The sequence below is a fragment of the Vanessa tameamea genome, chromosome 9 (assembly GCF_037043105.1).
Source record: "Vanessa tameamea isolate UH-Manoa-2023 chromosome 9, ilVanTame1 primary haplotype, whole genome shotgun sequence".
Lineage (NCBI taxonomy): Eukaryota > Metazoa > Arthropoda > Insecta > Lepidoptera > Nymphalidae > Vanessa > Vanessa tameamea.
Window position 1 is genome coordinate 7884936 of NC_087317.1, and position 288358 is coordinate 8173293.

Below are 288358 nucleotides of genomic sequence, written 5' to 3' on the forward strand. Positions count from 1 at the left end.
CAAATGAGTTTGTGCGTCATTGTCATAATGCTATCTTGAAGATAAATAAAAACAAAAAAAAAAAACACGGAAAGTTCAAAACAGTTTTTTTATTGTGATGTTGCCTGGAAATAAAAAAAACATTCCCGCATATCAAACGTAAACAAATAATAGAAAGATCAAAGGCACGTATAGCACTTCTGTGAAGATTTAAGTAAAAAGCTGGAGGTGCTTTCGCTGTATATTACCTAATATATAATAGACATAATTAAATAAATAAACGACATTGAGACATTAAATGACCAGAAATAAAATCGTTATTAAGAATGTCGTGTGAATTAAAACAATTAGAAAAAATAAGTTTTGAATATATAGAAAAGGAAGGGGCAAAAAGCGAAGAACCTTACCTAGGTGACCATCTAGAGGAAGTATAGGTAACGCTTTTTCCATACTTGAAGATTCTGCCGGTTCACTCTACTGTAAGCTGCGGAAAAGAAATTCTTTCCAAAATCTATTTACGTCATTACTAAAACGAAATCCTATCTGACTAACTAATATAACCAAGTTGTCAATATTCACCACAATAAACAATACCGATATATTGTTATTACTCGTCAAAGGACGGCTATCCGATACATTTTTTCATTGCTATACAAAATAGATAGTATTCGGTCCAGGTGCGCTATTTATTTTATCTCATGGTATCTCTTTAACGCACTATTGTGTTATATTATGTATATAAAATAAACTTCCTGTAGTCAATTCTTATGTCATCAATGAAGCTGGCTAGTCTTCACTGCAATAGACGTCGCGGCTCATGTGTTGTTCGTAATAATTTGGTAAAATGATAATTGTGATTGGCAGTTATTTAGTATGTTTTACATATAGCAAAAAAGTAGCTTAGAACTATTTTATATAGTAATTTAAAAAAAAGGATTCATGGGATTTTTAGTCAACAACAGTTATTTAGACAATTCTCAAGTATCTATTAGTAGTACATACAATTAAAATCATTTTTAGAACAAACCTCTTTTATTCAGTTACAGCCATAATGAGATTACCTGTGTAGTTTACAGACAAATTGTACCATAAACATTACTGCCCTTTATCCAAAGACTAAACAGACAGCCAGACAAAGTTGTTTTCGGATATAAAGAATAAGTATAAATATAAATATTACGATAAAAGATTTTAATATTTTGCATTTCTGGTACTCCCATTTTAGTTTAGACCCGATTTACTGGAATTGATGGCATCATAAAATATCGCTGACTTGATTAAAAAGAAGGCAATATAAATGTACTTAAATTTCATCAATGTTTTCTTGTTGTGATAATCGAGCTAGCCATATTTCGTCTTAAATTCCATTTAGCAATCAATGAAGGTAACCAATCATAATCTTTCTAATCTTACTGATATTATAAATGCGAAAGTTTTGATGGATGTTTATTACTCAATCACGCCATTACGCCTGAACGGATATGAATTAAAGTACATATTACTTCTTATTCCGGAAAATCGTACTTAATACATCCCTCCCCCTTACGTGTAGGCGAAGCCGCAAGTGGAAGCTAGTCAATTATAAAACCTATTAAAATATTATAAATAGCATATTGTCGCTAGGAAATCATGTAAACACGGAAAATGATAAAACCTAGGTATACTTATAGATAAGAATCGACTTTCAATATCCTAGACAATATCTGTTTTCTTATTGATTGTATACCTCTATTGTTGTAAATAACTCAGAAACAGCACGCGCCGTAAATAAAAATGTATGAAAGTAAATTGCTGCATTTTAAAAACAAATTTTATTTCTAAACTCCTTGAAAATGTACGTGAAAAGTGAAAGGGAATGCACTTTACACATTTGAAATGGTTTTAGTCCAAAATATTTCAAAGAAACAATAATCTTTTAAACTTGATTGAAAACATATTATACATACGTATATTTATAGTATTGCCTTGAAATAAGTGACATTGCAATAAAAATTATCTCATAAAGATTATACTGTTCACGATTTTCTTTGACAGCTGCCAAGTTTACGTAGATATTTAGATATGTCGTTGTTTAATTTTATTATCCTGCTTAGGTAGGTAGCGTATAATAATATATTATAACGACTAGACTTGAAAAGTGGCACCAGCCTTATGATGCTTGGTCGTATTTTTAAATTTTCAGGTCATTAATTACACAATCAATTTAAAATTTATTATTAAATTTAAAATGGTCTTTTAATGATACCATTTAAGATTAGAATTCTCGGAACATTAGAGTTAATCGAGCACAGACCAAACGGTATTTCAAGACGAAACAACGCTTGACGCTTTTGTAACCAGCGCCATATGTCAAAGAACCGTCGACAGTAAGCTGCCTCGACGATGTATATAAAGAGACGGATACTTTGACGTTTCACACTACTGGGACCTTGTATTTGATTTTGATTTTATATTAGCTTTTGTTGCTTCACTATGATATTCCGCGTGCTCCACCGGGTATTTGTATTATAATCTGAGGATATCTCCTTTTACGTTTTACATATTTGAAAGTGTATATTTTTTAATAAATAACCTAATATTTTCTAAATTGTAATAAATAGACGGTACTTGATAAGTTATACGCTTAAATCATATACGTCTAACACTTAAACGTTAAACATTTAGACACCGACCGTACTAATATTTCTTGGGAAAACGAGTCTTTGTTAAACAAAGTCTCGGTCTGGGGTCGGCTAACCCTAGTCCAATTCAACCAAAATGACACGTTAACCGCTAAACAATCGGCATTTGTCATATACGATACTATATAGCGATAGCTAGTATCAGAATACTCGACGTTCATGTTACGAACTTCGTTCAGTTTCGCGGTCAATTGGAAGGTAAAGCTAAATTGGCATCAAAAAAACTTGGTGTGCTCAGCAAGAATCTCTTCTTATCGGTACTTCACGTCGGCCCATTGCCTAAAAGTGTACAAGGCGCAAATTCTGCCTCACGTGGAATACTGCTCTCACCTCTAGGCGGGTGCCCCCCACGTAACAGCTTCTTCCGTTTGACTGTATTGAACGCAGAGCGGCTCGAATTATTGAAGATTTGCCTTTCCGATCTGCTTGATTCTTTGACTTTGTGTAGATATGTTGAATCACTCTACATCTTCGACCGCATTTTTCACGGGGAATATTCCGAGGAATTGTTTGGATTCACCGTAGCTACTGAATTTAACCTTCGGACATCTCGTCAAAATTCCAAGTTCCACCCGAACCACCTAGATTTCCGAAAATCCATAATAGCGCGATTTCTAAGGTATTTTCTGCCTTACACAACTGCCACTTTGTGGAATCAGCTTTCACCGGCAGTTTTTCCGAACCGATACGACTTGGGAAACTTCAATAAAAGAGCGTCCACATCAGTTATAGTCCATGAGCGGTGGTAGTCATTTTCTACCTGGCGAGCCTCCTGCCCGTTTGGTATCTAATATATAAAGACTAAAAATAGATGTATGCGTTTAAATTACCAATTGAATAATTATTTTTTCACACGTGTGACCTACACTTAAACTTTGACAAAATATAGTGAATCTAATTAAATATTATAATAGGCTGCCATTTTATCTTAACGACCTTATAAATTATGAAAAGGTACACATAATTCTTTCCTTCTGGCATTCGTGATTCGACTGTCGAAAGAAGGAGACAACGCATTCTATACAAGCGATATATGTTTATTCCTTATTAATAAATACGTGTATAGAATAAAATAAGGTTATATAAAATAAAAAAGAACTATATAAAAAAGAACTCTCGTTTAAAAAATACGAAAAATTGTCGTGAGACGGAAATATTGAGTATATATAATAGTAGTTTACATCCCAATGATGCTGATAACGTCGATCAAGATGATAGTTGATACGAAGGTGCGAAACAGCGCGAAATACCACAGTTAGCAGCTGGCTGGTTTTCTCAACGGTCTCAGGAGTTATAACTATATACTGTATATCGTACAGAATATTATTAAGGTCAGTGTTATTAAATAATATTATTATATTACAAAATATTTACAGTATAAATGCGTACGGAAATCTTTTATCACAATTACAAACTTCACGTAACATTCATCGTTCATTCTAATAGTTTTGTTATTGTACATTATATACTATATAATGTCGTCGAAGAAGTGGCACTAATATTAAAATATTAAAAACGTAAAATGTTTAATAATAAATTGGCTTTAAAGTAGAAATTATTTATAAAATATATATTTAAAAAAAAAACAATGTATAACTATTTGTATTTGACAAAACAAGCGAAACGTTCCTTTTAAATAAATATAGAAGCGATAAGATTATAACGATTTTATTAAAAGTAAATATTTAATGAATGTTTATTGCGCTCTATACCAAATTAGGTAACATTACGTGTTTTCAATAGTTTCTTAAATTATTGAATTTCAGATTTAAAAAAAAAATCTATAAATTAAAATTTTGTGTAGTCATTATGGTAGATAGGTACGTATGCTATATTAACAATAACCTGTTCACAAAAACTACGACCGATGTTAAAGTAAAAACTACGACCGATTAAAAAAAAATAGCTTAAAATGGATATAACAGACAAAGGAAAGGTATTTTTTGTCAAATTTTGTATTTGTTTACAATTTATAATATAAAAAATGGGTAAGTAAGGGAAAATGTTAACCTTTTGAAAAAAAAATAAAAAATAACGTTTATTATTTTCGTAGCAACTTAAACTTTATTTCGAATGACCTTGAGTTTTCGAATGTCAATACGTAAATGGGATTTTAGACTAGATAGTCTATCGATAACTAGTTGATTCGTGGCATATCTCTCTTTGATTTTTTATTTATTTTAAACTAGCGATATGCCTCAGTTTTTCATTTATTAATAAACAAAATTACATTATATAAATATAATTAATACCGTATAGCAATAAGGAATAAAGTAGCTTACTACCAGTAAAAAAAAAATAGAATTCGATCCTTAATTACAATACATACATACATACATACAAAAAAAAACAACCTCTTTATAATATTTATTAGTATAGACGTAACAGAAATAAATAAATACAAAACATTATGAACTACAAGTATGCTTAAAAGGCGTGTTTATACAAAAATAATTTCGACAGATAAATAAACGAGGTACATGAGACATACAGTCATACAAAACGTAAGTAACACGTTATTTATAAGTGTTATTTTATACGACTTTTATGCCACCTACATTATAGGTAGGTACGCAATATGAATTTATTTGATGAACGTTTCGTGCACGCATAGAATACGAACAAACAAAACGAGAAAGAGCAATTATTTTTTATTTGTAAGATAGTATTAATTTAAATATTAGATAAATATTAAAAAGTTATTTTCTTTCTGTATTTGTTGATATTTGTATACTAACAGTAACAATATTAAAGTGTAATTTTTGATAAAATTAATAAGTAGTATTAAAAGGTACGTACTTTATACATAGTTCTAGATAGATAGGGTACCTAGGTATATCACATGTAAATAAATGTATTATTTATTGTAAAACTGGATGCTCCACGCAGTTTCACCGTTCGTATGATGTTTTATAGTCAATATGGACAAATATTGTTTCAAATAGGACTCAAACAGACGAACTCTTCAGCTTTACGATATTATCTAGTACAGATATGACAAATCTGATCTGAATTGATCATATTTGTCATATCTGTACCGTAACGAATACTATGACTAAGATTGCAATCGTTCGAGAGCTCAGCTCAGTTTTTTCAAAAGAACACGTAATACATCTCTTTAAATAATATCGATAAAAAGTAGACTATGCAGTAGTTAGTCAATTAGTATCCAGGCTATATCTCCCTGTTGGTCTAAGGCCTCTTCATTTGAGAGAGGAGTTTATTCCATCAGATTTTCCTCTAACACATATTTCCTCCACAGAATATAAAAAAAAAAACAAAACGCAACACGGAGCGTGCAGACAAAGTGCTATTGCTTTAAATATTTAAATATTAATTATTGAAACGCGTTGTTTCGCACTACCGGGAATAAGTATTCGCTTTTGTTGCTTCAATATAATGTGCCGCGTGCCCCATCTGCCCTTTGTTTTATAATCTACGATTTCCATCACTGAGCATGAGGTATCGATAATCAGTACAAATAGAGTACATAAAAATTTAAATAGTACTTACTTGGGTATTATTAAGATTCACGTGTGCTAGACATTCGTGTGTTTATCTCGGCTCCCTACAAAGTGTCTCTATAAAAATATGCCGAATTAATAATTAAAAAAAAACATCTATCGTTCGATATTACTGAGCTTTCGATAGGCACGAAATTGATTGATCCAATTACGTAAAATATATGGGGAATTTCGTCCAATCGCTATGCTGGATACGATAAAACTGTAAATCATTATTTTTAATGTAATACTGGATACGATGAAAGGATAAACAGGTACGCAGTGATGTATTACTAATATTGATTAACTCTTTCCACTAGATTATTATAAAAACACAAACAAATAATTGAAACAAAAATGTAATTATACAAGAACTTATCGTTTTTAATGCAACACAAATATTATTTGCAAAGATAAATATTATAAATACTATATTTATATAGTATAATAGAATATTTCAAATAAAATATAAAAGAGGGCATTATTATTTAAATATAATAAAAGTTCAATCGTTTTAATGATTGGCTTTTTACTAAAACATCTGGATATAAAACAACGTATTTTAATGAAATATTTAAAAAAGAAATAACTTTTTTCGCTTTAGAATTGGCCTAGAATTTAGAACCCGGTAGTGTTAATGAAGATTACGTGGTTCGCTCTACGGTTTTATTTACGCTGACTGCGTCCTTAAGGAAAAGCATGATTGACCATAATAGCGTATTCAATTTCGTTTTTTCGGATGTATAATTTGTCACCGGTTGTACAATCATTTGCAGTACCTTTTCCTGATTAGCTTAACTGTCAAGTAGTCGTATTAAAGAAACTGAACGCAGTGCCCGCGAACTACAAAATAAGTTGTGAATTTATTTGGCGACAATGGTGAATGGTGCTCAAGTTGATATTATTGGTTCTAGGTTTAAATACGAAATGTTGACAGGATGGCGACTTGGTCTTTCGAAACGTAAGTACTTTATAACATTTTTATGTGTTTGGAACATACATTTTGGGTAAATGTTATGAGCGATAAGTTAATACATATAACCTTAAACCGATAAATTCCAATTATTTAACTCTCAAGGTAAATGAAGAATATTTACTTACAATATATATTTAGTTCCGAGCAAGAGTTCACTTTACATTATAGTTCGCTTTTAGGTAAACGTTTATTTTATTTATATTCTATATATTAAACATATAATGTTCAGTAATTTATTCAGTGACTACGTATGTCATGTATGTTTTAATATCATAATAGATACATATGTTATAAATTTTCAAGAACATCGGTTCCAAATGAATTGTTCTTAGTCTTTCATTATGTATTTATGTAGAGTAGAATGTTATGTTTGCGGTTTAACGTATCATGTATATATTTTATTTATTTCAAAATAAATAACGTTATATTGCAAACCTGTTATTACATGAATTGGTAATTAAAATTATTATAGCCAATAGCTGCTAGAATAAAATAAAAATAATATTTTAATTTTGACCAATAACTAATCGTAAAACAGAGAATTTTATTTATTATTTTTTAATTATAATAAGTTAATAATAAATTATGTTTCAGTATTCATAATACCACAACGATATGTGTTCGCTGTGATGGCTCTGCTAGCCGTAGCGAATGCGTACACAATGCGCGTTTGCTTAAATTTGGCGATCACGCAGATGGTGAAAAAGACCGTCGCTGTCGAAGGCGATTCAAATTACGACCCTAACGCGTGCCCAGATTTAACAACGGTTAAAAATACCACGATGACATTATCGGATTATATTACTAGAGACAGTGGTGGTGTGAGTACTTCATATTTCATTAACCTTATAAGTTTCTTAATATATATTATATTTATTTGTATAATAGTTCATACATTGGATCAGAAATAATATAAATAATCATCCTTTCAAAATATATAAGTTTATTTAACAAAGATTTAGATTTGTAGAACGTGTTCTAACTTATTATAAAATATTCACCTGTTGGTGTCTTTACGTAAGTCCGCCTGAGTAGATACCATCCACCCGTACTACTAATAAGCTGTTAAACGAAATTCAGTGCTAAGCTTCAGTTTTAAGAGTGAGTCAGTACAACGGAAACAAGAAATATGATTATTACTTTGCAAATGTCTGACCGCGTTTGTGACCACATAGGGATACATGGCCTATTTGCTAGGCCTGCTTACCAAATGGAAAACAAATGCCTAAATTCTTTATGCCTAGTTTATACAATTATATTACTAAAAATAAATAATTGAATGTTATTTATTTATAGTTAAGATGTAATTATATTGTTACAAATGTTAGTGTGAATGAAATAGTAATTGAAAATAAGATTCCAAAACATTATTTTCTTTGTAATGGTTCACCATCATAATCCTGAGATGAATTGCTCTTTTTATACTTAGAGTTGTACAAAATATTAGTCTAATGGACTTGGTTATATAAATTGGTTAATAGGTATGACGCGTACGGTTAAAGTTGACTCACAACGTGCTATTTAAATAGAAGATCGCTTTGATTACTGGTATGTCACAAAAGTTTTATAATTCAAGTAATTTTTTAAGTGAGTTTTGAATTAAAAATCATCGTTCGTGTTTTAATGCATATAAATATAATTCGGTTTTTGGCTGTGACGGTAAATTTGCCTTCTACTTAGGTGGCGACGTTTCTACAACTACTATGGCAAACATTTGTCGTAAAAGTATTTGCTTTGTTCGCAGTTTATTTGCACGTTGAGTGTGCGCATGTTTCAGAATATAAAATAAGTTCATATTATTACATTTTTTTTATTAGATTAGCAGCCTGTAAATTTCCCCTCCTTTTGAGGAGAAGGTTAGGTACATATTATATATAAATTATTTTATCTTAATCGTCTTTATGACTCCCATTACGACGAGTAGCTTTATTGGATTACATAGCTGTTCAGATTGCAGACTGTTGTAAAATTATCAAATAACAGATGCAATTTCTAATTTACGGTTTAAGATTTATTTATCAATAGATTTAACTCAACTTTTCTTATAAAATGATATAAATAGAGCTAACTACCTCTTTTTATGTAATTTTGTAATAAATATTGTCATTAAGGCTGTCAAATGGGTTTCCAATGGAATCAAATCTATTCGACGGCTTTATAAGCAATTCATACTGATGATTATAGTGGTGACTAAGACATCTTCCTGGTCATGTAGAATACCCAACTGGGCAAGATGAAAAAATGAAATGCACTTATAACAGGTTCACTAAAATCTCTTTGTTCTCATAGTCAATAATTTGCACGAGCTTTTCAAGTCATGGGAATATGACACTGATAAATTTTATTCCCAAATGAGAATTGGTTGGCAGAACTTATATAAGTATATGTAGTAGTACAAAGTATTAAGCCTTAATAGCCTCGATTTTATTCAAGGGCAACGTAATATTTTTATCGGTGTCCTGAATAGCTAACACTATCAACTGTATTACGTAATAATTTTGAATTTATTTTCAGTCTGACCTTTTCGAGTGGAGTGAAGCCACCCAAGGTCTCATACTCAGTTCATTTTACTATGGTTACGTACTGACCCATATACCAGGTGGTATGTTGGCTGAACGTTATGGTGGTAAATGGGTGTTGGGCACAGGATTGCTATCTACGGCTATCTGTACCTTTATCACTCCAATCGCTGTCAAAACTGGAGGAGCTACTGCTTTGTTTATTCTCCGTGTAGTCGAAGGATTTGGTGAGGTAATTATTTTTATTGGATTAATACTTTTGTTTGTAACACAAGTAAGTAAGAAAAATAGGCGATTATATATATATATATATATATATATTAAGACATCACTAGAATCCCTAATATTATCTAAATTATGAACTCATACTAGAACCAAGATTAGTTCAAGAGGTTAGGATCCAAATGCCCCAACTCTCACATTTATGGTTGGGCTAGTTGCTAAATTATTTTTGTTGTAGATATTTAACTCCTTCGCGCTATATATTTTTATTCTATTTTTTTAATATAGTGTATCAATTTGTCTACGATTTTAATGCATTATTCATCATTAGGGTCCAACTATGCCTGCGTTGATGGCAATGATATCAAAGTGGGCGCCAAAGGCTGAAAGAGCACGTTTTGGAGCTATCGTTTTTGGAGGCGCTCAAATTGGTAATATAGCAGGATCGTACTTCTCAGGCCTCATCATGTACGACGGATCTTGGGAATATGTCTTTTATATGTTCGGTGGTATCGGTTTAGGATGGTTTGTAATATGGGTATGTAGTGTTTACATAATTGTTTATATAAGTATTATTTATTATATACATCTTTAGCGCCCGAAATAGTGACAAGAATGCTGGCAATATTTTTACTAGTCATGTTGTCACCAGCGGAGTCAAAAATGAACCTGCTTTGTTATTATAACATGAAATATAATTCGTTCTATATTCAAAAATAAAATCATTTGTTTTTTTTTTTTTAATATTGATTAGATATGTCCTATATATTTTTTTTTACATAAATATAATGGTTTTCAGTGTTTCATTTGCTACAGTACCCCAAATACGCATCCTTTTATATCTGATGATGAAAAGAAATTCCTGAATGAAAATGTTCAAGCATTAATTCACAGTGAAAAACAAATATTGGATCCCGTACCATGGAAAGCGTTGCTCAGATCTGTACCCCTTTGGTCTCTAATCATTGCTGCTGTAAGTGATTAATTAAAAATAAATTATAATAAAAAGTTTTCGGTAATACAATTAAAATGACAAATAATATTAAAATTTGGGAGATAAATTTACTTTAATTTTACATAAAATTTTCCATATTTTCTAAGTGTGTTAAGGTTTTTTTTTTCTATAAATCACACATATATATATGTCAGATTTATAATAACATTATTTTCTGTTCTCACCAGATTGGTCACGATTGGGGCTACTTCACAATGGTCACAGATTTACCTAAGTACATGACAGATGTTCTGAAATTCAATATTAAATCTGCCGGATTACTCTCTGCTCTGCCTTACGTTGCAATGTGGATTGCCTCTTTCTTCTTTGGACTTATCTGCGATTTCTGTATCAAGAAAAATTTCCATAGTATTAAAAATGCCAGAAAGCTTTACACAACTATTGGTAAGACTATAAATTAACATATTTAAACATCAGTTCATACTTAATATCGACTCGATAAAACCAAAATTAGTTACTTTTTAATAAATGTCTACATTAATTTATATCTTAATCAATTATCTTATTAATCTATCTTATCTTTATCAATCAATTATGTTACTATATTTTTATAAGAATGCTTATATAATATTGTAGATTCTTCTTAAAAATAATCATTAAGTAGAATACAAATAATTTATATAGTAAAGATGTAAATGTCCCACTCCCAAACACCAGGTTTCTGCACGAAATAAATTAAAAACACAAATTAAGCACATGAAAATTCAGTTTTGTTTGCCTGGGTTTGAACCCGCAGTCATCGGTTAAGATGTACACATTCTTCTATATTATAAAAAAAAACGTATAGTTTGCATTTCAAGTGATCTAACAGTTAAGCACATATTTAACTAATTTGTAAATATTTTCCTTAATAGTTATGTTTTGAACCTTGTCTCATCTATAAACAATAAAAACCAATATAAGTTAACTTGAGCATAGTATTTAGTCATTTGTAAAGTTTAGAAGACGGTTACTAGCATATTTAATTTTTTTTTATTTAATATCTTTATTTCTAAAAAGTTTCTTAAGAAAATATTAACCATCATATTTGTTTTGTCCTTAGCGGCCACCGGTCCAGGTATTTGTATAATTCTCGCTTCGTATTCTGGATGTGATACAACTTTAGCAGTATTCTGGTTCATCGCTGCTATGACACTAATGGGTGCTTACTACAGTGGAATGAAAATTAACGCTCTCGATATTACCCCTAACTACGCTGGTACAACTACCGCAATGGTGAATGGCATAGCTGCTATATCTGGAATCATCACACCGTATCTAATCGGTCTACTGACTCCAAATGTAAGAAAATTTGCCGAAATATTTATTATTTATTCAAAAAGAGAATTGAAAATTGTGACATATATTTATCTCAAGTATTTTTTGGTGGAATTTATTTTCTGTCTTGGTGGTAATCAAATAATACTCGTAAATACCCTATATCTTAATACTTGAGTGCTTCAATGTCACTTGTTTCTTTTCCTCTTAACGTTCGATGTTATCGTCTCTCTAACTGATGTTTTGACGTCATCGATTATATAACAACCATCATAAACAGCTCTTGTAGTATTTGTTTAGTTTAAAATATTTTACGTGATAATATTTGAATAGATGTACGCAAAGTTTCCGTTACAAAAATACTGTTTGATTTTAATATATTCGTTTTTAATTTACAGTCCACACTCAAGGAATGGCGAGTTGCCTTTTGGGTATGTCTTGGCGTCTTGGTAATAACAAACATCATATATTTGATTTTCGCCAAAGGTGAGCAACTTTGGTGGGATGATGTTAAGAAACATGGTTACCCCAAGAATTGGAAACATGGTCCCCTATCGTTAAGGAACAATGATTCAGAAAATGCTCCAACAGAAAAAACCAGTGATGAAAAGAAATGACCTGATAATAGCTGCTAGTTGAAATTATTTATGTTTTTAATTTATTAAAAGAAAAATTTAAATTAAGAAAGTAATATTTTTTTATATTAAGCTACTTACCTTTCCCCAACAACCAGTAAGGACATAAAACGTTAATATTGAAGGATACATTTACAAAGGATCATCACAATTGGATTTATTATTTGATTTGATCATAAAAGTTGGCTTTGGAACGAATGACAAACAAGCCAAGAAAAAATACTTTTTATTTATTCAGATGAAGCTAATAAAAGAATATTAATAATTTTCTCTAACATATTTATTAAACCTTGCAACATCTTGTTCTTCATGATTAGTCTACTTGGTACTAAGCGTTTAATATTATGATCCGACTCGATTTTCCTTAAATTTGTAACATGTCAAAACGTTATCTTAAGACGATTATGTCTTCCTGACCGATTTCGACCATTTTCAAGTAATCGATTTACGTAATGCATGAGTAATTCAGAAATATGAGGAAATTTTACTTGGTGGTAGGGCTTTGTGCAAGCCCGTCTGGGTAGGTACCACCCACTCATCAGATATACTACCACCAAATAACAGTACACTGTATTATGTGTTCCGGTTAGAAGGGTGAGTGAGCCAATGTAATCACAGGCACAAGGGACATAAAATCTTAGTTCCCAAGGTTGGTGGCGCATAGGTGATGTAAGGAATGGTTAATATTTCTTACAGCGCCTTTGTCTATCGGCGGTGGTGACCATTACCATCAGGTGGCCCACATGCTCGTCCGCCAACCAATGCCATAAAAAAAAAAATGGCAAGTACATTCGCCTTTTCCTTATTTTCATTATCCAATGAGATGACCGAATCAGGACGATTTACGTGCTTTCGAGGTACGCAAATATAGGCTAACACTCAGATTTCACTCCATATAACACGGATATCTCGTTCGCGACTCGACGGAAAAAACCTATTTATTTGTTTAATAAGTAGCCACAGGCTGTCAAGACCTACGAGTCAGTTAGCTTGAAGTAGCTAGCAGTAAGTTACTCAATTTATATTGTCAAAATTTCTTTGTTAATCTGTTAGAACCCTTAATCTGATGCTATTACTTGCCATTAGTTTTGAGTTATGCTATTATTATATTGTAAGGAACAATTAGCGATTCTATCGGTTGGTGCGATAATACATGGACAATTTTTTATATAAATATTTATTTACTAAATATTAACGATAGTACAGTCATAGGAAATAATATCATATTATTATGATATAATCAAAATAGTAAAAACTTTTGGTGGTTTTTGTGTATGATAAGTATTAAGCGTTGATTTTATTTTAAAGTTATATTTATACTGTTATGACTAAATAAACCGAATAGAGACGAAGTTCGCCGTGATATTGTTTATTTAAATTAGTTCGGACTTATGTAACACATGACATTAATAATATTAACCCTTAATCGATATCTGAGACCGCAACGTATTCTCGAATTCCAATGTTTCGATAGGTTTGTGTCAGAGTACGGTTTGATGCTTTTTTACATATTGAATAATATCGCGCATGCGCTTGGCGAATCTATAAATTGGGCGCAATTGGACTGGGTATGTAAAAATGACTGGTCAGCGGTCCCTGCGAAATAGGTGGTTGTGTTTGTCAATATGAATTAAAATAACAAAAATATTATAAGATGGTTTCAGCAAGATATAGCGGATGAGGAAGATAAGCTAGACGAAGATTGTAGTGACGCGGAACCTGATTTGAGCGAGGATGTTTTGCATGATGAAGACTCCTGTTGCGGCCGAGGCTGATCATGACGATGTTTCGATGCAAGTTAGACAATTTCAGCCTACAGCAATAAGTCTCCAAGGTCACGATCTCCTAGGGCATCGTGAGAGAACTGCAGAAAAGTGCACTATTTTGGTGCTGATCATCTGCGTTCGGCATCTGTGTTAAACATCGTCCATGCAATAAAATCGTAGCATAATATCACACAACGAACGCTGGGTATTATATTCGATTTTATTTAGGTCTACTCAATAACTATACGACACCACTGGATATTTGGAACCTAATGTGTACTAATGAGATGTTACATGATGTATGTAAATAAGGTATATTTAAGAATAATACACTGTTTTCGGTGTATTATTCCGAGATCAGTTTTTTAGATGGTCCAAAAAGGATATACAAGAAGAATTCCTTATGTTTCAAGTGAAAGATACCATTAATTGAGAGTTTATTGTTAAATTGTTAGTTTATCAATATTTTAATTTTCTTTAATTATTAAGGTAGTTTCCTTTATTTATAGAAATCGTCAAAAAAATTAAAATCTTAAGTTCCTTATGCAACATTTTTATTCTTTTGTGGAGATTTTAAGAACATCAAGATAAGTTATTGTATTTTATGAGGTTCTAAAATAAAGCGCTAAAGTTTCCCGTATATTATGTAGATCCTCAATTTTAACTTAAGTCTCCAAGACCGCACTTAGGTGGTTAAGGGATGCAGATAGATGGTAGGTGGAGTTATAATGTTAAAAAAAAACATGTATTTTATTTTCTTGTACATGGAAATAAATATTTTAAAATAGATGATTATTCATTTTATTCAGCTTGATTATGCAGTCGGAAAAATGTGAATTGAAATTGTTTATATCAATAAAATACATAGGTTATAGTTTCATCATACAAATTTTGTTATTTACTTCTGCTAAATTGTACCCATATTTTTGTAGTGTTTTATAAATTTTGGCTGTTTCTTGATACCCGTTTTTTCCTTACCCGGCTGACCCACAGGCACACTTAACGACATTGTTTCTAAGATTGGTGGCGCATTGGAGATTGAAGGAATCCTTAAAATTTCTTACGACGCCAGTATCTATGGTTAGTGGAAAACGAGCCACGTTGATCATTGTGTGTTTTTTAATTCCGGTATGACTTGCAGTATTTAAATGTGAATTCAGTTATTTAGTAATCTCTAATGAAGAACATTGTGTACGGACTAATTTGAGACCTACTAGATCCCATGGAGATGATAAAATTTGTCGCACCATCTTACCGGGGGAGTTGATACACAGTAATTTTTTGACCTAGTATACCAAATCTTTTTTATTATTATATTTGTACCTCCAAAGACACCTTGTCCATGCATTTAGTGTATCTATCTTTTATTTGTATTTTTATTTATTCTTGTTTGCCTGTATATTTTTATTACCAAGAAGCATCAAAATTTTACCTAGTACAAATGACAGTTATTGTTTAGTCTTCCTATTAAAAAAAATTGCTAACAAAATTTTGTACACTGGCACACTGTATCATGTTTAACGATAATGTCAACCTCCAAAAACCTCTACCGCAAAATGTACTATTTTCCTGTAAAATCAACTACCTAACTGGCGGGCTCTGTAGTTATTAATATCCATACGTATAGAAGAACTACTAAAGGAGTCCATGTACAATTTTTTATTGAACATGTCACAAGAAAATTATTTATGATATTGCTTAAAGTCGAAGAACTAGATCTTTCATCGAGAAGGATTTATGTTTCGTGTATATGATTCACGCAAGCTGTTTCTTTTTGGGTTGTATTTATCTCTCGGGATTATAACTCTGAGTATGTTTTACGAAATATCCATCATATGTCACTTTCAATGAGCATGAGATGAATTCAAAACAAATATAGCACACTCAACACTTTTTTAACTTTAGCAAACCACGTCGTGCTACAAAAATCCTTTTGCTCTTTTAGACATCGAGACTCGGAATCCAATCATAATGATCATTTCTGTTTTTTATATTATTATAATAAAAGTTAGGTTCTTTACACTTATCTCATAAAAAATAAAACCGTGAAAGAAATTATTTACTGTTTGTTAAAAACCCAAAAAACTACGCTCTTGATTGATATTGGTTTTGTTTTAGTAAAAATGTAAAACATTCCATTTAAATAACATAACGTACTGTTTATTTTAATGGCTAGGATATTTTCAGCTTACCATCGAACAATAGAAACAAAGCTAATGTCTAGCTTAGCTAAGCTAAGCTAAAAAGAAAGTTATCTAATAAAAATGGACTTGAAATTAAATAGGTATTTTCTTTATTAAAAATATTATTATACGGATACTTTGTCCGTATATGTCGAATTTCGAAGTGATTGTATTGCGAGACATTACATACATTTATGTATAAATGTGATGCCATAGCCACACTATCGCACCTAACTAATGTGAAATAGCCGAAAAAGTTTAAACGCGATGCGTTCGTTTCCGCTTCACTTCGTATCTCAAGCATTTTATCTCACGTCAAGGACATTTTCTTAAGAGGTAAATTGACAGATTATATGATCATTATTAAGCATATTTTCTTGCGACAAGTTGCGGTTGGAAAATAAAAAAAAACATTCATCCTTACAATGAATAGAAGCACTGGCTATCAATAAGAGTTTGTGGTTACTTTAATTTATATAATGTGACTAATGCATTTATATATTCTGCCATTACAAATTCTTATGCTATATATAACAAGATAGTGCTATAATAGCCACGAACGTAAATATATCTCTCAAGTTGTACACGTTAACTGATGTCATGTTTATAGTATTGCAAGTTTCTTGCAGAGAAATTATATTTACATTGAATATTAAAAAAAGTTGATAACGAGATTAATTAAGCAAGACCAGCTTAATATTAATATATTTAGTCGAGACTTTATCTGTTTCTTTCCCAAGTGAGCGTTGCATAAAATAAAATCCATTAGGGGATCTATACCATTATACTCATAAACTTAGTATCCGTATATATGCTATGTATACTTACTTGACTAAATGAATATATTATCGAAGTACATAGACGTAACATGATGTCGAAGAAAAATATATACCTATGGATATGCTGTTATTAAGGCATCTTTAACGTTTTTATCAAATAGACGATAATAAACGAATATTTATAAGTGTAAGTATTTTAATAACGAAATTGTAGAAACGTAAATTAAAAATGATTTCAGGGTCGAGATCGATACGACTGGGACGAAAAGACGCAAAGTCTACTGCTAAGTGCAATTTATTATGGATATGTTGTAACCCACTTGCCTGGTGGACTTCTGGCGGAAAATGGACTATAGGACTTAGTCTTCTGGCTACTTTGATATCTACGTTGCTTACACCATTAATAGTTGGAATGTGGGGAGCTTTTGGATTATTCATAATGAGAGTTATCAGTAGAACGGGAGAGGTAGGTATAATTTATGATGTGGTTATTTTTTTTATGGTGTACTGACAAATGGGCCACCTGATCGTAAGTGATCTCCATTGCCTGTAGAAATCACCGTAAAATAAATTAAGCATACCTTACATCGCACCAACGTTGGGAACTGAGATTGTGGATTGGGACTTGAGTTATGTGTGAAGATGCAATAACAACATATCTTATAAACATAATCCCTTGTAATCAGTAATCAGTTCTTCTACTGCCAAATAGTAGTTTGGTAAAGTATTGTTGTATTACAGTTTGAATTGTGACCGAGCTACTGTTATATCAGGCATTCTGGGCATAACTCCTTGTGTGCAGTTTTTTTCAGCTTATTGACAAAGTAGTGGTTATAATTATATTCTTCTTACATTAATATGTCAAAGAGCAGCAAAGAGATATTAGGCCCGTTTACTTTGATGAATTTGTACTATAAATAAAATATATTGAATAAATAAATATCTTAAAGTGATACTTCTATGAGAATTTCAATATTAAAACTTTCCATTCAGTTGCTTTTGTATTCACAAAAGTTTCCAATTGCTAAAGATTGAGTTTATTTAGAGATCATTTTATCGTATGCTTAAAATAATATATTTAGCTTATATTTAAACGTTCTTGAAATAAATAGGTATAACATTATAATTGTATTTATACAAATATATTAAATGGAATTTTATTTTTATCATGTAATGAATATAATAAATAACAAATCTCAATACTGTTAATTTCTGCCATTGATATAAAGGTATCGAGAAGGTAGTATACTGTATTATGAATATCACCCGAAGTGTCAACTAATTGTCTTTGGAAACACTTAAGTTCATTACTGTATTTTGCAATTATGTTATGGAAAATTTACAAATATAATAAAAAAGGGCTTCCCCTTACAAAAACACATTGAAGATTAACGTACTTAGCCGACGCCTACGGATTATATCATTTTCATTTCGGAATTCCTCAGACGAGCTGACAATCTAGCACAGGCTCTTTACTTGTATTTCACAGTTCCTCCAAATATCAAGCGGAACTCCACACATTGGTCATCAATTGAATTTAATTAAATGTATTATACGTATCAATTAATACCGTATTTATTGATTCACGAAACAAGCATCCTTGATACTACTATCCTTAGAGACTCCCTATAAAAGTTGAATTATTACTGGTACAAACTATTTTATAACAAAGTAGGTTTTATATCTCTAACCGTTTTGTTAAATAATTGGTGCAAATTATCCTCGACAGAGTTTCATCATTTCGTTTAGCTAAAAGGAAAACCGCATGTAAATCGTCTCTATGAGATTATTGTACTTTTATTATTTTTGTAATTACATTAGAAAATATAATAGTGGACACGTTTAAACATATTTACAAACGATAATATAAAAATAAGAAACACATAGTATTTGTAAAGTATAGATGTAGAGAGAGATATATGAGTAGTTGCTGCCCGCAGCTTCGCGTGTGTGATGGGGGCGGGAAGGTGTTGGATACTATATGACCTTTTCTATACTCGGTTAAGTAGTTAAGGCGTGAAACCGTAACAAACAAATAAACAAAAAATACTTTAGTATTTATAATATTAGTTAGGATTTACTAGTTTGCCATCAAAAATTTTACGAAAGATTTTAAAGTATTATGATGTAAATGAAATAGGTACAATTTTTAAAATACTTTACAACATAATTGTATATACAAATAAATATGAATGTTATTTCAGGGTCCGGTGACTCCAGGATTTGTTCTATTAATGGCACGTTGGGTGCCGCCGGCAGAGCGGTCTCGTTTTGGGGCAATGATCTTTGGAGGGGCCCAAATCGGTAATATCGCGGGTCCCTTCATTACAGGATTGCTCTTGGCAAATGACGGCGACTGGGCCAATGTATTTTTTGTGTTCGGTGGAATGGGCATAATTTGGTTTATATTTTTTGTAAGTTACTTATTATATTTCAAAATATAAAATTAATGAAAACTGGCTATACTCGTATTTAATAGTACAATAAGGGAATCATGTACCTATATAGCGTTTAACAGTATATATATGTTTCAAGTTGTTGCTAAGGAAATTAAGAAAATAAAATTGGAATGTATCTAATGTAACTCTATAAATGATTGTTGCTATTCCAATTTATTTCAATTTCTAAGTCAACATAAAATATATTTCTGTGCGGAGAAATGAGCTGTTTCAGTAATATAATAAAAAAATGATCTCCATATTCAATATTCACGTCTACGGAATTGCGTGCACGTCTATTTACCATACGTTATTGTACACGTTGGGAACATGTTTTTCGCAATTGTAGACATTTTCATAAAGTTACATATTTGGAATTTTCTCGAATATGGAATTTTAATCGATTGTAATCGATATAATAATAAGTTGTTTTTATCGTTATAGTCACTTCTATGCTACAGTTCCCCAAATTCGCATCCATTCATATCGGACGAAGAGAAACTTTACTTAAACACTAATGTCGTTGCCTCCGGTCTGCACAAGAAGCTGGATCCTGTACCGTTCAAAGCTATATTCAGATCAGCACCAGTTTGATCCCTGGTGATAGCAGCGGTAAGTTATATTTTGCCATTTAGTAAATTCCATACATAAATTATGACACTATAAATTGTTTAAAATGATAATCTAACTTGTATAATGTCTTTGAGAGTTTTTTAAAAAAAAATGTCTATACTTTGAAAAAAGTATAGACAGTTTGTATCTCATTTGAAATTGATTGATTTGGCAAATCAAATATGTACTTAATAATAAATAAAAAACATACTTACAATTTTCCGAATTCGTGAGTACAATTTATGAACTAACGTATTTTTCTAAGAAGAGCGAAATACATCCGGCAGCTACAAAAATATTGACTTCATAATATAAATACGAAGATTTTTATTTATATTGGAGTGACGCTATATCAATTATTACTTTAGCAAATAATCTAACTGCAGAAAATTAAAGGAATTGTTTTGATCTAACTGGTACACTACCCTGATTTGCACTTTTGACTTAATAAACTGTTAGACAAATATGTAAATATTCATCGCTTCATTATTATAAATGAATATTTTATAATTGTTAAATTATCAAATAATTTCATATCAAAAACACATTTATCAGCAATTTAGTGCACAAAAAGCGTTAATCAACGTTTTGGAAACCCGACGTCGGTTGATTACGTTAATTACTTTATGTTAATCGAATAATTATTCTCCAGACAAATTTTGAAATTAATTAATTATTGTGTTGAAACCGTATATACTTAGATAAAATTTTTACTATAATCCTTATTGCATGATGAAAGTTTGTTTTAAGTTGTTTTTGTTAAAACGCGGCACTCGATATGTGTTTTTGTATATTAAGATTGTCTTGTAAATAAATATGCAATGAAGTTGTGCTCCGGTTTGAAGCGTGAGCCAGTGTAACTACAGGCATTAGGTACATAACATCTTAGCTCCCAATATTGGTGGCGCATTGGCGTTGTAAAATATTTCTTACAACGCCAATGTTTATGGGTGGTGATCCACTTACCATCACCGGGCTCGTCAGCGGACCTATATTAAAAAAAACTTGAGTGTTTTTTTTATTGTATAGTAGGCATAATAAATGTGTTTTTAAATTGCAATGTTTATTTTTTTAATCGGGAGCAACAAACATTGTTTCCTCATAATGTCATTAATTTTCACGAATTATTGCATTAGTAAAATATGTCCCTGAATTCATCACGCTCACGGAAGATGATTTTTTCCCCAGCCTCCGCTGTGCCTGCGATATTTACTATTCTCGCTTCGTACTCGGATTGTGATCGTATTCAGGCGGTTGGACTACATGGCTTTTATGGCGGGTTTCTTTAGTAGTGTGATGATCAATGCCATGGATATTGCCCCTAACTACGCCGGGACATGTTCCGCTATTGTTAACGGATTGGCTGCTGTGTCAGGGATGATAACTCCATACAAGATTGGTCTATTGACACCTGATGTGAGTTTGAATTGCATCTATACAATTCATAGCAATATAAGAAATTTAAATGGTCTTTTTGATTGTTTATTACATTTTATTGCACATTTTTATTAAGTCACTTTGGTTAGTATCTGTGCAGGTAGAATTGATTTTTAATAAAATTCCTGTGTTAAAGTATAGCTCAGAATTTACAATGCAAGAAAACGGAAAGGAATTTTTGAACTAAGGAAAAATTTAAATATGTATATGAAAGAATTATGTTAACATATAAGGATATTTTTTTACATATATTTTAATATATTCGCATATATAAAACATTATGTAAATTTTCATATAACAATTATCTAACTCTTGCTTGTTAATATTTAATGCTCTGTAATTTGACCAAAAATTATGTAGAAAAAACTAGGCATCATTGTGTTTTTGCTGGTATGTGAAGTAGAGGCCAAAAATTCATGCTTGAATGAATTTTGTGTGGTTAAAGGTGAAAATGAAATAAATCAAGCGTTGAATACGATTAATTTCCTTTAGACAGGTTTTTATACGAAACAAACAGATGAAATAGACTTAAAATCTTACTTCCTTCTAGCTTTCCTGTTACTCTAATATTATAATGTCTAGTACCTAATGTCCAGTACATACTGAAATGTCGCATTTATTTTCTTTGTCAACAATTATTCGTGGCAACTCGCACGTCATTGCTTGAACTCTGATGTTACTGTGCCAGAATCTATCATAAAACTATCAGCAGTACAAAGTTTTTTTATAAAGTTTAAAGTTGCTTCTTATTATGCCTGCTCCGCTTGGCCCGAACAGTGGCGAGCGTAAAATCCCCCCCCCCAGAATTCTGAGGGTAACCTGGGCATCCCTGCTCAGGTGGTGTACGCCCTAAGCATGGTTGCACAGAGAGGTATTCTCCACCGCAATCGCTGATGGTAACCTCCTGGGGTAATATAACCGAATTCTGCACAACCATCATGTTTTGGGGGAGAAGAGAATCGGACCCCCGGGACTCTCACATGGCGGACGAAATGCGGTAGCATAGCTGCCACATTACGCCAATTTTAAGTGAGAGAGTACATAAATAAAATAATCCCTTGCAAAAGGTTAAATTTGTTTAAATCAGTTTAATTCATTTATGTCAAGAACAAATAAGATTCGAGATACAGTAATGATAATAAACCATATAAAAAAACATAACACACATTTACCTTAAATATATATTTAGCTTATACCGATAACCTAGAAAATAACCAAGCAAATAATTAATGATTTGTAAACGAAGCTATTACCCGTATCTACCCAATACATAACATTGATTGATTGATTAATATTATCCAGTCCTTGGCATCGCCTAACTTTGATAAACATTGTTAAGAAAATTGTGATATTTAAGTTATTTAATTTTAACTGTAAGTATTTCCTGTAAGTCCCAGTTTGCTCGACTAAACCTTAGGAGAGATCCAGCATGTTCTTTTATGTTATAAAGCAACGTTTAAGTAACAGAAAAAACGAAGAATTTGACGAAAAAAATTAAATGATATTTGTAATATTTTGTAAAACAAAATTATAAGTAGCAATTTTTAATATAGCACAATATATTTAATTATTCTATTTAGTAGTTTATTATCTTAATTGTACTGATATAATTCACGCTGGCCAACTACCGACTACGTTATGAGTAAATATGACTAACTTTATATGGTCCTCCAAATATGTCTACGAGAGATAAAAATTGTATTGAAATACATACTTGTATATTTTAAAATAATTACTGTAATAAAATTAAAGTTGTATGTACCAAAAACACCTAAAAGTTAAAACGATTATTTTGAATATGGAAAAGCGTTTGGTAAGTACATTTGAATTTTTATTTACTTGTGTTTGTTCACGAAATGCAACTGCAACTATACAAAATATTTATCATAAATATGTCCTTTTCCTCAACTAAGGTCCCGTTCAACTTCATTGTTTGGTAAATACCATTGGATAGTCGAGACTTTTTATCATTATATTGCACGATCTGTTTTATCAGCTGTTTTTCAGACCACCGTAAGATATTGTGCTGTAATCATTGATAATGTCATCTCGTTACTAGTGCGTATTTTAGTACACTTCAATTTTTGCCATGTGATTCAGATAATATAACAAAAACGTGGATCATTATTAAACACATATAGTTATCTCAATCATTCAACATATTTACAATTGGATAAGAATATATTTCGTAGATACTTTTATTTTTTATTTTATAAGTTCGGCGTTGTGACGAGTGCTCAGTTTTAGTTCGATTAAATTATATTTTGAACGGAGAGTTTGATACAACAACTACAATAATAAAAGGTGACATGACGCTCAAAGGATGGCGGCTAGTATTAAACAAAGGTAGGATATTAAAGGGTATTAAGTATATTTTTCAATAACTAAATTATAGTATGTGAAAGGGAGCATCCCATTGCAGTCAAGTTGTCGCCTCCTGTTCAATAAGACGAAGGAAGGCTCATGGTACCATTACATTGCGCTTTGCGTGTACGTGTTCATTTCCGTTCAATGCAATACAATTCAGGGCAATTTATATTGTTTTTCAAAATAATTTAAAAAGAAATAGCATATTAATGAAAATAAACAAACACGACTAGTCAGACTGCTAGATATATAGGTCATATCAGGCAGGAAATAAACACAAATTAAACCTATGAAAGCCTCAGTGTTGTTTAAGCAGATTTGAATCTTCGACCTTCCATTGAAACATATGTATACGTGTACTGAATCATTTGGCCTTGTATGTTGTCATAAAATAATAAAAATGCTTATAATCAAAATGAAAATCTACAGTATTCATTTACATATTTAGAAATGTATTTTATTAGAACTAAAAAGTAATAATGGAACTAATTGTTTATTTTCTATACTGTGGTTAGGCGCACCAACAGATGGGCCTCCTGGTGGCTAGTGGTGGTACTGCTGCCCGTATATGTTGCTACTGTAAGAAATATTTATCATATCTCCAATATGTCACCGCCTTTGGGAACTAAGATGTTATGTCACTTGTGCTTGTAGTTGCACAAGAATACAACAATTTTAGTATTGCTTTTTGGCGGTAGAAATTATGAGTGAGTGGCACCTTTATGGGAATACCTAATGTAATGCATTCCTTATTTGGCAGATATTATTATTAACTAACTCGACACTTTATGAACTAATGTCATGACTATAACATTTCTTTTCGTGAATGTGTTTTAGTGTTATTTATACCACAGCGATATGTTTTTGGTTTGCTCGGCCTATTTGCATTAGCAAATTCATTTACGATGAGAGTTTGCTTGAGTGTAGCCATCGTTAAGATGGTCAAGCAAGTTTCGTCAGAAGGGCATATTCTTGGCGAAACCTGTCCAGATACAACAAACTATAATACCACGGATTCGGTACTGACAACTAATTCATCAAACCTTTATACGGTAAGAAGTATTTGTTTATATACAAATATAGTTAATAATTATTTGCTGGCCCTAATCCTTCTTATTTTGGCAGCAGTTGGCAAAGTGTTATCTTTTATTCATCTCTATTCTATCTAATCTCGCTTTATCTTTTCTTGCAACGTAATAGACAATACCCTTCCTTAATAAAAACCCCTACTTAATAACCCCCTACATAATAAAAACCGTATTATCGGATTCAGACTTTGAGAGTATGATGTTTTATTTATTTAAATTTACATCACTAAAATGAGAATCACTTATGAGTTAGCATTTTTCTTATTGTAACTAAAAAAATGCTATCATCCGAAGATGCACATTTGGTTTAATTGTAGTTTTTTATCTTGTATTATTTTTAAATCCGATATAAGTTGCAGTATTTAAATGTGAGTTCAGTTAATTAATAATCTCTAAGGAAAAACATCGTATACAGACTAATTTTGAGAGACCCCATGGAGATAATAAAATTTGTCCCCCATCTTTACTGAGGGAGTTGTTACACTGTAATTTTTCTGACCTAGAACCATCTTTTTTTATTATTATATTTGTACCTCCAAAGACACCTTGTCCATGCATTTAGTGTATCTATCATTGATTTATATTTTTATTTATTCTTGTTTGCCTGTATATTTTTATTACCAAGCAGCATCAAAAATTTACCTAGTACCAATGACAGTTATTGCTTTTTCTTCCTATCGAAAAAAAAAATCCTAACAACATTTTGTACACTGGCCCACTGTTCCATGCTTAACAAAAGGCATTGAAAGTCAAAAGATAATAGCAACCTCCAAAATGAACCATTTGACTGTCAAATTCGACTGACTACCTAACTGGTGGGCTCTTTAGTTATTAATACGTACATATACGAGACAGCAGTGCTTGCTATGTTTCGTGTATATGATTCACGCAAGCTGTTTCTTTTTGGGTTGCATTTATCTCTCGGGATTATAATTCTGAGTATGTTTTTACGAAATATCCATCATATGTCACTTTCAATGAGCATGAGATGAATTCAAAACAAATATAGCACACTCAACACTTTTTTAACTTTAGCAAACCACGTCGTGTTATAAAAACCCAAGTTAAAAGTAAAACAGCAAGTTTTATATTATTGTAATAAGTGTTAGGTTCTTTACACTTACATATCTCTTAAAAATAAAATCGTGAAAGAAATTATTTACTGTGCTTGTAATATTGAAGATAAGTAATCGTAAAAAAAAAACCCAAAAAAACTACGCTCTTGATTGATAATGGTTTTGTTTTAGTAAAAATGTAAAACATTCCGTTTAAATAACATAACGTTCTGTTTTTTTTATAATTGCTAGGATATTTTTAGTTTACCATTGAACAAGTTAATGAAGTGATCTAATAAAAATGGGCTTAAAATGAAAGAGGTATTTTTATTAAAAATATTATAATTATGTTATCATATGCCATATTTTAACAATAATATATAAAATGAAATATTATACGGATACTTTGTACGTATACTTCGACGAAGTGATTGTATTGCGAGACTTCACATACATTTATGTAATGTAATGTCATAACCACACTATCGCACCTAACTAATGTGAAATAGCCGAAAAAGTATAAACGCGATGCGCTCGTATGCACTTCACTTCGTATCTCAAGCATTAAATATTGCATATTTTTTTTGCGATAAGATGCGGCTGGAAAATAAAAGAAACATTCATCCTTACAATGAAAAGAAGTACTGGCTATCAATATAAATGTCGAAATTTTAGATCATCCGCCTTACAGCACAGACTTAAGTCCTAACGATTTTTTTACGTTCCCAAAAATTAAGCAGTTTTCGTGGTCATCAGTTACAGCTCACCCGAAGAAGCTGTTGACGCGTACAAATAGGCCATTTTCCCATTTCGGAGTGAAATAAATGTTTTAAAAACTGGTTTGAACGCATGCAAAAGTGTATTAAATGATTGAAAGTGAATTCTTTGAAAAATAATAAATTGTAATAATCTATTAGAATGTCTATACTTTTTTCCAACTACACAACTTAAAAGGCAGTTCTCGAATATTCTGCCACTACAAAATCTTGTGCTACATTAATTATAAAAATGAATAAAATCTATGTTTTGATAATTTTATCCATTTCAATATGACTGTTCCTTATAAAAACTTTCATCAATCATATAAAGATTTTCTGAAACTGATTTTTTCGGAAAATCATGTTATGTATGATTTTAAAATAAATCTTGACGCAAATATTATTTATCGATTGTATATATATGCATATATAGCGACAAAATAGATTTCTTTTTTTATTAAAAATGTCGTTATGTAGCTTACTAATTTACAAATTTACAGTAGTCATACTTATATGACTACTGTAAATTTGTCTGACTAAAACGTCGATTTGACCTAAACAAAATAGTGCTCTAATAGACACGAACGTTAAGTATAAATTAAATCAATTATTAATTGTAAATATATCTCTCAAGATGTACACGTTAACTGATGTCATGTTTATAGTATTGCAAGTTTTTTGCAGAGAAATTATATTTACATTAAATAATAAAAATAAGGAATGAAATGAAATGAGATTAATTAACCAAGACCAGAACACAGATTAATATATTTAGTGGAGATTTCGTCTGTTTCTTTCCCAAGTGAGCGTTGTTTAAAATAAAATCCATTAGGGGACCTGTACCATTACCCTCGTAAACTTATTATTCGTATATATATACATATATATGTATACTTTCTTGTCTCATACATTATTCGATAATATATGAAAACAGCAAAAACTACAGATTTTTAGCATTAGCAGCCTGTAAATTTCCCACTGCTGGGCTAAAGGCCTCCTCTCCCTTTGAGGAGAAGGTTTGGAGCATATTCCACCACGCTGCTCCAATGCGGGTTGGCGGAATACACATGTGGCAGAATTTCGTTGAAATTAGACACATGCAGGTTTCCTCACGAGGTTTTCCTTCACCGCCGAGCACGAGATGAATTATAAACACAAATTAAGCACATGAAAATTCAGTGGTGCCTGCCTGGGTTTGAACCCGAAATCATCGGTTAAGATGCACGCGTTCTAACCACTGGGCCATCTCGGCTCAAAACTACAGATATCATTAGCAATTCTGTTAAGTAAAAAATATTTATCATCTCAAAATTATTGAACCTATTAGAAAATAATCTTCTGCTTTGGTTTTTGCACACAAAGGTTGTGACATATTTCCTTTCAATCTAAATGAATATGCTGTCGAAGTAGATAGACGTAACATGATGTCGAAGAAAAATATAAACCTATCGATATACAGTTATTGAGGCATCTTTAACGTTTTTATCAAACAAACGATAAAAAACGAATAATTATAAGTGTAAGTATTTTAATATCTAAATTGTAGAAAGGTAAATTAAAAAATCTTTCAGGGTCGAGATCGATACGACTGGGATGAGAAGACGCAAGGTTTACTGCTCAGTGCATTTTATTATGGATATGTTGTAACCCACTTGCCTGGTGGACTTCTGGCGGAAAGATTCGGCGGAAAATGGACTATAGGACTTAGTCTTCTGGCTACTTCGATATCTACGTTGCTTACTCCATTAATAGTTGGAATGTGGGGAGCTTTTGGATTATTCATAATGAGAGTTATCAGTGGAATGGGAGAGGTAGCTGTGATTGATATTTCGACATTATCTACGAATGTCTTGTTCACGAGACTCTCTCGTGAACAAGACATGGTAAATATCCCGTTTTAAATACTGATAGTAATAAAAATAACCATGTTAATTTAAAATCTTATATAGGTTTATATATACTGGCAAATTGGTCATCTTACAGTAAGTTATCTTCATTGCCTGTAGACATTGTTACCGTAAAATAAATTAAGCATACCTTACATGGGAGCGAACCAACGTTGGGAAATGAGATGTTATGTTCCTTGTGGGAGATGCAATAACAACATATCTTATAAATATATTCCCTTGTATTCGGTAACATTGCAAAGTATTTTCTTCAAGTACTTGAATAGTGACAGAGCTAGTACCTTTAAATTCATTTCTTTTGCAAAGTCCTCATTGATATACAATTCAAGAATATTCACAAAAGTTTCCAATTGCTAAAGTTTGAGTTTATTTAGAGAGAATTTTATCGTATGCCTCGAATTAGATCGTTATACTTAGTTTATATTTAAGCGTTCTATTATTATATGTATTTATACAAATATATTAAATGGATTATTTTATCATGTAATGAATATAATAAATAACAACTTTTGATACTGTTAATTTCTGCCATTGATATAAAGGTATCGAGAAGGTACGAGTATACTTCGTATATATACTTATTGTCGTTGGAAACACTTAAGTTCTTTACTGTCTTTTGCAATTATGATATGGGAAATTTACAAATATAATAAAAAAGGACTTCCCCTAGAAAAAACACATTGAACATTACCGGACTTAACCGACACCTATCCATTAAATCATTTTGCAATTCCTCAGCCTAGCTTATAAACTAGCACTGGCTCTTTACTTGTATTTCATAGTTTCTCCAAATATCAAGCGGAACTCCACACATAGCTGAACATTGAATTTCATTAAATGTATTATACATGATAAGTATCAATTAATACCGTATTTATTTATTCGCGAAACAAGCATCCTTGATACTACTATTTATAGAGACTCCTTATGTTCACACTTTGTATAAACCTTCCTTGAGTATATACAGTGTGTTCGGTTACGGACTAGCGATATTTTAGATACTAATAAAACAACTATTTTAATATACAAATACAGCATCAATTTGGGTCCAACCCACCTCCACGCTAAATGGCAGTCATTTTGATTTTTTTAATGAAATTTCTCTACGTGTGTACAAAAAATATCATATCTGTAAAAGTTTGGGTTTCACTGTGATAAAATAGGCTTATTCGACGGGTAATAATACTGTCTGTCATTTACATTATAAAATAATGCGTTTACAGATAGTAAACGCATTATTTTAGAAAAAACTTTAGAAAAACAATATGATATTGAATAAAAAAACAGTAAAAAAATACGTAAATTAACAAATTATTGCAAATTACTACAGAATCACTACAAAAAACCCATTTAATGTTATTAGATCGATAGCGTTTGAGCTAAGCTACAATACAACATTAAATTACAACTGAATGTCTATTACTTTAAGAATTATCGTTATTTACATAGCGTATGCGCAAGCACAAACAGCCTATAAAATAAAAGTTTAAATATTACTGGTACAAACTATTTTATAACAAAGTAGGTTTTATATCTCTAACCACTTCGTTAAATAATTGGTGCAAATTATCCTCTACAGAGTTTCTTCATTTCGTTTAGCTGAAAGGAAAACCGCATGTAAATTATCTCTATGAGATTATTGTACTTTTATTATTTTTGTAATATCATTAGAAAATAAAATAGTGGACACGTTTAAACACATTTACAAAGGAGTATATAAAAATAAGATGCATATATTATTTGTTAAGGATAAACGTAGAGAGAGATATGTATATGCATATGTATATATGTATATACATATATACAATATGTATATGTATATACCCGCAGTTTCGCGTGTGTGATGGGGGCGGGTAGGTGTTGGATATTATGTGACCTTTTCTATACTCGGTTAAGTAGTTAATAGGCGAAACCGAGACAAACAAACAAATGAACAAAAATACTTTCATATTTATAATATTAGTTAGGATTTCAATATAGGACTAGTTTTCCATCAAAAATATTATGACAGATTTTGAAGTATTATTATGTAAATGAAATAGATACAACTTTTAAAATACTTTACAACACAATTGTATATATAAATAAATATAAATGTTATTATTTCAGGGTCCGGTGACTCCAGGATTTGTTCTATTAATGGCACGTTGGGTGCCGCCGGCAGAGCGGTCTCGTTTTGGGGCAATGATCTTTGGAGGGGCCCAAATCGGTAATATCGCGGGTCCCTACATTACAGGATTGCTCTTGGCAAATGACGGCGACTGGGCCAATGTATTTTATGTGTTCGGTGGAATGGGCATCATTTGGTTTATATTTTTTGTAAGTTACTTATTATATTTCAAAATACAAAATTTATGAAAACTGGCTATACTCGTATTTAATAGTACAATTAGAGAATCATGTATCTATATAGCATTTAACAGTATATATATGTTTCAAGTTGTTGCTAAGGAAATTAAGAAAATAAAATTGGACTGTATATAATGTAACTCTATAAATGATTGTTGCTATTCCAATTTATTCCAATTTCTAAGTCAACATAAAACATATTTCTGTGCGGAGAAATGAGATGTTTCAGTAATATAATAAAAAAATGATCTCCATATTCAATATTCACGTCTACGGAATTGCGTGCACGTCTATTTACCATACGTTATTGTACAAGTTGGGAACATGTTTTTCGCAGGTCTCGTTCTTTCTGGAATCAAATCAGTCAATTGTAGACATTTTGATAAAGTTCCATTTGAAATTTTTGGAACATGGAAAAAATAACCTACGTAATTTTTATCGTTATAGTCACTTCTATGCTACAGTTCCCCAAATTCGCATCCATTTATATCGGACGACGAGAAACTTTACTTAAACACTAATGTCGTTGCCTCCGGCCTGCACAAGAAGCTGGATCCTGTACCGTTCAAAGCTATTTTCAGATCAGCACCAGTCTGGTCCTTGGTGATAGCTGCAGTAAGTTCTATTTTACCATTTAGTACCTAACTTGTATTTTATTCAACATCCGGTTTTAGTTTTTAAAATGAAATAAGTGTGGACAGTTTGTTTCTAATTTAAAATTGATTGTTTTATTAAATCAAAGCGAACATAAAAATATACTTACAATTTTCCGAATTCGTGAGTACAATTTGTCAACTAAAGTATTTTTTCTAAGAAGAGCGAAATACATCCGGCAACTACAAAAATATTGACTTAATAATATAAATACGAACACTTTTATTTATATTGGAGTGACGCTATGTCAATTATTACTTTAGCAAATAATCTTACTGCAGGAAGTTAAAGGAACTGTTTTGATGTAACTGGTACCCTGATTTACACTTTTGACTTAATAAACTGTTTTTCAGATCGGTCACGATTGGGGTTACTTCACAATGATTACTGATTTGCCGAAGTATTTCTCTGACGTCTTAAAGTTTAATATTAAGGAAACTGGACTGATGGCTGCTCTACCTTATGTAGCTATGTATATTTGTTCATTCATATTTGCCAGCTTTTGTGATTTTTGCGTTCGTAAAAAATGGCATAGCATTGCTACTGGAAGAAAGATTTATACAACAGTATGTAAGTATAAAATATTTATTTGTGGATTTTAAAATGAATATTAAAATTAATTCCATTTGAAACGTAATAGTTATACAAATGAATGAATCAAGGCATTTTTAATTCAATTAATAGTTATTTTATTGAAATCTTTGAGTATAATAACTTTTGATTATGAATACAAACATATAAAAAGTCACAATTTATAAAATCAAAATCCATAAAATAATAAATATGAATTTATATTTTGTTTGTTTTCAAAATTCTCTCGGATAGACAAATATGTAAATATTCATCGCTTCATTATTATAAATGAATATTTTATAATTGTTAAATTATCAAATAATTTCATATCAAAAAGCACCTTTATCAGCAATTTAGTGCACAAAAAGCGTTAATCAACGTTTTGGAAACCCGACGTCGGTTGATTACGTTAATTACTTTATGTTAATCGAATAATTATTTCCTAAACAAATTTTGCAATTCATTAATTATTGCGTTGAAACCGTATATATTTAGATAACATTTCTATTTTAATCCGTATTTCATGCTGAATGTTTGTTTTAATTAATGAAAATAGTTATAAAATATTTGTAGATGACGATTGTCTTGAAAATAAATATGCAATGAAGGGTTGGACTAGAGGTTAAGTTATACGGTTGTAGATCTGGAGATGGTACCAACTAGATTCAAAGAGAACTGGTCATTAGAAAGATATTGAGATTTTCTGTTGAGTTATACTACTTAGCAGACTGAGATTAACAGGGTTATGATAGAAGGGGACTAGAGAGTAAACCTGGATTTTAAGATGGCACCAAATTTGAGGGTTGTTAAAGAAGAAATCTCAATAGTCAATTTTAAGCATATTATTTACCTGGTGATAGGGCAAGCCCGCCTCGCCAAAAAGCAATACTTAGTATTATTGTGCTCCGGTTTGAAGCGTGAGCCAGTGTTACTACAGGCATTAGGTACATAACATCTTAGCTCCCAATATTGGTGGCGCATTGGCGTTGTAAAATATTTCTTAAAACGCCAATGCGTAGGGTGGTGATCTACTTACCATCGATCGGCTCGTCAGCGAAGCTATATTAAAAAAAACTTTAAGAGTATTATTAAATAAACTAAATATTCATTTTAATTATATTGATGAAATAGTCTGTCGAAAAATAAACTTTGTGGTTTGATAATCTGTTAACATAATTATGGCATATATTAATGATTCAGGATTTTATTGAGCCTATAAAATAATATCAATATATTATATTTCAAGTTCTTATTCAATATCATCCTTTATTTACATAACGTAATTTAGGAAAAACGTATCAATTTGTTTCGAAAACAAAAAAGTATTTATTCACTTTAAATTATAAAGAAAAACTTTTATACCCAAAATAGGAAAACTATAAGTGATTGGTCTTACTAAGAAACTTTTTCATAAATATTAAATCTAATTTTTATTTCTCTCGTGTCTTTACTCTTATGTTAGTCATTTCACGCACACTAAGCCATTTTGTAAGCACGTGCGTCACAAATACAAATGCACTCTGATAATTTATCATGGAGGGGCGCGCCTTCGTGAGAGAATAGATCACTATTGATTTGATTATCGAAAAAGACAACGTAGCTTAACTAATAACCACATATTGATTTAACCGTATATATATGAAATAAATAGTTTTATAAAGCACATAAAAAAAAAACAAATAAAATTTAAGTCTTTTCTTTTATTGCTTATAGTAGACATTATATTTATGTTTTTAAAATGAAATGTTTATTTTTTTAATCGGAAGCATCAAACATTTTTTCCTCACAATGTCATTCATTTTCACGAATTATTGCATTAGTAAAATATGTCCCTGAATTGATCACGCTCACGGAAGATTATTTTTTCCTCAGCATCCGCTGTGCCGGCGATATTTATTATTCTCGCTTCGTACTCGGGTTGTGACCGTATTAAGGCGGTCGGATTTTTCGTGGCATCCATGGCCTTTATGGCAGGTTTCTATAGTAGTGTGAAGATCAATGCCATGGACATTGCCCCTAACTACGCCGGGACTTGCTCCGCTATTGTTAACGGATTGGCTGCTGTGTCAGGGATGATAACTCCCTACATGATTGGTCTATTGACACCTGATGTGAGTATGAATTGCATCTATACAATTTATAGCAATATAAGAAATTTAAATGGTCTTTTTGATCGTTTATTACGTTTTATTGCACATTTTTATTAAGTCACTTTGGTCATTGTCTATGCAGGTGGAATTGATTTTTAATTAAATTCCTGTCGTGTTCGAAATTTGACATTTAAAGTATAACTCAGAATTTACAATGCAAGAAAACCGAAAGGAATTTTTGAATTAACGAAAAATTTAAAAAAAATATATGAAAGAATTATGTTAACATATTAGAAATATTTCTGCATATATTTTAATTCTATAATCAAATATATGAAACATAAAGTAAATTTTGCATACAATATATCCCTAACTCTTGCTTGATAGATAAATAATATTTAATGCTCTATAATTTGATCAAAAATAATGTAGAAAAAACTAGGCATCGTTGTTTTTGCTGGTATTTGAAGTAGAGGCCAAAAATTCATGCTTGAATTAATTTTGTTTGGTTAAAGGTGAAAATCAAATAAATCAAGCGTTGAATAAGGTCAATTTCCTTTAGACGAGTTTTTATACGAAACAAACAGACACAAATCTTACTTCCTTCTATCTTTCCTGATACTCTAATATTATAATATCATACATTTTATCATATTACAATTATTCGTGGCAACTCGCACGTCCTCTTTTGAACTCTGATGTTACTGGGCCAGAAACTTTCATAAAACTATCAGCAGCACAAAGTTTCTTTATAAAGTTTAAAGTTGCTTCTAAAGTTACCCAAAGCAAGGAAAGGCTAATCTGCTTATGCATATATTTGAAGATTTGACTTTATTATTGAATTTATATTTAATAAAAAATAAGATCAAACACAGTATGGTATTTAAAGGTATAAACCGATAGTTAAAAAAATAATAATTAATAACCGTGTAATTCGATATTTAGTAATATTTATTATGTAAAGTTTTATCGGACCTAGGATTGTACTAGACTTTATGTTTATTCTTTTAATATACCGATATTATTTCTTATATCAATAATTATAATAAACATACTTGATTTCAGCAAACGATTCAGCAATGGCGCCTAGCTTTCTGGACAATATTCATTGTTCTTGTCGGAACAAACATCATATATTTGATATGGGGATCTGGTGAGCCACAGTGGTGGGACGATGTTGACAAGTATGGCTATCCTCCTAATTGGAAACATGGACCTCTTAGGAAGAGATCCGATAACTCGGAGAAAAACGTAGTATATCCAAAACACGACCATTCGCCAGTTGCTAAAGACTAAAATAAAATAATATCGAACCACTGTATTTTTTTTTTAATAATGTTACTAGTTATAGTTATAGTAAGGTAAGTAGCGGTATTATTAGAATATTGATTCTAAATTATATAAATGTACAAAACACAGTTTTGTTATTTCGGTCAAAATAGTTATTTATCCTTGCATAAATTCAGAAGAAGATAATAAATAAAACAAAAAACGCACATTGGGGCAATGAGTACTTTTCACAATGTCATTATAATAGTATCTCTAATGTTAATGTCAATTTTCAGCTCCTTGAACTTATAAAACCTATTTTTTGGGATAATTTCACCTTAATTTTTTTGTGTTGGTGTACTTGAAAGAATCACAATTCAATTTATAAAGAGTTACATAACGAAACGAAGTTTTTGAGTCGATCCAAGTAGACTTGTTATGTTTGGTTCTGCATTAATGTTATATACAATTAATCGTAACAATGTATATGTTACTGTAAAAGCTCGAACTTAGGTAAATCTTAATATTGTCCAGTAAAACCTAAGATTTACCGACATGAGTTGGTAAATGTAAGTATTTATTATAAAGGGAGGACTTTTTCGGACTTTTACCATTCCAACCTAACCTTTTTTTTTTTTTTTCTCGCTGGAAAAACGCATTACGCGCTTCCCCCACGTGATGGAAGGTAGGGGGGTGTGTGGGACTCCCCGGAGCCCTGGACGCCGAGTGCGCCCAGGTACGCCGGGTTTACCCACTAAAAAACCAGCGGTACCCTCTCCTTCTTTCGGCGGGCGCCACGGGATCGCTTGCGCATGCTACCGTGATTCCAACCTAACCTAACCTAACATGTAAATCCTAAGATTTACCAAGTGAATGATGGTAAAAGTTCGAATCCCAAAGTTTTATGGACATTTACCATTCATAATCGGTAAATCTTAGGTTTTACTGGAAAATCTTCAGATTTACCGTAGTTGGAGCTTTTACAGTAACATATATATATTATAGAAATGTCCTGACTGTGAAAGCCTCTTTGGTGTACTGGCTAGTTTATAAGGCTGCAGATCTCGAGGTCTTGGATTCCAACCCCGAAAGTCTATAATTAATTATAGAAATTGGGATTGTCAAAATTCCTGCGTCCTGGAAAGCAGACAAACCTGTCGGTTCTGTGCCCGAATGTTACGCATAAGAATAACTTTTGGCTCGGAAAATATTTAAAGCAATGCATTTGAATTTATTCTCTCTGGTCGTGTTGGATCGCCGTCGCATCGAATTATGAAAGTTAATCTTGTGCATACATAATTTAATAAATCATCCGCGACTGAAAAGGGCTTCAGTGACTTTAATTAGTCAGAAGGCATCATTAGTATATAGGTATATATTATGATGATTATTATGTACTGGTCAACAGGCTATATAATTAAACAAAAATAAACCGCCAAGAATGTTCATAATTATTGTTAAATTTAACAGTATTTCTGATACTGTAGTTTAAATAAATAACATGTTGTAATGTTTTCTACAATTTTGAAATTTAGTTAGATTGTCTATAATATAACTGTTATAAAGTTTTTTAAGTACATTTATTTTTAGTGTTCAACAATAACGTGATAAAATTATTTTTTCTAAGAAAAATATGGATCGGCTTAATATATTTTAATCTAATCGTAATCGATGTACTTCCAAGTATGTTAAAAGTATTTTTGAAATTAAATACTTGTTAATGTTTTACCAGTCCAGCAGAGATACCCGGTGGAATGTTAAATAAGAATGGTAACTCATATGATGCTGTCTAGCTGCATTTAGGTACAATCATTTCGAGTGGGCAGTGATATTTATATATTTTTTTTACTTTAAAATGGCAACAGTAAGAAACTGTTTACAACTTATATATAGTAGGTTATGTACCTGGCAAAAAAAAAAAACAGTATAAAAAAAACAGTTTTTTTTTTAAACATAATTATTAATATTTTTATAACAAGGTCCTTACTTTACTTCTTCGTTCCACTCAACTGATTGAGCTGAAATTTTGCGCATACCTAGATAGCAAAACAGTCTAGTATTTTGTATGTTAGTTAATATAATCCGTTCAAAATGCGCGCTTTTAAAAATATTCTTACAAAAAGTTTTCAATAGTAGATAACCTGTAATTGCTATTTATTATTATCTTATTCATTAAATCGGAATCGATCAAAGTAACAAATATTGTCTATCAGACGGAACAGTAACTACTATACAGAAAATAATATATCATGAAGCTAACGAGTGAATATATTACCAAAATCTATGATAATGTTGGCGTTAGAATAATTGAAAACTGGTCACACAGATTTTGTTTTGTTCCATACACTAAGACCGCTCTTTCTACCAATTGCAATAATTTGGTCAATGTTTTTTAAATCTCGATCTAATTTTTTTTTTTTTAAAAAAAGGTACATATTGTAATTAAATAAAAAATATAAGAGTATGTAGTGTTTTACTTATATTACATTTTTCTATTAGTTCTTCTTAAAGAGTTATTTTTTTATAACAAACAGCCACTAAGGTATGCTATTTCCTTAGACTTAGATTACATTTTAATTGCGTTTGATGTTCATTACTGGGGTGAGCAACAAGATAATTGACTAAAGAACAGGCGTCTTCGCTCACCTTAATCAGACTATAAATACTTCTATATTACATCATACATTGCAATCGAGTGAATCTCCAAACTAATCGCCAATCGATGACTTATAAATACCTTAAAACAGCCTCATAAAGGCTCAGTGGGTAGAACACATGAAAATATAGTGAGGAAACCTGCATATGTCGAATTAAATTCTGCCACATGGGTATTCACCAATTTGCATTACAGCAGCGTGGTGCAATATCCAAACTTTTTTACTCAAAAGAAGTCTTAGCCCAGCTATTTGCAGGCTGGTACTTTTACATGGTTGTTCATGTAACAAAACCATTTTAGTATTTTTACTATTTGTGTTACATACTCCGACATACTTGCACAAAATCCTTCCAAAGAAAACTGTACCATATATAAAAAAAAAATTGAGTGCTTTTATAATATATCTAAATTTTTTAATTCGCTTACCTTTGTCCCATTAATTGGGGCCAGTGTTGCGAGTAATCCCCACGAACTTTCAATCTTCAACTTTCATCCTAAGCAAATTTTATTGTTCAAGTCTCGGTCTATTTCACGTATCGTTCTGTATACGTGAATCGGGGGCTTAAAAGTTAGAGCTGCTTACTAACGCATTATCCATTAAATTTTTTTGTAGAAAATTACTAGAAATACCGGATAATATATACACAATTTGGCTCTTACTCTTATTTTTAATCCAACACTTCCTAGATTTCGAAAAGCTTCTCATATAAATCTGGACGTCTATCACACTTTCACCACTGAGAACTAAGCACCTATTAACTTAAAAAACGAGATTTTATGAGGACTTTAAATAAAAATATATCAATATGTCATAGAATTACAAGCATAATAAACGCTTTGCGGTACACTGTTTTTTTTTTAAATAAAATGTTATGATTATTTTGTATCACGTAAAATTCCCAAAATTTAAAACCTTTGCCTTGACCTTTTACCAAAACAATTTTAAATAAAAAAATTAATAAATTTATAATTTTACAAGGAAAACATACTATTGGGAAATCACTTTACGAAAATTTGTAACGAATAAATTAAAAAAATATATGCAAATAATTTGCTTGCGGATTTCAATTTAGGATAGACAGCTTTATATAATTTTAATCTTAATAAAATAATAAAATTATGATACGAAGCAAGTTTGAATACCAAGACTACTTTTAAAACCTAACACATAACGACCGACCTCTGAAACGCGAGCGAAGCCGTGAACGATAACTAGTAAAATATAAAAATAAAATAATATAAAATAAAATTGAAAAATAAACAACTGATATTTTGCACCAGTTGATAATATCGCTAATAGAGACAAACTTAAACAAAACACTGCAATCTAAATGGAAGGACGAAATATTAAGATATTCTCTTATTTACTTGTCTAATATATTTACATATAATAGTTGTCTGGTATTATTGGGTTTCCATTCTTCGTTTGAATATAAAAGCATAAATGCATTATTTGTGTGTCGCGCAAAGTAAGTGGATGCATTGTGTTTAAAATGTATTAGTACTTGTGTGATCTACAAGTTCGTTTACACTATTGTTTTTTTCTTCAAATAGCATTTGTGGTTTTTTTTTTGAGCCGAGATGGCCCAGTGATTAGAATGCGTGCATCGTAACCGATGATTTCGGGTTAAATTTTCATGTGCTTAATTTGTATTTATAATTCATTTCGTGCTCGGCGGTGTAGGAAAATATCGTGAGGAAACCTGCATGTGTCTAAAACTAAAACGAAATTCTGCCACATGTGTATTCCACCAACCCGCATTGGAGCAGCGTGGTGGAATATACTCCACACCTTCTCCCCAAAAGGGAGAGGAGGCCTTAGCCCAGCAGTGGGAAGTTACAGGCTGTTAATGTATGTAACGTAAACAGGCCATCTGATATAAAGTGTTCATAGACATGGGCTCTGTTAGAAATATCAACCATCCCTTGCCAATGCGTCACCAACCATACGACATTACGTCCCTTGTGTTAAATAGTAGCTAAACTATAAAGCTTCAAACCGGAACACGATAATATTAAGTATTGTTGTTATCTGATGTATTAGGATAACAGTACTATTAATGCATAACTTTAATCTAATGAACAGATACGGATCCCGAGGACGGGTTCAAATCCTGGGTCTTGTAGTAAAAAAGTTCATAGATTCTTAGTGGCAGCCTGGAGTCACAAAGTTGGCAGAGATTGCACTCCTATGAGCATGTAATTTAGGTCATCATAATTATTAAAAATTTCTCATAGAAATCATATATTTATGATCATAAGGTAATCTTTCAAAAGATAAAATACAAAAAACAGATTGTTTTTAAGTCTATTCAATAAGATTTTAATGGTATATTAATTAAGAAATGACAAATCTGTATAGAAAAATTAGGAGCCGTTATTAATCAATATATTTTTAGCAATTAATTCTGATTACGTCTAAGAAATGGAATAGTCATTAACTGTACCGTAGATTACTTAAAATATAACATATAATCTTTCATAAGTATATTAACATGAATTATACACTTTATTAACATTTATCATGATTACAATTTTCGAAAACCGTGAATTAAAAAATTTCTTTGTTACCATACATTCATTTATACATACTTATTTATTTTTTGCAATACATATTATGCAAAACATAGTAAGAACCTTAGAAAACATGGGTCCATGGAACACAACAAAATGAATAAACTACTAAACTAATATCCCAATTTGTCGTACCGTAGTCGAGTAATGAGTTTCGAATTAGTAATATCTTGTTACGTTACGTTCTTTACGTTTACGCAATTCAACACTCAGAGCGTATTTAAAGTGTTTATTTTGAGAGATTAATTTTATCATTAGTGTTAGAGTAACGCATGATAGCGATCTTTCGAAAATTAGTAAACAATACTCAGGGATTATAGAACTGCGTGTTTAGTTATATTAGTTCTCGTATCTATGAAATTCCAACGGAATTTTCGAATTACATACAAACAAAACAAGATAATAAAATCAGGTAAATATGATATATATGTTACTGTAAAAACTCGAATTAAGGTAAATCTTAATATTTTCCAGTAAAACCAAAGATTTACCGACATGAGTTGGTAAATGTAAGTATTTATTATAAAGGGACGAAATTTTCGGACTTTTACCATTCCAACCTAACCTAACATGTAAATCCAAAGATTTACCAAGTGAGTGATGGTAAAAGTTCGAATATCAAAGTTTTATGGACATTTACCATTTAATCGGTAAATCTTAGGTTTTACTGGAATAATTTAAGATTTACCGTAGTTCGAGCTTTTACAGTAACATATACATATATATAATAATCGACCATTTACTAATACATTTAAAATAAATATTGACGGACACTTACTAAACAAATTTTTAATTTTAGTTATATACATAAAGATATAATGAAATTCATCAAGAATTCCAAATAGAACTAACTCAAACAGTTCACTTTTTACCGTGACAACCCAGGATTTTTTGATTTTTCCTTTGTCATCAGACAAACGGTGACGTCATTCACTTTTCTTCGAACAATAATATATTATATTTACGACTTTCTTATGTACAACAGATTGTCTGTTTGGTCTTGCGTACAGGTCTTCGTCCCGCTTCCGAATCTAATCCGAGTCTAGTCTCATTGGATATGAGAGCTCATCTGAGTTGGCACACACGACCGTGCGCACTATAATATCTCCTACGCAGTTAACTCCGATGTTAGTCAGAGGACATAAATGAAATAATCCTTTGCAAAAAGTTAAATTTGTTTAAATCAGTTTAATTCTTTTATGTTAAGAACAAATAAGATAAGAGATACCGTAATGATAATAAACCTTATAGAAAAACATAACACACATTTACCTTACCTTAAATATATATTTAGCTTATACCCGGCAAGTATTGAATACCTTTTTAATATTTGTTCTAAACAATTATCCGATATATTTTGGTCTCCATCTATAATTGTGGTACTGTACCAGTATCTAATACTAACAGTTCAAACTGTAAAATGTTTTTACTCAATCGAATAATGGTATTGGAATGCATTCGAGAATAACCTAGAAAATAACCTAGTATTAATGAGGAATAATTAATGATTGCGTAATTTTGTTTATGCTATATTTTTCTGTAACTTACGTTTTTTTTCAATAGATAAGTATGTGATGACCATGGTCACTTATAAATCTAATGTTAGAAAAAAAATAAAAAAACTCCTAGCTCGTTAAACTAAATAAATGAAAAATTCAATTAAAATACAATAATTAATATGGGTTATCATATGAATTATTACTATCTATTTATTACAGATTTATATCTGTCACTTGCGTAAATATAATTATAATATATTTTTAAGCTGGCAACTCGAACATTGATAGTAACTCGTCATGGCGGGAATTGATTATATTTTTCACTAGGCATCGAATATGACGACATTTATTTAGTTGAGACCAAGTTCTTTCAATAGAATAAAAAGGTATATTACATTAAATGTCTTTATCAATAGCAAATAACACGTGTTGAATTTATTTGATCATGAACATTTCTCGCTTCTTATAATTAAAAAAATCTGCACGTGTTATTCATCTCATATCCAGAAGCCTTTTATGTGGTATAATTTTAAAATAGATCGTAGTTCATTGATATAAATGTTATTTTAGTATGTTAATATGTTAATGATGTTTAAATTTATAAGAAGTTGACGATTCACTTGACCCGCTTTTAATCGTGTCATTGTGAGAAAATCTTAGTGTCTGCATAAGTTTTTTATAATAATAAATACGATATAAGTTACTTGTGTATACGAAATGGAAAATTAAAAGGGATGTACCTTGTTTTTATTAAAATAACAGTGATTGAATGTTCCACTAATAAGCTAATGCATTAACCGGAGAAGTCTTGTGATTATTCTACTCTGCTCCAATACGGAGCACACACGTGTGGCAGAATTTCATCCGGAATAGAGCTTGAACCCGCAATCTATGATCAAGATTCACATATTCTCTGCCATCACGGCCGTTATATTTAACGTGAGCAATAAAATGTTTTTTTGAGGATAAATATTTTATTGCAATGGTATTTCCCGTGTAAAGATTACGAAATCGAAAACTTGCTTTTATTTGCTGGCTAATGATTACGCCCGCCTGCAGTTAATAATAATATGGTTTACTTCCAGCGAACTGATTAGAGCTCTTATTATATTATGAGAGTAGATTTTAAATTCTAATTGAATTTAAAATGTTGTTTTGTTGCCAAACAGCAACCGGATTGCTGTTATTCAATGGAAAGACTGACTCAACCATGCAAATAATATTAAGTACTTTTACTTGGATGTCAGTTGTTATCGTGTTTCTTTTTTCTATATCATTCCACAAATACACAATAAGATTATTTTTGAGAGTGCCTTTTACCGATTTTTAAAATAAGGGAATTTCAGTTTAAGTTTTATTTTTCTATTATGTTCAACGAGTATTTGAGAACAGCTAAACCGATTTCGATGATCTATATAATGCACTGATTTCAAATTGTCGTAACTTGTAAAGGTTGCGTATACAAAACATCGATTGATTTGTATCTGTTTGTGTAGCATTATAATAAAAAGGTATATTTTAATTAAATTAGATATTAATTAATTACTAGGTGCTTAGCGACCGTTCAGGTTTGTGTTTAGTTATAGTTACACACTAAATAAATCTGGCTTACTCCTTCAAAGTTAAACACAACAATTTAAAATAAGTGACGTAGGGCGGTAACAACCTAGGCGGGCTTGCACAAAGCCCTACCGCAAAGTAGGTATATATACATACATATGTATGTGTAAATTACGGATACACCTAATTATCTAAAGTAAGGCGACATATGCATGTCTCACCTAGTCACGGTCGTTCCAGTTTCATAATATTTAAGCTAGCCACTAAACTAACCCACAATATATTAATTGATTTCAATTTCAGTGATGTGGGCATTTTTTTTTTTTTTTTTGCTTTTTATAAGATATATGTAATTTTTCATTTTTAATCTACTATAACAAAAGAACAATGATACGATGATGTCTAAAAATAATATGTATTTGTTAGTAAATTTATATTTTATAACTATAAATTACTAATTTTATTTAAATGAATAAAAAAACAATAATTCGTTTTTTGTGCAGTTAAGATTATTTTGAGGATTCTTTAAAAAATAACGTAACTCTCGATTGAAATTAAGAAAAGCGTAGTATGAGTTTTTCCACGGCGATTAGACACTGCTAATTGGCTGTGTCAATTACAGATAAGGAATATGCTAAAAAGATGATTCGATTTTTAAATTAAAAATTTACGATCGCATTTTGTTCACCCAAACTGTCTTCAGTATACAATATTAGGTGCAATATTTATATACATTTTAGGTGTTTTTGCACACTTGAATCGCGAAATTGTTAAGTGTGCTTCACTGTGTGCTTCACAGGCGTTTCATGGGTCTTTGCTATATAGTTGACATCAAATCTTCTCAGTTTTTATAGTACTTTAAATACATTTTATTAATTAATATATTTAGCCTTACATCATCATATCATGGTTATACGATCATATCATTATTTCAAAATAAGATAATTTGTTGTTTTTGTACGTATTCTTATATTCTTCAACAAATAGAAAAAAAGGAAGTTTATGAAGAAGTATAGCTTCATTAAAAAACATCAAATTTCTTAACTATAATCAAATTACATAGATATATTTTAAAACTTTTTCGTAACAGAATAATTAGGAAATATTAATAAAATAAAAGGTATAGCTAAGTTAGCAAAAGATAGGATACGAAAAGCGAGATTTTTAAAATTTTAATAATTAGGTTGTTTGCCGTATTAAATTAGAAGATTAAGGTAAAGTGGTTGTTCTGTATCAACAAAGTTGTTACAATAAAAAATATGTTTTATATAGTTTTTTTTAATATGACATTCCTTAGACTTGACAAATATTTGGAGTTTTCCTTATTTTTTAAATTATCTTAATTTGAATCCGCATCTATAATAGTTTCAAAATATACTTTTTTAAATGATGTAATTAAATTGGTGGCAATTTTTATTTATAGCTTTAAAGAAAACTAATATAATAAATTTTGTTAGAAACAGTGAAGTAAAAATTTTTCAAATATTTTTATATTATTTTATACTTACATATTGATATAAATTTGATAGTGTTCGATAGTGTTTGTAAGTAAGAATTTTGTAAAAGTATACAAAATTTACTTTCCTTAATATATTGGATCTGTTCGTCATAAAGTTAAATATATCATAATCGTGGAAGTTCCATGTGAGTTGGTTTAGTTTTTTTTTTAAATAATTTATAAATATTTCATGTCTTCGTTAAAAATAAAGGGGATTACCTGACTTTATATAATTATACTTAATCAAGTATTATAGAAAACAAATGAATATATAAATATTTATTGTAAGTAATTTTAATGATGTGTAAAAGTTGAAATATCGTGCTATAAAGTCAATGGAATTCGCTTCGATACCATGCAATGCACGTTTGATGTGTAAAGGTGCGCACACGTCGGCTTGATGACTTACCGCGGGAATTAATCTGACACTGCGCATGAGTCGAGCCGCGCGGTCGCGTGGCTGTCCCCCAATAGTGGCTACTCGTGCTTATTTTGTGTTTAATGTGAATAATAATACCATTGGATAAGGAGTGCCTTTAAAAAGGTAAGCATTTTCTAAAATTATTCATTATAAATATTCAATATTTTTAATGTGAAATCGATTAGTAAATTGTAATTTTCTTTTGCGTTTGTTACCGTGCTACATTTTTCACATCGATTTTCACCATCAACTCTTAGATTATTATTTAATTAACTTAATAAAAAACAATAGTTGTTTTAATTGTTATTTATAAATAATTAATAGGATTTAATGGAGCATGTCTTTTGTATATTTATTGATGATAAAATTAACAAGTAATTTTGATATTATAATTATTTTCAATTTAATTATTGATAAAAAATGTTGTACCTTATTTACTAATACTGTAACATATTTTTTTATCGACAAGTTATTTCGAAAGAATTTGCAATAATAGTTAGGTAATCATTAAATTTAATAAAACAGTTATGAGGCTGAGTCTGCACATGAAATATTTCTTGATAAGAGCAGTAATTATGATCATTATAAGCGGTAAAAATGTAGACGGAAAACGCAATTTATTAAACAATTCTTACAAAAAGTAATCTCATTTTTGTCGTTTTTATTTATATATATACGAGTACATCATACAGAACCAATTCAGTTCTAACACTTGGCTTGATGAAAATATCCTGGGCTAAATATACAATTAAACTATAATTAATACATAAGGCGGATTAAAGTAAAAATATTGTTATATCGTTGTCCAAAGTCCAAGTGAATGAATTTCCAGACTAAACGCAAGATGTTGAAATCTTTGCTTAACTTTAATGTAATATAAACAGAAAGAGTTTTATGATCTTTTATTACGAGTACATACTTAACGATGAGTGTTTTTTTTATAATCATATATTATCGTGAAAATGTAGAGGAAATTTCTTCATTAAATGCGTGGTATGTAAACAAATCTTTGTCTATAAACTGTAACCGCGCTGTAAAAAGCCTTTCGTATAATAAAAAGATTAAATTATATTTTTCTCAGGACGATTATATAATAAATTTTGTATTCGTGTACAACATTGTATGGCTATGATCAGTCGCTACTAAAACGCATGTGAAGGGAACCAATAGGATTTATTTATGAAGCAACCGAAATAATCTAGACTATCTCAACACAAAAAAAAAATACTTATTCATTTTATTACACTGTTAGTAAATGTGATACAGGGTTAACAAGTAACAAAAAAATATACTAGTTTATACCAGTTTACTACACACTCAACTATAATTTTCATTAAAAAACTGCTGTAATGAATTGAAAATTCAATGCCTTTTCATTTGTGTCAATATAAAAAATAAAGTTCCCACCGCTAGGCTAAGGTCACATGTAAGGAGATAGTTTGAAACATATTACATCCCGGTTTTCCACTGCGGTTAAGTGAATAACATATGTGGCAAGCTTATACAAATCCAACAAATGCAGGTGTCATCACGAGATGATTATGAACACAAACTACAAAACAATCTTCGGTTAAGATTCAAGTTAATTGACATTCAGTAAATGACCCCAATGGCTGTCTCGCCTCTATCGACATGTCTGTATCGTGTTCCTAATATATACCAGACAACGTAAACATCCCTCTTAAATCGATTTTAACAATTGTCTCTAGACCAAATGGGATTCATACAACGGTTTTCGAATAGGAAGTTTACATCAGTTATTACGAGTATAGGCCTGGAGAACAACTCGCGAAACGGATCACAGAGGATTTTTATTGAGAATCAATTAACGTATTGAAATAAAATTAAAAAAAAATAAACCGCAGGTCGGTTTACCCTTATCAGCATCAAATTTGGCAGAGACGCAAAATTAAGCACACAGGATCGCGAATGTATGGCAATCGAAGATGAGATTTGTGTGCGCTGCTCGTAATGTTATCTGCGATCCCATTCATCAGATTATAGTTTCTGTACTTTCAAAGTAAAAAAAAAAAAAAACGTAATCAATATAAATTGTCGCTTAAAAGTGATTTTATTTATAGATGAGTACGAATTTCGTAAATTAACGCGCAGCAGGTTGCTCGAAAGAAACATTTTCTCTATATTTTTCACGGATCTGTATAATTATGGAGACTCAAGGGATTTCATTATGTTTTCAAACGTGTAGGTGTCCTCAAATTGTTTTCCTTTCCGCAAAGTATGTCATGAATTATAAGCATAGACTAAGCATCGACTTCTTCCATCAACATATTAACGGCGGCTCTAATAAAATTTATATTTTCATTTGTATAATAAAATTGTAAAGTAAGTTTAATGTAAATATTAAATTCAAGTCTCTAATTATATTAAATTTAATTGGATATATTGTAATTTCTCTATTATGGTGCGATTCCGCGTAGATATTATCCGATTTCTGTCGTAGCGTTTTTTGAAAGACACCAGCGATTATTGGCATAACATTAATTTATTAAATTTATTTAATATTTTTTTTACATATAAGTTAAAACAAAAGGTTGACAATATTTGCCTATTTTTTTGGAACCCCAATAATGCAGTTATATATTATCAAGGAACCAATATAATTATTATCTCGATATTCGAATATGTTTTGTAGTGAATAAAATTATTTCTTGAGTGTTTGTATGTGTGTGGTTCTAAAACGTTGTAAAACTTCGTGTGTATTGTATTTATAAATAAAATACATACATTTATATCGGTACAGTTCTTTTGCCTTGCATTTTGAATGCAAAAATTATGTGATATCGACTTGAGACAATTTCTGTTGACGAAACAGTGTAACGAGCATTTGATTAAGTTTACATTAAATAAAAATCAGTCGGTTACACGAGTCGATCGCGTAATGGTGAGAATTAAAAAAAAATGTAAGACTCTAATTGCTGTTTAAATAAAATTTTACAGTGTAAACTAGCTTAACGGAGAAGCTTATTTTGTAGTCTGACCAAATCACACCAAAACCAATTTATTTTTACGGCGAGATTTCCTTATCTGTCCACAATCCAATCCTAGCTTATATATCTAAGAAACGTTTTCTTTCCTTGGCGCTAATTCCTTTCTTTTCCTTTATAAACTTCGCTCACTATCCACCAACTATTCACCAAGTATCGGTAAGCCATTCATACTGCTACAGTGATTTCTTTAATGTAAGACTTCACCATGAGGTCATTGACTTGTAATTTTATTTTACTTTTATAATAATTGAGCTCAGTAACATTTATTGCTACTGCAATGTAGAAAGTTTTAAAACTAGCTTCGGCCATGATAGTTTACGTTTTGTTCAATTCATAATTAAATTTTCGATCGAAAATAAAAGTAGAATTATTTAATGATAAAAATAATCGTAACGAGGATATATGAATGACCTCGTTTACATTGCTTACTTCAAGAACACTGACCTTTGTTGATTTCGTTTCTATGGATCAATGGATCGGTTGTATTTGTTGTTGTTACAATATATATGATACAATACTTACCAAGGTCTTACGAACAGAATTGCATAAACATACTTAAATACATGATGTATTTCAATGTAAATTGTAGTAAGTACCGTCAGTGTCAGATTTTCATAGTGGTTAATGATGAAATATAGTTAGTACTTAATATGTAAATGCAAATTTATATTAAGAAAACATTTCATTGTGTATTTCTAGAAATACACTCAACCTTCTATGAGTTATATAAACTTTTATAGCATAATATAATAATGACATAAAGAGAAACTTTTGTCCGTTTTTGAATTAATTGCTTTTATTATTTTTACATTTACTGAATGTCTAAGGTCTTTGTTAATTTTCTATTCCGTTCATGTAAAATAACTCTCTTTTGAGCATAAAAATTATGCAAAGCTTGTCTGGTATTTGCTTTAGTTTTAAATAGGAACTAGCTGTGCACGCGACTTCGTGCGCGTTTGAATTTAACAAAAAAGTTATTGTTGTAATCTAGTTAGTACTTATTACATCAGCTATCTGCCAGTGAAAGTCCCGTCAAAATCGATACAGACGACAGACAGACAAAAATTAAAAAAAAATGTTATTTTGGTATATTTACCGTGTACACATACATATGCATTAAGTAAAAAGCGGTTATTTTAATATTACAAACAGACACTCCAATTTTATTATATGTATAGATAATTTACCCGTAATGCAATTTTAAAGAATATAAAAGACAGTGAACTCGGAAAGTACATATAATATATTGAATAAAGTGGATTCTTATGTATCTTCCATATTTTTCTCCGTCATATATACTATATATATGACGAAGAAAAATACTACCATCCTCTTCGATATCATCGTAAGTGTTTCAGGTCTAGTGGCCGTCATCGGGATTTAAACTAAAATAAAGTATAAACATACATATAAAAAAACAAAATAAAGTATAAACATTTCGCACAATTTAATTAAAATTTCACAATGTTTAATCACGTCACAGCTACTAATATAAAACATCAATCTAACAGTTACAATCGAGTAGCGGATTCGTGACACCGATCTAACTCCACTGGAAACCATTATTATGTAATATTAAATTTTCCAATGAACCACCTCCATCCAGCTTCGCGCGATTTTGTTTTTCCTATTACACAAATTCCCGCCACAGACTACATAACCACTACATTACATATTTCCCGCCAAAACGTTAATATGGCGCCTGGACCCCGCTCAAGGACTATCCTCGACTTTGATTGGTTGTGACGTATAATGCAATATTATAATAGTAACTCTGGACGTATTGTTAAGATTAAACGTAACAATACAAATTCAATTTAAGAGACTATTCTAAATGTAAACAATAAGCTATTCCGCGACTTCATGTATTTCATATATGGCCATGGAGAGATAAATAATTATTATATATTATTAAATCATTATATGATTTTTTTTGTAGTAACATAAGAATTGATAACATTAATTCCTTAAATATATACAAACATGAATTAAAATTAGTTACTGTATAAATCTTGACCGCGTGGAACGGTGGCAAGAATGCTAGCAACATTTCCCCGTTGAATCGCAATTCCGATCCTCTGGGCTAAAAACGAACCAGCCCTCCTATCACCAGTGGAGGCAATAAGGCGAGGTGTTATTTTGATGAAGTTTTTTGCACCAATACTCCAAGGGCCAAGTGTTTCGACAGCAAATGGGATAAAAAGTAATTTGAAATAAGACACGAATATTTGGATCTATTTTATTGCTTCAGCTTTTTCCGCAGAAAATAAAATAAAATAAATTATTTATAGAAAACAAATAGTCATAAGTAACATCTTAAATGTACACCATAATGTATGTGATAACTTGAGATAAAAAATCATGTTGAAATTTTCTGATAACCTAAAATGTGGCATAATTTTATGATATGCTCGTACATAAAGTTTATGTTTTATTATAAACAAAGTCTTTTGTTACACTTTATGTTCGTGAAACATATTATATTCTCAAGCATATAAATCCTTGCATTGTATTAGTTTTATTCCGATATGATCCATGTAAATCCTTCACACTTCTATATAATACAATAACATTTCTTGTAATTAAATAAAACCCTTTTTTTTTATTCTACTATTTTTAAGAGGTATTTATAGGCAGCCTATATGTCGGCCCAAAACCTTTTCTTATAAAATAGTATTATTTTGAATTGTTTAAATGAACAAAAATTATTTAAATGTTTGCTGACCGGTGTGAAATGTAGATTCTACCGAGAAGATCCAAAAATAACTCATTAATAACGTGTTATAGATACAACGATATTAGTTTTTAACATGTCCAATATTTAGGAAAAGGTATATGTCCAACAAATGCAACCTGCATCCTCACGATGTTTTTCGTCACAAGTATGAGAATGATAAACAAATTAAAAACGATATTTTCGCCTTGGCTCATTCAATTAAATGTGATGAGAGGGTGATACCTACCCAGATGGACTAGCATAGAGCCTACCACCAAGTAAAACTTCATCCTTCCATTTCAGTTCTATGTCTTATCTAATAACTCAAGATTAATACAGGAGCCGTTCAAATGCGTTAGATACGGTCGTGGTATATTACAGTTAACTATATCGTTTACATTAGCATATTTTTGTTGAAATGGCTTTAAAATTAAATATTTAATAATGCTTTTAGTGGCGTTACTGAGAGTCCGTGTGTTAACTTATGCTAATCATACGTTCACATCTTTTTGCTTATTTAAAACGATGACAGTATTATGAAAACAAAATATATTTTTACGATATCTATAATACGTAAACTATATTTACCGGTTCGGTATCGTACTTTGTAATATATGTAAAATAAATAAGACATAATAAATTAAAATTAGTTATTTGTGTCTGTCCTTAAATAAAGACTGCCGGGACAGAATGCTATTTGTATATAAAAGTTCCTTCAAAAAGAGATGATATTTAAATAGATGTGATAAAAATAATAATAATGAAGCCGTTTATCACGAATTAAAAAATGTGTGTGACCTGTTTTCGATGAAAGACACAAGCATTATTTTAAAATATAAGGTTTCTACTAAACTACCTGGGTTTCTACCCACGCGAATTCAAAACCGAGCTGAGGACCTAGGGTTAACATAAAACGGTTATATTGAAGGACATTCAAATAAAAATTGTGGTTCTTTTTGGGATTTTAAATTAACTTTCTTGTATTAGTAAAGTGTTTTTATATAGATTTATAAATAAATTGGAAATATATTAATTTCGTCTACTTAAGTAGTAAATTCTACTGAATGGCATAATCGACTTATATTCAATACTTAGAATCCGTTCACTCGTTTGGAAGCGGTTGAGCAACATTTCCATTCATTCAAAGTTTAGCATTCCCAATAATATATATTCCATTTTCTTTCTCATTCAAAGGATATGAGGAACGGAAGAAAATCGTTACGTTTACTATCCTCACTGACGAATCGTTTTCCAATACACAATTTTTAAAAAATATATTCCGTGCCATTTTATTTTTATTTATTTAAATGGCTTTAACTTTGGAAAATTCCGGTTTAATGAATACTGAAATACGAACTTCGTTTTAATTAATGAAGTTGTTACTTCCGTTTTCATTATACTTCCGTTTTACCCTTGTAAAAGGATCAATTTACTCCTCGATATATAACGGGTCAGAGATAATTTAATTAAACACTCGCTACATCTAGGCTAATAGCGGCATCCACATACATAAATATGTGAGCAAAGTTCAACTGCAAATAGCTGATCGAATGTCGATATTTAAAGTGTGGGAAAATGAAATATCGAAATTGACGGCTATTGAAAGAAATTATAATCAAACTAAACTAATAAATAAATAAGAAGTAAAATAAATAATACCATTGAGTTACGTTAACGAAATAAATATGTTTTTCATAATATAATATATAATATAATAATAATATCTCGCAAAATATAAAAAATAAGCAGTGACGGAATAAGAATGTCATAACGTTTGCCGTCACGGCATACGATTCGGTCTTATCGCTAAGACGCACCAATGATGATTAACATCAAAATATTTGAATGTATTGAGGGGCGCGCCTTCGTGAGTGAATATATCCGTAAATTGTATCTGTTTATTTTGTTTCAGCTGGGCACTTATTTATTTTTTATTTTCAATTTTAGTTAGTTTTATGGGTGTAAATCAGGTTTTTTATTATTTAAATGTTAATATTAAAATACAAAGAAGTGCAATTTAATTTTTATACAGAATTTTTGATAAGACATCGAGCGATTTTTTCAAATATTCCATATATCTTACAGAAAGGATAATGAGCCTAATGATCTATACTTTTCTAATAAAAAAAATCCTGTGCTATATATAGTTTGAGCCTTACGCTGTTAACAATACGGCTTCTATTTAAATGAAACTTTGGTTCGCACGTAATACATTGTATATAATAAAAATATAATATACGTTGTATATAATTTTGCTATGAATTTGAATACATAATTCACGCTCATTAGAATTCTTACTAGTTAATAACTGTATTTTTATTTACCTTTGATAGTATGTCATCTTTTTAGTTATCTATGTGATGTGTTATTGTTTCCGTTTTAATTTACATTTAAAACAATAATATGATTTTAAATGGTTTTCGTCATACGTCAAATAAAATAAAGTTACACAATTAATTTTTTAAGTGGTAGTGACACACTGCATATCTTCGGGTTGCAGCCGAATGGGCCGGCACGCCCGGGAAGTACCACTCTCTCACTTAAAACCGGCGTAAAGTGGTAGCTATGCTACCGCGTTTCGTCTGGTATGTGAGAGTCCCGGTGGCCGGTCCAACTCCCCCAAACATGATGGTTGTGCAGAATTTGTTTACATTACCCCAGGAGGGTACCATCAGCGACTGCGGTGGAGAATCCCTCTCTGGGCATCCATGCTCAGGACGTCCACCACCTGAGCAGGGATGCCCAGGCTGCCCTCCGAATTCTGGGGGGGGGGCAATATTGCGCTCGCCACTGTTCGGGGCAAGCGGAGCAGGCATCATAAGGCAACCTCTACCACCCTCACTGTGAACTTCTGCAACATATGGGGACTCAACTCCAACTTGAACGCCGTTACTGTCACCTTGAGACGGCGAAGCCGGCCTTGCTCTTTCTTACCGAGACCCAGATATCCTCTCTTACCGATACGATTTTTCTTTCCTACCCTGGGTATAAATTGGAATATGCCTTTGTACCACGAGCTGAGGTGTGCGTTTACGTCAGAGATGATATCTGCTCTCGACGCCTCGGCAGCTTTGAAGGGCAGGACCTATCGATTATCTGGCTGCGTGTAGATTGCGACGACCATCCGCGAATCTACGCGTGCCTTTATAGGTCCCATAGCCGTAATGCCGAAACCGACCGACTGGTCGAGCACGTCCAAATGGCTACAGATTCCGTACTGCACCAGATCCCATCCGCAGAGATCGTAGTTCTTGGCGATTTTAATGCCCACCATGCCGACTGGCTTGGATCACGCACTACCGATCATGCGGGTAGATCTGTTCTCGACTTCGCTTTAGCATATGATTTGACACAACTGGTCACCTTGCCAACGCGAATACCAGACGTGGAGGATCCTACACCTTCCCTGTTAGACCTTCTGCTGACTTCCCATCCGGATAACTATCAGATTATCGTCGATCTCCCTTTGGGCTCGTCGGACCACTGTCTCGTTCGGAGTACAGTGTCGGTTGCGCGGTACTCCCGACCTCGTTTCGTAAGCTGCCGCTGCGTGGCACTACAAGTCAGCAGATTGGGATGGGATGCGGTCCTTATTTGCATCCTACCCATGGCGTCACGTGATGTAAAGACCAGCGCATTCAGAAAGGAATATAACTCTGCCTCTAGGTCCTTCAAAAACGTGATTGCTAAGGCGAAGACGGAGTACATTGTCAGAATTGGCGAGAGACTGGTGCGTCTCCCTTCAGGAACACCGACGGCTTCTCTCTAGTCTTCTTCGGTGCAGCCGGTTAGCAGAGGTACTTTCCTAGCGCTTTTGCTGCTGCTTTCTGTTATATATGTAGTATTTCCGCAGAAGAAGACCTCTCTTTTCAGCGCTTCTCACTATTGGGCATGGCGTTTACGACACCCTTAATTAGACAAACAAATAAAAAACACAAAAAGTGTTTATTTAATATACATGTATGCATGATTTTTGTATTTGCATTTATTAAAAAAATAAAAAAAGTCAAAAACTTGAAACATAACATAACACCTTTGACTATATCGATTTTTGTAGCTTCAATTTGTTTGAAAACTGTTCAGATGGTTCAAATCGCTTTCGATTACAGTTGACTATCTAAAATTATACTAGAACGCTTTAGTTTAATTTTTGCAGTCAACGGAACCCATGCATATTTCGTCATACTCGGTATTGATGTCTAATTCTCGAAGTATTTTATAATAGTAAGTAATTCAACCGTAAACACAATTGTGCGACTGACCTCGATGTCCAACCACTCGACTGAAGGCTGTTTAGTTATTAAAAATCTCATTATACACCATTTATTAAACAACGCTCAAATTGCTTTTTGGGGCTATATTCAATTGCAACAATTTGTTTTAATTGTATTTTGACAATCAATTTCAAAGATATTGCGTGTAAATTAATTCTTTAGTCAAAGATAGCAGTAACACTTGCGTATTCGCATTCACGAGTATGAGCAAGGCTATTTTCCTTGTATAATTTCTATCCGTGATAATAAAATGTATTAATTATATCAGTATCAACAAGGACTGCTATATCTTGTCATATTGTTCGTTCTCTATCTCAGTGTTTACTTCAGTTATTGTATTAAAGATTACAAGTGATAAAATATCTTAAAGTAGATTTAATTGATAAAATAATAAATGATACTGTTAAAGATATTATAACAAGTCTGTGAGAATAACGTAAGATCTTAACGGCAAATGGGCCATCTGGCGGTGAGTGATCACCCAGCCTATAGACATTGGAGCTGTAAGAAATATTAACCAATTCTTCATCATACCAATGCGCCAACAACCTTGGGAGCTAAGATGTTATATCCCTTGTGCCTGTACTTCATACCGAAAAACATCAATACTAAGTACTGATCTGATGAGTAGGTATACCTACTTAGACAAAGCACTATCATCAAGTAAAATCTATTTTATATCTAGTAATACGTCAGTACACATAATATACACTTTCTTATACATTAATTAACTTAAAAATAATGAATAATATATTTAATTATAATTATTTTGCTATTTATAAAAGTTTTTAATTAAATCCTAAAAATACAATATTTCACGACATATCGTTTACACAGTTTTCAAATGTATAATTTTAATAGTTTCATATCGAATATCGAGTGAATTTCGAATGACGTAAAAATATTTAAATGATCTAAATATGACAACATTGTATGGATGTTGATTAAAGATACCATTACATAGTGTTTTACTATTGTCTAACAAAAGCCGATGTTATTATATCATGCCAAAATGGTATCCTACATTTTGAACAGGAATACGTTCCGTAGCATCCAAATCCAGCCATTGTTTTTCATCTCATGTTTATAGAGACAGATATAAGGTTATCTACGAGTAACTTGCTCGTTTATCCGAGGCTTCGTTCGCTTGGATTTTTGCTTCTGACAAAACTTTTTTGCTAAACATTTATTAGGAGTACTGTTTTGACAATTTTTTTTTAATTTATATAAAATCCGATCCAGTTTAATATTTATGTGATATTTATCATAATTAATATAATATGATTATATAATAATTTCAGAAATGTCATAATATATAGTATTGAGAATTATTGCAATATAACATAACTTTTAAAAGACTTTAAATTTACATATTGCATTCAATAAATCAATGAATATTGTATTTTTTTTTTTATAGTTTTATCGTGACGTGACTACTAGGTTTACCTGAATCACGCTATCAATATTTTCTGTGACAAAGTAAGCTAGTGTAGAAAATAAATAATATCATCTCTTACTAAAGTTGTCTAAAAATATATGCATTCTCCTTATAACTTCCTATAATATGATATCCTTTAATATTAATATTACTAAAAACAGATAAGTTTCGTTTGATTGTTTTTACCGGTTTAATGTTAAACTATTAACGATTGATATGGAATCAAAATAATTCTTATTTTTCGTTTATTCCGACTACGTCAGCTAACCGACTAAGTCGAAGAAAACGGGTCAGGCCTGGTGGAACATATGAAAAAATAAATTAATTTAAAAAATTTGTAGGTCTTTAAAGTATCTACAAAAAAGTCAACGATAAAGTATGTTAAACTTTTTATAGACAAAGCACAGTTAATTATGTTAGCAACTTATTTATAATATGTAACTTTCAAATTGGAACCAGAGGTTTTAGATATATTATGAAAAATTTCAACAAACGCTACAAAAAACGCGGTTTGTATAGTACAGTACATTAGCATAGATCAGGCGAATATATCGATTGGCAAAAGTTATTTAGATTTTTCATTGGTCGAGAAATATTTCGAATAAAATATTACCCATATGAAGTCAGGACGCGCAGCCAGTGTTTTATAATTTTACCGCTGAACCCTACAAAGTAATAAACTCATACAACGTTGATAATCCTTTACTATTTACTTGCTGGCTTTATAGAAATATATTTATTTTCAAATCGTTGGTGGAAGTTAAAACACTATTTATTTTACCGATAAATATGTGCTAAAATATTTAAAACCCATCTTTATGATTTTTTTTATTATTTATGAAATTACGTGTACAGTCGTGTCTCGGTGACGTCGGAGAGTCAGATTGCCAGTTGTCTGCATAATTTAGTGTCTAGTGTAACATAAATAATGGCAAAAGGAAAAAGATCGCTAGATACGGGAGTTACCCAATATCAGAACAAGTAAGTAGGTGAACCGAACAATTATATCACATCGGTTATTTTCTCAATGTCATTCATTACAAATTGTGAATCGACATCGTGAAATAAGAAACGACTTCTTATATAAATAGTAACAAGTTAAATCGTATAAAGTGAACTGTTTTACTGTATGTGGATTACATTGCTCTCCTCCTAATAATAAGTCTTTGATATAACTCCACCATGATGCGCCAGTGGCGGTTGGTTATGGGTATATGGTGTATATATACGTGTATTTTTATCAGTCATGTTACGTCAATAAGTTTTCTTTCCATGAACAGCACGAAATTAATTATATTCACAACTTAAACACAAAAAAACATTGACTATGTGACTGGATTTCAACTTGGATTGATCCTCTTATTCCATCCATTGGCCCTTTGAGATTCTCGTGGTGGATTCATGCCCTACGCCTATATTATTGGTAGTTTTTTTCTTTACTGGTGAAATTATTATCTGTAATTTAGAGGTGAGCTGTTTTTGTTTTATTTACTTGTGTATATTTTTGGTTAGATACTATTATTGTTCTTAATTGTTATTAAGTTATAAACTTACGTAATATTTTGTTAGTTTTCAAGTTTAGTTAGTTTAAAGTTAATACAAATTATAACCGACTTCTGAATTTAAATACATTATATGTCTCTATATAAAGCGTTATTTAATATTCTTTGTAGAAATATTTACGGTGAGGAAACAAAAAAAAATTCGTATTACGTTAGTAATTTAAAAAGTATATTAAGTGTGGCACATTTATATTCAAAGTTAGTTGACATTGGAGCGTCATTGTTCAGCCTTAATGTTTTTCGTGATAAGAGTAGGAATTTCATAATTATGCATATATTTTTTTTGGTTTCATTTTACTTTACGAACAAAATTAACGCAAAATAAAAGCGTTACTTAAACTTTATTATATTTATTGTGTTTACTTCGTTTATTATAATTATGGGTTATATCTTGCTGATAGATAAGTTGCTTTTTTAAATATTTAAAAATAGATCGTCGATCATCGATAATATTAGTTTGTTGAGTCCAGAAAATCGGACAGAATCGAATCAATAGTTTGTCATCTCATCCACTGATTGACTCATCACAATTCGAAAATATAGTTCCGATTGACTTCAAATTAAAATTACTCCTTACGTGACGTAGACGTTCAGAGAACGATTTATTGGAAATTTAAATTTTAAGGGGTTAGAAACTTTTTATGAATTTTGTCCGTGTGAAGTCGGGACGGACAACTTTTATATATATATGTATACATATACATGACGCTTGAGTATTTTCAATGACCATGACCAGAAGATTGTTTAACAGCTGATCTATTAGTTGCTAATACGTAGTCGCTACAATAATTTATAAGTTAAGTTTCATAACAAAGGAATACACGGTTTCTTTTGATATATAAGGTTCTCTCTGCTTGATTACTCAATCGGTCAACAATTACTGCAAGGAGATATGTGCACAAGTACGCACACAGCTATAGGTGTGCTTTAAAATTTACGAAATATCCTTTAATCTTGACATACTTTTTTTTTATTAATATTCGTAATGTTATTAATAGATAAATTCGATTATTAGTTATATTTAGAAATTATCAAGGGCTGCGATTCGGGAAATTTCATAACCTTTCTTTTTTTATGACTTAAAAAAGCTTTTGGCGCTCATCGCACGTCACCCATACTAATTCTTAATTCAGACACTGCTGCGCTGTTGAGACGAGAGGAGTACAATATTTTTTGACAGCGCATTTAATTTATCTTTATATTATAGTTAAAAGAACTATACCATAACTTTAAGAAACATTTCTAAAAAGATCCAACAAAAAAGTTATTAATTAAAATAAAATATCTACTGTTGGTCATTGTAGATAGAAAAAGGATAGAATTAAGGTCGAATATCTAAAGGGGTCTATTGGCTTAGGCGCGCTCTTAACTATTTAGACCAAATATTTTCGTCAAACTTATTTCAAAGATAATTTTATTTGTATTTGAAATTTACATTATTTGACAAGCCGTACGGACATGTTTGTTTGGCCAATTGAGTATGTGATTATGTACATGTATTTCCACTATCAATTATTTCGTAGTCTCTAATATTGTATAATAATATCAGCTTTACCTTTACCGAAAGTTTGATCTATCCATTTGAGCCGACAAGACTAAGCCGACTTTTGTATTGATTTTATTTTCTCATTTATTTATCCATATATAAATAGGGAAATTTCCGTACCTTCCTCTGTTTTGTTTGTCAATGGATTTTCTATTTTCCCTTACTGGAATGATCTTACTTACTGGAACGAAGTTCGTTTGCGCGGCTTAAAGTAGAGTGAACTGGTAGAAATCGTCACGTAAGGAAAAACGTTGTGCTCTCTCCAGGCGACCTTTTCTCCTCCTTTTCTCTTTCTATTCTATATGGTTTTTTTGTTGTTATTATTTCGTTTCACGGGAATTTGAACTATTTTATCTATTGTCATTTAATTATTTTCAAACATTGTTAATTTATGTCAAATAATATATAGCAAAATCAACTTCTTCTCCCTCTGTTTCTCAACACACACCTCGTTTTATTTTTGTAGCTGTTGATTGGCTTTAGTGTTATTAATAAAAAAAAAAATACTAATAAGAGTAAAAAAATAGCTCGTCTACTATGTGGACACTAGTATTTCTAATTTAGTAACTAATTTAGTAGCTATTACTTGGTAGTAAAACTTTGCGCAAGCCCGTCTGGGTAGCAATACTTAGTACTTTTGTATTCCAGCTTGAAAGCCAGCCAGTTGAACTATAGGTACAAGGGACATCACATTTCAGTTTCCAAGGCTGGTGGCGCATTGTCGATGTAAATAATCGTTAAAATTACTTACAGCGCCAATGTCTATGGACGGTGGAGACAACTTACAATCAGGTTTTCTATTTGCCAGTCCGTCCACCAACGCTATAAAAAAAAATCGTTTTGTATCAGTGTTCTAAATTTGAATTTAAATTTGAACTAATTATTCAAGTTCAAAGTAGGAAATTAGAGTAATCCGATTATTTTTAATGACAATTTTCGTATTATTGTATAATACATAGTAAACATTCCTTTGTTCAAATTCAGAGCTAATGCATTTGTGAGGTTTTGTATCGTAAACGCACACTAGTAGAAAGTAGTCGACCTCAGTGCTTATCGATCGACTCGAGTTGTTTGTCGGTTGCTCAACACCATCCGAATAAAATCGCTTTTTGCATTACCAAAAACTTTTTGAAACGAATTTTAATTATTTACTCGGTTGGTTTGAAATTGTTTTACCTCTTGTATATTTATTCAATAAATATTAATAGTGAATAATAATTACAAGGTACTATTTTTTTATGGTATATGTTGGCGGACGAGCATATGAGCCACATGATGGTAAGTGGTCACCACCGCCCATAGACACTGACGCTGTAAGAAATATTAAACATTCCTTACATCGTCAATGCGCTACCAATCTTGGAAACTGAGATGTTATGTCCCTTGTGCCTGTAGTTACACTGGCTCGCTCACCCTTCAAACCGGAACACAACAATACTGAGTACTGTTGTTTGGCGGTAGAATATCTGATGAGAGGGTGATACCTACCCATCGGGCCTGTCCAAAGCCCTACCGTCAAGAAAACAAATTATAAAAACCAATCAAAAGAAAAAATAGGACAATGAACAATTAAAACGACATATTTGAAAGAATGACAAAATAAAAAATAAGAAAAATTACAGGTATGTCGGATAAAAATAAATGTTAATATTTAAATTGCTTAATGGATTGCAAACCGTAGTATATTTATCACGAGAATACTAGAAGAGCCCGTAAATATTCCACTGATGATCAAAGACCTTCGATATTGCTAAAAAGAAGACTTTGAATATTTTTCCCATCGGTGGCATGAATGAATACAAAATAAAAAGCTCTTGGTAAAATGGATACTCGAAATAAAATGGACGCTTTTCGTTTAAATTCAAATCATCGGAGTCATCTCGGCTTTTGAACATCTGCTTTTCATACGAAATTAAAACGTGGGTTATTAATATTAACATTTACTGTTTTTTTCGTATCAACTGGGCTTTATTGTGATGTGGAGGGACGGCATCAATTGACTTTGTAAAACTTCGAAATAATTAGAATATTTTTATACATACCTGTTGAATTTCAGGCAGCATATATAATACATATAATTGTATTTTTATAACATAAGTTTGTATTTTAAATGATGGGAAAGAGTAACTACAGACTTTCTTGTCAGTTCTTGTCGGTAGAATCTTCATTCCGTACAGGTGGTAGCTTTTTTCGTATAGTTCTGTAAAATTACGATACAAAAATGTTTGTAAAAGCATACTTGAATAAAGTATATTTTGTTTTGGATCAAAAGTTAGCTAATAGTTAAAATAAAGAATATAGAGCAAGAGTTTAAACTTAATAAGTATATATAAGGCTAGAATCATTTATGTATAGGTAAGGTATGTTATTATTTGTTCGTTTGTGATCTTGGCAGGCAAATTCATTTTCAATTTTTTATCTTTAATAAAAAGAATGAAAAGGTATGGAGAACATGAGATTTTTCCTTTCATTTCAATGTGAAGATTCTTTATTTTTAAAATTAATTACTTGATAGTCTTTCCTTTTTAGAGAAAAAAATCATCAGTTTTGTCTCTTCTACGCGTTTAACCCGTATTAGGATTGGTATATATGACAGATAGATAGCAAGCCACAGACAATAAATCCAAGATGGATTTGACCTCGGTATCGGTAATAATGTTTTCAAAAATGTATGTTTTATGCGCATACATGGCGTCGTTAATGTTTTATTATTATTAAATGTACATTAATTACATATATTAGATGTAATAAGATATTTTAAATAATCGCCTCTTTGTCAAATTTAAAACTTCTTGGCTAACATTAATGTCATCATAGTTTATCAAAATCAAAATTCAAATATACTCTAATCGTGTAGGCATTTACAAGATTATATTAAACTAGTTGTCGCTCTCGGCTTTGCTTATGATTTAGGGGTTGTTTGTCAGGTGTTAGGTATAAAACAAAGCGAATGTCCTTCCTTGAAGTTCAAGCTTGCTTCATACTAAATTACATCCAAATTCGATTCAGTGGTTTGGTCATGAAAGAGTAACAGATAGACAGACAGAGTTACTTTCGCATTTATAATATTAGTACAGATTTGCTACTACCGGTTCAAAATAAAAACTCAAATAAAGTTACTCTATTTTCCCACTTCAATGATAAAATTATTGATTGCTCAAGTACAATTTTTATATACATCCACATAAATGGGGAACAAATGAAAGACGCTTATAGTCTGAAGGTACTTTAATCCGTCAAGACTTCCAGAATCAAGCAGTTAATTCCCTAAATCTAGCCCACTGGGAATTCCTTACTAGCTACTCGTTATAAGAGATTAAACGAGATGGGCGTTTTAAGAGATACAAAGCAAATACGAATCTAATCCTTATGCTTATCAAAACAAAATATAACATGACCTACGGTTGCTGGAAAGAAAAATAAGCACATTAATATTAATATTGGTGTCGTCAAATAGGTATGGTTAGTTTAAACGTTATTGTATTGTAAAAAAAAATATTTCAAAACTGTAACACAAATGGTACGTATTTCAATTAGATCAAAGTCAATATAATTATGATTATAAAAAAAAAAAATAACGTGCCACTTTGCAAATGTATATATTTAAAGAAAAATATAATAAAATTAATCTAAGTAACATAAAAAACTATTTTTAAATGATTCTTGCAATCATAACTTAATTAGTTAATAAAATAATATTGATGATAATATTGAACCTTAATACTAATACTCACCCCGAGTGAAACGTTACATCTTAGTTCCCACGGATGGTTTGTGTTTATTTGGAACGGCATTGTAAGGGATGCCAGTATCTATGGTCAGTGGTAATCAATTTCTATTAGCTGGAATATTTTCCAGTCAGCCTAACTATTTAAAATAAAAATATCTGACACGTTTAAGATTTATATGCGAAATAATTAATTTCATGTCGACAATAAAATTACTGTTTTATTTCACCGTGAAATAAAAAACAGCTCGTCTCTATAATTACACCAACCATTATCCGTTGCAAAACCATTATCCGAGAACGGAAGATCAAGTAAATTCGCTTGATGTTTCAAAAATTCCCTATAAGGCCATGTGACATGTATCACTGACATGATTGTTTCATATTAATATTCTGTATTTACCAACCGGTTCCAGTGGTTTAGGGCATCACCGGATTGCTCTTTTGCAACGCTTTAGGGTCTCCACAGGCCTGTTGAAACGAAGTTTTTTAAATGTCATTAGTTTAGTGACGGGTTCGTATCCGGGTTTTTAAATGTAAAAACTTTTTTTTTTATGAAAGTTTACATAGGCCCATTGTTACCCGTGCCTTTTTTACATTTTAATTTAATACATTTTGGCGTTTTAAAGTTTTATTTTATTACTGAACACCAGCAGATCTTCGCCGGACTTCGGACTTCGAGTTAGCCGTCTTCTTGGAAGACGTAGCCCACACTGACTTTAAATACAATTTTTTTAATATTTATTATAAATTGTATATGATATAAATTACGACAAGTGTTTATAAATATTTGGTCCCACATTTTAAAAATTTTAGGAAATGATAATTATTTTGCCGTGGTGCGATAAAACATGATGGTCTTGCCTTTGATCTCATTCCGGTCATGTCAGAGATCGGCATCCTATCGGATTATGAAAGAGAGGAAATAGACAGTACCTGGATCACCACCGTTAGGGTAGATATCGTATGAAAATTAAAAAACAAAACAACTACTACTATTTTGTTGGTACAAATTTTATTCCTTTTTGTTTAACTAAAGTATACAATTAAATATATATACTATATAATAAATATATTATATACTATTTTATAATATCGCCTTTGAGAGCATTAAAGTCGTAATTAAAAATTAACATATACATTTTTGCAGTTTTGATTTGAGACGTGTTTGAACATGTGCCTTTTTGCAATTAGAATAAGTGCGAACGTCAATATCAAAATGTCAATTAATCGATATCGATATTGCATAGATCAAATTTTAGCTTAAATAATTTCGATAATATTTCTATGTTTGATTAAAAATATTAAAAAAAGTAAAGTATGATACTTACTAAACTATTCCAACGGGTGGTGAGCGTTAGATGCACATTATGTAATATTATTATTTGTGTATTATTTAATGTTATTATATGTATAAATATCTACTATGTATACTATGATATAACGTTTCCTTAAATACCGATGTTTAAAAGCAATCTCACCTCATTTTTTAAATCATCCATTTGCATATTAAATGCTTCGACTTGAAAATAACCTTATAAATTGTTAAAATGACTTCTCAAGTAATGAAAAGAAGTCCATAAATCATAAGGTTTGGAAAGAAGATTTTCTTCTTTGTTTGCGGTAATTGTGTAAAAATTAAATGAAACCAGCCAAAATAAGCCAATATATTATATTATTATTATTATATTATCAACAATAGCGGCTACGGCATGACAAAGACGAACAGTCAAAAACCTTTTTAAGGGCAATAATAATTTAGTCAAATTACTTCCTCATTGAGCCAAGCCAGGCCCGTGGTTCAAGCAAGTCAGTAAACTGGGGATTGCGGGCTTAAATCCGAACAAGCAACAATTAATTAATTCGCGTATAAATAAATTTCTGGCTAGGCAGTGAAGAAATACATCGCGAGGTATCTTTTGTATGAAAATCTTCCACATTTGTATCCACCACAGCAGTTTTTTGAAGTAATCTCCAAATCAAATCAACCAAAACGGATGCGAGGCCTTAGCCCAACAGCGGGACATTCCCATGCTGTTACTTTAACTCCTCATTGATACCATGTTGATTCTAAACTACTACAAAAAATATACTTGCGAACGTCGTGCAAATAATATTTACCTTCGCTTAAGAAATTGACTTTTTGTACAAATATTTAATTTATCAATTTGTACATGACGTGAATTGAATAAATTTTTCGCATAAGTACGACATTTTAAATAAATCTGTGTTTACTTTTTATAAAACGGCTCAATTTTTTCCATTATACATTTTATATTTCTTATTGAATAATAGCAATCAAGTACTATTGTATGACAAGTGTTTCATAGTTTATACACGTTTAATTATTCTTACAAAAGATTAGAGCAGCAATGAAGATTTATTTTAGTAAAAAAAAAAAATACTAAATAAAATTCTTAAAATAAAGATAATTTAAAAGTTCATTACTATTATAATTGAATAATAATAGGATAAAACGAATGTATTTAAATTACTTTAAACTAATTACAATTACTGAAACAACTAGGTATATCAACATATGTTATAATTTCCACAAATAAATTTGATTAAAAAATTATTTTTTACAGCGCCGTATTTTTTTTGTGTCGAACCTTCGCATGCACACCGATATTTGCGTATATATATTTCATAGATTTTTACACAAATATTACATACATTTTAGCATTTAAGAGGTAATCTCTTCATATATAGATGTTGTTCTAACAAAGAAACACTTCTTTGATTTTATCTTTCAAATTTGGATTGTTTTGAAATTACAAAATGTGTACATTTTTTTTATATTGGATTTTTATTAGATACTTATAAATTTTTATGTCTACAAAATCCAAGAGAAAATGTTCGGTATAGCTGCTTTCCACGCAACATTGCCTAATTTAAACCAGACGTAAGAAAGGATTGTGTGAAAGATTTGTAGATCTCATAAAAGTAGACAGATAAGAGCCGTTGCCTATAACAGCGAACCTTTTTACACTCAGGAAAGGACGTTTTTTTACTACAATCTCAATTCCATTTATATATCAAACATTATTAGCCATTATTAATAAAAAAACATTTTCAATTTAACGATTATCTGTTATTAAAAAACGCCTTTAACGTTTCGCAACTGACTCCAGTAGCTTTAGAGATCTAACACGGTTATACACTTTAAACTTTCGCATTGTGTTATATTAATTTTAAATATAACATTAAGGTTATTTTAGAGTTTTTTACAGGCTGTCTAAGTGAATACTATATAAAAAAATAATTAAATTAAATATATGAACATACATTTCAGTTTTATTAGTCAGTTGCTTCGATTTGAATAGCGTACCTCAGGTGCAATAACACGTAAAGTAATGGCTTAGATGCCACCGATGTATGGAATTACATTTTATACTTATTACTTTTACTTTTACATAAGAAGAGGTTCCCATATTTATAATTTGATAACTTACTAACAGATGATTATTTTTCTTTAGACAAAAAAAAAATTACCTAATTATATATTTATCTCAGCTTATTTATTGTAGTCATAAAAATGCAGTCTGATATTTAATACGATTTCTCAACGTTCATGACTATTAAGCACGACACTACTGATATTCAAAGTCACGGTATAATCGTCTATCCTTTCACTATGTGATATGGCATTGGTAGTATTTATTACCAATTATGTATACGATAAAAATAATCATATAATTATTCGCATGCCTGAATAACGCTTACATAACATCTTTATGTTGCTTAAAAGTTATTTTAGTCAACACTAGACGTAAAATTAATGAAAAATCATGTTAATAACTAATCTAACGACAATATGTATATGCGACTGTTTAACGTTATTTGGTGCGAGTTTAGTTAAACATTGATTCATCTCTTTCTGTCAACGTAGATTTGACATACAATAGAAGAAGATGGCATGATTTAACTGATAACCTCCTAAGGAATATTAATTTATGTACATAGTTTTTGTTACGTCATCATCATATTTAACGAAGGTGCATATTATTATTTATTATTAACGCTTGCGTATATTCATATCACGGGCTAATTACAATTGTAAGTCAGATTTGCATTAGATTGCACGTTAAATGTGGATGGTCAGAAGCTAGATCTTCACGCTACGCTTACGAACGGAGCAATAAGCATAAATATCCTACAATCGGGTACTCGACCCATATATTTGTATAAAACAGGCATATATCACCAAAATAACGCTGGTATAATCTTGCCGAGATGGCCCAGTGGTTAGAACGCGTCTAACTTAACCGAAGATTTCGGGTACAAACCCAGGCAAGCACCATTGAATTTTCATGTTCTTAATTTGTGTTCATAATTCATCTCGTGTTCGGCGGTGAAGGAAAACATCGTGAGGTAACCTGCATGTGTCTAATTTCAACGAAATTCTGCCACATGTGTATTCCACCAACCCGCATTGGAGCAGCGTGGTGGAATATGCTCCAAACCTTCTCCTCAAAGGAGAGGAGTCCTTAGCCCAGCAGTGGGAAATTTACAGGCTGTTAATGTAATAAAAAATGTAAATGTAATAAACTTGCTGCATACCTAGTGATGGTGTTCTCTTGACTAATTTCAGTCACGGTGGCTATTGATGGATAATAGCGAACTGCACAGGAAATATTATAGTGTTTGTGCTCAGGTATGTATGGCCTAACTATCTGTGTTGTCACTATACCCTATTACCAACCCAGTACCAACTGCTTTATGTGCATTTCCAACTTTAGATTTCTACTATTTTCTTATAGAAAAAAATAATAAATAATGAATATATCACAAACCAAAGTCCTGTACGCTTGTAAGATAACGCCGTATATGAAGTATGTGAGTATCATATATTAATATAATTCGAAGAAGATATCTATTATCTTAAACCTGTCACTGTTTATGATGTGCAATCATGACATGCGCTGAGATGTTAAACGTGATTACATATTATTTAATAGTTTCCTGGAATAATTACAAATTCAAGCGATTCAATCGTATATATGTTGTTTTTAATTGTAGATTACACATAGCCAGTAGTATATTACATAACTACCAACATTTTAATAAAAAAAATACATATCTTCAATTGTAAAACCTAAATATTATGTTAGGAATAAGATTTTGTTTTTTTTTTATTTTATTTCGCAATAACTTGAAATTTTTAGTCAAAGGTGGTAAAAATATATATTCTGACTTATGGAGTAACAGCTCAATAACTTAGCTTCATTTGTATTTGCCATGAGCTATGAATATTGCCGGTGATATATCGGAATATATTTAAAATCTGTTGTGTCATACTCTACTACAAATAAGTGTTTTTACTTTGTGTATTTATTATATCAAGTACATCTCTTAAAGTTGGAATATCCATTTCCATATAGAGTGCCTTGCTAATCAGATTACATTTTAATATAATACTAAAACCTGCACATGTAACTTTTGACTTAATAAAAATACACAAGTAATGCTATATTATTTAAAATTTTGCCGACGACAACACTGACCTGATAACAATTAGATTTAATATAGAAATGAAAATAAATAAGTACTTTTTTAAATAAAAACAAATTCGTTGCGAATGAAGTCCCGTTTAAAGTCTATTCATTAAATGAATAATTTAAAAAATGTAGCCCTTCCGGCCTGATGTGCAAAAGTCGTAATTTATATGAACGACGACCTCCGTAATCGAGTGGTGTGTACACCGGTTTTCATGGGTACGCCACTCTGAGGTCCCGGGTTCGATTCCTGGTCGAGTCGATGTAGATAAAGTTGATTAGTTTTCTATGTTGTCTTGGGTCTGGGTGTTTGTGGTACCGTCGTTACTTCTGATTTTCCATAACACAAGTGCTTTAGCTACTTACATTGGGATCAGAGTAATGTATGTGATGTTGTCGAATATTTATTATTTATTTATAGTAATAATAATGGATGAAAACAAATAAATAAATATACAATAAAATAAATGAAAATACAGTCATATTAATTAAATAAATATATTTTCTTGTTGTGCTGGGCAGAACATTATAAGGAAGCGTCATATCGTATGCCGTCCCAATATACACTATATTTTTGATTTGAAATAGCTATAATATATATATGTATATAGTTCTAGATATATATTACGTAAAAGCAACATCTGTCTGTAAGCACTTGATACTTTGATATTTCAAATGTCGAATCCAAGATCAAATCAGATAAAGATGTCAAACGATATTTGTTACGATAAAACAACCGTAAACACCTTATCGATAACTGAAGTGATTGACATATTGTTCAATGATCACTTTACAATAAAATGAACCAGTATATTTTCTATTGTCGACAAGGTATTCAATTTAAAGCAATTTAAAATCTCCTTAGTCTACTATTAAATTATTTTAAATTGGTTTGGTTTGGAAAAATACATTGGATTGTTCCATGTTAATTATGCGTAAGTAGATTTAACTGTAATTGAGTTTAAATGAACCTGTCTTATTAATGTAATTGTTATCTTAGTTTTATGTGAATTTAAGATCAATTAATTTAACTTTTTTAAATAGAATCGGAATTGTTCCAAGGGATGAAATATCACATAGTTGAGCCGAGATGGCCCAGTGGTTAGAACGCGTACATCTTAACCGATGATTGTGGGTTCAAACATAGGTATGCACCACTGAATTTTCATGTGCTTAATTTGTGTTTATAATTCATCTTCCAGCTGTAAAGGAAAACATCGTGAGGAAACCTGCTTGTGTCTAATTTCAACGAAATTCTGCCACATGGAGCAGCGTGCTTGAATATGCTCCTAACCTTCTCCTCAAAGAGAGAGGAGGACTTAGCCCAGCAGTGGGAAATTTAAAGGCTGCACATGTTCATGTTTATATGTCGATGAAACTTATGTATAATTTATTTTTAATTTTTTTGTTTTTAAATTTGTTGCTAAATTGATGTTTCCTAATTAATTTTGTGTTAATAAACATTGTACAAATAAAATCTGTATCTCGGAAGGCAGTATATCCTAATATGTTTAACCAGTGATGGATGAGCTCGGTGGATAAAATTCATATCCATCTTCTTAACAGTCCTTTGCCCAGTAAAGGGACATTTTATCGGCTGTTACTTTTACTCACGAAATACATCTCTTTATATCTTTTGGTCGGGATTTAAATATAAACGTGTGAAATAAAACTCTATTTCCATTTTTTTTGTGACGACAGAAAACAGAAATGAAATAGAATAGAATTCTATCACATCAATACTAAATAAAAGAGCTCGGAAATCGTGAAAAATATTCCTTTTGAAACTTTTTACGTTTGCGTCATATTAGTAAGGAATGTAAAAAGTCTGTGTGCATTCGCAATCACATTCCGATCGAGTCAAGGTTTATTGCTATAAATCATATTCCTTCGTCTAAAACTAAGAAAAAGTATCTGACATTGGAATATAATATTGCGTCTCCAATGAAGTGCTAATATCCGTTATCTTGTTGAATACAATGTTAATTTACTTAAATTGATACAAATTTTCATGGATCAAAATTGATAATTTATTTATTAGAACTAGTATTTTACTTCTGAGGACAAAGTTTGGTACTTATTATATAACGGTGTTCCAACGTGGACTGGTTAATGTTCATGTGATACGTGCACTACGTGCAGGTTTCCTCTCTGTGTATATGAAAATTCGGTTTTAACCCGCAGTCTTTGGTTAAGATTCATGTGTTTTAAGTAGTGGTCATCTCGAGTCTTTAATAAAATTGCATAACATTACTAGCTGAACCTGTGGCTTTATCCACCTTCTTCCCATTTTACCTTCTCGAGGAATTAATTAAATAAGTAGCCCATGTCCTTTCGCGGGGCTCGAACTATCCCCATTCTAAATTTCATGTGAATCGATTCAGCGGTTTAAGCGTGTAGAGCTACACACGCATTTATAATATTAGTAGAGATGTGTGTATGTTATAAAAGTATAGTTTGACTTTGTTGAAAGCCTTGTATTACTTTGTTTTATTTTCAACGAGCCATTGACCTCAATGATCATTATCATACAAAAAAGTGTTTTTGTATTTTTTCGTAATAATGTTGATGATTTTTTTGTAACATTAAGAATACTTTTAGTAACTTTCATTTTTACAATTTTAACCAATTGTGTCTAAGCAAATATTACTTAATGTAGTACGATACAGTACTTTTACGATTAATATATCTATGTCAAGTGTAGTTAGGCAATTATTGTACACGACACAGAAAACAAGAAAATGTTATTTTATCGATCGAATGTGATTGGTGATCACAATTATGAATAATAAATTCTGACCAATCCCGACTATAGTTATAGTGAATTTTAGCTATTGTTTCTCATTAAATGATACTTTCGTTTATTTAGGCTGAAACTCAAATAGTCAGTTGAACAAAATGAGTTATAACATTGCTTAGAGGTTGTTTTAGGATTTTTCACTATAACTTCGTCTCCTAACATCCGTCCGTTAGTTTGTTATAAAAAATAAACGTTCTTTTGTATCACTGATAGTCAATTATATCTTTAAAATTGTTTGAGTTTAATCACATACAATCAGACGTAAAGATTGACAATTGAAGGATAAAAATATCGATTGAGTAATAACGTATTCAGAGCAGCGAGGTTCTTCTGTCACCAGTTGGTTAAGATTAGATCGTAATATTAAGTAGATTGTATTGAAACTGTGTCAATGAAATGTTAAAGGTCGTGTCGTCAAAAATAATATGTTTATTAAAAAAATCAGCTTTTAGTCAACATTTCATTCGGCGCTAACAACTAAATTTACTCTTGATAAAAACAGTTTAATTACTTTTACGAATATTCTAGTCAAGGCAATTGAGTATAATTCATTAAAATTATTAAATTAATGAATCCTTGAACATCCTCTCTCACTAAATTAACATAGTCATTATAATATAATGAGATCATAATTTTATCGCTTGAGAATACTCGATCCTGTTACCTTTTATTTTTTCTTTTATAATTTCTTGGTGGGTGGGTTTTGGGCAAGCCCGTCTGCGTAGGTACCACCCATTCATCAGATATTCTGTATTGTTGTGTTCCGGTTAGAAGGGTGAGTGAGCCAGTGTAATCACAGGCACAAGGGACATAACATCTTTGTTCCCAAGGTTCGTGGCGCATAGGTGATGTAAGGAATGGTTAAAATTTCTTACAGCGCCTTTGTCTATGGGCGGTGTTGACCACTTACCACCAGGTGGCCCATATGCTCGTCCGCCAACCAATGAATTATCTAGAATTTGTTAATTGCAGTCCTATTTTGTTAAGTTATTGAAATATAAAATAAATTTTTATGTTATTGTTTAACTTTTCTTTTTTGTTTTAGGTCAAAATTTCCATTAGCTGCATTCATATTTGTATTCTACGTTGCAATGTTACAAGGATGGCGGTTAAGGGTGTCGAAGCGTAAGTAGATAACCGTATCTTCTACAGATAAACATCTAATTTTACTATGCACATTCAAAATTATTGTACTTATTTTACGAACTCGCTGATCCAGTAGGTATCTTATAAAGCTACAGATCCTGAGCTTTTGGGTTCAGTACACTTAAAAAAATATATAATTTAGTGCAGGTCCTTATAGTTGTTTATTTTTTAGACTTAATTTTATATAAAAAGATGTACTCATGTCAATGTAAAGTGATCGATTGCAAGATTAAATTATTTATAGACAAATTATAAACGCAATAAAGATCTACTAAAATAATTTCCATTTCATGAGGTTAAAGTGACTAGATAGCTTTAAACTAGCTACAGTATTTTAAGCCTTGTTAGTTGTAGACATTTTGTGAGACTTCTACTAATGTATATGCGGGTAAACTGTTGCAACCGAACTTTAATTCAGTTTCATCCAACTGTTTTTTTTGCATATACTTTGTGCTGCGAATCTATCATCTAACAATCTATCATACAAGTTCTAAAGTTTCTCGATCACAGACATGCATTGAAATTCTTACAATATTCTATATTAATTTTTTTTTTTTAAATTAATTTAAAATTGTTATATGAATGCCAAGACTATATGTAATAATTTTCTTTGCTCAGTGTTCCTCATTCCCCAGCGGTATGTCCTCGGTATCATGGGACTGCTGGCTGTTTGCAACGCGTATACCATGCGCGTGTGCTTGAACCTCGCGGTGACCCAGATGGTGAATAACACCAAGAACGATGATTCGCACTTCGATCCCGATGCATGTCCTGATGACAGCGAATTATTAATTAATGGAACAGTTTCGCTTAAACCTGTAAGTTGTAATTTTTATTTTCTCATAAAAATTGTCTTACGTTTAATTTTCATAACATAAATAACTTTATATCAAAAGATTAATTAAAATCTATATTCAATATATTTTTGAATTTGAGTTTATCGTATAAATTTTACATTGTAATTTTTGTAAATGTAACCCCATTTTTATTTCAGCACGCCATATTCGACTGGTCTGAGTCTACCCAAGGGCTTATTCTAAGCGCATTTTACTATGGATACGCTATAACTCACGTCCCTGGTGGGTACTTAGCCGAAAGATACGGTGGCAAATGGACTCTTGGAATCGGTCTTTTGAGTACAGCCATATTTACTTTATTAACTCCTATTGTTGTAAAGGCTGGAGGTGCTACATGGCTGTTTGTACTTCGAGTTTTACAAGGCATGGGCGAGGTGAGGAGTTTCGAATACAATATCAAATGAAGTTACCGTTAAGATACTACAAATTAATTAATCGATATTTTTTAGTAATGATTTGTAAAATGCATGAATGTTTGATTAAGCCGTCGTTTGTTTTTTTAATTGGTATCGAATTTGATAAAAATCCGTCATTAATACTTTTATATAAAGCTATACATACTAATCCGATTTAAAGAAATATTTCCATTTATTTAGAATGGTTGTGTTGGGTTACGACCCACAGGGACAGATATAACGTAAAATTTCGTGAAACTAATCGAAACTATATAATTCAATTTCAACCTTTTCTATACTAAAAGTAAAAAGATACAAGTTTTAAAGCTACAATGTTATTATTCCAGGGTCCAACGATGCCCGCTCTGATGATCGTGTTAGCTCGATGGGTCCCACCGCATGAAAGGTCACGACAAGGCGCTCTTGTGTTCGGTGGCGCTCAAATAGGCAATATCTTCGGTTCATTTATGTCGGGTGTTTTAATGGCGGGAGGTGGAGATTGGGCTAATGTTTTCTACTTCTTCGGTTGTTTTGGAATATTATGGTTTATTGCTTGGGTAAGTTGGTTCAATTTACCGTGTCTTTTTTTTTATTCATTTATCAATACAATTTATCAACAACGGAACCCTAAATAATATGTCCCTTCTACATGTATGTATTATCCATTGGGCACTTACTATCATTCTAACCTGAAAACACATGGATAAAATATAAATCACCTGTGATTGTTGATATAAGGATGAGCCTGACTTTAGGAAATATTTAATAATCGGTATATTATTGAAAAATTACTATAATAATATGGAACCCTACTGGATGAACTTATACAATATGTTCTGCCTGTTATGTTATAGTTTGTTCTAAGTAATCAAATTAAAAATATAATTTTCAGAGTATATTCTGCTACAGCACTCCAAACACACATCCATTCATATCAGACGAAGAATTAAAATATCTAAATGAAACTGTCACCAGCGCAGAAAAGGCTAACGTAAGGGATCCTGTACCGTGGAAAGCCATTGTCAGATCTGTTCCGGTTTGGGCACTTTTATTTGCTGCGGTAAGATATTTTTACTTTATAATATTCAACAAAAAATATATTTGTCATTGTATACAAAAATAATTATTTATGTAATGAAAATAATTAAAAGTGTTTAATTTATTGTGTTATATTTTAAATTTCATATTTCATTCTCTGATTTTTTTATTAATTTAAAATAATTTTTATTTTCAAAAATAGAATTCATCAATAATAATATATCCTATATTGACCCATTTCTTCTCTTGATAAAATTATTATTTTGTTTCTATGTGAATAAAATAGATATAATTTAAATAATTAAAATGTTTAATATTTTGACAGGTTGGTCACGATTGGGGTTACTACACAATGGTAACAGACCTGCCCAAGTACATGACAGATGTTCTTAAGTTCAACATTGCAACAACTGGAACACTGACATCTATCCCTTATCTGGCCATGTGGATCAGCGCCTTTATATTCGGCTGGGCTTGCGATTTCTGTGTTAAACGGAAATGGCACTCAATTAAGACAGGAAGAATCATCCATACAACTATAGGTAGAATTCTTTAATAATAATAATAATCATGATAAATATTCCATTTATTAATAACTAATTGCTGTATAAGACTAATTGTGTTAACTCAAATATTAACACAGGCATTGCGTTATTTTATAAATTAAGTGTCTATAAATTTTATTTAAGTGAATAGATATGTATTATTGATAAAATTATAACAATCGTAAACCATCATTACTCTAGAGTAGAAATTTTACTTGGTGGTAGGGCTTTGTGCAAGCCCGTCTGGGTAGGTACCACCCACTCATCAGATATTCTACCGCCAAATAACAGTACTCTGTATTGTTGTGTTCCGGTTGGAAGGGTGAGTGAGCCAGTGTAATCACAGGCACAAGGGACATAACATCTCAGTTCCCAAGGTTGGTGGCGCATAGGTGATGTAAGGAATAGTTAATATTTCTTACAGCGCCTTTGTCTATGGGCGGTGATGACCACTTACCATCAGGTGGCCCATATGCTCGTCCGCCAACCAATGCCATAAAAAAAAAAAATCATTACATTTTGATAATATTAATTTAATTGTTATATTATATATAATTGTGCATTTATAAAAACAGTTATATGTACATATATATCATTTAGTGGAAAATAATTTAAAGACATTCAAAGAAACGAATTGTATAAAATATCAGCAACTCGCATGGAAAGTATTTGAACGACGAAATCGTATCGCTCAAATGTACATTACGAAATTTTTACAGCTGCAACTGGTCCCGCCATCTGTATCATATTAGCTTCCTACGCTGGATGTGATCGCTTTGCAGCTGTCGCGTATTTTATAGCATCGATGGCTTTAATGGGCGGCTTCTATAGTGGCATGAAGGTTTGATACCTGCTATTTCCATCAAATTTTTCATGTTGCTTTTATGTTTTTAGACGCAATTTTTGTTTAAAGCGATTTTGCTAATATGAAAAGTTGAGACGAATTTTATTTTTACCGAGTTTTGTATTCATATACTTTAACCCTTAAAATAAATTAATACAGAATGAAAAATTTAAATATGTTATAATAATATTTAATCATTTTGCTGAGATTTCATAATTCTGTGTATTTTTTTTTAAAGTTGAGCTTTAATAAATACCTTCAACTAGTTATAGCGATGTCATAAAAACAGTGTCGATTGATACGTTGATGATTTTTGTTTAAGGTGAATGCTCTGGACTTGGCACCTAACTACGCTGGTTCGTTGACTGCTATGATCAACGGAACGTCGACCATATCAGGGATTATCACTCCTTATCTAATAGGGCTATTAACACCCGACGTAAGTACCTGACAAGTTAACTAAATATTATGTTTTATTATAATACTAGCGACCCGCCCCGGCTTCACACAGGTGCAATGCTGATACTAAATATACTACAGAATGTCCTATAACGTTCACAGCTTTTTTGTCATTAGACAATACAAGCCGCTATGTCCATGCATTTAAAATCTGTAATATCTTCGAAAATATTCATTTCAATTACACGCTGTAAAGGACCATATTGAACTATATTAAATGCAAAATGTATTGAAGGTATAATATAATATAATATAATATTTAAGGTATAATTGGATTAGAATTAATGCTGTATTGCTTAAAATCGCTTCGAGTTAAAAAGTTAAACATGGTAATTGTGGGTTATCCCTAGGAGATAGACATGCCATCGCAGAATTTTTTGAAGACCTTTTTAAGGTGTACATTACTGTAGTACATTATTTTGATCTATCTCGTAGGGTTCAGCTAGCGTTTGCAATGTGAGCGCAAAAATAATATTTTCGACATTACTTTAGAAACCTCTAAAATAATCAGTGTTTCTCTACTATATTGTGCACGTATTATACATATAAACCTTTCTCATGAATCAATCTATCTATTAAAAAATCAAAACACGTTGTTCAATTTTAAAGATTAAAGCATACACAGGTACAGACAGTGGTAAGCGACTTTGTTTCATACTATTAAGGATGCGCAATATTTGTTCAAGTATGTACGTGAGTAAGCAGCATTATAGGGATTATTGTTCAAATACAATTATGTTATATCGTTATTGTAACATAACAACCTAGTGATAGCTTTAAACTTGCTTGAAACTTCATAACCGCTGATAACTTAAACATTTTGCTTAACTGTTAAGATTACATCGAATTTTATACATAAACGGGATTTAATAAATATAGTACCACCCAGCGTTTGTTAGACATCTAAATATAAATTTCTTAATTAACAACTTCGATGTCTCAGTTAATTACCAATTAGCAGTTTACAAAACATAGAAATTGTATGTTGCGTTGCGGATTATAATTATGTTTATAAGGCAAGTTGATAATAACTCAAATCAGGCCAATTTTACTATACGAATTTAATTTGTTTGAATCGGATATAGTGTGTTGTTGTTGATGAATGTTGTTCGCTAAACTAATGTCTTGCACATTTAATCTTATCTGTAGGTTCGCTCATAGGCCGGTTATCTTAAGATTCTGGCTGGTCTGTTAAAAAATATTTGGTTTTTCTTTAGGAATTTGACACTTTTGTATTCTTATGCTATTTAGTTTTGAACTTTTTTCGATCGTATTGAATACTGACGGTTACATAACAGAGCTAAAAGGCATATAGAACCAATATAGGGAGTAAGATACTCCTATAGATTCGTTTCTTATCTTTCTTTTATCAGTAGCTCGCAGATAAAAGATGTTTTTGAAATGAGATATTGGTCATATCTATACTCATTTTATAAATACAAAACTAACTCCGTCTGATAATTGTTCACGCTTAAAGTACTAAACCGATTTGGATTCAATTCGGTGTGGAGATAGTTTGAGTCCCCGGGAAGGACATGGCACTATTTTCAATTTTAGCCCTCGAGGGCTAAAATGGGGGTTGACAATATGTGTGCTATAAGGAAAGTTTTATATATGTCCACCGGTAAAGCCACTGATTTAGCTAGTATTGTATATACATATATGTATAAGTTACGAGTACATATGGTGTGACAGTTTCCTGTTGTCTTGAAATATAATAGTCAAATCATTGGCCTAAGCTGTTTAAGCTTTGGCCTTAATTCTTCTGTGCAAAAGTTTAAATTTATTAACCGTGCAAAGGATTTTTTGTGTTTACAAACAGCTTCAGGCAGTAATTTACGCTGTAATGGTTATAGATGTGCAGCACTTTTTCACGACCCATGTTTATCCATCTTTATTCGGTTGAAACTAATATTTTTTGTCCAAATGGACGGTAAATAAACGTGGACGTTTTACTATTTCGTTAAAAGTATAATATATTTCTGTACGGTTTGGAAAAGTAAATTAGTAAAAGCATTGTTAATGGATAAGTAAAAACATTTGTTTCGAAGTTAGAGTTGAAGTCATTTTCTTTTTCAGTCAACATTAGTTCAATGGCGATTGGCATTCTGGGTGTGCTTCGCGGTGCTCGTTGGGACCAACGTAATATACTGTATATGGGCTGATGGAAAACAACAATGGTGGGATGATGTACGTCAATACGGATACCCCGAAGGCTGGAAACATGGTCCTCTCAAAACTGCTAACGAAGACAAGGAGCGAAGCAAAAAGAAAGAAGCAGAAGGAACAGCGTTATAGGAAAATATATTTTTGAGTGCTAATAGTAGAGTCCATAATACTTACGTATTATATGTTCCTTTAAACATTAAATAGCATTACGCTATAATGTTTTTAAGAGCTTAAGACAAGAATGAGCGGAAGTTTGAACGTTTCGCACGTTTTTAATTAAGTGGGGTTAAGTTAAATGGAAGACAAAGGACGCAAGTATATCTAGACCCTATTGTATTTATATTATAAGTTATACTTTGTTAGAATTTTAAGAATGTACTTACCATTTTAAATAATAGTTAATAAACGCAATGTGTACAATTCTCATAGTGCCATTTTGTGATAACGAGATTAATGGTGCTTTTAAGTTGATTTTAAATTTAATAAGAGACACAGTGGAAATTGTATTTGTATGATATCTGTCAAAAAGGAGAATTTTAATATGAAAATTGTTGTTTGTATTCATAAATTTTACCACAATTTCCAATGGGTAACTAACCAATTTAACCGGTAAATAATAGATGTATTTTATGTATTGCATAAAAATATCATTTAATCCCCAGGTGTAGACTTTATCTGTGAAATAGTATTCATTCATATCAAAATAAATAATATATTATATACAGTAAGTCTATTACAATATGTATTGGATAGGTAGGTAGTTGTATTCTTTGTAAATATCTGACTTATATTTAATTTAATTGGTCCAAATTTATTAAAAAAATTATAGAAAGTTCTCATCGAATTTATCAAAACGTTTGAATAAATATAAAATCTGTATAGTAATTAAATTATTTCCGTTACCGTATTTTTATTAGATATTTGAGCATTGACGTATTATTGTTCTTAATTTAAATTTACGTTTGCTTAATATAAGCCCAAATACCAGTGAGTTGAACACGTCTAATCGAAGAAGATGAGCGGTTCAAATAAGGAAAAATGTCACTGTCTCTTCGTCTTAGTGGCGTGTGTGAGAGGAGGCCATTGCCAATTTGTAGAACATTATTGGCTGTTATTAGTTATAAACATAATCGATTTATTTTAATAGTATTTTACTATAACTATTTTTGTAATCGCTTATTTTGTAATAAGGGTTACTTAATTTACAAACACTTTTATAATTTGAATTTATGAAAAAATATTTATTAAATCTGTTAATAATATTATAGTGTGTTAAACGCAATCCTGAAAACGTATTAAAGTGTGTGATAGATTTATTATTTTAGAAAGCAATTGTGATTGAAAGATAATAAAATATAACATAAATTTAATATGTTTTATTCAAGTTTTATAAATGAAACGAAATGATATTGTATTGTATTACTTACCTCTAGTAGTCCTACTATGTGTAAAGTAAATGCACATATTGAATAAGAGACAGCACAAAAGTCCACATGTCTAACGGATCGAACTGAATAGAATTTTATAAAGCACCAGTGACCCACTTAGACCGTTTTGTTTTCTTTTATAAATAAAACCGGGCTTTGGGTTGAAAGTATTATATATACTTTCTGCATTTGAATTTAATTTTTGCCATTTTCGTTTCATTTTAAGACTATATGTATTAAAAACTGATTATACTTAGAATGAGAAATATCACTGACTGCAAGAACTCTTCCACATAATTCATAAATAATCGTATTGTTCATGAATATACTAAATATATATTAAATATGAAAGAGAAAATATATTTAAAAAATAAATAAATTGTAAACTGTTAATACTTAGTATTTAATAGTTAGCTTAATATTATATCTGGTTAGAGCTGTCTATTATGATCATGTCATGAAGAATTAATATTCAGAACAGCTAAGCGCAGTTCTCATACATTTGACAATTACAAAAACACGTGGATACGGATATGTTTAAATCAACTTTTAATCCGTAAAAAAACAGGCAGTATTGACTATATTTTACGAATTAAGGGCATCAGGAAAAAATCCACACTTGGAAACATATTGTATACACAAGAATGTACTTTAGATAAAGCAGTGATCTATATACGACACTGTTCACTAAAAGAGAGAGGCCCTTTTCATCTCGCTGGAAATCGCGTTTACGCGTTTCTAAAGGTATCGTTTCTAAAGTTTCTAAAGGTAGGTTCTCTAAAGGTTTCGAGTATGTTGGGTCTCTGGAATCGTCGATGCCGGAATACCCGTTCATTCATCGCATTATTAAGTTACTTTTTACTGAATTAATATAACGAAGCTAACTTTGTAGGCCAGGTAATTTCAAAATTAGGAAGCTTACAAAATTGTTATATAGATTCGTTGGAAATATCATAAAATGCTAGGAGCGTGAGTTGGATAAGATGAGAAGTAGATTTTTTGTGTCGTGTTGATGTTCTAGTAATGTAAACAATGTTTTAATAATAGCCGAAAACGATTGAGTTTTGTTAAAACAAGATAATATGGGATAAGAGCTATGAACAAAAGTAGATAGATGATGAACCAAAAATAAATGCGTGCAAATCTGTTACATTTTATACTCTGTGTCCGTTCACATTTTACAATATGGTGCATGTTCAGTTGCTGCTCATTCTGTTAAAACATGATTTATATAGATTATTATCTGTATTATTTCCATTTTGACGAGCAAGCTATCACAACGATTAATTAAGTATTTTTGGGTTCAAAAGTCAGCAAGCCAAAACAACGAAGGATATAGCAAATTATAGTAGATTAAGATCAAATGAATAACGAACCAGAATAATTTGTATGGATGGTGGTACAATTGTCTAAATTCTTCTTAAATATATAAAATACCAAGATGTCACTTATCCATGCCGTACAAAGTCCATCGGCAGAAGATCATAAATTTTGCGAAGCAAGTGAAATAGCATTTGCATACATAGTGTGTAGCATATTGTGGTTTCGTTGAGCGTGATGGAAGGTTAACAGTAACTTTGATAGCCACTAAATCATGTGTGATACTATCTAGGCCAATAACAATACCATGTCCGGAATCTATGACCGACATACTTGGACCTAGTTTATCCCATTCCAACATTACACAAGATTAAATTTAGATAGAATATACATTGAATATTAATGAACTGATTCTTCAATTGTTTTTAATTAGATAGCTGGAGATTAAAATACATCTGTTTCCAATCGCTTATGTGACATTGCAGAGTTACCTGAAATAATTGGATCGAAATGTTTATCTACTGATCTAAATATTACTGACGGATAGCCTAAAGATACATAAGCGAAAATATTAATGAACTATTGTATGGATGACTTTATTTCTCTTCGACCACTACAGCGTTAAGATCAATTTTACGTTCGTAACAAAACAAAATTAAAAACAGACCAAATTTTGACATTTAGTCTGCCGAGTAAGATAACGTATAACATAGATGTTTGCAACGTTTCCATTTTGATGCTGCTAAGATGCATTGGAAACTCACTAAAAAGGTTTTCGTTCGAGATTGGAACAGTTAAGATATACTTAGGTTAACCCCTGTAAATGGTTCACTGATGGACAAAGATCTCTTAAAGATACTTGGAATCTATTTCACCACGCTTTTCCACGATTCTAAAAATCACTCAGACCTCAAAATATGAACCAACGATAGGAACTGAGTTCACATTATAAACATTTAATGTAATAATTATTATTATCGGTTTATGCACGAGTTACTAACGATCGGCAATGAAATATTTACATATATATGGACGTGTGGTGAATACGAACCTGTGGATTAGCCTTGTATCCACTTAATTATATATAATTGTACGTTATGTTAGTGCATGCACGTCAGTCACCTGTGCATTGTTTTAGTAGTAATTAATACAATACTATTAATATCCGAATAATTAATTTACCCATTACTATACTATATACAACTCAGAGCAACCAAAATTGTTGGTAAATAAAGTTTCGATGTCACATACGTAGAAGAGCTATCAGTAGTTAGAACGCGTGCATCTTAACCAATGATTGCAGATTCAAAGCCAGGTAGCCCCATTGAATTTATAAGTGCCTAGTTTTTGTTTATTATTCATCTCTGTGCTTGGCGGTGCAGTTTTTAATGCATTTTTATATAACTATAACAAAAAATTTTAGAAATTATATAAATTTTAGAAATGGTTTTAAGGTAGATTCCGCGCTCGGCTTTACTGGTCGGTTTGGGTGTTATGTATTCCTAATTCAAATTTAATCCACCTACTTCCAGCCGTTCTTGTGTGATTGAGTAAGAATTAAACATATTCACGTTTATAATATAAGTATAATCCGTGGTTATATATTATAGCAGTGTGAATATGTTTTAAAATTTTCTAGCTGATAATATATATGATAGCTGCTCGTCCCGACTTTGCTAAGCTATATTACAAATTCTGTCATACATGATTTTTGCGAAACTTTAAAACCATTTACGCAACAGAAGCTCTAAAAAGACATAATTTTTGTCCGTTTTGCAACATACTCCATTTATACTCCACTCCATCTGATTGTAATATAGCATATAACCTTCCTTGATTAATGAGCTATTTAACACAGAAATCATGTTTCAAGTCGAACCAGTAGTTCTTGAAATTAACGCGTTTAACGAAACAAACAAACTCTTATATAAAAGCTTTATAATATATAGTTAAGATTTATATAATATATTTTTAATTTGATGTAAAATATTACAATTAGAAACTAAGAACTCGAATGCGTTATTGTCGCTCTTAAACTGGGTGAACCTGGTACATTTAAGTACCTATAAAATACAATCTTATGTATTGCATAACCCAAGACATGAACTTCCATGCAGTATATTATTGCGTAATCGTGTCGCGTAAGACGTGGCGCCGCTTAACGACTTATTGAAAATGCAGTCACTCAGTGCGATTGCATTTATGTACTATGTATCCAACGTTTCTTTGCTTAGAATGATAAACATTGCTAAATAGGTATATATATTACGTCCGTGGTCGAGCAGTGTGTACACCGGTTTTCATGGGTACGCCAATCCGAGGTCCCGGGTTCGATTCCCGGCCGAGTCGATGTAGAAAAAGTTCATTAGTTTTCTATGTTGTCTTGGGTCTGGGTGTATGTGGTACCGTCGTTACTTCTGATTTTTCATAACACAAGTGCTTTAGCTAATTACATTAGGATCAGAGTAATGTATGTGATGTTGTCCAATATTTATTTATATAACTAGTTATTGCCCGTGGCTTAGCTCACGTTTTAGTAATTGGTCGTCAGGTGTTAGGCAAAACAAAGTAACCTATGTCCTTTTTTGGAATTTAAGATTGCTTCATACCAAATTTCATCAAATTCGGTTCAGGGCTTTGGCTGTTAAGGGCAACAAACAGACAGACAGAGTTACTTTCGCGTTTATAATATTAGTATAAATAAAATACAAGCAAATACAACATACTAGGAATGAAACACTTGAGATTATATTTCAATCGACGTCTCGGCTAATAAATGAAGATAGACAGATACCAACTTGTATTTTTCAGTTTATTTTATATACCATTAAATAACAAAATATAAATGCAGTTTAGACTAAAACGATAAGATATATTATGACCGTGACTAAAATTACTTTCAATTAAAAATAGCAATTTCTTATCATCAAAGAATAATTCTAACATCAAGAAGACATTTTTATCCCTTTCCCTAATCCTATATCATTATCCTCTAACATATTTTTATAATAGTGCTTTGAAGTTGACAAACACAATAAATATATTTTTAAATGGACATATTTACATACAAGTCGTGTTTATTGTGCATTTATATGTTACATAAAACCTAAGATTTACCGACATGAGTTGGTAAATGTAAGTATTTATTATAAAGGGACGACTTTTTCGGACTTTTACCATTCCAACCTAATCTAACCTAACATGTAAATCCAAAGATTTATCAAGTGAATGATGGTAAAAGTTCGAATCCCAAAGTTTTATGGACATTTACCATTCATAAGTTGAAAGGTTAACTTCGTTTGAATTTCTATTAATCAGTTTATTGTGTCTCGTTTAATGAAACATTAACAATACTAAAAAAATTATATATATTTTAATTTTCAAATTTCCTATGTTGTATGGCTTGTCAAATTTTCTTGATTCAATTAAGTTATTGCATACACTGTACTCCAAAAAAAATTATTGTGTATATTTTCATAAATACGTAACTAAATTGCCGTTTAATAGCCATAACCATAAATATATACGCTTGCATCTTAGTGATACAGCCTTTGTTTCCGCGCCAACGATCATTACAAAAAAAAGACGGAATTAAAAGAAGTATCTTTTAGTTTTAGTCAGCTCCTCAAACACTTTGTGTCTCTTTACTTACTTTGCATGACTTTGGAAAACTATTCATTATTTTTTTCAATTTCAATTTCTTTCTTTCTTTCAATTTCTCTAAGATTTAAAGATTTTTTTTAAGCAGAATGATAAAAGGTTTTAAAAAGTATTTTAAATCTAAAATTTCCAGTTTAAAAAAGAGGTCTATCTACGATCGAATGAAAAAAGTAATGTAGAAAGGTATCTGTTTCGGAGTGCGAAAAATTGTACGAAATTTGTTTCGAACGGAGATTATAAATTAGTATCCACATTCTATGATAATGATACATCAGAACATTACGTATAATTTAACTGATACCTACCAAGTAGTAAACGAAGTTAAATGTTAAATTGTCTTCAAGAAAATTAACCATTCTAATTGATACGTGTAATAATAATAAAATCAACAAAAAAACAAATGAAATTTCAATATGGCGGAATCGTGGCGTGGAGTTATGATAATGGTGACGTCACGATTCTAATGATACTTCGTAAATCAAAGAGTTTTTGTATAAATATAAATGGACAAATTATTTCACCTTTTTTGTGACACAGGCAGCTCTCAATCCTAAAACAATTTAACAGTCGAAAAAGTACCGTATTACCGAACGTTCTTTGACATGGAAGCTTTTTTATAGATAAAAGAAAATCGGGGGACAAACCTCCCACCTGAAGCTGAGTTATTCGATACAATATGGTAAAAGGCATATAATATTCACAATGGGTATGTTTATGTTTTAATGCTACCAAATTGTAAAGTATCTAGTTAGATATTTATTCCTATCTAATCTCTATACACTTCAACGTAGAGCATAGTAGCATAATATTATGTATGTTACGTAATTAAATAAGCCTGAAATTAAACTATCAATAGTTTTTATGTTGTCTTTATTAGACAACGTTATATTATAGTAGTAGTGCCACACTGCATACTTTCGGGTTGCAGCCGAATGGGCCGGCACGCCCGGGGAAGTACCACTCTCTCACTTAAAACTGGCGTAAAGTGGTAGCTATGCTACTGCGTTTCGTCCAACATGTGAGAGTCCTGGAGGCCCGATCCCGCTGCCCCCCCAAAACATAATGGTTGTGCAGAATTTGGTTTTATTTCCCCAGTAGGGTACCATCAGCGACTGCAGTGGAGAATCCCTCTCTGGGCATCCATGCTCAGGACGTGCACCACCTGAGCAGGGATGCCCAGGCTGCCCTCCGTATTCTGGGGGGGGGGGGGTTTGCGGAGCAGGCATCATAAGGCAACCCCTACCACCCTCACCGTGGACTTCTCCAACATAAAGGGACTCAACGCCGTTCACTTTCACCTTGAGACGGCCAAGCCGGCCTTGCTCTTTCTTACCGAGACCCAGATATCCTCTCCTGCCGATACGATTTTCCTCTTTTACCCCGGGTACATTGGCGGGTAGACTGAGTTCTGCGGCATTTGTGGTAAAAAAAAATAGATTATTTACCGATGTTGATACGGCTCGTCTTGTTTATTTCAGTTACTTTCACAGTTTAATGTCCTATGGTATTGTGCTTTGGGGTAACGCAGCCGCTATCCATACTATATTTGTGCTACAGAAGAGGGCTATTACGGCTACTACGGTATCATTAAGGTATAAATTTAAAGAAATTAAGATATTGACTGTTGCTTCTCAATATATATTCTGTAATGTTTTGTATGTACGGAAAAATATTAATGTTTTTATGAGAAAATGTGATTCTCATAACATTGGTACAGGGAACAAACACAATCTTGTTACTCCTGTTACTCGACTGCATAGAGTCAGTAACTGTTTTCTGGGGCAATGTATACGCTTCTACAACAGGATCCCAGAAAGCGTTCAAAATGCTTCTGTTGCCAAATTTAAAAAAATTGTTAAAGAACGCTTGTATGCGAAAGGTTTCTATACAATTAGTGAGTTTATGTTTGATAGCACACCTTGGGGATGAAACGATCGCCTCCTGGCTGTTTCTATTCATATACAATTATGTATCTATTTAATTCGATTAGATCTATATTATTACTATTTTTAAAATTGATAAACTTCCATACACATCCTAACCCATTTTTAAGGCCGCTACAGGTTGAGATTTCAAAAAATATTTTTTATTGCTTGCTAACGTTTATATTTTATGTTTTATTAAACCTTTATGTCAGAAATCAAGTCCCATAAATATATACGTTTACTACATTTTCAAAATAATAAGTTCTTAATATTAATTAAATATGTTAGGAGTTATTGTCTTTTCTTCTCTTTATATGTGTAGATACGCCTTGCCTGCCAAAAGTTATGGTTAAGGAAGACCAATTTATGTTGGGCGAGTTTCTGAAGGAGGTAAGACTCGAAGTTCATGGTTTATAAAATGTTTGCCAATATGTATTATAGTATGATAATATTGAAAAATATTATATAAACTACGAACGACCTCAAAGTCCTAGACTTCTGACCAATTTTCGTTCTTCTGGACCACTCATGTTATGCGTTGCTGCCTTTCAGCCAGTCAGTCAGTGAGTGAGTAATACAGTTTTGTAAAATTGGGCTTTATTCATCAGCAAGTCAGAAAGGTGTTAGAATTTTATTTAGTAGATCAAAAATACAGTAATACTTTTTATTTCAAAAAAAAAAATCTTATAAAAATGTACTGTAAAATACGTTTAAACTAAAGTATATAATTTGGACAGTAGGCTCGCATTAAGAGTTAAGCTGAAAAGGTAGCTCAGCTCACTTTGAAAGGATTACCAGAAAAGCTACTTTTAACTAGGATAGGGAAATTGGGATTATAATATAGAAGTTTGTCAGAGATATCAAAGTAGACAAGCTTATAGTAAAATTCGTTCAGAACGAGTATTAGCTTTATGAATGAAAGTCATAATATTTAAAAACATTAATTTCAGTAATTAAAATGTCAAAGAATATTAACATAACATTTAACTGGATGTGTTAGGTCAATTGACATTAATAAGCGGTATTTTTTCGCACGACTGTTATCCTTTATAGCTGTTGTACTCTTAAGAAATTTGTAAAGACTCGTTAATAGGTATTTGTATATACGCTTGCAAGTGTAAAATAAACATTGAATGATATTACGAAACTGTATGTATATTCAGTAGATGTTCTCAGTAAAATCCTTGTTCTAAAGTGTATTTAAATTTCAACCTTATATAAATAACTTGGTTTTTAACCTGGTTGTGTTCGTATAGATTTTTGATTTCTTGTTATTGCATTTTTCTAAAATTTTAAAGTATTAAAAAAATATATTTATATTGATATAATTTATAAATATGTATAATAATAAATTGAGCAGTAACAGCTTTTATAGGTCCCATTGTTGGGTCTCTCTTTTTGAGATTTGCTGATATATATATATATAGATATATATATATGATACAAATGAGTTAACCATTTTAAAACGTTTGGCAACAAAAAAATAATCAATATGTTTAAGTTTATCCCTTGCCGAGATCTTAGTGTAATAAAGAATTGTTTAATTAATTTTTAGAAGTTCAATGTTTTAAGTGCACTGTTTTTACTAAGATCTTTATTAATATACCATCATGTTATTCATGTGTAAAACAATATCGATATTTTATACCAAAATATTAAGACGTCGGAAGTAGTTATAAGAGTCATATCTTCGGTCAGTAAAGTATTACAGTTGATAAGGCTTTACAGTATGAGACTTTTGCCTCAGAAGTTTATAAAGGTTAAAAAAAAATGAGATGGAAGTAAAATATACATCCCTAATAAATGTACAGTCAGAGTAAGAAAACCTTCGTCAGTTTTCAAATTCATTTCTTTATCAAGTCGTAAACTCTTAGTACCTTTTGAATCTAAAGCACTAAACAGACAACTGCATATAAAATTAAACTAACATAGTATGATAACTCGGTTCAAAATAGTATAACATCTTTGGACTACGTCTTGTGTCATGTCAACATAAAAACTTTTTTATTGCCTAATTAGTCATTACAAGATTTAAATTAGATATGATATATTCTACTGAATTGTCAAAGTCTGTCAGTGTCATATATTTTCTTGCAATATCTTGCAATCTTAGAATAAAAACGCTTGTAATATTATTCGGCCGTTATTTTAAGTGACGGTTAATGTAATGACGTGACGTGTGATGAGTGGTTCAATCGGCACCGGGAAGTGGTGGTGATTCCTTGGTCTGCAAAAGCGGCGGATATACCCTATCGAAAATCTATGGGGTTTGATGGGGTGCAGCGGTGGATAAATAATAACGATAGAACCAAAGCAGCTGTCGTAGAACATTGCCGAAGTATTTGGGAGAGCTTCAGAGGAACCGACATATGCTCTCGCCTTGTTGGATCAATGCGACAGCGATTACAAGCTGTGATTGATACGAATGGCGGATATACTCGCTTTTAATAAAATAAATAAGATTTGTTGAAATGAATAAATTTTACCATAATTACTATTTATTTTATTTAACTACTTCCGTCCTGCGGTTTCGACCGCGTTCCCGAAGATTTTATGTGTTCCCGGCATAAAAAGTATCCAATGTTATTCCAGTACATATTCTATCTGTGTGCAAAATTTTATCCAAATCCGTTCAGTAAATTTTACGTGAAAGAGTAACAAACATCCATCCATACCTCAGAGAAATCAGCCAGATCCATACACACAAACTTTCGCGTTTATAATATTAGTAGCAAGTAGGATTAATACCATGCACTCTCTTTTATAAGAGACAAGATAATGTCCTAATCTCCGATGTTACACGAGCATTCACGAAGGATTATGAGGTTTCGTGAAAAGTTGGTAATTATCATACCGATTGACGGCTTCTTCTTATTATTATTATAGTTTTTAAACGCTATTATACTCTTTGCTAGATGCGACTTATAATGACATTGTGACGCAATATGTCATACTCAATCGGTAAAGCAGGTTATCGCTCATACTGAGCACACGAAAATAGATCTTAAGGTGACGAACCTTTTCTTACCCCGACTGTACATGCATCATGTGTCAGATGATTTTGTATATTTGCGAAGCGATTCTATATTTTGTAATTAAATTTAATAGATAACCTTTTACTTTTATGACTTCTTAGTATTTCATGATGATAAAACAAAAATATATTATTTATTATGTCGTATAAAGAACTTTGCATTAAATTTTAAGCAACTATTTTATTATATTGCTAATTAGTTCGGATTTTAACGACTTTTATAATACCTAATTATTATAAAAGTCGTTAAAATCCTCACACATTTATATTAATATTACGGATATACCGTATAACCAAAAAACTATTAAAAATGTATATAGAATAAAATAATAAATATATAATAGTTTTTTTTTTGGTTTTGTGTTGTATTTTATTTGTAATGTGATTTTTTTTAGTATAATGATAATACAATTTTTTTCTTAGAAAAATAATTTTGTTTGAAGTTAGTAAAATTCAGATTATATTTTAATTTATATTTTATATCGGTTAATGTTAATATTCAAGAAACTATTTACTTTTCTTACGGATAGTATGAAGTAAAATTTTCAACGGGGCGAATTTCAAAAGCGTCTCAATAAAAATATTTTTTATATTTAGTTTACAGCTCGCTACTTGTATCTAAAAAAAATGCTAGTTAACGAAGTACAATAACGATTCGTTAAATATTAGGACTTGACAATAATGTTTATCGGCTTAGTAACATTTATCGTAAATTCAGACGGCAGACATCTTGTCTTCAAATTTAAGTATGATAGAATTAAAATAGAACTTCGGTATCAACATCATTCGTTTAGATAAAATGAAATCTATTATTTCGATGTTATTATTGACAATGATCTTAAGGTTATAATATAGAGCTAAATATAAAATATGATTAATATGAAACAAGAACACGAACGCTTAGTATGCGTAGATTTTATCATAAATAATATAAAAGTACTTATAAAAATTAAACATTAGTGTTTTCTATGTAGAAATATAAATGCCTCTGTGATCTGTAGTGTTAATAGCCTATGTTCTTCTTCAAGAATTGGGCTATCAAAAGCTAAAATATCCTTTAGCCCAACAGTGAAAAATTTACAGGATGTTCCTGTATTTATTGAACAATGTTGATAATTATATATTTTTTTACAGACATGATTTACTTTTCATGCAAATATTATATAGATGGGTTATATTTATAGTATGTTTGTAGAATTGTCGTGAAACAGGGTCAAGCGATAATGGATATGGCGCGACGGCCGCCACGAGGATGAGGATGGCTAAGACATTAATTACAACTAAAAATTAATAAAACTTACTAACTGTTAACTTTACTTCTATCGTAATGTAACATAATACATACCATATTATTATATAACTGTTTACTCACCTAACCACATAAAGTAAATAAGAATCACCATGACGTAAAAATTGTTATAGTATTAAAATCATTTATGTAACAGAATAAATTTAAATGATTATTATTTATATTTAAAAAACAGCAAAAAAACTATGTATTTTTTGCGTCTAATCGCTAATATTTAATTATAATATACATTATTAACTGGCAACAACACTCATTAGTTTCCCTATTTAATTATTAATATTTAATGGTAATATACATTTTTTAACTGGCAACAAAAATCTGTAATTTCTCTGTTTCATTACTAATGTATAATGATATTATAAATTTTTATACAAAATGTAAGAAAAACGACGAATTATCTCCAAGTTTTTTTAGCATGAACATATTGTACGGAATTTAATCGCTTATTTATTAAATTTTTTAAAAACATGATTAACTCGTAGTAATTGTTCGTTTACTCTTATATCATTCGTGTGTATTTCTCTTTCATTTATTTCACTGGCTACTCCTTTCCGCAGTTCTAAATAAATAAATAAATAAATATTGGACAACATCACATACATTACTCTGAGCCCAATGTAAGTAACTAAAGCACTTGTGTTATGGAAAATCAGAAGTAACGACGGCACCACAAACACCCAGACCCAAGACAACACAGAAAACTAATGAACTTTTTCTACATCGACTCAGCCGGGAATCGAACCAGGGACCTCGGAGTGGCGACCCATGAAAATAGGTAGGTACACACTACTCGACCAGGGAGATCGTCCGACCGACGAGATTCTCTTTAACTCCCTCTAACCCAACCATTTTCACTCATTCTCATATCTTATAATTATCTCTTATGAAACTCATCTTGTAATACGTCGCCAATAACCGTGTCTATATCACGACCTTATTATTTTTACATTGTATATAAAAATTCGCAGTCACTTCTCGCCCTCTGCACGCTTAGATCTTTTAAAATACGTAACGAATTTTGATGCGGTTCTCATCAATAAATGAATTGATTGTGTGATTCAAGGTGAAGGTTTACTTGTATATTGTAGTATACAAAAGTCGAGAATTTCAACTTCAACCAGCTGGAAAAAACAAATGAACAAACAATTCTTTTTAAATGTTTGTTGTACAATCTATAAGTATATATATTGACCCCTATTGACCCCGTGTGAAGCCGTAACGTGTAGCCAGTAAATACTAACATAAAATATTAGAACAGTCGCTATTTTCAATGTTGAATTGTTTATAATTTAAGTTACATTTTAATTTACATTAAAATATTTACATTGCAATAAAAATGTTTGCAAGTATAATAAGATCCAACGCCCTAATCATTCTAAATTCTTAAAACACATGAAGGACATTTCGGTCATTTGTTTAAAGGTTGTAAATACGTACGATATTGCTAGGTACTTATAGCAATTTTAAGTTAGGGCTTCCAAAAGTCAAGTTTAACTAGGAAACGTCCTAATAAGGCAAAGTCCTAGCAATACTTGTCTTGTATTGTTTATTAATTAAACATTTTTAAGCTGCGGATATGTTCTAGGTAAGATAATTATTCAATTCTGCATTGTAAAAATTTTCATTAATTTTACTAATGGTACTTATACAATTAAAAGGTTGATCTGTTACATGATCTGTCCTAATTTTAATATTTGTAGATGGATACCCTACTTAAATTACAACAATTATAATTTATAATATATAACATACCAATCTTAATTTAAAAAAAAAATATACAGTGAACGAGTTAACTGAGAATGTTAAATGACGTCATCTATTTTGTCTTAATGTATAAATGTTACTTTAAAATTGTATGGTAATATATGTTCTTTAGTATAGTATATCTGTTGTTCAGTTTTTATGACTTTTTTAATTTACGATGTTGAATCAAGGTCGTAGCTGGCGTTCTAATCGCGGTTGATGCGTGTACTTTTAATTGCTTTTATCGTTTCATTTACCATTATGATACTGTTATTCAACGCGATGACATGTTCAAAGATGACGTGAATATAAATATTTTTCTAAATATAATATTTATAGTCACAAAAAGAAACATCTCCAAGCTAAAAAAAAGAGTTGTTGTGGGACATCCTGATGGAACGTAGTTTCATGACGATGGAACATCCTGATAGAATGTATTAAATAAAAGAACGAAAAATAAATTAACACCGTTTGAGAATAATTAAATAAGAAGAAATAAAATGGTTATGAAAACTCTGTGTGAATTAAAACAGTAACAAAAAATAACTGTATATGATAGAAAGAGACAGAGAAAAAGAGGAAAAGGTCGCCTGGAGGGGGTAACACGTTTTCCTTGCGTGAAGATTTATGCCAATTCACTCTACTTTAAGCCGCGTAAAAGAACTTCTGATTTAAAAAAAATAAAATAATATATATATATATATATATATATATATAAAAAGGTCTACTTTCAACACATCCATTATCCATATAAAACATTCTCTACCCAATATTATACTATATGTAGATGTCGTATAAGTTAGTGGCTGGTTTTACTTTATATAAATAGATATGTTACGCACAGGAAACTACATCTCAATTATGTTATGCGGATCGTCTAGCGATGAAAGGATCGATCATCTTGGCGAATGACGTCCTCTCTCCTAGTACAAACTAGACTTTTTATAGATGTAAGTAGGAATATTAATTATTCCCTGAAAATAGTTATTAATAGTAGCTTTCATTAATGATCATTATCATAATTAAATCCTGCAGTATAACGTTTAAAAAGTTCTCAGTATAACGTTTATAACAGACTGTCTATTTGAGTGGATATAAGATTAATCATATATTCGTATGTTTATTAATTTATGAGTCTCCAACAAAAGGTACACATTAAATATATATTCTTAATATTATTCAATGTAAAGCTTATAAGTTCTGTGGTCCTTCAATAATAGGGGACCACAGCATGCACTATTAATATTCGAAAGATAAGTATTTTATCTATGATAACAAATTATGTATTCTTAAATTTAATGACCAAATAACTTTATTTCAAATAATCTAATTAATATCTATTCTATTCATATTTTTATTAAAAACCGTCTGTTTAATTAATCTGATATAAAATATACGTGAGCTACGAGTATTTTGCTGACTAAAACTGGCTTTGTTTTTTCGACTATTGCTATATATCCGTTTTTCCTTTGTATTTTTCATGTTTCAATTCCATTTCCACACAGATTAAAAACGTTGAAATGTATCCGAATATTCCATGACATACTTTTAATATGTCATCGTCAATATATGATGTATCACAGATGGTTTCGGTCTGTTTTCACGCTGTTTACCTAGGCAAATAGCGTGAATTATCTAGCTATTATATAGCTATATTAGAACACACTGAGTTTATCGTTTTTTCGACGCACACGCAAAACAAGAATAATGTAATAAGATATATTTATTAATATCTACTAATATTATAAATGCGAAAGTAACTCTGTATGTCTATCTGTTGCTTTCTGTTCAAGGTCAAACAATTGAATCAAATTTGAATTTGTTATGAAACAAGCTCGGACTCCAAGAAAGGTCGTAGGCTACTTTTTTATGCCTAATGCCTACCGATCAACTCTTAAAACGCAAGCAAAGTCGCGAGTAACAACTGTTATAATTCTTACATAACTAGTAAAAATTATAAGATTTAAAACACACATGCATCAAAATAATGTATTGCCGATTATGTTGTATTTCATGAGTGAGAAATGAAACTACGTCTTACAGTAAAGCACTGTTGATTATTTAAAAGGAAACTGAATATGTCGGTGCAAGTTACGTTACACAGATGGTACAATGAAGTTTTATTTATTTTAAAAATCAAGAGTTCGTCATTGATCGTCCTTGTTTAATAACATATTTATATTTTACACAATTTTAAGTTTCGTTTTCGTAGTTTATTTTGTAAACACAACGGCGTTAAGAAGTTCAATTTCTAACAGCAGATTGTTTACCGAAACATGAACTATTTGTAATTATTTGTAGTAATGTTGTAGTTGTTCCTTCTAGATAGCTTAAATGCTTTCAAAATGTATTGAATTGATTACACAGCCTTAAGATAGTTGTAGTATATATGATATAAGATTAATCATATATTCGTATGTTTATTAATTTATGAGTCTCCAACAAAAGGTACACATTAAATATATATTCTTAATATTATTCAATGTAAAGCTTATAAGTTCTGTGGTCCTTCAATAATAGGGGACCACAGCATGCACTATTAATATTCGAAAGATAAGTATTTTGTCTATGATAACAAATTAGGTATTCTTAAATTTAAAAAAATTTAATTAAATTTAATTTAAATTAATTAAAATTTAAATTTAAACAATATGCATTACCGTCTTTACCACAGGGTACAGGGGGCACGTGCCCAAGGCCCTGAGAGCCCCCGAAGAACCAACAATTTCTTTCACACGTTTCTGCTCATGTTGACTGCTATTCACATTTTCGATTTGTAAGAAATAACTAACATATTTATCAAAAGGCCAGTGACGATAGTCGATATTAAAACTAGAAAGCTATAGACGTGCTCTACGTGATAGAAATATATATAGTATAGCCATAAGATTCTACAAACAATCAGCTTCCTACGAATTTCCTACGACAATTTTCGCACCGTTTATTTGAAACTATACTTAATGTCTTTACCTGGTAGTAAATATCTACCAAAGGGCCCTAAATTCATGGGTACCCAAGGGCCCCACCATAGCTTGAGACGGCTCTGGTTATATGCTTGCTGACTATTCCAGCTGATTTCTGGCTGAGAGGGTAGATAGAACAAGATTGAGGTAATCACTACCGCCCGTAGATTTGATTGACACAATATGACGTAAATCGCGAATGCGCCACCGTCTTGGGCTTATATTAAGATGTTATGTCCATTGTGCCAGTAATAACACTGGCTCACTCATCCTTCAAACCGGAATACAACGATACAAAGTATTGCTGTTTGGCGGTAGAATATTCATACGTTATAAGATATCTAAATTATTTATTGTTTTGTTTTATATGTAAGAGTACAAATTTAAATGAAGATTATTATGTAAACAAAATCAAATTGTAGCTTTTAAATTAATTAGATTAAAACCGAATGTTTTTATTACTTTTAAAATCAAAAACTATTTTGGTTGCATAATTAATGGTGTATTTAAATTTTATTGATAGGAGTTTTTTTAATGGATTTATTAGGTTACTCTTGAAATAAATTATTAAGCGTTATCTTATAAATATCAGCTTTGATTTTTAAACTTATTAATAGTAACAAATAATAATCAAATTCACTATCTATATACACTGTCAGAATATGCTCGAAATTGAATAGTATTATTATATAAATAATAATTTAAGTATAAATAAAATCACTTATATTAGATAAGTTTTTGCTTTTTTATGTCGATTCTTCGAAATCATTAGCGATATATAAAGTATACTATAAAAATAAATGAATATTAAACGATAATAAATTAAATTTTTATGAGTTTATTTATATTGTTGTATACTACAACGTGGGCTTATATTTGAAAAAAACGATTTTATTGTTCCAATTGTTTGCCGACAAAAACCGAACTATTATTAATACACAGCAAGTTAAATATAAGCTTTTTATTATGTTTAAATATAATAGAAAATTCTAGCAATACATTTGGCAAATTCTGACTGTCTCTTTACTGATTCCGACTCATATTTAGACAAGTGTGTGCACGAGTGCACATGTACAGCTAAAATCGCTTTCTTACTCCCATAATCCATTGATGATATATATATATAGCCGAGATGGCCCAGTGGTTAGAACGCGTGCATCTTAACCGATGATTTCGGGTTCAAACCCAGGCAGGCACCACTGAATTTACATGTACTTAATTTGTTTATAATTCATCTCGTGCTCGGCGGCGAAGGAAAACATCGTGAGGAAACCTGCATGTGTCTAATTTCAACGAAATTCTGCCACATGTGTATTCCACCAACCCGCATTGGAGCAGCGTGGTGGAATATGCTCCATACCTTCTCCTCAACGGGAGAGGAGGCCTTAGCCCAGCAGTGGGAAATTTACAGGCTGATTATGTATGTATATATATATATATATATATATATATTATTGATGATGTATATATGTGTTAATCTGAGACAAAGAAAGAGAGTATAGGATTTGCGTACGACGAAGTCGAGCGAGTGAAAATACTATAAAACTTTGGGATGCTACTGAGATTGTTCTAAGCATTCTCATTAGCAGCCCAGAAAAAGTCATGATTTTTTATTGGCCCGACTTGTATCGAGATTTAAGCCAATCAGATAAAGAGATTTCATATTTATAATATAAAACAACAAATCTCTATAATATTCTCTCTCTATTATCTGTAAAGGTTACAAGTTAAGTCAAGATGTTTGATTGTCTTCATATTTTTCCACGTCAACTAAACAGTGATAAACTGCTCGAGAATCGTATTTTTTACTTAACATATTCTCACTTTCTTCAAATCTCAGAAGTCGTGACTAAAAGGCAGACTCTTATAAGCATAATTATTATCAATATTTATATTAATTATTTCATATTTTTACCAAGTCTTCGTATACAGAAATTACGTTACAGCTGTTCTTTTAAGTGAATATTTTCACATTCAGAACGAGTTATATCGCGTAATGGATTCAATACGATTCAATGGCAATGGCAAACGAGTAAAATGTTGCGCAAAATTGATCTTTGACATTATTCGAATTGATAAAAGATATATATAATTTATGTTACAAATTTCACAACTACTTAAAATCACGTTGCTACGCTATCGTACAAAGAATACTACGAAATTAATTAAAACGTTCATAATAATATTTAATAGGTATGTTGAATATTTACATTATAATTGATTCAAGGAAAATATAACAAATATTTCGGCCTATAAATAATATAGCTATATACATATTGCCTACCCATTTACTTGTTTTGCTAGGAAATCGTTTATTATTTAACTAAAAAATATAATTTGCTCAAAGTTTCTATTTCCTATAGAAAGTTATTTCTATTAGTTATTTAGTTTGATACTAGTACGTTACTATAACTCTGTAGGTTTTCCAGCATATGTTATGTGTTATGAAAATGCTCAAAATTGATGATTGAGAATGACCGATTCAATCGGAAACGTTTTCGATTAAGAATAAAACTGACGTCACAAATAAACCGAGCAATAATAACCTGTTATTTTCGCATTCTTTAACAAAATTATAAAACGATGAACTCCATATTATTAAAATTCCATACGATTTAATTTTAGAACATTTAATATTATTAAGAAAAAAAAAAAGAGAAACAAGTGGACACGTTCTTTATATGTATTCTCATCTTGACGTTACTAATACATAATGGAAAAAAGTGTAATTATTAAAAATCATTGGAAAAATAAATAATAATCAATTAATTTTATCAGAATAAGGATACACAATAAAACATAGAGTTGATCGTATATTAATAATTAATTTTGAAGCATTCATGTGATTAATATTTTATCTTCATTGTATAAGTATATCATCATGATAATAAATTTATAATTGTAAACATCTGGACCGTAAATTAAACCATATCTATGATTAAATAAATTATTTATGAAATTTACTTTTGAAACATTTTGAATAGTTTGAGATTCATACTAACAGTATAAAACTTAGCTTTGTAAGTATATAATGTCTTCTAAACAAACGGGTAACTCTCTTTCGGGTATGAATTGTCGATTCGAAATTTATTCACAGTCGAAGCATGTGCGAGATTGTCGTATCAATTTCCCGATTTGCTTATACTGTAACTGGTATCGGTTCTCGTACCGGGTAAACGATTGACTCGGCTCAAGGCCGACAACCTATGTAGTCGGTTTTAGCGTGGGTAATCGGCCTAAGAGCTATGACAATATTCGCCATGTGCTCTAGCGATACGCGCGTACGCAAGCTTCGTTAGACATTGATAGAGATTGCGAACACATGACAGAAAGTCATATACATTGTTCTCGTGACGTGAATGTGATGTGTATGTGATTAAAACCACAATGTAAATTAATGCTGATTGACTATTGTGTTCGATATTGAGGTAAATAAATTAATCTCGAAATGAAGTGACATAGTTTATTTATATATTTTTTTATGGCTATTTTAATCTGCATTTGTTTATTTTTTAGTTAAAACATAATTTCGTTCCAATTAAACCATTAATAATAATTAATTCTTGTAAACGTAAAATATAATTTATATTAAATAAAATTATATTATTTGTATTAAAAATAATTAAATTTAAATGTATTTACAGACATTGTTTAGAATATAAAAACTAAATTTACTTGTGTATACAAAAATATGTAAGGATTTTGAAAAAAATTAACAAATCTTTGTGTATTTTTATAAAATACTAAAAGAAAAGTGTAAAAGCCAGAGTCATAACTGCGTTTAAATTAATTATAATTATTGCTAATTAATTAGTATTTCATATTAAAACATATTAAATAAATATATTTTATATGTCATTAAATCAGTTATGTACATTCCGCGAATGCGTTACAGTTATAAAAATAGCATTGATTGTTATTCTAAATGATAAAATAAGTATAATAACAACGGAATAAAAATACGCTACGTAAATATGTGATTCGAAAAAACACGTTCATTTTAATTGATATAAATTGTGGTTTTTACAGCAGTGATAAATCGAATAAAAAATTAGGTGCAAAGGAAAATTTTATAAGGAAACTTTATAAAGGTTTTTTATTATAATAAAAAAAAATGGACGAAATGAATCAAGTGCAGGCGCATAATTTGCTAGGCCTGAAAACTCAGACACCGAAGAGGAAAGACAATGCTCTAACACGAACATTACGATCATGTAAGTACATACATATATATATATCTTAATGTAAATAATATATTATTAAATGTTAAGAGGTCACCTCTATTTCAAGAAATATTAGACGTGCCTTGCAATGTCAATGTGCAGCCAACCGCGGGATTTTAACTGTTATGCCTCTACAATTACACTGGCTCACTGACCTTTCACACGGGAATACGTTTAAAAGTACTGTCGCTTAGCGTGGAATATTTACTTAGTGATACCTCACTTGGTACTACACATAAATAACTAATATGAATTAAATTAAAATATTTCTTGTATATTTAAATGGCCCGTTATAAAATTTACACTTATCGCCTATACCTTGAGATTACCTAGAGGTAAAATGAATTCATAGTCTGTTTAATATTAGAAATACTAAATTAAAAAAAAAAAAAAAAGTTTATGAACGATTGAGTGCGGTTGATTATTATACAATTAGTGAGTTCATGGTTGATAGAATACCTTGGGTATGAAGTGATTGCCTCCTGGTTATTCTTTTTTGATATTGAATATTTGTAAATAATCAAAAATTGTAACAAAAATTAAACCCGCTGCTTCTTTCGTTGGTTCTTCTGAGGTCAGAGTATTTTCTTTTCGGAACCGGTGGTAGTGTTTGGTTTGACGATCAATAAGTAAGTGTAATGCTTCTATATTGAATAAAGGAATTTGATTTGATTTGATACTTATTGAATTAAAATTAATAATGTTTTATTATTAGTCATATATATTCTTTCATAGTGAAATATGATTTGCAACAATTGTAGATAAACGAGTGATACACGCTTATATGGGCCACCTGGTGTTAAGCAATGACCTCGACTTTGGTAGGCATATGTCGATTTGTTGATTTATTTCATATAAATATGTATTACTATGATGATAGAAATTTTTGGCAATGAGTAATTCAAGTTAAATTTAAAGTTTAGAACTATATCTTGAAGTTAGGTTCCACTTGGTGTTGTCTCTCATAAAGTCCTAAGCTATCCTAGATTGCTCTAAGGCTTGAATGATATAACATTTACATATATTAAGAACTTCTCAAAAATATATATATCAACAGTGGTATATAGTTCACTTGGAATTAGTATAAATAAACTGATATGTTTTTATTATGATAAAACAAGTTGTCATGTAACATTGTCAATGTCATTATAGAGCTGTTCTGTAAGAACTAATTCGAACCTCACCGCAGACCACGATCATAAAATACACCACCACTGGTAGTCAATTTTTAAATTTCTGGTTGAGCGAATCGTATTGTATTCCGTTCATGATGAAATGTTAAAATGCTTCGTTTGATACCCATATCAGTTAATGGCTGTGATAATTGTTATTTTAATAATATACTTATCGACTCTAGAGTTAGAATCTCGGGCCAGGCTAGTATCTTTTTTAATAGATAATATGCAGTTTTAGAAACCCGTCCCACGAAACTAATAATATAATTAAAGCTGTTGGTTGCTTTATCTATGTCTGGTTGAGTCAGATTATTATCCTAAAAATAATAAGGAAATAGATAGTGTACTAAATCTCACCTACGAAGATTACTAATCTTCCTTGAGAATGGTAGCCGTGCCTGATACCAGGAGTACATAATCCCGATGAATGTATACGTAAAATATAATATTTATGATTTATCTATTTTATTTTATTACATATCTTAAGTAGAACGAGCGTGCCTTATCTCTGGTTTTGGGTAAGAGTTTGAGAAAATAAATTTAAAATGCTAGTATCAGTTATCCTAAATGTTCAACTAGGTTTATATAAAGGTATTGAAATAAAAGATAAGTTATATAAATAACTACGCATGGAATTTTATAGAAAATATAAACACAAGACATTTATATCGATTTAAACATCGAATGTCTAAATTTGAATTTTTCTTTTGCGTTAGATAGACCATTTATTCAGAAGGAATTATATACCATAAAAACTAACATTACGATTCATGGGGACACGCCTTGTACAAATATGTTAATGTAGTTTTTAAACAGCTAGAATATGTATATTCCAAATTAAACTACTGAAAAATGAACAAAGTAATTCGTCTTATATTAACTATAATAATAAGTATGTGTTGAGTTCTCAAGTTAAATGAATAATCTATCGAGACCTTGGCCTTTAACATTGGTGTTTAATAGTCTAATTACGACGCGAGGCAATGTGTCTAAAATGTAATAAAATCAAAAAATGTATTCATTTCAAACTAGTTTAACTACCCGACGGTCGTTGCCCTGTAAATTTTTTAACTTTATACAAAAATTTCATAGAAAAGGTATTATTAGTTCTTCCGAAATTTGACGACTCATTTATAATTTTTTTTTTATTTTCTGACCAACGAACTGATTTTGTTTTTTAAATTTATATCGATACAATTCCTTCTTAGTTCGGTATAAATTCATACAAGGTTACAAATGAAGTTATTTTTTCTAAAAATCCTTTGTTAGGAAGATGAGAGAGAAGGAGCAACTATGCAAAATTTTAGTCATACTTATAGTTTCGGAGATCTCGTGATAATTCAAGAGGTTAAAGTCAAAGCACTCAAGGTACTCAGAGATCAATGGCCGACTCTTAGGTTGTTAGCAAAAACAAGAATACAATTATGAATACCATATAATTATGTGGTTTACGAACATTTTTTCCCATTCATACTAAACTAGTTTTCTCCTACGGCTATGCTCTCTTGGTATAAAAAAGTAGCCTACGTCCTTTTTTGGGAATCAAGTTTGATTCATACCAAATTTTTGCCTACTTATCCGTTAAAGGGCAGCAACGCACGTGTTAGCCCTCATTGTTGCAGATATCCAATGGCAGTGCTGTTCGTTTGCCGCCTATTCCATAAAAAAACATCAAATTCGATTCAACGGCCTCGCCATGAACGAGTAACAGACAGACAGTTCCTTTCGCATTTATAATGTTAGAATAGATAAGATACAATGTTCGATTACCTAAATAAACAACATGATTATATATATATAACATATTCTTTAACATACATCGGTTTTTGTGTGAGATAACCTTTTATTTGTCTGTCGTAAAGCAGAGATAAAAAATAAGTAGCAATAGAATAGAAGCGAACTATTCGATATTGTACACCCAGACATTTTTCATTGGCTAATAAAACTCAAGTTACCTTGTCATATAGAACTGATCAAACTCTTCGATATCTTGGAGCCCTATTCATTGGATAATAAAATTGAAGGTACCTATCTATACTCATTTGGGGTTTTTTTATGATATATGTCGGCGGTAAATGGGCCACCTAATGGTAAATAGTGACCACCTAAGAATTTTTAACCATTCCTTACATCGATAATGCTCCACCAACCTTGGTAACTAAGATGTTATGTCTCATGCGCCTGTACACCAGCTCACTCACCATTGACTTGCACTAAGCCCTACCACTAAGTATTTTCTATAATTTATATTATAATTATATATTAAATAAATATTCAAATAAATGGAAGTTACCTTATAATAATATATAACCAAAAACACTATCTGTTCGGATCTTAATATGAAACTATTTCATGTCGAGCACCTAACAGATGCAAGTCCCGAAGTCTCGGTTCACAGAATTACAAGAAGTTGAGTAGTTGGAGTTGTTATTATCTCGTGGCTCGAAAAATACGTAAATCTTACGCTCGATCCCCCCTTCAGTCCAGTCGGATAACGTCGCATTGAATTATGAGATTGGCAGAATAGACAGTGCAAATATTTTTGGGCACATTCTTGTTTTTTATAAATCTATCGTTGAAGAGCGTTTGTTTGCTAAATAATATTACAACACTAATGACTTCTTAGTTGATTGCACGCCTTGGGAATGAGATGATCGCCTCCAGGCTGTTTCAAACAAACGAAAATATGTTTATTGTTATTGTACATTAAATCAATACTTGTTAAAATTAAATTACAAAAAAAATATATGTCCCGCTGAGTTTCCTTCGCCGGTTCTTCTCAGGTTCGAGGTGTTAATTTCCGAACCGGTGGTAGATTTTTGACTATCAATAAGCAAGTGTAACACTTCCATATTGAATAAAGATTTGTGACTTTCACAATATAAGATAGATAAGGAAATTATTATATTAAATATAATAATTTCTTTAATAATATAATAATATATAATATAATATATTAAATATAATAATTTCTTTATCTGTGATTTCGTTCGATTGTCAGCTATTTGTTGTAAGTTTTGTAATATTGTTTAGTATCGAGATGAAAATGTGCCATGTTTGTACGATATGTTTAGATAAGGTGATATGAGTTGAAAACGGACGTTCGCGGCTCAAATCAAAGGCTTATCAATATTTTAATAACCTTATCAAGATATTATGCAAAGGAAGGATGTTTTTCTTACGATAAATATTACTAGAAATTACTGTATGGGAGTTCATAAAATCGATTTGATTCGAATGTGTTGTAATAAATTTAGTGAATATTTGTGTAAATACTCAATTTAAGAATACAATGTATTTACATTTATTGTAAACACCATGAACTCTATGGGTTATTTACTTTTGAAATAATACTATTTGTTTGTTTATAGTTTTACAATTTAATGTGAAAATCGATCGTTAACTTCCTTAAATACACACACATGGATACAAACTAACAAATCTATTTATTTCAACATTAAATGAAAAATCTTTTGAACACCAAAAGTCCAAATATTTTAATATATTATACCAATCTTTATCCTAGTAAAGACTAGTACTAGAAATAGTACTAAAAAATAATAATAAACGATTACCTTCATAATAGAAAATTTAAAGTCAGTTCAGCTAATCAGTTGTTAGAGAAGGAGAGACAATCAATACATAATATGTTTCTTCTCTGTCTTCTGAGGAGTTTTATTATTTGACATACATAACTAGTTACAGTCGGTAAAAGCAATAAATTATTATTTATTATACAAAAATAAAGCTAGATTATAATAATATTTATAATAACACATTTGAAGTAGATATTAGTTAAGCCAAATTTAATTGAATAAATATTATAAATAAAATAAAAAATTCTGATTACGTCAGTCATTCAGAAAACAAAAAAAACTATATTCTAGTATAGTTTAAGTATTTAGTAAAATATTGCTTCCATGTCTTTAAACCTGAACAATTTAGGTCGTATATCTACAGATGGAAAAAATTAAATATCTCTATTGTTATTCATTCAAAAAATTGCGAATAAGTTAAAAAAAAATGTTAGACACAATAGTGATTATGGAATGGAATTTCAACCACCGGACGATCACTAAACTTGTTAAAACTACAAAACCAACTTCGTACGGGTAAAGCGGTCTATTTAATACTAAGTATTAGCGTATAAATAAATGTAATTACTAAAATTACTTAACTGAATTGAATAAAAATAAATTGAATTAAACTATTACTTCTCGTTTATTCGTTTTTCCGAAAGTTACTCTGAAATAATAGTATATTTGCAATTAGCGATACAATATATACCTATGTTGCTGGAAACCATCTTCAACGAAACTCTTATACGAAACTCAGCTTTGATATCATTCGTTTGGTAAACGTCCGGTCCGACAGTTTTCTTTTCAACTACGTTGATGTTATAATCTATCTCACAATATACTTACAACATAAATACAATTTCATGTCTACCTACAAACTATCAGTAGTTTTTGCGTCATTCAATAAATAATAAACAAAAACAAATCTTGACATTTTATAATATTCGTTTTTATAAAAAGGAACACTTTAAAGTAACGACTTTGTTAAACTAATAGTTCGTCAAATTATTTTATAATTAATAAGAAAAATGTGTATAATAATTTTCAGGTTGCTTTATACCACAGCGTTATATTCTGGGAGTGATGGGACTCCTTGGTGTATGCAATGCGTATACGATGAGAGTATGCCTTAATTTAGCAATAACACAAATGGTAAATCGAACGAAAAATGGAATGGAACACTTTGACCCGAATGCCTGTCCTAATGACGAGGAAATTGGCGGAAATGCAACAACTATTCTTCGACCAGTAAGCGATAATTTTGTTTCAAACAAAGTATACAATTTTATCAAAGACATATTTTGATTGCACCGTTTTAACAGAATACTCTTTAGAAACAACTGTTCATATTTACTTACTAACTCGAAGCTTTATTTGAATTTCTGATGGACAAACTGTCTGCAAGTTCCAATATACGCTTCTAAATAAAACAGTGTAAATTTAATAAAATGAAAACGTCAAGTCGCTATTTATACCATTTTTATTACTTCGCAGTACGCAACATTTGACTGGGATGAGAAAACGCAAGGACTAATCCTGAGCGGGTTCTACTATGGATATGCGGCTACTCAAGTACCTGGAGGTTATTTGGCTGAAAAATTCGGAGGCAAATGGACCCTGGGAATCGGTCTACTTAGCACTGCTCTCTTCACATTCCTTACGCCAATCGTCATTAGAGCAGGGGGTGCTTCTTGGCTCTTTATTCTGCGAGTTCTTCAAGGAATGGGAGAGGTATTTTAAATTTCGTATATTGAAAAATTGTCTTGTCCATATTATATAAAATTTACTTTGCTAAACTAAAAAAATATATTGTTCTATATATTTACCTTTACAGGGTCCAACGATGCCAGCTCTCATGATAATGTTGGCAAGATGGGTACCACCACATGAAAGGTCTTTCCAAGGCGCGTTGGTGTTTGGTGGAGCTCAAATAGGAAATATTTTCGGGTCTTTTATGTCTGGAGTTCTATTATCCGATGGTAGAGACTGGGCGTACGTATTTTATTTCTTTGGTGGATTCGGCCTTTTGTGGTTTACATTGTGGGTAAGTTTTACAAATGCGGTTTCTTTTCATTCGATATGTATTCATACTTGAATAAATAATAAATATTTAAATTTATCCTCTGTACCGTAAGTGGATAATGAAATTGATATATGCCTTATTTCTGAGAGAAACCTTCCAGAATTACTAAAAACACAATTATTATATATATTTCAAACGGAAGAAATACTTGCCTCCGATTTATTTTTGTGATATTTTCACTCGCTGATAAACTCTAAGCACAAAATAGCAACTTGCAAAATTCAGTGAATCTTGGCTTGAACCAGCTTGATTTAAAACTTATTAAGTTACCTTCGTTCTAAGGTTAATAAATAATAATGCTTACTTCAGCAATATTAAAGCTAAAATGTTACATCTATCCACAGACTATATTTGTACATATTTATGAACATATAATAAACCTAAATTACACATATATATGTATATATGCAGAGCACAGTAAGCATTAATTAATAATAACAAATTTAATTTTTAGAGTCTTCTGTGCTACAGTACACCAAATACTCATCCCTATATATCGAAAAAAGAACTGAACTATTTAAACAAAAATGTCACGACTGCGGAAAATAGTACAACAAAGGATCCTGTACCTTGGAAAGGAATATTGAGATCGGCTTCAGTATGGGCGCTTGTGTTTGCCGCTGTAAGATATGTTATTTTATTTTTTCATGGAAAAATTTACACTAAAATGCGTTTTTTTTTATTTTTTCATTATAGTACTTTAGTGTTTATTAAATATGACGCATATTTCACAACTTGTAGCAATATTATGAATGTGGTTTATTTATTTATTTATTTATTTATTGCAAACCAATACTTAAAACTAAATTTGACATTTGGATTAACAAACGTTGCATGAGGTGAAACAGGTTTAGTATTAGTAGAAGGAGGTTTAGTATTTATTAAATACGAGATGAGCTCGCGGCTTTACCCGTGCGAATTTTATAAAACTTTATAGTACATTAGCCAAAATTTGTTAAAAATACAAAAAATCTTATTTAAGTTGATGAAAAGTTAAAATATTATGAGTTTTATATTCTTTACTTATGTTTCATACCAAGAGTCGATTTCTGCAATAAAAACTAACCTATGTTTTTATAACAGAAATCGTGAAACTATCACCATACCATATTTTTCATCTAAATCGGTTCAGTGGTTAAGCGTGAAGAGGTAACAGGCAGAGTTACTGTCGCCTTTATAATATTAGTAGAGACATAGTTCGCAAATTTATATATAATATGTATGTAAGACTTATAAGGGCTTAGTACTTATTGAGATTAACTTAACTCGCGAAACTAACGAAATAAAAACAGTATAATAATATGTTATTTTGTTTTTCACGGCATTTTATCTTCAAAATGTATGTTTAATAAAACATTATAATACGAGTAATAATAGTTGGGTTACGTTTCATCTCTAATATAATATTCATACCGAAATAAACGAAATCTCGGACATCTTAGTAAATTCCATCACATACGAATAGTAGTAGTCAGTAATGCAAAAGTGTTCTTAATTTTAAAGATCAAACAATTTCGAGTTCTATTTTAAAGCATTTAAGTATATTTCGCTTTGTTTGTATAAAACACGTACACTTAAGGTGTGGTACAGGATTTAATACGGCTGTATTTTGCTTTGGAATGGCTTTAGTTATACAATATCCACGCTTGTACGTTTGTTTTAGCCTTTACAGAACTCTGCAATGCAAAAGTTTTGTATGTTCGAAGCTCGTTGAACTTAGCATTGTAATTTTACATATTTCGCTTATTTGCTTGCGGCCATGTTTAGCCTTGTGCACAGTTGTTAGAGCAAGTGAAATAAATTGAAAATAAGAACATGTTTAGTAATTTTAGTGTATTGCCATGAATACGTTTAAGTTTATGTTAATGTTTAGAATATTAAATTAGTTTGATTATTTTCTTTATTCTATATTTAAAATGATAGAAAAATTATTATGAATAGTATGTCCATAAATTACAAAGTACAAGGCTGAACTTATCTCTATACGTAGACTTATACATTTATTATTTTAGTATTATACCGAAATGAGTCCTTTTAGTAATGTTCAAATTTCGATAAAGTTTAGTTCAGTAATATTCTTGAAAACTTAACTGTCTCTTTGCCTACTGGTTAGCTCATGATGTTACAGATCTGGAAGTCTTGGGTTCAAGCCACGAGCAAACGAACTATTACTGGGTTTTTCTTAAAAAAAAAATCTCAGTAACAACCCGAAGTTTCAAAGTTCCCCTTTGGTCCTGCGATTTCTTCGCTCTCCGGTCATGGCGAATTGTCGTTTCGTCGGCTTATGAGAGTGATAGAAAAGGCAGCGCTACTTTGTTTGCGCACAAACTCGAGTACTTTAGTACTCCTGATTAATTTAGTAAAATTTTCATATTATCAATCAAATATGGATGCGCTGACCGATATTAGTCAGGAGGACTCGATACTCTTAAAACTTACAACTACATACTTTGATTTGTTTTGATTTTTATGTATTCATTTTTTTAAGTAAATGTTTTTATTCATTTTTTATTAATACGAATGGATTAAATGTAATTTTATTAACTTATATCCTTTAAAAGACAATAAATTATAGGCGAAGGCGCAATACTCCTGTATTAGAAGCGAAATTAACAAAACTGATCACACCGCTAGATAATCGCCTTGAAATAGTCATTACCTATTTAGATGACATCCTGTATTTATAGGGCCTTATTATGCATTCTAAAAGTGTTTCACACAAGCCTTTACATTCATAGACTAAGAGTTTATTTTGATTTTAATTCGCCGGTTTATTACGGGTATTACGTAATGATTTTTATAGCTCGTTTACGATGAGAGACCTTGGCTTGTACATTGTATGCACATCAGTTGCACGATATAATCTGAAAAGCCTACGGTTTTGAACTAACCATATAATGAATACTGGTTTAAACCGGATATTTTTTGTATAGATTTTTCGCTTATTATTATTTAATATTAAATATTAATTGAAATAAAATTGTATTATTGGAATATTTTGCTAAATTCATGTTATTCATAATTAATACATAGTTTATTTGTCAACCAATGAGGAGTTTCGCTTCTAAGATTGCTTAACATTAAGAAATAATTCCAAAATAAAGGTTTTTAATTTTATTACCGCGCTACGATGACGTAAGAACGAAAATACCTATAAAAGAACATTACTGTGAAAAACGGTTGGAAAAATATATATGCATTCATTCTTTACCAGAGTTCAATAAAACGTTAAGCGAGCAAAAGAACGAAGCAATTTACATAATACACGCTCGGTATTCTCAATACAGTGTATGCTGCAAGATTTACTGTAGGATTTACCTTGTCACAAATGTATTTAGAATACGTGGGGGATAAAAAGTATAATTAACTAGTCTCTAATTGAATTTTATCAAAGTTTTTAAATGTATCGATGATTGGGACAATTCAGATCGCGGGATTGTTAATAAAAGTCATTGGAATATTCCGCCAATAAATTCTCGATAGCTGCTCGGATTTAAGAAGGTTGAAGTAATATAGTGTCTACTCTAAAGCTCTGCACCTGATCTCTTCGGTCAAGCTGTGTTTTCGTCCGATCTAACTGTTAGAGTTGTAATACTAGAATGCGGGAATTGATAGTGCAGCTGTATTTCACACACACTTGTTTACGATGACGATGTATGAGACCAGTCTGTGAGACTCGTATTATTTTGCTAAACAAAGGTGCTTGTCCAAGTCTTTAAAAGTGAACTAATTTTATATACTTCACTTGTAAATGATTTGTTCTTAGAACCGAATAGAAAAGAAATGCTTCGTTATTAAGAAACCATTATAATAATGATAACTTACCGGCACAGTTTTATAATATATCAAGGGAAATTATTTGGCAGTCTTGTGATACCACAGGGGTTTTAAAAAGGCTAATGCTCTATTGACAACGGTATTAATACGGTTGATAGATTGATGGACGTTTCCCCTAAGCATCGTTTATGGTATGCACGAGCTTGGGTGGGCTGGCTTAATTTTACTGGAAAATACACAGCTTAATGCTTGCTAAATTAAGTTATGTGTATCTTCTTGTTCAAAATTTATGTTTATGATAGTTTTTTTTTAGGTAGGCAACACAGTATAAAAATCTCTTAACTTATTAATTTAGAAATAATAAGTATATTCAATACATTTTTATATTTTACTTGGTAGTAGGGCTTTGTGCAAATAAGTACCACCTACTCATCACAAGTAAAGTCACAAGGGACATATCGTCTTACTTCCAGAGATTGGTGGCGTATTGTTGTTTTAAGGAATGGTTAATATTTCTTACGGTGCCTATGTGTATGATCGATGGTGACCACTTACTGTCAGCTAAATGCAAGTCCACCTACCTAAACTTAGCAGCTCAAAAGTTATCTGTTTAAAAATAATATAATTTCTTATAAATACGACATACATATACACGTATAAGAGATCTGCATATGTGTGTATTTTATGTCTGATATACCTACGTTTTACTTTTGTAATAGAGCGAGATAAAAAATAAACTATTTTTCTCAGCGATATTGATATTAAATTCTGGAACATTTTGGCAGCCAAGTAATTGAAATCATAAATCAAAAATATCGAATTTATTTTCAACTAGATAGCTTCAATAAATTGCAGTCACATACAATATATATTATAACAGTATGAGAATGATTTCGTAACTTGAAATACTATTTTATTTTATTAAAATTTCTATTCGTAAGTCATTTCTACCTGTGATAGCCATAACGTCAAATACGTTAAGGAAACTGTGGAAAATGCCTTTTCTACTGGAGCAAGGCTTGTAGCCTATTCCATACTTTGTAGAGTAAATATTATCCCACAATTGCAGGCTTACTCACAATGATTTATTTAAACGTGGAACACCATATGATAAAATAACGACGTGAAAACTCCTTGGTTGAAATTAAACCCAGGATTTAATCTTCGCTTGGTTCTATTGACGATGGTGGTTATGTTCTCCTGGTAAATTTGACGGCTGTTAAATTAGTATTAAAAAATTGCCTATCGACAATAAAGTACTCTGTGACATTCATAAATAATGTTTCCTAATATAGAACTAATAAAATGTTTATAAATTATTCATAGACACATCAGAAACTAATAAATTACATTAAAATCAATATTAGAAATCGACTCTGAGGTATTTAAGGCTGTATAACATAAATTTATAGCACCAAAACTTCGTGGGTTCGTTTGTGAAATTTATTAGTTATATAAACATTTCAGGTTGGTCACGACTGGGGATACTATACAATGGTGACAGATTTACCGAAGTACTCCCACGATGTTCTCAAATTCAATATCGCAACAACGGGTACCCTCACCGCGCTACCTTATATAGCGATGTGGGTATCTTCTTTCCTCTTCGGGTTCGTTTGTGATCTTTGCATCAAGAAAGGATGGCATACGATTAAAACTGGAAGGATCATTCATACTACTATAGGTTTGGTATTTTAAAATATGTTTTAATAATTGCACCTGTAGGCTGTACTGTACTTTACTGACCTTATGCTTACACAGACGTGTGTCCGTGGTTATCGAATTATTATTCGAAATTATTCTAATGAATTATGTATTTATGCGTTTTAATTATGAAAATAAATAATTCAAAATATGCTTTATTAACTGCAATGCACTGGTGGTAGGGATTTGTGCAAGCTCGCCTGAGTACCCGGTACCCAACAACGTCTTTGTTATATTACCATCGAACAGCGATTATTTTTCAATAATCCAAAGCAATAAACTGACGAGGTCTATGAAATATTTCTTTTTTTAATGACATATGTATTAAAGTCGTCCGCCATGACAGTCTTTTCGCGCCTATCTCAGAAACTACTGTTTTAATTCTGTTTTGTCAATAAACAGATCGATTCACGATTTAGATATAAGTTTTCGTAGAGCAGGCTATTCATGTGAATAAAGAGTTATATGAAAATAATGAATCTACTATGGATCATGAAAGTAGAATCTTTTTTTTTAAGTCTAAATATACATATGTGGAAGTTCTTCGTATTGTAAATATTAAAACAAATTTTATTTTATGTAATCGAAATTTAAATATTTAATTATTTCAGCCGCGACTGGACCCGCAATTTGTATTATCTTAGCGTCCTACGCCGGATGCGACCGAGTCGCTGCAATGGTTTATTTCATTCTATCTATGGCTCTCATGGGAGGATTTTACAGTGGAATGAAGGTAATAATGTGAATGGGTGTATTTACTGTATGTCCGGACTGACCCAAAAACTGTTTAATATAAAATGTCACCTGTATACAACATTTATTTCATTGAAAAAACTGAGTAAGTGTATAATAATTTAAAATGTATTTATGATTTTTCTTTAGAAATTCTCAACAGTAGGAGCTACTGATATCTTAACATATTATGATGCTGAGTATACATATTTAAACCTCACATTACACGCAACATCTGACGTCCTCCCCACCTCTCGTAATCGAGCAAAGCCACGGCAAGATATTAGTTGTTAATAAGTGTAATATCTGCGTAGGTGAACGCGTTGGATCTCGCGCCGAATTATGCCGGTTCGCTCACATCGCTCGTTAATACGACATCTACCTTCGCTGGAATTGTGACACCGTACCTTATTGGGTTATTGACACCTGACGTAAGCATCACATCTATATTTAGATCGTCTTTTAATGATAGCGTTGGAGGAAAGTTATATTGCGATTCTTGATTCGAATTTCATTGTCTGTAAAATATAATGCTAACGAAATATTGTTTATAATTTTTGTATTTTGTAATAAACTCCTTTGTAGCTGTGATAATTTTTACATTATAAGAAAATGGTGCTTGCAATTCAAAGATATAGCATACAGTTTATTTGCATAATAATCAATATTCTTGTTACAAAAAAAAAAGAAAAAATAAACGTATTGTATTTTGGTTAATCTATTAATATTTATAGTGTAAGTTTTATAATTAAACAAGTGCAAAACATTTTTTTACAGTCAACTCTGGTACAATGGCGTGTAGCATTCTGGGTATGCTTCGCGGTACTCGTGGGAACAAACGTGGTCTACTGTATCTGGGCAGACGGTGAACAACAATGGTGGGATGACGTCCGTAAATTCGGCTATCCACAGGGCTGGAAACATGGACCCCTCATACCTGACGAGCCGGAACAGCCTGAGTCAGTTAGACTGTCAAGTAAAAAGGCTACCGATGATGCGTTTTAGACGTGAAGACTTATAGTACCACTGACATATCATAGTTATTTTATTGTCTAATAATTTTTAAGAACAACCATCTATAGATGCCTTTATTGTACATTATTGACTGATAACATTTTTTTCTGAAGATGATAAAGTATCAGAAAGAAGAAATCTTAACACTAGGTTTTTCAGAATTATGGTAGCAAAAAAAGTTTATCAAATTGATATTGTCGATGATACCACCGATGTTATGAATGAAGAGTTGTCTTTTTTTATTTGTTATAATATTGTTAAAATAAATTCAATAATACATATAAAAGCAGTACAAATAGCAATTAAGTTGAATTAGTATTTGCTAGTCAGGATTTCATTGATAATATTAAAGTGTTAAAATATTCGACATTTTTTTGAAAACTCAAGCGGTTGATTGTGTCACATAGCTGTTAACCTTGATCAAAAATGTTTGCACGTAAACTGATCTTCGTATAGTTGTTTAAACTTTATAAGTTTTTTAACATCACTTTACTATATTCGTGCATTGTGCTCTTTATTAAACATTCCAAAATATTTATGTTGTCTGATTGAAAACAAAATATAGTTACTATTTTATTCGTATCGAACTCAGTTTTGGTTTTAGTCAATGATTTCTTTTTTTTTGGTCAATTTGAATTATTACGTTTAATGGCCTTTCGAAAACGCAAGTTTGGTTAGATGCGCAATGTATAATGTGTCTTATATACTCCTAGAGTAGGTACATTGATACCAACTGAAAAAACATGTACCTATATAGTCTTAAAAATACATTATTGGATTTTTAAAATTTTGTAATACTCGCCAAAATATACAAAATATGATAGAATAAATAGTTTTATTTATTATAACGATATTTTGCAATACTATAAATAAAAAAAAAGATATGTGTTCTTATGTGGCGTATATAAAAATAGTTTTTAATTACATTCAATTAATTAATTACAATATAATAAAAATAATCTACTGATTTATAAAAAAAAATATATTATTATTATAATTTCTTAATAGTTTTATCATTCACTCACATTTTTAAAATTCACAATATAAATTTGTAATAATATAAAGTGTAAATTTTAAAATAAGATTAGGTGTGAAGTTGTCTATTTAATTGGTGGTTAAGCCAACAACTGCATCATGTAGTTTTCATGTCTCACTTAAAATATTAAAAACAAGTGATATCAAGAGGCTTTTTCTTATTTTCGAAGCTTGGAGTTTATCGATTCACTCTACTGCATCTCGTATTTGTACAATGTCTACCTTAAATATTAAACTTAAATAAATAAACTATAATATTAATAGTTAAAATTATTATCAGTCTTATGAACATAAATAACTGACTCGCTGGCTAATTAAACAATTGATTACACAGATGATAATGATATCGGTGACATCTTACAACTATGAAATATTTTTTCTTCAGTCTATTCGTTCTGTTCGAAAGATAAAGTTTCAATTCAATTTAATAAAATCGTTGAATAGCAAATGAACTTTGAGTATTTGTATAGTGGTGTCTACTGAAAGGATAATACGTATGATATAAAAAATATGGAAGAATCAATAGCGACCAGAGACGACTTATTGAACAGTAGGGAAACAAGGACAGAACGAAAGCAAGACTTGTCAATTATTACATTCTTAAGATCATGTAAGTAATTCTCAAAAATCAAAAGAAAATAAGCAAACTTCGGCTTTATTTATATTCAAACATAAGATATAATATGTAAAACGATTTAGTCAAAGCTATATTAGTTCATGTTATCATCATCCTCCTGCCCTTATCCCAATTTTACTCGGTGTCGGCGCAGCATGTCTTCATCTTCCATACTTCTCTGTCGGACGTCATCTCACTAGTAACATTCTTTCTAACCATATCGTCTTTCACACAATCCATCCATCGTTTCTTGGGTCGTCCCCTACCTCTATATCCATCTACATCCATTTTCATAACCTTTATTAGTTCATGTTAATAGTAAATAATTATCTACAATCCATAGGTAGTGTGATTCCTCAACGTTACGTATTCGCGATTGTGGGATTGATCGGTTTATGCAATGCATTTACTATGCGTGTAACTTTGAACATGGCTATTACACAAATGGTCAAACAAAGACATTTTGGTAAAGAACATTTCGACCCTGATGCATGCCCAAGCGATACAATAATTTTTAACACAACTGCTGTTCTAAACCCAGTAAGTATGATGAGAGATATGTATTTTTAAATTAAAAATTTTTGACCTAATCAAAATTGTTTTTGTTTGCCATTGATTATTTTTTTTTTCTCTTTCAGCACGCTATGTTTGAGTGGAACGAAAAAACACAGGGTCTTCTTTTAAGTGGTTTCTATTATGGTTATTCTTCAACACAGATATTAGGAGGATATTTAGCACAAAAGTTCGGGGGTAAATGGGTATTAGGATTTGGTCTTCTCAGCACGGCATTCTTTACTTTTTTAACTCCGATTATAACACGAATGGGTGGATCAACTTCGCTCTTTATTCTTCGTATTATAGTGGGAATGGGAGAGGTATATTTTTATATACAATTTTTTTTTAATTTAATTATTAAAATATGATTTACTACTTGATTATAATTATAGGGTCCAACAATGCCTGCGATGTCTTATATGATGGCTCGTTGGATACCGTCCCATGAACGAGCATTTCTATCTGCTGTCATTTTTGGAGGGGGGCAAATCGGTAATATATTCGGCTCAATCGTATCAGGATTGTTATTAGCTAATGGCAAAGATTGGGCTTATGTGTTCTACTTCTTCGGCGGTTTTGGTCTATTTTGGTTTACACTCTGGGTAAGATAAATCAGAAAACATTATTGCCGACGGCGTTTTTTGTATTAAATTAATATTTTATCAATATTTCAGAGCGTGCTGTGCTACAGTGAACCAAAGACACATCCGTTTATTTCTATCAAAGAATTAGATTATTTAAACAGAACTGTGAAGATAACAAATCAAATTAATAAAAGAGATCCAATACCATGGAAAGCTATTATAAGATCACCACCTGCATGGGCTTTGCTTGTGGCTAATGTAGGTTTTTATAGTTGACTTCTGAGTTAAAGAAAAAGCCAACCATTCAAAATTATAATTGTATCTCAGTCCAATGATATTCCTTGCTTATTACTATAAAACATTTACGCTGTATTTTTTCATATCAAAGTCTAGACTGCAGCAAACATATTTGACATAAATATCTTTCTTATTTTAAAATGATTTTACTAGGTGGGACACGATTGGGGTCTTTTCACAATTGTAACAGATCTCCCAAAATATACGCACGATGTTTTAAAATTCAATATTGCGACCACCGGCCTTCTAACCGGCTTGCCTTTTATGGCGATGTCGACTTGCGCTTTCGGTTTTGGGTTTATTTGTGATTTCGGTATCAGGAAACAATGGCATAGCGTGAAAACGGCAAGAAAAATATATACAACTATAGGTGAGTTTATATAATCAAATGTGTTTTAAAAGCACAAGATCATAATGTATACAAGTAAGTAGGCATTCGTTTTTATATTTAAATAATCATATTTTTAAGACCATCAGAGTAATATAAATACATATAATATTATCAATATATTTTAATTATTGTTAAGTATGTTTTGCAAGCCCTGCTGGGTAGGTAGCACCCACTCATCATAATATATTCTACCGCAAAATTGCTATGTTTCGTATTGTTGTTTTCCGTTTTTAAGGGTGAGCGAGTCGTGTAATTAAGAACAGTCACAATTATTACCCTGGGCTAAGGCCTTCTCTCCCTTTGAGGAGAAGGTTTGGAACATATTCCACCACGCTGCACTAATGCGGGTTGGTGGAATACACATGTGGCAGAATTTCGTTGAAATTAGACACATGCATGTTTCCTCACGATGTTTTTCTTCGCCGCCGAGCACGAGATGAATTATAAACACAAATTAAGCACATGAAAATTCAGAGGTACTTGCCTGGGTTTGAACCTGAAAACATAGGAGAAGATGCACATGTTCTAACCACTGGGCCATCTCGGCTCAACCGAGGCATTGGCGTTATGAGGAATGGTTAGAATTTCATACCGCGCCAATGTCTATCGGCAGTGGTGAACACTTACCATCAGTTGGTGCATTTGCCTGTCCTCCAAACAATTTTATAAATAAATAAAGAATATATATAATAGAGGAAAGAACAATTGATAACTTTCTAGTAAAAGTCGATTCAGATGTTTTACGCGAAGAAAATTTGATTGTGATTTGCTAAATTATAAATTAAATTATTTACTAAGAATTTATATTGATGTTATAAATTTCTTTCATATTCAGCTGCGACTGGTCCAGCAATATGCATTCTTCTAGCTTCATATTCTGGTTGCAATCGCAATGCAGCTATGGTCTATTTCGTTATTTCCATGGGACTTATGGGTGCTTATTACAGCGGTATGAAGGTAAATTAATCCTCAATTAATCTAGGTGTGTTTATTTTATGAGACGCTCTATAGATTTATAGATTTAACGGATTTTGATAGACGATGTTTTCACGTACAGCATATTTACGTTTAGTTTTAAAGTTGTATTGAATATAATATAACGTATTTATGTGACGCGAAAAAAGAACGTTATCGTTGGACACCTGTAGTGCGATTCTAAAAGAAACACGATAGGATTAGAAACAGTTCTCATATCTGAACTTACATTGGCACGTGGGTGGAATGAAGTTGCTTTTGCTATTTTTAAATTACAGATACATTGAAATGAATTAACAAAGTTTGAGAAAAAATAAATGACAATTATAATCTTTTAATTAAAATAATATCATTTTTAGAATAATATTATATAAAACAGTATAAAATAGAAAGAGACAGAGAGAACATGACAGAGATGGAATGGTTGTCTGGAGAGGCATAACGCTTTTGTCTGAAGTGACGATTTCTGCTAATTCACTTTACGAAAACGAAAACTAAGTTCTTTTACGCGGCTCACAGCCGCGTCAAAGAACTTCGTTTTCTATATTAGGTTTCTGAAGTTTGTTTTTCTCTAAAAACATTTCGTTCAAAAATTATTTCCTTTTATTTATTTCTGTTTATTTTTTAATATCTTAGTGTTGTGTTGTATATTCGACTTCAGATTGAATATCGAAATATACGCTAAATTTGATTCTTGTCTACCATAACATATGTATGTATGTACATACATTTAATTAACTTCTGCTACGCTTCATAATATAATAAGTTGTCTCGAAATAGTCATATTCATAGTCAGCATTAAGAAAAGTCGCATGACGAACTTTTTAAGCATATCCGAATTTCCATATTCAGCCAAATAGTGATTTAATATTCGTTGCAGTTCTATTCAATAATATATACTATTCATAGGTAAATACTTTGGATCTGGCACCTAATTATGCAGCGAGTTTGACGTCCTTTATATACACAGCATCCACAATTGCCGGCATAATAACACCGTATTTGATCGGACTCTTGACTCCTGATGTAAGTGATAATGCTTGTTTTAAAATCAGAGAGATTTTCTTTTAGTTTTCAAATGAAAATGTTTAATGGTGACAAAGATATTCTCATTCTTAACTCAGACACCAACTCTTCGCTCATTTTAGACTATGATGTGGATGAACAATCTCTTTAGATATAAATATCAATATTTTAATTATCGAATATCTGTCTTTACGAATAAAAATAAACATTATTATTATATTATTAATTATTTTCTGTGGTGTAGGGCTTTGCTCGCACCCGTTAAAAAAACACTTAATCACCAGCTATTTTACTGACAAACAGAACTTGTACTGTACTTTCTACTGCAGCGTTTTTTGAGAAATTCAGTGAACCTTAATAGAAGGCACATGGGACATAACGTCTTTGAAAAAATATTTAATTGATCGGCCTAAACTAACTAAAATGAGAAGCTATAATTATTTATTTATAATTGATTTAATGTTTTTTATTTTAGTCAACTTTGGTACAATGGCGAACAGCATTCTGGGTTTGCTTTGGAATGCTTGTAGGGACAAACATAGTGTACTGTATCTGGATGGAAGGAGAACAGATATGGTGGGATGACGTCAGACAGTTTGGGTATCCACCAGGCTGGAAACACGGTTCTCTTACTAACAAAGAGGAAAAAAAATCTCAAGACGTCGAATTGATTGAAAAACCATTGAAAAGCTTACCTTAAATTTTCATTATGTAATTAGTAAGAGATTTTTATAAGAAAATAAAATAAATGAGGATGAAAAAAAAAGTCATATATTATTTTATTAGAACGATTTAAATAACATGTTCACAAACATATATTACCTTTCTTCTTGTGAAACCTAAAATTTTCTTCAATATTACACTTTATATTAATAATAATATTATAATGTTCAATATTAATTCATTAAATGTGACAAATAAATAGAAAACATAGTAATGTGCTCCATACTATGTATGTAATTTGTTAGTATTGTACTAGTATAAAATACTTTATTCCCTAAACTTTTATTGCAATATATTTAGACACTGCTAAAGAAGAATTGCTTTTTAATTTTAACAGGAGTTTTAATTCCCCAATTTATTATTATTTCAATGATAGCTGAAAACAATTGAGCACAAGAGTATCACAGTAAATATTATTCAAATAATATCACTTTGTCATGTATAGACATAACAATGAATTCCAGTAAAACGGTGCTATAACATTTAGCTTATTCATAACGATGATTTTTTTTTTAATTACGAATTATATTTGTTCAAAATAAAAAAAATAAAAACTGTTACATATTAAGTGGTTTACTTTTTACGATTTGCAGTGCCAGACGAACGAAGATTTATAACGTTTGCTCTAGAAAAACTGATCGTTATGAAAATATTTTGTTCAAAATTACAAAAGATACCTACAATCAGTATAATATATAAAATATTATATAGTGCTCTCTAAAATTACATAAAAGCTGACATGAAATATTCATATATTGAATAAAAAATGTATTAAAAACAATTACTGTGCTTACCAAACTTACTAAAAGGAATTACCGCCTAAGTATAAAAACTCCTAAAAATAAAACTTTCGCACTTTTGGGACTTAATATTATTATATTAATTACCATAAGAATAATAAGAAATCGATTCTCGTACTGTCGTTTGGTGGTAGAAAATATACCAGGATTTGCACAAAATTTGAAAATTGGTATAATAGTTCCTGAACAAATATTCAGAAAAGTTAATTTTCATTACTATTCTATCAACAATATATAACTTGGGTAGGACTAAGATTCATCAAAAGTAAAATTTTGATCACACATAAATACAAACATGACGTAACACATACTCGATGAAATGAAAACAATTTGCCTAATAGTTAAATTTATAGTTGAAAAGTAGGTAGTAAATACATAATCATATGACAATTCTTGTTTTTCAGCTTAATTAAACAATTGATTACACCAGTGATAGTGATATCGGTTACATCTTTCCACTCTGAAATGAATTTTTGCCTTCGTCATTTCAGTCAGGGTGAACGATAATAGTTTCAATTCAGTGATAAATTAAGTGCCGTTGAACTAAGTATCTTAAAAAATAAATGTGTAAATCAGTTCATGACATTTTATTACATCTAAATATTAATAATGAACATGGAGGAATTGAAAATGGAAAAAGGTGAAGTCTTGATATTAAATAGTGACGCAGAAAAATTCATAAAAAAAGATTCAACAATTATTAAATTACTAAGATCATGTAAGTAGAACATATTTGACAAAATCAGAGAGAAATATAAAGAAAGATTAAAATCTTTATCAATAAGAACATTTATATTGGTAGGTAAATGTTACATCCAAAATGAAGTCATTATCATTTACTGTAAATAATGGTCTGTACTTCACAGGTTGTTTGATTCCTCAACGTTACGTATTTGCGATTGTAGGATTGATTGGTATATGCAATGCATTTACTATGCGTGTAACCTTAAACATGGCTATTACACAAATGGTGAAACACAAATACAATGGAAGAGAAAATTTAGATCCCGATGCATGTCCTAGTGATGGTATAAGCAACAATACAACTGTTGTAACAAATCCAGTAAGCAATTGAAGAATGATAATAAAATAATTAAATTATTTTAAACATCTACGTATTTTATACTTGTATATCTTTAATTTGCAGTATGCTATATTTGAATGGGATGAAATGACACAGGGTCTTCTTTTAAGTGGATTTTATTATGGTTATGCAACGACACAAGTTTTAGGAGGATATTTAGCCCAAAAGTTTGGGGGTAAATGGGTATTAGGATTTGGTTTACTTAGCACAGCTTTGTTTACTTTCTTAACTCCAATTGTAACGCGAATGGGTGGATCAACTTGGTTATTTATTCTTCGTATTGTAGAAGGAATGGGAGAGGTATAGTTTTGTATGTTACACATTTATTTCAAGACATTTATGGAAATATTATATATTGAATTTGGATTATAGGGCCCAACGATGCCTGGCTTATCGTACATGATGGCGCGATGGATACCACCCCATGAACGAGCATTCATATCTGCTATCATTTTTGGAGGGGGGCAAATTGGTAACATCTTCGGGTCAAGCATGTCCGGATTGTTATTAGCTAATGGCAGAGATTGGGCATATGTGTTCTACTTCTTCGGCGGTTTCGGTATATTTTGGTTTATACTCTGGGTAAGTCTTAAAAATACTTTGCACTGATTAATCAAATCATATTTGAGTAATTATTACTTGTTACAATTAACGACCATTCCAGAGCTTTCTGTGCTACAGTGAACCAAATACACACCCATTCATTTCCAAAAAGGAATTAGATTATTTAAACGAAACCGTGACGAGGGCTAAAAATATTAATAAAAGAGATCCAGTACCGTGGAAAGCTATTATAAGATCACCTCCTGCATGGGTCTTGCTAGTAGCTAATGTAAGTACCTACCAATAAGTTTTATTTAATGTGATATATAATTTTTTTTTACCAAGGAATAAATTTCAACATTTTACTTGGTTGTACATACCGATATAGTACCACTAAATAGTTAGTTTTGTTGTATTCCGGTTGAAAAGGCGAGTGAAGTGATGTAACTAAAGGCAAAGGGACCATATTAACGTCTTAGTTGCCAAGGTCGATGGAGCGTTGGTGATGATAGGAATGTTTAATGCTTCTAATTGGAGAGTTATAAAATATACATTTTACAGTCACTCTTCACTTACCTGTGAATTTTGTGTTTCTTTTCATTTATCTGAAAGTCAAATCATCGCATCAAATTCATATGAATATAATAAATAAATAAATATTGGACAAAATCACATACGTTACTCTGATCCCAATGTAAGTAGCTAAAGTACTTGTTTTATTAATTATGGAGAATCAGAAGTAACGACGGTACCACAAATACCCAGACCCAAGACAACGTAGAAAACTAATGAACTTTTTCTACATCAATTCGGCCGGGAGTCGAACCCGGGACCTCGGAGTCCCCATGAAAACCGGTGTACACACTACTCGACCACGGAGGTCGTCATATTCATCGTTCAAAAACATTAGGTATATACAAACAACAAAAAAGCAAAGATTTTGTTTTCAAGGTGGGACACGATTGGGGTCTATATACGATAGTTTCGGATCTCCCAAAATATACGCATGATGTTTTAAAGTTCAATATTGCGACCACTGGCATTCTCACCGGCTTACCTTTTATGGCTATGACGATATGTGCTTCTATTTTTGGTATTATTTGTGACTTTAGCATAAGAAAAAAATGGCATAGCGTAAAAACTGCTAGAAGAATATACACAACTATAGGTGAGTATTTTTTTTATATTTCACTACAATTTAAATCATTTATTTTTTTAATTAACATTCATCGATGTTTCGTGATCGAGAAAATAAGATATACGTAACATTATTGTGGTTGTAATATTGCAAATATTTTCACGAAAATAAAACGAAAACGGATTAACACGACTGATAATAAGATTCGGTCCGTAACAATAGTATATACTTTGTTGGGTTCTCGATATACTTTGATAAAGTCAGCTTAGCAAGAGTAGAATAGACTTGACTTTTGGCTTTATATACGTTTTCAACACGGAAATGCTCTTGTGACGTCAAAGAGCTAAAAAGGGGAAATGCTTGATTTTCAGACAAATCGGCGCACCTGTATCTATCTCTATATCGTAATGTATTTCTTTTTATATTCTTAATCCTTGTCACTGTTATATCAAAAATGCCACGATACATAAGCGAATATCTAGACTTGTTAGTTAAGTAGATAGATAGATAATCTAAAATATAATCGACTCAAATATTTTTTTTATTTTGTCAGTGGATTACATTATTAATTTAAAAGGTTTTAAATCAAATGATCTTTTATAATGTCTTTTTCAATTTTAATTTCCGTATGTTATAAAATTAAACTTTTGTTAAGCGCCGCATGGTGTTATGTCAAAATATATGTGGTTTTTTTTTCTGGATGAACAACAACAAAGTGCCATAAACTGTAACATCTGTATCCTTGACTTGTGAATTAAATCAAAAGGCAATAAGATTGTATCGTAGACGCAGATGTTGCAACAGCCCTACAACACGTTTAATAATAACCTTCGTAGTTTCAACTACAGCAGTATCTAAAGTTTCATGAAATAAATATTGCTTTACATTAATCTAAATAACAATAATTTCACAGTAGGTTTACTTTGCTTAAATGAACAGATACCACGTATTTATTTATTTTCCCTTTAATTGAAACCATATTTTCATGCAAAACATGGATTGATTTATTTAAAGTGATTTTATACTTTATTTATTGAAACAAACAATCATTATAAACATAGTGATAATCTAAGAATTAGGATATTAGTGATCATCATCAAATCTGTATTCACCACATAAGGATTTGTAGTACACTGTAGAACTACAAACATAATCTCTATCATTTTAGTTTTATAACTGATAAATGGTTGAATGAAATATTTAAGATACTATCTCGAATGGAAAACGATATTTGTTATCATCATTTTAATATCTTACATAAAATGATAAATATAATGAATTGTATGAGCACATTAAAGCAAAAAAGTCACGGCCCTGGAATGGGTCTCACAGCCTAATCAGGTAAGAACTGCTATCTTGGTTGTCTCACGGGCGATTGATCTGATGAAAATTACACGTAAGCTCAACCCGGAACGACGTCGCATGCAAAATATATTACGAGATTTTCAAAACTGCGTTGTCGATTCGACGAAGCCACGAAGAAAAATCAATACATCTATAAATCATTAAATACTATAACTTTTAATAAATATATCGGTTGTTTCTACCTATCTACAAATATCAGTTATACGACCACTAATCACAATAAGAATCATGAAGAAACTGGATTTAAAAATGACATAAAAATAATCTTACTTTATACACTTACCTTTGTTCTAAAGTCCTTTAGTCTTAAGAATCTTACAACTATAATAATATTAATTGAAACATTCTTGGTCTGAGTGACATCTGTAGGATAGAAGAACAAATGAAAAATTACAGAGATAAAACGCCTGGCAAACGTGTAATACCTATAAGGAGCAAGTTTAAGATGAGCAAAGACATTTTTTACACAAATGAATAGATCAATTAGTGATCAGAAGACGAAATAAATGATACAAACGAATTTAAAATTATGATGATAAAATGTAATGTTTATACAGAAAAGGAATTTTTAGCGGATCCTGAAGATTTGATCGAAAATAATTTTAGTCTTATCTTCAATATAAGAATGAAAATAGAATTTCGTTTGACTACCTAAATATTCCAGACTTAAGCTTAGAAAACCATTATGTTACTAATATCATAAATTGTTAATATGTTTGTATACGTTCCTTATTTTATTTTGTCAGAATTCAGACCGTTATTGTGTAAGCGAATACCTGATAGTTTATTAATCAAATTTGATTCATACCTAAAATACACGAAAAAAATTTCGATGAACAGGTTATTTACTAAGATTCTATTTTAATTTTCTAAATATATCTCATTTTTAGCTGCGACTGGTCCAGCGATATGCATTATCCTAGCTTCATATTCTGGATGTGATCGAAACGCAGCTATAATCTACTTCATTATGTCAATGGGACTTATGGGTGCATACTACAGCGGCATGAAGGTAAAAATGGGTTTTGTTTGATTTATATATCTTGTAATATAAATTTGTCTGTAGTTAATCGTTAACCTATAATATTATCATTAATTTATATGAATGAGACGGAGTAATCTTTAGAAGAAGGGTCATAAGATCTTAGATTCAATTATTGATGATGTTTTAAGGTTCTATTCCTTCTTGCATTGCCGGGTATCCAATGTTCTAATCACAGGAGGAGTATGTAACGGAAAAGGATCATTTGAGATCTTAAATAATCTATGATGTTCGTTATGAATTCGTGAAAAATAGTATTTTTCATGTTGGTGAAGTTGTTAACAGATTTTCGGAAGTAAAATTAAATTGGAATTGTGTTGTGTTATGATATCAATCAAGAATTCTTTGTAGTGTTGAACTGTTTGTAGTGCTGAGTTAATCATAAATCTTAAATTTATTAATCTCTAATCTTTCTGCGATTGGAATTGGCTATTGACATTGCATATTATGGAGTGATATGGGACCCGTAATAGAAAAAAAATTATAAGTATAAAAAGGTCTCACTTAGTAAAAATCTGTTATATAATGTTGTTTACACCTTTAAAGACGTATCACTTTGTATGTTACCCAAGTCAGATATTAATTCTAAGTGCTTAGTGATAAGTTGCTGGTGTAACTTTTCCAATAAATAAATAACATGGTTCAACCATTAAGATAATATATGATTGCGTAAATGTTTCCACGGCCATTTTTTTTTATAAAATATATCATATTAATAGGTAAATACATTGGATATGGCGCCTAACTATTCAGGAAGCCTAACATCGTTTATAAATACTGCGTCCACATTTGCCGGAATGATAACGCCGTATTTGATTGGACTTTTAACGCCTGATGTAAGTAAACACTTTTAAAGATACTTTTTTTTTATTTTTTCTTATATTCTGTATCGTAAAATAATTGGGCTTAAAAATATGTTCTAGCTAATAGATATTCGAACCGAAGATCCTATCTTTAATTTTCATGGAAAGTAACTATTAATATAAATAAACTACATCTTTTGAATATAATTCACTTGGTAGTAGGGCCGGGTAGGTACCACCCACTCATCAGATTTAAAGGTTGAGCGAGCCAGTGTAACTACAAGCACATGGGACATAACCACCTATCAGCAGGGTTTCATCACCATAAAACAAATAAGCTGACTCCTTAATACAATAATCAATCTTATATTAAAAACTTAAAAAAATAAATTTTTCCATTTCAGTCGACCTTGATACAGTGGCGAATAGCATTTTGGGTTTGTTTTGTAATGCTCGTCGGAACAAACATCGTGTATTGCATCTGGATGGAAGTAGATCAGATATGGTGGGATGACGTCAGACAGTTTGGCTATCCACCTGGATGGAAACATGGTTCTCTTACAAGCGATGAAGCATCAAATTCTCAAGACGTTGAATTAATTAAAAAACAACCAAAAGAGATTTCTTAATTTTCGTTATATAATAAGGCATACTTTTCTCATGTAACTTTTAGAAACAGAAATCAATAGTTTTCATTTAAAGGAATACTATTCGTTATAAATTGATATTCATGTTATTTTAAAATTTAAAATGTTAGATATTTTTATTCATGTTTACATTTTTTTTCATTAAGTGAATTAAGTATATTTTAAAACAAAGAGCAAAACATTCCGTTAGACAAAATTGCTGTTTAATTATAACAGGGGCTTGATTTCTTTTATGATTTTGTTTCTTTATTCAAATCTCTATGAATAATTAAGATCTTGTTTTGTATCACCTAATAGAAAACCACGAAATAAATGAACAGAAAACATATAACAGAAGATTAAGCGTGTTTTGTAGAAGATTTTAGTTATAAACATGGCAGACAACGTCTATGCAAATTATTATTAACAATTAATAATTGTACACGGCGTTTATTGCGGTATAAGCGATTAAATACGACATTGGAGATAAATACCATATTTATCTTATGAAAAATATATATTTTAATTCAATAAAATTTCCCAAACATGGTAACGTGAAGTTATATTTTAAATTATATAAACATATTTTCTCAAAGTAAGAAATCTGATTCGTTGCTACTTTCAGCTTTTGAGGATTGGTTTATTTGCATACGCGTTCTGGCTTCTCTTAATTGCTTCGTGGTTTCAGCTATTTGAGCTTGGAGCAGTTTCTTTTTTTCCTTAAGTCTTACGACCTATCAAAATATATATTTGTAATAAATATGAAGATTTGCAAAACCACATTTTATTTTATTATACTTTCATTAGGAAAACCAACTGAACACGAATAAAGATACTTTATATTATTTCATTAAAATAAAAAATAAATACATTTCAAAATTGTTTAGACAAAAGTTCTCCTAATTACAGGTAGTCTCACCATGCACTGTCATATTGCACAATATGTATTAAAAATATAAAATAAATATAAGCAATAATTATATTAATATAATATTAAACCGATATGAATGAAAACACAATTGATACAATTATATTTGTATTGTGTTAACGACTCAAAAGATGCTGATTATTTGAACAGAATCGTCCAGAAATTTGGTACAGATGATTTGGTAACACTATTTTACGGCTATTGTTTGCCAAATATGATTTCAACGCGACATATTTGTATATTAATAGGTTCATGTTATATAACATCAGAAAATAGGCTAAACATAAACAAAGCATTGATCGTTTCCTTCGGTAGTTACAAATTTTTATTTCAAATTCTATCCGATTTCTTATTCATGAGACGTAATACCTAAACGGTTTGTAAACTAGAGTTTCAAATCGAGCCTCTAATATATATGAAGCATGTCAAATGTTTACCTCGTCGGTAGCGTCTTGGAAATCACGCAACAAATCCTTTTTGGTTAGTAAGCCGGCTTTTATTCGCTCGCTTTCCAGGTCCCAACGAAGATGATCGCGTTTGCTCTGTGAATAAATATTAGTTAACAATACTTAGTTAAGAAATTTATTTGTAATATAAATTATATTAAGCGATTTATCGTTTTAATATAGCCTGTAAATGCCTCTAGCTTTGTAAAAGAGAAAAGTATATATTTTATGTATTGTAATTGAAATGTATGTTGTCTTTCTAACAAAGTTTTAGATTGCTTTTGTCGGCAACCCTCTTCAAATTCGTTTAACTCAATAATGTGAAATTAATAAAAAAAATAACATTACAACTTTACTTTGTGGACGATCCGCATATTTTAAGTGTATGCCAATTAAATTGTTTACATTACGATTATGTTATAATAGATAAGATACCTTAACTTCGCCCAATTGTTCTCTTGCCCTAGTTAGTTCAATTTCTGCATCTCCAAAATCACACTCAGTAAAATCAATGACTTCATCGGTATGATGCATTTTCTCTCTTATGTGTGCTAGCATTTGATTATGTTCAGTACAATTGACTCGATTTTTAATAAGTTCATCTTCACGCTCTAGAAAAATAATAAATATTTTTTATTATATTTATATACATTAAAGAAATACTCATTCAAGATTTTGTAATATCTAAATGTCATTTTTAGTTTATAAATTATAGATAAATAATATTCTAATAACAATAAATTATTAATTAAGTATTGATAGTTAGTTATTACCTTCTATTTTTGATAAATAATTTTGCTTGTCAATATAAAGCTGTTCATATTGAGCTACATTGAGCCCCGGGGCGATCATTTCTAATTTACGTACAATAAAATCTAATTCATTTACAGCGTTCCTCGCTCTGATATATCGAAGGCAAAGAGCCGATGCTTGCTCGCTTTTGCGCCTTTGTAAAGTTAGAAACCGTTCAACAGTCTGAAAGAAAATAAATTCGACTTACGAGAACAAAAGCAATCTGTTCTTTAATATGTTTCTGTTGTTGTTTATTTTTTGTTAACATTTAAGCAGTGTATTTATATTTGTAATTGAAAACGGATTTGGATACATTTACGAGTAAAAATTCACCATAAAGTTGTTAGGGTATTCCACCAGGAAATAACAGTGCAAATTCTAAAGAACAAATTAGCTTGAAGCCATCAACCATAATGACAGGGTTGGCTTTTAATTAATATGAATTGTTCAAGTTTAGTATATTATTAATACTGGAACTAATTTATAGTGTACGGTATCTAATAAAGTAAATCTGCAAATCGTCAGCATAAGTTAGTATATGTTGAGTTGTATTATATCTTGAAAATAAAGTTAAAATAAATTAAATTTAAAAATAAAACTTCATCGAAATACACTACCATGGCCACTCAAAATAAAATTTCTGGAATAATTGTAGTATATAAGACAGCTATTACTCAAACATAACATTGGCTCTTTAGGTACAATCATTTGAGGATCTTTCCAGAAGAAATAAGGACATCAAATTAATATCGAACATAAGTAAATTATATATCTATACTAATATTATAAAGAGGAAATCTTTGTTTGTTTGGTTGTAATGAATAGGCTCAAAAACTACTGGACCGATCTCATCAAAATCATCAAAAGCTACATTATCCACCAGTAATATAGGCTAAATTTTATTTTGGAAAAAATAAGGTTCCGTAAGATATTTGGGTTTTTCGTTTCGTTATTTATACAAGGTGTAAAAACATTTATTTTACTAATGCTATTAATCCTTATCAAAATAATTTCTCGCAGGAATGAAACAGTCAACGAAATAAACAATTTAATTATGCAGAAAGTACCGGGTGAAGTTAAGTGCTATAAATCCATAGACACCGTCACTAACATCGAGGACACAGTGCATTACCCCCAGGAATTTTTAAAATCTCTTAACCCCGCTGGGTTACCACGTCATGAACTGTCGTTAAAAGTTGGCACGCCGATAATGCTTCTCAGAAATTTAAGGCCCCCCAACATGTGTAATGGCACGAGACTTCTTATAAAGGAGCTAAAAGATAATTTAATAGTAGCGAAGATTATCACCGGCCCTGCAGCTGGTGAATTAGCTCATATACCAAGAATACACATGATTCCTACTGCTTTGCCTATACCCTTCAAAAGGCTCCAATTTCCAGTAAAAATTTCTTTCGCACTAACGATAAAAAATTCCCAGGGCCAAACATTCAAATTAGTAGGAATTGATTTACGAAAATAATGTTTTACGCATGGGCAACTTTACGTTGACCTATCACGTGTCGGGGCTCCCGACCATCAGTATATTTTGTTACTTGAAAATAATTTAACATCAAATGTTGTTTATAGAGAAGCTCTACAATAATAGCTTTAGTTATCTATCCTAAAACAACGGCTTGCACTCCGGGACTGCCGGCAGAAGTGAAAACTTAGTATTAATTACATTTCAATATTTTCATCATTAATAACTTTAACATCGACATAAAGACAATCTATGCAGCCTGCGGACAATGACTGCGTCGTCGATGTTAGTGTCGGTGTCTGTGAATTGACCTGGGAATCATTTTGCTAACCGTGTTTTTCTTGGGTAGGCTTTTTGCAGCTGTAACTGATACTACGCGGGCGGAGCCGCAGGCGACCGCTTTTAAACATATAAAAATATAATAAGCTTTGAGTTTTCAAAAAATATTGAATGTACACCTTCAGATTCGGTCGATTTACTCCTTAATTATATGTAAAGAAAAAAATTGTCGGTAAATAAGTTTACAAAATCAAAAATCAAGTCATAATATAACTATTTACATCACATCCATGATCTGTATAGTGTTATTAAGTTTTCATAATTTTCGCAAAGTTTAAAAAAATCATCTTCTTACTTCTATTTATTTAAAAAATATATATTTTGTATCTTTATGGGTTATTTTGATTTCCGTTTGAGATACGCAATCCTGTCACAAATCCGAAATCTACGCGGACGTAGTCGCGGGTAGAAGCTAGTATTATATATATATTATATATAAGTAAATTATAGCCAGCTTGAGTATGTGCTTCAGTATGTGTTCAGATTAGCATTTTTACAAACCAAGATTTTTTATATGACCGATTTGTTCCTTCTGTTAAAAGGCTGAATTTAAAAATACAATTTTTAGACATGTATACTCATATTGGCAAAAATGGAGTTTTTAGAAATACATATATTTTAAGAAACTATTAAAATCTAATTTGCAAAACTAAAATTTTATAATATAATAAGGTGCACCAGCACTATAAAACATTATAGTGATAGTTTATAAATAGTTGATAGTGCTGTCATCTTAGCTTAAAACCACGTTAAGCAATCCCATTTGGTCGCAATCCAATTGCAACCAGTTGATTACTTATCGTTAACATGAAAATGATACTTACCTAGTATTATACCATTACGACAAAAATTAACTATTTAGGTCATAGTATCCAGGTGTCAATCACTTGGAAAAAAATGGTAATTTAATTGTTGTATTCAAATTTACCTTATCTGCAATTGGTTTGCCTTTTTTAGAATATATAAGGCCTGTACCAGTACTACGTTCATAGGACTGAAGAGCCTTGAAACTGTTCTCAGCATGCTCTAGTTTATTTGCATATTTAACTTGAACAATATGTAATTTTGATTTTATCTGTAAATATTAGTATTTTCACATTATAGGCAAATAAAATATCTAATAGAAAAGTAATTGAAAACATACGTCAGTAATTTCTATTTCTTCCTTTTCTTTCAATTCTTGAAATGCAAACAATTTCTGCTGATATTTTTCCTCCAAATGTGGTGCGTTTTCTAAAGGCTTCAAGACGTGATCAAGTTTTCTCTTTCTGAAATGTTAAATTGACTGAGTAAACATTTCATAATATAAAAAAAAATGTACCACGTATAGAAAAATAAATTAAAAGTTAAAGTAAAAGCGTTGAACTTTTTAACTGATTCTCTATTGTGCCTTCTCTTATTATCTTAGTCACACAAACTGCAAATAATTTATTTTTCACAATTACTAATTTTATGTTATAATTATTTATTTGTCAGCACACCTTTCTTGCTCTGTATCTAGCAAAACGAATGACTGGTTTTCCGACTTTTATTACAAGTTAAATTTCGAGTCTAAATAAAAACCATATCATTAACCAAAATAAATATTTCAATCTAAGCGGAACGAATCAATAGAGAAACTAAAATATTTGTAGGATATAGTTTTTGTGATTTATTACAATATTGTATATTTCCGGTTTATTAAAACAATTAAATATCTAAAGTCGGTAATAAGTGATTGGTATAAATCAAGCAATCAATAAAATTGTTTATCTGGAATTAAGATAGGGTAAATCTTTTTTATTACATTTTTGAATTATATTATACTTTGCTGTCACTTTACGGAATTTCACACTCCTCAATTTTAACATAGATAGCCAGTCAGGTGAGATTTGTGTCAAAATATATATTATTATTTTTATAACATTTCAATTGAAATATTTTAACTCTACTCTAAACGTCAAGATTTTGTATTCTTATTTAATTCCTTACTTGTAATATTCAGCAAGACGGCGGTGAAGTAAATTATTCTTTATTTGCAATTGGCTGCGGTCAAACATCAGATCTCGATAAGCTTGTAAATATTCATCTCGGTTGATAGAAATGGCCGCTGTACCAACGCCTTGTCCAATTTGACCGCACGATTCATCGTCAATATTTTCTTCGGTTACTTAAATAAAAGTTTGTAATATAAAACAAACTATAACAGATCAAACAGAGCTGGATACACTAATGCCCTTTAATGTTTTTTAGATTACATAACGTCAGCTTTTAATAACATATATAGATAAAAATCCCAGAAGCTATTATGTTTGTTTTTTTATTTAAAAAATAATCGCAATTTTTTAGAATATATTCTATAAAGTCACTTATGAACATAAATAACCTTGAATTATCAGATTTTTATAGAATAAACTTAATCTCTTGTAAATCGTATTTAACCTATCATAGTAACCGTGTAATGTTTATGTATGAAAAAGTTCTGAAAACTGGAAACGGAATTTCGTCATTAAATTTAGGACACAGCTTCGTTTTGATATTTTGGAAGGAAGACCAATTTCTTCGAAAGGTTTTTTCCCGCATTTGAATATTTTTCGAGAAATCAAATTTAGATTTTTTTTAATTCAATTCACTGAAAAAGTCGTTCCTTTGAGGGATATTTTTTTAATTTTCTATATTACGAAAACGAAATTATAATTAACGGCTTGTGAACTCATTTTAGACGAAACGTTAATTCAGAAAAGAATGTTATAAACACCTGTTCTTTGTTAATTGTTCCGTAAATCAACCTAAATTATAAACACATTGTAATCGCCGTAGACAAGTACAGAAAGCTTCCTTAATTGCATTATTCTCTTGAGAAAAATAATTTACAGAGAAGTCTGCTTTAAGTAATATTTTATTTCATATACACATTTTATAATTTAATATATTATAACATTAAACGAGCAATTGTGGTTGTGTATACATAAATTCATTTCGAGTATTTCAAAAACGGTACTAACGATATGGTTCAAATATTCTATTAAGAAAAGGTTTTCCTTTTAGTATCCACAATAAAAATACATTTTTTAAACTTTTTATTTATTAGAGCAGAGCAAATCTCAGTCGCGCAGATACTACTCAATACTCAACGTTAAATGTTGACGTTTATCTCAACGGTTCGGTTTTATGCTTGAACATATATTTAATTTACTATCTAATAATACTATTATAAGAAACAGGTCAGTTTGTTAGTTCTTATATTATAAGCAATTGTATAAACAAGTGCATTCATAAACATTTATCTGTTTTCCTTCATCGTTTAAGAGGTTTATAAAAATGCAAGTAAAGCTCAAGAGAAAATTAAAACGTATTCCACGACGGTGAATCGCGAGTTTTAGCTTGGTTTCATAATAAAAAAGGCAAAGAAAAGTTGGACCCGCTTAGAGATGGTTTCTCCCTATTTTCTGTGGTAAAACATATATTTAGGATTTTCATTTATGATTTTCTGCAAAACTACGAATTAGACTCTTTTTTTACTTAAAGGTTCAGTAGTTTTATATATTTATATTTGTATGCCCTAGCAGGGAAACTAAGTAGTGCCATTTATGCAATAAAAACAATAAGCAAACTCACGGACATAAGTATTGCTAGACTAGTTTATTTTAGTAATTTTCACAGTCTTATGTCATATGGAATGTTGTTATGGGGCAATGCAGCAGATATTGAAATAGTATTTATTCTGCAGAAAAGAACTATTTACAATATTAGTTCTAGGACATCATTACGCGAAAAATTTAAAGAAATAGGTGCATTAACGGCTGCTTCCCAATATATTTATGATAATATAATGTTTATACAGAAGAATATACAAAAGTCTTCCATAAAAGCTGATATACATACTATGGTAAGGTGGTAGTATTTTAATATCGACGATTCAAAAACGCTTCATTGTGAAGTTTACTTGAATAAAATTGAATTGATTTATAAATTAGTAAAATTTAAATACATAAATCTGGTCACAAAGTTCTTTGTAAGTATCTACAATAATTCAACTGTTTTCGTCTAGAAGGTTCGGATAAAAATGCTTTGAAATGACACGAGAGTGATCTTATAATAGTTACTATTGGATATACGGAACCCTAAAGAAGGGGGAGAAACTATTTTCTGTAGTTATTTTATACAAACCACTCGATGCACTTGAGCTATCACCGCTAACTTCTTTCTTTCCTTTTTTACTCTTAGTTGCTTTTGATGATTCCTGTTTTAAAACAACATTTAATAAACAGTATTATATAAAGCAATATAACAGTATATGGTTAGAATAAAAATTCCCGATTATTATATCTAATAATATAGCATTTTTAATCTCTAGGTATTCATTTTAAAGTAAAGAAAAATATTATTTTTATAATATAATTCTAGCTAATGTTTTAAGTAATTATCAATTTAATTTTTCAACTACTCATCGTTATAAAATGGTTAAATAATTACACAGAAACAGGTGCAGTTATAAAACATTCAAGATATATGAACTGGTAAATAGTATTCTATAAATGGAAATTTACTGTACAGTCTCGTTGGGAATTATGAATTTATAGCATTTTCACCTTTATTTTAATAAGGATAAAGATCTAGTACACTTAGGGGAGTGGTTCGGTATACAGAAGGTAGTCGCATGTCACGTAAGTCACATTAATTAAGTTGAAAGGGGAAAAACGTTAACCTTACCTTAGAGTCGGCCATATCGCGTGATCCGCTTGAATTACCTTTCCCTTATTGATCTGTTTAAGGCTTCATCAAAAATTATTTTAATCCATTACTTTTACAGCACAACATGCAACTTTATAACAGTTGCCAAGGCGACTTATAAACAATGATCGATCCATTCTGTTTTGACATTTCGCGATGACAAAGAAGGTTATATATATATAAATATTTTTGATTTTTCTTTTTTGGTATTGTACGTTGAACCTGAATGGTACTAATGGTAAAATGTATTACCATTTGTACATTTATATGTACATATTAGTGTGGCTTGACTAAGTTATTAATGTTTCATTCAAAATTGGTTTAAGCCCTACAAAATTAAATGCTACAATTAAATACAATACTAATTTATCTCTATTTGTTATACGTATTCTATGGGCTAATGTTTCGTTTATCTGATAGAATTGAAACTTTGTACAATTGTCGTTGGTAAATGGGTGGAGCTTTCTGGTATTTTACCTTTAACATATTAGACGAAGCAGGGTGCGTGTCGTATTGGTTAATTGTAAAGAAGCATTATAGTAATTACAATATATACCAGACATTCATTAGTAAATTTAAAATGTCCATTCATAATATATGATCATTTCCATGGAGTTGTCTGTATTGTCTTTTTAGTTTATCACATATTTTGTCTGCTAATTTTCCGCCAAAACCAGTACTACTTGTTAGCATCGAAACTGCCTCATAATAAAAAATATCTATTCATTATGATTATAAGTATAATAGTTATGACCACATACGACTGAGTATCCTATTTTTCTAGCTTATTATGAGATCATATAAAACTACAATTGAGTCTCCTCAATTATCACATACCTGTGTCTACCCACTGGCTGCCTTGCTGTTGTAGACCACCAAAATCGTGACTAATTTAGTTCTCTTCCGTGTCACCGTCTGGACAATTAGTGTCTTTCTCATTTCAACCTTAATCTCGCGATACGTAGTATCAAGGGGCACTTACTTCTTTTGTCTTCTGTATACATTCAGTGCATTGTCAACAATAGATATACTTAGCAGAGAATGCATGCACATATTCACATTGAGTTCAATGTACCCGTTTGCATAGACATTTTTATCAGATGTTCTCGTATTTAAATTTCTGTTGATATACATTATATGTTTTTTAAAATAATTTAGTATGACTAAATAATATCGTGTTCCTAATAAATCAAGCTAAATTTTTGTTACGTTTATTTCAAGTTTTTTAATAAAATATTATGTGTGTTCGAAAATGTTACTTTTAATTTATAAATATGAATTAGTTGTACCTAAATATCTTTCTTAATATATTACACATTAGATTAAGGAATAATTTAAAACAAAGCTGTTTTTATACTCTATGGAGTGAGATGTAGAAATATTCACGAGTTATCTGTGAAATGGTTACAGTAATTGAACGAATTTCGCTTATTTATTCAAATAATAATGATCTCATATTGAAAAATCATCAATGCTTCAATTGGCACGGACACTAAAAACTACGCCAGAGAGGCGTTTAACTGTCTTTTTAATATTTAAAAAACAAATCGTTTGTGCCAAGAAATAGTTTTTGACAGAAATGAATGCCTACTACACGCTTGAGCCGTAAAACATTATTTAAAAATATTATGTGTTTATGAAAAGACCACACGCGGTTGAATGCGTCAATATTATTTAACTCATGTGGAATGTACTGTAATTTGTCTTTATAAATTATTTCAAATAAAGATAATATATGTTATTTAGAATAGATCCATAAGAAGGGATGTTCGTCACTATCCTCCTAAGCCTCCCCCTGTGACACCATCACGGTCCAAATTGCGACGGCAGTACGTACAACTGACGTACGGAAGAAAGACGTGTTCTGGGCACGTGGATGCATTGATGGCCTTGAGTTGACTGTTACAGACAGGAAGATCTGAGTAGAACGGCAATTAGGATGTTTTCGAGCTATTTCCTCCAATTTACGTGATTTTCCCAGGACCCAGGATTTTTTGGGAGACGGTTCTAGCGAAACCAAAAAAAAATATATTTTATAGTAAGTACAGTCGGGGTAAGAAAAGGTTCGTCACCTTAAGATCTATTTTCGTGTGCTCAGTATGAGCGATAACCTGCTTTACCGATTGAGTATGACATATAGCGTTGCAATGTCATTATAAGTCACATCTAGCAAAGAGAATAATAGCGTTTAAAAGCTATAATAATAATAAGAAGCCGTCAATCGGGATGAGAATTACCAACTTTTCACGAAACCTCATAGCCCTTGAGATTAGGACATTGTCTTGTCTCTTATAAAATTACTACTATGCACTCTGCATAGTAGTAATCCTACTTCCTACTTAATATTATAAACGCGAAAGTTTGTGTGTCTGGATCTGGCGTATTCTCTGAGGTATGTTTGTTACTCTTTCACGTAAAAATTACTGAACGGATTTGGATAAAATTTTGCACACAGGTAGAATATGTACTGGAATAACATATTGGACACTTTTTATCCCGGGAAAACATAAAATCTTTCGGGAACGCGGGTTTCACCCGCAGGACGGAAGTAGTAAATAAATAGTTAAAATAAATAGTAATTATGGTAAAATTTATTCATTTAAACAAATCTTATTTATTTTATTAAAAACGAGTATATCCGCCATTCGTATAAATCACAGCTTGTAGTTGCTGTCGCATTGATCCAACAAGGCGAGAGCATATGTCGGTTCCTCTGAAGCTCTCCCAAACACTTCGGCAATGTTCTACGACAGCTGCTTTGGTTCTATCGTTATTATTTATCCACCGCTGCACCCCATCAAACCCCATAGATTTTCGATAGGGTATATCCGCCGCTTTTGCAGGCCAAGGAATCACCACCACTTGCCGGCGCCGATGGAATCACTCATCACAAGTCACGTCATTACATTAACCGTCACTCAAAACAACGGTCGAATAATATTACAAGCGTTTTATTGTAATTGTTGTAGAATTGCAAGATTTTGCAAGAAAATATATGACACTGACAGACTTTGACAATTCAGTAGAAGATATCATCTAATTTAAACCCTGTAATGACTTATTAGGTCATTAAAAAGGTTTCATGTTTATATGACACTAGACGTAGTCCAAAGATGTTACACTATTTTGAACCAAGTTATCATACTATGTTAGTTTAATTTTATATGCAGTTGTCTGTTTAGTGCTTTAGTTTCAAAAGGTACTAAGAGTTTATGACTTGATAAAGGAATGAATTTGAAAACTGACGAAGGTTTTCTTACTCTGACTGTACATCAAATTATTTTAATCAAATTGAAAAGATTAGTAATATTAAAATCCCTTAAAGCTTGACTGTGAATACTAGATTCCTGAGTATACAACGCGTGCATAAATAAATAAAATTACGCTATTACCTTGCACCGCCTGATGTCATATTCAAAGCAGCCAGTCAATTTCAAACAGCTAAAAAAAAACGATTTTTCTTTGACGACAAAAGAATCAGCTCCGAAGCGTGCCGTCGAGAAGTACTAGAAAATGTATGCATTTATATTTATAAGAAAAAAAACAGTGAATCTGTTATTCATTCGTAGTTTAGTTTAGTGTCACAATAATCAATTCAGTAGTAAAGAACAACGTTCTAATTGTCTTTTTAAGTAAAATTAGATGAGCATACACATAAATCAACTTATATCCGAGACAATTTATTTTCATAAAATATAATATTTTTTAAGAATAGTACCTACATTGAAAAGACACATTTTTATGGTGTATATTTTTTACCATATTAACATTTGTTTTAATTTAAATAAAATCAAACCATTTTACTTAAATATTTTTTTTATTTAATTAAACTATCCTAAACTCAAAGCAGAAAATAATAATGCCATTAATGAAATTAGTTGCGTAACTCTATCTCACTCACACTTCTTAAAATGTCTCTCTTTCTATCTTTCTCATACTTAAATTATGTAAACTTACCGTTAAGAGGGAAAGCTTGGGTACAATAAATCATTTTAAATGAAGTAATAAAAAATAGTTGAAAACCGGATTCGTTCACAAAAATAAAAATTTGACCATAATCTAAGAAATAATCTAGCAAGTGTCATACCATTTTGGAATTCTCATTAAATGCGCCAACTTTTAAAGCTACTTGCCCAACCAGTGTAGTACATTTTTTTTTTCAGTAGAGTCAGTTGAAATTGAACGAAAAATTCAATTTCACTTTTGATATGGGAATAATGTGTAATTTTCTTTCAAAATTAGGAGCAGTTGGGTTAAAATTTTAGACTACTAGCTACAGGAGCATTACTCAGGGTTACAAATAAATAAAAAAATAAAAATAAAGTGGGAATTTGTAGAAACGGGAAGTGAAAATGCATCACAGGGTGATTATTTTTTTAAATGGTCATAATTTTTATAATACATGACATAGATTTTTTTTTTGGATATTTCTGATAACTGTTTTGACCTGGCCTATCACCCGGTACCGGCTTGACGTCGCATTCTGGGACATCCTGTATACTGGTGACTATTTTTTTGTTATAAAATAAAACTCTGGTACTTCACCACCACTCATTGACATTCGTGCTGTCAGAAATATTGACCATGTTTTACATCGCTAATACACTGCCAACCTTAGAAAGCTGTTATATCTTTTGTGCGTGTAGTTACACAGGCTCACTTAGCCTTTAAAGAATACTAAGTATTACTGTTTGGCGGTAGAATATGAGTGAGTTGATGGTACCTACTCAGACGAGTATGACCAGAGCCCTACCAAGTAAATCATTGTCCACTTTTTTATATTCGAGATGTCCAATACATGTTTTTATCTAAGACGTTGGATCTTGTTTTGTTGCAATAGAAGCACTCTAGTTCCCTTTCCTTTATTCCAATTATTTGAGCTCGGTTTCCGATAAGGAATTTGTGTACTGTAAAACTTAGCTGACGTCAGTGAAATGGTAGGTGCTGACGTTACACATATATAATACAATTTTATTAAAACTACAAATGACAGTAGGCTCTTACAACAGAATGAATATTACACTATTGTACTATTGTATTGTATTCAAATTCAATAAGTAACTAATTGATGTTAATACTAACACTAAAATTATTGTTGATGCAACAAGTTCATTTATTATGAAATGAGTTTACCTTCATGACAGACAATATCAACTCCAGCGAAAAAACTTTTTACAAATAAAAACAGTTGGTGTTATGGTATTAAGTTTATAGTTAGTTTTGAGCCGAGATGGCCCAGTGGTTAGAACGCGTGCATCTTAACCGATGATTTCGGGTTCAAACCCAGGCACGCACCACTGAATTTTCATGTGCTTAATTTGTGTTTATAATTCATCTCGTGCTCGGTGGTGAAGGAAAACATTGTGAGGAAACCTGCATGTGTCTAATTTCAACGAAATTCTGCCACATGTGTATTCCACCAACCCGCATTGGAGCAGCGTGGTGGAATATGCTCCATACCTTCTCCTCAACGGGAGAGGAGGCCTTAGCCCAGCAGTGGGAAATTTACAGGCTGATTATGTTTATGTTTATGTTAGATGAGTTAAAATGTTCGACAAATTTAAAACTTAAAACTTGACCGTGCATACGGCCGTGTAAGTTTCTGAAATAAAACAAACACTTAAAAATAAGTTAAGAATTTACACTTAAAAGTTTAGCACATATCTGGCGCAAGTTGTAATATATTGACCTTGAGTTTCTGAAACTCTGATCAAATTCAAGCTAACGAATTTAGGCTTTATCTGACTGGTCATTGGTCGATAGCAATTGATGACGCAATTGGTTTACCCGACTTTAACCAGCGTTTCATAAACCGGAGGAAATAAATAGAGGATGCAAATAAAAAGTCACTGTAATTAAAAGTTTTTTCAATAAATATTGTACGAAGAGTAAGTTTATTTGTTTCCATAACGTGGTCTACAATATTATAATATTTTTGTACGAATTTTTTATTGAAGAGATATCAACAACGATCTTGTTTAAGTGGACCCTTAAATTCATCTTACACCGGTTCATTAGCACGGCCGGTCTTTCCTTCGACAGTTTTTTTTTAGGACACTAACCTTTGTTTGAGGTTGGCAGAGTCACAGGCCAGCTCTGGGCCGCTGCCAGATTCCTCGACAATGCACAGCTTAAAATAGACCGACGAGAAGTGAGTAAAATTTTTCTTTCTACAATTCAATGGAATTTTGAACTCGATGTCGACCTGTTAAATTATACTCTTATATATATATATTTTTATTTCTCTCATTGTTTGCGTAACTTCACTATTCGTTAATGTTTCGTTTAAAAACCTATTTGTGTTGATATGAAAAAAAAAGAAGAAAGACCCGTCGAAATAAAGAAACGTACCGTGTCTGTGTTTTCTCAAAGTATGTCATTGTTTATTTTCACAGCGATACTAATGCCAAGACAAATTGAGGTTGTTTGTAATTTACGCCGCTGTAATGTTATGTGATAACGTTAAACAACGATAATCAATTGTTTTATTGCGGAACCCTCTATTTAAGGTAACAAGGTTTCGGATAAAGCATTCAAACGTCAAAAGGAAGTGAAATAAACAGTTTTCTTCTCAAAAATAAACAAATATTTACGTCTGTCATAATGTTTACAATTTAAGAATATATATGAAGTTGTCGAGTTTCGAGGTTTACGTTCAATATAATTTACTCGCCAGTTTATAACTTCAACCTTATTTTCTTGTAATGATAAAGGGAAACATTTTCAAAGAAATTAACTCAAATAAGTTTTTATTTAAATAAGTTGAACGTACATACAGAACACCGACATGTGGGATAATGCATTAAGATTGGAATAAAAACAGTTTGTAAATTAGGAAACTTATTAATAATTATTATTATTATAATATTTACATTTTGTTGAATAAACATAACAATTTAACGATTCGACCTCCTTTGTCAATAAGTATGTACTGAAAAGATTCAGATATTTTTTTCATAAGAGAATATTACAAAAAAAAAAAAAGCAAACGACTCTCTGGATGTTTAGGATAGGATTAGTTAAACAATAAATCTTCTTAATTTAAATGTCAAATCAGTTATGACTAAAAGACAGATCTCAATGTTTAACTAAACACACAATTAATAAAATGTTTATAAGTAAGATGTATTTGTGATGATTAAATATCATTAAATGAAATTTTAAAATAAATTGATAAAAATTAATCAAAATGACAATGTTATTAAATAAAAATATCTGTTATGTCTTATTCTCGTTTGAAAATATCATTATTCACGATTTTAGTGTTTACTAAACTGTATTAGAGGTCATTGTTGTTTGCACGAGCTTACTTCAATATGTGGTTATAGACAGCACAAACACAAGACTGGTAATGATCTGATTTCAAATCTTTATTATAAACGAACAACATCCCGAAAGTGAAATGAGTTGATGGATAAAAATTATAATTTTATATAAAATACAATTTATATTTAATATGCTAAAAGCTCCAAATTATATTATTTAATCAATATTAAAGAGCGTATATTTATAAATAGACAAAAATAAATATCAAGTAATTAGCACCATGACATATTTTCTTCAAATCTATATAATGCTTTTAATATATTTTTTTAAGAGCGTTCGATATACGTACGTACTCGTATATCGTTCATTATAACGGATGGAAGAATTTAACTAGTCGAAGTTTGAATTCGGAAGAAACTTATTATTATTAAAAGTTTAAGTTTAAATTTGTTCAATAAAATATATCATCTAAAATATTTTTCTTTCGAGTTTAAAATTTTTGTTTTTACGTATAAATTATTGAACAAAATTTTAATACGTAGTAAGTAAAAATTTGATATTTATATAATATAATTATATAAATAAAATCGGAGATAAAGAGTATTTAATCGGCCTGGTTGATCATAAAATATTTTTTATGACATTTTTTTACGATTCAAATACATATTAATTATAGAAAAAAATAAATCGTATTTCATTTCTTTGAATAGTAACCATTAAAAATCTATTTATTTTTTATTTTTGTACATTTCACTTGTAAACATGTCATTGTACTAATAACGAAATAGTTCCAATACGAGTATAAGTAAATAGTTTGACTAGATAAATATTTACATTATGCGTTTATACTTTACATAATAATCTTATGGCAGCAACGATAAATATAATCAAATACGATTCAAATACGCGTAGAACAATGCTAGTTGTATATAGAAAAATGTTCAAGAATTATATTAAAATAGATCAATTTCTTAGATATGTATTATTTCAATAATAATTTTTAATAAATAAACATTGATATAATTTCCAAGATCTGGTCCTTTAGTAAGAAATATTTCTAAGCTAATTTGAATCGCACTGAGAAATATGATACTTAGTTTATCAACAGTAAGGATGTTGTTTATCTCATAGACCTAAGGAATATACACAATATACAATATCACACATAACACATCGCAAGCCAGAAACGAAATAACAATAACAATACATCAGACGCTTACAAGATTAACAAGACGCAATTAAAAAATCTCCAATTGCAGAATATATTTTAAGGTATACCATCTCTCGATAAAATACAGCGAAGCTTTTCTGTAAGAACTCACTTCGTGTCTCACTTGTGAAATGTTAATAACCGACTTACGGTTTTACGCTATTTCGATCATTTCCTGTAATAATTATAGTAATTAATGTCGCCTATAACTTTTTGAAATTTAACGATCGTTTTCTGCGGTGAATTTGGATTTCGTTCTTACATAATAACTCTACAGACTTAAATTATAACATCGCGTAAATCAATTAAAAATAGATAAGCAAGTTAGCTAGTTTACGGAACAGCTTGATTTTATTTATTACGACGGCACGTAATTAGCAGTAGTTCAATAGGATAAATAAGTTCAGGATTTATTCGTTTAATCCTGGCGATGTTTTAACTTAAGTTGTCGTATTCAGCAGAGTTTTTAAAGACCCGCTTACTTTTGAAGTATACGTGGAAGACATTCATAACATAACTTTTACAGCTATTGGTCAATTGAGCACTGTTCAATATAGAATTGAGAAAATGTCCATTCGACAAGAGTGGTCGTATGGAGTTGAATCTGAAGCGTCATCGACCGATGATCGTCGGCTCGTCGGCCATCGCTAGTTCGTCTGTCGCTGCTTTGTCGCCTTTCCTTTTACGGGAGTACCAGAGGAACGAAGCAGCTGCAAAGAGATTCACCAAAACCACGAACCACGCCAGGAAGAAGCTGATGTGGAAACTGTAAAGAAAATCTCAATGTTACGAAGAAAAAAATTCCAACTCTTAGACTTAACCTTAGTTATATAATCATGTCTGTAAGGTTTTATTGATTTCATTTTAAATTTGATTTTTTTTTAAACAAACCTATTTTAAGTATATTAAAACACAATTATATCTGACTTACTAATGATAGGCACGTTCGGGATAAATAAACTTCAAGTTCTTTTTCATATGGTCCACGGATGACATCATTACTTGAACCACGACGAATGTACATGCGGCTGTATAAAAAATAAAAAATATAATAAACTATTATAAAGATCAAGATTTTCGATACCAACATTATAACAAAATAATATAACAGAACACTTGGTTGAAGCACACTCATTATATATTCAACAGCCAAACAGCAATACTTAGCATTACTGTTTTCCAGATTGAAGGGTGAGTGAGCCAGTGCAACTACAGGCACAAGGGACGTAACATCTCATTTCCATCTTAGTATCCCTTGGTTGGTGGCAAATTGGCGATGGAAGGCAGTGGTGACCACTTAGAATCAGTTTTCCCAGTTACCCGTGCCATAACAACATATTTCAAACTAAACTTTTCAATAACAATATTAAATAAAAATACGAGCTTGTATAAAACTAATAGCCAAAGAGCCATTCTCGTGTTTAAAGGAAAGTTTAAGAGCTTTATCCCCGCCGCTGGTTCACTGCAAGTTGAAAAAATATGTCTCAAAAGTTTTAATCTTACAAGGGCGTTCTTTACTGATTTACAAGTACACAATTGAAATAAGTCTAATAAAACTGAATTTTGTTTGTTTTAAATTTTAACCTGCAATTATAGGATCGTTCGTGTTCAAATAAAACTTTATTTGTCATTTACTAATTTCACGGATATATTCAGCATATATTATATACTTAGATACTTTTAAAAATGATTATAGATTTAATATTAAAAATTATAAAAATTAAATTTTTACATATAATTTAGCTATGAAATTAAAATGTTCATCCCAAGCGTTATCTGAAGAAAAGTAAATGCTGTTTTGATTTTATTATCATCAAGTAATAACCAAAACAAAAACAATAAAATGAAATTATATTGACATTGAAATAATACACAATCCAGGGACGACGAATATAGTCGTTAACGCACAAATGTTTAATTTATCGTGACCTTGAACTATTTTAATACACGAATATTTGCGGCTACTGTAAATAAACCGCAAATTTTCGAGAACCATCACAAAAGAATTTGAAGGGTTCTCTTTATTTCCGGCTAACAAAAACATTTTCAATTTATTTTATTAAATTTAAAAGGTTGTATGTAAGTTCCCAGTCTTGCCTAGGATATATGAATTTTTCAACTACAATCTGCTTAAAATTTTATGAATTTTGTAGAGAACACGATGATGGAAAACTATATATAAGCATATAGAATAAATAAACATATAGTTCTACTCTTCAGCGACAAAAGAGAAATTTGCCATTTTATTATATATTTACGGGCAACTAAAAAGTTAAAAGAAAAGCAACATTTGATATTCTCTTGTTATAAAATTATAAATAGAATTAACGACAATAATATCAAAAATCCCTTTGTATCAAGTTTCATCCGGAAACTTTATCTAAAGATAAAGGGCGACAGTTTGCTGATGTTACAAAATACAGAACACTTACTGCTTATGAAGTGTATGCCAGCAGCGAGACGTTTAAACATGTAACGCGGGTTTCTGAACGTGTACACGGAGAAGCCACATCCCATCGCCATTACAAAAAGACTGATGATGCCGAAGGAGATCATTGTTCGCACGTAATCTGCAAAATAACAGTATATCAAAATTGGTATCCTTGGTAGAATCAAAGAGGCTTATAAATTGAAAATAATAATAATTATCCATTGATTATAATACATTTTAACTTTATAAAACCGCTTCCAAAGCTATAGCAGGCCATTAAAGTTGATATCATAAATTCTATAGTAACTAACTGAGATATTAATACATGACGAATAATTGAGCTGTGACCCGAAATTTCTCATAAGTCAATTATAATTTAATGTAACTAACTGTCTTATATTTTATTAACTTTGAATACCAAATTTAAAAATGACTATGGTTACTCCTCTGTTCGTGTAAGTGACCTCAATTATTACAAATGAACAGCCTAATGAAATATTAGTTCCTGGAATTAATTCTCCAGCTTTGTTTAATAAAATATAGATTACCGATGAAATATTAAAATACGTTAACTGAAAAAGCTATTACCATAATACGATTATTAATGTGGATTATTGTGGATATTTTCATTGTGAAAAACCGATTTCCAGCTTAGCTTCAAGCTTAATTAATGATCGTGAGTTTCAGATTTTCTCTCGAAGCCTTTTAACGGATTTCGTCGTGCGTAGTTTTATTAATAAAGTTATTTATGATATTTTTACGATTTATCGTAGCTTTTAAAATGTTAAATCATATATCTTTTATTACAAATAACTAGGCTGACTGGCAGAATCAAAACAATATGATAGCAAGTGGTCACCATCGCCTGTAGACATTAGGACGTGCTGTGAGTTATGTGACCGTTCCTTACCTAAAATTTTATGTGACTTTTTACAAGTTTTATTCGCCAATCAAATCGGAATACAGTTATATTAAGTATTGCTGTTTGGCGGTAGAATATGTGAGTAGGTGGTACCTTTTCAGGTGTGATTGCACAGCCCTACCATAACGTAAATCGTTATCATAATATGCTATACTTTATATGTGTATGCGGATTATTTGAAAAAAAAAAAAACATTCTGAAAATTCTTGACCATTTGGACACATGCTGTTAAGGCAAGTTATAAGTTCACATTCAACAATAACACTTTGGGTAGTGCGAAGATTTAAAAAGAAGTTCTCCGAGCGCATCTTGTCAGTATTACAAAAATGATCAATGAATCCGGTGTGAGCTATTTCCTAAGGGCCTTAATATTAAATGGATATGTATTAAATTTATAATATAAATAATAGTTATAGAATAAATCTTAATTTTGGCTTTTACCGTCGAGTAGTAGATGAATTATATGAACATAGATTACATGAAATTTCAGTTTTCCTTGTCCGAATTTGAAAACGCGATATTCATTAAAGAATCACGAGTTCGGTCCACTGAAATTTATCGTATCTTTTGGTAAAAATTGCTATAGTATCCATTAAATATAAATTCCTATCAAGTTGAATCGTTAAAGGCACTATTATAACCGCTTCAGGATCAACGAAGTTAACTAAGATACCCAGTATCAATTGTCGGGAAGCGAGACGTCGATTAAAGACGCTTGGTAAATTGTGGTCATCTATCGGTTACGAAAAACTATTTCAAAGATCGTGTTACATAGTATCGACAATACTAAAGTATTATCGAGGTAAGCTCCTTATATTTCTCTAATAATTTTACCATTTTAGTTTAAAGTCCACTGAGCCTGATGTGCATATAAGCCTCTTACCGTAACTGTAGACCAAATCTCCGCTAGTGTATAGAGCTGAAGAGTTCATTCTTGCTAGATTATACCTACCAGTACGATTTGACGAATTATTTTTGCGTCACATAGCACATTTTTTGAGACCAAATTATGACATTACTCTGTGAATTACGGAGGCGGAGCAGTAACGGTTAGCGTGGGTAAAATTACGAGGAATAGCTAATGTATAATTAAAATGTATGCTTTCACAAGTCTGCGTTAATATTACTCCAAGAATTTCTCGATAGATGGATCGATGTTTCCATTGTTATCAGGGAGTGATACGACATTGAATTTAATAATTGGAAAATTTAAGTTTGTAATAGAAAATCACATTAAGTCGATCAACATTTTAGATGCAAGATCCGATGTGAGTTCTTACGGAATAGTACTGCTGCTTTGAGTTGACGAGCTAAGATGATCTTCGTGCCATAAGAAACATTCTAACTTTTGTGTTTTTTAATTGAATTTATATTATTGTACATATTATAACCGAATGGATACCTTTTTATCGACCAATATGCATTGAGCAGCATGTTGGAGTAAGCTTCAAAACTTTTCCTTAAAAGAGAGCCCTACAGTGCTTGCTCTACAGTAAGACCGTAATAGGCTGGAGCTTAACTATATATATATTTATGGGTAAATATAGAAAAAAAATATCTATAATGTATTATATTATATACATATAGTAGTTTAAATATTCTGGGTAGTCTGAACGTTCAAGTATTATGTAAAAACTAGTAACTAATTTTGATGTTATAACCTTATATCAAAATTTAAAAACTGGCGTATATCTCACTAGTAACGGCAGCCAAAGATTATTATAACAATAATACTATTTTTTTTCAACTAAGTCAAATCAAACAATTAAAATTGTGGGAGCAAAACATAAGTAAGGAATAATAAGTTCATAAAATTGAATATAAAGGATTTAAATCTTCTCCTTTAAAAGAGAGTAGCATTTGCCAAGCAGTGGAAAATTTACGGGATGTTACTGAAGACATATACCACTTCCAATAGTTTTATACTGTATGACCATTGAGGGCTTTTGATTTAAAAGTAAACTACATAAAAAGTAAATAAAACTAATAGGTTTGTCCTCTTTTCCTTTATTTATTTTAAAGTAAGAAAATACGGTGTGACAAAGAAAAATCTTCACAGTACGTGGACAGAAGAAATAATTATTTTTTTTCTATTTTAATAAAATTTAATGAACAAATTAAGAACTATATTTATTTTTGCGTAAGACTAAAGTAATTTATTGTGTAATTATTATTTGAGATTTACAATTATATCTTTGTCTAATAATTAACACAGTGATTACTCCAAGATCATAATGACGTAAGACCAGTTACTTAAAATAGACTCAGATATTCTTAATGACCTTTTTAATTTATAATAGTCGTTTCACTGTATCGCCCGGTTGTCATGAGCTTTCTGCTTTGTCTGATCTATCACTGAAATTGTATTTTCAATCTTCTATCGGTAAGGATTGAGTTCAAAATCGTTTATATAATTTTATAAAGATGAAAAGTTTAATAGGATCCTTTCAAGTAGTAAAATGATACTATTATTATACTTACTGGCTATGTCAATATCATAGGCGGGATCAGCTGGCTTGCCATTCTTCATCGTCGGCTGTGCTAAGTAATTTGTACAATCTGCAACAATCGTTTTTATTCAATGATAAATATAATTGCACACGTCTTAAAAAAATCGGAACACAATCGAAATTGAAGCCTGAATTAATTTTTATCGAGTAATAAAATAAAATAACTTTAATATCTGACCTTTGCGATTATCGTACGAAATATTCATTGCATTTTAAATTTACGTTCGATAAATTAATCAGAAACTTGTTTTGGGTCATGGTGCTTTGTTGTATATGACAGGATTCGAACGGAAACTTTTTTAATTTTGTGTCTTTAATAAATCACATATTTGTAAACTCATGTATTTTATAATCTAGGTATCTGGTTTTTAGCAGTAAGGTCACTTTTCGAACTATATATGCTGGTTTTGTAATTAGTAAAAATCTCAACATTCACGTGTAACTACCAAAATAATGGCGTCGTTATATATTGTTACCAACGTGGGTATGTATGATTTCTTGTATGATTTCATTGTAGTCGCACTTCTGTTTATATAGTGTTGCAACGCTCACGAGCCGTTATAGACATCGGGTATTCAGTGAGAAGACATATTTTTATAATGTCGAAATCGACACTTTAACGTTAATAAGTGATTGGGTATTATAAATAGAAATTTGACTAGTAACCAACTAAATAAGCGAAACTTTACAGACAGCTATTACAACTTGTGATAATCGTATACTTTATAATATTCTTATAATAATAAGATATAATATCTTTATATTTGCGTCGTTAGAAAATAAAAGACACAACGTAAATATGCTGGCACATTTTCTAGTAACGAATTTGTTCAAAAGAAGGAATTTGTTTCATAGAAAACTATTAAGGAAATTCAGCCATAAGCCGGTCATCGAGTGTTTATTGCTTCGAATAACGAGCCCATAAATCAAAGCTTTCAACAGTTTCAGTAGGTATACCTACTTCTAGGCATATCATATGGCTTAATTCTATTATTTTAATCACACTAACAGTTATTCAATCCTTAGTTGATTGAGTGACGTGTAATTTATGAAACATGCCTTTAAAATTGACGAATAAATTATGCATAAAGTAGGAATATATTTTATTAAAGTCGGCTTTTACGAGCACCTCATTTTACAGGATTATATTAAATGTAAATGTTAGCATCGGTTCGAAATTATTCTAACAAGATGAGCCGGCGAGAAATTCAGCTGTTACTCTTTTGCACAATAAATAACATAGGTTTATTATAATAAATACAGTATACAATTTTAATGTAATAGGCCACATCTAATAGTATTGTCTTTTTAACATATGATTTGATTTTTTAATTGACAATGTAAAAAGGTTCTAATACAATAAGTTTTTATAATAATATATTTTATATTTTTAATCTCATCTATATGATCTACATTAGCTACCTGATTAAGATTGATGTGCCCGTTTGTAATGAAAAAAAAACGATCTAAATTTAGTATTGATATTTATTTTATTATCACATTATTATTTTTTTTATTGTAACTGTAAATTTTGTAATTTTAACCGCAAATAGTTTGTTTGTTTCTTTGATCATTCAGGATCAGGATTGAAATAGGTTACCGTTAGATAGCCCGTTTATTGATAAAGTTTATATTGTATGACTAGTCTATATTTCATCACGCTATGACCCACTAGGGCAAAGCAGTATCGAATATGCTGAAAACGCTCGGAACAGCTTGTCGTATAATACACGCATTAATGGAAGTAGCTTGCATTACATTTTTAATTTAGGAAACGAGTGTCCCATAAATTATTAGGATTTCATGGACGTATGAAAATATGATATAATAATAAATATATTACGACCACTTCAAGCGTTTAGATGATGAGTAAAAGAATTTCTATTTCGTAATGTTTCCGGTTCTAAAATTAGGATACAAAACAGATGTCACTTCAATCCGTAACACGGTACAGTTACGTTGACATTTCACGAGCTGTATACGTTTCAGCTTTTCAGAATACGAAAACGAAACGAATATAGTATTAGTGTTCAAACAATTACAAGACACATATCAATCAAGATATAAAGACAGCAAAAACAAATATGTGTGACTGGCAATCTTTAATTGAACGCATTCCAAGATGACGTTTAATGCAATCGTTTATTAACATCTATTTTTAGCTGTCAGTAATAGCTCGCTTTGCTGGGAGTAAAATTAAGCTGAGGGAGTCATTTTTGATGTGAAACACTTATTGACGCGCCTTCTGGGTAAGATACGCCCTGACGGCAAACGGTATGAAACGGTACTCCCAAGTTGTTATGCTCCTTCTCCGATATGCTCTTCACCGATATCTATTCTTTAGTGTGTGTGAGGCTCATATAGTATATATTTTATTATATAATATATGATTAGATAGCCTATTTATTGTGTTAGCTTATAAATTATGTAACGGAACAACTAGTTAATAATAAATACGATTGCTAGAAAGTAATTTTTTATGTGATGCTCTTGAAAAATATATATACTGATTGCCTAATATAATGCACTAGTCCAATACTGATAATGTTATTGGTATGTTATATTGGTGTTGGTAGTGACACGTGCAGGTTCTATTACTATGTTTTTCTATCGCCTAGAACTAGTAATCGTTAAAATAAACCTGCATCCTAATCTGCATCCCTAACGCAATCGACGAAATCAGAATTAATTTATTTACGCCTTACATTAGTTATTGGGTCACCGAACTCTATATAAATACCTCCGGTTTTCGTCCAGTAGATTTGTAAATATAGGCTGTGACAGATGACGAGGAAGACACGACATAGATCCTATAAGGAACTTTTTATCGCATGTACGAACCCTAAGCGAAATATATAAAAAAATAAAAAATAAAATAAAAATGTTTGATTCTAAAAAGTTTTTCATAATCTGTTAAAACTGTTTTTTATTTGTAATTATTTGTCCTTTAATATAAACATTTTACGTTACCCTACCTCGTATGCGTCGTATACGAAGACACGATAATACTTTCTCATGCGTAAATGTCATATTTTAGATGCACATATAGTTTGATATAGATCTTTTACCAAGTCTCGTAATCAAATCACGTACAGCTATTAATATGTTGTAATTTCGTTCGGTTACGTTAACTGCGCACAGCGTTGCATTGTTTATTTATTTACGTTTTACACATGCTACATACTAGCCACTATAGCTGGAGACGACTTGTAAGAACCAATGTGGTATTTTTATCGGTGACTATAAATCTTATTGTGTGGGTCGTGTTGATCTTTTATTTTTTGTGTTAATTTAGAATATACCTTCAGTTACTACGTTGATTTTTACAATTCATACATTGACACTAATATTTTTTTATCATATATTATACCACCAATTAGTAATATTTAGTACTTTTGTATTCCGATTTTAATGGTGAGTGAGTCAGCGTCACTACAGGCACAAGGAACATAATCAACTAAGAACATCTTAGTTCTCAAGTTTGGTAGCACATTGTCGATGTAAGGAATGGAATGGAAAATTCAAACGGTGCCAATGTCTATGGGCTGTGAGGACTATTGACTATCAGGTTGCCCAAAAGCCCGACCACAGATGTCAAAAAAAAAAAAAAAACCATGCGTCATCCGTCGCGGTTTTGTATATTGCGTTTGTAATCCCAAAAATATACAACAGTATTTTTTTATCCCGTTGAACTTATAAGGGTGAAGTCGAATGACGGGGTGACCGATATCTCTTCTCGCTTAAGTAAGTCATGGAGCGAATTCAACCACGCTGCTCTATTAATGAACTTGACGTGTGTCAGAATTGTATCTCATATATACTTTATTGCCAATCGTGAAAATTATAAATAAAGGAATTTGATATCCGGATTAAAACTTTGTAGTTCGGGTAAGATCTATTTGTTCTATCCACACTATCATTGTTTTTTCATTAATTTTAATCGTATCCTTTGCATTTTATACATTGGTACTGCTATGCGCAATTACTATTTAGAGCCTGGTCAAAATATAAATTCTACTAACAATAATGAATTAATGCTGAAACTTCAGACCTTAGGTATACTAAAAATATTCAAGGACAAATGTCAAAACTATCAGTTTTATCACTGCTACCACAAAATGGAAAACTATATATTGTTTTTTTTTTTTTACTATGCGCAATATGCGTCTTGGCTATTCTAGCGTTAATTTGAAATTATTTTGTAACTTTCGAACATTTAATTGTAGTGTAAAATTTTAATTTGTTGTAATATATTCGTTATCTCATAGAATATAAAGTTAAAAAGCAAAGTGCAATGTTAGTAAGGCACTCAACATAAATCTTAAATATGAAAAGTTACATTTAAAACGGAGCATATTTTGTTTCTTTTATAATTTAACAACCTCATAAAGTATATATTTAAACGAAAACGCATTAGCAATATTTATTCTTGCATAATCTGTCTTTCCATATTATTTTCTTAGCGGACAGTACAGGTCGTTAGACTCGCCTGTGTATGTTGGTATGTCATTTTGAAAGAGCAGTATTTCCAACACGACATCATTTAAACTGCGATTATTGATATCTTCATACATTTATGTATTACAGTTTTAATTATAAGAATATTTATAAAATAATAATATTATTTCAATTATAATGCGAATATATGTTTATACGAATGTGTGAGTTTCGTATCTATGTATGTTTGTACGCATGCATATAGCTTTATTAAATTAAATGGTCTCTCATTATCAAAAATAGTTACTCGTGTGGGCAGAACAAATAACACATTGTACAATGTCTAAACATTGATTAATTTATCGCATAAATACATTGATATAACAAATCCCTAAAAATTAATTACAACTTTATATATTATTATCCAACATGTTTGGCAAGAATACAGATTGTTTCAACTCACATGTTAATTATACAGCAATCACATTTAAGAGGATGACATCATGCAACGACTAACGACCGTTTTCCATAACTTATCTATTCCTAATTTCAGTAACTAAAGATAGTCAAATCTATCACGTATTTTTGCACGTATTTTCTTTTCAATAACCTATCGACGGATAGCATTTCCTATCGAAACTAGCCATCTGTCATCGGGAGAACGGATAGCTTACTGGAGATAGGAACCCTCATACAAATCGTGCTTACTAGCATTTCAAAATCAGTTTCAAGTTACTCTCGGACAGACGAAGCTATATCTATTAACGTCATTCGCTTTTCTGTCAAAATCGGCCGTTACTCGCGCAGATAGGTTTACGCACTCAAGTAAGTAAGTTGCAACAATAAGAGGCAAATATACTTGTCAGTATATTTATTCGTTTAACAACGAACTTTTATGTCGCTGTCCAAGAAAATTAACTTAATTTCCTCAATATGGTAATAATATACGTACCATATGATTTTAACAATAAAACAAGTATAGTTTTTGATTTGCGCAAGTTCCCGGCCAGAGGTCTTCGTTAAACTGTGCAAACTTATTCGTAAATGTTAACTTGAATTGAATTTTCAGCCTGTCTCTGATTGCTTATTCAATGCACAATTTAAATTTAGTCTGTACATTTTTTTTTAAATAAATTATATTTAAGTTAATTATTACACATTCCAGACTATCAAAGTTTAGGTTATTAATGCAAAAAAATATGAGCGATTCAATGTATGTCTATAAAATATCTCATTGTGTTGAATTGTTTTTTTTTTAATATTACAGAGCAGACGCCTAAATATTATTAATATATGACTATTAATCCACACGTGGCTGAGGTACTGGTCGATCTAAGGTTTAGAAATAGCGACAGAATTGTTAATATTATAACAATAGATAAACATACGAGTGAAACTAATTGCGGACGTCTGCTCTACCGTGCTACAATTTATTAAGATACGTGATGCGTTTCTATCACATAATAACTCATACCTATAATAAAGAAGATTTTGTTTGAACATTTTCTTAGTCGAAAACGTAAAGCTTAAACTTTTATAAACACGACATTTACTTATTAGAGACTAAACCAAGTTTATATCGGAAGGATACTATAATTGCTTCCTATTTAATTGTAGGAAATCAGACAAACTAATGGGCTACCTGTTGCTAAGTAATTACTGTGTCCATGGGTGATAACTTTATGAATATAAACCACAACTAATAATAACTTCTAAAATGTTTTGTTCTTTAAAATTGAAACACATCTTTAAAAATAATTATTGTTTGAGGGTAGAATTAATAGTAATTGAGTGAGTCAGCTGGTGGACTTACACGAAGACCTCACAGGTAAATATTTCAATAGCAAAAAAAAAAAAAAACTTTTACATTTTTTATAGTTTTTTTTTTTGGTTTACTTTATAATATAGTATTCGAAGATTCATTTGATTCTAATAGCATAATTAATTTTAATGATAATGAATACAAAATGTTTTTCTTTTTTGGGAAACAATGTTTTTTTTTTTCAGGAAATATTAAATAGTCAAACCCCTTCTGAGATTTATACACAAGAATTGCTCATTTAATTCGATACAAAGAATATTCAATTGTAGTTTTCGATAATGAGATTGAATATACCTAACACCAAAATCGACTTTGCTCAAAAAGTATACATGTGTATACGGGATAACCCAAAAACCACAATCACGCAAAGATAAATTAAAAAAATACACGGAAAATGTTGAACGATGGACGTGATTTGTTTAGATTTCTATTTTTTCCGATGTGAAAAGAAAATAGCTTTTGATATAAAAGTAAACCAGCGGGAGCTAATGGACTTAGTGAGTGAGCTAAAACAGAAGGCGCTCCGGGAAAAAATAAACTGAGATTGTTCCATGCCTCGCAGTATATTAGTCAGTTAACGAGGTTGTTACTTATAACACGAACGAACCAGATAAATCAATTACTCAAGCAATATATACAAATATAAATTATAGAAGGCTATACATAACAAGTATGCGTCAATACAAAATATACTTTATTCAAGGAGGTTCTTACACTTTGAATCGTCATTTTACAAGGTTAATTTTAATGAAAAACTACCAACAATAGCCATCAAGACTCGGCAAATAACGCTGTGGTTACTTCGTTTCATCAATCGAAGTAAAAGTCAAACCTGTAATAATAATTATATTGAATTTATGCGTTCTGCATAAAATTCAACGAATCAGTATAGCAGTTTAAATATAGAACGTTATTTTAATAATTTAACAATGACTGATAGGTTTTGTTCTCAGAAGTTCATTTTCTATGAATTTACTTATTCATACTAAAAAATTCGCACCATGGTGATCGTATTTTAATTATCGAGAATCACTCGATAAATAAATATTAATTACATTGAATTATTTTATTATAAAGTTAAATTTAATGGAAAACTATTGTTTCCATTTATCATGTTCACGAAGATTTTAATAAATGCTACTATCGTGAAAGTAATGTTGGCTCTGTCGTTATTAAAAAGTAGAAATATCTCAGACGACAATTTAATTCCTAATATTGACTATTGTACTCATTCAGCTGAACTTCTAAATTATATAAAACCTAAAAAAAAAAACTAAGAAATAAAATTAATTCTTTGATTTCTTAATAGATTTTACATAAAAGCTTTTATAGAGCAGTAAAGAAGGATAACGAGAAAAATAAATTACATTCTTAAGATTTGAAATTGATTAAATTGTTTTTATGTATTCTATTTATTATTTAAGTAAATAAATAGCGAACGTATATGTAGGTCAACAGTAGGGCATTTGGAGGCTGTAAATGCCCTACTGATTTAGGCATCCTCAGGAAGAAAAGGCTTGGAGCCTAACACTGATCCAATACTGGTAATGTTATTGATATGTTATATTGGTGGTGTTTCACGTGCAGGTTTTATTTCTATGTCTTTCTATCGCCTAGCACTAGTAATCGTTAAAATGAATTTAAATAATATATTAAACGTCAAAATAATAACTTAAAAATAAACTTAACGAATTTAATTCAATTTGTATTTTTAGCTCGTTTGTATTTTTAGGTTTTTTTTTGTTATTTGTTGTTTAATTATTGAATTTTTAAATAACAAAGGAACACAATTTAGTCTTTGATTGATTTATCTTTTGCTATATTATAATAAACAAACATATTTCATTTAATAATGATTGATCTGCCCCGGATCACATCAGTTTTACCCATCGGTTTCACATGAAATTTGTCAATAGAGAAATTTATATGACATACCCTAAAATAAATAACGTAAATTATATATATTGCTCATAAATAACGTAGCTCTTTCAGTAAAAAACGTTTTCAGATTTGTATTATTCGTTTCGGAGATTACTCCTCGCATACAAACAAACAAATTTTACCAAACCTCTTTATCTTATTATTATAGATATCAGATCAACATGGATTTAATTAGTTATTTTAAAGCAATTCCATCATAAAAATATTACGTCACTTATGATTCCAAAATTATGGGTTTTTCAACGTTCTACTAAAGAATAGATATGTTGGGCATTTGAGAATGAATTTTTGTTTAGATTCATAAAAAAGAACATAAATTTATTCAATACTATGTCTAAAAGTTCTATAATAAATTATCTCTATTACGGTTAAGGTAGTGAAAGGATTTAGAGTGTAATTGTCATTTTTGGCTTTAAAGAGTTTGTAAAGTACATTCGGCACTTTCGAGATCGACTTACTTGTAAAATATTCGCCTTTTAATCCGCTCACGTCGAACGGACTCGGTGTCGCCAAGTGCGTTGCATTATGCCTTAATGGACGGTCGGTTGGATGGAAAACGTATCGACATATCTCCCAAACACCAGAATCGCTCCACATGAAGTATCCACCTCGGGTCGGTAAGAAGATACCTGTAACAAAGACACAGAATAATTAGTTCTGTTATATAATTATACTAAAAATGTAAAATGCATATTGATTTTGAAAATATCAATTTATCATAATACAATGTTATGGTGAGGGTATTTTCCAAAACGATTTCGGAGACGGTTGTCATCCCATAGGAGTCCTCAACGTAAGACGTATTATAGTGCACAACTGTGTGCGCAAAGAGAAGTGCTCTGCACAATGCACATACTATGTATTTCCTCACTCCTGTAATTCTATATCTTACTTTATCGGCAATCTTTAGGTACAGAACCAATGGTTTTCGTGTATTCTGAGGTAAGGTAGAGTGAGTTTTAATATTTCAAATTTTTTATACGATTAGCTTAAAGTTCAGTTACAAGATTTTTCCAATACATACATAATATAAACAGGTGAAGTTAAGTGTTAGTTAGAAATAAAAACCAATAATGAGTAAGCATATTACGTTCAGAATTATGATAGTTTTAAAAAATATATATATCTTTGCATAATTTGCAAAGATATATGCAAAATTTGCATTGGTAGCTTTACTTTAAATAGTTTGTTAAATGACGATTCAAAAGTGCTTGTAAAAGCCTATGAATAAAGTACATTTTGATTTTAATTTTGATAAAATGGACATGTGTTAATCATAAAATATATATCGTTTTGATTCATGCTAATTTGTTTTTAGAACATCATTTATCGATTTGTTCGGCTTTACTAGACAAAAATCTTTTGAATATCGCTATTGTTACACCGACTTTAATTGAGCCTTATGTAATTATTTATAGTAAGTCATTAAGTACTATTGACGATATATTTTGATGCGATTGTTGTGTTAAGCCGTTGTGTTGATCATGCGCCTTGATATTTTCCGGTCGTGACAGTTTACCGTCCCAACGGATTACTGAAGAGGAATAAAGTGTGCATCTGTGTTTGTGCACAAATTAGACCACTATAATACATCCAGCGTAGTTAAACATTCTCCACTGAAACTGATATCATTTAAATGTCAAAAAAACATTATTATTAATTATAATTTTGGCAAACATCGAAACTTTTTTATTGTTCACATTATAATAATCGTCCCAAATTTTTTATTCTGTGATTTTAAAATAGATATTTGATAAACGATTCCGTCAACGGAAAAGAGATGAGTCAGAATCTTAATATGAAGCAATTACATGCATCGACAAGTCACCGTGAAATAGCCTGCGGCATTTTAAATTCGGCAGCGTTGCCAAATAGATCGATCTATCTTAAATGCGGTGTTACATAAGCTAATCGTTCGATGTTTTACTTTACTCATCTGATAATTGACATTAATGCATGATTAATAAGTACGCGTAACTATTAATTTTGCTCACGTATAGTGGATGTAGTATTTTAAGTGGCATTATTAGAAGATAATATTGATTTGTTAATTACAAATCACAATCCTACCAAAAAATTATATTGGTGTATATGTACTTATATTATAGTTTTATAAAATGTCTACAATTAATGAGGTAACTATAATTTTTTTAATAAAGAAACCGGTTTTAAGAATATTATTAATAGAGCATGCATATAAATTAGGGATGTTATGCAGCTCCGTAATTGTAAACAAAACTATCGGATATCCGAAAAAAAATATCTATCCGAAACCGAAACCGAATCCGATAAATCTGTTTATAAGTTTATTTTTGTATAGTGTTATACTTAAAGAGGGTATTTAATTTTTTTTAAGGTTATTTTTTTTTCTGTGATTATACTTAATATCAAATAATAGCTGAAAAATAAAGTCACACTGTTACCTTGTGATCTTCTCTTTTACGATTTCTAATTAAACTAATATTCGTAACTAAAACTATCCGTAACAATCACATACTCCGAAATAATTTCGTACCCGTAACAGTATCTAAAACCGGTAAAATATTGTTCACTTATCCGTATCCAAATCTAGATCCAAAATTACAATCCATAAAATCCCTGATATAAATGTAATAACAGTATTATATATTACACCGACACCAAGAATATTATACACCATTTCTAACGCCAATACCAAATCACCTACAGAAATCAGTAAGGTCATCATTCATCATTCTCTCTTTAATTTTACTTGTCAGTAAAATATGGCCCATCCACATAGAAATCGACTTTGTACAAATTATACCCATCCCTTAAAACGTCAATTTGAAACTAACTTTGACAACTAAGATATTGTTATATCTCTTCCGTTTGTAGTTGCAATGCACTGCTAGGTGCCAAGTATGACTATTTGGTAGAATGTGTAATGAGTAGGTAGACCTATCCTGCCTATAAACAAATATCTTTGTTTCAATTCTATTATATTTTGTATTGCAGGTCACGTTGAAGGCAAATTAATTAACAAACATATGCATCAATGTTTAACGTTTGCAATTTCCATGAAGTGCTCTACAATTGCTAATGGTTTGTTTGTTGTTACATTATGCTAGCGTTAGTTCAGTTAAAAGCGACAAATAGTCGTGCTTAGTTTCAATTCTGAATGTTTTTTTAAAGAAAGAAACTTATTTATTGCAGCACACTGCAGAATTAACCTTTAATTACGGACTTGTGGACAAACACCTCGACCGCTCAAGTTTGAAGTATGTATGTGTTAGTGTAGACGTACAGCCTTCGTCTGTATACTGTGAACAGTCGTCTGGCAGATTTTTTGGAGAATTTCGATGTCATCTCTTGCTATTGCGAAGTCATAAGTCTCACATAAATAATAGCCTGATTATTTATGTTCATATATTGTTTTTTTTTTTTAATATTTTTATCTTTTCTTTTAATTTAAGTTAGTTTTTTGTTATTTATATAGTATTACCAAATGTTAATTTTTATCCCAAATATTATACCGAATGTGATTATTGAAATCTAATTAAATAAATTATGAAACTACATTCAATCCTGTTTTATTTTTATACTAGAAATTTATCTACTTGATATGTAAAAAAATAATTCAAAAAAAGTTCATTTCTGTGTAATTTTCTTTAGTTATAATTCGGTGGTATGTAAGACAGGTAATGATGCCGATAAAGGCTCCTCGGCTAGTTCTAACAAATTTATTTATTTTAAATTATGTTTGTGTTCAATTTGCAGTTGAAACTCTTAAACCTTGAAGTAATAGTGATAAAACCTTTGTTAAAAGCATAACGCTTTATCTTGTTACCTCCACACGTGACAGGAGGACAGGAAAAATTCTGCTGTCATTCTTGTCACTGTTCCACGCGGTCACGATTTGTACAGTAACCGTTTTTATTTATTTTTTATAATTGAGGCTTTTGTATTTTTTTTTTCAACTATGCTTTAAAAATTGTGCTGAAGGGTTCATATATGCATGCAATATTATTCGACTTTACGTTTACTTATATTATTAAATATTTTATTAAAGTATTATGTCACCGACCAAATCATAAACCTCTTTACCGAAAATCAAGGCTGATTCAAGAATATACGTCGCATAGGTGCTACCTGATAGAAAGCTCAGCACGGACTTGCATCATTTATAATAGAAGCAGAGACTAAGATAAAAAGGAGTGGCATCATTATATATTATAATTGCATATTTTTACATGGTCTACAGATTTTATAACGGTGGATATAGTTTGGTTTTTTGTGGGCGTCGGTGCATTTCAAAAATGATTTTATTAAAACAATTCAGTTTTCTACGAGTTATGATCACGCGTAAAAATATCACACAACAGACTTGTTCTAAAATTGTATTTCAAAACCAATCTTTTTTTACGGTTCCAAAAATACTTTTAATAAACAATAGACAAACGCGTTTCGTTGTATTTTTATTTACTAATGGATGCTCTCGGATATACATATTTGATACAAAACATACGTTGTGAAAAACTCTTACAAATGTCATTTTATATAACAGAAAACACGATTTATTTTTATTTTTAACAATTTTTTACTTCTTTGCCTAATTGATAGATAAAAAAATATATATGAAAAAGTGTCAAATGAAGCTGAAAAACATACGACATGTATTTTATAAAATAATAATCGAATCTATAGAGAAACATATAGGTATAACATATATATATGAATTTCCAAATTCAAATATTTATTAAAAGCTTGGTTGACAGATTGATTTCGTAATAGTTGAGATTTAATGTTTTTTTTTATGTTTAAATTTAATTATTATGAAAAAGTATTATGCCCAATATAAGCCCATATGCATTCGTTTACACGTTTCACGTATGGTAACAGAAATAGATCACCGGACATCGACCTCAGTGCCATATGCTCATAATTAATAATAAACTCAGATGTATGATTTTGATTTTCATCAACAAGCACGGCGTCAAGGCGTCTAATCGACTTGTCATACTTATCAAATATAATCTTATTATTACTTATTATAATATTCAAATATAATCTCATTATAGCAGTGCTATTCTGTAAGAATTCACTTCGGATCTCACTCGTGAAATATTGACAACCGACTTACGGTGATTTGCCATTTTGATACGTGTTCACTTTAAATGTTATAATTATTAAAGTTAATATCGCCTATCATATTCTGGAAATCAGGATCCTGTTCTTAAGTGAGTTTCGAGTTTCTTCTTACAGAATACCTCTACTAGTCTAATTGATTTAGCGGCTTGTAACCTGCCACTGTATAATTTATATAGGCAGTTATTCTTTGTATTTACATTCTTATCTCTATGTTAGACAATGTTATTTGTTTGTAAAACAATGTTTATTGGCAACGATTAAGGCTATAAATAATAAAAGAATGGGAAGAAATTTCACTTCAATATGTTTTGGCACGTGACACTTGTTTCTGCAATGTTTTCACAGCACTTAGTCTACGTTTGGAGGATATTGTTATGGCCAATTGTAATTATAGGGTTGGTATTGTGTGTTTTATCGATATATTTTTATTCGATATTATATCGATAATTACTCAATCTACTTATTGCACAACTATACATATAATACATATATTTAAAATTTTCTTGCTTATGGAAGTCACATTAGTCTAGTTTCTAGCTCATTCGGCATGCAGAATTATACAGATTTGTGAGGGCTTGAAACTGAGGCCAGCCTATAATATGATAATAAAAAGTATTGAGCATTTCTATCAAGAATTTTCAGTAATAACTTATTGACTCTTTGGAAGTCTATAAAGCCGTTAGCTATACTTCTAAATTCTCTTCAGATGTTTTTTGCTGTGGTATCATAAAACTAGAAGATTAAGCGTCATCGAGTTCGATAATGTGCAAACAGCAACATCAATAAAATTTTTAAACTATTCATTGATAATTGAAGTGGCTGAAATCGATCAGAAGTTTATTTGCTCGCTATGACTACATTTTATGAAATAAAGTACTTACCGCCGTCTGTCTGTCTGAACGTAATATATTCGAATACCAAAGGATTGTAACAACATTTTTGTCAATCGACGAAGCTATTCACGAGTATGGTTTAGGTGTATAATTAATTACTGATTATATACCTAGTTTGTTTAATTGTCTGAATTATGAGGATAATCGTTAATGATTTTAAGAAAAAAAAAAACTAACCGATAAGGAGTTTTAATGACGTACGTCATACAAACCAATAGAGTTATACGTATTATGATATTACAAGTAAACTTTTTCTAAAGATCCTACTTATTCTACGCGGGACAATTATATGGAAGAAGAATAACACTAACTTGCTCCTGATTTTCATCGAGATGCAGCTAGCATATAAATCGTATAGATGATGAATACTTTCCAGCATTTTACATGCCTTATTGATGACAAAATATATTGTTCAAAACTGAATTTAAATCTGTATTAATGAGCCCTAATCGCTAATCTTTTATACGATCACCATATTTTTTTCAAATGTCGACGACGTTGAATTCTATTTAGTTTGGCACATGTCACACGTTCGAGATGGCACAGAACGTGACAACATTTTAATGTCGGATCTCTTTTTGTTCCACCAACTCAGACCGTTCATTTATTACTCGCTACGTAACAAAAGAAAACGTTACCAAATGTTCGTTCGTTCTATTCGTGTACGGTGACTGTTTCCAAATTTTCAAACATAAATACAACGAATATATTATAAATAAACTATGTATTATATAGTATTAAAATCATATTGAAATCTATTACAGAGTAACAATTATTTGCTATAAAATTTTATTTAATCGTTTTTTTTTTACTTGCAATCTTGGATAAAATCCACCACATCCACAGTCCATTGGCTCTGATTTATTTGTAAAGAATACCATTTTATTTCCAGTTTAAACAATGCAAGCAGACTGTAAACGGTCTGTGATAAGAATTTTTAATTCCTATTTTTAATAAGTTAGTAATAAACTTTCGCGGGGATTTATTTAAATAATGATGTCTCTATTTCTATGATGGTTGATTTGACATAGAATGATTAAGACACAGCTGTTATAATATTATTTAACGAGTTTAACCCACCCTTTCTATTGCTTAACATGGCCCTCTAAGCAATATCTATAGGTAAAACCGATTATATTTACGCGTAATCTGACGTAATGCTATTTATATATAAACGTTTTTTAGTCTGTGTGTCTAAATACAAAGTATCGCTGAATAGTATATTGCCCATGCCTGCACAAAATTGGTAAATTATAAATTAAGATAAAAAAAATCTTAATTAAATAAATTTAATACTAAAAATGTTTGAACCTTGTTTTGTTTAACGATACTAAATAAATAACTAACAGCAACAATTATCTCTACTAGCCTCTTTTTAAATATGTTTCTATTGCACGAGTCTATATGCGAAATAAAGAAGTCTGTGCTCGATTTAAACATCCTTTATCCAATTCATACAATAGTGTGCAATAAACAAATATATTACTAACCATTCTCAGTTTGGATATGGACCCATTTCTCGGTGCAAACAGCTGTGATCCAAACGAATGTACAGAGACCAATTAATATCGTACAAGCGAATAGAATTCTCCGTTCGATTACGAGTGCTTGCATCAACGGTCGCCGCTCAGCGCCCACGGACGAGGCGGTCGACATCTTGTCAGTCTCCATATTCGCGTCTGAAAAAATAAAATTATAATATAACTATAACCTCTGACTTGTATATTATTTAAAACCACAGAGATAATTAACATAAAATCTATACATATAATAAAAATGGAGTGTCTTGTTGTAAGATTAAATTAACCGCTTTTAACTTAATCCATATGTATACACGGTATATATTATACAAAAATAAAATTTTTTCAACATTTGTCTGTCTGTCTGTATGTTTGTTCCAGCTAATCTCTGGAACGGCTGGACCAAGTTTGACGGGACTTTTACTGGCAGAAAAATGATGTTATAAGGAGTAACTTAGGCTACAACAATAACTATTTGATTAAATTCATATTCACGAAGTCGCAGGCACAGCTAGTATATAAATACGAACTTGGGTATTTTTTATCAAATATCTATTAAATATATAGAAGTAGGCTCTAACAGGCAAATTTGAATTCTCATATTAAATAATTCATTAAGTATAAATCTACTACTACTAGAATCAATTGCGAAAAGCACCAAGAATGGGTAGATGTTATTAAATCTAACATGAAGATTTAAACGTTATTCTAATGAAGTCGTTCCCTAGTTGTTCTTTACATATATATGGTATAGCTGCAGTGCAGTTTATTTCTAGGAATATCACGAGACTTTTCAAACAATCGTGAAAGCCCAAGGTCATTAACCCTGATGACTGATTTAAAACATGCTTGATATTAGTCTACGACCAATCAAGACAGCTGATTACGATTATCTGTGACAATTTTATAGAAATTAACCAAGACCATAACTTGGACCTAGGAGAAGTGATGCAAAAAAAAAAGTGTTCATTAAAAGTATAACATCTCGCCTTATTACCTCAGTGACAGAGGGGCTGATTAATTTTTTGCCCAGAAGATCGATTGCGTTTCAACGAAAAAATGCTGCTAGCATTCTCGGCACCGCGCCGTTTCACGCTGTAATTATTTATATAGTAACTATTTTTATTTCTTATCTGTGTATAGTTAAAGATTTAATGTTAATAAGTCTGATGTAAATAAAAAAAATATATTGTTATACTATTAATGAGAATTTTTGCGTTGTAGTGGCATTTTTTTATCGAAATTGGTTCAGAATTTAGTGATACAGTTGTGCAGATTACATTAACGCTCATTTAATGTTCGCTCAAGTTTCGAAATATTTACACACGGTATTAAACATTAATAAAATTGGATTAAATTTATGTAGGTTGTCAAATTTCAATAGAGTATTATGTTTTGGTTTAGGTCATACAATAATTTAGTAGATTAGCGATTAACCAGACCATAGACAAATCTGCTAGAGTAGTGAGCAAATAAATTCATTTTAAAGGATTTTTGTAAAGTATCAGTTGCTAGAAGCACTAAAATAATTAGTTATTAAAGTTAAAAAAGTACTTGTAATTTCCGCTAGAAAAACTTATTTAAATTAATAAGTTTAAACATTGATCCCGCAATATGTAGTATTAGTCTGTTAGTTCGCGCTGCTGGGCACAGAATTACTCTTAACGTTGTAAGAACATACACCATGCTGCTCCAGGGCTGGTGGGTAAATACACATATATCAGAAAGTCATACAGGAATACCATGTTTTCGTTACCACCGAGCACGAGATGAATTTGACAGAAATTTACCACATAAAAAAGAAATGGTGCCTGTCTGTATTTAAACCAACGATCTTCGTCTAAAATTAACATATTTTATCCATTAAGCCATCGCAGCTCCGTAATATAGGGATTAGCTTTTTGATATGTAGATCTGAGCAACATTTTAACTAACAAGTAATAATTCTGATGTCCTACTTAAAGAGCGGCGTCACAGTATGTTTACGAGTTCACGCTTAATTCATATTCAGACATTTAGTGTACTTATGTGACGCTAAGACTAATAACATTGTTGGTTTATATTTTTAAAATGAGTTCTTAATACAAAGAGAACTTTTATTAAAAGGGGATCATTTATTTATAGCGATAATTATTGATACAAAAAGGTTTTTTTTTTTTAGGTATGTGTAATTGGTGGTAAATTACTTTTTTGTCCAATTTGCTGTCAAACACTTGGCCTTTGGAGTAGTAGTGCAAAAAGCTTCATCAAAAGTATAAAACCTCGCCTGGTGACGGAGGGCTGGTTCGTTTTTAGCCAGAGGATCGGAATTGCGATTCAACGGGGAAAAGCTGCTAGCATTCTTGCCACCATTCCACGCGGTCAATATTTATATATATATTATTATACAGTAACTATTTTTAATTCATATTTGTATATATTTAAGCATTTAATGTTATTAATTCTTATGTTAATAAATGTTTTTTTATTGGTGGTAGGGTTTTGCGTTTTGGGTTTTCGTAGGTATCACATCCTCATCAGATATTCTACCACCAAACAGCAACACTCAGTATTATTGGGTTTCGGTTTGCGGTGAGTGAGCCAGTGTAACTAACAGGCACAAGATATATAATATCTCAGGTTGATGGCGCATTGGCGTTGTAAGAAATGGTTAATATTTTTTAAAGAGCCATTGTCTACGGGCGGTAGTTAGCACTTACCATCGAGTGGCACAATTGCCCGTCCGCCTACGTATATTAAAAAAAATAAACGTAATGTTAAATGAAGACTAGCAAAATCCCCCTATTGGTTAAAAAATCATTACTTAGAACCTAAGCAGTCGATAGTGATTTTTTATTATTAATCTATCTATAAACTAATATATGTATAGGTATTTTTTGTAACGCCTAATTGAATAGAAAAACTAAACCAATATAAACAAAACTTGCATCAGAGTATGTACGTTTCGGAGGTCACAATATTATTGCATAAACACCGATTGCTACGGCAACGCAGTGGCTGGGCTGTGACCCTGGCATTGCTGACGGTCATGGACGATGGTGACCACTTTCCATGTGGCCCGTTCACTCGTCTGCCATGACAGGAAATATATATCTAATAATAATTTACGAATAATTTGGAAACGGTATTACAACTCATACTCGGTCATAGTATAATCTATTAATTAAAGAGTCTTAAGAGCCGAGATGGCCCAGTTGTTAGAACGCGTTCATCTTAACTGATGATTGCGGGTTCAAACCCAGGCAAGCACCACTGAATTTTCATGTGCTTAATTTGTGTTTATAATTCATCTCGTGCTCGGCGGTGAAGGAAAACATCGTGAGGAAACCTGCATGTTTCTAATTTCAACGAAATTGTGCCACATGTGTATCCACCAACCCGCATTGGAGGAATATGCTCCAAACCTTTAAAAGAGAGGAGGCCTTAGCCCAGCAGTGGGAAATTTACAGGTTGTTAATGTAATGTAAAATGATAAGACGGTTTTACGCTCTTGCATAAACCATGATGTGTATTCACATGGTATTTTTCGTCAACTTAATATAAAATCCTTACAGTACAAAACTTGAAATCGCTTATAACTGCAGTACAGTTTATATCACTTGCTAAAGTATTCATTTCTGCTGCAGCCTTGACGCTTAACGTAGTGTCACGTAACTACCACTACGTGTAAATAAAACGGTAAACGGATTTCACGGTGCGTTTATGGATCGGTAACAAGACTTTTCTAATTGAGAGTCTTGTGTTATATTTTCATAATAAAAACTATATATAATAAATATACGATTTTAGATAATATACTCAAATTATCTTATTGATATATTAAGACAAAAAAGTGATTTGCGAACGAGAGATTCGAAGAGATAAGTGATTTTTGTGAAATAATGCTATAGTTTAAATTTATATATGAAAGCTCTCATTAGTTTGGTTGATAATAAATATTGCTATTGCGTTGATTTATTTGTTGCTTCAATTTTATGATTCTGTGTTGCAGATGCGATTATATTTTTGCAGTCAATGACTTTTGACGTCGAAATATTGTCGGGAGAGTTAGACAAGGATGTAATAACGCGACTGCGGAACCCGCATTAAAGGAGTAAGAAAAATAAATTATTTTTAATCTTCAAATGTTTTTCTTTGACAGTCATAACAATTAATTGTCAATTGTTAGGATAGTACTAAACTATTTAAAAACATTGCTTAACAAAATATATAACCGCTCTTGTATCTAATTACATATTAAAATTTATGACGTTTCTGTAACATTTATCGCTTCTGTATATTTATATAGGAAATACATAAAATACATAGTTAATGATTATATCGATGGTAATATTGTACGAACGTTCTATAATGAACGGGCAACATGTGTCGGGCATGATTAAAAATTACACGTTCATAACGTTAATCGAATTTCCATGAATAATAAAGGAAACCGTTAAATGGTGATATTGTTACGTACATAAACAATTAAGCTCATAACACACATATTACGTAAGAACAAACCGAAAATTCTACATAGAACACAATCGTAAAATGTCAGAGAATGATATATGATTTTGACTACAATAATTAAAATGTTCAAAGGAAACACAAATCAAAATGGCGTATAGCCGTTATTCGATGTTCAATATTTTACGATCGAGTCGATAATCTAGTGTCAAATTTGTTTTTCATAGCGTACCTTCGCTGTAAATATAAACAATTATTATTATGCATGCATTGTAAATGAGATGTGCCAGTTACATCTAGAATCTGGCCATTATCTGCTTCGAAAATATTTATATTATGAAGAGATTGAAGTAAATTCAATTAACATATATTATAACAGTACTTAGTAAAAGCAACTTTTCTTCGTAAGAAAAAAGTTATATTCAATTTAAAATTGGGCATTATTTCTTGATGAAGTAACATGACGGTTCAAAAAGTGCTTTAATGATCCTACTTGAATGAAGAATATTTTGATGTATTTGTATCAATTAGGTCTTGCCGTATGAGATACAAGTAACTATTTAAACTTAAAATATAAGTATATAAAACCTTAATTGGCGCGTGAATTGGAACGGTTGTGTTTTAAACACATTTAATTCTTTAAAATCGTAATTTATATAATTATTTGGTAAAATTGTAACTTATTAAATTAAGTTTTTAATATTTAGCTCTATTCTTTGTTGTTTAATCTCTCATTTATAATGAGAATAATGTTATAATGACCTAGTTCTCCATTAGTGGGACCAGATTCGTAAATAATTCTTATTAGAGACAAATTATTTCATATGATAAATTAACGGCCCTTAGAACAAATAGATGACGCATAAATAATACGATTTTATTTTTACGTTTTCATTTAATTATGTTTCTTCCAATTTCTGCTTGATATATTTAAGAAACAAGTTTTTTTTATCAATGTTTGAATTGTCTACAAAGAGTAGATTTCAGAGCATCGATATAAAAAGTAACATATATAGGTAACAATAGGTAAGATCGTAAGTCAAGAAAGAATCTTTAAATATAGGAACTGATCATATATATGTATATATTAAGTTATTTTGATTTCGCTCAATGAATGAGAAATATACAAAATTTTTCGAGAATTCTATATTTCTCATTATAATGAATCGGGCGCGTCGAAATCACGTCGCTGACATAATGATTAGAGATTATTGTTATTAGTGGACACGGTAACAGCTAAAACAAAATAACAATAAAATATAAGTTGTGAGACTTTTATATATAACCTACTAAATAAGTTATTATTACATTTAAGTTAATGAATAGAAGTTAATATTTTTAATATTAACAAAATGTGAATTTTAAAATGTCTATTTTGTATTAATATAATACATATATATATATATATATATATATATATATATATATATATATGTTATTATTATTATGTTATGTTAAATATATTTGTTAAATATATTTATATAAGCATATAAGTACTAGTTATTTCGCAAGAAATTAAATAATAAAATTGAAGAAGAATCAAGAATTGATTCTCATGAGATCTCAAAAATTGATAACCTATAATCCATCTTCGGACAATACCGCGTCGCCAAAGACCAACAAATAAAACATTATATATAAATACACACGATAGACTACTCCGCAGTGCCAAATGGTATGTCTAACCGTACTCAACCAGCCCACACTCTATCGATACATTTTGCTGACAGGCCCTGTTTTTGATTTTGTATTAATGCTTTCAAAATACTTTATATAATACTATTTACGATTAATAACGTACTTATACCATAATTCAAAAAATAATAATAATAAATTTTCAATATGACAATTGTGTCATCATTATTATATTACATAGTATAAAACAAAGTCACCTATCGCTGTCTGTCCCTATGTATGCTTAGAACTTTAAGATTACACAGTGGATTTTGATGCGGTTTATCCTAATAGATAGATTGATTCAAGAGCAAGGTTTATATGTATAAAACATGTACAATATAGTAGAGAAACATTGATAATTTTAGAGATTTCTGAAGTGATGTCGTAAATAAATACATTTTTTTGCGCGTATATTGCAAACGCTGGCTGAACCTTACGAGATAAATCAAAATAATGTACTATGTATTGTATACCTTAAAAAGGTCTTCAAAAAAGTCTGTGATGGTATATGTCTATCTCTTAAGGATAGCCCGCAACAATCATTTTTTATCCTTTACTTTTTACGAGAAATAATGGCTTATTTTCGAATCGATTTTAAGCAATAGAGCATTAATCCTTATCCAATAATTAAGTACCTTAAATAAATTGTGTATTTAATATAAATCAATATGGCCCTTTATAGCCATTCTGTAGTATATTTAGTATCAGCATTGCACCCGTGTGAAACCGGCGCGGGTCGCTAGTTTACTATAAAGAAAAACATTTAATTCACGTATAACATGTAAGTAGTTTAAGATTTAATTGCGATTGAAAATATAATAAACTACATCTTCCAAAGTGCGCTGTATCTTTTGGTGTAAGTTTTATGTGTATTTTTTTAGTATTTTTTCAGTTAGGCATTGCTAAAAGTCGCCGCATATATTAATATAGATAACTAAACAAATGCTGATATTCTAAATAAATAAATTGAAAAAAAATAAACACCCATTAAACTTAGATATTACAGCGTTTTAATCTTCTGTAATACGTAAGTATTAATAAAATTTGCAATAATCCGTTTCTAGCTCTGGAATGTTCGTTATTTAATATTAATATAATTTTTATATGCAATAACCTATTTCTAGCTTTGGAATGTGAAGATATTGTTTTATTTATTCTCCCCCTTCCTCAGGGGTCAGGCGTCGGGACGCCTGGCGACGTCTCCGATGACGCCAAACGATGTTTACACAAGACTTACTTCAATATCAAGCATTCCACTCGGCCTTAATACACCTTCCTTGAACTAGGGTGTACAAACACAAACAAGTATCGTTTAATAGCCTATGATTGGATTAGAAATTGCGATAACAAGTGAAACAATATTTATATATTATGTTTTTATTTTACCCGTAAAAATATATTTAACAAAACATTCTTATGTTCTATGTTTAACTAGGCCCGTTTCAGTTCCACCCGGTTTGAATAAGGATCTACATAGAATCGTTTATATTGAAATACAAATACATAAAAATACACGAGGAAAATGAAAGTTGCTCTTTTGGGTTTGCCTTCAAGGACTTACTCAGAACAACTTACCAAAGCTTTATCAACGCATTTTTAGGAACGCAAAGAGGACTACATTACAAAATAACAATATTTTTTATTTACCTAGAGAGATTATAATGTTACGGAGATGAGACTGAATGTAAAATATTTTAACGTACAAGTTAAATATAAATTGTCTTTTTTATGGAATAGATAAAATCCGCCCCTGGACATTTGCAACACCGAGGGGTTGCAAGCCCAGACGTGAGTTGCTGGCCTTTATGACTTTAAGACTATTTTCTTGAAGATTCCCAAGTCGTATCAGTTTGGGAAAACCGCTAAAACTGGTTCCACAGAGTGATTGGTTGAGGCAGAAATTACATAAAAATCGCACTGTTGTGGATTTTCGGCCATCAAGGTAATCTTACTGAAACTTGGGAGGAGATTTTGACGCGATATCCGAAGGAGAAATTTATCGGCCGGGATTAATGCAAACAACTTTTCGTGACATTTCACTTGAAAAATGGTACAAGGTGCAAAGTGATCCAACATGAACGTTCAAGCCGGTCGGAAAGAGCTTGATCTTTGACAATAATTCGAGCCACTCCCACAAACAAAAGAAGCAGGTACTTAGGAGCCCTCGCCCAGAGATGAGAGCTGTACTCCATGTAAAGCCATATTTGTGTCTTGTATAGTTTTAGACAATGGGCCGACGTGAAGTACATACGTCAAGCTTTTTAAATGCCGATTTCGCTTTACCTTAAAAATGACCGTAAAACTAAACAAAGCTCGAAATAATAACGCCAAGTATTCTGATAAAGCTGTGGCAGGAAGGTAATGTTCTCAAAGTGTAGAGATACGACAAATAGTAACTTTTTAACGGTTAACACGAAAACCTGTGTCTTTTGGAGTTGCGTTAGACAAGGCTTAGCCGACCCCAGACCGAAACTCTGGTTAAAAAATAAACCATTTCAGACACAAGTTTGTTCCGGTTCTCGTTGGCGTGTTCCCGAGAAGTCGTCTAGAAATCACATTATAATACACTCGTACAATTCCATGAAATAGAATTTTTGAATGTATTGTACCTGTCATTCTACTATTTATAATATTTTAACAGTGTATAAATTAACCAGAAGACCCAATAGTACAGTTAAACACAGTGATATATGTGTAGCCTCTGAATAAAAGATGATTAAACAAAATTCGCAGTCAACAATAGCTTTAAAGTTTAACAATATTGGATACATTTTTGTTTTTTTTTTTATAATAAATTTCACTACCGTAAATAAATTAAAGCCAAAAAAAGGTTCTAAATGTTTATTTTGACATATTTCCCTGAATATCCTCATAGGGCAGCATATCTAATTTCATTTTTTTATTATTTTATTTACTTTGAATTATATTTCAAGTTACTAGAAAAGCAGTCTCGTAAATTTAATCTAAGACGAAACATAATACAATTAACGGTTCTCGAGATAGAGCACGAAGAAGGCTGAGCCGTATATGTGATAAAGCTTTTCGATTGCCACATTCGACACACATTATAATTAAAAAAACAAAACTCCTTAGTATTTACTTATGAATAAGAATAAACTGATAAACTAGTCTACTCTACTTCCCTCCACTCTAGGTCTACTCTTTAACTTGGGATTAGAAAAACTACTATATTACGTATATAGTAAGTCGTAAGCATTGTGATGATATGAAATGATTACAATCAAAACATCCTCTTTGATCTGAAACATCTTTCCTCTCGCATTCGCTCACTCTCAATTTCTGGAAGTGATATCGTGAAAAGGGACGGAAATATGTAACAAAAAACTGGAGTCGCGCGCTATTTGATTCGACCAATGAGCGACTGCGGTGCAAGAGTTGACCGTCAGGTTGACCAACTCTCTGTCCGAGAGGATAAACTTTGACTTTTTGGTGAGACAGAATACAATTTAACGATATTAACAATTTTATCGTTATATATATAATATAAGACATATACACACTATCGTATAATCAATTAACAAAACTGCTGCTGTAATTTTATTACGTCTTTAATATTAAACCGAAATTTAATGCTTACATGTAAATAAATTCAGAATGGCATTTGCGTCTTATTTTTATATTGACTAAAGGAAATGTGACGTCACGTGATTAACTCGTATCAGAAATGTTCACATCATTACTATTTTAATTTTATTAGTTAATTCTTCGAGTCGAAACGAAACGAAAATTATAAATATTTATTTAAATGATCATTACAGAAAACTAACGCTAGCATTTTGCAAATTGTGCTGTTATAAGTTGAGTCAAAACGTCGCCTGTTTTATAGCTTTTACACAATGATTTAATGTACTCAAAATAGAAATTTTTCATGATACAGAATAACATTTACTATAAAACTAACAATAAAAAACATGACTTTTCCGAATTTTTCTATTTCTAAATTCAAGTTCAAACTATACATAGACTTGTATGAATTTATTAGTCATGTATGAGTATCAACTAATACGAAGTCCATGATTTTTTATGATTTGTATATTCTTGTTTCGTGTATTTGATATTTACAGCCAAGCAATGACGTAACTTCTAAAAAAACTTGGTACTTTTTCACAGTAAATTGCGGGTTGACGTTGTATATGACTCGGAATAATATATGTTATAGTTGATACAAGAAGTTCCCTTACAAAGTTTGACTATTGACGGCGTCTTATCATCGCTTTATTTATCTTAGAAGATATGTTTTATATTAAAAGTAAGGAGGCAGACGCGCAGTATGATTGCTCTTTCCACAACTTTTCTTTATATAAATAACACAAAATAATAATAACACAATAAATAATAAGTCTTGTTTACATTTTCCATACGCCGGAAACCACGGAATAAGATTTTATATTTCATGTGTCTGAAATAAAATACACTTGTTAGATAGGTTAATGTACTAATTTCAAAGCTGAATAATATAATAATTAAAAGTAATAATAATTTGATTTGAACCCACGATACGATTTAAGGATCCACGTAATCCATCCTATAATGAAAATATATAAAACAAGTAATCTATTCTAATATTATAAATGTGAAAGTAAATATTTGTATCTATCTGTCTGTGGCTTGTAACTTGGACTTCAAGAAAGGATAGGCTTACTTTTTTATGCCTAACTCCTGACGACCAAACTCCTTAAACTCGAGTGAAGTCGCATATTAAGCAAAGAATATTATAGCTCTACCTCGAAATATGGATGATGAAATTTTACAGGCTCTTGCTATTGGTTAAGTTTAATTGGTATTTCGATCTTTGCTATCCTTTTTTTATGTTCCAAGGGAAATTTTGATATAAATATTATATTATATATGTACCCTCGCATAAAATGTTTTTGGTATCGAGGATACTGGTATTTAATTTTACAGATAAAAGAAAATATTATACGGTAAATATGATCTCAGCTTCATTTTTTATGTGGCTTGTTTTTCTAACGGAACTCCAATATTTTTATTTTACTTCATATACATCGACTGTTTTTATTTACCTGTTATAACAATATGTAAGTAAGAATAAATTCATAAATAAAAGTATATTAAAAATATATATGTACAAAGAAAATTACCTAATTAAACTCTAAACTAACTGACTGGTATACAATGCAACGATTGGGTTTAGAAGCATGTTTTTTTGTTACAATTATTCTGTATGGCGTAAGTGAGCACTGAGGAAATATTTTTGGAAATGCGTCTCCAAAAGGGCTAAATAGGTCAAAGAAGTTTACATATTAAAAATGTAATTTGCAGATACTACAGTTGGAAATATAAAAAATATATGTATCCTCCTGGTTTTAATCGTGGTGTCTTATTCGAGTAGCATTAAAATCTTTTTTCTCGCTAATCAATATCGGAAAATCTAAATAAAATAATATTTTCTGGTCGATTTACATATTTTAAAACCAAACAAATTAGTAAAGTGCCTTCTCTCACGTAATTTGCTTTTGTAATTATGGTAATTATAACAATATTTTATTATTGATAACTTCATATTGAATAATACAACATCAAGGGAATCTTCGGCTTATTTTTACGCTATAGATATCCGATATATTATTTTTACGTATTATTGCGCGTAAATCTCGATCATCATCGCGCAAAATTGTGCATCCCGCACTGATTTATGAGGCGAGAGAAGGGTTGCAACCCTTCGACGATCTGAACTGACTTATAACAGGAAAGGGAATACAGAGAATATTTATCGGTCAGCAAGGTCAACGATGTATATATATATATTATTTCTTAAGGATGTGGTGTGTGACGGAATGATTTTTGACAAATGTATCGGTTGCAGCAGTAAGATATTATTCATTGCCACAATGAACGGGTGCAGTTCATTCATAACATAGTATATTTACTTATAATACGCGACTTAAATAATTATTATGGCAATATTGTTTTTATTGAATTGAATTTTATTGAATTGTTTTATTCTACACAATATATTAAAATAACTGAGCTTTCGATAGTACAGTCATTGTATCCGTATGGGCGAGTCTTATCGTATAAATCTACGCTACGCTCCGTGAAATGGGCATTCTATTTTAAAACGACAATGCGTAGACTGAGATACACGGAGCTAAGAATTCTACATCAACGCGTAAGACGAAAGCTGTCATTAGCTCCGGATATAGATCGTTAATTTTATCTGCTCAACTGATGGAACTCTTAACGCAATCGCCTGTTCAAACGTGTTGTTTTATCTGTTTATAATACTCATTATAAAACCGCATGATACGTCATTTTTTCAAAGTTCAAATACAATAGCAGAACAGTTTTTTAGTGGTAGGTTACGACCATTCATAAAAACAGCCACTGCTAGAGGTGTAATGTATTTGCTTAAAATATACTGTAAACCATACGCTTTACAATGCAATGTACTCGTTGTAATTACACTAGCTACTAACGTATCAAACTGCAACACAGCAATGCAAAGCTTTTATGCTTTACAATATACTTATTGATGAATATACTGAAATAGTACTTTAGTCTAGCACGAGTCACTTACTATAATACTTAGACTACCATCTCTAGAATATATCAAATAATCAATCTTATTGAATATAAGAAAACCGTATCACGTGCGCTAGTAATATAAAGCATGAGTTCAATGACTTCAATGACTTCAATGAGTTCAATGAGTATATTGTCAATGTAAGAAATTACAATTTTGTCAACAACTAATACACTGTACTATGAAAGAAATAGGCACCGAAGAAGAGATTTAAAGTCGTTTAAAAAAATTAAAGTTCTGAAAAATATAGATAATTTATTTTTGATCATAATATGTCATTTTATTTAAACACTTAAATGTTGTATTAATATGCGTGACACTGAAATATCAGACGTAAAAAAGTTGATACAAAAGTAATGTAAGAACGGCATTATGTTTTCACTTTGGTACATTGATGTCGTATGTTACATTCTGATTGATAGCTTTTGTTAAAAATATGAGAACGCATATTTACAACAGTCGGTATTTAAATGCTTAACTTCAAAGGGATCATGTTTTGTCAAAATTAAATCTCACACAAGAATAAAAAATAGTGAATATAAATAAATAATAATTTTAAGAAAGATTTTTCTTTGTTTCAATATAGGTATATATGTATATATATATTACAATATATGTATATTAACAAATACGAAAACGAATTAACATTGTTTGTTTGTTGACTTTCAGGTCGGTTAAATCATATAAATATTATACTGTTTAACTGAAACAATTTTGTATTTCATAAGCTGTAAAAGAGTAACAACTCATTCTTTTGTCGGTTTTTGTCGGTAAAATCCACGTTTCAGACATGGCATACGTTTAATACGACTCTGTAAAATGACAATTCAAGTGTATTTGTAGAAGCCTAATTAAATGAAGTTTAATTTGATTTCATATATTTAGATTTTATTTATTATTAAGTTATATTATGTAAGCAAAAACGAACGTCATAACTGTATAATATAAGTATTCAGGTGTATGATATGATATCTAGTATATATACTAATATATACTAGAAAAATAAAAAGATATGATCGCGTCTAAAACCCAAGCAATATTATAAAATAGATAAAGCTTCCTCTTCGGTTTAAAAAAAAAAACGCTCGATACTTATTCCATCACAATGATTCAATGCTAGTCGATGCATACGTCTATGAAAGATTTTCATATTTTGTTGAACACACAGACTTTCTCAAGATACTTTTTACACCGACGAGCCCGAGACAGTGTACACATAAATTGAGTTCGAACGCACATTTCGGTTAAGATTCACATATTCTAACCACTGAGCCATATCGGTTCTTCATACAATAAATATGTCGAATCGTCGCTATCTCATAACATCACATTCGTTCTGATTTAAACTTTAACTTTTTTTCCCTTTATAGATTTTATATATTGATTAATTTACGTAACACTTGGTTGATACATCTGACAGTGACTGTATTGCTCAATTGCTGATAAAAAACAGGTACTAGATTCACGTTATCATATCCGCCCTCAAATCTAAACTGATATGCTTCGACTGTAGGCTTAGTATGAGTTATTTTAATAAAAGCGTCACGGGATTTTCAGTAATCAATCAATAGTGAAGTTTTAATTTACGTTTAGACGTGATGACATTGGTAAAAATATCACAACTATCGAGCTCAGAACATTTCGCATAAGATCGCTATACTTTTATTCCTAAACGTTGAACTAAATATATATTTGAAATTAATAATAATAGACTAAACGGCTTTACTCAATAAAATAATTTATTTGATCGTTTCATTATAAATAGACTAAAAAAGTTATATTTAGTTTTTACAACAATTCTTTGTAACTTTTTTTACAATGAACGTAAAATTTTGAGCGATATCGTTTTGTCATTGAAACCTGCCTCCACAATCGCTGCTATAAATTGGGTTAATCTTTCATTAATGTCAATCAAATACGAATCAAAGAGTAATTTTAAACGTATGATTTGAGGAATTTCTTGTTTTAGAACCATTTCGATTGACGGCAGAATTAATATAGCGTAATGCACATTTAACAACAGTCTGTTTCTGTGTTATCAATCATATCTGAATCGTTAATATGAATCGAAAATATAACTATCGATATCAAGTACTATATAAAAAATAATTTCTAATTTTAATAGATATTATTTACGATTTCATAAAACTATCGTTAAGGGTAAATAATCTTTAACAGAAAAATTTTAAAAGTCTAACTGAGCACACAAACCTATTAACAATTGTTTAATGAAAAAAAAAACAAATAAATAAATAAAATGAAATTGTGGTTAGCATCAAAAACTATTTTTTTTTAAAATGAATACTGCTTTTATTAATATAACCCAATAGTAAAAATACAGGATTAAAATTATGTGTATAAAAACCGTCACAGGTTCGGAATGTTGACACAACCGTGAAAAACCGGCAACACAGTAGTCTAATGTACTAAAATGAAATACATGGTGGTGTCATCATCGTCATAATAAACAATGGAAATACATGGAAGGTCAATGACCTTTTCTTTTCGATTTTCAAATATGTCTTTTTAGTCCAGTACAACTTATGTTAGTTGCTATTTACATACTTGGCAAATCATATTTGTTTTTTTAAAGTTCTTAGATTATTTATATAATATCTATGTAGATTTTCGTACTACAAAAGAACTAAAAGAAACGGGCCAACTCTATTATCTTGGTCGTCATACTTCCTTACTAGTAATACGTGTGTACGGTCACACGGTGTAACTGTTGGCCACAATTTTTTTCGACGCGTTTTCAGCTTTGAAAGTCTATAAACTCTAGACATATATCATCAAATACTGCATTGATTGACTCTCTATTTAGACGGATGACTATCTAGGAAGTATCAGACAGCCGTTGGAAGCACATCCCGTGTTTCAAGTCGCTTCTGTATAATCATTTAGATACATTTATATAAATAAAAACAAATGTTTATATGTTTGTCACCTTCCTTCCTTCTTCCTAGTAGCAGCGTATTCAATGTTAGCACTCAAATGCCTTTCACTGTTTACATTTCCTAAAAAAAGACCGACATATTTTTTAGCTTTCTTTCCTGCTTAGTACAAATTTGGATCCAATATAATCTATATTAAATCGTTAAACTCGATGTCTTACTAGATGAGGCAAAGAAAGATTTACTAAATGTAATATTTTACATTTTTACATTAGCAGCCTGTAAATTTCCCACTGCTGGGCTAAAGTCTTCTTTGAGGAGAGGGTATGGAGCATATTCCACCACGCTGCTCCAATGCGGGTTGGTGGAATACACATGTGGCAGAATTTCGCTGAAATTGAACACATGCAGGTTTCCTCATGATGTTATCCTTCACCGCCGAGCACGAGATGAATTATAAACACAAATTAAGCACATGAAAATTCAGTGGTGCCTGTCTGGGTTTGAACCCGAAATCATCGGTTAAGATGCACGCGTTCTAACCACTGGGCCATCTCGGCTCTTTATTATATGTAATATTTTTTTAATAAGTATCTATTGTTTTTATTTTATAATAATTATAATTGCATGCAAATAATTATTAACAACGAAATAATAATAATAAACTTATTTATAACTTATAAAATAATAATTATTATGTTACATGTAATTTCTTCTTTTTTCTGCTGTAATACTCACAAATGTAAACAATCGCCATTTAAATTTGTAATAAAAATATCTATGTAAGATAAGATAAGATCTGAAATTGTCTTCTTCGAGCAACTTGACACTTAAATGGCATTTTAGCGAGCATTGTCGTCATGTATTTGTTTAAGTCGCCCAGTGCATGCGCATCATAAAAAAAATATTCTAATATTTTTTTCATAACGTGCCAACAGAAACAAAAAAAAAACGATTGTGTTAAATATTTATGCATCTTCTTCATGTATAAATCGTATACCAGAAAGTTGTTAGTTTCAATATTTCTCAAATTAATACATTGAAAAGTTAAATATATTTTCCTAAATTTGTACCAAGTATTACAAATATTGGAGCCAAGATTTAATCCGCTAGGCAATAACAGTAATCTGTATATCGGGTTACATCCATGCCACGGACTTTTCTGTGGATAATTTTGAGGTTATCAATCTCGTTACAAAGTTTTGGCTTATTCGTTTTCGTTTTGCAAAAGTTTGTCCGTAAAGCGCTCGGATCAAAGATTATTTTCCAAGCTCCGTTGATATCTTGCATATTGTAAACTTTCGTGCTTTTATCACGTTTTTTTAAGATATTGGAATTAAATCACCCAAATTATTATAGAAATTAATATAAATTGAATTAAATGTGTCTAAGTACTAATAAGGTTAACGGCTTAGCCACGAACTAGTCCCAGGTTCGAACCTGGCCCATTGGGCTTTTGGATATATAATAGAGACCATTCATATGCATATTCTCAGCTTTATTTGAGGGATGAATGTAAATCACTTGTCTCAGTGGCAGGGTTTTGTGCTAGTCCACCTGGGTAGGTTAGGTTTTTCGCTTCGGAGGGAGAGTGAGCCAGTGTGACTAAAGGCAGAAAGAGATAGTTGCCAAGGTTGGTAGCGCATGGGAGATGTAAGAAATAGTTAATATTTCTTACGGCACCAATATCTATAAATTATGAATATAATCATACATTAATATTATCTTTATTGATTAATGTTTATTATTTCGTTTATGCATATTGTATAATGTGATAGTGCATGGTGAGACTACCTGTAAACAGTAGAACATTTGCCAAGATAATTGTGAAATGTATTTTTATTTATATTATATTGTATCTACGGTTGGTTGTCCTACTGAAAATAAAATAAAATGGTGGTGACCACTCACCATCTGGTGGCACATATGCACATCTGCCTCCCTATCCGATTGAAAATAGCTTATTGTTCTATAAATATACGAGCATATTTATATTTTAATTAATTGAAGATAATTTAAGGGATATATAAATATAGTTTTTGCTATTTCTCATTCGTGCATTTACTAGCGATACGAAATGAAACTTTGTACTGAAACTATAATTGAGATAAAATGCTCACTGTTAGTCATAGCAATGTTCTGAAAGTTCGTAACTAAACAACATTCATCGTAACTGATACAAACGGTATATATACAATAATAACATTGTTTTATAGTATTTCTGAGTCGAAGTACCCGAATGGAATAGTATTGATTTTAACGGAACATGCCGACAACAAATTCTGTCACGTAATTTACAGACAAACTGTGTAAATTTAGGTCTTCTCTGACTTTTATTAATCTATACAGGGAGATGTTTTCAATTCTGTAATTTAAGTGTCAATATGAATTTTCACTTCGATTTTTAAAAATATTTTTTCTTTCCATGGCTGATATATATATATATATATATATATGTTTTAAATTAATAAGCCGGTCCGAGTCTGAACCCGCAATATTCCATTACGATACACGTGTTCTGACTAGTTTGCTGTCTGGGATGTAATTTCTTTAATGTAATTTTTATTAGCCTGCATACGTACTAACATTAAATTTATTATTACTATTGACGCTATGAAAATAGATGATGATACCATTAGTTGCTTAATTGTAGGTGATAAGCTTCACTCGGCTGAGACATACATTGGCATTCTAATGAATTGCCAAACGTTACATATAAATTATAATATTCCTTGATTTATTGGCTGAATCGAAATTAAAGCTGGTAAAACGAAAACCTAACCTGTTGATGTGCTAAATAACTGATATTGGTGGTGGACACGAGTTACCATCAATGATACATAATAACGCCCTTGTAATTAAATGTTTGCAACCCCTGGCAATTTCAATACTTGTATTAATCTTGCAGATTTTTTATAGAACATGTCATGTGCACCTAATTCTTCTATCGATTTCTTCAATTTTATAGTTGATTGAAAAGTAATCTAACGTAACTGGCAAGAGATCAGGCACAGAGTCGGTAGCTTTACGTGTTTTCCAAGGCGCGAGAGTGTAATACAGCATACTTCGTAAATCAGAACTGCTGCTATGAAATGAATTATTGACTTTTTTAATGCCCGAAAGGTGATTCCAATCTGGCACCCCAGGTTTTGCAGCCTTATTAACCAGTTTCATTAGACCAACGAGGTGTCGACAAATATATTAATTATCTGTCGTGATATATTTATATGTGCAAATAATGTTTACATGCAAACAAAATAGATATTGTCTTTAGTCAACTTTACAGTTTGGGGCAAGCTTCCAATAAATGCAACGTAAACAAGAAAGCATGCGTGTGATGCGCAATAATGAAAGATTTAGTGTATTATAGGATGAATCTATTAGTATTTAGATAACTTAAGATTTAGTGATGAGTACAGTAGTTACTGATCGTTACGAAAGTTTGAAGAGCTCTGTTTGTGATATCTGACAACGCGATCAACTCAACCATTCCATAAGAACCATTTTATTCGAATGTTAAATTCGTTGAATTAATAAATAATTCGTATACGTTCCATTTCAGTTTCTCGTTAAATTAATATTTAATATTTAAGTAAATCTTCATTGAAGATTTGTATTCGAAACTGGAAAAGCACTATTGAGTATATATATTCATCTCGTACTCGGTGAAAGAAAATATTGAAAAATCATGTATGTGACGGATGAAATTGTGCCGCATGTGTATCCACCGACTACAATAGACGTTGGTAATTATTTCCAAACTTCTCTTTAATGGGAGACCGCAGTCCATCGTATTAGAAGTATAGACGTTGGTCGCTTTGATAAATATTAACCATTCTTTACATCACCAACGCGCCGACAGCCTAGTAAAAAAAATCTATTAAGTAAACTCAGTTTGTTACACTGGCACTCTCTCACTCACCCTTCAAACCAGAACACAACAATACATAGTTATGCTGATTGGCTGTACAATATGTAAAGTTAACACTACCTAGATGGATACACAAAGGCCTACCACCAAGCAAATGTAGTATGTAAACAACTAAGTAGCATTAATAAAAAAAAACATTCTTGGGATCTCAGCATTGAACCGCAGGGTTTGGTTCATAAAAAAGAGGTTACTGTTACTCTTCATTACATTTACGATAAATATAATTCTTATTATCTGCAATCGTTATCAGATATGTTTAGAGTTCATTGTTCAACATTGGAAGCGCACCGTATAATATGTACAATAATTTAACTTCTCTTTTGGTTAAATGTTACTGTGTGTATGTAAGTTCCGAATGGCTCTACCATCGTTTGTAAGATACGGTATGAACTCAACTATTATAATATATAAATTACATAATATATTGTCGTTTTATTATATTATAATAAATTAATTATTAAATTAAACAAATCAATGTATAATTTATTCATGTAGGTTTTGATAAACGTTTCTAAATAATTGCATGTAAAATAGTAAACGAGAAGATTATTATTAATTTATATTATTATAATTTAATATAAACGAGAACCCAATACAATCTGTATATACGTCATTCAATTAGGTTTCAATGATAGATTTTCACTAATTAAACATAATACCGGCCCGAAATGTAAATTGGAAGGAATTAATAAAGAATTAATGAAAAACGTTATACATTAATTACTTATCGAATAATACGTTTTAAGCTTTTATTAGATCAATATAATCTTGTTTAGAACGTTTTGTTATTAATCAATAAGTTACAATTAACATAAGCTTGTCATGTATTTTTTTTTATGGTTTAGGTAGGCGGATGAGTAAATGGGCCATTCCATTATAAACGGTCACCACCGTCCATAGGTAATGGCGCTGTAAAAAACATTTACCATTACCAACATCGCCAATGCGCCACCAACCTTGGGGACTAAGATTTTATGTCACTCCTGTACTTTTACGGACTCACTCGCCCTTCAAACCGGAACACAACAATATAGAATACTGCTGTTGGCAGTAGAGTATTTGATGAGAGGGTGGTATCTACTTAGGCGGGCTTGCACAAAGCGCTACCACCAAGTAATCTAATAATTGGAATGGAATCTAAATATCTTAATCCGTTATAAAACAATAATTGTGAACGACGATAGTATTGTAATTAAAACAAGAGAAGTTTAATTTCAGTAATCTCACCCCGAAGAACGAACATCCTTAGAGATTTAGATATCTTAATTACAAAACCAGGGTTTCAAATATTCGTGTAACTTTCAAAGGACCCCATTGTCCGGATAGCGAAACTTCGGAGATAAATATCTTTTGTAATATTTGCTTTGTATTATTATTAATTTGTTTTGTCAATTTTGTAATTGAAATATGCATATTTTTATACTTGATCTGGACATAAAAACAATTTATCAACTGTTATAATACTTAAATATCAACTTTAAATTCTGATAAACGTGGTAGGTAACTAAAACTAATAAAGTAAGACTATAGAAAAGTTTGAAACGTAAACACTTTCTTTTAAACAGGCATATCTCTTAATGTATGTAAAGGCACGTATGTTAAAATTCTAAGGCATTGTGTCCAATATATATATTTAATGTAATATACAAAGTTAAGGACTCGATGGTGAGATAATTTATTTTGCTAGTTACAAGTTTTTAGTTGTAGCTTATGTATGTATGAATAAATATTTAAAATATTTTAAGCGTCTATAGCGCAATTGTTTACGGGCCACCTAGCGATGTAAGATGTCGCAGGATCGATCCTGACTCCTTGAGCTATTGTCGTCTCCACACCTAACATAAGTGATAAGCTTAAAAGGAGGGGTAAATAGGAATATTAGTAATTATTTAATTAATTTGGGGCATTCCTAGTATTCTTTAAAAAATATATGTATATAATTTTGTATCAAAAACGAAGTAAACATTATTTAATATTAAACCAGTAGCACATACAGCGCATTTAGTAAGGAGTTACTATGTATTTATTTGAAAGGTCCTAATCGATTGAATGATTGATCTTTTAATGCATGTTTTTAAACTGGGTCAGCTACATATCCGGATATAGAGTTTTTGATGAAAAATGGAAGGAAAATGGAGCTGTCACACTAACATCTAAACTTCTGTATTATTATTTTCTAATTTTTATCTTTATCATCTTTTAATTGAATTTGATAGGAGAATAAAGTTTTTAAATAATATTTTTAATTTTGTTATTGAAATTTATTCAACTTTGTATTTTTATATTTTGTTGCGAATTTTAAGTTTAAAAAAGTTTATAAAATAAATCGATAATGATTTAAATTAAAAATATCACATCAAATTAAAAAAGAAAAAAACAAATAGATGTAACATTACTATTAGAATCAATAATTATTTTATCTTCACAAGACACTGTCAGTAAAAACATTAAACTTCATCATTCGTATGACAATAAACTTAAGTAAGTGACTTCATTTATTATTATATCACTTCAACAATACAAAAGGTAACGACGCGAAACAATAAAAAAAAAACACTAAAAAAGCTTTCAAGCTAAACAATGCGGTTAATAATTACTTCGTCTATTCGTAAATATTCATAAAAATAAATGGCATTAAATGAGATTTTGGAGGAGTAAGACAATATTAACGCCCGGAACCTGACCTGTTGATCTAGCTGAGCGCCGCAAAATTTCCGGCTACCGCTATCACGAATGTTTGACAAACGTACATTTTTCACATCAATATGGATCACGAATGAACACTTTATTACATATTTATCTAAACCCTTTCGTCCACTTCAAAGTTTGAGCGTTTCGATTCGTTTCGAAATACGATTAACGCGTCTTAAAGTAAAAAGACGTGCGTCCAAGCCTGTGGAGCCGTCGAACTAGCGTGTAGAACTGTTCTCGGGCGGGAAAGAGCACCACGTGGCTGGATACACAGTTTTGTACAGGGCTGCGCGCGTCTGTTACCGGGTTACAGCTACACAAATCCCACTCTGGCGTTTTCTTGCGTCTTGCTCTATTTTAATCGGATTTCATCCACACGAATGCTTCTATTCCTTTCACGCTTTGTCCGCCCATGCTTTCCTGAATTGATAATATGAAAATATTTAAAAGTTTCTGAATTTGGAATCGAGTCTGAAAAGTTGCAAGCGTTTATCGAAATTGTTGAAGCATTTTGTTTATGGAACGGTTTTTATTAATATAATAAATTGGAAATTAATATATAAAATATATGAAAACTATTTTTAAAATATTCTTCAAATTTATTGAAAAATCTGCTAACGTATTAATTCGAAATCTAAAAATGTTGACAGACATCTTTCAATATCATAATATTTACTGATAATAATAATTCTTATATAAAAATTAGACGGAAGAAGAATAAAAATTATATATTTTAATAAGTTATTTGTTAATAATACAAAGAGGAGAAATGTTAAGGTATTTTTTTTTTATAAACAATATTTTCGTGTTATGTAACAATGCTTAATTCGATTTCAAGCAGGAATTACTGATACTATACAATCTTGTATAAAGTTTTGAGTTTTTATATAGAACGTGTAGAATTAGATTTACTCTTAATTATAAGATGGCCGTAGCTAAAATTTTATCTTTGTCACTTTAATTGTAATGAGTCATTCAACCCCTCTAAACTGTTATATACAGTACTATATAATACTCAGTATTAGCGTTGATATGGTATGAATATTATATAGTATGATGTTAAATATAAGTAGGAATGGATATTACTATCAAACCGTTATTGTACCGAGTTCTATCGGAAGTGTGATTTATATTTACGAGATATGAGTCTATTTCTTAACGAAAATCGTCGATTCGAAAACTCCAGTTAATTGTGGTAGACATCATTTATAACACGTTTTGTAAATATAATTTGGAGATGATTAATCACCGTGATAATATTTAGTCGTTACTAAAATTATATATTGAATTATTTTGTATTCAAATATTTCCGGTGATAAATCGATCAGCGCTATAATTTTTATTTATTATACTCGTATTAACATATAGTAGGATCGGAGCAAATAAAAATTTAATGTAACTCTATAATATATATTTTTATCTGACACTATTTAAATAATATATTGGAATAAAGGCCCTGATATAACTATTATTATCATTATAGGATCTGTATTTTTGTATTCGTACCAATTATAAGTGCTTCTTTCAATGATAGTAGTTTATACACTAATATAAAGGCGCGTCACTTTACATTAAATTATCGGCATGCATTAACAAATATAATCAAATTTTTGCCGTTTTTCATGTGCACGTGCATCAATCAACGAATGCACGCCGATATTTTGTATGGAAGGGTGCGCTATTCGTGAGTGGATAGATATTAAAACACATGAATTAAATCAAAATCAAATCAAATGAATATACTCTTTATTGTAAACCAGTAAACACATAATTTAGTCAAGTTTAAGAAAGATGCACAAGAGGCGGCATTATCGCTAAAACAGCGGTCTCTTCCAGGCAACCGTAAGGTAGAGAAAAGTAACATATATAGAAAGAGGTAGGGGTGTACACTGTACAAGGCGGATATAAACATAATATATAAATACATTACAGTGAAACAGGAGATACATACATGTATGTATCTCATATATAAAATTAAACTGAAATTTTAAAAATCTTCTAAAAATGAATGTAAGACTTTTTTTGAGACAACTCATGTAAGAGATTAAATGAAATGAAATGACACAGTAAAAATTTGTGTAAACTATTATGCTTAAAATTAAGCATCAATTTACCTGAATACAAATATGTATATATGCATATATTCGGCAATGATAAAATTACTCGTATTCATTCGTCGTTCAGATTGATTCGGCCAAAACTGTTAAGTAAATAGTGACATATTACAACCGTTCAGACTGATTCAGGCCAATCGTAAATGCGTTTCGTTCTAGAGTTTGAAAGACAATGATTTACATTACGACAGATTATACGTTATCATTTCAAAATAACCAATGTTCGATTACACTTATTGTTACTGCTTTTAAAAGCTTTTTGCTATAATTTGATTGAATTGAAACATTGTACAGTAATTGTTGTACTCGAGCAAATTGTTGTGGCAAAGTACCATTAATGTGTAATAGCACGGGAGTCGCATCGCATATTATTTTACAACAAAAAAAAAAAAAAATTTAAAGTGACGCTATCCAAATATCTGTAAGAAAAAAAAAAACACTGTTCCTTACATCGCCAATGCGCCACGTACCATGGGAGCTAAGATGTTATGTCACTGGCTCATTTACTGAGTTATACTGTTTGGCAGTAAAATGTCTGATAGAAGGTACCTACCCAGACAGGCTATGTAACAAACACATCATATAACTATTACCTATGAAATTCGCTTTAACTGAACATGCAAAGGAAATCAATGTATCTATTTATTTTTTCTTCCTACTGCAATATTTAATCAAATTATTACTAAACGACAAAATATTACGTATTCAAATAATTTTATTTATAAGTCTCAAGTAATTTTAAAAGTCACATTTGAAGCACCAGCTTCTTTATAGAATAATACCCTATATTAAACCAACATTTTTATGTTGCCAAGTCATTTAAGTCGTTCTATTATTTTATGGCACAATATGCCACTTTGATACTTACGAAAAGTTTTTCTTTTTTTTTACCTTTGAGTTACATCTCGCGGACCTGTCAATCACCACACTGTATGTTTTGATATTTTGCATGTTTTTAATTTCAGATCAAAAGAAGAACCTCTTTTACTTCCAAGAGACAGGTTTAAAATTATGTTTGCAGTACATTGGCGAGGATTTCTTTGTGTGATTGTGCCTGTACTAGCCATCGTTGTACTGCTACCCTTTCCTGCTCAAGTAAGTTTTATGATTAAATATATCTTGCAAACATTTGTATTTATTGTTAAATAATAATTGAATGAATGAAATAATTTTATTTCTGCTTTGAGTACAAAAGTCCTATCAGCATTTTCATAAGTTTTCGGAGACTGGTGCAGATAAAAGGTCACCTCTCAAAGACCTCAGGTCACCAGACCTTCAATCTTTAATCATGCAATAAAATTTACAGAATATTTTTTCTGATTAACTGACAAGTACAAGTAAGTTTTCATGTTACTAATTTATGTTTATAATCCATCTCGTACTTGACAGTGAAGGAATATATCATGAGGAAATCTGCATTTGCCGGATTAAATTCTGCCACATGGGAATTTCTCATGCCGCATTTAAGGAGCTTGGAAGAATAATTCCCAAAACTTTAACCCAGCAATGACATTTAAAACTTGTTTATTTTTAAATTGTTTCAGCCATATCAATGGACAGCCTACTGCCTCATTATCATGGCAATATTCTGGGTGTCAGAGTGTATTCCTTTACCTGTGACCTCTTTCATACCAGTAATAGTATTTCCTCTAAGTGGTGTTTCAAGTACAGCAGATGTTTGCAAAGCATATGTTAATGTTAGTTAAATTTTATTTTCTTTTGTTATTTTACAACAAGATGAAAGACAAATAAGATGTGAAGGAATATGTTAATCATAGACATTGATACAAATATTCCATATTCAAGTAGGCCCATAAAATACTTTTGAATCGTCATGAATTAAACGAATTGGATTAAGCGTAAAGCTGCCATTGGATCAGAAAGTAGATTGTAACGAAAAGCACCAGCAGCAAATTCGGTACTTACTTTTGTGTCTCATTGACTCGAATCACAATTTTAACCGAAATATAGCAATACAAGTATTGAAGCGCAATTCGGTGATAGGACGCCTTGAGTGGAACTAAATAATGTATACAAAATTCTGCTTAAATGGGTCACGTTGCTTCAATGAACGTTGGGAGTTTATTCATGTCTTAGAATTTCTTTCGTATTATGGCTTTTCACTAATGAACCTTTTTCGTCTAAAGTATTTTCTTTCGTAAAATTTTTAAATTTTGTATCTGACGGTCCTTTTCGTACAAATATAAAAAGGACCCACAATAATAAGGATTCACAATAGTATCGTTTGTGTATACTATAAGTCGATGCTGTAATATTTTAATTTTATATCAATATAATACTTAAATATTTAATATTAATCAAAATAATGTTATTTTTTATGAATTAAGCTGGTAAGGAAAGAGCCTTCGAGGCGACCTTTCCCTCTGACTCTTTCTATTGCCTATGGCTTCATATAATGTTATGTCCCGCTATTTTCAATGGGCGATGGTGACCACTTACCATCAGGTGTCTCATATGCTCGCACACCAAAATATACTATTAAAAAAAAAGCAAATGCAACTTCATTCCAAGACACCTCTTGTTTTTTTCTTCTTAATATTTTGGTTTTTTTTAGGATTCGGTTTTCATGTTTTTGGGGAGTTTGATACTAGCATATTCAGTGGAGCAGTCAGGTCTGCACAAGCGTCTCGCCTACTGTGCGATTCAAGCTATTGGATACTCACATGTCAAGTAAGAATAAATATAAATATAAGTTCGGAAGAAGGGTAGTCTGGCAAAGGGGGACCCGTAATGAGATGGTCAGTGGCATCGCATGAAAATAACCATCCCTTACAACGTCCCAACATTCGGAATTAAGATATTATGGTCCGTTTGCCTAATGTTACGCTGTTAGCGTTTTATTTTATAAGGTGAACTTCCACTTGATACGTCATCTGCGTTTATGGCTTGGAGATTATTCCACTACGCGCGCCAATGTGGGCGGTGAACTTGTACATGGGAATTTTATCCTCACGACATTAAACATCGCCCTCAATCACGAGATGGATTATAATGACAATTCAGGTAATGAAAATTTAGTGTTTGCTCGCTTGGATTTAATCCAGCAATATTACAAAAAAAATCAAGTGTTCAAACTTGAATCTGAGTTTTCACAATAAGTCAATTGAATTTTGATATCGTTAAAACTTAATTAAATCATTTTAATTACTATGATTTTGTTATCGGAAGAATAATTAAGAGGCAGACAGATTCGATGTTTTTGAGAAGTTAAGATATCAATTCAAAACCAATTTGATACGCGAGAAACCAACCTAAAGGTTGAAAGAACTGTAACCAGTGATTAAGCTGTTTTTTTAGTCAAAGTTTATTTAAATGGAACGTTAATGGATAATAATTGAGACAGATAGAAAGGTTTATAATTAAAAAACACTTTTGTCGATTTGATTATTGTATAAAATATGTTGCGGTCATATATCCATTCTAATATTAAAACTATAATATTTTACAAAAAATAAGGTGGAACTATAAGAATGTTTACTTGAAGAAGACTATTATATTAATTTTATGCCTTTGGATTGTCAACATGGTAATATGCATGCATAAATTAAAATATAAATATATATATATAGCTTAGCTGATGTCAATTATAATAGAAATTAAAGAAAATATACGTGAAAATGAAGGTAAAGTAAAAAGCTGTACACGTCATACTTAGGCAAAGGCCTCCTTCTTTATTAAGAAGGTAGATGAAGACAACTCGTGCAGATGACATTGAGAAGCGCGTGCAGAGATTCCATCCTACCGATCACGGCGAATGGTTTTTCTTAAAACGTAGGGAAAAATAAAATAATAAAGTACATAAAATAAAATCTTAAATATGCTGCATACTTTATATTGTTATTTTGTATAAAATAAGCTACCTCTTTAGCCACTTCTTGTTTAGTATATTTAAAGTAAGAATATTTTCAGATTGCTTACTGCGATGTGTATAGTTACCACTTTTGTTTCGATGTGGATAACGAATACGGCTGCGACCACTATGATGGTACCGATTAATTTTGCTGTATTAAAAGTCTTCGAAGAAGTGAGTAGTCTATACTTCACTATATCTCATGATTATAACAAAGCAAAATATTCGTCATAGCGATACGTGAATAATTTTGTTTTGACAATGTGTTTATCATATCTAAATTTATAAGTAAATTAAGGAACTGTTACTTGCACGTTTCGCGTAACGCGTAAATTAAACGGGCCCTATAAATGCAAGTTATGTATCGATTGACGATTCAGTTTTTAGAAAACAGTATAATTTGTAAAGAAAATATATATGTTGTATTTGATAGGTCGCGGGAAAAAATGTTTAAAAAGAAATACGATAGACATCCTATGACTAGAATTCAATGTCGGAAGCCCGTTTCATATATATTTTTAGTAATAAAATTGAAATAAAAAGTATCCTATATTTTCAGACAAACAATTATTTCAATCAAATTTAATAGATTTGATATTCTATTAAATATGTATATATATACATAATTATATACATGTTAAAAAAAATTACTTTATTTTCAATGACTGTTTTTTTTTATTTATATTGCTTACAGCCTAAATCTTTTCTGAATTTTGTAATTATAATAATTATGAAAAAAAAACAATGTTATGTTATGAACAAATAAGGTTTTATTTTTCACGATGTTCACGATCATGATTATATTATATAGTTATTATTATTAATTTCAGCAAAAGTTGCTTAAGATATACGATACAAATAAAGATGGTGAAAAAATAGCGTCTGATATCACGACGTGTTATTTCTGCACAGCCACTTACTCTGCGACCATCGGTACCTACAATTATCATTTTTCTATTAATTATAATAATAATAATAATAATTAGCAGCCTGTAAATTTCCCACTGCTGGGCTAAGGCCTCCTCTCCCTTTGGGGAGATGGTTTGGAGCATATTCCACCACGCTGCTCCAATGCGGGTTGGTGGAATACACATGTGGCAGAATTTCGTTGAAATTAGACACATGCAGGTTTCCTCACGATGTTTTCCTTCACCGTCGAGCACGAGATGAATTATAAACACAAAATAAACACATGAAAATTCAGTGGTGCATGCCTGGGTTTGATCCCGATATCATCGGTTAAGATGCACGCGTTCTAACCACTGGACCATCTCGGCTTTTTTCTATAATCACTTCAGTACTATTAACGTATACTGCCAAAGCACCATAACTATAATAGAAGTTTTTTTTTTATGTAATAGGTAGGCGGAAGGTCAAATAAGCCACCTGATGGTTAGTGGTCACCACCGCTCTAAGACATTGACTCTGTAAGAAATAATAAATGCGCCACCAACCTAGGAACTAAGATGTTATGTCCCTTGTGCCTGTAGTTACACTGGCTCACTTACCCTTCAAACCGGAACAACAATACTAAGTATTGCTGTTCGGCGGTAGAATATCTGAGTGAGTGGTACCAGTGGCACAAAGCCCTGTCACCAAGAATTAGTTATTTTACTAAATAAATGCGCTCAATTCCTTGGACAATATAATATAATGATTAAAGTTTAATAATATTATTAAAATATTTTCTACTAAGCTTATATTAACTGAGTTTTTAGTGTGTACGAATGATATTGATGCTTTATATGTCCTGTGAACTCACAATGATCACTCAGTAACACTTGTGTCTATTTGTCCTGTCTGTCTATCAGAGCATTGTTTGAACGAGATAATATCAAAATCGGTTCATAACTAGAAATTATATTCCATGTCATATAAACATCTTATGACGTATGAAATAGAAAACCTTATTAAAATATATATATATATATAATTTAAACGATATTTAAGTTATTTTAACGATATATTCTCATTAATATTTTACGGAAAAACCTAAATTGAAATTTAGATCCTAGACTTTAGATTTCGATACGATTATCGGGTCGGTACAGATATTTTATGAAATTCTATTATAAGACATGAACTTATTATATTTTTTTAACTTGATAAAGTAATAATTATTGCTCGTTGCTTATAAATAAATTACTTCAGAGTATTAATTAGAAATGAGACTTAGTGGTTGTTAATAAATAAAATGTCAATTCGAATATAATTTTAGGTGGCATTGGAACTCTTGTAGGAACGGCGACCAATTTAGTATTCAAAGGCCTCTTCATAACGTAAGTAAAGAAAATAATTTTATCTTTTAATGACTCGATTAGGTCAATGACCTCTTTTGTTCGTCGAACTCTCTTTTCACAATATTTCATTATAAACCACTTTCTTCTTATTATATTATATCATCAATTCGGATGCTGATCATTTCCTAGTCAACATGTATTTCACTAATAATTATTTAATTTTGTAACCTGAGTTGCTATTTTTAAATTTCGTGAACCAGCGTTCTTAACACGTGAGAGATAATGTCTTAGGTACCATGTTTGAATGTGAAGTTACAGTAAGTGGATTTAAGGACTTTTTAAATATATTATTAACGTTATTATTTCGTTTAATTCGAACCAATTAGCTTAATCGCTTAAGGTCGTTCCAGCCGAGCCAACAATATTTCTCCAGCGTCATTAATTATGGAATTACATTTGACGTATTACATTTACATATAAAAATCATCGTTGTAAAATTAACGAGACTTAATACTGTATTGTACGCTTATTTAATATGAAATATTACAGGCGATTTCCCGATGCACCAGAATTACTGTCGTTTCCGAAGTTTTCTGCGTTCGGTGTACCGTACATGATAATATTGGATTTCTTTATGCTGTTGTATATGTTGATAGTTTATGTAGGAGTTTTACGGTAAGATCATTTCATAAATTCAAATATATATTTTTATTGGTTACCACCGCTTCGTCGTTTGCTGGTCGACTTTGTATAAGTCTATTTCGGTTTCATGTGTAAGAATGCGCGTGTAATGCAGGCAGAAGGGACACAACATCTTAGATTAGCAATGTATTGCCGATGCCAATTGTTTGCAATTTTTATATTTCTAGTGTTTATGGGCAAAGGTGTTTCATTTGTCTGCCTTTGAATAGAAATTAAATAAAGGATTGAGAGGCTACGTGATATGATGATGAATATTTCTGTACAAAATTCGGTTTATATCAAGGAGGCGCAATAGAGCTTAATATGGTTTTATAGTCCATCTCTTTTATTATATGCAGAGATTTTAATTTATGTAAGGAGTTGGAGCACGCTGTAACATTGTAATGACGCAATATAAGTGAATACAAATCAAAAGCGAGCATAAGCTTCCGGTAGTATAAAACGTCTCGTCTTTTTGTTAATACCTTAGAATATTTATATATGTAGATAGTGTCGCTCAAAAACAAACGAACCATTTTTACTATCGTGGTGTGCGTGACAGCTACGCTTGACTCACGTCGTACTACTTTACTTGTGTGAGTGTACATAGTTGCGTTATTTTCGACACGTTCTCAGCTCTGACAGTCTATCTAAACATATAAATAATCAAAAGGAAACGTCAATCATAATACGTCAATACTAAAGTGACAAAATTGTTGTTGTTACTGTAATGTTCCGCCCGCTCCAGTCGTTTGTTCTTGGTTTTAATCTTTGATTATATGCTAGATTTTTTAATATTTAAGGCCTAGAAGTGAAACAGCTAAAAAGTCTAAAATATCACCGGAAGGAATCGCTGCTGCGAAGAAAACCGTCAAATCGGATTACGCTAAACTAGGAAAAGTCAGCTTTTGGGAATTTGTAAGAATAGAGTTCTATTGTTTTTTTTTTTTTATTGTCTTTAATATAGAATATTTTTACACGTATACCTTTATTAGACCATTTTATCACGGTGTAAAGTTGTATGGAAGAGATTGCTCTTTAGCGACGGGTTATCCTTTTGAAACATCTGTCAACTATTATTATATAGTATATATAAATAAAATATGTTATTTTATATGATATCATCATAATATATCATATTACCATTTAAGATTTTAAAGTTTCCGTAAATTAAAAATAATTTGTCACTTTCATGAATACAAAGTATTTACCAAAAAACTTATTAATACAAGTTTGACGAAATTGTAGATGGTTATTGTCTTGTTTGGCGGCGCGATGGTGGCGTTCTTCTGTCGCTCCCCTCAGATATTTGAAGGGTGGGGTGATATCATCAATAACTACTTCGAATTGAAGGACGAGAAATTGTGCGTAAGCAATTTACTTCGTAGAAACTCTTTGATTTTATGAAGTGTAGGTACTTACGTTTTATAGAAATAGTTATGTAACCTCAAAAAGTATAGTAGAAAATATATTGATAAGCCCTTTGATTTATAATATTACTAAACGTGTCCATTCTACAAGAAAATTTAATAATTATAGCACGTAAATTGAAACAAACCGAATGGGTTTATTGAATTCGTAGACATTATTTAAAGAATGAACTAACCCATTAAAAAAAGTATTATTTGTACGTTTACTTGTACCTAGTAAGTCAGTTTAACTTGACTTTTTACTATAGTAGTAACCTAAATCCTTATATTAATAACTGATAGCTACACCTAAACGTTGTCCTACTAAAAATCGAGAGGTGATTAGATCACGTGAGTTTTAACGACGGTTAAGAGGCGACGAAGGAAAACGAGAAATTGAAAAACCTATGAAACAAAGCCCGCCTACTAACTCATAATCTCTGCTACAATATATTTATTTTATTATAAGTGTATGAAATAAACTCCAAACATATTCACGAGAATTATTTACAGGCTTTTACTGTTTATTAATAACCAAACGACTTCGAAATTAATAGTAATATTGCTTGTATTCGTGTTTTTTTTTGTTACTCAACTAAAATAACTATTGACGAACAGTTTAATTTATTACAAACACATAATTCACAGCGTTCGAGATTCTGCTTTAGCAGCGCTCGTTGCATTCATGATGTTTCTATTCCCCTCAAACCTTATATTTTTCAAGAACTGTAGGGCAAAATGTAAGTATGGTAACAGATAGTCTAAACAGTATAGAAAGTAATCCAAATTATATGAGAATTGGACCTTTTGTAACTGTATTATACGGCATCGATTACTTGTAGTGTCAGAAAACAAATATGATTAAATTGTATCAATAAATTTTAATGTTTAAACGACTTAATTGTTTAAACTAGAAGTGAGCAATATCTACATTATCGGTATTCAAATACAATATAATAAAATACAATTATAAAAACTTGAATCTTATTTCTTTACAAACAACTCTTTCGATAAATTAATTACCATTATATAACTTTGATTAAAATTACCTTTAAATTCATCCCTTTATTCAACATAGAAAAATTACACTTACTTTGATTGTCGAATTAACATCTACTACCGGTTTGGAAAAGACAATGCCCTAACCCGAAAAGAATAGGCGAAGAAAAGTCAGCGTGTTTGTTTTGTCAGTTCGTGATTGCTATCATAATAAATTCGATATATCAAATACACAGGAGCCAATAAATATCTGGATACTGTGTTGCTATCGCTCTCGAAAAGCATCAGCTGATCACGTCATTGGGTGCTTCTTTTTAAAGGACCACTAACAGCATTGTAAAGTAAATAGTAAAAAAAACACGTTGACACGTTCAAAATGTTTCAGTGTTTAAATCATGTATTAATGTTTTCAGATCATGAAGACTTTCCTAAAACAAGAGTACCATCCGTTTTAAATTGGAAGAGCTTGATGGCAGAGTTGCCTTACAGTTTTACTTTTCTACTTGGTAATTTTCCTATCAAATTTAAAAATATAATTATATATTTTAAGTATGTATATATTTATATAAAATTTATCATATTAATATTTATGGTAATGTCTTAAATATAGCTAAAATTATATAACAATTATGAAACCTGATACAAAATGTTTGTGAGTACATAAATAACAAAATTGAACCTTTTATAAAACTAACACGTACCCTTGAGAATACAATTAAATCATTTTAAGAAGTGGATGCTTCATTTATCGTTCTCATAATTAATGCGTGTTAATAAGTAAAATGAAATGAACAAAATGTACTTAAATATGTGATACCGGATAAAGAATGGTGCTGGTGTATTTTATATTACGAATAAAAACCGCGTCCTCATTGCTATCCTGCCACACATCCGTGTACATGGACACGTACGGACCGATTCATATTTCTATATAACGAAGACTCGTTTATATATATTCTAAAAACCATACTTAATGTTTTTTCAAGAAAGTATCGTGAAAATTAATGTAAACTGGTAATTATTGTTTAATAAAGACATCAGCTCAGATGAGACGTCTCTTACTGACGTTATCTATAGATAAATATATTAATGCGATCTCTGTAGCCGGTTCAACTTATTGTTGTAATCCAACGCTCAAGCGGTGACAGGTACACGAAACCATATGATGACATATGTATGTTTTTTTTTTTAATTTAAAAATAACCGGTCGACTGTGAAGTGTGTCACGTGATGCTCTACCTGATTGTTAACACACCATCGACCTTGAGATCTAAGATACACACTCTCTCACCTTTCAACCGGAACATAGAAATATTAAGTTTGGCGGAAGAATATCTAATGTCAATTATATTACTTAATATTGTTTTGCTTAATCAACAGGCGGTGGTTTTGCTCTTTCCGATGCGGCACGAAAAACTGGCCTGAATGAAAAAATTGGAGAATTCCTCCAAGTCCTGAAGGGCTTGCCGAATATTATCGTGCTATTGATTCTAATCATATTCGTTGTTCTCATCACCAATATTGCTTCTAATGTCGCCGTATGTAATGTCCTCACACCGATATCAATGCAATTGGTAAGTTAATAAAATTCTAATTTACTTTGAAACAATGTTTACAACAAAGCCTATTTCAGTGTCGATTTAAAACATTACCGACATAATATATATTGAATCTTACCTACTTTTTCAAATGAATGAAGCCGAGATGGCCCAGTGGTTAGAACGCGTGCATCTTAACCGATGATTTCAGGTTCAAACCCAGGCAGGCACCACTGAGTTTTCATGTGCTTAATTTGTGTTTATAATTCATCTCGTGCTCGGCGGTGAAGGAAAACATCGTGAGGAAACCTACATGTGTCTAATTTCAACGAAATTCTGCCACATGTGTATTCCACCAACCCGCATTGGAGCAGCGTGGTGGAATATGCTCCATATCTTGTCCTCAACGGGAGAGAAGGCCTTAGCCCAGCAGTGGGAAATTTACAGGCTGATTATGTTATGTTTTTTTTATGTTTTCAAATGATAAAAAAAGTTAAATATGTTTTAGAATAAAACAGCGAAATTAGTACGAGTCCAAATAGAATTGGAAAAATCCTTTAATTTAATTAAAAACAAGTTTAAAACAAAAGTAATGTTTCCATGAGTAATTTTTTACAATAATTAATAAACAATTTTATCGTTCAGGCGAAGGAGATTGGTCAAAACCCATTATGGTACGTGATAGCGTCCGGTTTTGCTTCATCCTACTGTTTCATGTTCCCTGTCGGAACACCTGGCAATCTCGTTGTGCAAAGCGCTGCAAAAATACCTACACAAAAAATGGTTAGACTTCATTGTGTACTATATATATATAAATTTTGACGCAATTTTTAAAGAGACTTTGTTTTTTTCCTTTAAAAATTAAATTTTATTTTGATATTAAATATAAGCTGTGGTCCATATTCTGCCCACATTAAGTTTAGGTTGTATACACGTTTTATAAACATGTTGACTACTTGCCCACAGTTAGCAAAAACTATAATCGTTTATGGGTACTGCTTTCCTTGTAGTCTAAATTTTCTCATTGGATATACCTACTGTCCTAAAGTTTGTAATATTTTTCGGATTACATTTGATAGTTTCTGAAATATACGGAGTGGTGGCGACGTTATCACTCTAAATGAAACCAAGATTAGTACTCATTAAAGTAAGGCTGATAAAATTATCTAAAAAACATATAGAGGAATAATAAAAAAAAAAAATTTTTTAACAAAATAATTCACACGAAAGTTAAAACAAGGCAAAACACCATTTTGCAAAATTAGTTCAATAACCTGCAAAAATGTAAACGCCGCGCGGCAGCGCAAGTGTTGGACGCTCACCCGCTCCCCGCACAGTCCCCTTTGACTTCAGCCGGCATTACTTTAGGTTAATAATTTATAAATAAAAAGTCAGGAACGGCAAAGTTTGACCTATTTTGGCCGTAAGTTTTATAGGCCCGATAGTATTTATGTAACAATATCACCGATAATACAGGATGTTGTAAATTAATGAAAAGAAAAAATAATGCCGTGGCTAAGTTAATGAATGTATTTGATTGTTTTTGTTTTTTGTATATGTGTATATATATGTTAGCTATATGTTACTAGGGGTATCATTCAATGCGTTGATGTAACAGCCACATTGTATATGTAGTGGAAAATTGCATTTGGTATATGATTTATTATACAATGGTAAATATTTCAAAGAATTCAAACATTACTATAATATAGAAAATAATTTCTTTGCTTATAACTCATCTCGTGCTCAAAACATTTTATGGTTACCTGCATATGTTTTAATGTATTTCCATCGATTCGTATTACGTAAACCTTCTCAAGGGGAGATTTCTGATCGTTGATTTAATTTGTATTTTATAATTCACAGATAAAAGCCGGCATAGGGCCTACAGTAAGTACGATCATTATAACTTGGCTAGCGGTCTACTTTTACGCTCCTATAATTTGGCCCTCGCTACATTCAATGCCCGAATGGGCATAATCTATTTTACCAGTGTTGTAATAAAAAATATGTTTTTGTTTACAAGTTTTAAGTGTGATATTTAGTTTTAATATGTTCACTCAGTGTTGTTTTAATAATGTAATTAGTTTTACTTCTAATAAATAAATAAATAAATAAAATATTCCGTGATCTAATTATTTTTATGATTACGAAGTTTTTATATAAATTAAGGGTTTTTTAAATTAAATTATTTGTATTATTTGAGATATTTTAAAGCTATCTGCAATGATATAAGTACATTTAGTTACACGTGACCAACTAGTTTTTATCAAAATAAACGAAATTATCCTTCAAAACATATGCCTCATTTGGTTTAATTACCTAAGCGATGGAAAATACTATCGATCAAGTTTCAATAAGATCGGAAAATGAAGACAATCTAATGAATAATGAAGCAGTTACGTTGTAAGTAATTATTATTCTTCTGAAGATAATTTAAAAAATATATAAAATATATCTTAATTTCAGACTTAATATATTTTATCCATTCCAAAAGCAAGGGGAGTAAACGACTCTTAATCGTCTATTCTGAAATGTAAACAGTTCTTAAGGAACACATCTTTATTTATAATACAATACAATTAAATTTAAATGCATAAATTTACCTTAAATTCACTGAGTAATATTTAAAACCACTTTATTATTAATCACAATTAATAGCACAGATTAATTGCATCTCAACTGAGTGTTTGTAAAATGAACGAAATAACTTTAATTATCAAAAAAAAGTTATATTTTAATATAATTTTACTAATTTTTTTAAATGTTTATTTGTTAATTTGTATTAAAAATTAAGGTGGTGGTCAGCTTATGTAGGCCAGTCTACCTCTGTGTAAAAAATAGAACTTGTAACGTACATGTTATAAAGTGACGTGAGGTACCGTAGGAAACCAAATTCGCTCAATACTTATACTCTATTGAACTCACTAATTAAACTATGCCTCTTAAGGAAACATTCTTTAGCGGATGAATTAGTAGCTTGGAAAAGATCCAAATTCTTTAAATTAAATTTTTTTAATTCAAGGTCAGACTTGTTTATCATTTATTTTTTCCTTCAGTTGGAACAGATTAGACATGTTGGAATGTTAAATTCTATGGTTTTGCATTAGTTGTAGTTATGAATGACAGTTTTATGATTTTAGAAATGAACCTTTTACAATAAAGGAGAGGATATGGTTGTTTTTTTGCACACACTGGCGCGGAATATTGTGTTTATTTGTACCATTAATTTTAATTCCAATACATCTTTCGTTTCCTCCAGAGGTAAATATTTATATTTACATATTTGTTATATTAATATCATTCAACAAACAATATATCATTTTGATTTCTTATTTCATAAATCGTACTTATAAAGACAAGTGCTTCTTAACGTATCGTTCATTCGATTCAGTTGAGACCTCGTACTTGATTTTTGATGCCTGTGTTTGCCATAAAACCATCAACCGGATGGTTCGAGACTCATATTGCTTCAAAAGCGTAAGATAGTTAAAATATAAATTCCAAAGATATTATTTGTACCAGTTGTACTGTGAAACAGTAATACTTAGTACTGTTGAGTTCCGGTAGGAAGGATGATTGAGCCAGTTCAATTACAGGCACAAAGATCATAGCATCTAGATTTCGGTTGGTAGCGCTTTGGCGGTGTATGATCAATATTTCATGATAGCAGTGGTAACTAGCCCAGTTGCTAGTGTGCCAATCTAATTTCATTTTTAAAAAAGCCAAGGCTTTTTAGGTTACCATTTTTTCTATTCTAGAAATATCAATGGTGTGCCTACACGTTAGTCTTGATGGCTGTATTCTGGGTTACTGAATGCATTCCGTTAGCTGTCACTTCATTTTTGCCAATTGTTATATTTCCCTTGACTGGCATTATGAGTACAAATGAAACGTGTTATTGCTACATGAACGTAAGTATGTAATAAATCTAATCTAATCTTTAACCATACATATTTAATTGTATTTAAATAACATAACAAACTTTTAATTTTTGAATGTTGAAAAAGAGTAACTACTGAGTTTCTGGCAGGTTCGTCTCAGTAGAATCTGCATTCTGAATAGGTGGTAGCTTCACTTAATAAAGTTTGTTAAATGACGATTCAAAGGTGCCTGTAATAGCCTACTTGAATAAAATATTTTGATTTTGATTTTTGAATGATGAATTACCCTCAGATGACCAATTTGTCTGTCCGCCTACAAAAGTTATAAAAAAATAGTTCAGAACACTATTGGTGTCTTTTTACACTATTCTAGTCTTAAGACAATAAAAAAAATTTTTTTTAGGATACAATTATGATGTTCTTGGGAAGCATGTGGCTGGCTTATGCTGTTGAACAATCAGGGTTTCATATAAGATTAGCTCTTTATGCGATCCAAGCGGTTGGGTATTCACATTACAAGTACGAAGCGTTTTCATTATTTTTTCTGACATTGTATGAAAGTAATATATTTTTCTGGTGAATTACGGTTGACGCACGATTCCTATATTGTTAAACAAAAAAACATTTCATTTCCTGCACATTTGAAAAGCAATCGATTTTTTCCGATGCAGAGGACGAGTAGATTCATAACGGTACGTGATATGTATGTACTTCATAACGTGTTGACAATATAAGTACCTACTACAACAAGATAAGTACCTACTCGACAAACGCTTTTACAAATTCAATAATAAATATTATTTTACCGGGGTAGAGTTTTACCTTGTCAGATGTTTTTTTTAATAATAAATAATGTAAAACAGTGAAATTTGTGGGCAATATTACTGTATTTAAAATGATTTATGAACTAGTATATAATAACTAGTACAATACGAGTGTATAATAATAAACCCACATGAAAAATAACCCTAGTACCGATCTCTCCGAAATAACACTGGAGCACCGCCGACATGAGCAATAAACAATAGAACTATATATATATATATATATATATATATATATATATAACTGCAGCAACCAAACGATAAAAGGCAACGTTTTTTACGTATTTTTACTTACGAAAAGTAGATTGCAATAAAAAGTATAAGTTAAAATTTATTAATGTTATTTTAATATGTCTCCATGATTTTTTTTCTATTTACATACAATCTAAATTTATAAATATTACATTATTTTATATTTGCAATTTTGCTTCCTTGATTGAAATTTCAGTTAAGCATAACTCCAGTTTTCATTTTTCTCCAGTTAAGCATAATATGTATGCACGAAATTGCATAGGAATTTTTCTGAGTCAGGTTCGAGCCTCTTACGAATGGAAGCGTTCACACCACTTGGTAGCTTCACACGTAGCTCATAGAAGCATTTTAATATATGATTTGTCTTTAGGTTATTATTTGCAATGTGTTTTACAACAATGTTTGTATCGATGTGGATCACAAACACCGCGGCCACGACGATGATGGTTCCTATAAATTTCGCTTTACTTCAAGTCTTCGAAGATGTTAGCAACCTTTTGATTTATCTATTTAATAAAAAGAACAATAGTAATAGTTTTAATTTAAAGCATGTTTCACATTTGTGATTAAGTATATTCTGTACTTCTGTTTATACATTTATAGAGATAAGCATTAACTAGAAATTCAGAACATGGAAAGCACCTCATGTGTATTATATATTGTACAAAAAAATTACATTTATATTCCTGCGTATATAATGGATACGTCTTAATGTGCGGCTATCGGCACTGGAGCAGCGTAGTGGCATAAGCTCTAAGCCTTTTCCTTAAGGCACTTGCTAAAACTGGAGCTGGTACACGTTCGCGTGTCTGAATTAAGAAATATTATAAGCAGCACCATGTGACGTGGGCGCTTGCGACGGGATTCCACAAGCAGGGCGCGTAGCTTATTTATCTAAAACTGTAGAGCACCGCCGCGGTGTTGGTTCCCAGACAGAAACCGGGCGTCCCGTGTGGCCAGTTATAGCAGACGCCCTTAAGAAGCGAGCCCCGTCATTCGTCCAGCTGAAAACTATATATTTGTCTATTCACACTTTAAATATCTTAAAAACGAATTTTGAAACAGGATTTACTTTTGTAACAGCAAGGCTTACTTAAAATCTACGACACGGGAGCGGATGGCGAAAAGATTGCATCAGATATAACCACTTGCTACTTCTGCGCCGCTACGTTTTCAGCGACAATAGGTGCGATTACACGTATATTTTTAAATAATTGTATTCATATCAATAGAGTTACTCTGTATAAACAAAATTCGAAATTCGAAAAAGAAATGTTCGTGAAATATCACAATCGAACGGAATTAATCAGGACACGTTTATAATGCACAAATCTGTGCGCAATCACATGTGCACTCACTATTGTCTTACTCTCATAGTCTCATAGAACGATGAATATAACAAGTTATGTTATATTTTATGATATATTTATATTCTTTCATAATAAGGTGATCTATCTATATAATTATTTTTAGGTGGCGTTGGCTCGCTTGTGGGAACTGCTACGAATTTAGTGTTCATAGGATTATTTTCTAGGTATTTCATTATACATATATAGTGTCCATTGCTTTTCGTTCTCAAAGAAGTTTTTATTGAAATTTGTATTTGGTAATTGATATTGAGTTAGTAGCTTCTTGTATTTAAGTACTTTTTGTATAGCTTACTATTAAATTTAATTAAAAAAATATTATTATATATTGCATTCTTATAAGAAAATTGATTTGCACCGTATTAATTTTATGAACTTTATGAATTCATTTGTTTGCTTGGATACTTTTATCACAGAACTTCAGTTCGATTTGATAAAAATAAATTCTGATTAGTTTATACACTTCAAGTCAAAGATGGTAGATTTTATTATGTAGACATATTTTGCGATTGTATATAGCCAAAGTTCAAACGACCAAAAAACAATAATTTTGAAACATGCTCTACTTGCATGTATAGTTAGAAAATACATTAAAAAAATGTTCTAACTGTTAATTCCTCATAGCTTATAAGCTCTCACTCATTCTTTTTGAAACAAGAAAGGACTTTGCCATGTATTTTTTATGTAATAATATTCTGCTCGCAGCTTTAAGTTTTTCGTTTCACGTTACAGAATGTACCCAAATGCTCCGGAATATTTATCTTTTCCAAAATTTTCTGCTTTTGCAATACCCTATATGTTACTAATGGAGGCGTTCATATACCTGTATCTTATCGTGGTGTATTTAGGATACTTAAGGTAAGTTATCAAATGTTTTTAATAAATACCTAAATAAATTACTAACGATATAATATATCGCTATATTATATAGATCAGCATAAATAGGTATACAGTATACAGTACACTACAATACAGTATACAGTATACATATAATAATAATACAGAATATTTTCCTTGCATCGCCAATACACCGTCAAAATAATTTTTGATAATACCGAGCTCCACTATAGCAGTATGTATATTTTGAAGACATTTTCTATCGTAAAACTAGAACTTAGAATTACTTATAGTATTTTTACAAATACTATAAATAATTATTTACTAAAACCTTCTCCAAAAATCTTTTCGTATAAGTCTAATGTAAATTTATTTATTAATTATTTCATTTTTAAACCATACAAAAAATAAACTTCTCGTCATTTATTAACATGAATAACGTTCAAGTATGTAAAAATCACAAAATGTATCTTTTTTTATACAAGGCCAAACAGCCAAGCTGCGAAAAGAGCAAAAATAACTGAGTCAGGAATTGAAGCGGCAAAAGCTGCAGTTACTGAGAAATTAGAGAAATTGGGCAGAATAACCTTTTGGGAAATAGTAAGTAATATATTTATTGTAAGCTATCCGCTTCAACTTAACACAAGTAGAGTTAAGGCGTCTTCTATAGTTTTTCCTGTGCTGGAAGGAACTGAAGAAGTAATAAATTAATCTTTGATTTTATTGAATTTTCATAAAATAAATAATGTATGAAATTGATATAAATGTAATATGTTTGAACTATTTATTTCATCTAGTAATCCTCTTATAACCTGGGTTCCTTCAAACGAGGCGTAAAGAGGAATCTTGCGGGCCGGCATGGCGAGGGCGACTAGCGCAGGGTTTTCTTCTTGACTGTAGTAGCCGTACTCTACTCTCCACACTCTACCACTTACCATCAGGTTTTTTATGTTATAAATTGGTGGACGAGCTAATGGGCCACCTGATGGTAAGATGTCACCATCGCCCATAGACAATGGCGCTGTAAGAAATATTAACCATTCCTTACATCGCAAGTACGCCACCAACCTTGGGAACTTAGATATTATGTCCGTTGTGCCTGTAGTTACCCTGGCACCCTCAATATTACTAAGTACTGCTGTTTGGTGATAGAATGTTTGATGTGTGGTGTCTACCCAGAAGGGCTGCACAAAGCCCTACCACCAAGTAAAAAGGTGGAGTAGAGTCGTATATCTACCCGGTTTATATGTATATACTATATAAAAAAAGTCGTTTATACTTCATCATCAAGACTAGCACCTAGTTTAGGCTCATGTGTTACAAAAATTAAACAATTTAGATAAGACAGTCAATACCTCATTATTTAAGAATACGTTAAGATGACAAATCCTAAATTAAGGATTTTTTAATTTAAATCGAAGTCTGAATATTAGAATGTCATATAAACTTAATAATTTGATGCATTTCTTTTATTTCAGATTGTCATTATTCTATTCAGCAGTGCAATTTTATTATTCTTCTGTCGTTCGCCTCAAATATTTACTGGTTGGGGTGACATGATATCCATGTATTTTGACGCCAACGATAAGAAATTGTATGTATCAATCGATTAAATATTGAGAATTGGATTAATATAAAATTAACATAGAGTAACATATTATGTAATTAAGCTGAGATCGCGGAGTGGATAGAACACGTGAATGTTAACCAAGACAGGGAGATCAAATCTGGACAAGCAACTGACTAAAATATGAAAAAATATCGTGAGGCAACCTCCACATGTCAAATGATATTAAGTATCTACCAATCCGCCCTGAATCAGAGAGATAGGATAAAATCCAAGTCATCCTAGAAAAGCGATGAGGAATTTGTTCAGCAGGCTGATACTAAGCTTTGCTTTACAGCGTAAAAGACTCAGCAGCTGTTATGTTAATCGGATTTCTGATGCTATTATTGCCGTCTTCGATGTTATTTTTTAAAAATTTCACTGCAAAAGGTGACAATTTTTCAAGGTTTTTGTATTTGAAGAGTGTTGAAAATTTTATAAAGTGTTCATGTAGTGTGTGTATTTTTTCAGATCACGGAGAGTTACCTGATAAGGGAATACAATCAGTTTTAATTTGGGACAAAGTTAATGATATTATGCCGTACAGTTTTATGTTTCTTTTAGGTATATGTTTTAAGTTGCAACGATATAATTATCTCTTTTTTTATATTTAATAGGCAGGCAGGCGGTCAAACGGGCCACCTGATGGTAAATAGTCAACACAGACCAGACAGACAGATAGACATTGGCGATGTAAGAAATATTAACCATTTATTAAATCACGCTATTGCACCACCATTGGGAGCTAAGATGTTATGTCCTTGTGCCTGCAGTTGGAGACTGGCTCACAAACCAAAACACAATAATACCTAATATTGGTGGTAGAATACCTGAAGAGTTGGTGGTACCTACCCAGACAGGCCTGCACAAAGACCTATAATAACATCAATATATAATTGAGACTAATAAAATATTATTATCCTAGTAAATACATTTAAACATAATTATTGCCAATATGAAATCAATTATATTATATATTTTTTGTCGATAAAAGGTGTTATATTATATTATTATATAATATAAGATCATTACAGAATGATTTATTATATAGTGTCATTTCTTAGTTTTTATTTTTAGACTGAAACTAAACAGATTCACGTGTGGCCCTTAATATAATTTTAAATACATACATACAGACTTAAACGTTGATAGACTCTAAAGGATAGATCTAAAGGAGTTTCATTAAGTTAATTCCAGCATTCTTAAGTCCATTATTCTTTCACCTGTAACCTTTCGCTCCTCACGATGTGTCTTTTATCGACAAACAATATACAATATTATTATATTACATAGAAATGAATACACTTCACTACGAGCTAGGAAGCCCGCTTATTATTATTATTGTTAACAGGTGGAGGATTTGCTTTATCAAATGCAGCGAAAAAAGATTATACGGATTTAAATGGAAGAATAGGATTACTACTTAAAAACATGAAAGACTTACCAAATAAATTGATAATACTTTTGATAATTATTTTTACTGTATTTACTACAAACTTTGCATCTAATGTCGCCGTTTGTAATGTGATCTCGCCGATTGTTATGCAACTGGTAATTTTGTTACATATTTTGTTTCTTTATTAAATAAAATATTTTAGAACATTATCCTGGTCCACGTGGTTTTACCCGCGTTAAGCTTTCCTGCTCCGCCCCCGTGGTTCATAACGTGATGTTATATGATATTCTGTAACCGTTCTCATAACATGAAATAGAGAAAGCAAAAATGTTTTTTCAAATTGAAAACTGATAGATACTAGGATATATAAAAGAGCATAGATAATAATTTTAATTTTAATACTCTATTATATATTTTTAAACAAATTAAAAAAACTCTTGAGATAGAATGCTATGCAAATGTATCCACATGGGTTTCGAAACAAAAATGTCTTATCGACTCTTTCAAAGCCGTTATTATTATTTAAAATTATAAAGAATAATAAATAGTAACGTTTTATGTTAACTTTATAATTGATATGATAAAATATTTATATAAAGTGTTTATATTTTAAAGGCACAGGAAATAAACCGAAATCCACTGTGGTACAATATTGCGGCAGGTTTTTCTTCTTCCTACGCATTGTGCTTACCAGTTGGGACACCTGGAAATTTAGTAGTCCAAAGTTCTGCGAATATTCCAACTTCAAAAATGGCGAGTATTCTAACAAAAATTACTTACTTTCTTTCTTCTTTTTTATCTATTGTTATACAGATTTCATTAGCTTTAATTCAATGAATAAGTCATAATTAAACATCTGCTAAGATCTCACAATCATAAAATAATACGACGGTGCGTTAAAATTATCAGTTTATCAATCAAAAAATCAAAATCAATACATACTTTATTCAAGTAGGCTTTTACGAGCACTTTTGAATCGTCATTTTATAGAACTAATTTAAAAGTGACGCTATTACCGGTTCGGATTGTAGATTCTAGTACAAGGACCGGCAAGAAACTCAATAGTTATTCTTTTCCAATATACATAAAGAAATACTCTTGCTCTCGTAAAACCACGCAATTTTAGGTTTACCGTCATTCTCTTTATCGTTCGGAATTTCAGATAAAAGCTGGCCTGGGACCGACGGTATCAACTATCATAATATCTTGGTTATGTGTCTGTTATTGGGCGCCAGTCATCTGGCCTGATTTACACAATTTACCAAATTGGATAGAGTAAAGTAAATAAGACAAGAAACAATGATTACAGCTTTGTCTAATAAAAAGCAACGATTGTATGTTTAGTGGAAATATATTTTAAAACTTTAACTTGTGTTTTCTTGCCTCAACGATCAATATATATTCATCGTATTATGTACGCCTATTTGATTTAATTTTTTCATAACTGTTTTGTAATTTTCTCTGTAAGTAATTTAAATGTTAATCTTTTGAGAAAATAAATTTGTCTAACCGTAACAACCAATATGTAATGGAAAGGAGACGACAACACAACGTACGGCCATTGTAATAATATGACAAGGTTTTAAAAAATAAACTTGTCAAGTTAAATTTCAAGAGCATGTTGTAATGAAAACCTTGTAGTAATAGATGCTAAATATTTTTAAAGCATATAAACCCGTTTTAATGATTTTGCTGGTGACAAGAAGGCGGGTTCATTTGTCGTCCTGAGAATTGGAATTCCGTTTTAACGAAATGCTGCCATTTTTCCTTGTCTTAACTTATTTAGGTCTTCACTGAAATAATTCTTAAATCTTTGCATTACATATAAATGGTTTCAGTGTCGATTCAGATAATGTACTGTTGGTGGAGCACCTGGATGTTTTTGTCTCGAATTTTTGTTCGGGTGAGTGAATATACATTCAGGTAAGTTTACGAATAACTTTATTTTTTATGCTCTATATTACAGGATCGAACTTTTTTTGGACTTTTATTTTTTTATTATTTGAACAAAAATTTATAAAATTATATTAAATATTTCATTTTAATGATTAAAAATTATTCTACAATCATAATATTAATTATAGTATTTGATTTATTGCAATTATCACCATTTTTAAGTCAATATAACAATTTAATTTAAATAGGTAACTTACTTTATATATTTATTTTGATTACTATATTAATATTATAGATGAAAACATTTGTGAAAGTTAATTTTATAAACTGCTATATACGAATGTCCAATTGCATAAATACCCTAATATTTAAACATTTTCATAGGATAACTTATGCATATAAAATGGTAGAGTGACGTTGATGACTCCGTACATAATACTTCGACCAGCTGATCATCACGTCAATCATCACGAAATTAATTTTGATCATATTATGTTATTAATTTTTATAAGTAAATAAGCCTATTTTTTATGTATTTGCTGTTCTATATTTATAGAATATCATAATCAGCACATTATTATATCGATTGCACGTAAAGATTAATTATTTTTATTAAACGTTATTTTCGCAATTAAGATAACTTTAATCACTCTAAATATAAACGGGGTTAATTTTATAATATAATTTTGCAGAGCTGTTTTTAAATTTACGACAGACACGCAGCACCATCTCTTATACACATTTTGTAACAATAAGTGAAAGAAGAAACTCTCAAATATTTCTATTCGTGTTCGTTAGATGGTGCCGTCATAGTTCGCTTAAAATGTCAGCAGGTGGCGCTAAAAAGCGGTATTTCCCCTTTTTGTTAGATGTAAATTGCCTATTGAAAATAAAAATAATGTCCATGTAAAGAATTATTATAATATATGCAAGGACACAGTTCACTGTTTTCTAAGACAAGGTCACAGGCATAAGCTTTTTTAAACCTAACATCTAACGATCAACCCTTAAACGTGCGAAGTAACTACGACTACTAGTTATATAAGTATAAGGTATAAAAAAAGAATAAAATATTTTTAAGATATATTGTTTTAATATAAATAAAGTCTTAGTACCTTAAATCATGCTGTCTTAGTATTAATATTAATACAATAGACCTGAAGATGAAAAATAAATTAGGAATTTAACCTTAAAATATCAATATCGCTTTTATTATTTATTATTTCAAATTATGTATGAAATTTGAAATAAAAGTATTTTAGAACTTAGCTGATTATTGTATTCCTGATTATACTGTGCGGATTCTAAACATATTGCCTCATTTATAAGAAACTTATTAAGAATATAACTTAGTGTAACGCCACGCTAACGACAAACCGATCCGAGCCAAGCCAAGAAAAGACAAGTCAAGCCAAAGTTATACCACGACAGCCACATGACACTATTATGGGAACATCATTCGGTAGTTTATGCAAAATACTTTTTCCCATGGCCACCGAAATAACATGAGTTTGTAAAAATATAAAGATCAGACGATCGGAACTAACAGGGAAATGCTGCCAGCATTATTGCCACTACGGGGTCATTATTGTATCGAAACTATTTTGTTAACTATATATATATGTACTAGCTGTTGCCCGCGGCTTTGCTCGCGTGGAAATTGATTATATTACAGAATAATTTAAAATATTACGTTAATTTAAGACCTCATTTGTGGTTCGACTTTCGTGGGTTAGATACACCAGACTGCTTACAGAGCTCACTCTCGAACAGGCTATTTAGAACTTTCCATACGACAAACAGTCTTCTCTTATATCTGCTCCGGCCATTTTAGAAATTTAACCTTGTACTTTATTAATTGTCATGGTGAAGCATACTTTAAGCGCGAACTATACTCTCTTGAAATTAAAGGGGTATTCTGATGGTATCAAAGATATTCGTGGAATATACACTATTTCTCCTTTAGTACGGTGATAACTGTAACCATATTGACATTACGACAGAGAACCCTTAATATTAGTCTGGTGCCGATGCATAATTTTTGAGGTTTAAATTCCTCAGTAACATTATTGGCGCGCCAATCCCCTAACATAAAAAATCAGGGGCTTTAAGACTAACCTATATACGAAATTGCAACCCCTATTTTAACCCTTACGGGTAGAATACCCAGAAACGCTTAAATACATATCTACTCATTTCTAATCAGTGGCCCAAAAATAAAGATACATGTTTTTAATTTAAAAATGACCGACTTCCACACAAATTGTCAACTCTTATTCATCCCATTAGAGGTCAATCATAGTACTCGTTTTTAATCAGTATCCAAAAAACAAAGTTTCGTGTTTCTACCTTATAAAATGACGGACTTCCATACAAACGTTCAACCCCTATTTCATCCCCTTAGGGGTTGAATTTCCAAAATTCCTTTATTAGTGGGTGTCTACTCAATAAAAAGATCCTACTCACCAAATTTAAAGGCCCTAACTTTAATAGTTTACGCTCGGCGATGATGAATCAGTCAGTCAGGATTGTTATTTTATATACATATATAGATATAGATATACAGAGTTAGAGGTAATTCGACGTTTTCCCGTTAGGGGGTAATTTGGAAGGGTGACTATTTGCGATATTTTTTTCTTCTTATTTATAAACATGATTGAACACTGGTTATATTAATATATAATGGTTATATTAACTATAATGATATATAATATATACTGGTATATCAATATTAAAACAATAATTATCGGTCCAAATTTAAAAATGCGACACGATATTAGACGAAAAACGATATTATGTCAATATATTTTTTTTCCACAAAAATGCCTTAGAATCGAAAAAAAACGTTATATAACCTATCCTGAAGATCATTTTAAAAACATAACCGTTTTCTTAACACTCCAAAAATGTATAACAACTAGGAACTTATTTCAAAGCAACCGAAATAAAAGGACCACAAAGGACACTGGAGGAAATTCGTATTCGAACAAAACTTAAATAGGCTCTTTGAATGTCTCGCAAATAGGTTTAATGCATACCTACCCAAAGCAAGATTATTCGCGTCGGTTTCCTAATCACCTCCATAAAAAGCTTTATTTTTGCCATTAATTAAGTTCCGGATATGGCACTTTAATAAAGGCAAATACGTTGAGCCCATGAACTACATAATTTAAAATATTGGACATCCGGTATTACAATAAATAAAACACGATGCCCACCTTTATATATAGTAATATATTAAATATGACAATTCAAAACAAACAAAATAAATCGTTTCTTGTTAACATAATTAAAAGAATGTAATTTTTGTTCTTATCACTAGTAAAGAAGTAATAGCAATAGAGAACAAATTAAAATTAAGTTAAAAGAAATTAATCCTCGGGCGGTTCAGCTGCTGCTGTTGTTGTTTCTGCTTCCTTGCCAAAAGTATAAATTGTTATCCCCTTCTCTGTGTCCCATATGAACGGACCCCAAAAGCACAATGCCAACCATAATATAGCGCAGCATATTATTACGCTGCCAATTGAATATCTTATCTGAAATTATACATTAAGCAGAAAGTATTATTTTCATTATTTCCTAGTATCTTATTGACCTCCAGTTTCTAAAACGTTGGTTTTATTCAGTAGTTTGGCTTCAATCTGGATACTAATTGGTCGTATATGGTGTCATCGGCTGATCTCATCCAAAAAGTATTAATATACAAGTAAAATTGACTTTCGTCAGCGTTTCAGGAACCGATTGATAGATATATATGAGTTATAGAGTTATAAAGTAGAGGTAGAGGTTCAAATAAGTGGAAATATCTCCTGACAATAGTAAGAGTAAACCAAATATATTCAACACTAGTTGTTGCCTGTCGCTTCCCTTGCGTTTTGGTGTTTAATCGTCAGGTTTTAGGTATAAAAAACGGCCTATGTTTTTCCCTAGAGAAGGACATAAACTACTTTTTTATACTCCAAGGTTCAAGCTTGCTTTTCGGTTCAGTGGTTTAGCCGTTAAAAAATATCAGACAGACAGACAGATAGCTGAACTACTTTCTCATTTATAATATTAGTATAGATAACCTTTAGGTCTATCATTAATTCAATGAACTGATTTTCAAATATCCATCATCCTCCCTCATACATATTTAAATATTCGTTGAACTATTTTATAGTAAGGCACATATATTCAATATAATTTACCATTCGTTTTATTGGAACTTTTCCTGTGTAATGGCAGAAATACGCAGGAGTATAAAGAAACGGAGACATGAAGCCCAACGAAGTACCGATACCTACGGCCACTGCACCCAAATATACATTCTTAGGCCAATTCCCACCAGCGGTTTCTAGAGCCTATAGCAACAAAGTAGTAGTGAGAATTAATAATCAGATTAAATAATAAATAACATGTCTATATAATAATTATTGTTATGATTTAAATTGAATCCAGTAAACACTATTATTAACTATACTAATAGTCTTTTATAGTTCTTTAGTAAGTAGTTGGACTGGTATTTTCATTAATTTCTAATGCGTATGTCCCTTTTACCTATAATTACACTGGCCCACATTTCAAATTGGGGTACAACAATACTAAATAGTGGTCTTTACCAGAAGAATAATTGACGATTAGATGGTACCTATCAAGACGGGCTTGCACAAAGCCACATTACTAGAGATCAAATGAAGATCAGAACGACCAACAAACAATAATAATGTATCTTTTAACATAACATGTCATGTTTAACAGAAATAAATCTAGTACTAACCATGTTCAGCACAAACGGCAAAAATATACAACAAGCGGCCACTCCAGACATTATATTCGCAAGTATAACGGATATTAAACATACTACGAAAATCGAAGCATTCCAAGACAGGTTCGTGATACTATGTCCATATTCTGACGTTACTAAATTATTCAGAGAACTAATACGAATTGCAGAATTCAATGCTACACCACCACCTGCAATGCAAAATAAATTACTAGCAATATACAATTTCGATAAAACAGATCTAGACTGTCTCATTACTGTGAAACTAAGAGCTTGTATATGCGTACTAATTATTTTTATGACGTATGTGTGCTTGGTGGTCACCAGCGGATATCGACGCCGTAAGAAATATTAACCACGCCTTATATGGCCATGGTTAGTTAGTTATGAATTGGTAATTTTTTCAACTCGGAAACTTATTTTATATGCAATTAAACATTCAGTATTATTTTTAAATCATTACTTATTGCTAATAAACATTGCTTATTGCTTGATTTTTAACAAAACTCGGGTACGGAAAACCGAAACAAATCACAATTCTATAAATCAATTCTACAGTAAATTAAATATTTACCAATCAGTATAATGTAACCATAAATAGTATTCTTATCCACAAAACGCCACCACAATATTGCAGACTCCGGTTTGAGAACGCCAAGTTCTGTTCTATCTGCAAAAGTCGATCACGAGTTTTAAATAATATATTCAGACAATTTTTACTTTCATTAAATTTTCACATTGAATTGCTGTACAAGTATTAAAATAGTACAGACAAAATATTATATAAATAATAAATATTTACACAATTAACATAAGTCAACCAACTCATCAAGTATATTTCGTCCAACTTACTTTTAGCGGTCAAATATTTCCAAAACGTAATAGATCTGGGTAGAACATGTAGACCAACTACAAATATTGCAGCGACAGTAGTGTCCTTAATTCTATAATGTTATAACATATTAACTATTTCTTATGATTAACTGTTTTATCAAGATTAAATTTAAAACAATTTCTTACAATGGTATTTCTGGTACCACCGTCCTGAATGAAGACCATCCCATATCCAACCAATCACTCCATCGAAAGAAACATACGGCCAAGAAAGCCATATAGAAGAACAAACATACCTATAAACACAGAAAGCTAAATATAAAAAAAAAAATCTTCATTAATGAACATTATGAACTACAGAACCACAAAAAATATTCGCCGATACTGTTCATATTACTATACACAATACTTCAAAGATTATAATTTTAGGAAGATTAAAACACACCGCAAGATACAGCATTTATTTTATATTAACCAAAGCTTTTTACAGAAACATTTGTCGGGTATAGAAGCCACGATTGAAATACATACGTTCGTCTGGTTCTTAACCAGCGAAAATTAAAGAGAATCAAACAGCAATAACCTTTTCATAACTCTGCTCTGGAGGCAAGGCATTTTTGTGATTTAATAACATGTTTCTCATTTCGGTCATACTGTTTCCGCTCATCGGTTTTCCAATTACACTATAAGAAATACAAATAAGTATTTAGTACAATAAAACATCAATATATAACATAGTTTTTGTTAAGAATTAACGAAATCAAGCGAAATTCAGCAAATAAATTGCAGAGGATATTAGAGAGAATGTTAGGAGCAGATTGGGGGGACGGTGTCAAAGACTTCCTATTCTCTTAAGGATACATTTTTTTGCTAGATTGGTTTGCACTGATCAAATAATATTTAAAATGTCAGCAGAGTTTTATTTTTATTGTCCTATTTACAATTCTCGACCAAATAATCTGGCTTACCCTATATTAGTACGTCATATTCTAAATACAAAAATGTACGTTATATATAAATAATATTATTTACCTATTAATGAGCAACATATGGTATATAAAGTTTAATAAAAACATCGTAAAAGCCATCGGAAATGCAAAACAAGTGTATTGCAAATAATTAAATATATCTGGATACTCGGCGTTATTACCAGGATTCCTGCAAAAAAAAACCAAACAAATATTATATAAATATCGTACGTTGCGATGTTTATTAAAAAATGAGATGTATACTTTAATTATAATTCTAAAGAATACAAACGTGGACCAAATAGCTCGCATTGTTACAGTCGTTAAGGCCGCATGTAAAATCGCTGTACTGCCTGTAAATAAATCTCATTAGAGCACTCGCTGCACTGAACTTAAAAATACGTATAAAAATTTATTCCTGTCAAAGAACAAGTAGAGATTAATAAACTACTATAAAAAATACACTATAAACAGTTCTTGTTTAGTATAATGTTTTTTCTAATGACACAACACTATTTCATTTTACTATTTAAAACTATTTTCACTTCAAGTTCGTGAAAAAAAAATGCTCACATACACATACTGATAATAAAATATTTTGAATTGTTAAGAGTTTTAGAAGCACTTCCATAATTTTTCATCCACAATTACACCCTCTTAAATTATTAATTTTCATAAAATCTCTAATAATAAAATAATATTTTGTTAATGAGAGAGATATAATGTTAATGAGATATATCATTGTAATATTATAATGAAACCTAAAAACCAATTTCCACATCTCGAACATCAAAAAGGACCAATTTCCATACAAATTTGGATAGCCCATTTAACCCAAATTCAATAGAATGGAGATGCATTTTGAAAAATCATCTCTTAATGCTGTCTACTCAATATACTCAGTCTACTCAATCTACGATTTACAAGTAAAGCCTGTACAAAATTTCATCCTGCTCATACTGTTAGTAATTTTAAATTTTTATTAAGTAGAATCCATTTTAACCTAGGTAACTTAAGTTAGGCTCATAATAATTAGATTAAGAATATTTCTATATTGAAATACAAATGACTTCATGACAGCTTAGAATTGAATTAATAAATATAGATTTTACCAATAGCTGATGCTGTTTGTACCGCATTTAAAACAATATATCTCATATTATCGTAATCTGGTTCTGTCTTTCTATATCTAGCTGTGGCACTCTACAACATTTAGAAACATAAAAAATAATATTACTTTCCAAAATAATATAAAAATCAAAAATTGTCTATATTCAATTAAAAAAAAAAACAAGTTACAAGTATTTTTTTAGTACATATTATCTATATAAGTTCGACTTGGATTGGAATTGAGAATTTCTCCTCTTTGGAGTCTGTAAATTTAACAAAAGAATATTTCGAAAAGCGTACACACGTCAAATCAATTAAGTAAGCGCAGCAACTTAAAAAATCCTGCTTAGAATAATTTTGTATTAAAAAAAAGTAATGAGCCGTTTCACCTGTAAATTTAAATAAGCCGGTGTCAAAAATTGTGTTATTGTCGACGTCACTATTAATCTATTTGATATTATTGAGAGGAAAAAGGCAGCTGTGCTAGCTTTTAAAATCATTCTGGAAATTCAAACAATAATTATTATTTTAATTTAAATTATTATAGTGTTGTAAAATAACTAACAAACATTTGTATTATACTTTACAAGTTTTGATTAGATATCAATAATAATAATGCCTTTTACCATTTTTTTTATATATCTGTATATAATCGGCCAGCGCCATATACCTTATAAATACAAGGAAAAACTACTTAGATACAAAAATAAATATCAAAATATGCTTTATTCAAGTTGGCTTTTACAAGCACTTTTGAATAGTCATTTAACAAACTATATTAAGCTACCACTGGTTCGGAATGTAGATTCTACCGCGAAGAACCGGCAAGAAACTCAGTAGTTACTCATTTTCAACATATAAAATGCAAAGTTATCTTAGTTAAATACAATGTTAACTCGAAGCTTTTTTATCATCTTTATAATCTTGTATTGAATAAACTATCTTTAGATTTAAAAAATGCGATATATTGTTAACCGATCTTTTTAAATTATAAATGCAGATAAGCAGGCGTGACCACTTTCCATCAGGATATTATTACGTTTTATGATATTCACATTATAAAATGTAACAGTCAGTAAATGACCGAATGTTGGGCTACAGTCTCCTCTATTTTCGAGGAGAAGGTTTGAAATTTTATCCAATACGCTGCTTCATTGAGGGTTGACAGATATACTTGTGGAAGATTTTCATTAGACGTGCAGGTTTACTCATAATGTTTTCCTTCAAAACCGAATTACGAAATTAGGAAAATCAGAGATGCTTGGCCAGGTATGAACCTATATCATTACTTATATGTATATATACTTTGATTGTTAGTATTCATATACCTACCCTTTCAACCGCCAAACATCGCTCTCCAATACTGTGTTATGTATCAGATAAGTAGGGCGGTGTATTGGTGTAATGAGTGGTTTATATTGATTGCAGTGCCAATGTTAAAAGGCCATATGCCATAAGGATTTTTGTTTAAATTAAATAGCTAGGCAGAATAGCAAATGGCCCACCTTATGATAAATAGACACCACCGCCCACATACATTGGAATTGTAATAAATATAAACAATCCATTCCCTCCAAACATTGTTCACCAAGCTTGAGAACTAATATATCATGTCCCGAGTGTCTGTGGCTCACACGCACTGGATACACAACAATAGTAAATACTATTGTTCGGCGGTAGAATATGTTAAGATGAATGTATGGTACCTAGCCTTGGTGGCAACTCATATACGTTTCCACCGAGCTCTACCTTCAAAAAAATAAGAAAAGGTGGCACATTTTACAGTCTGCCTACCTCTATGCCTATTGCTTTGAGAAAATACGAAACTACTTGATTTGATAAATTAATACAAAAGAATTAACCTTTTTCCGGAAAATTGACAAGCGTCACCAGAACAAAGCAACGATAGAATTATACGTCGATCGAGACCACATCCGTTTACCAATAAATGCAGCATACCAGCTAATATATGTAAACCTATATTATCCTGAAAAAAAAAATACAAATAATTACTCCTGCTCTTATTATATAAATAATTAAATTGTAATTTACCATACTAAAAATATTTAAATCTTTTCTTTTTATAATCGAACCTTATAATCTTTTGAAACAATATAACGAGCCTTTTGACTCCCTTTTCTGTGACGATTTAATGATATTATTAGACCGTTAATTTAAGAATATGTTCAGTCTTCTATGCAAACATTAAATATATGTTCTACCAATTGTTATATTTCTTAATTTATTACTATGCAAAACTTAAATATTTGGGTCATTATTACTATGTAATAAAAAGATATTACTTGGAGTATAATATCTTCGTACAAATGATTTCAATTCATTTTTTTTTTGTTTTGGCTTTTATTTGTGCCAAGAGGGCGATTTCAATTCTTAGTTAAATTACTTTAAGTTGTGCTGAGAGTGTGAGAGAACAGATTATATCGTCACTGTCACGTAGGATAAAGAAGACACAAATGAAATTGATTGATACCATCGAGAGAACACAATAAATTAAATTTTGAAGACAATCATAGTAATAACATTTTTTTGTTAATCCTTAACCTAGAAAAATTAATACCCGTGTGATGGTTATAATACTGACATTAAAGTAACATTTGCAAGTATCCACTGTAGACATGACTCCGGCCATTGGTAACAGAAACATCGGTATAAAGCCTGTGACCGGTATATTAACTGGCTGTAGCAAGAAGAACCAAAACATCCAAATCCAGAGACATCTAACCGTAATATCATGCTGGAATAAATATATTATAAGTAAAATTGTAATACGTGTGATACGAATTCACACTACTCTGTCGTAAGAGGCTATTCATGTACCTCTATGCAATAATCTTTATACAAAAAAGGCGTATTGTACAGTGGTGATCATTTATCATTAAGTGTCCCGCCATTTTATTTAATAATTGAAAACAAACAAGAATCATGTGGTATTGATTTTATCGGAAACATTGAAGTGCTTTGCTGTGTTCCTCGTTATCACAAGGCGTGAAATGAATTAAATCTTCGGTGCTCCGTCCACTAGGTCATTGATTCTATCATATATGTAATACTTATACAAAGAAACTAAGTAATTGTAGATATCTTGCTTCTAAACGGTTCCCATAAATCTAGCATTTTTTAATCCACTTATCAATTAAAAAAATAGTTTCAAAAATTATTTTAAATTTTTGGTAATTAGTTGCTTCGGATAGGTTATTAATTATATTTTATGACAAAAATGTATTACCTTCCCTTTTTCTGGTTGCCAAGCCAAGAGGATAATCGGTACGAGACAACCAAAAATTCCTCTAAAATGTATCAAGGCAATATTCTTAAATCTCGGACGTAATCCCTTTACAGGCTTACGTGGATCCTTTCTCGCGCTAGGTTAGGATAAATTAATAAATATACAATACCAATAAAATGAAAAATAATTATATTATTAAAATATATACTTACAATTGTGATGTTATTCTGAAATATTAAAAAGTATATTTGATTTAATGGCTTAAAAATAAATAGTTACAATTTAAATTTCACAATATCACACATATTAGAATTTACTTACGCTCCCATTTTTTTTTTGTTCACGAGTATGTAAATAACATTATTATTACTTAAAACATAATAATAGACGCACTTTTTAACCAACAATACAATATTATTTTAATATAAAGACGTCAATGTTTAAATTAAGAACATAGTTAAACCTCATTCTTATGATTAAGGTTTTATATTAATATTTTAAGTCACAACGAGATGCTTATTATTTAAAAAAATGTAGTTACAAATGTATATCGTATGAAAAAAAATATACTAAAGACTTACAGTAAAAAATCCCATATAATATAATTTAATAACATCTCATAAATATCACTAACTTATATTTAACTATTTTAATAAAAGTGTCTTCTCCTTTCCTGTTATACCGACGAAATAATTTGATCGACAAAAGCAAGCTTTTTCAACATAGTAAAGAAACATTCTGTATAGTAGTCAATAGATACGAATAGTAAGATTTTGTTTATTAATTTACTGTGTCTTCTTTTTATTAATTCATCTGATCATTTAATTTTCTCACTAATAAAATCCTAACCTAACCTAAATATCACTTATTCATTTGTGATGTTTTTGAAGCATTACTTTTTGGAACCCTTCCATGATTTTGAAATAAGAAACGAATTACACAAATGGCAGTATTTATTCAAGGAAATGTAACAGTCAAAAATTTTCCATGACACAAGTCACATATAGTTCATAAATTCGAAAATCACTTTTCTCGACGTTCAATTCTTTCGTGGCTACATATTATATCATATACATATAATATCCAGTACATCAAATGGAGCGAAACACTATCGCTGTTATCATTTATCGATATGCTTCAGGGGGGGAAACCCGGGGAGTCGTTAATCAGACTGGCGTCGTCCGTCTATAGGGATCGGTGCCTACAGCTCGGTCATGGCGAGGTGGTTTGTCTTCAATAACTGTTCTTGCCCCAGCACCAAATGTTACCATTTCCTCTTCACGAGACGGTGGAGGCTCAACTGCTGAAGTATCCAAAAATCTGCCACTCGCAACTGAGGCCTGAGATTGAAATATCGAAGCGCTCCTTAGACCACTTAAGGTATTTGCACTTTGTGGCACCTCTTTGAACTCCTCGAAGTAATTGTCACATGCTGTCGGTCGTGGCGCTGCTGGAAATCCATAAAGAGTAGACGACGATAAGTCTTTAAGAGACGCTGAACTTAAATTTATTCGCCTATTTTTATGTATTGAACAATGTGGCATTTCATCGCCATCGTAAACAAAGCGCCGCCGTTCACGTGGCGTAGCCGCCGATGATCCGGATGGAGGATACGTGTCTCTTTTCATCATGCGCCTTTCTAACAGAGTTGATTCCCTTTCTCTAAAGTCAGAAAAGGCATACTCTCGATCCCAAGCTCGGCAATCGGCTTTTGCCTTCTCTGTCAATTCTGTGATCCAATCTTTTTGGTACCATTGTAAAAAAAGAAATATAGCCGAGGTACCAGCTAGCTCCGCTGCAACGAAGCCACTTAGGTATAGTCCAAACGAGTAACCGTAACTGTATGACATCCGAGGCGTATCAAAGAATGTCATGTAGCGCAGTTTGTGGCCCACTTGTGATTTAAATACGGATATGTACATGACGATTCCAGTCAACATTATGAGACCTGAAATACAGAAATGTCGAATGTTAATTCAAAGCATTTTGGTTGAGCATTCATTTTAAAAATATAAGAGAAAATTTTAATTATATAATAAAAATTGATATTAATAATAACCTTATATATTTAAAACGAGTAACAAAATAATCGCAAAAGTAATCGCAAAATGGTATAAAAATTAAATCTCGATATAATTTCTATATCAAAATTTAATTTTTATTTAGAAATAACGTTTAGTAGACTGGGACATACAAATGTTTATAATTTTAACCTTCGATGAATTGCATTAAGTGAATCAATCAATATATATAAAACTCTTCCGTTACTGAGTGACTGAGTGACTGACAGACAACGCACAGCATAAACCATTGGACCTAGAAACTTGAAATTTGGCACACGTATAACTTGAGTATTCTAGAGGTGCACTAACAAAGGATTTTACAAAATTCCCACGGGATAGGGAATAAATGGGATTTATATTTTTGAACCAAAGTAGCTCTATCTCTGTAACTATAATTATTAAGGGTTTCAAATTTAGCATGCAAGTAGGTTATATCAACAACTAAAAACTATTTTTAGGATATTCGGAATTCCCAAGGGACATGGAATAAACTGGAATTGTATTTTTTTCTTGAAAGTACGTAGGCCTAGAAACTGGAAATTTGGCATGAAGATAGTTATTATAGCACAATAAACTAAAAAAAAACTGAAAATCATGATTTTTTTATTTTTATTTGCTTATACAAAAACCAATATAAATTGATCCCACACTGCGTACATTTTGCTTAGGAGCAGGGCTCTGCTTACATTGGGAAATTTAAAAAACTTGAAAAAAGGGAAATATCTTCAACCATTGTTCCCTTTTGATAGATCTATGAGCTATTTACATACCTATAAATACGAGTCAGACTCGCACTTTATTAGGTGAATTGTTATTGTGTATATAATTAGTTTATTAATCCATACTATCCATACTATATAATATTATAAATGCGAAAGTAACTCTGTCTGTCTGTCTGTCTCGCTTTCACGCCCAAACCATTGGACCGATTTAAATGAAATTTGGTACACAAATAGTCTAGAGCCTGAGAAAGGACATTTTTTTTTTGGAAAAAGTGCTATAAAGGGTTGAAAAGGGGGATGAAAGTTTGTAACTTGTTGAAAGTATTGTCCTGTTTAGAATTTTTAGCGCTAGAAGCATAGAACTTATATTTTAGGCTGTTCACTTATAAACTAACATATCATGACACCCACTAAGGAGAGAATTTTCGATATTCTAACCTAAAGGGGTGAAATAGAGGTTGAACGTTTGTATGGAAATCTGTCATTTTTAAGTTGGAAACATAATACTTTATTTTTAGGATACTGATTAAAAATAAGTACAAAAACATTTAAGCGTTTCTGCATATTCAACCTATAAAGGGTTTAATAAGGGTTGACAGTTTTAATATAGGATAGTTTGGAAGACCGTTATTTTTGAAGTTAGAAGCAGGAAACTTTATTTTCGGGCTACTGATTAAAAATGAGTAGATACTTATTTAAGCGTTCTTGATATTTTACGCCTGAAGGGAAAAATAGGTGTAGACATTTCGTATACAGGTTAGTCTGGAAGTCCGTCTTTTTGAAGTTAGAAGCATGACATTTTATTTTTGGGCTACCGATTAAAAATGAGTTGATCGGCATTTAAGCGTTTCTGGATATTTTACGCCTAAGGTGAGAAATCGGGTTGACATTTCGTATATAGGATAGTCTGGAAGACCGTCATTTTTGAAGTTAGAAGCATGTGACTTTATTTTTGGACTACTGATAAAAAATGAGTATATACGTATTTAAGCGTTTCTGAAAATTCTACCCTATAAGTGAAATACACACCAATGTGGTATACAAAGGGGTCTTACATTAACATAATATTTTAAGTTAATTTATAAATATATTCATATTCTACGTGAGCAAAGCCGCGGGTAACAGCTAGTTCTTAATAAATTATAAAGTAATCGTGATTTATTTCATTTTTATATCTGAATTGTAATTAGAAATGTTGATCCTAATCCTAAACATTGTAAAGTAGCAACAGTTTACACATAAGACACAAGTAATTCATCTCAAATCTCGAGGGACATCCATAAATGTATTTTGGAAAAAAAGATAAATGCTTGTATCCTTCATTCGACTCACCAGATATAATAAAAAGGACGCCAGCGATAAATGTACAAAGTCTTCTCCCTTTTACGCAATGTCCGAGCACGCAACACAATCCTCCCACTGCCTGTGTAAAAACTGCCAGTAATAAGGGTACTGCAGACCGAGTTACTACGTCTGAAAGCGAATAATATTTCAAATAAAAATTACGTAAATTCTAAGAATATCTTTAATATATCTCTATATGCACTTTGTTCATGATTTTTATGTATCTATATATCATTTGGGTGAATGTATGTATGTATGTATAGATAGATTATAATCTAAAGATTTTTACAATTTCATGGTGTTATATGTACTGATATTCCAGTTATTATATACATTTGGAAATACAAATGAACTAAAAAGGCAGAATTTTGGATATTTCATAGGGCTTAGAACTTAACTAGAAACAGTCGACCTCGATTTCTGTGTCCGTTGATGGTTATTAAGATATCTCTTTAACCATCAACGGTAGACTAAAAATGTTTATATAATGACAACGCTATAAATATAACCGAATTCGTAAAATGAATTTGTTATTATATATATAGTGGTTATAGAATATTATAAGACGTCAAAAACAGTAATGCCCTCTATTAATCTCCTATACTTAATGCTCTCTAGCTAATGAGGTGAAATGAGAATAATTCCTCTCTGCTTAATTTCCTCAGGCGTCTTATAAATATTTTTAATTGATTAGAAATATTCATAATTATAATGTAAGTCTTTTAGAAATATTTTCATACAAAACATTGTACTTATTGTTTCTTTATGTATATTTTCTTTGTAAATTTTGATTTAACGTATTTTTTTATTGTTGCTCAAAATGAAATATAGTTTACATTTTAATCAACAATGTTTTAGGAATCATAACAGTTATTACCTAAAGTTATCATAAGGTAAACTGGCATTCTTAAAAAAATGTTCTGTATCAAGTTTAATATAAATTCAGGCATTTTTTCAAAAATCGCCGGATTTTCTGTGTATCATGTTATAATGTAAAGACGATAATTCGCATATAAGCTTAAAATTACAGATAATAATTCTTTATGTCGTAAATTTATATGTTACGTCATGAGAACTAATTCACTTATTGTATTAAAAATCGAAATAGAGGTAAGAAAAAACCGTATAAATTAAGAGCAAAAAAAAATTTTTTTTTATACGGATTAATAAAATATTTTAGACGGATGGATTCCTGGGTATTTAAAATTCATTAGTATGTTATAGGACGCATCTTAAGAACAATACTTGCCAGTTCTTAATTTTAATTCATTTCATTTTAATTATTATGTTTAAAAAAAAGAAAAACATCCTTTAAATAGAAGACCACATTTTATTATGGGATGTTAGATTATTTATAGTCATATAATACGATTGAATCAATTATATTATTCTAGACTTACATGGTATTGCGTTAGTCGAGTCACTCAAATCCGGTGCATATTGAGATAATGGGAAGTATGGAATATCCAGACATCGAAATTCTGTGCTGCCAGCTGAAATTAAAAAAAAAACACATTTAAACATTCTTGTGAGATGATTAAATAATTTTATAGTAGTATAAACTCTTTTCTTTAAAAAATAATTTAATAGATTTCGAACTATTATGTTTCTTAGATCTTACTTAAATAAATACGTTTGCTACACAATAACTCTTAAACGTTCTGACGGAACTCATTTTATGAAACATACGAGCAAAGGCACGGAAGTTTAAACACTGCCAATTTCCAGACTCCGAGCTGTTGCTGAGAATTTTTCAACGGAAAAAACCGATAACTTTTTTAAGGACGGCTTTAACCCTGAAGCATATATCAATTTGGTCGTATAGTAAAGCTTACGGCATATTTATAACTATCTAATAATAATATTTCTAGATGTTTCTAAATAGCTAAATAAACTTATGTAAAGAATACGGACCAGTAACAAATGCCGTGACAGCAACGGAAACATCATAGCACGTATGAATGTAATGCATGGGGCCGCCCGTGGACAGGACAATGGGGTTCCCTAGTGGGGAAACGTACGTATTGTGGGCAAGTCACGGCCGGAAGTCACGCCTGCCATTGTCAACTTATACAATTTCATTTATTTAATGTTTCTACTATATCTCAAAAATAAAATTTAATATCCACATATACATATGTACATGACGTCAGACAAAAATTCTAACTTAATCTTGATATGTTACCGATGTGTGCTGGTTTTCATTGCAACAGTTGACCTAATGTACAATAATAATATTCAATAGTATACGAAAAAACTATTGCTTTAACTACCCTTATCCAGTGGCAGAATTTTTTGCGAGCCCGATGAACTCATCGATAACTCTACCATTTACATGTTATGGTACCAGCGTCTATAGACAACCATCGAGTTATCTATTTCTTGTTCAAATACTATTTAATTTATAAACTATAAAACTTTTTAACGTGAAATATCTATTGGCGCGCCTTGGGGGTAAAAGTGACTCATATCGACTGCAGAGTCGGCAATTAATTGCATGACACTCTGTTATAGCGCGCTACTCCCTAATGTGAACGTGATTTGCATATTATATACTTGGTACTACTAAAATTTAGTATTTTAATAACAGAACTAATATAACAATATGAAATAATAGAACAAAAAACCATGTTTTTATTTATTTTACTCAATTTTGTGAGATAAAATCGCAAGACACCAAATGGAATATGAACAGCAATATATGCCATGGTTACAATAATAATTTATATATAATAAATAAATGCTTAATTTAATTTATATCGTTATATACAATAAAATGAAACTCACGATCTGTATGACAAATACGCCAAAGTCCAGAGACTGTGTGTTTCGCAACGAGCTCGTGTTTGCCTGTGCCATTAAAAGCTGGATTCAGCATGTTTTCTTGTGTGTGTAGCCAGTTATTTGTCGTTACTGCTACGATGATAGCAATGACTGCGGTCCCAGCAGACAGAGGAGTCAGTAGCCATAGACAAGCTACCGATGAGTCTATCTGTGCTACTAGCGTCGGCGATGGAGGCGTGGGTCTGGAATAATTACAATAAACACTAAATTATCGTAAACCTGAAATATTCCGATCTATTCTAGTATCAAATATATAATTCTTGGCTCGACTAATTCGAAAGTACTTCGTTTATTGGATTAATTGTATTGTGTCATCTTAATACTATTGATAATACTTATTTTTATAATTATTTTTAGAAGGTATCAGAAAAATACTAATCACTAAATTGTTTTGCAGGTACGTTTCATAATGGACAATACAATGCAAATGGAAATTTATAAAATTCTATTTGAATAAATATTTTTTTATTTATCTTTGACGAAAGTTTTGTCAGAAGATATTTGTATTTTCATATACCATCAATTTATATTTTTAAATCATAAAATGTCAGTAGGTGTCTGTACCTGGGAGGGCGGCGGCTAGCGATGGCACCGCTGAGCGTAGGAGCTGGCTGCGCGCGGGCTCCACGCGGGAGCGAAGCATGCACGCATTGCGCGCCGCCGCCCCACATCCCTTCCCTCCTTTTCACTGAAAATCATACGGTATAACTTTTTAAATAAATTAATTAAATTAATATAATCTCTATTATCGTATATAAAATAAATTGGCTCGCTTTCAAACAAAAGAAATATTAATGTAAATATATAAAAGAGTTTCTTTATGTCACTAAGATTATTCAAATGTAATGCATACAATGAATAAATAATGTTATCACATTAATGGTATCATAAGAGTATGAATAATATTTATTAAAATACGGAAAGTTTTCCTTTGACAAGAAACCCGTATCCATTTTCAAATACGTTATGAATATTATATAAATATGCATATTAACACTAAATATGCATAGTAGTGTTTGATAAGAAATTTTAATCGACATTTGACCGAGTTTATGCCATGGCGGTCAATCAAAGTGGCTAAAAAAGTGTGCAGATGATCTGTGATGCACAAGGACAGTTATTTGCGCAAGCACAGGTTCAATCTCATTAATCTCATTCCAATAATTCGGTGTTTCAGCACATCGAGACGGGAAGAGATATCAAGAGCAAGATTAAAATATTTTAAAAATTATAAATTGTAACTTTTAGAGGCTATTTCTAGCCTATTCGGAATTCGAAATTAGTGATCTACACCTGCAGTTTTATTAGACATTAAACCAACGGGGTATAATATTTTAGGCCGTAAAATTTTCATAATTAATTAAATAAAAAGAAAAAAAAAAACCACGATATTGTAATAGGTACAATGTTCAGAATTGAAAAACTGAAATCACGGTAATATATCTAAATAATATTCCCGATATATTATTTACTGAACTACGACATTTGCTCGAAAAGCTAAGTTTCCACAGACATCGAAGAAAATTACGTATTATTATGCTCTATATCGTGCGGGATATATAAACGGCATATTGCTATCTCATGGGACCTGGTGACCGTCGAAACTCCGAATTTATGACTTCCTCGTGATTTAATCTTTGTTCTCTACGTGTTATATTATATGTGATATTGTAAGGGGAAACGGAAACGACTAATGAATATGAATATTTATTTTTTGCCGATGTAAGTTATAATCTCAGTGAATTCTTACGAGTTAGAGAAATCATATTAAGGGATATCCTTTGTAAATCTAAATTTAGACAGGCTTCGCTACGAAATTAAATTTTTATTAAATACTTTTGCGTTTATAAAAGTGAGTTATGAAAATACGACAACAAAATTGACAGAAAACGTAGAGAGTAATCCAATTTGGGTTTTTTTTTTCAGTCGGTACCTGGTAACAGTTATGTACACATATATAATACATACATGTATAATACGTTCTTATGTTATGTTATGCAAAGGTGTAAATGGTAATTATTTTCAAAACACTCAACATTAAAAATGAATATAATACAATATTTTTAAATTAGAAATAATACTTTTATCTTAACCAGAGATAGATAGACAACTCGGTTTTTATGTTTATATGAGACTAAATACTACGTAACGAGTATCAACCAATTCGAAATCAGAAGAAAAAAATACATCTAGATACTTTTATCTCAGCTGTGGATCATGTACACATTGTAACTGTGTCTAATTTTTTTTATATTTCGTGTTCTATTTATGAAATAATTAAAAACGTTTGTTAGTCGTTATATTAACGTGAAATAAGTAATAAAAATCATAAGCATAGACTTAGTAATTGGAGCCGACAGTAATTACATTTCAATGGCTACGAATAATAAAATGAAAATATTTTACATTAATTTTAACGAGGTTACGTTTTGCTTTTGTTTTTTATTCTTTACCCAAATGTACGGGATAAGAATATTAATATTCTTCGTTCTGACCATAATATATATAGAGGAACAATTAAAACGTTTATCAAAACGTTTTAATTCATATTAACAATTATTAAAAATATAATTAAAAATATTTTATTTGAGATCATTAGTTACAACTAGTTTATTTTAAATAAAAGTAATTTTTAATATTTTTTTTATGTCAGTCACACCTACGTTCTTTTATCATTATTATTATCGTGCATTTTAAACAATTTTTTGACTAGTATTTTTATTGTAATAATTAGCGAATACAATGGTTTAAGTTTATTTTTATGCGTGCTGAGTTATATGCGATATGCAAAGTTAAATCAATAAGACTTCCGACATTTTTAGTATTAAGAAATTTTGTATATCCGTTAGTTTCCTATCTTTACGTAGTATAAAATAAAGTCGCTTTCTCTGTCCCTATGTCCCTTTGTATGCTTAAATCTTTAAAACTACGCAATAGATTTTGATGCGGTTTTTTTTAATAGATAGAGTGATTCGAGAGAAAGGTTTTTATTTATAATACATAAACAATATAGTTAAGTAACACTGGTAATTTTAAAAGTTTCTAATGTGATGTCGTAAATTTATACATTTTTTGCGCTTACATTGTAAACGCTGGCTGAACTCCACTAGATAGATCAAATTAATGTACTACAGAATTGTACACCTCAAAAATGTCTACAAAAAAGTCCGCGATGGTATATGTCTATCTCTTAACGATAACCCACAATAAACATTTTTTTATCGTTTACTTTTTACGAGAAATAATGGCTTATTCGAAGCGATTTTAAGCAATATAGCATTAATCCTTATCCAATTAGGTACCTTAAATAAATTGAGCATTCAATATAAGTCAATATGGCCCTTTACAGCATATAATTTAAATGAATATTTTCGAAGATATTACAGATTTAAAAATTGCGGAACGTAGCGTTTGCGGTGGTAAATAACAATCCATACTAATCCATACTTCCATACTATATATATATATAAATATACACAAATATTCTAGAGCCTGAGAAAGGACATAGGCTACTTTTTATTTGGAAAAAAGTGCTGTAAAGGGTTGAAAAGGGGGATGAAAGGTTGTAAGGTGTTGAAAGTATTGTCATGTTTAGAATTTTTAGAATTACAAGCATAAAACTTATATTTTAGGCTGTACACTTATAAACTAACATATCATGACACCCACTCAGGGGGAAATTTGGATATTCTACCCCTAAATGGGTGAAATAGGGGTTGAACGTTCGTGTGAAATTTTATAAGTTAGAAACATGAAACTTTAATTTTGGGATACTGATTAAAAAGGAGTAGATACTTATTTAAGTGTTTCTGCATATTCTACCCCTACGGGGGTGATATAAGGGTTGAAAGTTAGTATAGAAGTCTGTCATTTTTAAGACATAAACATAAAACTTTATTTTTGGGATACTGATCAAAGATGAGTAGATACGTATTTAAGTGTTTTTTGATATTCTACCACTAAGGTGGTGAAATAAGGGTTGAATGTTTTTATGGAAGTCGTCATTTTTTAAGCTAAAAATATGAAACTTTATTTTTGGGATACTGATTAAAAATTATTATATACGTATTTAAGTGATTCTAGATATTCTACCTCTAAGGGGTTTAATAGGGGTAGGACATTTTTTATATAGGTTAGCATGCAAGTCAGTAATTTTTGAAGTTAGAAGCTAGAAATATTATTTTTGGGATACCGATTAAAAATGAGTAGATTAGAGACGTATTTAAGCATTTCTTGATTTAACGCCTAAAGGGAAAAAGTAGGAGTTGACATTTCGTATATAGGTTCATCTGGAAGTCCGTCATTTTGAAGTTAGAAGCATGACATTTTATTTTCGGGCTACCGATTAAAAATGAGTTGATTGGCATTTAAGCATTTCTGGATATTTTACGCCTAAGGTGAGAAATCGGGTTGACATTTCGTATATAGGATAGTCTGGAAGACCATCATTTTTGAAGTTAGAAGCATGTGACTTTATTTTTGGACTACTGATAAAAAATGAGTATATTCGTATTTAAGCGTTTCTGAAAATTCTACCCTATAAGTGAAATACACACCAATGTGGTATACAAAGGGGTCTTACATTAACATAATATTTTAAGTTAATTTATAAATATATTCATATTCTACGCGAGCAAAGCCGCGGGTAACAGCTAGTTTCTAATAAATAAAATAATTAAAAAAATATATATGTTATAACTAAATATCAATCAAAGCAATATTTTCATCCTAAATATAAATTAGCGCGCGAGCCGCGATTTTTTCATTTGTTAATTGAAATATCGTGTAATATCTACAAAGCCAAGTTTATATTATATCTATGTCGCAATTGGGCGGTACTATTTTTATTTATAGAAAATACTTAATCTGTAAGGGCTCATATTTTGTGATAAATTAATTGAACTAAAATTATTTATAATTAAATCAAAAAGTGGTTAATATACATAACTTATATACAAAAAGATTAGATAGAAGATGTCGCTGAATATTTTGTATATATTTTTCCAGGCCCGTCTTAAGCACAACAAGCGCCCGAATGCAAGCACCTGAAGAGTCCCTTTCACCCCAATAAAGGTTACATTGATTCAAGACTTGACCATAATCGCGCGGATAAATTGATTAATAGTATTTAAGATTGCTATCATTGATTTTTTTTCTTATCAAAATGTTTTATATTGCATTTTTTTATCAATTTTATAATCAAAATTTTATTGTAGTTTTTTTTTCGGTTTGTTAATATATTAAATTTTAGTTACATTTATTTGATTATACAAACATTTAATATAAATTTAGTTATCACGTACAATTAAAGTCGCATTATACTTGGTATATGATATGATATGATATATGATATGATATAGTTCATACACTCTTGGTGTTCTTAATCAATAAACCTTCGCAGAAAGGATTCTCATCTCTGATGTTTGCTTAATATGAAATGCTCAAGATTTTAATTTATATTTATTAAGTCCATCATATTTGTTAAGTCTACCAAATATTCAATTCTGTATTCTCAAATTGTAGGAAACTCAATTAATGAGTATAAAATTTATCGTCCTGATGCACATTGTAATTTAGATTTTGTTCTATTAATAGCAATCGTTTTAGTCTCTTCTAGAAGAAAATTGTCTAAAGGATGAACATGAATTTTATTCAAATGTTATATTTTTTATATGTTTTGCATCTGTATTAGTTCTGTTAAGTATTTTAACTCAAGGTATTCACTATGAGTAAACAAGAACATTGATATTCAAGAAAACCTGCGACTATCAAATCGATTAGACGTTTCTATTCAACTTATATCTGTAAAATGGTGCTAGTAATTCCAATAACCATATACGTAACAATATATGTAGTCATAGGATTTTATTTTTGATACTATCGTATTCGGATATAACATATTATGCTTAATTGAATATATATATATATATATATATATTTTATAATATCGGTAGGCGGACGAGCAAATGGGCCACTTGATGGTGACTGGTCACCACCGCCCATAGACAATGTTGCTGTAAGAAATATTAACCATTCCTATATCACCACCATCACCAATGGGCCACCAACCTTGGGAACTAAGATGTTATGTCCCTTGTGCCTGTAGTTACACTGGTTCACGCACCCATCAAACCGGAACACAACAATACTAAGTATTGCTATTTGGCGGTAGAATATCTGATAAGTGGGTGGTACCTACCTAGACGAACTTGCACAGACCACCCTACCACCAAGTGAATATAAGTCTTAAATATTTCGACAAAAGGAAAACTCTTTAAATTTATACAATTTTATTATTAAATGTTTGTGGCCTGCGCAATGATCTTATTTTGTAACAGTTATGACTGTTTTAGGTTCTATGACAATTGTAATATTAGCGAATGAGTGACTGTTGCGGCGTGTACGCAGTTAATGCATTATATATCCGCCTTTGATCACTGTATTAATGGATAAGTTAGATATTATGTAAAGGAGAAAAAAAGAGCAATGTTTTAGTGCAGTAGTAATTGCACTCATTTTACATCCTACTGAAATCTATACCAAAATTTGGCCGCAAATTTCATAATAAAATAAGTTATTTGAAATTTACATATTATATATTATAAACTAAGTCAAATATAAATGTTTTCAAAGTAAATACGATAAAGAAGGTCAATAAAATTCGTCGCAATATTACATTTCAAACGAATTAGAGTTTAAATATTTGTTGAGATCCCTGAAACGAATAACGGGGTCAACATATTGATTATTGATTTCAAGTAAAATACCAAGAGTAACGTATTCGACAGATAACTATTTGATTTGATTCGAATAATTTTCCGTTTCATTTTAACGAGACAAATAATTCATTGTCACATATCTTAATTACTTTGTAGATACAAGAATATTTTAACTCTCATATAAAAATAAAGTTGCATTACCAAGAAGTTAAAAATCCGAGATGACCCAGTAGTAAGAACGCTTGCCTCTTAACCGATGATTGCGTGTTCAAGACCAGGCAAGCACCATTGAATTCTTATGTGCTTAATTCATGTCCTGTAGGACCTTAGGGATCTATTGCATTATTTATATGTATGTATAAGTAAAACAAAACCAAGGAGGCAGTCAATGTTATTACATAATCAACGCGTTCAATCAAAGAAACATCCAATCTTTATAATGTATGTATATTAATATACATACTAGAATGTGTATTTATTTTGGTGTCTTTAGGTTTCGTTAAATTTCATAACAATGAGTTTAATTGGAATAGAAATTTTTAATTATAATATGTAAATCTTTACATTAATAACGTAATATTATACAGTAAACGTACTTATTCTATTACATATGCTTTATTGTTCTTTAATTACGTTATTTTTTTTTAACTATAAAAAAACTTAATCTCAAATAACTATATTCAAACACGTCAATTAAATATTCAAAAAGTATTTATTAACAGTAACACATCGCATCAATGAGAACAGTTTCAGACAATCGCTGGATTATTTAATAACAAGAAATCCAACGCTGTCGTAATTAACGACTGCCAAGGTTTTGTGTGCTGTTAAATTGCGGGACACCAGTGCGATGTAATTGTAGATAAAAGACCTTAATTTATCTATCTATTTCTATCCTATTGCCTTTGCCTTGATTACAAACGCGTAATTAAACTAAAAGCTACTAGGTAAAGGAATTATATAAAAAAATATCTACTGGTAAAGTTAGTATTTTATAATTATTATTGATCTGTCCCAGTGGACATACTACGTGAATCTTAACCAAAGGTTGCGGGTACAAATTAGGATATTTTTTTTTTTTATGTTTCATAATTCGTCTCGTGCTAGCGTGGGATAAATTCTACAATATATTTATTTACCGATCTACATTAGAGCAGTGTGGCGGAATAAACTAAAAGCGTCTTCTTCTGGATAAGAAGTCTTTGCCCTGTAAGATATAAATGCATCTAACTTGTTTTATTATTAAAGATTTATTTGATGATCGTAAATCGCACGATGACGTTAGAGTAAATCATTGATAATACGCTATTTCACTGTAATTAATGACTTGGCAAGTTTTTAGTAATTAAAATACAGAGTTTATGTATAATTATAACTTACTTGAGCACATGTTAAAATGAAAACTTACACATCCATATTTTCATTAAAATTTTACCTATATTTTAATGAGGAATCTGAATTATTTAGCCCTTTGAAAATGTGGATTATGTTATTATGTTATTCTTTTCTAATTACAAAACAAATAGTTATTTATTTAAAAAAAAATGTCATTACTAAAATTCAAGCATATAACGCTTTACATCCTATAATTGGCATCGCATTAATGATGAACAAAGGCTTTTCTATTTCTTTCGATAATATACTGAATATACTGTATATATTCCATATAAAGACCACCAAAATTTAAATTTTCTTGATGCTACCTGGTAGGAAAAATATGTAGGCATACTAAAATAAAAAAAAAAAATAAACAGAAATTTAACATGAGATACACCAAAACACGGACAATACGTCTGTCAAAGTCAAAGTCAAAGTCAAAAATCTTTATTCAATATAGAAGTGTTTACACTTGCTTATTGATAGTCAAAAATCTACCACCGGTTCGGAATTTAACACCTCGGACCTGAGAAGAACCGGCGAAAGAAACCCAGCGGTAGTTACACGTTTAACAAACTATATCTATACATATAATAAAATCGTAACTGATCGAAATCTGTGCATGGAAGAAAAAATAGTACTGCGGGTTAACGCAATAGATTACAAAAATATGATTTTTAGTCTGTTTATCTGTTTATCTGTTCGTTTGTTACCGCTAATATCAAAAGCGCCTTAACCGATTTGGATTTGGTTTTCACTGTAGTAACTTTGGAGTAACATATGGCGTTTGGCTTATTAAAATCGGGATGTTATGGAACCAACGCTGATGAGTTTAAGACCTTGTTCGCAACTGCAAAAATATATATGCTTTAATCCCCGACGGCACTACTTGTAATATTATGTTACGCAGTTAGACAGATATATCATAACTTTTTAATATTACAAGATTAAATTATAATTTAAAAACGTTCGGTTGTTTGTGGTTTGATTCTTATCTATGGCAAAGCACTAAAATAAGTTCCCTTTCAAAAAAAAATCATAATCTGTCCATCCATTTGGGAACTACGATGCCACTCAGATGCAAAGATACACAGATATGTCAACCATATAATACTTTTGAGGCTTAAAGTCACGCGAACGGAGTCGTGGGCACCAACTAGTACAAAATAAAGTTCTTTTAGTTTCTGCCTCTAGCGCCATTTGCTCGTCTACTCTCCTTCCTCTCTTAATAACTATAAACAATTTATAGACAGGTAACTAACGTTAATGACAAGTGATTAGAACTATTTTAACACCACCAAAATGTGCATTATGAACTACGATTATTTCATAAAAGGACCCAAATAACCAGGATTGAACGCAACTAGGTTAATGCGAATGTTAGTTCCAGCCGTGCGCGTCGACTTCCGTAGCGTAATACAAAGACCAGATTAAAAGCATAAAAGATAATACGAACGGTTATTTGGATTTTCTTTATCCTTATCAGGGAACAAATTTGCTAAAATATATTCATTTTAATGTTATGTTTTACAAAACTTTTTTTATGATTCCCATTAAACTTAGCGACTACATAAAATTAAATTTATTCAAATTACGCTCTGAAATTTCAAACATTTGATTTTTTCGCATTTTTAAGCAACTGCGTTTTTAGTTTTTATTTTCTTATGGAATGCTGCACGGATATGAATACAAATCGTAGGTATATATCTCTTGGTATGCAATGAAATGCTTTTATATTGTTATTTCTTATGTCGTTTTCTTAGTAACTACTGGTTCATATTTACATGTAAATAACCAGTAATAGAGATTCTTGTATGTCTACTCGTAGTATGTGCCATCTACTCATAACAATATTTAGTAAGTACTATAGTGTGTTATGTGCTAGTGAGTTATGGAGATTTAACCTTACCTTAGAGAAAAAGTTAGCTTAAAATGAACTGATATTTATTAAAGTGTTAAAAATTACTAAATTAAATTAGTAATAAAAATAAAACTATATAATTAAAACATTCCTAGTTACAAAAATAATAGAAGTCTATATATTTTTTCAATGTTCATTATTTTTTTTTAGTGTGCCTCAAATAAATATAACACATTTATTTTAAAATTAACGTGATACTTAATTTTTATAATTTAACAACATAATTATTGTACTGTAAGTGATTTTTTTTATTTTATTTTTAATCTTAAATTTATTTGTTAATGAACTACGTTATTAATTTTTTATTAAACACAATTTTATTAACCGTTGGTCTTAATAGCTTCCACGAAGACGCCGAGAGAATTGTCGGACGTAAAGTTGCTAGTCGTGCGACTTGACACTTTACGATCGTCCTAAAGGTTGCTACGAAAGCGGATATCATTTCGAAGTAAGTTGCAGCAGGGCGAAAAATTATAGTATATTCGAATAAGATCGTTAGTAACATAGAATATATCCTTGTTTTCGTTGAAAACACGACCCTGATAGTATTTAAAATCAATTAAGTGTTCAAATTTATATATTTACGTTCTTATCTAGATCTCGTGCTGAATTTATATGAATTATTATTACGATTGATTCATTCGTTTATACATAATGAGATAAAATACAAAATGAGATAGTTACTTTCGTATTTACTCGTATAATATTACTCTGAAGTCTAATAAAATATTTTATACTTAAGAAATAGATTTTTATTTTATTTTTATGATATATGCAGGTGGACGAGCAAATTAGCCACCTGATGGTAAGTGGCAACAGTCGCCCATAGACATTGACGCTGGAAGAAATATTAATCATTCCTTAGAACGCCAATGCGCCACCAACCTTTGGAACTAAGATTTTATGTCTCTTGTGCTTTTATAGTTACACTAGCTCACTCAGCCTTCGAACCGTAACTCAACAATACTGAGTATGGCTATTTGGCGGTAGAATATCTGATAAGTAGATGGTATCAACCCAAACGCACAAACCCTACCACAATAATCCTATTAAATAATTTCACTTGGTAAAAGAATATCCTTTTCTTTCTTTAAAATATTATTGACATAGTTAAAAAAATACTAAAATTTATCTAATATATAAAGATATATTTTAAATAGAAAAAAAAAAAAATGAAACAAAAAAATGTCAGTGTGGGCCACGTCTTCCAAGAAGACGAAAAGCTCGAAGTCCAGCGAAGATCTGCTGATGTTCAGCAAAAATATAAAATAACGCCACAATTTTTAAAAATAAAATGTTAAAAAAGGCACGGGCAACTGTGAGCCCGTGGATATTGTAAAGTAAATAAAAAAAAAAATATATAAATATATTAATAATCAGATTTATTCGACACATTTAATTAAAATAAGTATGAAGTCTTAATTATTTTGTCTTGACAACACGTATAATTAGAACAGCCGTCAATTGCATTAAGATAATGTCCTTATGATATATGTGATAAGTCAAATCAAACCGGATTGTGGTCGAAAGGTCCTCCTGAGGCGAGATGTCAATATATCAAGATGACAGATCATTTGTCTAAGCGAGGTCATCCATAATAGATAACTAATTGCTTGGTAAATAATGATGTATATTGTTAGTTGTACAACAATAGGACAATCGGTTTTATTGAAACCACACATATACATAGAAAAAGGGAGCTAATTAAAATGCAAAAAAAATGACACGTCATTTATAGAACCGCTGTCTTTTTATACGGACTCAAATTCTTATCGAATCCAAATGACTTGATCTTCAACGAGAATTAATAGTAAAATAAATATATTTAAAAATCAGGAGTACACTCACAAATTTTTTTCGTAACAAATGCGAGACAAAATAATTTAAATACCGTAACAAAAAATATATCATAGTGTTTTCACGTATCCTGTGCAAACATACAATATTGTATTGTATTGTACATATCTAGACATAATCAGTAGTTTTCTTATACACAATCTAATGTAAATGTTGATGATGCATACATGCAAACATTAAAAGTTTCATCAAGGCAGACACTTGGATATAACACAATTAGCACAGAGCCTTAGTAAGAAAACCTTCAAAAGTATGCACTTATTGTGTTTAATAAGAGATACATCACATTGTTTTTTCATGCAAATAAAATAAAGTGTAGTTGATATAAGCTAAGCCTTTGTACATCAGAAACATTACGATTAAACTCAAACTTTGAAAAAAAATCCCATGGCATTTAAAGTCATTACAGACAATACTTATAATTTCATCTGAATAATCCATTGAATGATATATCATGTGGAAATTTCGAATGCTACTAAACGAAAGACTTCTCTCGTCTTCTAAGATAAATTTGACACCAACAGAACATGTGACTAATTTGAAAATACATTTATAACTCACTCAAACAATACCTAACGTATCCTTATACATAATTTAACAGTATTTCATTTTACACTTGTAAAATAATCGTCGAATAAATATATAATACAAAATTTGTGATAATAATAATGGCGATAAACGCTTCCATTAAACATAATTACGCGGTACGAGATGCCTTAAGACAAGCTAAAGTTGTCTCATCGGGGCTTCTTACAGAACTTATAAAACTCATTTGGGCGGCGCCGAACAATGCCACGCTCCTGGAAAATCGTTTCGGCCTCAATATTTATATCCACGATGAGGTAAACGGAAAATACGTTTAAATATTCGGAAAAAAGAAAATGATTTATATTCATATGAATATATACTTTTTTATATTTTTAATATAAACTAGTATACATGTATTGCAATAGTTTTTTCGTTTGGAAAATACTTAATAGAATTCCCGAGCCATGAACGAGTATAAGACAGTCAACGGTACTATATCAGAAGATTTCACGCATGTGACAAAAATCAACAGTGCAAAGTTTTAATTTAACCGAATATACCTCGATCGAGCACAGTCTTATAATACGATTTTTAATATATTTAATACATAATATAAAATAGTACTTTAATTTAAATTCGATCTTTCAATCACCAGTTAACTGTAATCCGAAGAATTAGTTCGTCAATTTTATATAAAACTAGCTGTTACCCGCGGCGTTGCTCGCGTAGAATATGAATATATTTATAAATTAACTTAAAATATTATGTTAATGTAAGACCCCTTTGTATACCACATTGGTTTGAATTTCAGCCCTTAGGGTAGAATATTCAGAAACGCTTAAATACGTATATACTCGTTTTTTATCAGTAGCCCAAAAATAAAGCCATATGTTTCGAACTTCAAAAATGACGGTCTTCCAGACTATCCTATATACGAAATGTCAACCCGATTTCTCACCTTAGGCGTAAAATATCCAGAAACGCTTAAATGCGAATCAACTCATTTTTAATCGCTAGCCCAAAAATACAATTTCAAGCTTCTAACTTCAAAATGACGGACTTCCAGACTAACCTGTATACGAAATGTCAACACCTATTTTTCCCTTTAGGCGTAAAATATCAAGAACGCTTAAATACGTATCTACTCATTTTTAATCAGTAGCCCAAAAATAAAGTTTCCTGCTTCTAACTTCAAAAATAACGGTCTTCCAAACTATCCTATATAAAAAAAATTCAACCCTTTATAGGTTGAATATGCAGAAACGCTTAAATACATATCTACTCACTTTTAACCAGTATCCCAAAAATAAAGTTTCATGTTTTTAACTTAAAAAATGACGGACTTCCATAAAAAAATTCCATCCCTTATTTCACCAACTTTTTGGGGTAGAATATAAGATATTTCCCTATTTTCAAGTTTTTAAAATTTTCCAATGTAAGCAGAGCCCTGCTCCTAAGCAAAATGTACGTAGTGTGGGATCAATTTATATTGGTTTTTGTATAAGCAAATAAAAATAAAAAAATCATGATTTTGCGTTTTTTTTTTTTTGGTTTATTGTGCTATAATAACTATCTTCATGCCTAATTTCCAGTTTCTAGGACTACGGACTTTCAAGAAAAAAAACAATTCTCGTTTATTCCCTATCCCTTGGGAATTCCGAAATATCCTAAAAATAGTTTTTAGTTGTTGTTATAACCTACTTGCATGCTAAATTTGAAACCCCTAATAATTATAGTTACGGAGATAGAGCTACTTTTGTTCGAAAATATAAATCCCATTTATTCCCTATCCCGTTGGAATTTTGAAAAATCCTTTCTTAGTGCACCTCTAGGATACTCAAGGTATACGGGTGCTAAATTTCAAGTCTCTAGGTCCAGTAGTTTAGGCTGTGCGTTGTCTGTCAGTCACTCAGACACTCAGTAACGGAAGAGTTTTATATATATTGATTTTGTGTTATTAATAATTAATAATTGGTGATTGAAAAATTGTGCGCAATATTTTATATTGCTCAATATTTTTAGAAAATAGGTTGTTCCGTCAATGGGCTTACATTGCCTGTGGCAATTTTTAACGCCCACGTTATTTGCGTACGAGGAAAATGTACATTATATGTTATAAGCTCATTTTTCGTTACCAAGTAAGTACTCGGTTATATGAAAACATATTATGCGTGGCTCTAGCAAATAGCAATTACCAAGTGTAATTGAATGAAATATTCTAATAATAATTAATGTCGTTAAGTTACTTCAGAGAGAAATAGAGCTATGGGGGTAGTTACCGACTCCACAAATGCGAAGCGGCAGGCGGTAGGCGCCTGCAATTTATTTAATGTTGCTCACCAACGTTTTATATCTTTTTTTACCCCAGATGATAATACCGTCTCATCTTATGAAGTCGTTTGCTTCGCTGCTCAAGGGAGATCTTTTATTAAGTGATAGAGCTTCACAACTTCTCTTGTACGTTTATGTAAAATGTGATTTCTTCTCTCACACTCTATGAACACATACTTTTATGACGGGACGCTGTCATTTCATGTTATAAATTCCCAATTTTCTTTCCTGTCCTCGATCGTGTTGAGGCAACGTGAGATAGGATGGGACCGATAAGGGTACACGTTGAAATTGAAGAAATAGATCAATCACATCGCAAGCGAATATAACGCCGAACTGACAGATCTAATGACACGCGGTTTTAGATGTTATTAATCTAATACTTTATAACGTAGTAAAATATGTGCTAACATTTAAGTTATATTAATATGAAACTGTATAATATAGTTGTAGTAAAGTATTTATACTTAAACAGTAGTGTGGATCTAATTTGGCAAATTATACTTTGGTCGAAGAGGCTCTTTAAATTGTCATTTAACATTTATTGATTGATTGATATTGATTAAATGTGTTATAAGTAGATTCTACTGAGACGAACAAACGAGCAGCTCCGCGGTTACCCTTTTCAAACCAATTGATGTATATGTCTAATATTTTAATTAAATATTTTACAAATATATTTATTTAACTTTTCATTTAACGTATAGTATGATTTTTATTTAAATTTATCAATTGATTATTATTGAGCTAACATCTTGCCTTCTTTTTTTATTAGCAATATAAAATGCTAAACTTAATTCAATTCAAATATAAATTAAATTTCTTAATAAAATATAATCCAACAATTTTAAAAAGCAGCCGGATTTTGCTCTTAAAAAAAAAAAAAACAATTCAAATTTTGTTATAACTACATTTACTGTGAATTACTGAAATAGGTATCTATGCAAATTTGTGTCTCGCGAAAAGATATTATAAACAGCATGGGCCTTGCCGTTTATCTTCGGGAAGTTTGTTCGGAGCCATGATCAAGTTTTACATTATAACTTGTAGCGTCACATAAATTATCCGAAGCTGGTTAATAAAATATCACCGAACATTTTCTCTAGTCTCCGTTACATTGCCAGCCCACTCATTGTGGTGCGATCTAGTGGAAAAAAAAACTTTCCTTCGTAACTTTGTTCACCCTTTTTGGTCTTACATTTATAGTATTGTAACTCGCGTATAACAACTGAGCAACTTTTTTGTTTGTACAGAAATAGAACAATGTGTGGATGAACAATAAGCAAGTTCTATATTCCTACATTCTGTTTTAAAACAAAAATAAAAATATATGCCGCAAAAGAAGTAAAGAGAAACAATGACTGCTTTAAAAACTTTTTGGTAAATCTATTGTGAAGTTTTAACAGATTTAAAAAAAAAAGAAATTCAATCCACTTACAATGAAACGAAATTATAATTGTAATTCGATTGCATTGTTCATCGAAGAAAGCTCAATGGTTTCGAAACCTTATATATAATGCGGCCAAATAAACGTAAGCGCAATTCAGAAATATTTTATTTCATACAAATTTTATTACAACTTTTTCGTTATAATAAAAAAACCGTAACAAAAAATGTAATTTTGTTAAGGCGTAATTTAAAATACATAAATCATAGTTCACCTGCTTCTTAAGTAATGCTCAATCATTCTCGAGCTATTATAATGCAATCTACTCCTGGGATTAAATATTACAAGGTAACATGCCCTTCGACCTCCTCCGATATCAGGATAACGTATGAAAGTACTTTGATTGATGGCTCCCTTTCGAGTTTCCACAACACTAGCTAGAATCAACCCATATAATATGTATATAACAATTATTATCTAAATCTTATTTTAGTACAACAGGAAATCAATTTGTAACATTATTCATAATTATTTCACGTAATGAATATAATTAAACTGTTTCTCTTGTCTGCTTTCGGCTATGGCGGTCAATCTCGAAAGACTATCTATCTATCTCGGCTATATTATGTGCAAACACTATTTTACTTTATTTCTTTCATATCATAATTCAATGTCACAATTAATCCGACACGATTATAAGGAGTTCGGTCACAGAACTGATATCAAACTGCTTCAATCAATGCAGTCAATGAAATAACAGAGTCATGTCTATAAGTGTTATATTTTCAAGCTTGCGTGTAGTGTGCGTCTGTCAGGTTATGAACGCACCCACACATGGCTACGATATACACGCAAACAGTCATACTTGTGAGCTAAAAGGAAATCACTGAACTGGACACAATTAAATTTGGCTTAGTAATAATCCTCGTCAATACTAATGCCGGACGTATGTGTTCAAATATATGCATATGTAACGATTTGAATCCTATTGAATATTAAAAAAGGAACAAAATTAATAACTGCTATTTACACAATGTTCATGTTTTTCTCTGTATATTTTAGAATAAATAAACCCTTGCAATCGAATAAAATTCAAATGACTCAGCACTTTGTTTAAAATATTAACAAAAATGTCGTTAACTGATGGGTAAAGGTCTCCCCTCCTCTTGAGAAGATATCGAGCCTGAATTGCAGGTTGGTGGATACATAAGTGACATTTTAAGCTGACACACGACAGTATCACGATACTCATAAAAGCTTTTTTGAACTGTCGTGTTACAGTATTAAATTAAATGTAAAGATACCACCGGTACAAGTAGATTCTAACGAGAACTGACAAGAAACTCAGTAGATAAAAACGCTCGCCCGGGTTTGAATTTGCAATCATCAATTAGGATTCACGTGTTTTTACCACCAAGTCACTCTTTTCGTCTTTGTCTCAAACCACTATATTAAGTGTCTATGTTTCTCAAATCCAAATTTCATTAAAACACAATACAAAATGAACCAAATAATTAAAATCGAAATAAACGTAAAAGGAATTAACTTTAAAAGTAATAAATCTTAGTAAAATGAAGGCATATCATCCACGTTGCAGTAATCGCCTGTGATCCAACGTTTCCCAAACATTAACTTGCCTCTTTATATTAAATTATTCCCAAAGTTATTTTCTGAGAATAAGTCAGAGGAAAACTCAGGAGGTACTAATTGATTGATGTTACATTTCGTAAGTATAATACTCACGTACGAAAAATGCATGAAATATACGCCAAAATTGCTTAGGGGAAAATGAGTAACCGCGGCTCCAAATACAGACAAGCGAAGCGTCTTAAGTTTTATATTTATATATGACACATTTCGAGTGTTAAATGTCACTTAGAAAAACAATAAGGTACTTTAAGGCACTAGATATATTGTAATAACGAGAATATAAAATAATTTTTTTCAAAAGATCCTCCGTTCCACTTCATCACTTGAGTGAAAAATACCTTTTTTTATATTTAGGGTTATCATTTTATTTTTAAATTTAAATAAGGCTACAATCAGCGAATATGTCAGGTAGTAAAAACATATGAAATTCTTGAACTTTGTTTAAGGACCAATGCAAGAGTGTAAACGTGCACAAGATTTCAAACAAAGGCTCGAACGAGACTGAAATGATCATAAATAACGGCGGTTTTATTTTTAATAGTTTTAAAAACACTGTTCTTATCTGGATAAATAAATCATCATTAAATAGTAAATTCTCATTATTTGAATTAGAAAACTCGATTTAAACGAGTAATCCACTTGGCTCTCAAAGCTCCACATTCTCTAAGTCACATAACATAAATAACAGTACTTATTTATTCACTTACCAATAAAGTACTACTACATCAGCCTCATTTTAATTTACTTAAGTAGTCACGATTGCCTACAATTTAGGGGGGCGAAATAAAACAAGAACGATAAAAAGGCGGCTTAGGGCTTCTTTGTAAAAGATTAACAGCTATAATCAAGCGATTGGATGAGGATTATGGCAATTTTTATACGATGATAGAAAATTGCCGTCTCATCAATCAAACGTGATGTTAAAACGACAATAATAAGGACGAACGTTCACGAACTTTATGGAACGTTCTAGATCACACGCATGTAATAAATGCAAACGATAATGTGTACAGTACGTCCGTACGTCCATTTTAATACCAGGAAGTTACGTGTTTGTCACTGTCGCTGCGGTAAATCGAGAAACTTGTTTTCAAATTGATTCTTCTTTTTTGACATAATTTCAGTCCATTTGAGAATGTAAATGTTCAACACGCTCTGAGCCTCTTCCAAACGTCTCGTAACGAGTTTTAGTAGCACTTATTATCTTTCCACTTATAAGGGTGCGCTAAAATGAGGTTACACGTGAGGCATTGAAAGTTAAATGTAGGTAGTAATGAAATTTAAATCCCTTTTGAAGTGCCTTTTACATAAATTCTTGTATATTTTTATCGTTTTTAAATTATGAAAATTTAACATGGCGAATATAATTTATCGTGTTAATAATGCGTGTCTATTTATTTATTTGTTTAAAATTGATTTATAAATTTATCTTATAAACTTATAAGATAAATTTTTGATAGATTTAAAAAAAACATTATTAGTTATTTTATTGATAGTATTAGTTCAGAAACACCTCGTTATAAAATTATTATGTAATAACTTCAGATTTTAGAAAACAGTTTATATATATTGTACTCAAAAATATGATAAAACATTTTCATTAATAATAATTATTAAAAAAATAACTTTAAGTTTACACATTCATTAAACCTTAAAAGCATTATGATTTACATGAAAAACAGTAAAAAAAAAAATTAGAATGTTTACTCAAAATCTCGGTTATAAAGTAAAATAATAAAACAAAACAACTTTCATCCCGAAGTTATAAGTATTTGTTTTATAAAGATACAAGTTCATTTAATTAACAAGTTACTTTCGCAACAGCCTTAGTTAAAACAAAGTCCGCGTTTTATAAGCTTTTACTCGGTTCCCGAAACACATCTTGTTATTTCAAAAAACAAGTATTTTTTGCCCAAACATACTTCGCTCAACCCATAACGCTTGTACTTTGTGTTTTGTGCTGAGAGAATATGTTCAAACTCGACTCAAGAATTGCTTCTCACTAGATATACATTGGCATAGTTCTAAGTCATTACGAATAGTTTACCTTCCTAAACATTCTTTCTGATACTTAAAAGCATTAACACGGCGCTTTTTAGATAGTTATTTACTTATCGTTATTACATTCTCATGTATAGTAAACGTTTACTACGTTTCGTTTGAATACTTATTAAATATATAATTTAAGTGCCTTCAAGCAATAATTACTATGAAGTATGAAACTAATATTTTTTATTATTTTTATTCGCATCTTCTGTTTCGAAATTATATAGTATAAATAAAAAATGCAATGAATAAAAAATAAAGAGTCAGAGATGGTACCGTAATCTTAAGCGATGATTGCAGGTTCAAACCCAGTACCACATAATTTTATATTTACTTGATTCATCTCGTAATCAACGGTTAAAAAAACACCGTAAGGTAATCTGCATGTGTTGCTGACAAAGCCAATTTTACACCTTCCTTATCTCGTCGAGTCCCATAAACTCCTTTCCATATTAGATTATGGACAATAATCTCCTACGAAAAAAGCACTTAATTGATTACAAAGTAAGCAATTAAAACCAAACAGTGGTAATTAGTAATATTGTATTCCGGTTTAAAAGGTGAGTGAGCAACTACAGGCACAAGGGACATAACATCTTAGTTCCATCTTAGTTCAAGGTTGGTGGCGCATTGGCGATGTAAGGAATGGTTAATATTTCTACAGCGCCATTTTCTAAGGGCGGTGCGGTGGTGACCACTTACCATCAAGTGGCATATTTGACTATATACAAACCTATATCATAAAAAAAGGGAAGTCAACTTTTAATTTGTATAAAATTTTGGTCTAAATTTCATTTACTACTCAAAAGCGTAATAATTCGAAGTCTAAGTTTCCCATTTGACGAGATAAGAAAAGAGCAGAGCAGAGCAAACTGAAAGTTCTTGTTTGCACGATTAACGAAATAAACTGTTGTCTAGTTAGTATTCATGGTGCTTAACTCATTGTGTATTCGAGGGGCGGTTGGAAATGAAATATGGACTATTCTCCTTGCATTTTGAGCACGAGGTGACGATACCCTTGCCACTTGCTATGAGCATATTCTTTTTATTTAACCTCGCTCCATTCTATATTTAAAATTGTGACGTACTTACATCTAGATATAAATATCTGTTATAAAAAATCAACCATTCGAATATTATTACAACATAAAAAAAAAAAATAAGACGCGAGTTGATTTTTACAATCCTTGAATAACATAAATTAATTAAGCCACGGGAACAACAAATTACAAATAACGTTAGAATTACAATAACAGTTTTACAAATAACGTTAAAATTACAATAACAGTTTTACAAATAACGTTAAAATTACAATATCATGTCTGTGGAAGAGGTTTAACGAAGAACAATTAGCTGTTTCTATAACAAACATTTCTTTAAAGAAGAGGGAATTCTCGAGTCACAGCTGTGTAGCTCTTGATTACAGATTAAAAGGGAACCAAATCAGAATAAACAATACCTCGCTAAATTAAAGTACTAATTATTAAACGATTCACAAAAAGCAATCTCTGTGAGAAGCCTTTCGGGACATTCAACGGAATACGAAACAGATTTAGTTGTTTTGCGTCACAGTTATTGTTTACGAATTATTGTAATTCTATTATGAATTAAAGTAGAAACTTTTTGTTTAAACTGCGGCGTATACTAATTTAGATTTATATAAAGTTATGATTTACATAAATGTATACTATATGTTATAATACATACTAATAACTCCGACTTATTCTTGCGGTCTGGCCTGCGGGGATATTAGTTAGTTTATTACGAAGTAATTTCGATTCGTGTCTATCTTGCTTATCATGAGTAATGTAGTTGATATATTTTCGCCTCCATCATCGTTATAAACTCAAAATACGAAAAAAAAAAAAACAAAAATAGGTAGTTTTCGTTTGATTCCCGAAAAATCTCACACAACACAGAGTCACGCTTTTGTTTTCTATTACAGCTTAATTATATAATAGCTTTGTTGTTCTTCCTGAGTGGTCTTTAAAAGCCAGTCCGAGTACGGGCCTCGAGTATTTCCTCCTTACTTAGGCTTCACCTCACCGGTAGCCGTGACTACCGCGTCAGTGTAGTTAGAGAGAGTGTTAGGGAGAGTTATTTTATACATTGACTAAATAACGATCAAATGGACATATTCTTGGTATATCAATATCACAGAATCTAATATACACTTAGACCATCAAATATAGCATGGTACTTATCCGGACATGTATATAAAAAAATATATCGATTTTATATTACACACGTATAATTTTACCGCTGACTGTTCTTCAATATTACCAGAATTATATACTTTCTTTTAAATTCTATTATTTTTATTTTGAAGTCAAGATTGTCCTGTGGACGAGAAACACCAATCTTAAGCGAATAAATTGGCAAGATTGACGTGATGTGGAAAGCTTGGCTTACTTTATAGTAGAGAACTATGTAACTCTATGGAGCAGCGTGGTCGAATATGCTCCAAGCCTTCACACTGAGAGGAGCGGCCTTTGACCAGTAATGGGATATTTACGGGCCGTTAATTTACCAAAGTGAAGCTAAGCGTGAATATGTTAGTTACAATTGCTTGTTTGCTTAACAAATGAGTGTTCGAGTCAATTGTCGTCGCTCCATTAGAACATTGAAACGATCTGAGTCGTTTGAATAGAATCTAAATGAATTTTTAGGAACAAAAATTGATTCAATAAGAAATACGCATATTTAATTTTTTTTTATTCTGTTTCTTTTTTTTATTGTTGATTATGTCATGTTCATCGTTAACATCAAAGCGTTTGAAATTTTTAAAATTGTTATATAAGATTGCCTTATTTATTAATTCATAGATAATAAAATATATTTTATGTCCTTTAAGTTAATTACGTTACGTTCTATATTCAAAATTTAATATGTTAAAATTTAATAAATTATAATGTCTTACTTGGCGTACTTACCTAAAATTAACAATTTGCTTTATAAAATATATAACTCCTTAGAGTTTCTCAAAGGAGACTAGCAAGCTCAGAAAATATTAGTGCACCACTATTACCTTATTCTCAGAATCCAATGAAACGATTCTAACTGACGAATAAGATCGGAGATAGTTCAACAGCAGGACCAACGACTTAATGTGCTTTCCGAGACACGAGTGTGTGCTACATCATATCTTTATTTTATTTTATTTTTTTTATTTTTATTTTATTCGGGAAACAAACAGTACAAATTAACATAATTAAAAAAAATATATATAAAATATAAATCATTCACCAATAAAGTTTCCACAATTAAATAATACATAGAATAATGCGAGCAAGTTAATTACAATTAAAAAAAAAAAAATCTAATACATTAAATAAAAAGTAATATAATATAAACAGAAAATAATTAATAATTATAGTAGAATTTACAAAAATATAATCTTATTAATAATAAAATGCAAATGTAACTTCTTGACATATAGTCACAATATCAGTGTTCCAAAACATTTTTTAAATTTCATACAATTGAAACGTACATAAAGAACGAAAATAATAATAAAAATATTAAAATTCTAAAAGTCAAGTTCAAAATAGAAAGGTCGTTTCAAAGCCTTCCTAGTTAAATATTAATAAGACGTGAAGTCTGAATTTTAGCCGCAGGCGAGCAGGATACTTCTCAAAGTTCAAATGAATAGAATTTAAAAGGACACGTTGTTTTTAAAATCAACTAGTTGAATTTTAATTACGTCATGTTTAATATAAAGCCATAAATCGAGTGTTTTTTAAATAATGGTATATTTTTTGTTTTATTTATGTTTTTGATTATTCATTAAATTATCTGCAAAATAGTTAAACTTGTGAAATGAGTGACAACAATTAATTAAAAAATCATCCGACAATTACAATATCAACACAATTTTAAATCGTATTTTAATGGTAATAAAAGCAATAAATTTAAGTCAGTTCCTTACAAAAATTCTTAAAAATTTTATAAAATTTGTTTAGTATAACGTCGTCATGAAGAAAACAAGACTTAATTCGACTTTGTACATAATTTCGCTAACAAGCTAAAGGCCTTTGACAACATTGTATAAAGGACAATAGGCCTCGGTAACTTCAGGCGTAGATCCATTTCATCCATGAAATTACTTCATCTAGAGAGCAAAATACACAACTTATTTTAAATACATACATCAAAGAGGTATAGTTTATATTAAGTATTTTATATATAAATTAATCATGCAGAGCCGAGAGAAACACATAGATCCTAACTAAAAGTCGCAAGTTTTTTTCACGTACATATAAGGAAGGAGCCTTGACTTATAAGTGTCTCAATATTAAGGTTTAAATCGTTTTACTTATACTAATATTTGTTCAATGTTCGAAATTCGATTGAAAAAAATAAGGAAAGCATAGAAGAATTAACGTTTCGAGGATTTTTTACCTTCAATAGCTACCTAACAAAAAAAATGAATATAGGTTGACAAGCTGAGGATTTCTCCTCCTTGAAAATACAAATCATTAAAAAAATATAGACTGTTACAAAACAGAACCTATATATTAATGAACTATTTTAATAGAAATATAGAGCTTGAATAAGCATTTACAATTTTAAATTCAAATGTACAGAATATCAGAACAATGTGAAATGCTGGCAGGAATTCTAGCATCAGTATCCGTTACATTACATGTACGAGTAAGTTGTTAAATAGTAATTTCAACTATCTGTGCGAAAAATTAGGCAGCTCTCCAGTAACGGTGATAATACGGGGTATCATATTATAGAATTGTTTTTGTACTATTACAGTAAGGTACTTCTACAATTTCGCTGGGTAGAGAAAATCTGTGGTCACGTATAGACTGACGCAGTTGCTTACAGGACGTGGCTGTTTTTGTAGGATTCTGCACGGGATAGTGAGGCAAAATATCGGCGTATTTCCCTCCTACCACTGGATACAGCGCATCATCCCTGCCGGAGTGTACCCCTCGGGGCTCTCAAGGCATTTCCTAGTGACGAAATCGGGTGAAGATCTCTTGATGCTGAGCATGGAATTAATCACCTTGGCTCTAGATGCAGACAGTCTCTTTCAGCGAAAAGCCCGAGAGATGAGAACTTGAGAACGCGCTTATAGTGAGGTAAGGTATTGTTTTAATTGTAATCGGCATAAACATATTATTTGGATTTTGAGATGAATATGTGTTCGCTTTAGAATTTTTCACTGAGTACTATACCGTATTATCACACCCTTTGAATAAACGATTTCATAAACATAAATAACGATTAAATAAATGTTGTATACACAGACTGACACGATTATCAATTGAATCTAAAACACCATGGTGTTTATCTAAACTAGATTTGAAGTAGGAGTTTACATCTTATACATTTGTGCTCTCATTGATATTCTATTTTGCATTTGTACACCCGATTTAGTTTAAACTTTGTACACGTGTTATTGACTTTCGAGTTACAATATATTGACCGTGTTTTGCATCAGGTAATCGTTTCGGAATAAATATAAGAGGACATAAGTTGGTTATGTTGGATTTTTTTTTTATGATACAGATAGGCAGACGGTCAAATTGCCCCTTGATGGTAAGTGGTCACCCCCGCCCATAGACAAGTACACAGTAAGAAATTTTCTACCCAAAATCAAAGTCAAATAATTTGTTCCATATAGAAATACGTACAATTGTATATTTTTGAAAGAAAAATAACACGGATGGAGATAAGTTTTTTGTCAATAATTTTATCATGTTGTCAATATTTAAAACGCACTGTTTTCAATAAAATTGAAATGGAATTAAGCTTTAAATAGTTTTTGCTACTGGTAGATTTAGTCAACTAGATAATTTATGATCAACAAGCTGTCTTGCGAGTTTCATTCTAAACAATTGTCAACCGAATATTTTAACACGCGAAATGGATGCCTTTGTTGCGCCACACAAAAAGCACTAAATAAGAAACAAGACGATGCTAAAACGAAATGGAAACCATCCAGTTGAAAAATAAGAATGCGCGATATATAAGTCACTTTTCATACATTCTCGAATACGTAAAAAACGTTATAAAGTCTCACTGAACTGTGTCGATATAAATCATTCTCGTCTTCTTACCCTAACTTTGACTACATTACGAAATCAATGAGGGATGACAAAAAATTTATTCGATCGTTTTACGTTGATTTTTTTCCAAATAAGAGGGTGATCAAGCGTGTCAAGCGTATGAACGCTAGCTTAAATTTTATTTGTAGTCGATCAAGCTTTAATAATAAAAATTATATTCCAATATCTAAGTACATATTAAAAGTAACGACGCTTGTTATTCGAAAATTTTATATCCATTTTAATATTACATACTTTCCTCTTTGCTCTTTCAATATTAATTTTTAATAAATTTAAAATTTCTGTACATCGCACATATTGTTCTGAAATCAAAATACATACAAAGTTTTTACAACGATGATGTACTAAGCTAAGAAATTTTCATTTTAAGCCTCAATCTTTAAAATATTTAAAAGTTATTTAGAGCCCAGAGTACCTATCTTGGAATTTCAAGATATGAAACTCACGCGATAGATTCTTGTATACCAATAAAACTTCCATATGACACATAATAAATGTTACTTCTAAGAATTGCGGTATCATATTGAATTGTATGATATTTTTTATTAACAGCTGTTTACAAAATAGTTATCCGATAAATCATTGGAATATATATCAAAATAAAGAATAAAAAAATATATATATATATTTAAAATTATTTTAATCCATGAATCATGATTAATGATAAAATTTCATTGATGTGACAAGATTCAATAGCCGTTAAAGGTATTCCGTATTATCCTTTTGAAGATTTATTATTTTGATAACTATTCAAATAAATAAAGATTTAAATTGTTAAATGAATAAGGATTTTACCTTATGTTTTTAATATTTCGAATTGACTTTCGGAAATTAAACATTGACGACCTTACTTAAATGATGTTTAATGGGTGTTTGATTGATCTATCCTTTCCTGTCAATATTGATTTCACATTCAAAAGAAGAAGAAAGGGGACAAGATTTGGCGATGAGATTTGGAGATGGCGTTGTCAGTTAAAATCAAAAAATCAAAATATACTTTATTTAAGTAGGCTTTTACAAGCACTTTTGAATCGTCATTTAACAAACTATTTAAAGTAAAGCTACCACCGGTACGGAATGTAGATTCTACCGAGAAGAACCGGCAAGAAACTCAGTAGTTACTCTTTTTCAACATCTAAAAATACAGTCATGTTAGTTAAATACAATTGTATATGTATGCTATGTCTCCTGCCTGGAAGTCAACAAGCATTAACTCTACGCTTTTTTATCATCTATATAATCTTGTATCGAATAATATGTCTTCTTTACCGATGTATTTTTTACAAATGACTTGAATCTATGAAACGGCAAAGTTAAATACGTACCTTAGGTTATAACCTAGAAATGCTATAATACATTTTAATTCTGACTTTGTGGGCACCATCGACACATCACTAGTCCTACAGCTAATAGACGGTTTGTATTGTTGTGTTCCGGTTTGGAGAGTCAGTGAGCCGTAATTACAGGCATAAGGGACATCTTAGATCTCATGGTTGGCGGCACATCGACGTTATAAGGAGTGGTTTATAGGTACATATTGCAGTGTCGATGTCTGCGGATAGAGATATTTTTATGTAACCCTTTCTAGAAGACATACCGTGAAATAGAGGCATCCGTGGGCATTTCAGGGACCACTGTCCAAAAAATCTTGCACGGAGAACTTGGCGTAAGAAAGGAGATCACTCGTTGGATAGCACATTTGCTTAGCGACGACCAAAAAACAGCCCGTGTCAGTTGGCGTTGCAAAACTCTGCAGTGATTCAACCAAGGAGAGTCAAAGCCTCATTATGATATGGTTAGTGTTGATAAGTCTTGGACATAAGCAGCAGTCAACTGTCTGGGTTTTCCAGGGTGAGCCAAAACAGACCAGAGTCATACGCTCACGGAGCACTTCAAAAAAATAGTTTCCTCGTTTGGCAAAGCCATCGTGACGACGTGACCAGATGTGACCATCGCCACTATTGTACTAGAAGATCGTAAGATGGTTACCGCTGACTGTTATACCACTGTTTGTTTGCCACAAGTCATCACCGAATATCGAAAAAACAATTCAAGACGTCGTATGATACTGCACCATCACAATGCAAGTTTGCACACCGCACGCTAAAACAAAGATGTTATTGCCCTAACGATTTTCACTTCGTAGTGGAATAAATGTTTTAAAAACTGGTTTGAGCGCATGCAAAAGTGTATTAAATATTGCGGAGAATTCTTTGAAAAACAATAAATGGTAATAATCTATTAGATTGTCTATACTTATTTCAAACGACACAACTTGAATGGTAGCCCTCGTATTACGTTGAAAATAAACATTAAAAGATCATAAATCTCCGAGTAGTCTTATCTAAATCTAATGCCATCTGATATGAGATCAAATGAAATTTTGCTTTACAAGTTATCCCATGACTCAGTCGACTCTACTTTTGAGCAGAGTTTTCATGATATATCTTGGGTGTACGTAATATGCCTGCCTTTGTAACTAAATGTGAAAGCTTATTGATATATATGAAAACTTTTATATATATTATGTATACTAGCTACACGCTGCGGTTTCACACGAGATGCGATTTAGATTGAGAAAAAACAAACATTAAAAAAAAAAACTTGTTTTTTTCCAACTAGGAAAGTTGAAATTCGCGGGTTTTTCTACAAAACATACACATGTTTCATGAGTAGATAAACGTTCCTTTTCAATCACTCCGCATATTGATAAAAAAATTATAAAAATCCGTTGTGTAGCTTAAAAGATCTAAACGTACAGACGGCGGGAAGCGATTTTGTTTTATACTATGTAGAGATTAAGACATTATTATTTGATATTGATGTATTGTTTTTCTTCCTTGGGGTCAGACTACGCTCTGTACGTAGTACATAATATATATGCTAATAAAAATATTTTTCTAAGTGAATATGGGTATGCAGTATACACACAAGCAGTATATATTTTTGTGACGAGGTCTTATTTTTATTTAGTTTACTCCATAGTTATTTATTAGTTTTCTTTTTAACTGACTTTCGGTGAAATAGGATTTTATCAATTCTGTTCAATTTGTCATTTGTAAATCGATTTTACTTTTTTTCTTTTAAAATTGGTCCCATACTTTGAGAAACAAATTGAATTATCTTTCATAGATTATTTCGAACGCTATACCTAAACATTTTATTAATCTGTATGTATTCCTTGAAAATCAAATAAATACTACAAACATAATATCTGAGTATTGAAGCGACGATATTAATATTACAAATTATGTCATAAAACTGTACTACAACCAAGATGTATAATATTTAGGTCATAAATTTCATATCTGAATATTAAACACGTAACACAGTACACGTCAAGTCATTCAAGGATGTTACCAGTACGGGCTGAAATTCTGAAACTAATTTCAACGATGATGCTCCAGTCAAATTAATATCTTCAGAGCAAACACATCGACCGTGTTGAACAAGTTAAATTAGTTAGAAAATAAATGTGTGTATTTAAGCAAATTGAATTGAAATAAAATAGCAATCATCATTTAAACATATGATGGAGATGAGTCGTGATTTTAGTTTGACTTTTGCTCGCTTCTATTATTTTACTCGTTATAAATCATAATAATTATTCGACATGTATTTTTAAAATGTATGGAATTTTGTTGTTTTTTTTTGGTTTGAAAAAAGTGATTAGGTTCATGTTAAACTTTTGCTCCTTTATCATCGAAACTTTTCCACCGTATTTTGATTTATTGTGGGCTGGAGTGAATATTTTCGACTTTGAAGTCTTGTATTTTTATTGTTAGAAATAACTCTATGATTTTTTTTTTATTTAATCTGTTCCGCAAAATGTATATACCTATTATTATTCTTCTCACATACTCATACATAAACCAGCTATGAGAGTAATCAGCTACATTTTTAGTTTACCTTTCAGCGGATTCATTCGCCTAGTTTGTAAATAAATATTTAATATCAAATATCTCATATGATAAGTGGTCGGTCCAATGGAAACTTTTATACGAACCTATTTTACGTTGCAACAGGATATAGCTACAAGCAAACATTTTGAAATTACTTTATAAAGCCGGAGCGAACGTACGAGTTAAAATAATATGATGGAGTAAGCAAACAGACGGCTTGGAAACTGTGATGAGAAATAGTGTACACTTCATCTAGACTGCAAAAATATTGTACAAATAGTTAACGAAACATGACTCCAGAAGCAAACGGAAAATAAATGTAACGTAAACTTTGAAATGTATATAAGTAAAGTTATTCGTAATCTCGCTGCGTTTAACTTCACTTAAACTAATGTGCACTTTATGAATTACGTGTTAAATATTAGTCTCGTCTGTCACGAGGTCGAATTGAACATATTTTTTTTTACTTTTTATAAAATTCGTTTTGTTGTGTTTATCTGTGGCACGATCGAATGAAGTATAAGTTTAAACAATAAAATAATACTCAAACTTAAATTGTGATGTGGTTATCGAAACATGCCAATACACAAAAAAAAAACACAAATAAAGAAAAAGATACAACAAAGACGCCGACATTCGGTGGAGTTACAAGTATCGTAAAAAAAATAAAAATGATCTCCTCCTAATTATACATACAAAAACACAGTTTAAAAAGTTCGCGTATTAATTTTAATTTAATTAATATTAGAGACTAGTATATCCGTGCCTTTGCCCCAGCGGATGTTTCTTTGAGGCACAACATTTTTTATGCACTCTCACTAAATAGGACAAGTTTCATAAAATTTCGAGTATATTTTTATATCTTAAAAAAATTAGCTATTTAAGTAAAATCATTATATTCAATATTATTATAATATTTTTGAATACATTAATTTCATATCATAATTATAAGCAAAGTTTTGTCGATTAACTACTATTAATAACCTTCTTTTATTAATTATTAATAACCTAATACTAATTTGAGTTTATAACTAATCCTACTTCTTATTACTTTCTTCAATGCTTATTAATTTAAAGTAAAGTATAGTGGCATGGTATATATTCACTAATATTGCATTAAAATATTATTCATTATAGTTTTTAAATACGTGACAAACCTGAATCAATAATTTATGTGAAAATTATATACAATTTTCATATAAATTTAGATATAAAGATTGTAGTAGCCAATGCTGTCTTGTATAGTTTATTTCAACCAGGCGAGGCCAAAAACCAAATAAACAACATTTGACATCGAATTCAAGTGATATAAAATGTCTCGACCAAAGTTATCGCTTAAAAAACTATGATATTAATTATGGATTTTCGAAACATCGACGAAACTGTTATCGGACTTTTGGAAGTAAAATTAAAGTGGATATACGTAGTTAAGTGGAATGGTGTTGTATTATAAATAAAGAATGTTAGTATGACACGATACGACTATGTTATTAGCTAATCGCATAGAATACGTAATTCTAAGTTTTGTTTATATTCATTATAGCTAATTAGGCTACCGTGATGTGAGATGTATTCCCTACTCATTTTAGCATAAGAATAATATACATTAAATATGTTCGCACGAGTGCTTTTTAAGTTCCAACATAAAAATTCATCTACGCACCTTCACTTCGTGTATACGGGATAGGTACTCCTTTAATTAATTAAAAATATTCAACGTATATTATTCTCCGTCGTTCGTCCGATGATATTTTACGGTCTAAAAATGTTTCGAGTTATTCTATATGCTCACAAGTACATTATTATGACAAAAAAATAAGTAGAGTGGAGGAGTGAGCAAAGAATACATAATTAAAATTGTAGCAACATGCACGTATTATGTTGTATCGTGCTTTTTTGTTTTATAAAAAACAATTTAAATCACTAGAAATCCCAACCTCATATTTAATAATATAGTACGGAAAATATTATACATTAAACGTAAAGAGATTCTTAAGGTCGCAACTGACCTGCATTGTTTCAACGTAATGGAATATGCTACGATGTATACGATAGTGAGATTATGTCGAACGTTTGCAACGAACTTGAATTACGTTTTCAAACATCCTTTTGAGTGTTAAGCTATCATTCAGTAAAGGTCATCACGTAGTTACGATCAGACACACGTATCGCTTATATTTTTTCCTTAATATCTATATCGTCTGACATCTTCACTGCGAATGTAAGTCGTACACTCTGCTCATAACTAGCACGTTCCATAGCAGACGCTATAAGGTATCGCGCACGTTTCTGTTTCTAAGTTACTATGATATTTCAAATCAGCTACTAGCTTCAGAAACGATATATGCGAATAAATAGGAACTTGTATAATCCTCCTTTTAGCGTCAGTCTGATATAATATTCTTCCTCGATTGTCTGTAAGTTAATGCGTAAATTATACGTCGGAGCGCGAACGTCGTTGACGTGAAGTATTACATAATACGTATTTCAAAAGCTTTGTCTCTCTTCCATTTATTGGCTGAATTCCCAGTTTCATTTTTACTCTGAGAGTCTTTATATCGTACGTCTTGTTTATAAAGTGTGACAGGGCTCGCGTACACTTTTTGTTTTTCCTCTGAAGTGGTATGTCGTTGTTTCTATCTTTACATAAGTAAGGTTTCACATAAGTGGTGTGCCTCTTTCATGACTTTAAAGGCTTTATGCACTTTCGCTTTCGATTATTTAATGTATTTAAGTATATATTAATCGGACGCTTGTTTACATATATAATAATAATGTAGGATCCATGACAGGAAAATACTGGTCATGAATAGTCGAACAAAAAAAAATTTTAAATATTTGATGAAAACTGATTGAGTTTTCATTGACATTAATATTGCTCGCATTCCAATTAAATAATTACATAGATTATAATTAAATTTAGGTATAGCTGGGGGCGTGTAACAGTGTCCTCGCTAATCCTACTCAGAACCATTAGTGAATGGTCTTTCTAAGAATAGATGTAATTAAGATGTGTTTATGAAACTATAAGAGTATTTCTTTATTAAAAAAAAACTCTCTTTAAAATAAAATAAAATAATTTATAAATACATACATAATATATACTAAAATCATAAAATATAACATATTGATGATTAACATCAATAATATATAAGATTTAAATATAATAATTATAATTTCTTAATTTACAGAAGGCTTATATAATCTGTTTCGTTTTTTTTTTTTTTATTAAATATATAATTACTTCCAAAATTTTTTTATAAGAACTTTAACTCTAAGTCAACTCCTATTCTACACTTACAGAAACGTTATTTTTATTATTATTACCGGTTGTCAAATTGTTAATCTACCTTTTCATATAATAAAGTTCCCATGGGATATTCTGTACAGCTGCAAGTTCAAAGATCACGTGAACGAATTCACTCATATTATGTACATCGTGGAAATCTTTCAATCTCTACTAACCGTTGACCTAAAAACTCTGTTTGCGCTCAGTCAGTACGGATTTGTGGTTTTCCTTTTAGAGTATTATTATTTTGAACCTTTAAAGAAACACTTTGTTTTCATTCGGCTTTGTATTGTTATCGTATCGCTTAGGGTAATATACTTCAGATGTTCCCTCAGAATTTACATATTATTTTTGTTGTTGTTTTTTCTAGTAAAGTAAAGCTTCATCTACTTTTAAGAAGAAGTTAAAATTAAGTCGTTTAGAGCTCATTCCATCGCGCTATTACAAACTTATATATCACAAAAGGCTACGAACTTATCAATCGCCTCGTAGGTCTAGTGGCTAGAACTAACTCGAGGTTCTGGGTTAAAATCTCAGGTCAGGTCTATAAAGGTTATTCTTATGAAATAATTTTCAGTGTCAGCCTGGAGTCTGGAAGCTGGACGTGTACACTCTCGCGCCTCGGAAAGCACGCAAAGCCGTTGCTCCGGCGCCTGATCTCTTTCCAGTCGTGTCGGATTCGCCGTACCGTCGGAATATGAGAGTAAGGCCATAGAAAGTGAGGCAAAAGATAAATTCGAACGGTATACATATATACGGTAAGGTAACTGCAACACTTTAAAATGCATTTTTAAAATTCGAATCTTATGAAATGACGTTGGTAAATTGAATAATTTCTATTTGATTTGAGATTTCCCCTACAATATTATAGTCACCAAGTCCTACTTTAACGGTATAGCAGTACATCGAGGTCAAACATGTGGCAGATGATCAATTACTCAAGAGTATGTACATATATACTGTTTATTTATTGGCTTAACTAGGATATTGAAATTCTTGTTTCATTTAGCAAAGGATATTGTTAATAAAATGAAACACTATTATATCGTACAAAATAAAATGACCAAAATGAATGAAACTTATAGTTAAATCTGCATTTTTTACCCAACTTCAAAAAAATTATGGTTTTTCAATTCGATTATATTTGTAACCACAAAAGTCCCTCATTATGAATCAATTTGGAAAATTTTTCTTTTGTTTGGAAGGGTTTACTGTCCGTTTTGTTCCAAATTTGAAGTCGTTTAGTTTTATATTCAAATTTTATATTATTTTAAGCAATTAAGAGCAATAAAATTCTTAATAACCCAATAGAATCGGTTTTATACCTAGTACAGTGACCTTGACTACTAATATTAAAACCCATTTATAAATCGAGAAAAACAATTTTTTTATTTACCTCAGAGGCATTTATGGTTATATTTAAGTATTTTTCAAGCGAGATAATTCAAGGAAGTATAGGAATACACAATAAACATAAACACTAAAAATCTTAAAACGAATTTGATGTCCGCTTTACCGATTGCGGTCACGGCGACCATTCTCGATGGATACCAGTCACACTGAAGATACTGCTCACGTTTGTATGCAATCATTAATACTCTTTATTCCCTAACACTCATGATCCAGGGAACGACAATATAAAACGAATAAAATGAATTCAAGCCCAAGACCAACAGATCTTCGTGCTTTCTGAGGTAAGAGATTTATAACCTCGATACATTTCAAACTACGTACCGCTATTGAAAATTCCTTAAAAAAAAAACTAATTTTTTTATTGAACCGACCAAGGTTTGGAACTCTGAGACTGAAATTTACGTCACTATATTAAGCCAGCTACTGCACTTAACAAATTATAGGCTATAATAATATTATGAAGAAGTAAGTTTCATTTGTACGAACGCTTTTCCATCATGAGTTAGCATAACAAATTAAGTACATAGAACATTTAATTTTCGACAACGACTAAAGCGTAATAATGTAAAAAAGTATTTTATACGAACATATTATATAAGTATAAAGACTTTACGTGCACGGAGATGTCAACGAACAGTGTTTTTACACGATTTACTTTTAAATTACACCTGTTCCGGTGGGTGTAATCAAATTAAACTTGATCCATTCTCCCTTTGCCTTTCCTTTACGGTTCTGCAATTTTTCGTGTTGGTTGAGTTCCGATGACAATATTTTTTTTTAGTAACCATGACCTGATTAGCGTCAGACGAAGTAATTCCTCAAAGTTTAATAGTAGCGAGACAAAATTTTGTAGAAATATTTCATTTTGATGGCCCGTTTGAAGGTTTACCATGACATGATTGCTGCACTCAGAGTTGACTCCCGACGAGCAAACTCCTTATTGAATAACAGCACTGTCTTGAAATTTCTTAGAGGTATTCAACCGATATGGCCAAGTGGTTAGAACGTATGCATCTTAATGAATGATTGCGGGTTCAATCCCAGGAAAACACTCCTTTTTTTCTGTGCTAATTTTTTTGTTTGTAATTCATCTCGTCCTTGGCGGTATAGAAAAACATCGTGAGGAAACCTGCATGTCTAATTTCAATGAAATTCTGCCACATATTATGTAACCATAAACCCACATTGGAGCAGCGTGGTTGAATATTATGCTCTAAAACTTCTATCTAAATATTATGAGTTTACCTTTTAACTTCATGTCTATGATTGTCAAAAAATATATATTATTAGGTGCCAGTCCTTACATGGACTTCATATACCCTTCAAAAACGGAACACAATAATACTTATACTCTATTCCAACCATAAGAGGAGAAATGCAAAATAAACAACTTTCGACAGCGAATTGACGCGATATCATTGGTCGAGAGCTTGATTAATCTATGATATTCATTACGGATTTGCGAAAAAATGGCGTTTTGAACGTTGACGAAACTGTTTTCGGAATTTTGGAAGTAAAATTAAGTGAAAATAAGTAATTAAGTGTAATTGTGTACTATTATAAATAAAGATAAATTAATCATTAACTCTTAGTAGTGCACAATATAGCTGAGTTATTAGCAAATCGAATGAAATACGTGAATCTAAGGTTTGTTTATCTTTTTTATTACTTTCATTGGAATTGGAATAGTATTGCGGTTTGGCAGTATAATATGTCATAAGTTAATCTCTACCACAGAGTATTAATGTATGTTGATATATTAATTAAATAATTATTTTTCTTTTATGATGATTGAGGATACGGATATTTTATTTTCACGAATAAAACTTGTCATTAAAAATCGAGTTAAATATCGTGAGAATGTTCAGACTTAAAAGATGAAACAGTTTAAAAAAAACTGTATCCAAAAATAACATCAGTTTCATAAACATACGAAACTGTCTGATGTCGGTGCCAAACACAAAAACATAACATCACTAATCTCATTCACACCCGTGCAAAGAGAGATCGTTATCTAATATTTAAATAAAGCATTTGAATAATAACGTACATGATAAGGCTAATTAATATTTATAGGAAAATATTTTTTTCAAAAATTACCGTAATAAATAAATAATATAAATTTCACACAGAATTAATCGTACTGTTTTAAAGTAATTATTCTGTTTATTCGAGGTTTAATTTCAACAATAATAAATTGCTCGTCGGTTTTGTAACTGTTCGACTCAAATTAAGGTAAATTTGCTTTTTAACCAAGTTATTTAACAAAAGAAAAATAAACATATTTCGTAGAAAACGTTGTATAGAAATAAATTCGGGTTTCCGTAAAACGGAATGTTTTTGTATTATTTATTCATATTAACGTAATGGAGATAAAAATCTTTTAAAATGACTTTTCTTTGTAATTTTTCTGTGTTTTGTTCTTTTTATCATTTGGAGCACATTTATGATTATTGTTCTATAACGATGTCAACAAAAGATAAACTATTTTAAGTAAAGCTACCACCGGTTCGGAATGTAGATTCTACCTGGAAGAAGCGGCAAGAAACTCAGTAGTTACTCTTTTTCAACATCTAATAATACAGACATGTTAATTAAACCACCACCAACCGCAACCAACCAAAGTTAAACCACAACCAACTATCACCGCTGTCTACGAGAAAAAAATCTATATGATAGGATTTTTAACTGGCTATTTGACAATGCGAAAATTGTGTCAATTATTGTAATCAGTATATAATGAGTTTAAAAATGGTTATTTACTAATGAAAATTGAAAATAATAATTAATTTATTCAAAAATCCAAAAATTAAAATGCATTTTTTTAAACGTTTGCTACAATCAAATGAGCCACAAAACGCTCCTGATTGGTAGAGTTTATGATGACGTCACTTGCTTGTCAACCTCATTTTACTAATGTATGTGGATTATATGTGCCACAGATTACAATACAGGCAAGTGACGTCACCGACCCCATTGCAGCGCCATATTGTCAAAGTAGCGTTTTCGAGTTTTCGCGCGTTTTAAATATGGCATTTTTAATTTGATATTTTTCACCAAATATGTACTAGAATTAAAAAAAAACAACTTTTACTGGGTTCTTTAACCTCTCCTAAATAACATAAAATGGATTTTAAAAACCAGTCAAATAGCCTATTGTATGCCTATAGTATGTAAACAAATATAAATAGCGTAGATAACGAAATCACAAAAAATATTTTATAATACGAGTATTGCTAATACATAATATAGACCGTTTTTAATTCAAATCCAGTCTTTTGTTTTTCAAAACTCAATGAGTAAAAAAAAAATGGGATACATCGCACTTTATTTTTAAATTTAATTCTGTTGATTAGAAAAATGATTAAGAAGAGCAGTTAATTATTGCAGCTTCGTTCGAATGAAAACTCAATCTTATTTCGCAGCTAACCGCATCGAAAGATCAAAGATTAAATAAAATCTCATTTAAAATATGCTACCTATTTTTGGAATTAACGATAGCGTAACAATAGGATTTGTTCCTTTAGCATCTCGTATTTTAGCAACAAATTTATTTTTAAAGTTACTAAAACATATGAACTCATACAGACAACTCGTATTATAAAATAACATTATTAATATAACTTTAGGTAATGGTTAGTGATAACTTCTGGACTAAGGCCTCATCTCCTTTTGAGGAAATTTGGAGCTTAATCCAAATTTAAAATACTATTGCGGGTTGGTGCGTACACATATGTAAAACGCACACATGCAAGTGATGTTTTCCTTTATCGCCAAGCACGATTTTGATTATAAACACAGCTTAAGCTCATGAAAGTTGAGAGTTCCGGACTTTGAACATATAATCTTCAATTAAGGTTCACATATTCAAATCCAAATCAAAGGTATTTTATTCAAGCAAAATTTGCAATCAAACAATTTTGAATCTACAATACTTCAACTCCACCACCGTTTCGGAAAGCAGCTTCCAGCGAGATGAAAGGACGAGAAACTCGCATAGTGGCTCTTTTAAAATGAACCACATTTACAATGAGTTTAGTGCCCACATCAATGATCAGTCCTGCTTTGGAAACCGAGCTTAAATATGCTAGTATCGATGCCATAACATATATATTAACAGAATATAATCTCACAGGCTAATTTCTCGGGCTCTGCATAGTCTATCTTTAATAGTCCGATGAAAAGGCATTCCCACGCGACCAGATAGTTTCGTTTGAACATCAATAGCTATGTTAAGTGATTCACCCTACCATAACCATTGCTAACTTCTTAAATGAGAATGCTTTGGCAAAACTCTCCAACGATTTTTTTTAAAACCTAATGATCTATCTATAGACTTAAAAGATATATTATTAGTAAACTCGACGGAGAATGTCCAACTGCGCAGGATAAGTAAGCACGCCAACACAGGTGCAGTCTGTGTAACATCACTTTCATAGTCCAAGTGGAAGGTATACAGATACTACCAGAAATACATATATATACATTTGTAGAACTGTCGAGAACTGTAATGAGAATTTGCTTGGAAAACACATCAAGAATTTCTATGTCCAGTTCTATTCGATACCAGGATCTCATAATATACATCTGTACCTACAGGCTATTTATTACACACTTAAAACAAAAAAAAAATGTTATGTTATCAATTTCATCATAAAAAAAATCCATGACGAGTAAAGCAAACAAAACAAAAATATATAATATTTGATTTGGGTTATTGGCGGCAACAGGCGGCCATTCTTTAATATCCATTACTGACCTAAAATTAATTAAAATGCCTCGTGCCGCAGATGGTTATGTATTTTTTTTAGATATCGTTGGTATTTCATCAAAGCTGACTTATAAAATAACTGTCGTTAAAATATTTGATTATTTTGTAAGTCGTTTCCTTAATAATTCATATTTTAAACTAGCTTTAGTTCAAAATGTTGTAAATTAAATATTGATGAAAAACAATTTAAAATTTTCTATACTTACATTAACTATAAGCTAAAATATATATATACAGAATGAGATTGATAGATCGATATATATAATTTTATATTCTATACATTATATTTTATACAATAATAAATGTAATAGGCAATTTATGTCTCTTAATAATTTTATTATAGCAAGTTAGAAACATAATTGTCATTAGTTCGTAAATCACACATACACACAACTCGCGCGTGCTCTTTTAATTTTATTTTTGTATTTACCAAAATATTATGTTGTATAAGAGATGACCCAGTGGTTAGAACGCGTTCATCTTAACTAATGATTCCGGGTTCAAACCTAGGCAAGCACCACTGAATTATCATGTGCTTAATTTGTTTTTATAATTAATCTCGTGCTCGGCGGTGAAGGAAAAACATCGTAAGGAAACCTGCATATGTGTCTAATTTCAACGAAACTCTGCCATGTGAATCCACCAACCCGCAGCGTGGTGGAATATGTTCCAAACCTTCCCTTCAAAGGCAGAGGAGGCCTTAGCCCAGCAGTGGGAAATTTACAGGCTGTACATGTTGTTATTGTTGTATGTTCTATATGATATCTTGTTTGTTTGTGCTCTATGCATTTTTGTCTCGTTTGTCTAGTGGCTATATATAAGGCCAAATATCCCGAGGTTCTGGATTCAATCCCCTGAACGTTTGATGAGTTGTTCTGCGTACGCCCAAAAACGATCCTCAAAAATCAAGTTTTTAGTTTGTACGTTAGTCTAGTTAGTCTTTCAATATAAAGGCTCTATGTAGAACTTTTCTATCCGTGTAAAACCAGGATGTTTAGCTAGCTTAATGAAAGTTTCGTTGTTTGTTCCCATCAATCATCAGATAATGTTATCGTGACAGTATTTACGACTATGTTAATTACGTAACACAATTTTGACCGTCATTATAGAAACTTTCATTTCCTATGGGAACAAGTTCGATAATGTTGACTTGGGGAACAATCTAACGAGCTTTTACGAGTTTTACTGAAAACAATCTAGATATTTTTTTGATATTGCGTAACGTTTTTTTTATTCTCTATGTAAGCGTTAGGAGAGATGAGCCACCTGATGGTAAGTGGTCACCATCACACAGATGCCGTATGAAATAGTAACTATTCCTTGAAACAGCAATGCGCTATCAACTTTTGAAACTAAGACATTATATCACTAGTGCCTGTTACACTGACTCAGTCGCCCTTCAAGCTAGAACACATTAATACTGAATATTGGTGTTTGGTGCTTAAATATGCGATTAGTTGGTGGTACTTACTAAATGTATATGTACGTAATAGATTTATTATTGTTAAATTTTTGATAAAATATGAATAGTATTACGAATACACAAACATAACTAAAACTCGTCATGATTATACTTAATGTTCTCTGTAAGTCGCCGCGGTAATACATAAAACTAAAAGTAATAAAAATCATAATAAAAACGTATCCCATTATAACGTGATAGATTCTCATTCGTGGCAAATATTATTCCATATTTTATTTGATGGTATATCTTTAAAATTAATAAAATTATTTTTAGACTTGTTTATTTTTGCAATAATTGAATTTTAATAAAGATTAATGTTATCAAATTATCATTCATCACAGTTCAATAAAAATAATTTTTAATAAGAATTTTATTTTATTATTCATTTTTTCGAAATATCACCAATTAAAAAAGTAATTATCAATCAGAATCAATCATAATACATATTTAGAAAATTGTATGTATCACACAATCCTCACATAATACCTACTTATGTCGCCCGCCCATTTATCTCAAATCGAGGTTACGTCGACAGTATTCATTTATTATTTTCGTATTGTTATTATCTTATAATCTTTGGACACACTTTAAGTTACACTACCGGATATTCAAACAGTTTTCGTTCTACAAACAAGAGCTGTCTGTTCTATTTATAATCTTGGAGCGCGAGACTTCCTTGGGTATGTTTATTATAAAAAATACTTACAGTTGCTTTAGTATATGTTTACAATATAAATTCACAATTAAATATAGATTATTTTGATAAAACATTGTCAGTCATTGTACAAACACAAGAAGTAATGGAAAACTTATAAAACCGAATTGCCGGCTCCGCAAAGTCAATACATACCTCCCGTGACATTGTATTCGATTCTATTAGTAATAAGTATACTTACTCTAAACTTAGTTATATATTTAATTTGGGAAAATGAGTTAATACTGAGTTGCTTGCTTGATCTTCTTTGATGTATATAAGCACATATATAGTATTTACGATCTATCCTTACATTCAATTCTATAACGGAACTATTCTAAAATGCTTTACTTAAAAAAATAATTTTATTTAAACTAAAATTAATAATAATAATAAAATTGCATCAATTGAAATGATGATGACGTAGCATAATCGCACAAACATTGTCAGACATCTAATAAAACATACACGCACACAAACACACTTTCACGTGTCACAATTATCTCTATATCTATGTGGTATATAGATAATTTCTACATAGTTCTTTATAACTAACATAATAACATGTTACAAAATTTTAGTCGTATTTAATAATACTTTTTTTTTTGTGATAGCTGGCAAATGACCTGATGGAAAGCGACTACCACCGCCCATGGACATTTGCAACACCGGGGTGCTTGCAGATGCGTTGCTAGCCTCTAAGCAAGGAGTACACTCTTTTCTTGAAGGTTCCCAAGTCGTATCGGATCGGAAGAGCCGCCACGAAAGCTGGTTCCACAGAGTGGTTGGGTCAGGCAGAAAATTTATACCGTGTAATCTCTTTGGTATTAACTTTTAACTATTTAAAACGTTACAAAAATGAAGTGTAACGCTGTTAACTGTTAGCTGTTTAAATAAATAATCTTAAAATTGGTTTATTTTATCTAATTGAAGCATATACATTGTCATATGTATGTATCTCATAAAGGCCATCCATGCAGCCTCTCTTTTGCTCTCAATGAATTGCTGGCAATGAGTGAAATTCATTGAATCGAATGTGCTGCGGAATTTAGACACAAAGCGTTAAAAAAATCATCAAAGGCCTTTTATCGTGGCAATTTAACTCGGATCGCTCAGAAACGATTTGAAAATTTTGTATCATACAATGTAAAGATTTTTCCTTTAACGATATTATATTCGCTTCGGGAATCTATTACTTTTAATAATACTTATTAGTTTCGTGATGGCTTAGTGGATGGAAGACTTGAATTTTAATAGTTGACTATGGGTTCTAATCCAGTCAAGCACGATTGAGTTTATAGTTGTAAATCTGCATTTTTGAAAAATATTTTTCCTGTCTGAAAGGAAATGCTAATATTATGAGAAAACTTATTATCAAATTAAATTATATCATATCCTATAAACCGGCAGCGTGCTGAAGTACGGTCTAAGATTACTTCTTAACTAAAGAAAATGCCTTTGTCCTGCAGCGGAATAATTTACAAATTGTTACTGTATTTAAAGGTATTAGCGAGTTCTAAATAGTATACATATTTTTAATGATAGAATTGCTTTAAGTACATGTGGGTGCCAAAGTAAAGACGTCAACTTTACAAGCGGACAATTGTGGTTTAAGCCAACACTGCTATGACAGAAATTTAAGTAACATATTAATATTTTACTGCTTTTTATATTATTTATTTTTTACAAAAAAAATTAAGTTGTTTAACAAAAATATATATATAAAAAAAAACGTGAATTATAATAATTTTCCCAATATTCTGTTCCTCATAACATTAAATATTATTGTAAAATAATATAATAAAATATATGAGATTACTTTTAATAAACAATAATTTGTGTACTATAAATTTACATATTTAAATCGATCTTTATAAAATATTAGTGAAGTTCATCGGACAAGAAAAACTAATACCCGAGCAAAGTAACGCACCTTTTTTCGTACGCTCCGTTTATCAAACAAGATGAGTCAGATGTAACAAGTGAGATAAAAAATTAGATCATCATAATGACAAACGCGGCTGAGACTGCACTGTGATGGAAGCACTTGCAGTCAGAAAGAACGAATTTGAACAGTAAAATTCTCAGCGTAACGGTGTTGCATTATATAATAAAACCAATTATTAATAGTAGAGGAATTATGTTAATCTCGGTCAATGACCTTGCACCGAGTAAGTTTAAACAAATTAGTGTACACTTGACTAATCTCAATAAGATATCTCCTCCAGCCAACCTTTGAGGTGAGAGGAGAATTAATGAAATTTGTAAATAGAAAGTGTATGACCTTATAGCTTTGTGAGTTAGGATCGTCTGGGTAGGTTACCACAAAATTTGTTATGTTGTTAGAAAACATGAATACTTCGTATTGCTGTCTTCTTCGTGATACCTGTATTTGTGGTTTAATGAGTGAGTAAGACAACTACAACAAAAAGGGATAGAACATATACGGTTATATGTTGGCTGGAAGCTTTGTGGGTGTTATAAGTAGCTTCATATTCCAATGTATTATAATAATTAATCATCATTATTGTTTGTCCTTCTTTATTTAGAACGAACAATGCCAAAAATCTCTTTTTGGTAAGAGCTTGTAACAGTTACAAGAAACTAGCTGTGCCTGTGACTTCATGCGCGTTTGAATTTAACAAAAAAGTGATCGTTGTAGCCTAAATTACTCCTTATAACATTAGCTTTCTACCAGTGAAAGTCCCGTCAAAATCGGTCCAGCCGTTCGAGAGATTAGCCGGAACAAACAGACAGATAAAAATTAAAAAAAAAAGTTATTTTGGTATATGTGCCGTAAAAAGCGGTTATTTTAATATTACAAACAGACACTCCAATTTTATTATACGTATAGGTGTTACAGTAAACTTTAACATAAATCTATTTAAGTTCTTAGAATTTTAAAATTTTATTTTTCATCAATATTCTTATTGTTTTTTGTTTTGTTACACTTGAAATTACTTTTTAAAAACCTTATTTTATAAACTTTAATTATCTGTTCTTATTAGGTTCACTCCATACTTTAAACTAACACTCAAAACTTTGTCGACTTATGTGAGTCTTATTTTGGTATAAAATGTTTGTGTATTAAACTATCTTTCCAGAAAATAAATAAATAAATAATACTATTCTCTCTGGTGCATATATTATATTTTTAATAATCATTAAATTAATACATCGCTTCTATACATTATCTTGAATAAAACGAGAGATGTCGTGGGACGCCCGGTTGGTACGAAGTGGCTATCGCTGTATATTATGTGTTGATTAACAGACGCGTGAAATAAATTTGTGAATAACTAAATGACCATCTCAAAATATTCCCGTATGAATAAAAATGATAACCATAAAATAAGCTTTACGAAATAAAATATAATACGTATAAAATAGAAAGAGACTGAGAGCAAAGAGAAAGATTTAAAAACGTCGCCTAGAGGGGGCATAACGCTTTTCATTACGCGACCATTTGTTACTCATTCCTTTACAGTAAGCTGAGAATAAAAATATCGTTCCAAATTAAAAAAAGATTGACATTATAAAACTAGAAACTTAATAATTTATCGACATAGAACTAAACGCAATACACTTATAATCTTCTAATTTTTAAATATTAATTTTTATAAATATAATATTCTAAACAACATATATTTAAACTAATAAAACATTTTTATTATTTAATTATGTCTCTTCTTCTTCGTATGCTTCATTATTGATGGTCGTGCTTGTCCTGAAATGCTTTTACCGATGTGTCGACTAGCTTCCTCCGCACCATCCTATCCTCGACTGTTCTCAGGGCAGTCGGAATATTGAGTCCCGTTATATTTTGAATCTGGTCGGACCAGCGGTGGGTAATCGACCGCGTGATCTTTTGCCTTCGATTTTCAGACTGTCTGGTTATCTCCGGGTTTTTTCGAGTTCTGTATGTATGTCGATGCAACAATATCAATTCTTATAGTTGTCAATTTGGCTCGGTTATCCCACATTTTTAGGCTCATTGCCAACATTGACGGGCTCAAAATTCGATAAGAAAAATAATCGTTCTGTTTGGACAGTTGTTTGATTTAAAGTTTGACAATGTGTTTTCTTATAATAAACTGCTATTAATATAGCTTATCGCGTGTAGTGATATTTGATATGGAATATTCTATTTTAATCGCAATCTACTATTTGAAATACGTTTTGTTATAAATTATTTTAATGTTTAATTTTATTTGAACGTCGTGTTCCCTTTTCAAAAAAAATAAATTAAGTTTTTTTCATTACATTGCTTGGGAATGAATTCTGTGAATCCCGTGGCGAATTACTGTATACTAATCTACTGTACTGTATAATAACCTTTTGCAATATAGTGCGTTAGATACATAGTTCATGGATGTTAACACACATTGGAAATGAAACGACCCCTAGCTTTCCTTTGTTAAATTGAAAATTCTACATTATATTATAAGCCCGTCTTGGTATGGCTAGGTACCACCCATTCATCATATATTTTACTTATGTTGTGTTAGAGTTTCGAAGAGATTGAACCAGTGTAACTACAGGTCTAAGGTACATACCATCTAATTTGCCAGGGTTACGGGCGCATTGGCGATAAAAAATGGTAAGAAATCCTTATGGCGCCATTGATATTAACAGAAATACATATTTTTTATTGCGTTGAGCTAAGGTTAGAACTCATAACCTTATCTTTCAGTCATTATATCTAACCACTAGACTTAGGAGGAAAACAAAAATGATCACAATTACAATATTTTGTTGTTGAAACATTTGGACCTTGGAGTAGTAATGCAAAAAGCTTCATTAAAAATATAACACCTCGCCTTATTGCCTCCACTATTGACAGGAGGACTGGTTCGTTTTTTTTATCAGAGGATCGGAATTGCGATTCAACGGGGAAATGCTGCTAGCATTCTTGCCACCATTCCACGCGGTCATGATTTATACAGTAACTATTTTTAATTCATATTTGTATATATTTAAGGACTTAATGTTAACAATTCTTAGTTAAATAAAAAAAATACAATATTATAAAATACATATGTATTAATACTTATAAAGTGCATTTATAAATCGCAAATACTTTAATGACTTGTAAGGGACACGACCGAAATATAAGTTAGGTTTTACTTTATTACTAGTAAAGTAAGTTGTTTAAGAGAATTGTAAAAATAATTAATTTTCAGGTATTTCGTTAAGGTTATATGTTATATGATATGTATGAACTTCATTGTTTAGAAACTTTTTTTATACTTATATTTTATATTTAAAAAAGTAAGTAAGCACAACTGCGTAGAAAGATAATAAGTACTTTTGTACTGAAATATTTGCACTGTAATGTAAACCATTTCCCGAAACGTTAATGCGTCGCCAGCTATGGCAATTAAAAGGTCATATCTCTGTAAATACACTGGCTTACTAAGAAGGCTCGCTTAAGACTGGTGCTTTGTAAGAAATAAAAACATTCCTTAAACTCTACCATTACGTCTCCAGCTATATAGTGAAAATAAAAATAAATCTTTTTTGAAATTGGAACACTTGAATTTATGTCAAAACGTATTACCAAGAGGAGATCAAGATTGACATACAATATTTCTTATCAAATATCACTATTTTAATATACTCGATATTTTTTCCTATACAACATGCGATAAGCTTACAAATACTTGTATGTCAATATAATATTATTGCAAAAGCGACGTAAACGGTACGGTTACTCGTTCATACTTTAAGTTTATTGAAATTCTCTGAATACTGACGAAATTCTTTGCGAACTGAAAATATAAGGTTACATAACGAAACGTAAACGCATACAAAATGTTTACCCGAACTAACATCGTGTTCCACGAAAACATTTCTTTGGGTTTTAATAATTCAGAACCCCTGAGGCAAAATATTACAGAAAATCCATCAGATCTTTTCGTCTAAAAATCTAAACTAAAGGTATTCATTAAATCTTGCGAGCTTTGTAGCGATTACCACAATAGCGCAACGGCATGTGGGTTGCGTACTGATGTGAAAGTATCGTATTCAATCCTGAACAACTCCTATCGCAATGAAAGGTTATTTGAACGGAAGCAATGATGAGTACGGATTACGAAAATCAATATTTACATAAGAATTATTTACATTGAGATCCTAATTTTATTCAAATAAAAATAAAGTTACTGCACAAATTATTACCGCCTGAAATGTTAGCAGAATCAGCAATAAAAAACATGGAATAAATTATAGTATTGGTGCAGGTTGGATTCAGATGATGCTAATAAAATTACTTTGCCTTAAACAATGTAACTAATCACAATTTATGATATTAATTATAAAATAATTTGATTTATTTGTATTTTATTATAAGAGGGTAAGGGTTAATAAGTCCATTGAAAGCTTGAGCACTGGGAAACGGTAATGTTTGGATGAATTAAATCTAACCATATTTACTTGGGTTGTACTTAGTCATTAGTCAAAAAATCAAAAAATTTGGAAAGTCGATTCTACCGAGGAAAACCTACTAGGAACTCAGTAGTACCTAACTCATAGCATTCTTACATTATTTTTAGTAAAATATATTTACCGGTAAATTATTATACTTACATGAAAACCTAGAAAATATACTATTTACAGAATATCATAATTTGTACCCTGAAACTTAATCCTTACTAATATTATAAAGACGAAAGTTTGTATGTATGGATGTTTGTTACTCTTTCAAGCAAAAACTACTGAATGGATTTTAATGAAACTTTACAATAATAAGAGCCAAGATGGCCCAGTGGTTAGAACGTGTGCATCTTAACCGATGATTTCGGGTTCAAACCCAGCCAAGCACCACTGAATTTTCATGTGCTTAATTTGTGTTTATAATTCATCTCATTCTTGGCGGTGATGGAAAACATCGTGAGGGAACCTGCATGTGTCTAATCTCAACGAAATTAAACGGCTTAAATTGAAAAACGGATTCTGCCATATGTGGCAGAATCCCGCAGCGGAGCAGCGTGGTAGAATATGCTCCAAACCTTCTCCTGCAAAAGGGAGAGGAGGCCATAGCCCAACAGTGGGAAATGTACAGGCCGTTAATGTAATGTTACAATAATATAGCTTGTACATCAGAATGACACATGGGCTATAAGTAAAATTATCGTCTGAATAAAACCTGACAACCAACCCCTAAAACGCGACCGTAACCACGATCGGTAACTAGTTGTTATAATATTAAATAGTTTTCATTGCTTCATATTTTTAGACATATTTTTCATATTATATCTAATTGATATGAAATTTTTGAATAATATATTGATAATCGTATTTAAATGTAATAATATAATAACATGAATTTACCTATAAACAAACTTAAATACCATATCATTTGTTTAAAGAATTTAATTTTCTCTAAGAATCTTAACACACGCTTACAAAGAAAACCACATTTTTCTTATTAAATTCATCATAATCGAACAGTCATAATATTATTTTGCAATACGTCTAAGAAATATTAATTCACAAAAACACAGGAATCACTTATAACTTACTCTCATCGTTCGGTACTTACAATTAACGATAATATTTATCAATCAACCCTACATGTTATTATGCCAGTTGAAGAATACAAGATCGCTGCCACAGTGAAGTTGATAACAGTATATCAATAAATATATTTAACAATAATATATGTTATATAAATTAGGATTCTTCCAGAACTTATGCTTGTATTGTAAATGTAATTTTCCTGAAAAATAATCTACTACGTTAACTTCTATTATCTTCGTATCATAATCCGAGAACACATTATTCAAATACTAGAATGAGAAAAGATCCAGTACCACAGTCTATACGTGAAATAAAACAGTACGAAGTGTTGCTAACTTAATAATATGAGCTGCAATAGAGAATTTATTAAAAGAAAAGCCTCCTTAAATTTCTTATGGTGCCGACCTAGGAAACGAACATATGACATCGGGATCTGTAATCGCCTAAGCTACCAGACCAAAGGGAAAGTAGAAGAAACATTTCTAATAAAATTGATATCGTACGGTATATTATATGAATTTTACAGTATTTAAAAAAACCTACTTGAGTAAATAATATGTATTTCGTACCTTGTAAATATGTGTAATGTAACTCAAAAATTAAACGCAGTAATGAAACGTAGATTAAAGTTAAAATATACGAAACCTTAAGATCAGTTATAAGATCACTATGTAATCAGGATTAGCTTTCATTTAGCCGCGGAATCTATACATCCATAAGGTAATTTACATATTTTATTTTATCATTAAATATATTATAGCTTTCACCAAAATCCTAAGATAAAATATGAAATATATTTAAATCTATTAATTAGATTTCAAACGAATAGAAATCTTGAAAATCGAACTAATATCTTATTAATAATAGAAAGAACATATTATTATCTTTCATAATAGTATTCGTTCATTCAAAACGATATAAAGTTACTGAAATATTAGGAGTCGTTAATAACAATTATATATGCCATCGCATAGTACACTCAATTTAACGCTATACCGAATATACCTTATGAAACATACTTCACATACTAATTACGTTAGATTCGATTAATATTACATAGTTTATCACTTTTCATTAGCCGCGTTCTGTATACACATTAGTAATTAAATTAATTAATGTATGCCAACACTACGACGGCTTATTTAATATTTCGCTCACATAATTAAGCAATAACACCCTCGATTTTAGTAATCTTCTTACTTACTTAAGCACTTTAATGGAATGTATTCCTAATGCCGGCTTTCATTCGACATTGAAAACAAACATTATTAACTAATATAAGTAGTGTGAAATAAGGACATTTATTTATTTAAAATTTATACGATTCTAATTTAACTTTTACTAAGTTCGATTTAAATAAATAATTATAATTTTGTTATTATATTAATTTATTGAGTATTATTTTATAATATTTAAGAAATAATGTTTTAGAAAAGTTACATCTACTTACCATATAACAATCACCAAAATTTGTAACCAACAAATGCAAATCCTTAAAAGTCGTCGTGCACCATTCCACAAAAAATATTAACACTTCGCGTCTACAGTTTTCGTAGACACACTTATTGTCCACTTATTATGTTCAGGCTCGTAACTGAACCACCCGCACCGCTGTAGCGAAGCACGTGCGTATTCCGTAGCTTGTTAGGAACACTGAAGTACATTCGCTACGAGCTACGACCCGAATTCTGCCGACAACGCCCGACTCGAGCCGAGAACGTAAGCCGTGATTGATATCAAATGAAATGTGAGGAATGAGTAGTTGAACCAGGGCTTTTGTTTTAAGGATCACATTTTTGTCCACCGTCGTATACATCCGCCTTATATATATCTTGGGGCGTTAATCTTGTTTATTCTATAAAGAATAGGACTTTCCTTTTAATATAATATTTTTATCATTCAAAATTTAGCCATTAGTTTTTTTTTTACTTACCCTATAAAATGATCTTAAAATTTTATAAATATATTTATTTATATTAATTTATATAATTAATTTAATGTAGAATTTAAAATACTCGAACGTAAGAAAGATTTTGTTTTCGGTACAAAAATATGTAAAAATATGTATGATTTATGTTATTATCAAATATGGAAATAATATATATTAAATAGCTCTAACTTATTAGTAGTTCTCTGGAACTATAAGCTGAACTTACAAACTTCAGACAGGTATGTTCCTTATAGTATAAAGTCATTCAGTATGAACTGATTTCACAGAAATGAACTCACACATCGTCGAGCCAGACTGGGTCAGGAAGTTATACGACATTTCCTTTGGATCTATAAATCAATTAAGATTTATATGATAGAATGTGTGATACAGGTTAATTACAATTCATGATTTTATTATGAATACAAGTAGACGTGAGATAAATTACGTGAAACTACGTATAATCTATTCAAGAATTACATTTTAAATAATATTTTATATGAAAAAGTTGTATTGACAAGAAAACCTTACGTATTTAATTGCCTGAGTGGATTGTAATGAATAGATATTTATAGGACATCCTACAACTACTGAATAAACGACACCCTTATAATGTGATCTCTCTTGTATTTGTCTGTCTATCGATCGCAGCCTTTTATACAAATATACTCTAAACTAAAACAGTTACAATTTAATACTCATATAGACATTATTGTTTCTGTTTCTTAGATTAATTTAAATACACTTATTATTAGACAATTAAAATTACATTTTCTAGGGCACCGTGTGCCATATCACATGAGAGTTGTCTTTTTTATATTATATAGGTAGGCGGACGAGCACATGGGCCACTTGATGGTAAGCGGTCACCACCGCCCCTAGACAATGACGCTGTAAGTATTATTAATCACTCCTTACTGCCGCCAACCTTGGAAAATAAGATGTAATGTCCCTCGAATGTCACCGAAAATACTAAGTACGGGTGTTTGAACTGGTCGTTACGACCAATATAAAAATATATATTTTTTGTTCAATATTAAATCGCATAGTTTAAAATATATTAAAATTGTTATCGTATCTCTAAAACTACTGAGACTAAAGTGAAAAAAAACACATTTTATAGAGTCATTCAGAGTTTAAAAGAAAAACTAAATGAAAATCTTTAAATTTCCGGGAAACGAAATGTGTGAGAAAAACTAAGGTAGATGTGATAGACCTCGAACTTTCTAAAGATAATATTCTCTTTGAAATTTTGTAAGCATAATTGAGAAATTCAAGCTAAAATATACCAGATAAAACATTAATATTTGCTAATAAGGCCATTATAATAATAAAAAAAAAATTACTGTTGTAAATTAAGATTGCACGCTCATTAATACATCTGTGTCATCGAAACGATAAGTATTTCAACAGATAAGAATTGGTACCCCTATTAGCAGTTATTATTTTCCGAGTGAACGTTCGTGGTCACGAAAATGAGGAAATCGTTAAAGCTTCTCCCACTGCGGGCGATGCAATTTCCGATTAACTGATATACATGATAATAAAACACTTTATAAGATTTTTATTATATTTATAACATTATTTTTATGTAGAACTGGCAGAAATCAGAAAAGAAAAAGCGTTTTCCTCCAGGAGACCTTGCCTTCGCCTTCTGTGTCTCATTCTGTTGTATACGGTTTTATATAATGTTTATTAAAATTATTTTTTGTTATTGTTTTAATTCACACGGAATTTTAATAAACATTTCGTCATTGTCAATGAATTATTCTCAAACGCTGTTAAATTTTTTTTATTGTGTCTTGAATTTAATACATTTTATATAGAGAAAGGAATTTCTCGTTCCATTCGAGAGTCCCACGAAACCTCTCGCATTTTTTTTTCAAAGAAACCGTCAAATTTCTTTTAATTTTTTTACTAATAAAATTATTATGATACACGAACTTGTTTTTACATGAAATATTATTTGTCTGACTTAGAATGAAAACCATTATACTTTATAAGTACGTTTTCGACGTTTTAAGAATCAACTGTAAATCGAAAGTCCTAATGTTATTAATAAATATTATTACTTGTACTTATTATAAACGTGATTTATAATACACGTATTTCCGGTTTCCGCTAAACATTGCATTTGATTTGTTATATTTTATCTTATATTGTATAATAACATAGATATTTAACTCGAAAATCTAGAAGCATGTTATTTATTATCTGGTCAACAATAAGATGAAGCTAGATCAAGGAGAATATTGTGATCAAATAAACTAAATAATTATATTACGCAGACAGTCTCACAGCTTAGACATATTATAATGATGATATAGTACATAAATTAGATCCAAGACATATTCATAGGAATTAATATGCGAATACGTTGAATTATTATAACAAAAGTTCTTGGTAGTAGAGCTTTAGGTAAGACTGGGTAGGTACTTCCCACTCATCGCACATTCTATCCCCGAGCAACAATGTTTATATGACTGAGTTGTTGTTGGAAGAGTGAGTGGGCCAGTGTAATCAGAAGCGAAATTGTCGATATATATGATAGTTAAATTTTCTTAAAATGCCAATTTCTAAAAGGACTACTAGGTGGCCTATAATACAGTTTAACTACCGATTAGAAATAAAAATAAAATAAAAGTTTGAATTATAGCGCAGCGTATTTATACCTAACGTTGCGTTAAATAACTTAACTAGGTTTAACATAATATTGTTACATGGAGTTAGTTTTAACAGTATTTTTTTACCTACAAATATTTATACCACGAAGGATTTTAATTAATTTTCATGATCCCAATTAAAACAGTCTATACCGTACCTATAATATAATCTTTTAATATTTTGTTTAAAATAAGAGACTTAATGAGTTAATCTCTAGTATAACTATCGCTTTACTGATTATAAATTGATTGAACTTTTAATTGGCTACATACTATTACTTAGAAGAGCTGAGATGGCCCAGTGGTTAAAAAATTGTGAATTTTGACCAAGCGTTGCAGGCTCAAACTGGGTTCAAATACTGAGTTTTGATGTGCTAAAATTACGTTTATTTATATCTTGGTCTACAATGTAGAAAAATATCCCGAAAAAAGGTGTTATTTTTTAAATATAAAATAGGTAGATGAGCAAATGGTAATTATGGTAATTAGTATCAACCATACACATTGGCGCCATAAGAAATTTTAACTATTCCTCACATCGCTAATGCGCCACCATCCTTGGGAAAGAGGTTGTTATGTATATTGTGGCTGTAGTAACACTGGCTCACTCACCCTTCAAAACCGAAACATAACAACACTAAGTATTACCGCTTGGAAGTAAAATATGCGATGAGTAACCTACATGGCTGGGCTTGACCAAGGCCCTACCACCAAGAATAAATGTATACAATTGTTTTATTGTTGTTGAACTTTTGAAAAAATATGAATAGCATTACGAATACATAAACACAATTTATATTACTATTAGTTATTGCTGTTTGGTGGTAGAATATGTGAGCAGTGTGGGAAATGGAATTCTGCCACAAGTGTATCATCTATCCAGCCTTTTATTCGCGAGGGGGTTTTAGCCCAGCAATGGGACTAACAGGCTATTTCTCTACTTTTTACTAACAAATAATGTACAAATACAGACAATTGTTTTGGTAAACAAAATATCATATGAAACGCTTAAACGTTGCTATAGATATGTCAATAATTTACGTATATTGAATTTATCGAATCTTATTAAGGCTTCTATATGGAGGAGTTAAATCCTCCCGTAAACGCTCTCATTGTACTAGATTCTAATGACGAGCCTTCTTCAATTACTTGTTTTAGTGTTATACAACAGTGACGCAACAAATTTCAGTAGTGCTTGCCTGGGTTTGAACCCGAAATCATCGGTTAAGATGCACGCGTTCTAACCACTAGGCCATCTCGACTTCGAAAGTACATATACTTAAAAATATAAATTAAACGTAATCAATGATTAGAAATAAGAATTATGATATTTTTTTTTAACTATTATCTAATAAATAATAATTCATAAAAACAATAAGATACAATAAAATTAGAAATGAGCACAAACAACATTTTTCGATT

The 288358-nt window shown here is 30.8% G+C and overlaps 11 protein-coding genes and 2 pseudogenes across 12 annotated transcripts in view; 9 read left to right on the plus strand and 4 right to left on the minus strand.

Annotated features, from left to right (window-relative positions):
• The first annotated feature begins 6967 nt into the window (after positions 1-6967).
• LOC113395105 (putative inorganic phosphate cotransporter) lies at positions 6968-12810 on the plus strand. Its single transcript, XM_026632667.2, has 8 exons — positions 6968-7124; positions 7734-7960; positions 9654-9890; positions 10212-10418; positions 10680-10853; positions 11063-11279; positions 11938-12176; positions 12551-12810. The coding sequence occupies exons 1-8, from the start codon at positions 7040-7042 to the stop codon at positions 12767-12769; spliced, it is 1605 nt and encodes a 534-aa protein (XP_026488452.2). The 5' UTR covers positions 6968-7039; the 3' UTR covers positions 12770-12810.
• Positions 12811-14533: 1723 nt separating this feature from the next.
• On the plus strand, positions 14534-22896 carry LOC113395121 (putative inorganic phosphate cotransporter; annotated as a pseudogene).
• A 1400-nt stretch (positions 22897-24296) lies between these two features.
• Positions 24297-36159, plus strand: LOC113395104 (putative inorganic phosphate cotransporter). The gene is made up of 8 exons (XM_026632666.2): positions 24297-24348; positions 25207-25421; positions 28842-29081; positions 31287-31496; positions 31974-32141; positions 32534-32750; positions 34626-34864; positions 35909-36159. Exons 1-8 carry the CDS (start codon positions 24312-24314, stop codon positions 36137-36139), a joined length of 1557 nt encoding a protein of 518 aa, XP_026488451.2. The 5' UTR covers positions 24297-24311; the 3' UTR covers positions 36140-36159.
• Positions 36160-58510: 22351 nt separating this feature from the next.
• LOC113395103 (putative inorganic phosphate cotransporter) lies at positions 58511-122250 on the plus strand. The gene is made up of 11 exons (XM_064215877.1): positions 58511-58737; positions 73935-74014; positions 74654-74853; positions 75030-75266; positions 75635-75844; positions 76180-76347; positions 76651-76867; positions 77590-77711; positions 78037-78153; positions 80253-80836; positions 122212-122250. Exons 1-10 carry the CDS (start codon positions 58685-58687, stop codon positions 80469-80471), a joined length of 1623 nt encoding a protein of 540 aa, XP_064071947.1. The 5' UTR covers positions 58511-58684; the 3' UTR covers positions 80472-80836; positions 122212-122250.
• LOC113395120 (putative inorganic phosphate cotransporter) lies at positions 100919-116081 on the plus strand. The gene is made up of 10 exons (XM_026632679.2): positions 100919-101151; positions 101753-101937; positions 107748-107947; positions 108194-108430; positions 108534-108743; positions 109237-109404; positions 114027-114243; positions 114875-114996; positions 115310-115426; positions 115773-116081. Exons 2-10 carry the CDS (start codon positions 101838-101840, stop codon positions 115998-116000), a joined length of 1599 nt encoding a protein of 532 aa, XP_026488464.2. The 5' UTR covers positions 100919-101151; positions 101753-101837; the 3' UTR covers positions 116001-116081.
• On the plus strand, positions 117520-122250 carry LOC135193436 (putative inorganic phosphate cotransporter). Its single transcript, XM_064215878.1, has 9 exons — positions 117520-117654; positions 118004-118200; positions 118299-118535; positions 118608-118817; positions 118890-119057; positions 119250-119466; positions 120323-120444; positions 121372-121488; positions 121964-122250. The coding sequence occupies exons 1-9, from the start codon at positions 117555-117557 to the stop codon at positions 122186-122188; spliced, it is 1593 nt and encodes a 530-aa protein (XP_064071948.1). The 5' UTR covers positions 117520-117554; the 3' UTR covers positions 122189-122250.
• Positions 122251-123567: 1317 nt separating this feature from the next.
• LOC113395107 (putative inorganic phosphate cotransporter) lies at positions 123568-129658 on the plus strand. The gene is made up of 9 exons (XM_026632669.2): positions 123568-123729; positions 123878-124074; positions 124159-124395; positions 124468-124677; positions 124760-124927; positions 125590-125806; positions 128032-128153; positions 128903-129019; positions 129391-129658. Exons 1-9 carry the CDS (start codon positions 123621-123623, stop codon positions 129613-129615), a joined length of 1602 nt encoding a protein of 533 aa, XP_026488454.2. The 5' UTR covers positions 123568-123620; the 3' UTR covers positions 129616-129658.
• Positions 129659-130157: 499 nt separating this feature from the next.
• On the minus strand, positions 130158-138418 carry LOC113395106 (uncharacterized). The gene is made up of 9 exons (XM_026632668.2): positions 138290-138418; positions 137747-137819; positions 135569-135746; positions 134742-134865; positions 134526-134672; positions 131760-131961; positions 131422-131597; positions 130978-131082; positions 130158-130346 (listed from the first exon to the last, which is right to left on the minus strand). The coding sequence occupies exons 1-9, from the start codon at positions 138302-138304 to the stop codon at positions 130203-130205; spliced, it is 1164 nt and encodes a 387-aa protein (XP_026488453.2). The 5' UTR covers positions 138305-138418; the 3' UTR covers positions 130158-130202.
• A 7885-nt stretch (positions 138419-146303) lies between these two features.
• LOC113395062 (uncharacterized) lies at positions 146304-190851 on the minus strand. The gene is made up of 7 exons (XM_026632606.2): positions 190575-190851; positions 168342-168530; positions 161308-161478; positions 152621-152698; positions 149219-149356; positions 147718-147814; positions 146304-147552 (listed from the first exon to the last, which is right to left on the minus strand). The coding sequence occupies exons 2-7, from the start codon at positions 168520-168522 to the stop codon at positions 147399-147401; spliced, it is 819 nt and encodes a 272-aa protein (XP_026488391.1). The 5' UTR covers positions 168523-168530; positions 190575-190851; the 3' UTR covers positions 146304-147398.
• Positions 190852-193661: 2810 nt separating this feature from the next.
• LOC113395118 (protein I'm not dead yet-like) lies at positions 193662-205540 on the plus strand. Its single transcript, XM_026632678.2, has 14 exons — positions 193662-193790; positions 194240-194392; positions 195271-195386; positions 196626-196740; positions 197397-197499; positions 198785-198845; positions 199356-199481; positions 200291-200405; positions 200736-200851; positions 201545-201636; positions 202309-202401; positions 203276-203469; positions 204079-204216; positions 205300-205540. The coding sequence occupies exons 1-14, from the start codon at positions 193707-193709 to the stop codon at positions 205411-205413; spliced, it is 1620 nt and encodes a 539-aa protein (XP_026488463.2). The 5' UTR covers positions 193662-193706; the 3' UTR covers positions 205414-205540.
• A 222-nt stretch (positions 205541-205762) lies between these two features.
• LOC113395117 (protein I'm not dead yet-like) lies at positions 205763-214887 on the plus strand (annotated as a pseudogene).
• Positions 214888-218703: 3816 nt separating this feature from the next.
• On the minus strand, positions 218704-226745 carry LOC113395116 (protein I'm not dead yet-like). Its single transcript, XM_026632676.2, has 15 exons — positions 226738-226745; positions 226417-226552; positions 225772-225924; positions 225032-225156; positions 223559-223670; positions 223172-223262; positions 222352-222412; positions 222124-222249; positions 221675-221774; positions 221278-221387; positions 221110-221201; positions 220832-220927; positions 220252-220448; positions 219683-219835; positions 218704-219031 (listed from the first exon to the last, which is right to left on the minus strand). Exons 1-15 carry the CDS (start codon positions 226743-226745, stop codon positions 218867-218869), a joined length of 1725 nt encoding a protein of 574 aa, XP_026488461.1. The 3' UTR covers positions 218704-218866.
• A 606-nt stretch (positions 226746-227351) lies between these two features.
• The window catches only part of Stg1 (stargazin-like protein), an 83526-nt gene continuing 22519 nt past the window's right edge, over positions 227352-288358 (minus strand). The window contains exons 1-6 of one of the 2 annotated variants that reach the window (XM_026632611.2): positions 283794-283991; positions 233954-234077; positions 233333-233571; positions 231946-232038; positions 230534-230674; positions 227352-228364 (exon numbers count right to left, since the gene is read on the minus strand). In XM_026632611.2, coding sequence (XP_026488396.1) covers positions 227583-228364; positions 230534-230674; positions 231946-232038; positions 233333-233571; positions 233954-234060 — 1362 coding nt within the window. In that variant the 5' untranslated portion in view covers positions 234061-234077; positions 283794-283991 and the 3' untranslated portion in view covers positions 227352-227582. Of the gene's footprint in view, positions 228365-230533; positions 230675-231945; positions 232039-233332; positions 233572-233953; positions 234078-283793; positions 283992-288358 lie in introns of those variants that run through there. The other variant, XM_026632610.2, reaches the window with a different exon arrangement.

Coding starts and splice junctions, on each gene's coding strand:
- LOC113395116 (XM_026632676.2), bottom strand. Junction 225,925..226,416: donor GGCAACCAGAAAAAGGGAAG/GTAATACATTTT, acceptor TATTTATTCCAG/CATGATATTACGGTTAGATG. Junction 221,202..221,277: donor GTGGTACCAGAAATACCATT/GTAAGAAATTGT, acceptor ATAACATTATAG/AATTAAGGACACTACTGTCG.
- LOC113395104 (XM_026632666.2), top strand. CDS start 24,312: ATGACGCTCAAAGGATGGCGGCTAGTATTAAACAAAG. Junction 25,422..28,841: donor ATTCATCAAACCTTTATACG/GTAAGAAGTATT, acceptor AAAATCTTTCAG/GGTCGAGATCGATACGACTG. Junction 34,865..35,908: donor TTGGTCTATTGACACCTGAT/GTGAGTATGAAT, acceptor ACTTGATTTCAG/CAAACGATTCAGCAATGGCG.
- LOC113395105 (XM_026632667.2), top strand. CDS start 7,040: ATGGTGAATGGTGCTCAAGTTGATATTATTGGTTCTAGGTTTAAATAC. Junction 7,125..7,733: donor GCGACTTGGTCTTTCGAAAC/GTAAGTACTTTA, acceptor ATTATGTTTCAG/TATTCATAATACCACAACGA. Junction 10,419..10,679: donor TAGGATGGTTTGTAATATGG/GTATGTAGTGTT, acceptor AATGGTTTTCAG/TGTTTCATTTGCTACAGTAC.
- LOC113395120 (XM_026632679.2), top strand. CDS start 101,838: ATGGACGAAATGAATCAAGTGCAGGCGCATAATTTGCTAGGCCTGAAA. Junction 107,948..108,193: donor CAACAACTATTCTTCGACCA/GTAAGCGATAAT, acceptor ATTACTTCGCAG/TACGCAACATTTGACTGGGA. Junction 108,431..108,533: donor TTCTTCAAGGAATGGGAGAG/GTATTTTAAATT, acceptor TTACCTTTACAG/GGTCCAACGATGCCAGCTCT.
- LOC113395106 (XM_026632668.2), bottom strand. Junction 134,866..135,568: donor CGTCTTGCTGAATATTACAA/GTAAGGAATTAA, acceptor TTAACATTTCAG/AAAGAGAAAACTTGATCACG. Junction 131,083..131,421: donor AACAATTGGGCGAAGTTAAG/GTATCTTATCTA, acceptor ATTTATTCACAG/AGCAAACGCGATCATCTTCG.
- LOC113395107 (XM_026632669.2), top strand. CDS start 123,621: ATGAACATGGAGGAATTGAAAATGGAAAAAGGTGAAGTCTTGATATTA. Junction 123,730..123,877: donor TATTAAATTACTAAGATCAT/GTAAGTAGAACA, acceptor TGTACTTCACAG/GTTGTTTGATTCCTCAACGT. Junction 129,020..129,390: donor TTGGACTTTTAACGCCTGAT/GTAAGTAAACAC, acceptor TTTCCATTTCAG/TCGACCTTGATACAGTGGCG.
- LOC113395118 (XM_026632678.2), top strand. CDS start 193,707: ATGTTTGCAGTACATTGGCGAGGATTTCTTTGTGTGATTGTGCCTGTA. Junction 196,741..197,396: donor TATTAAAAGTCTTCGAAGAA/GTGAGTAGTCTA, acceptor TATTAATTTCAG/CAAAAGTTGCTTAAGATATA. Junction 200,852..201,544: donor GAATTGAAGGACGAGAAATT/GTGCGTAAGCAA, acceptor CATAATTCACAG/CGTTCGAGATTCTGCTTTAG.
- LOC113395103 (XM_064215877.1), top strand. CDS start 58,685: ATGGCAAAAGGAAAAAGATCGCTAGATACGGGAGTTACCCAATATCAG. Junction 74,015..74,653: donor GCGGTTAAGGGTGTCGAAGC/GTAAGTAGATAA, acceptor TTCTTTGCTCAG/TGTTCCTCATTCCCCAGCGG. Junction 76,348..76,650: donor GGGCACTTTTATTTGCTGCG/GTAAGATATTTT, acceptor ATATTTTGACAG/GTTGGTCACGATTGGGGTTA.
- LOC113395062 (XM_026632606.2), bottom strand. CDS start 168,522: ATGGAGACTGACAAGATGTCGACCGCCTCGTCCGTGGGCGCTGAGCGG. Junction 152,699..161,307: donor AAAAGGCGAATATTTTACAA/GTAAGTCGATCT, acceptor CGATTGTTGCAG/ATTGTACAAATTACTTAGCA. Junction 147,815..149,218: donor TGGCATACACTTCATAAGCA/GTAAGTGTTCTG, acceptor TTTTTTATACAG/CCGCATGTACATTCGTCGTG.
- LOC135193436 (XM_064215878.1), top strand. CDS start 117,555: ATGGAAGAATCAATAGCGACCAGAGACGACTTATTGAACAGTAGGGAA. Junction 118,536..118,607: donor TTATAGTGGGAATGGGAGAG/GTATATTTTTAT, acceptor TTATAATTATAG/GGTCCAACAATGCCTGCGAT. Junction 120,445..121,371: donor CTTATTACAGCGGTATGAAG/GTAAATTAATCC, acceptor TACTATTCATAG/GTAAATACTTTGGATCTGGC.